Here is a 288358-nt window from a genome sequence, read left to right as displayed (position 1 = left end):
TGTTTTATTTATTATTCACATTGATTTATATATGTGTCTATTACATATGCATATATATTATTTATTTTCTGAACCACTTCAAGTAAGTTGGATATTGTGTCTAATCATCCCTTAAACCATCATGTGTTTCCTGAGAACAAGGTCATCTTCTCATATGCCATTGAACAATTATCAAAATTAGGCATTTTAACACATAATATTGCTATCTATTCAAATTTCATCAATCATCACAATAATGTTCCAGGATAGCTTTTTTTGTTTGTTTTTTCTGGTCTAGAATCCTGTTCAGGATCATGCACTGCATTTAGTTGTTATGCCTTTTGTTGGTCCCATCAGTCAAAAACCACAAGGAATATGTCTGTCATCAAATTTGATATTTGCTTCAGTTACTGTATTGGGCCCTGAGAAAAGCAAGTGGATACTCAGTGCCCTCCTGGCTTTGATAGTGAGTGAATCTATGGCTTCACTTTCCAGAAGGCCTTCAGCGTCCACAGCGTGTGTGCAGTTGGAGAGAGAGCCTTGCTTTTGAGTGTGTTTCTTCCTTTGTGTCGATGCATCACTTACAGAGCAGCCAAGCCTGCTTTACAGCTGATGGGGAGGCCAGTCTAAGGGAGCCGGCATTGGGGGTGGTCAGAGGTTTGCCCTTTCACTCTGGGGTTGCTGGCCACCTTACTCAACACGAGCCTTTCCAGAGTGACTCTCCTTTTGAGTTGATCCAGTTTGGTGGCAAGGCTTCAAGCTGTGCATCTGTGCACCCAGCTGCCCCCTCTGCCATCTGCAGTGGCCCTGGGGCCAGGAGGCACTCTTAGGGCAGCGTGGCCCTCTTGTGGCAGACATGTGTATGTCCTGGGAAAGGACGGACCCTAATAGGAGACCGTGCAGGATCAGAATGCTTGTGGCAGTCTACTAGATTGCTAGGGCTGCCACAACAAAGTTCCACAGACTGGGTGGCTCAAGCGATAGAAGTCTATTTTCTCACAATTCTGGAGGCTAGAAGTCCGAGATCAAGGTGTCATCAGGGTGGTTTCTTCTGAGGCCTCTCTCCTTGGCTTGTAGACGGCTGTCTTTTCCTTGTGTCTTCGTGTGGTTTTCCCTTCTGCTCCTATCTGTGTCCTAATCTCCTCTTCTTATAAGGACACCAGTCATATTTCATTAGGACCAAACCACATGACTTCATTTTATCTTAGTTACCTCTTCAAAGGCCCTGTCTCCAAAATACAGTCACATTCTGAGGAATTGGGGGGTGAGGGCTGCAACATATGAATTTTAGAGGACACAATTCAGCCCATAATGAGCAGCAAGATGGTAGTGATTCCTGAGCTCAATTCCATCTTTTCAGAAAGCGGGTTAACTGAATTGTTCAAGGCCTCACAGCTAGTAGACGGCAGGGACCCCTCCACTACCCTTTATGTCTATAAAAAGCCCAGAGCAACTCAGAACATATCTGAACTGAAAGGGAAGGCTTAAACCTCTAGAGTATGAAATTGACTAAGAGGCAAGCCATCTATGCCTATTTTTTCAGTGGACAAAAATTTTAAAGTGTCATGTATTGAAACAACTTGAAATGGAAATAAAAAGATGTGGTGAACATAAAACCTGGCATATTACACTAATTTCTAACTATAGGTATGTTGTTATATGACTATAATCACTGTGCATCTGTTTTTTTGTTTTATCTGCTCCCCTTCATGTTTGTTATAAACTCTTTCACTTATGTCATCACATATTCCACATGATTAAAATTGGTCAATGGTTATAGACCATTTTCTCCTATTGTTTTTGCACAGTTGACTAAACCATTTCCCCTCTGTCCCTCTCCCTCTCTTTGCTTTTATGTAGCTAGTCGGCTATAAAGTAAAGCAAGTAATAATTCTTAGATGTCTACACCGCAAAGTGCTTAATGTATAAGGTGATCACACTTTTCACAAATGTTTTTGAAAATAATCTCAAACTATGTAAGAATGGTACAAACAACACCCGCATACCTTTTACCCAGATTCACCTATGGTTATTATTATGCCCCATTTTCCTTCTCTTTCTCTTTCCATACATTTTAATGTTTATGTTTATGTATATATTTATGCATGTAATTTTAAAAAATCATTTGAGGGTAAGTTACATACATCATGCATTTTACTCCTAAATAGTTCAGAGGATATTTTCTTTTCTTTTTCTTTTTAAATATTTATTTATTTATTTGGCTGCATCAGGTCTTAGTTGCAGCACGCAGGATCTTTTGTTGCGGCACGCAGGCTTCTCTCTAGTTGTGGTACATGGGCTCCAGAGCGCGCAGGCTCAGTAGTTGTGGCGCGCAGGACTTAGCTGCCCTGCGGCACGTGGGATCTTAGTTTCCCGACCAGGGATCGAACCTGAGTCCCCTGCATTGGAAGGTAGATTCTTAACCACTGGATCACCAGGGAAGTCCCCAGAGGCTATTTTCTAAGAATAAAGATATTATTTTACTTAACAGTGGCGTAGGCATAAACTTCAGTAAATTTAACATTGATACAGGTGTAATCTATTGTCCATCTTCCGATTTTGCCAAAGGATCTAGTGATGATCTTACAGCATCTTTTCTCCTCCAGCACAGGATCCAGTCTAGGATCAGTACTGCAACTGGATGTCACATCTTTAATCTGGAGTCTTTCCACGTCTCTCTTTGTCTTTTATGATATTAACATTTTAAAGAACATTGTTCCCATCTATTTTTATTAATAATGTTCCTTATTTTGGGTTTGTCTGGATATTTCCTTATATGGCTAGATTCAGGCTATGCATCCAGGGCCAGGATGAAATGTTTGTTGTGTCCTTCTCAGACAAACCACAATACTCTTGAGACTGGGTGCCACCTACACTTACACTGAGATAAAGGGTGTAAACGTGGATGGTCTCAGGTAAACTAGGAGGTATGGTGACCCTCGTTCTGTTAGTGATTATCCCCCTTCTACCAGTGCCCATACTGGGACCAGATGGACCTGCTGGCCCACCTCCCACTGCCTGCAGCTGCCTCTCTTTCCCACCGGCTTCAACTGGCCATCATTCTACCCTTGGCTGTGCCTGGCAACTTGGTCTTGTTCAATTTCACTGGAGAATAACTTCCAGTCTCCTGTCATGATGGGGGTTGGGTGGTTGCCTGGCTGTGCAGGGTCGGGTAGGAGATCTGAAATTCTAACTGCTCCTCTGCAGACTCTCAGGCAACCCTCTTGTGTTTCAGCTCTACTGTAACAGAGAACAAACCTGACTCCATATTGAATCTATTCCTTTAGCTCTAACCTTTGTGCTCTGTTGCTGGGGCTTAGTCATGCAGGCTCTGCACCTTTTGTAAAAGAATGTTGCCTATAGCCTGAAATACACAGGAGAACCTATTCTCAAGGCTCTGACCTTTAAAGGTATAACACTTTTCCATTCATATAGAGATTAAAAAGTTGCAGGCGGAGAATAATACATCTTGAAGGTTTATAGGAGCATTGTGACCAGACCTACCTGGACAGCTGCAAGAACAAAGGATTCCTGCACCAAGAGGATTGCAACAAGCAGCCACCCTCCCTCCCCTTTTAGTATAAAAGAAGCCTGAATTCTAACTCGGGAAGATGGTTCTTTGGGACACGAGTCCACCATCTTCTCGGGCTGCTGGCTTTCTGAATAAAGTCACTATTCATTCCCCCAACAACTCTCCTCTCCATTTATTGGCCAGTCGTGTGGTGAGCAGTATGAGCTTGGACTCGGTAATGCTACCCTTCACCTCCATCTTCTGCCACATCTGGTACATCCAATTCCTAAGATTTCTGAGGTTCTCTTGCATGAACCAGCTGTTTTCCTCTCCCATACCCCCGAGGCACTTAAGTTTCCTAGCTTTCTCCACTGTGCTAAGTCAGTTTCCTGAAAATTTGTTGACATATCTTGTCCACTGTATTCTTTTCTTCCTTATTTTTGTGGAGTTTTAATCTAAAAACATTCTTTGCTGCCAGTTTTGGTGGGGCTTGGGGGAGGGAGTAGAGATCATGCCCATGTTCAATCCACTACCACTAACGGGAGACCTTCGAACTTACCCTTGTGGGACCATTCTTGCCATGCCTGTCTCGATTTAGCCTCACCACGTTCGGGGAGCACAGGGCTCACACCTCGTTCATGCTGTTCTGCCTGGAATTCCAACTTCCCTACCTGTCCACACACCGCTCACTGCTGCTGCCTTGATACAACCACAGTGTTTTATTACCATCTCTATTTTAGAACTTCTCCCAGATTTCCTTGTGTCTTCATTCATTGAGTAGGAATTTGTCTCCTGCCCCTTAAAGGTAGGGACTTGACCTTGTTCAATATTTAACTCTTCCAGAGGATGCTTTGTGAGTAGATATTTTCTAAGTGTTTGTTCCACTGGATTAAAAGGAAATAATATTTTTTCTTTCGTTATGTTCCTGGAAGTTTATATTTTTCTCAAACGGGATTTCTATGAGTGGTAGACTGGGTTGCTGGTCCCAATGCTTCACTCCACTGTGACAGAGTTCCACACCCACACCCTCACCATGGCCTTCGGTGAGCCATGCCTCTTGACTGAGGCGGTGGCTGTGGGCTTTGCTTTGACTAATGGGATGTTAGCGGATGCGATGCCAACAAGGGCTTGGGACAATCTTGTGTGCCTGGGCTTGCTCTCGTCCTTCTGTCACTGCTAGCTCTAGGAGGATGACAGACGTTTGGAGCACAGCTGCACCAGCTGATCAGAAGACCTGCAGCTTGCAGGAGAGCTAGCCAGCTGAGCTGCAGACCTGGGACAGAGTGATAAAGACTTCTTGTCTGCTACTTAGTTTGGGGGCCATTTTGTTCTGTAGCAATAGCTGACGGATACGTGATGTCAGAGGGAATGAATGATTTTTTTTTTTTTTTAAATTTATTTTATTTTATTTTATTTACTTTTTCACTGCATTGGGTCTTCGTTGCTGTGCCCAGGCTTTCTCTAGTTGCTGCGAGCGGGGGTTACTCTTTGTTGTGGTGCGCGGGCTTCTCATTGCGATGGCTTCTCTTGTTGCAGAGCACGGGCTCTAGGCGCATGGGCTTCAGCAGCTGTGGCTCACGGTCTCTAGAGCACAGGCTCAGTAGTTGCGGTGCACAGGCTTTGTTGCTCTGCGGCATGTGGGATCTTCCCGGATCAGGGCTCAAACCCATGTCCCCTGCATTGGCAGGTGGATTCTTAACCACTGTGCCACCAGGGAAGCCCAATGATTTTTTAAAATAACTTATTCTTGTCCTACGTTGGTTTTGCTCTCTAGGAAGCCTGAAACCAATTTACCATGCAATCAGCATGGTATATGTGTGTCATACCATAGAAAATACTCATGGGTGCTCCTTGATTTGATCATAAAATCTATTTTTAAATGGCTTAAGACAGCAAAATAGAATAATAACCACACCGCCAGCACAACTTTGGCCCTTACATAGAGTCATCCCAGACTGAATCCATTATTATAGTCCTTTTGGAGAAAAAAATAAATTCTGAGAAACCAAAAAAGTTCTGTGTAATTTTCTTGATCTTTGATAACTATGGCGTTAATTTGTAGTATACTATGTGCAATCCATAGAGTTAATTATATGGCACTGCTAATCCTTATTTTTATGAAAACAGGCTTTTGATAATGATTTTTAAAACTGGAGATAGGGCAAAATATTTATATTTAGGAACAGTCTCATCAGATGCTATTCATTTCTTTCAACACCCACAATTTACTTTTAAGTTTGTCAAAGCCTAGCTTTGTTATTTCCATAATACAAATTCAAAGGAAACATAGTGGCAAAAAAAAATTCCTTCATATTATGTAATTGAGAATTGGCCAATTTATCAAATCTTTAAGAATTTTTTCTTTGGTTCAAATAATCTATTATGCCAATGTCCTGATGGAGCTCTGCTTGTATCTCCTACTCTGGAAAGGTTTTCAGAATCCATGAGAGTCAGGATAATATAATAAGGACAACTTTTCTGAGTTATTGTACAAAGAAGAGATTGGTTACAAACATGCACCAGTATCAGTAAGAACTTACTTGCAATACACTGCACAATTTACCCAGAGGTGCCATTTGATTTTGCATCCACGGTTAAGAACCCCTAATGTAAGTAGGGGTCCTGAATGTCATGTTGCAATTACGAAAAAGAATCGCTTAAGTAATCAGAAAAGAAAATGGTATTGTTAAAAAGTTCTGGCATTGAGAGCTTGACTGAAAGAGAGAGGAGACAAAGCCAGGGGTCCTTGGGCTCTCCGTCTAGTCCAAGTTTAACAAGCTCCCTTGGGCTTCCTTCACAATTCCCAGTGGAAGCAGTCACAAGAAAGGCATGCCTCTCCTGTCCTCCTGACCCTCCATTTACTCATAAAACAGCGGGCTTTAACAATCACGGAACAAAAACCACATTGCCCAATGTAACCTTTCAACCCCCAGAGCTGTATGGGCCGCTAATCCAGCGCACAAAAGCAGGCCGACCGCTCTTTTGTTCTCCCCCGAGGCTGGGCGCAGCGCTGAGCAACAGCTGGTCGGCTCTGGAACGTCCCAGCGGCGTGCCAGGGGCCTCCGATGTTTATTTAGCGCGCTGCTGTCTCGACAAGGGGCCTCCGGGAGCCGGCTGCACGGTCGCCCGCAGAGGAGTCATGTACCGGCGCAGCTACGTCTTCCAGGCCCGCAAGGAGCAGTATGAGCGCGCCGAGGAGGCGGCGCACGCCGCCGCGCCGGACAGCCTGGTGGAGGGCCGGGCGGCCGCGCCGAGCCTGGCGCAGCTTCAGGGGCTCGGCGAGCGTGTAGCCGCCCACGTCCAGCGGGCCCGGGCGCTCGAGCAGCGCCACGCCGTCCTGCGGAAGCAGCTGGACGCCTTCCAGCGCCTGGACGAGCTGGCCGGCCCCGAGGATGCCCTCGCCCGACACGTCGAGGGCAACCGCCAGCGCGCCCGGGATTTGGCTGCCGAGCGCACCCGGTTGGAGCGCCAGGGCGCAGAGGCGCAGCGCACCCTCTGCGAGTTCCAAAGCAAGTAAGCGCAGCCATGGGAGTAACGAACGGGCCGGGAGAGCGCTGCCCCCGGAGTTGGGAGGGCCGTCTCCGGGCCCAGGAGACCGGTGACTTCATCCCAGCAGAGGCACGCACGTGCTGCATCTCCCTAAGATAGGACTAGCTTCCATTTTGGTGGCACGTCACGGTTTGCATGAAATGGTGTAATTTGCTGTTAATGTCTTTTAGAGTCTAGATCTAAGTTACATGCAATGAAATGCACAGATTTTAAGTGTGTAGCTCAATGAGCTTGACGAATGTATTAATAGATACCCATGTAACTACTAAAACAAGCAAGATATTCCTCTACCCCAGAAAGTTACCTTCTGCCTTTTCCCAGCCTTTGGTTCCCTCTCCCCAGTCCCCCCAAGCAGAGGCACTCAGCGTTCTGATTTCTGTCACCATAGATTACTATTGCCTGTTCTGGAATCTTTTAGACATATTCTTACGTGTCTGGCTCCTTCTGCTCAGCACAGTGTTTTTGAGATGTGTCGATGTTATTTAATCCTCACAGCCTCATCCTGTTATAGACGGTACTGCACCTAGTTTACAGATGAGGAGACTGAGGTTCAGACAATGTAGAGATTGGGGGCAAGGTCACTCAGCTGGTGGATCGCTGCACTGGGACTGGAATTCAAGTCTTGAGCATGCTAAGTCTAACGGCCTTCACTGCATCACAGCGGACACCTGGACATTGCTTCAGCGTGTGCCTGCTAGTGTCTGGCCCCTCAAAGTGTGATCCATGGACCAGCAGCATTGCCATCACCCAGGATCTTGTTAAAAATGGAGACTCTTGGGCCCACCCCAGAGCTCCTGAATCAGACTCTGAAAAAGACCCCCAGGTGATTCGTCGTTTAAGTTAACAACCTTGAAGTTTCAGAGGTCCTGCTCCTGGGCAATGTCCCCACTTTTGACAGACTGAATAATGTGTTAAAATCACCCAAAAAGCTATTCAAAGAAAAAAGATGCTCAGCAATTTGTCAGCATCTTTCCAGGTGATAAATGGGTGTGCGCTTTGATTCAGCTGGGCACTTCAGGGAATTTACCCTCTGATACTCACTCCAGGAGGTGTCAAAGGGCATGTCCCCCAGGATATTCACTGCAGTGTGATCTGCAATAGCAAAGGCCTGGGACCAACCTGAAGGCCTGTTAATAGGAGTCAGGTTTAAAATTGTGCTTCATTCATGCAATGGAATACTGTGCAACTGTGAAAAAAATAGTGTGTTATTATCATCCATTTTAAAAAGACGGGGGTCAGAGTAGAGATTTTTTGCTTTTATAAGAAAAAACAAGACACAAGCACACACAAAGACCTAATAATACTGGTTACCTATGGGAATAAGGAAGTAGGAGCAGAGGTGAGAGGGAGACTTTTACCTTTTTCTATCATTTAAAAAAGTCTCTAACCAGGGCTTCCCCGGTGGCGCAGTGGTTGAGAGTCCGCCTGCCAATGTAGGGGACGTGGGTTCGTGCCCCGGTCAGGGAAAATTCCACATACTGCGGAGCGGCTGAGCCCGTGAGCCATGGCCGCTGAGCCTGCGCGTCTGGAGTGAGAGGCCCGCGTACCGCGAAAAAAAAAAAGTCTCTAACCATGTAAGAGATTTATCTGTTTAAAAATTATATAAATTAATTAAAAAATACAGATGTGCAGGCCCCATCCTGGACCTCAAGTGGGGCCCAGGTTTTTTATATTAAATGAGCTCCACTGGTGATTGCAGTGAACAGCCAGGTTTGAGGACCTCTGGTCTAGGGTAGCCAGAGGGTTTTCTTCAGACGTGCTTTGTGTTTGAGTTCCACATTCTCAACCCCAGTCGTGGGCAGGGTATTCAGCATTGGGTACTGAGCATATTTATCAGATCATAAGCATCGATTCCATTCCCATCAGTCCTTCTGTTTCTGGTTTTCATTTTTTTTTTTGCCAAATTGCACATGTGGGATCTTATTTCCCCGACCAGGGATCAAACCCGTGCCCCCTGCAGTGGAAGCATGGAGTCTTAACCACTGGACCACCAGGGAAATCCCTGTTTCTGGTTTTGATCCACAGAAGTAGGTTTGCAGCTGGAAGAAGGCACCTGAAAATCCCTGTGACCCTTTAAGGGAAAACTGAGCCTTGCAGAGGGCCTGTGGGTGGCAGGACTTGAACTTGGGTTTTTCACCCTAGGCCCATACCCTTTCTAGAACACTGTGTCTTACAGAGAAGCTGTTCTTGGACTCCTGTGGAGTGAGGCCCAAAGGTAGGACTTATTCATACTAAGCTCATGTTCCCTAAAGAGAATGGAAGTGAATGCTGGTTGACACCCAGGGCAGTTCCATGGGTCATCAGAGTACTTGAGATCCCCACATGGCCTTTAGTGGTCCTTGGGCCACAGTCAGCTGTGATTTGGCTGGGCCAGCATGACTCCCAGGAGCCCTCGTTGGAGGAGTGGCCATGTTGAGTCCTCCTGATTTTACTTGGCTCTGAGTTGTATGTTCTGAGTTGTATGTCCATCGTGGAGCCGACCCTTCAGGCTCTGTGATTTATTTGATAATTCTCATTAATTTATTCCCTCCCATTGCCCCCTTGGGGAAGTTTTGATGTTTTAACTTGAGTAGTGGGACTTGAAAATCATTATAAACATCATACCCATCTACATGCATGGGTACACACATCGAGTTTGGTTTAATTCCAGAGGTGAGGTGATGATTAGCCAGAACCAGGTGAAATTAATGCAGAAATAGGAAGGCATATGCAGCCTTGTTAGGCATGCTCTTTACCTGGATAGTTGAATAATTTCAAAATCAGGTCTTCAGCACATCAAACAAAGGCTAAATAAAATAAAAACTAAATACAAATGAAAACAAAACTACCAAAATACAATGATGAATAGAGTCAATTATCCAAATTGCTGAAAACCAAAAATAATCCTGTAAAACAATCAGGTAATTGAAGCCAAAGTGTTTTTTTCCACTTTATGAATTCACTTTTATATTCACTTCTATGAATATATGAATATATCATGAATTCTTACAATGAATTCTTTATAATGAAATCACTTGTCTGTAATAAAATATCTAGGCTTGTCTAAGCATGAAAATCACATTAATATGTTGTTTATTAAATATGTTTTTAAGCTACAGAAATCCTTGGATGTTTTTAGCAGGAAAAAGCAATAAGAAAATTAAATTTTGTTAACAGTTTTATTCTTAAAGCTAATTAAACATTAAAAAACATCATTTCTGGCTCCATTAGAGCCACACAGAAAAGAAACTGTTAAATGTAACATCCTGGTGTGAAAAGTAAAACTGATGCAAATATATTTTGCTTACTGGTTATAGCTGAGCTACTTAGGTGGCTCTAGAACCGGGAACACTTAGAACAGCGTTCCTATACCTCATGTTCTTCCCTGAGGTCAAGATTTTTAATTCTGAGGCATGGTTTCCCAGCATCTGTCACAGTATAAAGTCCTTGACTTGAACCCGTGGCACGGGTGTACAGGGACACAGAAAGCGATGCTTTGTGGGTTGGGCTGAGTGCTAATTAGGATTAGTTTCAACTACAAGTAAACTCCAAATTGACATTGGCTTATCCAAACAGAAGTGTGTTTCTTTGTTTGTTTGTTTGTTTGTTTATTTATTTATTTATTTATTTATGGCTGCATTGGGTCTTCGTTTCTGTGCGAGGGCTTTCTCTAGTTGCAGCAAGTGGGGGCCACTCCTCATCGCGGTGCGCGGGCCTCTCACTATCACAGCCTCTCGTTGTGGAGCACAGGCTCCAGACACGCAGGCTCAGTAGTTGTGGCTCACAGGCCTAGTTGCTCCGCAGCATGTGGGATCTTTCCAGACTGGGGCACGAACCCGTGTCCCCTGCATTGGTAGGCAGATTCTCAACCACTGCGCCACCAGGGAAGCCCCTGTTTCTTTCTTGTGTAAGGTCTGGACTAACAGTTTTGTACGGCACCCTACAGTATTCAAGGCCCAGAAGGCTCTGTGTGGTCCTCAAGAAGGCGGCATCCATGTTTCAGGTGCAGGAGGAAGGGATGCAGAAGGACACACCTACACCATCTCGTACCGCAGATACCTGGAAGGGGCCACAGACATGCTTACATCGCATTGGTCAGGACCACACTGAGCAGCAGGGAAGGCTGGGAAATGCAGTCTTCCTTCTAGGCAGCCCTGTGGCCACCAAACGTGACAGGCTCTAAGTCCTATTAGAATGGATATTGGGGGCAACTTGCAGGGAACGAGGTGGGGGTTCATTTGGGAAGGGGCTTTCTCTTTTTCTTCAGGGGGTGAAATTCCCCCTAGAAGGAAACTCGTTCTGACCAGAATGATTTCTGGGGTCTCTCTGCTTCCTTGATCTTTACCATTTTTTAGAAGTCCAGGGACGAAGTCGACTAGGAGAAAAAAATACACCTGCTCCTAGTATCTGCTGCTTTATTAATCTTGTGTAGGTTTAACTTTGAGGGTGTCCCTGCTCTACCCAGGCAGCACGGTGTGGCTGTCAGGACACAGTTTTGTTGTCAGACTCACATCTGAGTCCTGCACCCCTCTCTTAGTTTGGAGTCCTTGAAGCCGAGCCTGAGAAAGTCGCTTATTTGGGAGGTGGCATCAGGGAGCACCAGTGCAGAGTGAGGAGGTTATAGGCAGGAAGGGAAGGAGCCAACACTGAGTGCATCACCCGGCAAGTTACCTGCATGGCCACCGGAGGCCACCTGCGGGGTGGGGAGCACACCTCAGTGATCCCAGCTGAGGGCCAGGGAGCCAGGCTGTGTACGTACCCACTCGCCCTGTCAGAGCTTGCAGGCTGCTCCCAAGGGCACTGACTCTCTGACCCGTCCAGCCTGCCCTGCCTGCCACCCCACAGGAGGCCCTTGCTCTGCAGGGCAAGGCCGCACAGATGCGGGTGAAGTGCCAGGAGCACCTGCGGAGGCCTCGGGCCAGTTTCTCAACCTCGGTTTCCTCATCTTTCCCAAGGGGGTAACAGGAACTGCTGTATTCCAGGGTTTTGTGAGGATTAAATGGCATAATCCAGAAAAGCTGACACATGATGATAAATACAATAGTAGAGGGTATCCGGACCAGGTCAGGTTAGTGGTGTTTGATGTAATAGGTCTTTAGTACAGCCTCCCAGTCTCTGTGCTGCCGCCGCACTTGGGGTACAGGTGTGCTGGGATCTGATTCCTGCGTCTTCGGGTGGCTGGGAGGGGGCACTGGGGGGTTGGGGCTGGGACTCCGGGCTGGGAGACTCCTGTCCATCTATGGTGCCACTGGCGGCACTTCCTGCGTGTGCCGAGACGTGCAGAAGTTTGGGAAGAAGTGGGCTCCAAAATGCAGCATCAGCTCCTGCTTCCTTTAACGAGAGGGGGTAGGACTCAGGTTAACTGAATGCTGATTGTGTGACCACACGTGCCGGATCGCGGAAGCTGCCCAACTATCCCTTCTGTGTCCCATCTGCAGGTATGAAAATGAGTGCGAGTGTCAGCTGCTGCTGAAAGACATGCTCAAACGGCTAAACAAGGTGAGCTGAGCCCGTCCTCGGGTTTGAGTAGATTCACGACCAGACTGAGCTAAATGGCTGAACGATTGTTTCACGCACTGCCTCTTTGTGTTCTTTCAGGATTCCCCTATTTCTTTTGCTGTCATTCTCCTTCTTTCTTAAAAAATTTATTTTAATGAGGTATAGTTGACGTACAATGTTGTGTTAATTTCTGCTGTACAGCAAAGTGATTCGGTTATACACATATATACATTCTTTTTCATATTCTTTTCCATTATGGTTTATCCCAGGATACTGAATATAGTTCCCTGTGCTCTACAATAGGACCTTGTTGTTTATCCATCCTACAAACACTAGTTTGCATCTGCTAACCCCAAACTCCCCATCCATCCCTCCCCCACCACCCTTCCCCTTGGCAACCACAAGTCTGTTCTCTATGTCTGTGTGTCACTCTCCTTCTTGACTTTGTAATTTCAACTACATCTTTGTGAGTGAGTGCACACACACACACACACTCCTCTACCACAAGCTAAATGAGCTCGTGAGAGATCCCTAGACGGTTAAGCTCATTGGTTTGCTTGGCTATCAAAACGGGCCAGCGTTACAGAGACTGGCTGTTGTTTGCACCAAACTTAAGAGGGAACTTGCTCCGGGCAGTGGTTATTTGGATGCAATGCTACCTTATCCTGTTGGCTAAGAGTCTTGAGATTACTCCTCCCCAGGAAAAGTCTCAAGAGAACAGAGGACGAAATTTCCTTTTACCCTAGAGCTCCACACTCTTGAAGCATGAAGAGTCACCCTGTGCGAGGCCCCAGGATTCTTAGCCTCTTGCTGGAGACCCTCCTGCAAAGGTTAGGTGGAGTTGTTCTTTGCAGGGGCAGTTTCCTTCTTTGGATCCTCCATCCCCATCCTAACTGATTGGATTTTCTGCTGTAGCCAGGAGAACTTGACTACCAGATAGCAGAATAACTGTGGACCACAGAGGTTGGACAAAACCAGGGATGGCAAAGAGCTGTAAGCATTATCCTTTTCTGATTATTTCAGAGCTCAGATGTCAGAGGGGAAGGACCTATGGGAACTGGTATTAGAAGGGTTGCTTGTTCAGGGTTCCTGGCTGCCTTCCCCCTTCCCCGTTCCCCACCCCTAACCTCATTGCTGATAAAATCGATCACCCTTCCCTGCTGCGCCCAGATGTGGCCTTAAGATTCTTCTCCACCTGGTTGCTGTATGATCCAGCAATCCCACTCCTGGGCATACATCTAGACAAAACTCTTAATTCAAAAAGATACATGCAAAAAAAAAAAAAAGGGGGGGCTTCCCTGGTGGCGCAGTGGTTGAGAGTCTGCCTGCTGACGCAGGGGACACGAGTTTGTGCCCCGGTCCGGGAAGATCCCACATGCCGCGGAGTGTCTGGGCCCGTGAGCCATGGCCGCTGAGCCTGCGCGTCCGGAGCCTGTGCTCCGCAACGGGAGAGGCCACAACAGTGAGAGGCCCGAGTACCGGAAAAAAAAAAAAAAAAAAGGTACATGCACCCCAGTGTTCATAGCAGCACTATTTACAATAACCAAGACATGGAAACAACCTGAGTGTCCATCGACAGATGAATGGATAAAGAAGATGTGGTATTTATATACAACAGAATACTACTCAGCTATAAAAAAGAATGAAATAATGCCATTTGCAGCAACACGGATGGACCTAGAGATTATCATACTCAGTGAAGTAAGTCAGAAAGAGAAAGACAAATATCGTATGATATTGCTTATATATGGAATCTAAAATATGACACAAATGAACCTATCTATGAAACAGAAACAGACTCACAGGCATAGAGAACTGACTTGTGGTTGCCAAGGGGGAGGTGGTGGAGGGATGGATTGGGAATTTGGGGTTAGCAGATGCAAACTAGTGTATATAGGTCGGATAAACAACAAGGTCCTACTGCAGAGCACAGGGAACTGTATTCAATATCCTGTGATAAACCATGAAAGAATGTGAAAAAGAATGTATATATGTGTATAACCGAATCACTTTGCTGTACAGCAGAAATTAATGCAACATTATAAATGAACTATATTTCAATAAAATAAATGAAAAAAAATAAGATTCTTCTCCACATGGAACCCCAGGCAACTTCAGACAGTCAGGGTTAGCTCAGGGTTAGCTCGGAGTGTTTGCCACTGATTTCCTGGCTTCGTCCAACGTCTGTTGTCTAGGATTATTCTGCTAGTTGGTGGGAAAGTCAGAACTACACTCTAGGGACACTGAATTTTGCTTTGTGTATGTTACTGACTGTATGATATTTCTGTGACTATCTCTGTGTGAGCATCTAATGTATTGTCCAACTCGGGACACTGTGTGAAGGAGATGCTGTCAGTAATTGCACAGGTCGACTGTTAGAAGCTGGACTGTCTCAGGCCAATGGAACAGATGGGCACCCAGAAGTGAGCACAGAGATGGCGGGGAGGGTGTCCTGCAGGGGAGCCCTAAGCACACAGCTCATGACTGGCCGTGTTCTGAGCTGGGTTGCAAGGACCCAAGGCCTGCTGGAAGTCTGAGTGGATTGGGGCCTTATTAGCATTTGACCTCACTCAGCTTTCAGCTGACACTTGTGGCTCACCCCCATTTGTGTTTTTAGTGGCGATTCCAGGCTGTCAGGTGGGGCCGCCGTCTCATCCATCGGCCGAGGCCTTCAGGAACAGAGGCACCTGACACCCTTCACCTTTAGGTGCCAGTTCAGCCCCTCCGCAGCACCACCTCATTTTGCTTTGTGACTATTTGTCCTCCCTGCAAGCAGGGCTGTCTCTGGACTGGGCCCTAAGGTTGTTGCTCACATGGTGCCATCCTGGGCATTCCTTGAAGAAGAGAGAGAAAGAACTTAGTCCTTCTTTTTACCTTTGGTGGCAAGTGACACTGGATTTAAAAACAAGCTCAAATCTTCTGTTTGTTTGTTTGTTTTTCTCTCTTATTACAAAAGCAATGCCTATTCCCAGTAGAAAAATAAGACAGTAGAAAGAAAATGAAAAATAAGGGAAAGGCATTCCACCCTTTCCCCCCGTCATACTGTGATGTAGCATGTGGACAATTGGGGTATGAGTCCCATGAGAATGTTACGAAGGGTCTGGGGAAAGATGGGACCAAGCATGCGGGCGGGCGGGGGCAGCACAGGCATCGGCGTGGCTGTTCCCGGGTCCAGGGAAAGACACTTCTCCCCACAAGAACTGTGCCATCCAGAACAGGAGGGTAGCCTGCTAGCAAGACCCTTCACACTGTCGCTCAGTATCTGTGAGGCTTCATCTCTCTGAGACTCAACTTCTTCATCTGGAAAATGGGAGCAATGCCAGTTCCCACCACCATAGGAGCAGGTGTCCGTCTGCATGCCTGGTGAGAGTTAAATGACATCATAATGCACGTGACCTGCCTGTTACAGTTGTTATTACAGGTCACGTGATGTGATGGACGCCAGCTTAGTTTTCTCGGGAAGTGGCTGCATACCCCTGGTGGAGTGGGAGTGCATGGAGGAACAGCTTTTTAATAGCTGTGAATTTATTTTTATGACTACCTTTTCCCTATAGCAGGTGACATTAAAAAAAGTTTCTTTTTAAATGCATGTCAATAAACATGAATCAATTTGAAAAAAATACGGGGTGAGTAATAGTAGAAGATTTTGGATGTAGCAGAAATCACAGACACAGGACGCAAATACAGGGAATCGGGAGGTCCCTGCACTAGCTCACGGGAGCCTCGGAACAGCCTTTTGGATTTTGTTTATTTTACCCTCAGATAACCCGGTCCGATCGCCCCTCTGTCATGGGGGAACTTACCCTTGCTGAGGCTAAACAACTTCAGAGACCCACAGCCCACCTGCGGCAGGTGTGGGCAGCAGCGAGGTGCTCTGTGTCCATGGCTCATTCTCTCCCTCCCAAGGACAGTCAGGGAACCGCTGTCTCTCAGGAGACAGACACAGAGCCGGAGTCTCTGTGTGAAGGTGGCCACTTCCCACTAGATGTTGGTGCCCTGTCCATCCCCCCAGGCTGCCCTCAATGTCACATAGAGATGCTGAGCCCGCTGGCAGCCTCCTGCATCTGTCTGGCTTGGGAACGTCTGCAGTCGCAGGGGGCACAGTCCAGAAGTGTGGGCATTAGCACCCAAGGGGCGACCCTCAGCCACTGGGGGACAGGAGTGGGTGGATGAGTCCCTGGCTGGCCCACCCCTCGTCCTGACAGTTCAGAGGTGAGTTTCCCAGTCTCCTGGGGGGTCCCCAGCAGGACTGAGCCCATTGCCCAAGTGGGAACCCGCTCATTCCACACCTTTATTGGCTTTGTTCTTTTCCCTGTGTCACTACCCCACCCCTTCCAGTGCTCCTGGGATTACCTCTCAAATAAGGGACCCTTTCCCAGTCCTTGCCTCGGGGTCTGCTTCTGAAAACTCAAATTAAGACAGCTCCTCAAGGGTCAGCCAGCTGGACCTTCAGGTTCTCTGTCCACTGAGATGGTCACTGGAGAAGAAGGAGGTGAAATGGTACAGTAGAATTCACATCTTGTTGGCTGTTGGTCATATCACTGATTTTAGCTGACAAAGCTTTGAATGTCTACAGACATCACGTCAACTGGGTTTTTACTGTCAGTGCAGCCTTATGTCCATTTCCTTTGGTCCCTTTGGAAGGGATTGATCCCTGGGTGTGGCCATGTGAAATGGGGTATACTAGGAATCTCTGACCCAGTCTTTGAGTCTGGCCTGGAAAATATCACAATGTATGGGCAGGACTGGTTGCCACCATGTTCATAAAGCTTCCATCTATGTATACTGCCCAGGTAATTAAACCTCCAGAACAGAATGCCTGTATTTTTAACAGCCAAATAAGTTAAGGCAAGCCACTCCTTACTATGCACTTTGAAATGAAATAAATTCCTAAGCATACTACGTACATACTCGGGCCAAAGTTATTCAGATTTTCAGCCTTTGGATGTGGTAAGCATTCCTGGTGACTTTTATTTTATCTTTGTCCATTAACTTTTTTTTTGTTTTTTATTCTTAATTTTTTATTGAAGTATAGTTGATTCCCACTATTATATTAGTTTTAGGTGTGCAACATAGTGATTCAGTATTTTTACAGATTATACTCCATTAAAAGTTATTAGAACTGATGACTTTTTTTTTTTAAAGTATTTATTTTGGCTGAGCCAGGTCTTTAGTTGTGGCACGCAAGATCTTTAGTTGCAGCATGCGGAATCTAGTTCCCTGACCAGGGGTTGAACCCGGTGCATCGGGAGCACAGAGTCTTAACCACTGGACCACCAGGGAAGTCCCTAGAACTGATGACTTTGAGATATTTGGGTTTGGCTAATCTCTAGGACTCATTATGTATATCGCCAATTTGAAAATGATGTAGGTGCTAGTCGAATGCTTTCACCGGAAAACAATTTTAGGAAATACTGCCGTATGTGCTTTTCCACGTAAGTCGTGTATCTTAAGCGTGTCTGGAAAGGAGCAAGAGGCAGGGGAGTTCAGGGGGTGAAAGGATGGGGCACGAAGCTTTTGATTTCAGGGCTACAAGCCTTCATACATCCAGGAATTCCTCTGAGGCTGGAAATGAACTTCTGGAGAAGAGGAGAGCCATCTGGGGAAGAACAGTTTAGGAGGAGGCTGGCGGTGGGCGGCTGGAAGAACAGAAGGCAGAGGAAGCGTGAGGAAGGATGAAGAGGGTGAGAGTGGAGTCGAGGAAGGCGAGGTGGTGGGAAGAGGGAGGGTGGGGAGTGGAGGGACGTGCCCAGCTCCTCCAGGTCAGCGTGAGCCCTGGAAGGAAAGCAGCTCTAACATTTTTGGAAAGGTTTTTGATGCCCAGGATTGAAGTAGGTGCTTTTTTATTTTTATTTTATTTTATTTTTTTGCGGTATGCGGGCCTCTCACTGCCGCGGCCTCTCTCATTGCGGAGCACAGGCTCCGGACACGCAGGCTCAGCGGCCATGGCTCACGGGCCCAGCCGCTCCGCGGCATGTGGGATCTTCCCAGACCGGGGCACGAACCCGTGTCCCTTGCATCGGCAGGCGGACTCTCAACCACTGCGCCACCAGGGAAGCCCAGTAGGTGTTTTTTAAAATCAAACCCTAATTAACTAGAAATCTTAATGAATTTGAATACCCATTCTTTAGCAGTTGGTTTTTTGGGGGTTTTTGTTTATTTTTTTAGTTGGGCTGGATTTGGGGCTACGTGTGGATACAGACAGTTGGGTTTTTAATGGATTTCTAGCATCTCTGTGACTGGGTTGGCAAGGCTGATTTTTCAAGGGTACATAGGACTCTAGTTATTTCTTCAGTTACTTTCTCAAAAATCGTCTAGGCCAGCGGTTCTGAAACTTCCTGTGCATCAGCATCACCTGGAGGGCATGTTAAAACACAGATTCCTGGGCCTGTACCCCAGAAATTCTGATCCGGTAGGTCTGGGATCCACCAGATTTTTTACGTTTCTAATCATTTCCAGATGGTGTGGTCCAGGGACCACACTTTGAGAACCACTGGCCTAGATGAAAACATACACAGTATCAGGGCTGGCGTGTTTTCTAAAATTAGAATATTGGCCCAGAGTCTCGATTTGGAAAAATCTAGACACTTCGGCTGGTGGAGCTTTTGAAAATGCAGCTGACAGCATCCAAAAGCATAATAAAAACACAAGCGTCTACACATTTCTGAGTTCTGGTGCAAACAAAAGAAAACACTTCCAAACAAATTCTTCTCCCCGTATCAGCAACTGCACATTCCAGCGGCAGCTACTCACCTTTGGGAGTTTTCCCGGGCAATTTATCAGCTGATTGTCTTCAAACCAAGAGAATGTGCTTGTAGAGCATCTGGTTACTCTCTCTTTTAAGGACGAATGTGGGCTGGCCTTTTACTATCACTCTTTTAAAGGTTGACTGATGGGACCTAAGAGTGGTGGTTTGGCTTGACCCTGAGAGGGAGGTGGGGGACAGACAGCAAGCACCTTGCAGGACAGGGTCAGGACTCAGCCCTCAACTCCTGACTAGTAGAGGGAAGATCGCATTCCCATTATCTCCAGTTAACCACTGTTAACTAGCTGAATGGCCCACTGGTGCGATATCTCCCCGTCCATAAGGTGAGACTCCAGTTTCTGAGCTGCGTTTGTCAGAGCCCTCGGGTTCCATGGATTTGCTGAAGGGCCTCTGAGGGAAGAGGGTTGCCAGCCGATCAGGGTTCCTGTCCCCCCGTCATGTCCTTCAAGAAGCACATCTCTGCTTTCCTTCTGTATGTTGGCTTCCCTGGGATATTTTGTTTGAAGGATGACACGTGTGGCTTTAAAAAGTGTGAGGACCAATGACCTTTAGGGTCCCTTCTATTTGTTTTTTTTTTTTAATTAATTAATTTGGTTACACCGGGTCTTAGCTGTGGCTCGAGGGCTCCTTAGTTGTGGCATGTGAACTCTTAGTTGCGGCATGCATGTGGGATCTAGTTCCCCGACCACAGATCAAACCCGGGCCTCCTGCATTGGGAGCTTGGAGTCTTAACCACCGCACAACCAGGGAAGTCCCAGGGTCCCTTCTATTTCTAAAATCTTGAGTGTTCGATCCCTTTATAGGTAATAACACGAAAGGTCCTTGAAACTTCATTTTCAGTTCTTCAGCTCCAGTAATTGTGTATCAATTGTGGATGAATTTTTGGTAAAAATTAAGATGTTTGAGAATTCCCTGCCCCATTCCATCCTCAGCAGTCTTGAGGGGCCGAGGGTGGGGAGAGTAGAAAAGCATCCCAAAGGTGAAGGTGAAGCTCAGGTCTCCACCCAGCACTGCCTCGTCTCTGACCCGGATTTAGCTACACCCACTCAGCAGTGTCCCATCCCCAGAGCTGAGAATCACTTTTACAAAGAACCACTGTGCCTCAAGGGGGTGGGGCTGATTTTCCTTCCCGTCAGTGTGGTCCCAGTAGGATTGTCGGCAAGACGACAGTCATGTGACCATGTGGGCCAATCGCAGCTCTCTCTCAGAGATGTGACTCCTGGGGGCAGAGATGAATGTCTTTGGAGCTGGGTCATCCCAAGGGCTGTGCCGTGGACCCCAGCTGCTTAGATTGCTGGGACTGCCCTGGTTTCTGTCCTTCCCAAGGCCTGTAAATTACCCAGGATCTGTCTGGTTCCTCAGCCCTTTCCCACCGCTGGAAAGACACCCAGGCTTTCTTTCCTTCACCATGTCTCTCATGAAGGGGCTTCCCCAGGCTTATGTGACAGTCCTGAGTAATTCAGAAAGCCATTCACCAGGACCTCCAAGGGGCCTCCCACCTTCCCTGGGGCGTTTGCACAAGAGCATCAGTAATGCGAGGGCTGGGGAGGGGGGAGTCGGGCAGCACAGGTCTTGAAACAAGGACAATACTGTTGTGTTTTCATTGTACTCTGTGTGACCATCCCTGTGACACAAGATTTGAGGACCCATCATTAAGCCCCCAGGATGGTAAACTCCTGAAGGCAGAGCGTATCAAAAGTCAGTGACTGATTAACTCATTTATCAAAAGAATGAGCCCAGAAGCTAAAACACCCAAAGACAGATTTCACATTATTTTAGTTCAGAGCCCTGTACCTGGAGACATGCATCCCTTTTAATAATTTGGTTCATTCTTTTACTTCTGATTTAAAAATAATACTTCAGACCATGGATGGGTCCCTTAAAGGGTGTGATTTTCGCACATGCTGTTGCTTCTCTGGATGGGCAGCAGAGCTTGGACAGCGGAGGCCCAGCTCCAGGGCTGAGAAGTGGGTGGCACCTCGGGGAAAGCATGCAGGAGAGTCCAGGGGCTGCGGGTGAGGAACCGGCTCTGGGTCTTGGGGTCCTTCCCTTCTTCCCTCCCCATCTGTTTGCCCAGTGTTGGCATCCCTGGTATCCATGAAGGGATTTCAGAGTCTTCATGGGAAAGGATTTGGTAACCGGAAATTAGAGGCTGAAAGGGGTGTGGGATTCACCCTAGAGCAGGAGACACTGAGGAAGACAAGATGATCTACGTGTCTAAAATCAGTTCTCTAGACCTTTGATGTCCAGCGCAGGGGCCACTAGCCAGCCATGTTGGTGAGGAGTCAAAATGCAGAGAGTTCAAATCGATGTGATGTGAGTGTGAAATACACACCAGGTTTCAAAGACCTAGCCTGGAAAAAAGGAAAATGTCTCATCAGTAGCTTTTAAAATGTTGATGACATGATAAAATGATAAGATTTTGGGTATATTGGGTGAAATAAAATATATTATTAAAATTAATTTCACCCATTTCTTTTATTTGATGGGGCTACTAAGAAATTTAAAATTATGCCTGAGGGTTGGACAACCCTGTATTAGAATAACATTTAATTAAAATAATTTTTATTATTTTTTTGGCTTAATTGGGTCTTTGTTGCTGCGCGCGGGCTTTCTCTAGTTGCGATGAGCGGGGGCTACTCTTCATTGTAGTGCGCAGGCTTCTCTTGTTGTGGAGCATGGGCTCTAGGTGTGTGGGCTTCAGTAGTTGTGGCTCGCGGGCTTAGTTGCTCCGCAGCATATGGGATCTTCCCAGACCAGGGATCGAACCTGTGTCCCCTGCATTGTCAGGCGGATTTTTAACCACTGCACCACCAGGGAAGTCCCAACTTATTTAATTTTTGCTTGCATAAACCTACACAAAAGGCATGTGTGAAGGTACATTGCTAACGATTGCAAATTGACCAATCTGATCTAGCACAACTCTTAAGTTCTTTAAGATAAACTCTGAAGTTCTCTTGGGTAAATAAAATAGTTTCAGAGGTTTGAGTTGGGTGAGGGTTAGCCGATCCCTGACAATCTTGCTGAAGTTTCAGACCAAATTCACGCGAATGGATATTTATTAAATAAGCCTTTTTTCTGATGCACTCCCCTAAGGTTCATACAGCCTCTTTTCCAGGCTCCATGAAGTCTCAGATCTCTGCTGTTTTAAGTGCTAAGGCAACACTTTGCATGAAAAGCTCATTCAAGGCAGGTGATACAATAGGGTCAGGATTCTGGTATCCTTGCTGTCAGCATCAGACAATCATATCTCCCTACACCAGTGGTCTTTTACAGGAACGATTATAAGGAATCAAGTGCCTTTCCTAAGAGTGCAGGCCTAATGCCTCCCTGGAACCTAAACGCTATTAGTACCAGGATGGCACGTGTCTCAAAATATCTTGGCCTGTCCACATGCCTTGACTGTCTTAACTCTGTTCACGCAGTGGTAGGGAGTATCTTAAATATTTTAGCAAACCACATTTCTACCTTTGTCAGTGAGAGCGCATTGCTAACGTTCATCATGCTTTTTAACAAGTCATTAGGAAGTCAGTAAAAATTCACTTAGCAAGCCCTCAGGTATTGGCAGGTGGGCATGGCAGAGGGGGCAAGGAACTTGGATCTGTAGCATCTCGCTGAATTGTTGAAGAATTTAAGTCAGTTCCAGACATCACAGCACTATCTTATGAAGAGCGCAAATACTTACTCATACCTATTTGGTTGATCCAAACAAGATCAATGAGATATGGGCTTCCCTTGTGGCGCAGTGGTTAGGAATCCACCTGCCAATGCAGGGGACACGGGTTTGAGCCCTGGTCCGGGAAGATCTCACATGCTGCGGAGCAACTAAGCCCGTGCACCACAACTACTGAGCCTGCACTCTAGAGCCCAAGAGCCACAACTACTGAGGCCCATGCGCCTAGAGCCTGTGCTCTGCAACAAGAGAAGCCCGCGCGCAGCAACGAAGATCCAACGCAGCCAAAAATAATAAATAAATAAAATAAATAAATTTATTGAAAAAAAAAGATCAATGAGATAAAAGTTGGTGAATTATCAAAAAGTTTTGTGAGAACATTCAATCTTCTGTCCTAAGTGTTATTTCCAACTTGAAAGGAACAAACACTATTCACCACAGCAATCATGCTAAACCATGAATTTTATGTTGAAGATACATGGCCTCAAGGTGTCAACAGTCCTTGGAGAAAACTATTAAAATTAAGGTTTCCTATCCCATAGGTTGTCTTTTCACTTTGTTGATGGTTTCTGTGCACAGCTTTTTTGAGTTTGATGTAGTCTCACTTGTTAATTTTTGATTTCGTTGCTTGTGCTTTAGGTGTCATGTCCAAAAAAATCATTGCCAACACCCATGTCAGGGAGCTTTATTCCTGTTTTCTTCTTGGAGTTTTTGTTTCAGTATTAAATTATTTAAGTCTTTAATCCATTTAGAGTTCATTTTTGTGAATGGTAAGATAGTGGTCTAGCTTCATTCTATTGTATTTGTTTATTTTTAATTTTTATTGTTATATGGTTGATTTACAGTGTTGTGTTAGTCTTGCTTCATTCTAAAATAAAGGTTTCGGTGTTAAGGGAAAACTCTTTCTTAGTCTTAGAAACTCAACTCACTGATGATAGGATATAGAACAAATATAGATGTAACTTAAATTTTAAGGTTATCGGTATATAAATATACTCTTTCTCCCTGATCTTTCTAGATCAAGGCTTCTCAACCCTGGCACTATTGACACTTCGGACTGGAGAATTCTTTGTTGTGTGGGGTTGTCCTAAGTACTGTAGGATATTCAGCAGCATCGGTGGCTGCTACCCACTAGATGCGGGCAGTAACACCACCCCCCCGCCCGCCCCTGCCCCACCCTGCCACCCCAAGTGGTGACAATTAAAAAAGCCTCGAGATTGTGCCAAATGTCCCCTTGGGGGCAAAATCACTCTTGGCTGAGAACTACTATTCTAGACCAGGTCCAATGGGCTAACCCAGTGCTTGGCTAGAAATGCAGAATCTCAGACGCCCTCCCAGACCCACCAAACAAGTCTGCATTTTGGTAAGACCCCGGCCGATGTCACACCCACGCCCGTGCTCTCCGCCCCCCGCCCCCCGCGGCCCCTCAGAGTCAATGCCTCTCATTGCAGGAGGCAGATGAAGCCCTGCTGAGTAACCTGCGCCTTCAGATCGAAGCCCAGTTTCTGCAGGATGACATCAGTGCGGCCAAGGACAGGTACAAAAAGGTAACCATGACCCTTCTTAGCCCTTCCCCCCAGAAAACCAATTCAGGGCACTCGTGGCTGAAAAAATGGGGTGGCTGGAGTGGGCTGCCCTGTGTGTGGTGCCCCGAACCAAGCGGGGCTGGGCTGGTCGCTGGACGGCACCTAGTGAGCCAGACCTGCGGGGCTGTGGGAGGGGTGGCAGTGTGTGTGTGTGTGTGTGTGCATGGGGGGGTTATAGGTCGGGGGGAGCCAATATCTGTGCAGGACGTCACAGTCCACAGAGTAATTGCACACAGATCTGTCTTGATTAAGCTGTAGCCTGTTGACTGGTTCAGCTCAGAAAATGGAGAAAATGCAAAAATCATAATTTTTTAGCGCTGTCTCTGAGGGAACACATGGCATGCAGGGGCCTCCTCGCATGTAGCGCTGTGCTCTGCCCCCACCCCCACCAGCTTCTCACAGGCCTCACGTTGGGGGGGCCTTGGTGTTCTGGAAAAGTCCAGTCCTGGAGCTGTGTAACCAAGGGCCAGCGGCCTAACCTCTCTGAGCTTCTTCATCTTCGAAATGCAAACACCAGACTCTCCTTCCTGCACAGCTGTGTTATCTGAGCATAGACACCTGTGGGCCTGGCCATGACCCTCAGCCCTCGGGGCTGACCTCTCCAGGGGGCCTGGCCTCCCTCCAGCTGCAGTATCTGCGTCTCTGCCTCGGGACGGATGTGCACCAGGCAGCAGAGGGCAGGTCTGCCTCACAGGAAACGTTGGGGAGTTAATGCCCCGGGAGCAGCCTCAGCCAGGGACGGATGGAGTTGGTGGACACGTACCCCAGCTCCCTCTGCACCGGCTCCCAGAGAGCCCGCTAGGACTGGTGCCCACATGGGTAATTCACCTGATAACACAGTGTCTCACCTCCCCGCTCCACTGCTCATGTTTCCTGGCATCTTTGCCCAAGCAAACTATTTGCACCCAGATCCTTCCCCCAGGGTCTGTATCTTACTCAGCTGGGGCTGCTATAACAAGGTACCACGGACTGGGTGGCTTATGAGCAACAGAAATTCATTCCTCTCAGTTCTGGAGCCTGGAGCACCAAGATCAGCATGCCGGCAGGGTTGGGTTCTGGTGAGGACCCTCTTCCTGGCTTGCAGACGGCTGCCTTTTTGCCATGCACTCACCTGGCCTTTCCTAGATCTGTATCCATAGAGAGAGTGACTGCCTTTCTTATCAGGGCACTAATCCCACCCTGGGGGCCCCACCTTCATGCCCTCATCTAAATCTAATTGCTCCCCAAAGGTCCCACCTCCAAATACCATCCTGCTGGGGGTTAGGTCTTCAGCACATGAATTTTGGAGGGACACAACTTTCGATCTATAACTGTCTGCTTCTGGGGAAACCCACACTGAGGCAACGTGAGGTAATATGGGTGAAGCACCTCGTACAACCTGGAACTTGGCAAGTGCTCAGGCAGTATCAGAGTCCCTTCCTTCCTCTGTGGGTGCCTGCTGCATTGTCTCACTGAATCCCAAAAAACAGACTCAAGAGACAGTGTCCTAGGTTCCCTGTCAGCAGAGCCTGAGGTGTGTATAGGTGGGGCGGGGGGCAGGAAGGCGCAGGGGAAGGGGCTGAGCTAGAGTCCAGACTCAGCCTGATCCCATGGGGGCTCTGGAGCATGAATCGCACCACAAGCTTGGTCCCACCTTGAGGCAAGAGGGTTGGTCTTGTGTCCTGAGCCAGGAGTCACTGGTCTGGGTGGGGGATGGTGTGGCATTGGGGGCAGTTGCATAGCTTCCTGGCAGGATGACCACTGTGTGGCTGAGGGCAGTTCTGTGGAGGGGGCAGCTGTGCTACATTGTCAGCTCTCGTGCAGGGAGCAGGCCCAGGTGATCTGCTGGTGAAAGGGACCAGGCATTGCCTTCAGGTTGTTAATCCCTCTTTTGTGGAAGAAATGGAGGTTTAGGAGGTTTGACTACCTTGCCTGAGACCACATGCAGCTAGTGAGTGAGGCAGTCCCGCCGGACTGGCCACAGCCTGTCCTCTGAAGCACCGCCTGAGCTGCAGTCAGCAAGGTCCTTTGTGCCCTCCGGGGACTCTTTGTCCCCCATCCCTGCTTTTCTGATAACCCTGCATCCAGGGCGCTATGGAGACAGCCGCAAGGCAGCCACGGGACTGAAGGGAATGTGACATGAACTAAGCCTCGGTTTATTCATCGAGCCCAGTGTTCTCATGCAGATTAAAGGAGGCATAAAGCGTCCTCTGCACCCATCACAGTCTGTCCTATTTGTGGCGGTGGGACACGTGAAGGCATTCATCCTGCGGGTCACCTGGTACGGGAGGGGAAAATCCAGGGAGCTCAAGTTTTCATGAGAACGCTTTTCTCTCCCAACAGAATCTTCTGGAGATTCAGACCTATGTCAGCATCCTGCAGCAGATCATCCAGACCACCCCGCAAGCAGCCGCCATAACCAGTGGCATGAGGGAGGTAAGAACGGGAGCCTGGGCGTCTGGGAAACCGCACGTGGGGATTTGTCCTGCAGCCCCGGGAGCCCAGAGACCCAGGGAGAGGCGTCAGGTCACCCCCACAGCGGGTTCACATTCGAAGTGCACTCTTCTGCTCTTTCACACAGACGGTGAACGTGGGTATTTAGACATCTGAGGACATAAACTGTGCCCCTGCCCATCTTCTTAGGTATTTCCTCTTGAGGATTACGGGCTGTCCTTCCTTGTCTAGTTTATAAGAAACTTCCAGACTGTTTCCCAAGCACTGTAGCACTGCTGTATCCCCACTGGCGACGGATGGGAGTTTCTGTTGCTTTGCCTCCTTGTCAACGCTGGGTATGTCGGGTTTTTATTTCGGTTTTGCCGTTTGCTACTCTAATAGGTATGTTGTGTATCTCTCTGTGCTTTTAACTTGCATCCCCTCAGGCCTTAATGATGTTCAGCATCTTTTCATGTGCCTATTTGCCATTTGTATAGCTTCTTTGTTGGACTATCTACCCAAGACTTTTGCCCCTATTTTTTTTATTGGGTTGTTTGTTTTCTTATTCCGCTTATCAATTTGACCATAATCTTGAATACAGAGAACCTCAGACAATTAGTGACTCTATTTTCAAGGTCAGGTCTGCTAGTCTGGGGCATGAAAACTCTTGGGAAAGGATAGAGGTGACTGAAGCCGATTTTTTAAAAAACTGGGATTTGGATGTAAAACCTTATTCCCAATATAATGTTCCAAATCCCTTCCTCACTTAGCTCTCTAGCAGGGCAACAGGATATTGATGTATTTTTTCCCCTAATGTGGTTTATGGGATTTTGTGATGCATGATATGATATTGTAAAAATAAACTGAAAAGGATGCAGATTAAAACAAAAATGTCATGTGTCCTTTCTTCAGAGGAGTGTGACGCTGGGACAGGGTTTTGTAGACTGTTCAGCTGAGAAGACTCTGGGTTTTTCTGCAAGGATGACTTAGGACAGAAGTCTACCCAGGCCTACACCCTGGAGAACCAGTGGGTTAGGGTAGCTGACTGCTTGATGTTTGTTTGAACCTAATTTTTTATATCAAAGCTAAAGACATCCCCAAATTTGCTTTCAGAGACACTTTTGAACCCTGCCAAGTAACATCTAAGAGGCAGGAGAGTTACTTTTATTGGCCTTGATGGGGATATTCTTGTCCACATTGCCCACCAATGACCCCAACTGAACTGGGGTTGCTGCTAAGGCCTAAAAAACAGCTTCTCCTTAAGCATACTTTTCTTTGTCTGAGACTTCTTTCCAGACACTTTATTTCTGTTTTGCAGACATTTTTCCTTTAATTCATAGGTGTTTGACATCAGAGCACACTTTTAAAATCACATCATCTGTTCCCTTGTAACCCTGTTCTTCTGAGTTGTACTAATGTAGAGCCGTCTAGACCTAGTTTGATCGTGTCAGTGATCATCAGAGACCCTCAGTGTCGTTGCCCGGGAGCTTGAGACAAATGCAGCCTCTGCAGCCCGACCCCCAGCAGAACCACTGTGTCAGAATCTGCATTTTAGCAAGATGCTCAGGGATTCGTGTGCACGTTAAAAAGCAGATTTAGAAAGAATCACATTCTTTATTAATCTCAGCTGAAAAACTCTACATACGAGCTAGGTGGTTGCTTTCAGGTTTGCTCCTTTGACTCTTGTTACTGTCCTAGAAAATGCCGGTTGAGTTTCCACAAAGGATATAATTAGCATTGCTTCCTAGGAGCGTCCATAAAGCATAAAGTCAGTGTCCTGTAGTCAGAGGTCCCTGGGGCCACCCCTGTGGTCAAATCAAGCTGGGTTTATTATTCCCCACAGGAGGGGAGGGTGTACGCCGTGGATGGGGGCCTGTGCTGGCCTGGGTGCTGTCGGGGGGTGGGGGACTGGTCTTATGGTTGAAAAGCCCCCTAGTTTGTACCTTGGAGGCCGAGGTATGGGGTGAGGCTAAGGCCGTGCTTGGTAACTAAGCATCATCACTTGAGTTAGTGGTCATTTCTGTGGTTACACGGTGGTCGCTTGGTCTGAGCTCAGACACAGTTACAGAGCCGGCCTTGTTTCTGTCTTGTTCCCCTGGGATCCCAGAGTGACATCTTTGGGTGTTGAGGTGGCATCGTCTGTAAGTTTATAAGGAAGGAGCATCATGCTGGGGGGGGTGTTGGTTAGTGCCGGCTTCCAGCTGACAGCTGCCGGCTGTCTTCCTTCCCCTACAGTAAGTATCCAAGGGCCTCCTGTGTGCGAGGCACTGTGGGGGCACCTGTGGGTGGACATGGGGAGGATGTAGTATAAGTAGGAGCTGGGCGGTGAGGAGAGGCGGGGCCAGACAAGCAGGCCGGGCCCTGGCTGGGAGGTGGGTGAGGGATTTGCACTGTGTCTGTGTCCATGCTGAGGCTGCTGGTCTCGGTCGGCGTGTTGGCATATCCTCCATGTAGTGGTACCCAGAACGTGAGTCCCCTCTGCCCCCAGCTGTCCCCACGTCTGTGTCTTTGGGGCAGGGAGGCGGGAGCCGAGGCACAGAGAAGCAGGGAGGACAGAGACAGAGAGAGAGAAACAGACAGACAGACAGGGAGGGACACACAGAGAGACTGAGAGAAGGCACGTCTCCACTGAGAGACTCCGAAATAAACACACCATCCTTCAGCAGCTCTGTCCCCAGGCCCGCTCCTCCGCCCTCGCTCTCACTTTCTCTGTGTCTCGTTGCTCCGGCCACTTTGCAGGAGGCTGCAGAGCAGGGGCACCTTCAGTGGGTGGCCGTGAACCTGCTGGGCTGTGACTCTGCCCGGCAGGGGGTGGGGGGAGGGTCTCCGTGTCAGAAGGTGCTGCTCTAGAGAGGCCAGGCTCTCAGGAAGGGGTTTAGATGTTTCTGAATAATGTGGAGAGGCTGGTGGGAAAAGGGCAGCTGCTCTGCAGAGTGTGGAGAGGTTGAGGGTGGACCTCCTTCCGGAACATTCCGGGAGCACCGACAGGGCTCCCCCTGTCGCCATGGCCCCTGCTGTGTGCCGTGGGGATGGCTCAGCACAGTTGGTGTCTCTGGCTCAGGGCTCAGACTTAGAAAACAAAGCGAAAAGGCAGTGAGTGGCCATGGTGGGCCCGCCTGAGTCAGCTTGGCTGCTGTGACAAAATACCGTAGACCACGTGGCTCCACCAACAGACACTTATTGCTTACAGTTCTGGAGGCTGGAAGTCCGAGGTCAGGGGGCTGGCAGATTTGGCCCCTGGGGAGGACCCCATCCCGGCTGGTAGACGCCACCCTCTCCCTGTCCTTTCCTTGCTGCCCGCGTGGAGGAGGGGGCCCTGGTGTCTCGTCCTCTTCTAATAAGGCCACTAATCCCATCGTGGGAGCCCCACCCTCATGACCTCATCTAAACCAACCCTCCTGCCAAAGGTCCCACCTCCAGATGCCATGCATTGGGGGTTAGGGCCTCGGCCTGCGAACTTGGGGGGACGTAAACATGCAGAACACAGCGGCCCTCTCCTCCGAGTGTGAGCGTGCTGAGTCTGGCTTCTCTGTGCAGGCGAAGCTCTTGACGGAAAGGGAGGTGGCCACCCTGCAGAGCCAGCTGGAGGACGGCCAAGACGTGCTCTGCTTCCTGCAGTCCCAGAGAGCCGAGCTGCAGGCCCAGGTATGCCCGTCCCTCCTGTCTGCTCCTCTCATTCAGGTGTCACGTGCCTGCAGAGGTGTGCACTCGTGCATCGAGCGCTGTGAATTCTACAAACTCAACACACCTGGGTCCTCAGCCCTCAGAGCCGCAAACAGCATCCCCAGTGGGGTGACCAGCCGTCCACTTCCTGGGACGCCTTCCTGCCCAGACTGGAAAAGCCCTGGGCCAATGAGGGCAATGGGTCCCACTGATTCGTGGCCCCCGCAGGCCCCCTTTGAGTCGCCGCCCCTCCCCCACCGAGGGTAAGCTATCCCCACTTCTGCATAACAGATCTGTTTTGCCCAGTTTAACCTTGTTTTTGAAAATAAGAAGTGGACATACGTTGGGGTTTTTACCCTACGCTCGCATGAATCTGTGCTTCCTGTTTCTCTTCTCATGACCTAAACTCTCTTCTTTGGAATTTGACTGCAGCCCTAGAGAGAGTGGTTGTGTTGGGATTTGCTCCTGCTCAGAATTTGTCAGCGGAAACTTTGCATTTCCACCCCCACCCCTTTTCTTTTTTTGGTGAAGCTTAGTTTGCAAACGAGCAGAAAAGCTTTTTGCAGACTTTGCAGGAAAGCTCAGTTCTGTCTCTGTGGCCTTCCTTCGCGGTTAACGAGCTTCGTGGGTCACCCCACCCCCGCCAATCCTGTGATTCCTCCAGTTTTCTCTCTCTCGTTGTTACCGTACACCGGGCCATTCTGATGGGGACGTTGGGTTAGAATACGCTTCTTACGCTGTGTAACCACATTTCCCAAATCCAAAAGTAAATTGACGTTCGGTTTGACAAGTACACATAAGGGACAAGGGAACACACATTTTAAAATCTGCCCCTCTAGAAAACCTAGACCATTAAAGGCTATGTGTTACTTTGTCTCTATCTCACCAATGCCTGACAAGATTAAACCCTGCTGAAGCCACATGAGATGTGGTGCTTTTGGTGGGTACACGGTGTCCTCCAGATCTCAGGACTTGAGTCCAGAATCCTGATTCCTGCCCCACCCACCACCCGGCCCCTCCCTGTGCAGCAACTCAGGGGCCACGGAGAGCAAACGGGGGCCTGGGGATGGTCCCCCAAGGCAAAGACCCCAGCTCAGGAAAGCGAGTACTGCCCTTAAAACGCGTCCTGCTCTTGTTGACAAACTGCGGCTTGGGGACCAGACACACCGTTTTGGTGACTTGGTGAGTGTGTGGTTTCCTCTGAGGTCCTGAGAGGATGGAGGGAGGGTCAGGGTGTGTGTGTGTGTGTGATGTGTGTGCACGTGTGTATATGTATATATGTCTGTATGTAAGTGTATATATATATGTGTGTGTATACGTGTATGTGTGTATGTGTGTGTATATATTTGTGCGTTAGTGTATGTATATATGTGTGTATGTAAGTGTATGCGTGTGTGTAGAATGTGTGTATGTAACTATGTGTGTACGTGTGTAATGTGTGTGCATGTTTTTATATGGGTGCATGTGTGCATGTAAGTATATGTGTGTATGTGTATATGTGTGTATGTAAGTGTATGCGTGTATGTGTGTGTACGTGTGTATGTGTGTGTGTGAATGAGAGTTTGGTGAAGTGGAAGCACACCCAGTCACGGTTCTAGACACCAGTGTTTTCCAAACCACCAGTTACAACCCATTACTGGGTTGTAAAATGAACTCAGCAGAATCGACTGGCTTGAGAAAAGAAGGAATTCACAACACTAGCCTAAGACCGAAGAGGAAATGACAGGGTGCATGGCGAGTAGAGGCAGGATTTATTTTGTGAAACCTTTGTTTTAAATATATCTGTGTGTTTAAGTAGATAGATTTGTGCAAATACACACATGTACTTATATCTTTGTATGATGTCGATGGTTTGTGATGTAAAATGTGGCTCTTCCAGTGGCCACGGTGATGAGGTTGAAAACCTCTGCCCAGTCTCCTTCTCAGGAGATGAGGGAGCCCAGCCTGAGGTGGTGGCACATCAACCGGTGAAGCCCGGTTCCAGGGCGAAAAGAATGCTTGTCTCTCTGTGAACTCATATGCATTTACTGACTATAAAAGTAAGACGTTTCATAAAGGATTAGCCTAGTTTCTGAGAATATGAGATAAAGCTCTCTGCTTGGCCGCCTGTCCCCACCCATAGCTGCTGCAGAAAGACTGGCTTGTCTAACTCTGAGGTCATTGTCTCTCTAACTGGGGGGGCTTCACTGTCTCTCCTGTGCCATCCCCCCGCCAATCCCTTGCCCAGCAGTCTGGTGAAGCCTCTGGACCCTTTCTGAGAAAAATGTTAAAGGCATTAACTTCTGTCAGAGGTTTAGGACTATGGGAGGCTTAAGCTAAAGAGGCTCCTTTATTGTACTGTGGTTCTGCCCTTGTTTTTTGTTTATTTTTTGGGCAGTACACGGGCCTCTCACTGTTGTGGCCTCTCCCATTGTGGGGCACAGGCTCCGGACGCGCAGTCTCAGCGGCCATGGCTCACGGGCCCAGCCGCTCCATGGCATGTGGGATCTTCCCGGACTGGGGCACGAACCCACGTCCCCTGCATCGGCAGGCGGACTCTCAACCACTGCGCCACCCGGGCCCTTGTTTTTTGAAGGTTCTCATTTATACCTGGGGTATCAGAAGAAACATTTCAACAAAGTGTCTTGTTGGAAATTAATAGCCCCAGCCATCATCTGATGACTTTATTTCTTATCCTATTCATAATTAAAAGTTACTAATTTTAAATTTTATATGTTTATTTTACATTCAAAGTCTTTGGTAAAGTCACATATTCAGGATGACTGAAATAATTCCAGAGGAGCTCTGTTGGAGTAGTTGTAGAGAAATGCATTTGAACTAATGTGGTATAAAACTGTAATAAAACAGAAATTTCATGTATTTGCCAAAATTCTGAGTTTGTAAAATTACCTTCATTTCTTTGGCATCACATACTTACATTAATAATAGTAAAATAAGATATTGACATTTTCCATAAAAAAAGAAAAATGTCAAAGGCATAAAATAAAGTACATAGAATTAAAAGGAAACCAATTATATTGAAACAAAATATTATCTGCCGAATTAGTTATCAACATATTGCCAAAGCATTTCCTCTATAATAATATATGTGCTTATAATAAATAGAACCTAGCAGGGGGTCTGATGAAACATGAGTCATATTAGTTTTCTCTTGCGGCCATAATCAATTTTCACAAAGGTCAGGGCCTAAAACATCACTTCCTTGTGATCTTACGGTTCTGCAGGTTAGAAGTTGGGGCAGGCTTGGCTGGTTTCTCTGCTCTGGGGCTCACAACCCTGAAATGAAGGTGTCGGCCGGCCTGGGTCCCCTGTATCTGGAGGTTCTTGTTGGGTGGTGGGCCAAATCTGCTTCCTGTCCCATTCCTGTCATTGGCAGAATTCCCTTCTGTGTGCCGCTGGGACCAAGGACCCTATTTCTTTGCTGGCTGTCGGTCAGGATTTACTCCAGACGCCGTCCACCTTCCTTGGCATGTGGCCCCTCCATCTTCAAGGACAGCAATGGTGCTTCGAATATTTCTCGTGCATCTAATCTCCCTGATTTCTGCTCTTAAGGGCCCGTGGAATTAGGAATAATCTAGAATAATCTCCCTGTTTTTTAAGGTCAGCTAAGTAATAAGTCCCTTTGCTGAATAACATAATATATTCATGGGCATACAGCTAAGGGGCAAAGGTCATGGGGCCGAAAGTCTGCCTAATTAGCTTGAATCAAAACACGCATGTGGCAGGACCCACCTGAGAGCTTCTGACTCAGTGAGTCTGGGGCGTGGCCCAAGAATTTTTATTTCTAAATTCCAGATGCTGCTGCTGGTCCAGGAACCACACTTTGAGAACATTGATGTAGGGGTGAGTCCCACGTTGGGCCAGAATATTCTACATCTCGGGCACCCGGGTTCCTGGCTCGGGCCCTCCATAGCCTTATTCACAAGATGTTCACGGCTGGCTTTTTGCTGATTTTAAAAGGCTGTCGTGACTTCCCAGTGCAGTAGCTGAGCTGAGCGTTCCAGGGGAGACTCGTCAGCCTAGCCCCTCAGCAGGGCCAGGGCCATGACTGGGGATATGATAGGGGCCAGGGGAGGGGGAGCTCCTTGCAGCCTGAGGGCTCCAGCCGGCAGGGCTGTGGCAGCTGGTTCTGCCTATGGTTAGGGCATCTGATGCTTCTGGAACCCTCCGTCGCAGGCTCCTCAGGGGGAGGTCCCTGAACCAGCAGCATCAGTGTCAGCATCACTTGGGGGCTTGTCAGAAATGCTCGTTCACGGGCCCATCCCAGATCTACGGAAGCAGGAACTCCGGAGCGGGCCCAGCATCTCGTTTAAGGAGCCCTCCAGGTGGCTCTGCAGGCTCAAGTTTGAGAACGTTGGTCCACAGGTTGCCCAGGACCGCACCCACGATTGGAGCTGAATGTGGACCACACACGAGACCCCTGGGGATGGCACTTCTTCCAGGCGGACGAGAAGGGACAGGCGTTCTGGTTCTCGAAATTGCATCTGCTGAGTTTCTGTGACAGGAAAGTGAAAAAAGTCAGATTATTGGGAAAGTATACTCCTCCCAGGGGTCATTTCTCAGTAAAGTCCCTTAGCACCACCTGGTGGTAGGTTTTGGTAAGACAGCGTGTAATCGGCGAAGGACACTTGATTTCTTTTTCCTTTTTGAAATGACCTTGGATCCAAAGGAGTCTGGGTGCCTAAAGGGACTGAGGCAGGAGGTCACCTCTCCAAATGGGCTCACCGTGAGGCACTGGTGACCATGATGTTCAGAGGCAAGCCCTGCAGCTGTGCTGAAACACATCTTTCAGCCGTTTCTGGCCAGCCCCACGTGAGGTCCGGGAACACTGAGCAGAGCCTGGCCTGGCTCCTGCTCCGGCCGCCCAAGCCCGGTGGGGAGATGGCTATCAGCTGGATCTAAGTGGTCCAAGCGGAAACACACAGTCACCTAGCGCAAGATGAAGTTCCGGCTGCCTGGAGGCCCACACCTTCCACCTGCCTCTTTCCACCCGCCAGGGCTGTCTGTGGGCTGCTCTCTCCCCCTCTCCTCTCTGGACCCCTCCTGCGGATCCTGGCACCGGCGCTTCTGCTCCCCACTTTTCTCTCTGCCAGTGGCTTTGCTTCTGCAGCACCTGGACCGGCCCCACCTCCTCCTGGAAGACTTCTGTGATGTCCCCAGCACCATGGGCTCTGTGACACCTTGGGCTTGTTCCTGTGACCGAGCCGCCTCCCCCTCTGGGATGTGGCTCCTGGAACGAGGGTTTCTTTCTTCCACAGTCAGGCTGGGGCTGGACGGCGTCTGAAGCCCGTGCCGAGATCACTCCCATCAGAGACGTTGCGTTAGCCCCCTTTGAGCTGCTGAAAGTGGGGCTTTTATTGGTTTTCCTGAACACCCCACCCTCTGATGAATGGTTTAAATTATTGAGCTATAACACCAGGTGCTGCGGGCACAGCCCTTTCCTGCTCATGTGGGAGAAAGCTAAGCTTTGATGAAAGGCAGTTGTGATCAGCTTTCATGCCCTCCTGCTGCCCGGTTGACACTGGGATCGCTGGACCCCAGCCATGCCAACCTGTGACCCGCAGGCTTCGTTCTCAGGACTGCTCCGTGGAAATGGAGAGTCTTACGTGGGGATTCATCCGCTCCGGATGGCTTCTTGTCTCTGAGATTTGAGCCTCAAAGGGGTCCTTTGAATTTCTTACTTCATGGAAGCATTTCCTAGAGTGTGTGAACACCGGTGTGGGTAAGAGCATGTGGCCACACCAAGAATCAGAGGCTGTGCCTCAGTATTTGACGTCCCAGGAGACTGTTTGAATGGAGATAATTTTTAATGAGGAACAGAAACCTGGTCAAACTCGCTTGGTTTATTTTGAAATAATTTTAGACTTCTAAGAAGCTGCAAAAATAGCCCAGAGGTTTCTCGTACTCTCCACCCAGTTCCCTCAAATTCAACCTCTTAATAGCACAGCACCAAGGTTGGAACCAGGACATTGTCGAGCACGCCATCCTGGTAACAGATTTGCCTGAAATCTCACCTGTTACCCTGCTCACGTGTTTTCTGGTCCTGGATCCTGCTTGCATTCAGCTGTCCTGTCTCCTCAGCCTCCTCCAATCTGGGACAGTTCCTGCCCATCTCTGTTTCTCATGACCTTGATGGCCAGTCCTCCTGTGGGACGTCCCCCCATCTGGGCTTCCCTGATGCTTTCTTGGGGCTGAGCTGAGGCTCTGCGTTTGTGGCAGGAACACGACAGAAGTGATGGCTCCTTGGTGCCTCTCACCAGGAGTGCCATGTGGCTGTGTCTTTGTACCGGGGGTGCGACTTGGGTCACCTGGGGTGGTGTCTCCAGCTTTCTCGACTGTAAAGATATTTTCCCCCAAAGGAGCAAGATGTAAAGGGGCTGATGACGTTTGGGAACAGGGTGGGCGGCGGGAGCTTCTCACTCTCCCCGATTCCTCCCTCTTTTCTCTCTTTTGCCGGCTCTCTCATCTCTGTTGCCTTTGCGTTTTGGCTTCCTGTCTCTGTCTTTCTGAAGAATTGCCTTTCTCAGTTTCTCCACGCACTTTACGGAAGATTGTTGCTCCAGGGTGGCGGCCTCAGACCCCGGGCTTATGTGTCCCAGTGAGTCTAGAACCTACCACCAAGTCTCTGCTATTTCTGAGATCCCTTCCCAGATGCCCGGGGAGGAAGCACGTGACAGGCCAGCCTGAGTCCTGGTTCTGCGGCTCTGGTCAGTGGAGTGTGGTCACACTGCTGCCCGGACACTTCCTACGTGTGAGATGGGACAGTCATCAGACATGGGGATGACACAGGCCAGCGGACGGCTTCCCAGAGTGTCTAGTGCGTGTACCTCTCCCTCTGTTCCTCCCTTCCTCCCTCCTTCCCTTCCCCCCCCCACTTCCTGATGCAACAGATCCATTCCTGACAACCTTTGTCAGCTGAGTCTGCCGGTGTCCTCACTAGGGACGTCACTGTTCCACGGCCACCTCTGTACATAAAGTGAGGAATCAGGCTGTCGCAGGAATAATCACCCTCTACGTGTCCAATGTGCTCGTTTAGCTGCACGTGTGAGGCATCTTGTGGTGGACATACGTGAGGTTGGATTCAGATACCTGTCTAGTCCCCTGTCACTCAAAAAGTGTGACCTGGAGAGCAGAGCCATGGGCATCGAGTGGGAGCCGCTTAGAAATGCAGCCCTCCTGGGCTTCCCTGGTGGTGCAGTGGTTAGGAATCCACCTGCCAATGCAGGGGACATGGGTTCGAGCCCTGGTCCAGGAAGATCCCACATGCCACAGAGCAACTAAGCCTGTGTGCTACAACTACTGAGCCTGCGCTCTAGAGCCCGTGAGCCACAACTACTGAGCCTGTGAGCCACAACTACTGAAGCCCAGGCGCCTAGAACCTGTGCTCCAGAACAAGAGAAGCCACTGCAATGAGAAGCCTGTGCACCGCAAGGAAGAGTAGTCCCCGCCCGCCGCAATTAGAGAAAGCCCGCACGCAGCAACAAAGACCCAACGCGGCCAAAAAAAAAAAGAAATGCAGCCCCTCCGGCCCCACCGGACCTGCTGAGTCAGAATCTGAGCTTAACAGTATCCTTGGGGGGTTCAGAAGCACGATGAAGTTTGAGAAGCACTCTTCCAGGAGGAGTGGGTTTGGTTTGCTTGTTCTGGTTTGCTTTTGAGAACCGGCCATGCCTGTTAGATCTCTTCTCTTTGGGAAAATGAGTTTGTACTTAACTTGTAAGTCAGTACACTGTGGCCCTTTAGGGTTTGTCACAGCTCTTACAGTGAATATGAGGCCACCTCTTTTTATTTTCCTACCTTAATTTTGATTTGTCCTGCATTAATATATAATTAATGTTTCCCTGAAGTTATTTTATTTATACACATGTGTGAGTGTGCACAAACACACACACACCCTTTAGCTACCAAAACATATATGTAACTCTACTGATCAAAAATCAGGAGAAAATTAAAGTGCCATAGTGATTGAATAAGATCAAGGAAACTTCCTCCCTTAATTATTTCAGTAAAAACAGCATCTTATCTATTTAGTACATGTTCTTTTTACTAATTTTTCAGCTGTCAGATTTACGCTAACTCAGTAAATTATGAATGTACTTTGTTTGAGTTGTACAGTTTATTCCATGGACGGTAGTTTTCGTTTCAGTTTCTAGGGTTGTCATCTTCCCACTGCCTTTGCAGGGTGGAGACTCTGCTAGGGCAGATTTCCGAGGGTGCTGAGGCAAGCGTAAGGAGAAGGGGTTCACATCCCTCTGTGGTTTAAGGGTTCCCTGCTGACAGAGAAACAGAGAAACAAACCCACAGAACAAATAAAACTGGATATGCCGCGTCCAGGGTCTCCCTGCCGGGTCTGTGTCTTAAGGGAGAGGGTAGGCTGGGTTTCCTTACATCTGTGTCTTTGCCCACAGACGGCGGCCCTAGAACAGGCCATCAAAGATGCCCACGAGTGCTACGATGAAGAGATTCAGCTCTACAACGAGCAGATTGACACCCTGCGGAAGGAGATTGAGGAGGCCGAGAGGAGCCTGGAGAGGTCATCCTACGACTGCCGGCAGCTGGTGGTCGCCCAGCAGACCCTGAGGAACGAGCTGGACCGGTATCACCGGATTATCGAGAATGAAGGCAACAGGTGGGGCCAGGGGTAGGCAGAGCCCGTGGGCACAGCGCTGGCCTCTCTGGCCACTTACTTCTTCCACAGATCTTTGCTGAGTGTTTCCTGTGTTCATGTTCTAGACAGTGGGGATGTGGCCAGGAAGGGAATCCCCAAATCTGTGACCTCATAGAGCTTGAATATTAGTCGGGGAGACAGGATGAGTGGGTTTGTAGCAGAGGGTATATGGCCTGTGACCTGTGCTCTGGAGTGAATCGCAGCAGGGAGAGGGGAGAGGAGGCGGGGGTGACGGGGGAAGTGTTTGAATGTCAAGCAGGGGGTCAGAAAGCCCCCACGGAGAAGGCTTCCTTCAACTCACAGGCCTCTGGGGACATGAGTGTCTTAACAGAGGATGATCAGGTGTGGTTATTGAGGTGCTGCAGGTGAGGGGCCTGCACGGTGCCTGGAGCTCAACCAGTGCTCAGTGTCGGTGTTATTACTGCTGCTGCCCTCGTGACTCCGACCACCTGGTTGGGTCAGCAACGTGGCTGTCGACAGGCCGTCTGGTCTCCTCCACGTCATGGAACTTTGACTTGAACTCCACTGGGAAGTAGATCTCTGTCTCCATCTCATCATCATTCACAGCTGCACCTGCATCATCTACTGTCCATTTTCTAGATGTATTAATACATCTATATCGGGACTTCCCTGGTGGCACAGTGGTTAAGAATCCACCTGCCAAAGCAGGGGACACGGGTTTGATCCCTGGTCTGGGAAAATCCCACATGCTGCGGAGCAACTAAGCCCATGAGTCACAACTACTGAGCCCACGTGCCACAACTACTGAAGCCTGCGTGCCTAGAGCCTGTGCTCCACAACAAGAGAAACCAGCACAATAAGAAGCCCGTGCACTGCAACGAAGAGTAGCACCGGCTTGCCGCAACTAGAGAAAGGCCACACGCAGCAACAAAGACCCAATGCAGCCAAAAATAAATAAATAAATAAATGTATTTAAAAAATACATCTACATCACCTATGTGTACACCTATACCTACACGTATGTCTACATCTATGTCCTCATCATCTGTATGTGTGTACACCTACACCTACCTCTACATCATCTACATTTATATCTACATCACCTACGCCTACATCTGCATTATCTGTATCCACATCTACATCATTTACATCTGTGTCCCCTACACATACACTTATATCTACATTATCTATAGCTACACCTACATCTTTATCACCTAAATCTACACCTACACCTATACTTCATCTATACCTAAGTCATCTGTATCTACATCATCATGTACATGCACATCTACAACGATGTCTCCATTATTTATAGCCACACCTACACGTACATCTATGGCTACATCAATGTCTGTATCTGTAGATATTCAGAGAACAGATTGAGGCCAGCCCCTTCCTATATGGACTCTGAATCTCTATTAAGTTGAGGTTCTTCAATTCAGTCTTGCTGATTTGGGGGGCTTTAGATTGGGTTAAAAGAGAAGCACCCAGACGCAGGAGCACTTCCTTCCCTCTCGCTGAACTCTATATTTATGTCACAGTGAATGCTTCATGCACACATATACAAAAATAAGTCTTGAACGGGTATTTAAGCGTCCTTGTGAAAATTTTTGTTTTGGAGGCAGGGTTTCATCAAAAGGTAACTGGATACCCCTTTTGCTGGTTTATATATAACTCTTAATTTTGATATAATTTCAAATTGATAGAAATGTTGCAGGCACAGAGCAAGGAAATTCTGAATCCTCTTAGATTCACCAGCTATTTATGTTTTGTCTGAATTGCTTTATCTTTCTGCTGTCTCTGGTTATATATAACTATTTTTTTAAAAAGACCAGTTGGGGTTTCCCTGGTGGCGCAGTGGTTGAGAGTCCGCCTGCCGATGCAGGGGACACGGGTTCGTGCCCCAGTCCGGGAAGATCCCACATGCCGTGGAGCAGCTGGGCCCGTGAGCCATGGCCGCTGAGCCTGCGCGTCTGGAGCCTGTGCTCTGCAACGGGAGAGGCCACAGCAGTGAGAGGCCCGCGTACCGCAAAAAAAAAAAAAAAAAGACCAGTTGGAGATATTATACCCTGGTTGCCCTAAATACTTCAGCCTGGGCTGGCCATTCTCTTATTTAAAAAAAACTCCAAAACAAAAGAATTACAATTTTTTTTATAAGTGTGTTTCACAGCTTTGACTTGAGCTCAAAGAGATGATTATTCCTTTCCGTTGTCCTCCAGTGTGTAGATGTGTTTGTGGCTCATGCGCAGTTGGATCTGGAGAAAGCCTTTTTCAGTTTTGCTGGACATTAGAGCATCCCTCTTGCCCGCCCCCCATCTGTTTGGCTCAGTGAATTAAAGCTGGAGATCACCCTCTTTCTGGTTCTTTTTGCCAGGCTGAGCTCTGCCTTCATTGACACTCCCATCACTCTGTACACCGTGAGCCATGGAGCCTCCCTCAGCCCTCGACACGGTGGGAAAGGTGAGTCCCCAACCCTGGCTTCTGCGACCTTCTGTCCTGGGATAAAGGAAAAATCAAGCGGCTTTCTCCCTAAACTTAGCATTCATACTCCCCGTCCATCTGGAAATTCAGTGCTTTTGTGTGAGGTCCCTTCTCTCCCTCACTGATGTCCTCCAACAGGTGCTGAGTGACTGAGTCAAAAAGTTTACAAGGAGAAAATCAGATGGGGGTTAGGCCCCCTCAGGAACGCTGTCCATGAACACGAGGCATTTAACTGGGGAGAAAAAGTGCAGCCCAACATTTACTTTGGCAAGAAGTGAATACTGAATTGTATCTATTCACCGCCCCCCACCCCCAGTGAAATGAACTCTTTTATGCAGAGGTGCTTGATCTAGTGTCAGGAGCAGAGTAGGTGCTCACTTTTTGTTTGTTCTCTCTCCCATTCAAAACTGAGCAGAAGTAGCTTGGTGGGCGAGCGCAGCTTCTGCCTTCAACATTTGGTCCTTTGAGGATGGTTTCACGCACCTGTGAGATGTCAGCTCACAGCTCAGTCTCCCCAGTCCTGAAGGAACAGAACAGTGCCTGGGAGAAGAGAAGCCTGTACTTATAGTGCCTTCAAATCCAGGGGTCTCAGAAAGCTCAGAGGGCTTTGCAGAGATGGGGTGCCAGAGTCAGAACGTTGCTGCCAGGGGCAGGGGTCCCCAGACACCCAGGGCCAGCTCCAGGGGTGGGTGGCTGTGTGCAGAGTGCTGGGCTTGATGCTGTGCGGTCGCTGTCTGGACATTCTTCACAGTTTTGATTAGTGGGCCCTGAAATTCGGCAGCTGGTCCTGCAAGTAAGCCCTTCTCCACACCTGCTCCCAGCCACCTGCTTTGTCGTGTCCCCACTGCGTCCCCCCCATCATGGCTTCACGGCCTGCTCACTCTGCTCTGCCAATGAGGGCCAGCCCCACGGGAGGCCCTTGCTCTGTGCAACTGAGTCCTCTGGTTAGCGAAGGGAGGGAGGGGCTGGAGAAGACTTCGGGATGAAAAAGTTTAAAAATCACTGTGAGCAAAGCTGGAAAGCCTCCTGGGTGAGGCAGGGTGAGATTTTGGGTTAAACTTTCAGTTTTTCCTCTTAGCTGATCTGAGGAAATGAATATGGCCTCGGGCACAGGGGATTCCTGTTCTGAGTTTGAGAGCATCACTTCCTCTTATTGCCCAGGAGGAAGGGGATGCTGAGCAAGGTGTGGCTGTGTTCATCTGGCCTGGGTTGCGAGCGGGACAAGGGAGCTACTCCCCATGGCCGAGGCCATTCTGAACCCATCAGAGGCCCAGGCAGCTCTGCGTTGCTCCTTTGGGGAAGCCTGAGGCGAGAGTGCCCTATGGACTGGGTTTCCACTGTCTGCTCTGTGGATCCCAGTGTCCCCTGTGAACTCGGGGGGCAGGGGGCTTGGTGGGCACAGAGTGTTACTGCAGGAGGATCACGGATCTCAGTCTGTTGTACCCAGTGTGATGGGAACTGTGGGCGCCTCCCTCCCCTCTGCAAGCCCAGAGGGGCCGAGTGACTTGTCCAAAGTCACACAGTGGCCAGCAGAGCTGGGTCCTCAGTGTGGGCTGTGGATGCTTCAGACCCAGGGATCTTTCCCTGTTGCTTTTGATCATACGTAGTAAACCCCACCCCAGCGCTAGGCAGGGGGCTCCAAGATAATTAGTGTATTTTTCAACAAATACATTTTCTTCCTCTTTCATTGGTGATGATACTTGCCTCATTGTCCTTTTTTTTTTTTAAAAAAAAAAAAGATCTCACCAGGGCTGTGCAGGATATAACAATAGCAAAACCAAGACAAAAAGGCCTCCCCAAGAATGTTCCAAGGAAAAAGGAGATTATAGCGAAAGACAGAGCAGATGAAAGTCTGGAAGAGGCACCACTGAGAGGTCCTGAAGACCCGAAGCCAGGGCAGGTGATAGTTAAAGAAGAGGGTGAATCTAAGCTTGAATCAGGGGATGGAGAAGCAAGTCCCCCGACCATGGACGGGGCTCCGGAGGATGTCCCAGACGGAGGGAAGATAAGCAAAGCCTTTGAAAAACTAGGCAAGATGGTCAAGGAGAGGGTGAAAGGCCCCAAAGAACCCGAGCCCCCTGCTGACCTGTACACCAAGGGGCGGTATGTGCTGGTCTCCGGAGATGCCAATTTTGTGGACCCAGGCTTCTGTTCCTTCTCCGTCCCGGCCAAAGGGGGCGTGGTGGTTTCCAAGGGGGACGACTCTATGCATCCTGACAGCCACGTGGAGCCCTCTCCCCAGCAGCCGGAGCCCCCTCTGGAGAACGGAGAGGGGCCTCCCCAGGGGAAAGAAGATGGTCTGGAGGATGGACAGGAACCTCCCCAGGGGAAAGAAGATGGTCTGGAGGACGGAGAGGGGCCTCCCCAGGGGAAAGAAGATGGTCTGGAGGACGGACAGGGGCCTCCCCAGGGGAAAGAAGATGGTCTGGAGGATGGACAGGGGCCTCCCCAGGGGAAAGAAGATGGACAACCGCCTACCCCGCACACTGTAGACAAGGGGGATGAGATGAATGCCGAAGAACTGAAGGGCCCTCAGGGGAAACAGGATGGCCAGAAGGAGGAGGAGGGGGCCAGGGAGCCCTGTCCCTCAGTCTCACCTGGTCCAGAGGGGCCGTCTACACCCCAGTCTCAAGGGCCTCAGGTCACTCAGGATGGGTCCGACAGGCCTGGAGCTTGGAGCAGCAGCCTGCCGGCGAGAAGCCCTCCCAGGACGCTGGCCTATGAGAAGGTGGAGGTGATGGAATCCATTGAGAAGTTTTCCACCGACAGCATCCAGACATACGAAGAGACTGCTGTAATCGTGGAGACCATGATCGAAAAGACGAAGGCAAACAAGAAGCTGGAGGAGAAGTGCTCTTCCAATGCCTAGGCTCGAGGGGAGGAAGTGCCTTTGGGCCACTGTTGGGAAGTGCTTGGATATTTTAGGACAAACCATACCAGACTGAGGGTTCTTGTTTGCATGAGACCATAGTTGGCCAGTGAAGCCTTAATTAAAGTGTTTTCTTTGCTTGCACATCCTTTGTCTAATTAACAGGGGCTTTGGGGCTTTTAGGTGGGTTAGCCTTGCTCAGGGGTGCTCTGTTAACAGCCACCAAGCCATGCTCGTTTAGGAAAGAGACAGGCCCTTCATATGGGTCACTGAGAGACTCGTCAGAGGCTCAGAGTCTGGATTTCACATAGAAACGTATCAGATGATGGATTGGCTGGTTTTCTCTGCATTTCAAGCACAAACATTTGATCACATGAGGAGTGTTTTGTTAGAAGTAACACAATTAAAGGTGTCTGTCTTGGTTTGGGTTCCCCCAGAAGCTGATCTCGCAGCAAGGATTTGATATAGTTTCTGGGGGGTGTGGTCTCAGGAGGTGCCAGGAGGGCAGGGAGATGGCGGCAGGGACAGCAAGGAGATGGGCTACCAGATGGGTCAGTCCTGTGGGCGGCTGGCGCTTGGCCCCCACCCCTGGGGGCTCTGGGAGATGGGGTAGAACATGCGCCTCCGAGTTACCCCGCCCAAGGGTGAGGGAGCTCGTGTATTGACCCACCAACGCCGGTCAGTCAGAAGGGAGCACTGCTCCCAGGGCGTTGACTTTGGGGACCAGGAAAGCCCTCGGCCGAGAAGTACAGGTGCAGGCGTTTGGACGTCAGGCATGGAAATACATGGAAATGGTAAGGGTCACGGGATGTAAGTGGGGGACCATTGCCACCTGCCACAGAGTATGTGCTGAATGTCCTTTTGTCTGAGTCACTTAGAATTTGTCACTCAGAGATTGCAATCCTGGGTCAGGTTTCAGAAAGCAAAATCAAATGTCATCACGTAGTTCCTCGTTTAGCAGTTAATTAACTGGTCCAACATTTATTAAACATATTCTGTGTGCCAGGCAGTGTGGCATGCTGGTAAGGGGAGAGTTTTCAAGTTTATTAATGATCTCAATTACCGTAATATAATATACCATACTACACATTTGTGCATGTTCTCCTGTGCACACACATGCACTCACGTACTTACAGTGTCACATGCTAGGAAATAGGAATTACTTGAAGCCAGAATCCTTACAAAAATTTTTATGTTGCCTGTAAGATATCTCTTTTTTTTCTACTAACAGTCCAAAAATAATTTTTTTACTTATCCAATTAAGAAATGACTCCTTCCCCATGTAGATGCCCCCAAATACATTAAGCACAGTGAATAAATGTGCGGAAATGGATTATTGCGTTTGCCTAAACAAAAGTACCTGGCGAGACAACTACACATTATTAGAGAAAATTGATGGTGTCATAAATTACATCCTATTATTTCTTTGTTAGAAATAATACAAAGAATACTAAATGGAGTCTCCTTTCCTTTCTGTTTAGAGTTTTAAAAAGATCTTTCTCTGAATTCATTTGAGGTTTCAATTTCAAGAAAGAAATACGCCTTTGTTGTTATTTCCAAAAGATGAGTGGAGAACTGGCTCCATGGCACAGTTTTGAGGGACATATCATTTAAAAGCTTAAGAGAGAATAATAGAAACCATTAGTGGAGCACAGAATGTGCTAGGAATTTGGACCAGTGTGTATATTATATTCAATAACAGCCACTGCAAACCTTTTCTTTTCCCCATGAAGTCTTTTTATTTTTTTGGACCATGTGTTCTGTTAATATTCCTATTTAAAAAGGCGGGAGTTATCTTTTTGGAAAGAAAGGTCATTTTTATATTTTATTCAATCAATGATCAAGAATGGATTGAGGGCCTGTTCTGTGCCACGCATGGCTCTGGGGAGAGAGCAGGGAACACTGGACGTGCTTCTGCTCTCAAAGTCACGACTTTCTGGTGGGAGAGGAAGGAATTGCACAAGCAGGCAGATAACTAAATAGGAGAAAACCACCTAGAGACGATACTACAGGGATATGTGCTAGAGTGCCAGGGGTCTCCTTTGAGTTGGATGGTCAAGCGAAGACCCCATGGATGAGGTGACGTGTGATCTGATGACAAGATGGGCCCATCATGTGCAGATTGGAGAGAAGAGCATTCCCGGCAGTGAGAACTGCCAGTGCAAAGGTCCTGGGGCAGGAATGGACTGGCCTGTTCAAGCAGGGGAAATAAAGGGGACTGGGGGGGACGATGGAAAGAGGTGGGGACAATGGAAGGAGGGGAGGTTGAGGCGGGAGGCGGGGGCCAGGTGAGCAGCATTTCCGGGAGGCTCACCTCAGCCTGAAAGCCGGGCTTGCGTGTGAAATGCAGGGCTGCCTGCAGTGGACACCTTGGCGTCTAGTCAGCCTCTTTGTCTGCCCCCCGCTCCCCCCACCCCAGAGCCCCACTTGCTCATTTTCTTGGCACTCCTCTCCACTTTCTCTTTCTAGGTTCTTTCTCTTTCTCCTTCTAGGTTCTGTTTTTCCCAGGAGAGCTGCAGAATGGGTTCATTTCCTGGCTTTTCCTCTCCCTGAGGTCTCTGAAAACAAGCAAGTTTTTATAAAAAGTAAACCCGGGGGCTCAGAGCAGGCCTCCCAGTAGCATCAAAGACAAGAGAACGCCAGAGCTTTGCCACGTGCCGAGGTCCCAAAGTCCTGGTGCCCCGAGTGCTGCTCCTAACTGCTATATCAGGGGTCCTGGCCTCTTCCCCGACTCAGCCTCAAGCCCAGGACCGAGACTCTCCCAAGCCACCTTCCCCATAAAGAAGCTGTGACCCAGAGCCCCTGACCCCCATTCTCCAAGCGTCTGAGTCGGTGACCAGCAACTGCCGTCGTATCAGCCGCCCTGGTGCTGACCCCCCAGACCCTCCAACCCTTGCTGCTCTGGTTCAGGCCCACGCCCCAGGCAAGCACGGCAGGAAGTGTGACTCTGCCTCAGGCTCCTGTGGCCCCAGGAGTGAGCTCGGTCCACACGCAGGGCAGGAGGGCAGTGCAGGGCCTCCCGGGAGCAGCACTCATCCGAGACCGGGGGGCCCAGGTGCATAAACACCCCAGCCCTCGCGCTTCTTTGTTGGGATAACTCCAAGGCACGTTGTACACAGTCCCCGGTGGGTGTCAGCCCCAGATGCCCATGGAGAAACCCACTCATCTATGTGCCCTGAGTGGGACTCCTCCCTTCCGTGTCCCACTGTCCTGCTTCCCTACAAAAAGATGCTTCCTTCCAAGTAAATGACTTGACCTCGACTCCTCGTGTCCGAGTCAGCTTCTGGGAGGAACCAACCTAAGACGGCTGGTGGGCATCTTTCCAGCCACCTCTCCCACTGCTCAGGAGGCCCTCAGCCCTGATTTTGTCTTGAGGAGCTGCTTCTCCCACACAGGTTACAGCCCTGATGGGACCATCAAGACATCCTGCCTTCCTCTGCCTGTGGGTGGGCAAGTGTCCAAACCAGACCCATTGTTGGAATAGGAGATCTGAGTCTAGCGAAGCCAAGACCGAATGTGCTGGAGCTGCCCCGTGATGGAGGAGTTCTGACGTGGTCCCACTGCTTCCCGCTGTGCATCCCTGTCCCCAGTCTTGCTGCAATCCCCGTCCCTTTTCCAGGCTGGTTTGTGCCGGCTCTTCAGGCTTCCCTTCAGTTCTGAGAGCTACGCTGCATGCTTCGGACATGCTGCTTGTTTGTTTTCACTAGTCAGAGTTGGTTTCTGTTGCTTGCAGCCCCAGAGATCCCAGAGATAACTGCTAGTGAAGGAGGTTTGGTATCAAGGGGGAACTTGTGGAAGTTTGGATTAGGTTGGGTTGCCCCCAAAACAGACCCTAAACAAGGTCTCAGGTGCAGGTGGTTTATCAGAGCGGTGATCCCAGGAGCTCAGCGTGCCATTGGTAAGCACCAGTCTCAGCTCCAAGCCGGCCTTTCTACACTCCAGTGCTGGGGCTGGCCGCTGCGGCCTCGTTCTTGCTCTGCCAGCGTCTCCCTGATAGGAGAAGAGAGAGAGGCTGGAGGAGGGAGGAGGGCCCTGCTCCTTGTTTGTTCTCATCTCCTGGCAGTGCTACCTCACCCCGGCAGCGGCAGTTCCTTCCCAGAGCAGCTGAAGCCAGTTCTCAGTTTTTCCAACATTTGCAGAAGCAGCCTCGCTACAGTCTCCTCAGGGGTCTGGGTCTTCCGGGTCGGGCCTGCCTACCAGGGACACTCTCGCTCCACCTCTGGGCAGGCAGGAGAGTTGGGTGGGTGGTGCCCCCTCCCCGGGACCCCACCACCATTCGACAAGCCGCCTTCACCTTCACGCAGGTGTTAGACTCCTTGGTCCATGTGGTGCTTTAACGTTCGCTTTTGCTTTTCTAATTAAGAAGGTATTACATCTTTATACTCAGTTTTAGTGCTTTATATTCAGTTCTCTCTGTTTTAACATCACCAGTGGGGTTTCCCTCCCCTGACTGGTGAAGGACAGGGAGTGAGACTGGGAAGAGAGGTGCCTGCACAGGCACCCACGGGGAAGAGACCAGGTGGAACATCTTCAAATTGTCCTGACAGGAGGGGAAGAAGCTGGGGTATCTGTGGACCAGCTCCCACCCTCCCTCAGGTGAGGGCGGCCATGGGGCGCTGATTCCCTGGCCCTTCTGCTTGTGGTACACGAGGTCTCGTGTGCAGCCAGAGAACATCCCTGGCAGAGAGAGCATCCTTGGCAAGTATAGAAACTGTCTACAGGTGACCTCTGGGGTCACCCAAGGAGATAGATACAGGACAGAGGTTGGCAAACATTTTCTATAAAGGATTATAGGTTGTACAGCCTCTGTTATAACTACACAACTCCATCGTATTAGCATGAAAACAGCCACAGACAATACAAAAGGAAATAGGCATGATTGCTTTCAATAAAACTGTATTTACAAAACAGGCAATGGGCTGGATCAGGTCCTTGGGCTGTAGTTTGCCGATCCCTGCTGTAGGGCAGGCACCAACAAGGTCTAATACAAAATCCAATTTGCATATCAGAGGACACGTCTTACCTGGCATCGCTGCTTGTTTTCTCCTTCCCTTTTCATGTTGGAAAATTCCATTTAGGTCTCTCCTTGACTTGAAACTTATATTTTGAGAAAGGATCTTCAAGCAACCACCATAATCAAGTTTATCCTGAAACGGTTGTATCCCAGGTTTGCAGATGGGATGTTGCTGGTGAGAGAAGTCACCTCAAAACTCACACAGCATTTAGCACATTGATGATGAAGAACATTATTCAAGCCCCACAATTAGTGCAAATGCTCGACTCCCATCTCTCGTGCTTGGATAAAAGCAAATAAATGCCACAAAAAAGCCACGCTGACTTATGTTTTATTCAGAGACATGGGGTTTTTGAGTTGAGATGTGTATTCTATCTATCAGGAGATTATATCCCTGGTCAGTAGCTCACCTGTCACACCTGCCCTTTCACCTGTGTGCTTGTGACCAGGAGTTACCTGGTGGCTTACCTGTCACCTGTGGCCAGTGGCTCCAAGACATGGGATCAAAAGAGAAAAAGATAGTTTGCAGCCTCTGCCTTCCATCCAGCTTGGAGTAGGCCAACGGCGTCCTCTTGGGTGCAGGTGAACATCTTTCAGGGCACTGTGATGTGGGACCCCTCCACGCTGGGAAGGTGAGGGTGGGGTGGCCTGAAGCCTCCATGGTAGGAACTGGTGACAGTTCACATTATAACTGAGGAATTCCCAGCTTCGTTTGGCTGTTCAGGCATCTGAAACTCTGTGGGCTGAGATTTCTAATTGCCCCCATCCTACCCCACACAGCGCAGGGCTGAATATTAGGAATTTAGCAACGCAGAGTCTGCATCTCCTGGGCCGAGCACATTTCTCATGGTCAAGTTCATTCTATCCCCAGGTTCACAGTGAGTTTCCTCTAAGTCCTGAGAGGAAAATGAAGCTGGCAGCCTGGCTTGGAGAATTTGCCTCGGGTCAGATTTTGATTCCTGGCGCCTTATAAACTCAAAACCAAATTCAACTAATGTTCTTTAAACCCAAGGAAAGGGACAATTAAATGCACAAGAGACTAGTGGACCAACTCAAGTACGAGTTTATTAGTTTGCAACGCAAAGAGGGAGCCTCCTTTCCTAGAGCTCCAGGAGCTGGCCGCCCCCTCTCCTGGTGTCAATGTCCTTGGGAAGCTGATGAAGGCATCAGGAGGCTGTGTGTGGGCTTAGAATCCCCCCGGCAGGTGGGTGGGGTTTCAGGGTGCTCGTCTGGGGGTGGCCTCCCTGTGCACTGGTTTGTGTCCTCAAGAGACTTCAGCTCTTCAGAGGATGGAATCCCCCTTTATACCAGCGTCTGCGTTTCCCTACGCTGAGCACCGCCAGATACTATTCCTGACTTCCGTCCCCCACCCTCCATTTCCTAAGCTCCCACGTGCTGAGTACCGGCCCCCCTTTCCCCGCAGCTTGTTCCTTCTTTGGAGACAGGGAACCACCTGGCAGCTACCACCAACCCCCTTCACTGGCACAGGACACATCCTCTGCTCATGTTACTTCAAACTGCCGGTGGTTTTCAAACCCCTTATTCTCTCCCACAACCAGTGCTCTAATCTTGGCATTCTGATTTTTAGAAATTTCTATCAAATTAGACCCTGCCTCCAAAAACTGACTCTGGCTATGCGTTCACCAGTTCTCTTAATGCATTCGGCATTTTTCTCTCTAAATACAAAATGCTTGGCTACGTTTCCAAAAGATTTTGTAGTGTGTGGTTTTCGACTCCAACCAGTGAAGGCATTGATCCCATGAAAACCACTCATTAATTTGTAAGTGACAATAAAAATGACACATAGGGCTTCCCTGGTGGCGCAGTGGTTGAGAGTCCGCCTGCCGATGCAGGGGACGCGGGTTCGTGTCCCAGTCCGGGATGATCCCACATGCCGCGGAGCGGCTAGGCCTGTGAGCCATGGCCGCTGAGCCTGCGCGTCCAGAGCCTGTGCTCCGCAATGGGAGAGGCCACAACAGTGAGAGGCCCGCGTACGGCAAAAAAAAAAAAAAACAAAAAAACACATAGTAGTAACTCTATAAGAATGATCAGTTTTTTAACTTAATCTTTGGGAAATCATTCTTTGAACTTAAGTATTGAAAAGAAGCCTTCAGTCTGTCACAAGATCAGACTGGACTTTACACCTTTCAGTATGTGTTTTCAGCCTTTGGCTCTCTTAAGATTTTACAGTAGTGTATCACAGGGTAAAACTGAAAATTGTTTTTACAATGAACTATGATAAATATAATATATCTGTATTTTATTAATAACTATCAAGATTTGCTAGAACTGCATGTGGTCTCATGGGTAGAGCTGGTTTGTGATACTCTTTATGGTACCGTCCTATGAGGAGAGGCTGCCATGTGAATCAGTAACTAAGAATATGTTTTTTCTTTTTTGAAAGAGATCAGTTCTTTTTTTTTTTTTTTTTTTTTTTTTGTGGTACGCGGGCCTCTCACTGCTGTGACCTCTCCCGTTGCGGAGCACAGGCTCCAGACGCGCAGGCTCAGCGGCCATGGCTCACGGGCCCAGCCGCTCTGTGGCACGTGGGATCTTCCTGGACCAGGGCACGAACCCGTGTCCCCTGCATCGGCAGGCGGACTCTCAACCACTGCGTCCCCAGGGAAGCCCGAGATCAGTTCTTTTTAATAAACTCCTTCACAAGTCACAGGATTTGCAATGTTGGTAAAATACCATTTTCCATTTCACCTGGAAGCTTGCTTAATTTTGTGACTACTAAAAACAGTTCTGGATCAGGAAAGTTATAGCAAAATAAGTACCCTCTTGACACTGAACAGACACTGAGGTCAAGCTGTGGTGTTGATGCAGGGGTATGCTGTCATTACATAGTTTATGTTATAAATACATCCCCAGTTACTCTTCCCTTATATTTTCCAGTCAGTTTACTTTCTTTACATAAGAATATATTTTAAAGTGGCATCAAGTTCTCTCTGTGGTAGGGACCCCAGTGCTCACCAAGTATTCCACTAGTTGTCCTATAATCCCTCAGTTGCTTCCCGTGCAGGCAGGGTCATTGACCAGTACTGGCCAGTGCACGGTAGGTCAAGTGACGTGTGTCTCCTTCAGAGTGAACGTAGAAGAGTGAACAAATCTTCATGGGTTCTTTTCTCCTGCCTGCCAACTGTCGCAGACTCACGTTGTGATGATGAACCTAAGGTTGAAGGTTGAAGCAGCTTGAATCCCTGGGTCACTGAATGGAGATCTCTGGCCTTGGGGAGTCACCCAGATCCTCCGTGAAATTTGTGTAAATCATAAATAAACCTTTGTTGTGTTAAACCTCTGAGATCTGGGGGCTGTTCATTATTGCAGTATAACTTAGTCTAGCCTGGTGAGTATATTCTAGAGTAGTGTTTCTGAAAGATCTTTGACTGTGACCCCAGTAAGAAATGTATTTTATGTTGTGAGCCAATACACACACTCAGACACACACACACACACACACACACACACACACACATTTCTGAAAAAAAAATCTCAGGAAACAATAGTTATCATTAATATGCATGATCCTTTCTATTTTATTCTATTCCAAAATGCTGATTTTAACTCCCTAAATTTATTTTACAACTACTAATGGGGTGTAACCTGAGTTTGAAAAATGCTGCTATAGATCATAATTTGGGTATGATTTATTTGCTAATTATAAATCTTTCATGAATATTTATGAAAGCAAGTTTTTTAGATCTCTCTTTGGCAACTTTTAATTATCTGCTCCCAGAATGGATGGAAGTGTTTTTATGTAATACATATCACATCCCACGTAATTTCTGGAAGGTAATGTTTTATTGTTGAATCTCCTAATTTACATCATGTACTTTTAAATTTACTTATAAAATTTTGTCACAGGGAATAACAATGTTAACTTGATTAATTATTATTCACTTATTTTCATTTTTAAAATAAATGACTATAAATAACTATCTCTTGCATTAGAATCAGGATGTCATAAAAACCTCACTAGGTAGACATATTTTAGTGTTAATACTGGTGTAAAACATGAAATAGAGACCAAATATTTTTAAATAGCACTATATATATTTTTATGTACTGTATACTCATATCAAAACTTGCCATTTCTATTAAGAAGCTGATAAGTTACTCTCTAATTTCACAAATTATACCATAACTGTGAAAATATGGACAACTATTTTATATCTGTGCTGCTATATAAGACACTTAATGTTTATACAGAGAGGAGGAAGGTTACAGAGGTGAAGTAATGGGAGTTGACGAACATTTCACCTGAATTTCCACCAGCCTTTTTCTTCAGCCAGAATCATCTTGATAGCCTTTGAATATTCTTTTAGAGATGAATGTGGTGTCTGTTCTTCAATAAATACACATACACACATTTTATGTATATGTGTGTATATACAGTTATACAAGTGTATATAAAGCTATATACACATATACACACACGTGTATATAGTCTACATATGTATATATATTTCTGTGTGCACTTATACACACATGCACACATAACGTCCTTTGGTTTATTTTCAGACTGTTAATGTGAAATGAAATTTTGATGATTTCCATTTATTTTTTCTTTAAGTCTAAACTGGTTTAAAAAGACCTTTGCAACATGTAATAAATTTCTTTTAAAAATCATAAATAGTATTACATTGTAAAGCATTCTATAGAGAAGGTCATATGGTGTTAGAGAAGACAGAAATTCATGCCAACATGGGGGGAAAAAGAAAGAAAATGGGTTTTCCAGACTTTTCCCTTCAAGTTGCCACCTTCAGGGGATGGAACCTCCTGCTCTTGTGTTGCTGGCTTTAAGGAAAGGAACTCCAGGCTGAGCTACCTGCTTCCATGGGAAGAGAGAAGTGTGAACAGAAGTGGTTGATCAGTTCTTTGGAATCAAATCAAACTAACACATCGTTTCTCGGGAGCGGGTGGGCATTGAGATGGGTGATGAGGAGCCAGTCCTCGAATAGGAAAACAAAGTGACAGCTGCTCAGAAAGCATTTCTATTTGCTGATGAGATGGAGTCTTTGGGGGTTGACTGGGGAAGAGGGTGTGTCACCTTTGGATTACATGTAAAAGCCCCTCCTGACAGCTTAGCTGCCGAGATGGTAACTGAGTGCTTCCGTACAGAGGTCTTCTCCTGCTTCCTTCCGGCCTCAGGTTACTGGGGGATGAGCTGGCTTTTCCCCTCTTCAGCAGAGGGGCTCCATACAAAGGGAGGGTCCATGTGAGACGGCTGCCCCCTCGCCCTTCACACACCTCTTCTGGAACAGAGGCCGTTTCCCCAACTCATCAGAGAAATCACAACCTGCGGAAGGTGTTTCCCTCTAGTCATGTGCTTTGGAAATCAAAGCCCAAGCAGAAAGCTCTCGAAAACACTCAGCTCACCTCTCACTTCCATCAGATTAGGAAGCCCCAGAGTGACTGCAGAAAAGGAACATTCCTGTGTTAAAAACCACTAAGCGACTCTTTCCCAGACGTGTTGCCATCCTGCCTTGCCTTTCTTCTTTTGGGTAACTATGGGGGGGAACCCCAGAAAATTGGGGCTGGGATGAAGGTTACACACACAGGGTAATTTGGGCATCTCTAGCAGAGTTTACCATCACTCAGAGCTGCAGCTGGTAAAGGGCAGCCAGGCTACTGAGATTTTACATGTATCACGCTGGCCGAGTGAGACTAGCTACGATGTGGGCGCTGGTGGCAGGATTTCCAGCCTTCATGCTTTCTGACTCTCTCTTCCCCATCTGGTAATTAGGGCACCTTTCAATTCACGCCACCTCCATTTACGTCCCTGAAAACTCTTGCTAAAAGTCAAAACAGCTTTCCCCAAAGGATTTACAGCATCTGTGCTTTAAGATACTCAGAGCTCACCTCTGTCATAATCTTGGATTCTCCCTTTAAGTAACAGGTCCTCAGCTGAGACCGTGAATCAACATCCTTGGAGTCACCGTGCCTGGCTTTTTAAATGCATTCACTTCTACGAAAGAAACTGAGGGGACAGCGGTCCCAGGTTTGTTGGCAAGATATCACCTATCTGAATGACAGAAATAAAGGACTTCGAGTCACAAAGAGGACAGAGGTGTTGGTGGGAACACTGTATTTGGGGCACAGAATAAAAAAGTTGCTTCCATGGTAATGAAAATAACCACTGACAGTGAGCGAAGCTTCGGAGCAAGAAGTTGGAATCGCTTGTGTGGGGGTAGGTTAACTGCTAGATGCCCGGCTGGGGCGGCGGGCCGGCGGTGGGGAGCGGGCGCCAAGGGGTTAGTTCTCACCCAGGATGCTCTTCAGGCTTCTCTCCACCGCTTCGTCCAGCTCTTCCTCCAGCTCCTCCTTCTTGGACATGGCCAGCTTGGACTGGTAATCCCTCACCACCTGGTCGATGTACGGGGCGCTCTGCGTGCCGTGGAGCATCAGTGTCCACTCCTTCAGCACCCCCTTCTGGGGCGCGCTCCCCACGAAGCCCAGCTCCAGGGTCCAGGTCCCCCGGGCGTCTTCCCCCCAGGTGTGGGTGGTCATGAAAGGCCACTTGTCGAAGCCCACCTTGGCGTCGTCGTCCCGTGGCCGCCGGCTCAGCAGGATGGACTTGGTGCCCATGGGGGACGTCATGTTGATGTTCAGGTCCCCTCGCCTGGTCGCGTTGACCGTGACGACAGCTTGCACGTGCTCCAGGTAGCGGACGAAGTTCTCCTTCCCCTCGCAGGCGGCGGTGGTGAGCGTCAGCACCAGCTTGCCGGTGGGCGGTATTTTCCTGAGGGCAGAGGGGAGGAGACCGTGAGGGCTGGGCACACTCTCCCAGGGGCTCTGGAGGCAGCTCCGGGGAGCGGGGAGAGCAGGGGCTCTGGGGTGAATTATTATTATTATTTTCTAGGTAGCTGAAAATTTTATTAGAAAATTCAAATGTAGAACTCTACAGTAGGGGCTTCCTTGGTGGTGCAGTGGTTAAGAATCCACCTGCCAATGCAGGGGACACGGGTTCGAGCCCTGGTCCGGGAAGATCCCACATGCCGCGGAGCAACTAAGCCAATGCGCCACAACTACTGAGCCTGTGCTCCAGAGCCCACGATCCACAACTACTGAGCCCATGTGCCACAACTATGGAAGCCCTCGTGCCTAGAGCCTGTGCTCCACAAGAGTAGCCACGACGATGAGAAGCTCACGCACTGCAAGGAAGAGCAGTCCCCGCTCGCTGCAAATAGAGAAAGCCTGCACGCAGCAACGAAGACCCAATGCAGCCAAAAATAAATGAATAAATAAATTTATATATATATAAAAAAGAACTATACAGTAGGTTCGCATTATTTACCTGTCTTATACATAGTATCAATAGTGTATATGTGTCAAACCCAATCTGCCAATTCCTCCCCTATTGGTGTCCATACATTTGTTCTCTCTGTCTCTGTATTTCTGCTTTGCAAATAAGATCATAGGAGGAATGGATAAAGATGTGGCACATATATACAATGGAATATTACTCAGCCATAAAAAGGAACGAAATCCAGGGTTAATTCTTACACTTGCTGTGTGAGCCTGAGCGCATCACCCACACTCTCGGAACCGACTGTGTGTGGACGGGGCAGGCAGCAGATGCTGTGGACACCGTTCCCGCTTCTCCTAAGTCACTGCTGGGTTTGCCTGCAGCTGAGGCTACTGTGGACCCTGACTGCATCCACCACGGGTATCAGCATCTCCCAGCTTCTCTCCTGGCGCCATTCCCTGCCTCCTGGGAGCGTCCTGGCCGGCCCTAAAGTGTCAGGGATTTAACCCCACAGGGAAAGCCCCCTACCAGCGATTGACAGAAGGTGGTGAGTACATACACCTGGCTTCCTCATTCACGGTGGGGACAACTCAGTGTTGCCCAGGGTGGCAAGGTGTCAGTCAATGGAGCATCAATGCATCTTTATTGGATTGCTTCCTCTTCCCTGCCCACAGCTGCACCTCCTCACTTGTTTCCTGAGACCATCTCTCAAAAAAATGTCAGTACCCAATTCCCATCAGGGTCTACTTTTGGGACAACCCAGACTGAGACAGGAGCTCATATACTTTCTTTTAAAGTACTCACTACCTTGATAAGGAGAAATTATTGCCAATGTGATTGTTATCACTATTATAAAAAAGCTGAAATTGGGTTAATTAATCCTAGTGAAGAACAGTCCTGCGACAGATCAGGGGAATTTGGGAGTCTCTTCGGCCATAGAGTTGGAGTCCCACGGACGGTCAGTCTAAGATTCCTCAGCTGTCTTTCCATATAACTGATCTGCTTTCTGGAAGTGGCCTCCTTTGGAGATGAGATGCTCAAAGGTTCTTGCACTAGAAACATAATACAGGAAACTACATTTGAGGAGTGCCTGGTATAATGGAAGGACTCCAGACTTCGGGAATAAACCTATTTGGGTTAGAATTCTGCCTCTATGCTTACTGGTCAGGAGAGCTTGGGGAAATTTTTCAAATACTTGAAGTCTCATTGTCGTTGTGGGTGGGTTTAAATAAGACCGTGTAGGAAAACACTGAGCACAGTGCCTGGACCACGATACTAGCTCCCTTTGTCTATGTTAATGTTCTCCCTGGACATGGCTTTTAGTTTGGAGCATAAAATGGTGTGTATTTTTTTAATTTTTATTTATTTTATTTATTTATTTTTGGCTGCGTTGGGTCTTCGTTGCTGCGTGTGGGCTTTTCTCTAGCTGTGGTGAGCAGGGGCTACTCTTCATTGAGGTGTGTGGGTTTCTCAATGTGGTGGCTTCTCTTGTTGCGGAGCACAGGCTCTAGGCACATGGGCTTTGGTAGTTGTGGCTCACAGGCTATAGACTGCAGGCTCAGTAGTTGTGGCGCACGGGCTTTTTTGCTCTGCGGCACGTGGGATCTTCCTGGGCCAGGGCTCGAACCCATGTCCCCTGCATTGGCAGCAGATTCTTAAACACTGCGCCACCAGGGAAGCCCATGGTGTGTATTTTTAAACACACATCTTGTAGAATACATCTACAAAAAAATGCTGGTCATACACCCAGCTCAGAGCCAAGTCTTGGTTCTATGTTGCCCTTGGAACCAAGGCAAAGAACCTGGGAGGGCTTGCTGGAGCTCCCCTGCAGCTCATTGATAAAGGCAATACTCTCCCAAGGAACTTTAAAATATACACATAAACAGTCTCCTGGACCGTGTGTGCTCTGCGTGGACTCTGATGCTGAATCATGCATCCACTGGCCATGGAGATCCAGTGATGGTGCGGGGGCGGAGGGTCCCCAGCAGCAGGCTCTGAGGAAATCACCCAGTTTGGTGGAAAGCAGGCATTAGGCCAGCTTTGGAGATGTGAGTATGGCAAGCCACTACCTGGACCTCCCAAAGAAGATGGTACTTACTCAGAACAGGGTCAGAAACGTAACAGGTGAGCTGATAAATGATTAATGATCACATGGGCTCCAGCCCCTGGGCAGAAAGCTACATGGGTAGACTAAAGGTCCAGTTGTGGGTAAGGAATTTGAACTTTCTGAGCTCATTTTCCTTACCTGTACAATGGGGATATGACTTCCTACCTTGAAGAGTTGCTGTGAAGATAAATATAGACACACACTCATATACGTTGTACATTTACAAATGTCTAGACCAGTGCTGGCCAACAGCACTACCAATTCCTGCAAGGATGGAAATGTTCTATATCTGTGCTAATACAGTGGCCACTGGCCACATGTGGCTTTTGGGCACTCGGAATGTGACAAGTATGAGTAAGGAACTGAATTTTTAATTAATTAAATTTAATTTTAGTGATCAACTTAAATTTATTTAATTTCACTAAATAGCCACATGTGGCTAGTTGCTTCTGTTTTGTATAGCACAGATCTAATTGTTGAGAAAGTAATTGGAATTTTGCCATCCACCTGGGCAGGTTGGCATGGGAACAAGCACACACACCTGTTAGGATTCACAAATTGTCCTAGAAGCCTTGGGGTTGGGGTGTGTGCCAGGGTCGGAGGCCCCTCCAGGGACCCCTCGGCCCCTGGGAGTCTGGCTTGTTTAGCGCCTGGGGGACTTGCCTGCTCCCCAAATCCCCATCCCCACCTGACCGCTGAGGGCCTGGGGGCCTGGGGAGAGGACATTTAACTGCACTCTTCTTGGAATGTTAAGTCACTTTGAAATTGACTTGAATTGTGAATTCTAGAGGCAGCAAGCTTGGTAGAGAAAAGAGAACACCACCCCATCTCACAAGCGACCAGGCGTTCATTGGTCGGGAGGTGGGGGCAGCTCTCGTGGATATTTCTTACCCTCTTCTTGCTACTTTGTATGTTCTGACTTTCCTCCAGTGCCATATATTGCTTTTAGAAGAAAAGGAATACAACTCATTCTTATTTTAAAAGAACAGGGACAGGTGCTCAGGAAAAGTCAGTTTATCAGAAGGTTGCAGTAGGAGATGGTTGTTTGTGGAACCAAAGAGGCTCTTCAGAGACCCTGATCTAGCCACACAGCCACGTTCGGGAACACACTCGCTGCGGAAAATGAGGCACCCATCAGAAGGTGTGAGCTACTCTCTGAACTTTCAGAAACAAGTACAGAAGCTTGGTGCTCAAGTCCTATAAAGACAAACATGGCTTATATCTTTGTCTTACTGCACGTTGGTGCAAAATGAGGGCTCAGTGACTTTGTGCCTAGAAATAGGCGTTGCTTCCCAGGGGGCCCTTGGAATGCTTTTTGGGTTCTCAATCCTCAGCTGTATGATAAAAACAGTTATGAAGCTGTAGTTGTTTTGCTAGAATAATAATAGTAACAATGGCAGCTGCCCTTTCCCGAGTATCTAAAACACCTGCCATGTGGTAGTCACTGAAGAACACTCAACAGGGGTCACTTGATGTTTGCTCTTCCCCATGTCACAGTGTCAGGTGGGCATTAACCCACACAGAAGACACTGCAGCTCAGAAGGGACCGGTCCACAGCCACCCGGCCAGCATGGTGTGGCCGAGCACACCCTCTGCTCTACTATGCTGCTTCAGGCATTCGGATCAGGTTTTAACGTTGATCTCCAAATTCATTTAAAATCCAGAGTTCGCCACAGTCTTCAAGGAGCTGAGTGAACAGGGGAGGGTGGAAGTGGCCTGTGCCTGACAGAGTGCTCTGGGGACGCTGGCCAATGGGGCGGCCTGGGCTTCCTCTGCTCACGGCCCTTGGCTGGTCCAGCACAGATGCTCACAGCTAGTTCTATTTTTCCCTTTTATTTTAGTCAAGCATCCTTTACAGACTCTCCTGATAAAGTCTCTTTGGAAAGTTGCTTTCGAATTGACTGCTTCTCTGGGAAGATGAGTGCTGAGGAAACTCATAACCCTGACGGTTGCCACTCACCTGCTCAGAGGCCGTTTCTGTGCGGCCCTGCATAGAAAGTGGCAGCTGTCAAGCCTGCGGATCCCTCCGTCCCAGCCCCTGAGAAGTTGGATTCCTGGTGATGGGGCTTCCTCTGCCAGAGGCACAAGCTGGCCTGGGCGTTGCCCTCAGGACCCCCCTGCCCAGCCTCTGAGTTCTTCCATGAGCACATCTGCCCCAGGCCTCACTCACCTGCATCTGAGAACAATTCAGGTGTGGGTGGACGAGGGGACACAGAGCCCTTCCAACAAAGTTGCCTGCCCCCTGCCCCTGAATCTGCCTGGCTGGTCTGGTGGTCCTATTGCCACCGTGTAGACATCTTCCTTGTGCCCAGGGGATGCTGGCTAAATGTTCATTCATTCATTTATTCCACAAATATTGATCCCATGACTACTAAGTTCCAGGCGCTGTTCTAGGCCCTGAGGACACACCAGCAAACGAGACAGACGAGGTCCGCATCCTCCTGGAGCCCAGCTGAGTTAGTGCTGAAATAGCTCTCGAGTTTCCTTTCATTAAAATAATGCTGCTGAGACCACCCACAAATCTCAGGCTTCTGGACCTTACCCCAAACCTTAGAAATAAGAACCTCTGTGGGGTGGGGCGTTGACATACGTATTTTCACACACCAACCAAGAAATTCCTCTATACTTTAAATTTAAAAATTGCTGTCACAGTATGTGTGTACATGTGTATTTTGTTTGGAATAAAATTGTCTCAACTAACAGAAGGTCATTTGTGGAAGGTAAATTCTCAATGGATTTGCATAAAAACCTGTAAGAAATATGTTTTCTATATAGACAAGAACATCTATAGATATTGTGAAATAAATTTAACCTAGTGAATCAACTGAAATATAATAAAAGACTTTTCCAGATTAAGAAAAAATAAGGCTGCTGATATTGGATAAGTTCCCAGTTAGTTGTGAGCCACTGGGACGGTCACATCTCAGGGCCTCAGATTCCTTAACTAAAATGAGGCGTCAGACAGCCTATTTCCAGTGTTGCCCCTGGCTCCAAATTCCAACCTGTACCTGGATTATGACAGAAAGTTCAGTGCACTTGGAATTGGGAGAGAAACGGTCATTCTTCTCGGCATACGTTCCACATCTCCCTCTCCCCTCCGCCCCCCAGAAGCACAGAGCGTGCGGATCAACAGAGACCCATCCTTCTTGTCCAGGGCAATTGCGGAGAACAAGGTCTGACATCAAGGTGAACCTTGACTAAGCAGGCCCCAATGCCCGTTCCCCTAAATACTGCAACCGTGCCACCTTTCTGTTAATCTCAAATGTAGCCAGGATGCAACTAACTGTACATCCTGCTCTGGTCACACTGCCCATGGTCCCTACCTGCTGTGGCCCAGCATCCGCAAAGGCACAGACGCTGTAAGTCTTCCCCTTGGCAATCCCTCTTTGTAAATCTCTCCCTTTTTGCAATAAGGGAAAGAAGTTCCAGGCCCCAGGGCTTTGTAGACTGGATACTTTGGAGTTGTGCAACACTGCAGCTCTGCCTGGAAGCTGGTTGTCCCTGAATCAAATCCAGTGCATCTCGGGATGACGCAGAGAGGGAATCTGTTATGGTCACCAGTGCAGTGACGCCATCTCTGGGTATTTTCCACAAACAGCAGTAGAACTGCTGCCCCCACTTACTCAGGGTCCTGCACGGAGCCTCCCACACAGTGGAACCTCTCAGGCACAGTTTTCCAGTCTTTGGCCATTTTCACCATGGCGCCTGCGTCAAGCACCCCGTAGCCAAAGAGGTGATTAAACTCCAAGCCGACCCCGTTCCTCCGCCACTGATGGACCTCGTCATGAAGCTGGTTCCGTTTGGAGGTGAGCACGGTCAGATGCTGCATGTCTCTCCAGGTCAGACCCAGGCTGGGTACCGGAGGCAGAGTGTTTGAGAGCAAGGGTGGGGGAAGAGGGGAGAGAGAGAGGGAGAGAGACACAATGACTAAGGTAGGACATAGACCCCTGGTAAGATGTTGAAACATGTATGAACCCACAAGTCAAGGGAGGATTTCCATGCACTACTGAGAATATAGGTATAGATATATATCAATTAAAAATACCTTGCCTTTCTTACTCAAATACATTTCAATTGCGATATCTAACACACACTGGAATGGCTAAAATGAAAAGACTGACAACACCAAGTGTTGACAAAGATGTGGAGCAACTGGGTATTTGGTGATGGAAGTGTAGGTTATTGCAAACACTTTGGAAAATGGTTTGGCTCTATCTTCAAATGTTGCCCATGTGCTTAAGCTATGGCCCAGAAGTTCCATTTTTAGGTATGTATCCAACAAAAATGTGTGTATATATTCACCAGACATATACGTATTGGAATGTTCATAGGCCTAAACTATGAAGTCCTCAAATGCCCATCCACAGTAAAGTGAATAAACCAATTGAGGTGTGTTTATAGGAGGTGGAACACTGCACTGCAATGAGAATGAACTACAGCTACTCAGAATAACAGGGATCTCACAACTGTGTGAATCTCACAATAAGAATTCTGACCCAAAGAAGCCAGACACAGAGGAGAACATACAGTACGGTTCCATTTGTTTAAAGTATAAAAACAGGCACAATGAATCTGTGCTGTCAGAAGCCAGGTTAGTGGTTGGTCTTGGGGTGGCAGTGCCTGTAAGGGACACAGGGGGCTGCTGGGTGCTGACAGAGTTCTGTTTCTTGATCTGGGTGTTGGCTACATGGGAGTGTTCCATCTGGGGACATGAAGCTGTCAGTTCTTCAAGGACAGAGACAACAGCTTCAGCATATTTGTCTCCCAGTGCCCAGGACAGCCCTCGGCACACTCTTCGTTCAGCAAATAGACAAGTTTGCTTGCAGACTTGTCTTTGGAAATTAATGTCTAATAGTCTGTGCTATTGGCATTAGTGTCAATGTCTGTGCTTTTCAAAGTGTAAGTCATGACCCGTTTGTGGGCAGATCAACTGATTGCACAGGCTATGTATCTGGGCTGCACAGTAAAACTGTCTGGTGGGGACATTTAAAACCCCACTGCTCAGGCCACATCTCGGACTATTTAAATCAGAATCTCTGGGAGGGGGACCCAGGCTTTGGAAATTGTTAACACTTCCCAGGTCATTCCAGTAGACAGCTGAGGTTGAGAACCAGAGATTTAATGGATGGGGCTATCACAAGTGCAATAGAACAGAAAAGAATAACAGTGTACATGTAATATGGGAAACTCTGTGTGTGTGTGTGTGTGTGTGTGTGTGTTTGCATGCACTCGTGTGTGGTATTGTGATATGTGTTTTGGTTGCAATGCAAAATTAATTTCTCACTGAGAGTCACGGTCACAAAAGTTGGAAAACCCTGCACTACAGTTCTCCTTAGAATCAAATGATTCAAAGAACACCATCACTCATTTGATAAAATCTCAACACAGGCAGAATTCACTGGTTCAAAGCTTCAAAACAGAGTCAAAAGATGATAGTGATTCATATGCTCTTGAAATGCAGACCTTCAAGTTCTTTTCCCATTTAGGTTTGTACATAATATTGAGCAGAGGGAAGTCCAGGAAGACCTTCAGCTTTTCAAGGAAAGTTTCAAGGAAGGTCAATGCTTATTTGAGAAATTTAAGAACATATCTTGGACATATGGTCCCCTGGACATATGGACTAGGTGAACAGTGTGAAATTTCCTGAAGTTGATTATGGCCGAAAGCTCAGTGTTTTCCTGGAATAGGATTCTGAATTCATTTAACTCAAAAGTGTTGATTAATGAGGATCTGGTGACCTCAAGGTGATCCAAGGGCTGGCTGACAGGTGGAGCATCTCTCATCTTTGCTAGGGGTTCTCCTGCAAAAATGAGCCATGCTTCTAAGCCCACTAGACGTTTCTCTGCAGATTTATTCTCATCGGGTCCATAAGAGAGAAAGAATGTGTTAGAACAAGGATGTTCTTCTTCTAAAATAAATCAGAGCGTGTTCCATACTCCAATGTCACTGAATTTGTGACACCATTTGAACAACCATTTGCTTATGTCTGAAAAGTAAAACAGAGTCCCTCTTATTTCCCCATTCTGAGCAACTTCTGAATTGACCGAAGATACTATTGTGTAAAGTAATTATTTCATCAACGTGCTTTAGGCTTTAATCCTACCATAGCAGCTCAAGGATTGTAGGTGATACCTATTAAATAATAAAAAACAAATTTACAGAATATCTACAATATAAAAGTCACTGTGTTCAGTGCTACAGGACAAGGAACATGACATTTTCTCAAATATTTTATATAATAGCTGGGAAAGTAAGACAGATATTTGGAAAGGTATCATGTCCAGGCTCCGCACTAGTTCCAGACAGGTTGTAGGAAGGTCCCTGCCCTCTCAGAGCCTACAGCCTGGGGGACAGACAGACAACTCAATATTTTAAAAGGTGGGGGGCTGTCATGCCAGTGGAGCCAACAGTGGAACCCTGAGTTATCCCAGCCAGAGAGTCTCACAGACTGTGGTCCTGCATCAGAACCGCATGGGGACTCGTGACAGATATGGATTCCTGGCCTCAACCTCAGGTCTCTGGAATCGGCCTCCTGGAGGCTGTGGGCTTGAGGATGTGCACTCAAGACAAAGCGCATGTGATGCTTCTGCACACGGGGTTTGAGAACACGGGTCTGAGATGGCAGTTCACAACCTTGTCTGCACATGTGAACCAACGTGAACACAATGACGAAGTCAGACAGGACCCAGAGATGCTGATCCCATGGGCCTGTCCAAGCATCTGCCAAAGGCTCCAGCAAACCTGCTCGGGGCAGGGGTCGGGGGTGGTTCCTAACTTCCTGGCGGCACTGGGGGTGCTTGTTAAAACTGCAGCTTCTGGAGATTCTGAGTCTGTGGACCTGGCGTGGGCTTGGGTATCTGTTCTTAGCAAGCACTCCAGGGATTCTGATCAGCAACAGCAAATTTGAGAAACTCTGGTCCAGGGGGTCAGCAAGGGTCTCTCAGGAAATGGTATTTTTAGCTAAGGTCAAAGGGACGAGTGGGAGTGACTGAGTAAACACAAGGAAGGGGAGTTCCTAGAGAGAGAAGGTTCTGGAAGGAAGGGTCTAGAGGCGGGAGAAGGCACGTATCAGCACAGGAGGTTGGGAGCCCTGCATGAGTCAGGGAGGTAGAGCCAGGAACAGAGGTGGAGAGGATGACACCGTAGAACGTAGGGACTTTATCTTAGACAGACAGGAAGGGCAGAAAGACCCGTGATCCGATCTCCAGAAACATCACCAGGGAGAAGGGATCAAGACGTGGGACTGGAAAGCGGATGCTGCAGGAACCTGGCCCACGAACAAGTGACCACGAGGAATGAGCCGCGAGTTGTAACAAGGCCATGTGTGAGGAACCCCCGGTGAACTATCAGTGAAAATGGTGACATCTGTGCAGCTGGCAGGGCACCTATTGGCTGGGTCCAATCGCTCATAGGACCCTGTGCTGTTCCGGGGTAAACGTTCAGCTGTCAGCAGACTGGTCCTAGGCCACTTGGGATGGGCCATCTGCCTCTCGGTTCAGAGAGAACATCTCCAGAGGTCAAAGCCAAACCCAGGGCTTCTAGATAAGATGTGAGGACAGGCCAGGGCTCCAAGGAGAGAGGTCACTCAGGGCCTGGCCAAGGTGGCAGCCGTCTTGAGCAAGAGAATGTGGGATCTTGGAAAAACCAGTGTGAAGCCCAGGGAGAGACTGGCCCCGCGTGGCTGGAAGAGGAATCTTGCACCAGGGAGACCTCGGGATGGGATGTTTCCTAAGCCTCTAAAGCTGGTCCTGGCAAGTGAGTTTTTGCCTGTGAATGATCCATAGAACTATATCTCCTACAGAGCCCTGCACTTAACGGTTGGTGTACTAACTTCCCACTGGTGCAAAATAGTGACCTTTTTTTTTTTTTTTTGAGTTCCCTATTTGTGAGGATTACCCCTGAAAGACCATTGTTTTTCAGAGTTCTTCTATTTATGGTATCAAATTCTCTGGAACCCAATTCACATTTTCCTCCTGATAATCAAGACAGCAAAGGGAATTTAAGGAGAGAAACAGATACAAAACTACATTTCCCATCCTCCCTTGCAGTCTGGGGTGGCCATGTGACAGTTCTGGCCAATAAGAAATAAGTCCCTGAGTGATTTTTCAAAAAACTTTTAAACAGGGATCACTCAGCTGGTGGATTTCTTTTTTCCCTTTGCTTTTCCCCTCTTCCTGCCTGACATGTAAACATGATGGCTGGAGATCCCATGGCATCTAGATAACACAAAGGTGTAGAAGAACAGAAATCTAGAGACAGAGTCCCTGATTCTCGGTGGCCACCCTGCACTTGCCCGGGCTCTTCACCTCTGTATTATCTTCTGCATGACAGAAAAATAGACTCCTTCATAAGAAACTTATTAAATAAAATTAATATTCTATTTTAAATATATTGTTATTATGCTATTAAAAAAAAAGAAAAGAAAAGAAAAGAAAAATAAATTCCTGTCTCAGTTTAGCTGTTGTTTTTGGATTCCCTGTTTTCAGTCTAATACGGGCACCTAGTCAGAGGCAGAGTGCGATGTTCGTATTCCGCAAACGGCACCTGAGTGCTAAGTTCATAGAGCCCTTGCCGTACTCCTAGATGCCACACACTCCAGGCCACAGACCAGCATGGGGCTGGCTGCTCTTGCAGTCCCTGAAAGAGGCGTTGAAAAGACAGATTCCTGGGCCATTCATCCCTAAGGATGTGATTCAGTGACTTTCGGCTGAGTCTTGGGAATCTATCATTTTCAAAACTCCCCAGTGCTCAACTTCACTAGTTATCAGGGAAATAAAAATTAAAACTACAGTGCAATTCCACAGAATGCCCACAAGAATGGCTAAAGTGTAGAAGACAGATAATAGCAAATGTTGGCAAGGATGTGGAATAGCTGTAACTCTCATACACTGCTGGAGGGAGTGTCAGCAAGTGCACCAACTCTGGAAAACTGCTAGACCTGCACCTATGTATACCCCACGACCCAGCTTTTTGACTCCCTAATATACATCAAACAGAAATGCGTCCACATCTTCACCAAAAGACATGTACAAGAATGCTCATAGCAATGCTACTCACAATAGCCCCAGTGTGGAAACAACCCAAATATCCACTTAGACAATGGAGTAATATTCAACAACAAGTATGAACAACCTATAAGCACACACAGCAGCATGGAGGAATCTCTCAGACATAATCTTGAACCAAAGAGCACATACTGAGACTTAGGTAATGGTCTGTTTCCTGATTTGGGTGCTGGTTACATGGATCTGTTAACTTTACAAGAAGTCTTTGAGCTGTACCTAATATTTGTGCACTTTTCTCTGCATCTAGGAGACTTAGATAGAGCTCACATGAAAAAATCCATCCCTTGGAAGGTCAGTTTTGGAAACACTGTTCTAGTCCAGTATATGGGCCGCTTTACTATGGATGGTTCTCCTGGGTCACAAGTTTGCCTCTTTTGACATCTACCCCTCAAACCCAGCTCAGCCCTCTTGAACCACCCAGAAAGCCTGGGGTCATGGAGAGAACCCCAAATATTTGAAGGCAGCAGTAACTCCCCACTAAAGAAATTCTCCGGAATTTCTCTCATATTGGTCTCACTGGGAAATGTGAGCAATGTTCCCAACAACTCAGAAAGGCATTTTCAAGCATTTGGCAGAAAAGCGTTTTATGAGATTAAACAACAAGGTGATGACTGGTCAGAACAGAGGCGTGGTTCCCCTTTATTCCCTGGAGCCATGGGGGTGGTCATTCTCCCTCTTCCATGGTCCGGATGGGAATGCATTTAGACAGGATAATTTGTTTACTGTATTCAAGATGCTTTGGAAAAGCTTTCTTACTGGACCTCTGGGTGGGAAACAGCCCTCGGCTGCTGCCACATATGTCACCAAGGACTCCCAGCTGCCTCGTCTGAAGATAAAGAGAGATGAGCTGTAGAAGGTGAGCTGTAGGAAGTGTTTGTGGAAAGTCTTTCCCTCCTCCGCCCTCTGGGCTCTCTCCTGGGGCTATTTCATGCTGAGCAGTGGTTTCAGCTCCTGGCTGTTGGAGCCTTTTGGCCCACAGAGAATCTTTGGAGTTTACATTCCCAGGTGGGGCTCTTAGCCAACAGCCAAACAGCACAAGAATATGGCAGCCCAGCTCCCTTGCCTTGATGTGGAGCAAACTCTGAGGCATAATTTACCCTCCAGAGCTCTCCCTGGGATCAGGCTGAGGCCAGAACTTCTGAAATCGCATCCTTGCTCAGCTTCTTCCCCAGCCCGAACCTGCTTCCTCTCCTCCCCAGTGGTCTCTGCTGGGATCCCTCTCTTAATAAATCACTTGCATCAAACTCTAATCTCAGGGTGTGTTTCCAACTCAGGTGATTGGTGTTCTGAGGAATTTTTGAGCACTGACTCCCAAGATGGGCTTGAACCACCTACTGCCAGGTATCGTTTTTTCCCTCTTTATGGCAACAGAGAGCACTCGATTCATGACCATTGCTCCAAAACAAAGTGTGCCTAAGTGGTGATTGCATTCTTTTCTGTAAGGAAATCTGCAAGTGCGCTAAAGAACGGAGAATAATTGGTGCAGAGCCCATGAACCTGTTTAAAGTTCCAGCAGCCTGCTCCATTACCTTGATGTATGTAAGGGGTCACTTTGTAGGCATATAGGCCTGGGAAAGTGACTTTTTGCTTGCCAGAATCTAAGGAGACTTTGAGTCAAGTTCTGCCCTCTTAGCTTTAAGAGGAGACCAGGAAGCCCTTCTTGTTCCCTGTCCTCTGCGAGGCTCTGTGGCAGGCAGCAGCCTCCCTCTGCTTGTCTGCTCCCAGCTGGAGTGAGCGAGGCCGGCTCAGACTCCAGGACCCAACAGGCCCTGCGAGGAACAGCTTCATCTTCAGGAAATGCACATAATATGTGAGTACGTTTTGGTCTCTGTGCTTAATAGGAGGGCTTTGACCAGTGTCCATCTCTTCTTTCCGAAAATTTCCAACTGACTTTTGTTAAAAGAATCAAAGCTTGGCCTGGTCCAAAAGAGAAGTCACTCCCAATTTGGGGCCTTATCTGTAAAAGGAGGATAATGATGTCTTTTCTGCTTAAAGGCAGAGGGGTTGGACTAGATAATCTTTTGAAGTCCTTTCCTATTCTAGGAATCAGCTCTTACCTCCTTTGCAAGTCAAAAAATGCACTGCATATGTGGAGAGTCGAGCAGGGCTGCCTGAAGGTTGATGCTAGAAGCTCCAGTTGCCTAGCAATGGCTGACAGGGACGGGAACTCAACTTCCCTTCCCCAGGAGCCTGAATTCAACTTCTTATAAGTTGCTGGTCCTGTATTCTTGGATAATTCCCTGCCTAGCGGGCATTTGCACTTACACCACATGGGTTGTGCCTGAAGCCACAAGTTCATTGTTCAAACCCAAGGCCAGCCTCTGGTTTGCACTAAGAGAAGACAGGGGAGTGGGTGGGCAGGGACCTCAGCTGATGCTCAAATCCAAGGTGGGTCCAGCTGTACTGACCTGTGGCCTCTGCGAAGGTGGTGAGAGCAGAGGGGAGGGTCTCCCCTCTCTGGTAGCTGGATGGTTTCCCAGCAAAGCCCATTTCTTGGTCTACGTTGTGTGACTTCGCCCACCTTGTCTCAGTGTTAAAATGAGTTCAGCCTTATAAATTAACAGATCTGGAGCAAGAGATTTCTGTTTAACACATGTTCTAAAAACCTTGCTGGATACCCAGCTTGGCAATGGTTTTCCTTCATTTAGCTGTTTGGGAGTATTATTAGAGTAAAACAGCCACGGGATCCATAGAAGATAAAAGGGTGTTTTCACCAAGAAAACATCTATGTGCCCCTATGTGTGGTTGGATGTTGGGCTCTTGTGCTCTCTCAGGGATGTAGTTTTGTGGTGTGTGTGTGTGTGTGTGTGTGTATCATTTAGCAATGCCCACCAGAGTTCATTGGCCCTGACTATTTACTGACTCTTACACCCACTTTTGCCTCTGTGGACACCTGGTATTGGGTGGGGAGACATGTCTCAGTCCACCCTGCAGAACCGGCCCTTGGTCCCAAGCTGGAAACATACTTAGCCTCTAAAGCCAGTGCAAACACTCCAGCTGCCTCGGGAGCAGCCGCGGATGTCCCAGAATGCCTCAGGGTGCAGTTGCCGTACAAATCTGTGGTTGCCTGGAGGGGAAGATAGTGAGTAATGAGTGAGTCACACTGCTTTAAACCCAAAACGATGTGGAACAGAGGATTTTCTGTTCTTTTACTTAAACTCTGCCTTGTTCTGAAGAAGATTAAGATGAAGGTAAGGATAAGCTTAGCACCCATGTATCTATTTTGCCTTGCATTTTATCTGAGTTTCCTAGTAGCCCGTGCAAAAAGGGAAACACAATCAGTTATAGTTACAGTGTCCACAAGATAAAAGCAAGTCAATTGTTCAGAGAAGCGTATCTGCAGCTATTCTAGAGACCAGAGAGACATTTATCTTCTGGATCCTAAAAGGAAACATCATAGGTGGAAAGTGACAAGCCAATATCACCACCATAGTCAAAGCAATGGTGAGTTTTGTTGCATTGGGATTGGCTCGGAAAGCTCAGGGCCAGTCCATCAGCAATTTCTTTTCCCTTCAGGAAAAAGGGTGGCATTCCCAAAGAGGAAAGACAAAACAGGCTCAGCCACAGTTTGCCTAGAGAGACAGGCCATTAAAGAGAAGTGTTACAGTCTCTACATCTAAAATCCACGGAGAGAGTCTGGAACACACTGAGCAACACATCTGATACATGAGTGATCACCCCACGGGAGGCTGATCAACTGAGTTTTAAAGGATTTTACAAAGAGAAAGTCCCCGTTTGCATTGTTTGCGAGAGCCAGGGTTTTCATTAAGATCATTTATAAACCACGAGAATACTCCTTCCTCCTGTTTGTCTGTAGGTTCCTCAAGTGGGCCTATTATTTTGGGGGACAAAGTACCAGGGAGGTTTAAAAGCATCTACTTGTGGAAAATGACAATATTCAAAGACAACTCAAGGCCCCTCCCCAGCCGTAGTAGAAAGAGAGTCATAGACAGGCGTTGAGGACAAAGTGACACCATTGGGAGGCTCTTGGGGCAGCGAGGGGGAGCTTCTTCACTTCTCCCTTTCTGCCCATGTAGCTTGTAGGATGAGAGAGGCAAAATCTCCTTCTGCTTGGGAGGAGCTGACACGATCTCCATCCTCCCCAAGACCGGGGGGACCCCCAGGCTCATGGAGGGGAGTCAGGCTAAGGTCTGTGTCTCCTGTAGGTAAAGGGCTTCTCCTGGGTCACGTGAGAGCCTGGCCAGCTGGTCAGGTGGAGCCCAGGCAGGCACTTGGGACTGCAGGACTAGCTGGTATTGGTGACTGTGTTTCTCCCAACCCCAGAGGAAGCAGTGGCCAGGCAGGATGTATCTCAGCAGGACTCCTGAACCAACCACTAAATTCCAGGCTTGGAAGACTGAGGAAAGGCCCCTATGTGAGTGAAATACCCAGAGAGAGGAAGAGATCCAAAAATGCTCATTATGCTCTACCGACATATATTTCTAGGGGCCTTGGAAAATTCACTATTAAACCTCGGTGCCCAGGAAGGAAGAGTTGCTCAAAGTGCAATAAATAAGTTTGTGATTCTTAACCTTTTTGTTTTCTCAATCATGGACCCATTTTAAAATACGATGGAACACACTACTCTTCCTTTGAGGAAACACACATGTGTCCAGTTTGGGGGGTTTTATGGACCCAGAAAAGTCCGTCCATGGATGCTATTTTTAAATTACTGTAATAAATGGATGAGTTCTTGGCTCAGATGGGTGCAGGTGTGATGCCCTAGTTCTTAATATTAGTTATCCTTATAAGTGACGTGCTGGGGGCAAACCAGGGTTCATCATTATTTGTAAGCCAAAACAATGAACAAGAAAATCGATGGAACATGAGCGGGAAGGAGGTCATCACGTTCTTGTTTATCGTAGGTCTCTACCTTGATAACAAGGCATCATCAGCCTGGAAGAGGGTGGATCTCCCGCGGGCATAGGCCCTGACTCTTTGAGGGAAGGGGGGTGGGGAGCTCCTCCTCCCATGACGTCACTGTGTCTGCGCATGACATCAGGAGTGCGCACCCACCCGGCCTTGCACTCACCACTCCGGCTTCGGGGTTTCGCTTGCGCCCGTTGCTGAAGGTGGAGGCCAAGGTGGAGGAGCAGCTCTCATCGTACAGGGCGGTCCTGCCGTCGTTGATGGCCGAGTTGATAGAGATGGTCCACATGCTCGAGGCGTAGCCGTCGCAGTTGCAGTCGTCGTAGCTGCCGCCGTCCCCTGAGGCCCACACGTAGATGCTGCCTTTGCCCCCTCGGCCCTGGGGTGGGGGGGCGACAGGGAGAGATGCGCGGGCTGCAGGGGGTCCCGCCGGGGCTGGGGTCGGGGTCCGGGTGGGGACCTGGGCTTCTTCAGCAGCTGAGCGCAAGGACTGGCTTCCTTTCTATCTGCCCTTGAAAACCACTATCCTTCTGGCCGGGCACCGTGAGAATTTTTCTTTTCAGGAAGGAATCAATAGAAAAGTCATCCGAATTTACAATTTAAGCTGGGGATAACAAAGTGAAAAAAACTGGAAGAATCTCCTTAAAACTGACAAATGAACTGCTTTTAAACATAGTACATTCTCATGGTAAAAAGTCAAAGTATATGGAAAGGAAAATGAAAAGAAACATCCCCCTGCATGTAATTCTTATATATTCTTTCAGGCATTTTTCAGCAAAAATGCAAATATACTTGTATATTTATATCAATACTTAGCTAAATAAGATATAAAAGATATTTATAGCTTCTATTTTATATATTATATATATTTTATATAAGTTTACATATATATGTAGATATTGTTAGTATAAAATACACATTTTACTTACAGATTATATATATGTTGGGGTGTGTGTGTGTATATATATATAAAATACACTTTTTTTTTACTCAGTTGGATTGTACTAGAATTCTTTTAAGCAAAATATTATATATTGTACCTGTGTAAGGGAACACCAAATATATAAATATAAGAAGAAAGTCTAATATGATCAAGTAAAACATACAGCAATAATAATTTTAAACATAATGATGTGCACAGTGATTACCACCATATGCTAATTAGTTATAACCAGCAAGCTTAGTTGTAGGTACCTACAGTTTGCATTGCTTTTCTGTTTAAACCACTTTCTTAGTGCTTCTGTTTTTCTTTTCCTGTTCTCTGTCTTCTAGGAGAATTCTCTCTGCCTCCACAACCTGGAGTGGCCATTCCTTCTGGCTTCCTACCTTCTCACCCCAGGGGCAGGAGGGCCGGGCCACCCTGCTTTGCCTCGCAGGCTGGGTGGGCGGTGAGGAGGGCAGGGATGTCGTGTGGCAGGTGAGCAGTAGGTGTCCAGCCTGGCCAGGACTCTGGGTAACCCTCTAGGGCTAGGACAAAAGTAGAAATCATGGCAGAGAAAGTCTGTCCCTGCGTGGCCACCAGCGGTCCCCGGTCCTAACTCAGTGGTTTAAGGGCGGCGATGCCAGAGGAGAGAGGATAATTGGGTCACCGCCAAAGTCTCTCTGCCTCCTGACAATGAGAAGTGACATTCTGATTGCTTCTAACAGGACTTGGAGTTAATTAGCCTGTGGCTGACTGAGTCAATACATCAACAAAGGTTGATTCAGCCACCAGCTGAGAACTGTCTTCAGCACCTTGGTATATCTGTCCTCTATCCAAACGAGCAACTGCTCTCAGAAACCAGGACACAAAGGGAAACAAACGTATCATCCTTACAGCTTGTGCAGGGGATCACCCTCTCAAGCAGACTCAGATTTGGGCTCAATGTCAAGAAATGGCACCCTCGGAAAGTGAAACAGACGTGAATCAGGGTAAATGGGTGAGGCTGCCACCTGAGGAATCTTCCTCTGAACCAGCCCACAGGTGGGCTGCTAGTCAGACAAGCAACATTCGCTAAAAGGAAACCAGTGCTAAAAGCTTTCTCAGTTTGGTGTAGGGAGATGGATTGTGACTCTAACTTGTCAGGCTTTCTCTGTATTCATGCCCCCTTTACTGTATGATTTGCAGCCCTGCCCATCAAGAGGAGAGGTCTGTTTCCCACTGCTTGAATCAGGGCTGGCCTCCTGTCTTGCTTCGGCAAACAGGATGTGGTGGGAAGTGGTGCTGTGTCAGTTCCAAGCATTGGTTTCAAGGAGCCCTACCCACTTCCGCTCTCCCTCAGAGCACCATGGGAACCAACCTGAACCAGCCTGCTGGTTGATGACCGACAGTCCAGTCAGGTTCACCGTCACAGCCAACAGCTGCCAGACAGGGGAGGCTACCTCAGACCAGAAAGTCTGTAGCTCACCCTGCAGCTGACCACAGATGCATGAGTGAGGTCACCTGAGATTAGCCAAGGATTCCCCAGGTCAGCAGACCTGTAGACCCATGATCAGACTTAAATGGTTGTTATTTTAAACTACTGAGTTTTGGGGAAGTTTGTTATGCGGCTCTGCTCACTGATACACAGAGAATAACTATCAGCGTGTTTCTGAAGAGTAAGCAGCAAACATTAGTTTTGTTTTGGATGTAAGACTTGCCCACAAGAATACTTTGATTGCTGGGAATATTAAACTTCATTTTCCTAAGGTGTGTGTGTGTGTGTGTGTGTGTGTGTGTGTGTGTTTACATGAGGCAGTAATAATTATATTCTTGCTTCTAATGATTGGGTATCAGCACCAAATAGTCCCTGGATTCTGAGGAAGATGGGCCACTGAGGAGCAGACCCTAGTTCTGGGGGCAGATGAGTGGGGAGGGGCATCTATAAGAGGCTGAGAGCTGGCTGTGGGATGGGCCTGTTATCAGCATGCCACACTTTCCTGTTGAAATGACACCCCAAGATCCACTTCTGCCCCCCAGCTTCACCTGAACAGCAGCTAGGCTGAAACCAAGACAGAACAACTGCGACCCACATTCAAGCAATCATCCACTGGAGGGTATGACAGCTGATAATCGCAGCAAGCACTTCTGCAGCACTTACTGTGTGCCAGGGACCGCTCTGAGGACTTTACATAGTAACTCACTGCATCCTCACAGCAGTCCTATGCAGCAGCACAATTCATACCAGCCACACGAAGGATAAAATACTTAGGAAGAAATTCAACAAACTAAAATAAAAAAAAAATAGGACTTTGAAATTCTGTGGAGGGACACAGGTGGAAAGACACATCAACACTGTCATGTTCTTGGATAGAAAGGCAGCATCACAGAGATGTCAGTTTTCCCCAAGTTAACTTACAAATTTAACTTGATCCCGACAGATACACTGCATTGATCGAGATACTGCCACGCTGGGCAGTTCAACAGAGGGAATTTTATCCAGGGAGCAAGTGGTAAAGAAGAGCAAGACCCCAAAAGGGGTGTGGAAGGGTCACCCAGAGATGAGGGGGTGGATGGCCCAGAGCCTGCACTGCGCAGGCGTGGGCTTCCTGCTGGGGGTCTCCCGCCCTTACTCTGTAACGCATGCTCAGTGGAGATTGGTGGGCACACTTGCCCTCCATGTTATTCCGGTTGAAGATGGAATTGCCTTCTCTGCCTCTCCTGCCACTCCTGCTTTTTTTTTTTTTTTTTTTTTTTAGTGCATTTAGATGAAATTAAATATGTGGTGCAATTCCACTTTGAATTCTGTCTTTGTATTAGTCTTCTGGAGTATAGCAGGATTAATGTCTCTCAAAAGTTTTCACAAAAAGAGTATTTTTCGCCAAGGCACTATTGGTGGTATTCAACCACCGATGTTGTCAACCAGGGGTGATTTTGTGCCCCGGGGGCATTTGGCACTGTTGGACACATTTTTGGTGTCACATCCAGCATCTACTGGGTAGATGTGTGTGGTGTATGTATTATTAGCATCCAGTGGGTGGAGGCCAGGGATGCTACTAAAGTTTCATAATGCATAGGGCAGCCCTCTGCCTCCTGTCCCCACCAGCTACCAACTAAGAATTATCTGGCCCAAGTGTCAACAGTGCTGAGGCTGAGTCTTTGCTCTAACCTATTGGCAAAGGGCAGTGAGTTGGAACTTGCCGATTTTAAAAGCATAGCCTAAAGCAGCCTTTCACAGACTCACATTTCTTAAAAGTTCTTGCCAATTTTATATTTTGCTTATAATATAAAATAATGGCACAAATTGCTTACCATCGGCTATAGTAAAGTTCCAGCTTGAGGCTGGTGCGGCGGCTCTGTGTACCCTCGGCACATCACCTGTCCCAGGAGGTGAAGATCCCGCTTTGAGAGACTTGAGGCTAAAGTGAGTCGGTCCCTTCATCCTCCCCAGTGCCTAGTGACCCGGACCCGCCTCCCCAGGCCCTGGCCCAGTGGTGGTATCTGCCTGCAGAAATTGGTGAGGTCAGCCTGATAAAGTTTGTATTTCCTAAACACTCAATTACACTCATTTTTATTTTCCAGTCACCTTGACATCTTAATACAACATTGACATACTTTAAAAAAGTCATTGTATTTTTATAATGAAAACCATATTCATTGTGGAAGAACTGGAATCTAGAGCATGAAGAAGAAAATAAAAATCCTATGTGATCGCCCATGAACAGAAAATCACTGGTGATATTTTGTGTATTCCTGCCAGTTATATATATAAATGCAAAGTATAAGAACAGGTTTAAGAATGAAATTGGGATCATAAAGTACATCCACCTTTGTGTCCCTGCTTACAATGTATTTCTCACTTACCATTACATTATTAACATTTCCTCACATAATTAAATATTACTCTACGTTATAAGTTTTTATTAGTCTTCTTAAATAGCCATTTCATAATTTATTTACTTTTTCTTAGACATACGTGGAAGGCTGTTTCTAGGTTTTAAAGTGCTGAAATGATTATTTTATATATGTCTTTGTATTTCTGTTTATTTCTTCAAGCAGAGTTTTTAAAATAGGGAATTTGGGGTGAAAAGGAATGAATGAAGATTCTTGATCCATATTATTGCTCTTTATACGGCTTATTAATAATTTATATTTTCACCAGCAGTGCACAAGAACTCCACATCCAGCCCATCTGGGTCAAGATTTAGAATCATTAAAAAAATAGTTTTTCCAGCTTGGTGGACAAAACTGGTACCTCATTGTTTTGAGTTATATATATATTTTCCACTATCAGTTGAGCTTATCTTTTTATACCTTTACTGCTCATTAGTATTCTTGCTTTATGAATACCTTAGTAAAGCACCAAGCCCCCAAAGATAATGTCCTGTACCTATTTTTTCTTTCATGATATCCTTTTTATTGATTTGTTAGAACTCTTTTTATATTAAAGACCTTAACCAAGTTTTTGTCATCTATATTGCATATATATATTTACCCACTTTTTTCTTTTGTATTTTGACTTGCAGAAAAATTTCCACTTTATTACTTATGTCTGTTATTTTTTACAAATATATATTTAAATACCATATAAAATTATGTATTGATTTACAAGCGCTGCTTTTCTGTACTCACAGTTCATGGAACAATTTTATTCAACCTATTCACAAACACATTTGACATTTGTGTTTTTGTCCTCACAAGATCACTGGTCACCCAGCAGTTTTTCTGGGCCCATTGTAGTGGTTGTTGGTGCTGATTGTCAAATATTCCTAGCTGCCCACTGTCTAGGCCCATGATAATGCCCCCTTGTGCTTGGGTGGGGTCTTGTAAGCTGTTTTAATCAGTGAGTTGTGAGTGGGAGTGACAGATACATGGTATCAGTCCTCGGCTGAACCATTTACCGGTCAGTGCCAGCTATGCAGAGCTCTTTTTTTCTCTCTGCACAGTGAGTACCAATGTTCCAGGTGTCGGCTCTGATCCCCAGGAGACTGTGGTGAGCAGAGCCTTCTACTGACCATGATGGCTGAGCAGCTGATTGAGAAATAAACCTTTGTGCTTTCAAGCCCCTGAGCTTTGGGGGCTGCTGGTTACTGCAGCATAATGTAGCCTCTCCTGACTGATAAAGTTCATCACGTTTGGTTCCATTTAGTTTATATAGATATAACATTAAAAAAAGATACAGGGCTTCCCTGGTGGCTCAGTGGTTGAGAGTCTGCCTGCCGATGCAGGGGACGCGGGTTCGTGCCCCGGTCCGGGAAGATCCCACATGCCGCAGAGCAGCTAGGCCCGTGAGCCATGGCTGCTGAGCCTGCGCATCTGGAGCTTGTGCTCCGCAATGGGAGAGGCCACAGCAGTGAGAGGCCCGCGTACCGCAAAAACAAACAAACAAACAAAAAAAATGATACAGCATTAAAAAAAAGCTCTCTCTTTTTAATATAGTCCCTGAAATATATATATTCAGGGAATATAATATAGTCCCTGAAAATTTTATCCCAAGCCATAAGTAGCCATTTGTATAATATTAGAACAGTTGCTGTTTTCACTTTTCTCTAAATGTATATTCTGACTCTTGACAACTTAACCACCTACTGAATTGCTTTTTGCTTTTTTTTTTTTAGTGTGAATAAAAACCTTTTAATTTGAAAAACGTTAAGCGTCACAAACAGTAGAGTGAATAGTATAATGAATCTCCCTGTATCCATGGATCAGCTTTAACAATGACCAGAGTTGTAGAAATTTGGAAAGGTTTTATGAGTAATATTTATTACTCCTTTTTGGGGGGGTAAATATTTCCTCTTTTACGGTCGAAAGTCCCTCTCTGGCACAGTATCAGCGATTGCGTTATATTTCTGTGTAGCTGTTTTATGTTCTCATTCTTTATTCCCTTCTTTTCTGTACTTGGAATGTTGGGGGTAGTGGTGAAGTCACACAGAGCCTTAAACAAGGGTGACAGATGAGTGGACCCCTCCTGGGAGCGGGGGCTCACTCTCAGAGAAGGGTGACCAGCAGGTCACGCCTACAGGGAGATGGGGTTGGTCCCAATTTATGCCCCTTCAAAAGCAGATGCTGAGACCAGGACTTGGGGGTCGATCTCAGGAGGCACAAGTGAACATGAGATGGGGATGGGGTGGGGGGCAGGGAGAAGGGCCAACCAGGTGTGAGCTGATGAGGAGCCTCCCCCCAGCCTCTGGAGACCCCCGAGAACCTGCCCCCAGGACAGCGCGCGTTGGCCGCCCCACAGTCCAGGCTGCGCGCCCTGGGCCTGGGAGCACCTCCCGTGGGGCCGGCAGGTCCTCAGGCAGAGGCGCAGGGAGAGGTGGCCGGTGACCCGCAGGAAGCCGCCCCCGGGCCAGGGGACCGCAGCGTCTGCCTCGCACCCCCGTGGGTTCCACGGAGTTCAGCAGGAGTGGGTGGGGTGTCACATCCCCAAGAAAGCCGAACAGAGGGTGGCACTACGTAGCCTCTGCTTAAATCCTTCACTGGAGCCCGTGTTTCACCACACCTGCAGTTGCCCCTGACTTGTCCTGCCGTGTATCCACCTTGGAGGTAAGGCTCCTGTGCCATCCTGTCTCTTTCTAGCAGGATCCAAACACGCCGTGATGAACCTTTCTGATGTCACAGGGGTTGTTGAAGGCTTACATCCACATCAGTCCCTTAACCTGGTGGCTGGGTTTCTCCCTGGGCGCAGATGGGTCACCACCATCAAGAAGGCTTAAAGGTGAGTGACAACTGCCTCGGTTGGCCCGGGCTGGGTAGTTCCTGGGAAGTGAGGCTCTCAGCGCAAAACCCGGGAAAGTCCCGAGCAACCAGGACGCCTGGCCACCCCACCTGGGGCTGGCCAGCTCTTAGGAAGGGTCACCAGAAACCCACCAGCTTTTCCTCCCGTTTCTCCTTCTCAGAAATGAAAGGAGGGACTGTAACTGCGAAAGGCATCTCAGAGGCCGAAACGCAGATTCCAAGCAGCAGCGTCCCCTGTGCAGTTGGGAACCTTCGTTTGGTTTCAGAGCATCAATCAGGGCTCCTGGAGGAGTCCTGAGGGCTTCTTGGCAGGAAGCATCGTTGCCGCCAGAGGCCCCGGCACTTGTGCCACTGTGTCAGGCCCACAGCTCTGGTTAAATTTCAGCAGGGCGCCAGGCTCCTCCTCGCCCGTTCTGATTAATCACTGTCTCCTTGGGCAGCCTCCCCCACCCCCGCCCCCCTTCCTGGATGGTGGCTTTTGAGTCAGTCTTGCAAGTGACCCCTAGTACAATATATTCCAGCTCCAAGATCTGGGATCTGTGTTTGAGCCCTTTGCACCCTCCCAGCCCCGCCCAGGAAATAAACTGTCAATACTCTGTCTCATCTGTGCCTCAGAGGATTTTCTGCTCCCTTGTCTTTAAATATTCCTAAGATGTTCCCTCGGGTAGCAACCCTGAGGTGTGATTAATAAGAGGTTGGGGTGTAGTCATCAGAGCCAGCCAAAGACGTGCCAGAGCTGCCCTGGGTGCATTTCCTTAGGATGTGGAAAGAAGTTCATGCATCAGTCATCACTCTCAAGACCCTCTAGTGGTCTCTGAATTCCTCTTCTGGTTGTTGAGTGATGTAAGATGCCGTATCCCGTACCAGCTGGGCTTTGTTCTCCATCCATCTCTTTGTAAGGGCTACATCCTTTTCTGACCAGCACACACATCGCCGTATTGGTCCTTTATTACCCAGAGAGAGATGACTCCAAGTTCAGATTAGGCTTTGCCCAAATTGCACTCTGGAGATTGTGGTAGATGGTAGTGGGTGTCACCCGTATTCCTTCGAGCTTGTGGCTTCTTGTGCGCTGGGGGTTTCCAGATGTCAGCACAGGTGTCTCTTCGTGTAAGGGATTTCTCCCCAGAGGCTGAAGGCTGCCCTGCACACCTCCCTCCCGGCTGAAAGTGCTGGGACATTTACGCCCCTTGGGAACAACCTGAACCACTGACTTTTCCGCCAGCTCCCGTGCCGCCGGCTGGGATAACTTCAGTGTGTGTTCTGCATGGTTTCCCAGTTTCCCCGTGGGATTAAGCTCCAGTTGACGGTAGTAGCTGACTTGATAACAAATCCTTTAATGGCCCCTTTCTTTCCTGTTATACCTCCCCACTCACTCCCTTTACCTCCCAAATCAACTACCTGAACTCAACCCTCACCTCAGGGTCTGCTTCTGCAGGATCCTGAACTAAGAAGTCAATTCCAGGATATATCATAATTCAGGGGTCTCTGTCTGTTATCTACTCCCATATGTAATGTGAAGGATGTCTTAACTGTAAATTCAACACGTAGACTATAAAGAGGAAAAAATTGAAATAAACAAATGGGGAAAAGGTTTCCTTCTTCTCTTCCTTCATGCCAGCTGCTTGCCGTCTCTGTTAAGTATTTATTGAGAAAATTTAGGAGATGCAAACTCAAATCCCTAAGGAGCCAGGTAGGTGATGTTTATATGAGAAGCAGATGTCATCCGATTGGGAGTGGTGGGGTCTGTGGCAGATGGTACATCCCTGGAAAGTTCTCTCATCCTCTGTTTCCTCTTCCTCTTCCCTTTTATCATTACAGTGTTAGTCAAACCAAACCTATCTGCAAGATGCTAAAATTCAAAGACAAGCATGAGAATTTCTTAGTGTAGCAGGTAATCATCTGACTCCTTTGTTTAGGTGGAGATAACCTTTCAGGGGTACATTTTCCTTTAGACCTGACCAGTCAGCTGAAATAACTGAGAGGAAGTCTTTTTTGCTCATGTATAATACCTCATTGTTCACACAATTCTATAACACTGTCCAAAAAAATTTCACCTTGAAATAAGGAAAGAATCCTTCCTACAGCATGGGGGAAAGTCAAATGAGAAACTGTATTTTTCACCATACTCCACTTTGTAAAATATTTACATGCTGTCAGCGGGAGATAAGTCATAACAAATTATTCTCTTAAGTTTTGGCGTACTTGGCATGCTTTGCAGAGCAACCATACTTGAAAGAGCCTTTTTAGTTGCAGCAGGGGACGCTACAGATGGAAAGAGAGAAGCACCCTGCCTTGAAATGTGATGGAGCCGTTCAGACGCTCGTGGAGAGTGACAGGACTCGCCCGGGGATGTACTGCACTGAGCCCATCTGCACTGTGAACTCTGACAGAGGCCAGATGTCACCTACTCTCTGACTCTCTTTTGGCCTCAGGTGTCAAAAAATGCTTCTCAGTGAAAATCCGTGTCTGATGGGGAAGGGGGGCATCTGCCAGGTGTTCCCCTGGGTGATGTGCTGTCACTGTCACCTGGTCCCGGGCCTGGATGAGCAGTCGTCTCTCTCCAGCCACACCGTGAACAATGCAATAAGGAAATAGCTGTCTGTATGTCAGAAGTCTCACCCTATAAACTCCTAAGGGTCTGGGCATTGAAATGGGGCAGCGGCACTACCTCCTGCCCCTCCCCCACCATCCTATTGGTGACACCCCCCCCACCCCGGAAACTGCACTGTGCCATTACAATGTCAGGGATCTTTGTGGCTGTCTCAGACGGGCTGAGGGCAGGGACAGGGCATCGCATCAACCTGATGGAAAGTCCAATCCTGGGAAAAGACTAAGACAAAGTGACTAAGTGCCCCGAGGAGACGGTGCCGTGGCACCAATGGCCAGTAATTCAGCCCCTCGCAGGGGCTGCAAACACACACCAGCCTGGTGATTCAAGTCCCCAGCCTTCCAGCTGAGGCCCAGCAATTGTGGAGCAGGGACAGGCCATCCCCACCGTTCCCATCTGAGTTCTTGGACCACAGAGTCCACAAGCCTAGTGAAACACTGTGCGTTACGACTCAAAGTTTTGGGGAGGCTCGTTAAGAGTCCCTAACGACCCAGGCAAACACCAGCCGTTTGTGGGGCCTCCCAGGGCCAGCACTTGCATGTCTATCTCACACCTCACAGCGACCCCAGGAGAAATGCACCGTTATCACCATTTTACAGGCAGGAAAACGGAGGCGCAGTGAGGTCAGGTCACTGCGGATAGACCCTCAGACCCTGAACAGTGGACCTGGGACCTGAACCCAGGGAGACTCTGGCCTGGCTGTGGTTTGTAGGGGGACTCTGCCCTGGGATCGCAGAGGCCACCTCCTGCCGCTGCCCACGGGCCGCTCCCCCGCACAGTGACCCGCGGCTCCCGGCTGCCTCCCTTTGAGGTGCTGCTTTGGTCCCTGCTCCTTGGCTCTGTGAATTCCCGGACTAATCCCAGGGATGGGCAGCCACGAAAAACGCGCGCTGACTCCCCCGCGGGAACATCTGGACGCAGCTCCCCTGCTGTGCTCTGAAGACACCCGGTTTGCGCGGAGACCCCGCTCCCAGGGCTGCTCCCAGCCACGCCTGCACGGTGGGGTGCTAGTGCAGCTCCCTGTGGGACCCTCCTTCCCCCCTCCCTTCGCAGGGGCCAGGAGAGAGTCGCCCTCCGAAGGGCCCCCGCCCCCTCGCCTTTGTCCTTCACAGGCGCCCCTTCCAATAAGTCTGGACCTCTAACCCAATTTGGGGTCCATTTCTCGAAGGACCTGAGCTAAGGCACAGGGTAACAGCCCCACCTCCGCCGCCGCCCTGGCCCTTGCTGCCCTCAATCGGCACCAGCGCTCCGCCCCTCCCCCACTCCTCATCCCCCCTCCCCCACCCACACCCCGTACCCCTCCTCCCCGGGAGTGGCCCAGGGCCTCCTGGCGCCGGAACGACCTTACCTTGTTCACACCGTCCGCCATAGCCTGGAGTGTGAGCTCCCGGGGCCCGTCCACCGTCTTCCCATTGTCGGTGGGGCCCCAACTGGCGCTGTAAATGTCTATCAGCTGAGGCATGTGGCTGATGGAGGAGGCCTCGATAATGTCCGTCATGAAGGGCTGGTCCAGCATCCGGATCCCTGTGGACAGTGAGGGCCGGGGAGCGCTGGGTGCCGGTCCTCGGTTCACAGGAGGCAAGGTGGGGTAGGGGGCTGGGGTCCTGGGTGTGGCTGGAGGTCTGCCTTCCTGGTGCCCTGGGCTCAGCCGGGCGATCCTGAATCCAACCTCACGCTGTGTGTGTGATCAGAGGATAGGGCAGGTGCACTGACCGATCCACTCCATCCCTTTGGACCCCACCCACTCCTTTCCTTATGCAACTATTTGAAGACAATTTTATCCCCCTCGCAAAAGTTGCTAGAATTCCTAATGTGGTCTGTTTCTGAAGGGAAGCTTGGCTTCCAGGGACTCGGGGGTTGATGGGGGACACGTTTCAGAGGAGAAATAAAGCTACTGGGCATGACAGTGTGGGGAGGCGATTGCTCTTAGATATTTAAGGAACAATTCTATAGGGCAGGGGGCAGGGGCAGGACAGTGCAAGGGGGAGGGGCAGGGAAGGAACTCTCAGTTGCATCGTAGCTGGGAAGAGGCTTTGGCGGGGGGAACAGAAATGTTGAAGGGATCATTCTAAAATATATTTGCAGTGGGGTGCAGGATACACCCCCTCCTCCTTCTCCCCTAGGCCACCTTTGTAAAGTGTGTGCTTCTGTGATGCCTTGTAGGAGTGACTTCTCGCTGGGAACTTTTCTCTGCTTGTGTGACTGTGTATACAGGGATTTAGGAGGAGCCCAGGCCTGTGGCACCCATGGTTCACGACACCCTTGGGCTGTCTAGAAAAAGCCTGTCCAGGGTTCACTCAGCAGCAGCCAATGGGAAGGGCATTTGTTCCTTCATCATTACCCTCTAAACATTGCTGTTTGGGGCCAAGACTGTTCTCTGCTTGATACGCTATTTCGTAGCAAGGGACCTAGAGTGCTGCTGAAGCTGACCTAAGTGTTTCCGTCCACGGGAGTTTTGAAATGAAGGGCTGGTCTGTACATAGAGCCTGGCTTCTGACCCTTCTTACTTGTCCCCCGTGGTCAAAGGGCATTACTACACAAGCATCACCTAATGTGGTGTGCACACCAACTTAAAGAAGGAAGATTCATATACATTGGTTACCTATGTACCTGTCATCACTTTCAAAAATCTACAGACAGGGACTTCCCTCGTGGCGCAGTGGTTAAGAATCCGCCTGCCGATGCAGGGGACACGGGTTCAAGCCGTGGTCCGGGAAGATCCCACGTGCCACGGAGCAACTAAGCCCGTGCACCCCAACTACTGAAGCCCGCGCGCCCAGAGCCTGTGCTCCACAACAAGAGAAGCCACCGCAATGAGAAGCCCACACACTGCAACGAAGAGTAGCCCCCGCTCACCACAACAAGAGAAAGCCTGTGCCCAGCAACGAAGACCCAACGCAGCCAAAAATAAATTAAAAAAAAAAAAAAAAAGGCCCAAAATCTACACACAGTTCATGTGGATGAGAACTAACTGCTGATTGTTGAATAGTTATAGGATTGCCTTCGCATCTTGATTTTCCTTTTCTAGTTGCAGGTAATAGGCTTGTATATCTTAAAGCAGTTCATAATTATAGGGTCATTTGGAGAGCATTTCCTAAATACTGTGCCTGGGCCGCTTCTCCCCGGTCCCTGGAGTTTCTGAATATTTGCACAGGGCCTAAGCAGGTATTGGTCTAAGGTGGTTTTGAAGTGCCACCTGACATGAGAATGACTGTTTAGGTAATTGGGACACTGGGGGTATAAAGTTAATGCTTTTACATGCATGTTTTGTTAATTCTGAGATAAACATTTTTCCAGAAAAAAATATAAAGAAGGAAGATTCAGGCTCTTACAGGGCCCATGAAATTGACAGAAAATTATCTTTTCTCTTAAGGTTCTCTTTCCTCCTCCCACGTCTCATGGCCCCTCCCTTGCGCTTGCACTGCAGTGTTCCCCAGTGCTCACCCTCCTCCTGTCTAACCTATGAGCTCAGTAGGCCTTTCCCTTGAAGTCTTTCTGGGTCCAGCTGTGCAGGTCCTCTGTTAGCACTGCACTGTCAGCCTTCTCTTACAATTGTTTATTTGTGTATTTCATTTACCACCAGACAGCAAGGTCTTTGTGTCCAGGGCACGTGTCTATTCTGTGTACTTCTATGTCCCTGGGCGTCAGCATGGCGCTTGGAATTTATCTTAAGCTTGATAAATATTTGGTGAATACATGCATGATATTATTACCTAATTTAGTTGATTTTCTCCCTATAGCAGGGATAACAGGTCCAGACTTTCCATCCTCTACTCAAAAATCAGGTCACCGTTTTTGCCAACGAGTCTAATTATTAGTTAATATCCTTTCTCCTGGAGAAAGCTCCTACAGCATAAGCATAGTCTTTGGTTTCAACTTTCCAGAAACTAAGTTTTATGGTTCATTTCATTAGGGATAGGAAATCTAAAACTCCACATTTCACTTTTGGCCCACCTATATTTTGCTCATTTAAAAAGTCTGTTTAACAAAGGGGGCCAACAGCTTACAGAATAAACTGAAGAGCACAGCTTCTTCTCACACGTCGTGTCCAATTTGTGGACTGGAAATGTCGCAGAGAGGCTGGTAGTCACTTGTCTACAAGGAGGAAACTCAGATGGTCTTGAACTCATCCAGTGCCCAGATGACCAGCACTGAATAGCCTGCCTCCATTGGAAAGAGGGAGAAGTTCAACTCTGGCCAAAGTGCACCCGGACTATCCCACGTGCCAAACAGTGGCGACTTTGCATTTTGTCACCAGCTGGTGCCCTTTGCCCTCTCTCTTTGCAGGTCCTGTCTCTCTGCCTCTCTCCCTCTTCATCCCGCCCTGGCTCCCTTTGTGCCCCCCAGAACATCAGAGCTGTTGTGTATTAATCTTCTGACTGTTCAGCATCTAGGGAGGCCACGGGCTGGGAGCAGGGCTCTCATTCACATTCAGGGGCCAGGCCCCCGGCATTCTTTGAATCCCATTAAGCTCGGAGGGAATGAGGCATGCATGAATTGAATGAGATACAGTATTAATTTTTGCAGGCAACTGCCCCATGAGCTGCCAAGACCCAGGCTCAGGGTGACCCAAGGGTTTTTAGGGAGGGACTCTGTCCCTGGATGGTCTAGGGGGGTGGGGAGGGGGAGAGAGAGCGAGAAAGATGGGGAAGGCAAGAGAGTGAGAGTGAGAGGCAGAAGGAGAGCGGGAAGCCCAGGGAGCCAGGACTCAGCATCCTCACGTTTGCACAATGCTCTGCTGGCTGCGGCGAGGTGATGGCAGGAGAGCCTGCACATCAAGCATTTCTGTCCCTGCCCTCCCGCCAGCCTGAGCACCGCATCCATGACCAGCAGTGAATCTGTGAGCCCCTCCTGCCTTTTAGAACCTGAGCCTCACGCCTGCTGCACGGCTTGCTTGCAGCCCTGGGCTCTAGGGGCTGCACAGCTCAGGGGTTTGAGCTAAATCCTCTGCCTCTCCTCCTGTTACAAAAGGTGAGCTTGTACGGACACCAGGAAGTGCTACGTCTGTCCCCACACCTCAGTGTTGATAATCGCCACTTTTGTGTTCACTAATGTTCATCTGCAGGCTAAGGAGCCGATGCATGCTGGTCTAGGTCTTAAGGATCTGGAAACAAGTTAATCATTGTGCCAACAAGCGATTTTTACTGCTTTATTTAAAAACTCAGATAAAATATGTACAAACTCACTGGACTATTAGGAGTTTTATTGGCCAAATATGTGGAAGCAATTCATCGCTGGTAGAGAAATTTCAGGGTACTTTGATAACGGTCTACAGTGTGGTTTTCAAACTCTTTTTAGAATCTTTGCTCAAAGGAGCACTCGTTAGCAGATGCATAAGTCTATCTGCTCTGCCTTCAGAGGAAGGCAGGTAAGACCAATGCCACCTGGCCTGGCCCCAGCCTGGGGCTGCTCTGAGGGGCTCTGCAGAAGCCCAGGCGTGATGCTGTAGAACCTGCCCTCAAGTCACTTGCTGTGCCCCGGCAACCAGCAATCATGATCTGATATTGTCGTGCTTGTTTGCTCCTTGTCTGGGTCTCCCTTTAGACTCGAAGCTGTGTGAGGGCAGGTGTCTTGTCTGCTGGCTCACTGCTGCATCCCCGCCCCCCAGCAGGACCAGCACATGGTGGGCACCCAGCTGCAACTCCTGAGTCCTGGAAGGGACTGAAGGCAAGAGACAGCATCTCCCAAAAGGCGTGATGCATTTCGAGCCTTTTTCATACTCTCAGAGGTATAAGTCTGACAAACTTGCAAGAAACATCATTTGAAGGGTTCATTATTTATATTGGCTTCCCTGGTGGTGCAGTGGTTAGGAATCCGCCTGCCAATGCAGGGGACACTGGTTCGAGCCCTGGTCCAGGAAGATCCCACATGCCACGGAGCAACTGGGCCTGTGTGCCGCAACTGCTGAGCCTGCGTGCCACCACTAATGAGGCCCGCAAGCCTAGAGTCTATGCTCCGCAATGAGAGAGGGCACCACGGTGAGAAGCCCGCACACCTCAATGAAGAGTAACCCCGCTTGCCGCAACTGGAGGAAGCCTGCGCACAGCAGTGAAGACCCAACGCACCAAAAATAAATAAATAAATATATTATGTTTATTTATTTATTTATTATAACTTCAAATAAATTTGAAGTTATTAAAGCTTTGAGTCAGCACCAAGACTTTGGGACAGCCCAGATGTACCGGTCTGCGTGGTACAGAGCATTTACTCTTTGGGAGCCAGACTGATTGGAATTTTCCTCTCTCCTTGCCACGTGTTACCTAGAAGAAGTGGTAACAGCTGTGCTCATGGAAACAGGCAGCAGAAGTCAAAGAGAGAGCTCATCTTAAGGAAGAAGTTTCTAGAGTTACCCATGTCCAAAGGCAGAACAGACTTTGTTGTGAGGGAGTGAGTTTCCCGTCACTGGAGGCGTGCAGTTCCAGGCTGGGTCCAGGCTACATCAGGAGAGCAGGAAAAGAGAAGCTGTTCGGGACTTCCCTGGTGGCACAGTGGTTAAGAATCTGCCTGCCAATGCAGGGGACACAGTTTCAAGCCCTGGTCCGGGAAGAGCCCACGTGCCGCAGAGCAACTAAACCCGTGCGCCATGACTACTGAGCCTGCGTGCCACAGCTACTGAAACCTGTGTGCCCAGAGCCCGTGCTCCGCAACAAGAGAAGCCACCGCAGTGAGAAGCTACAACAAAGAGTAGCCCCCGCTCACTGCAACTAGAGAAAGCCCACACACAGCCACGAAGACCCAATGCAACCAAAAATAAATAAATTAATTAATTTAAAAAAAAAGAGAGAGAGAAGCTCTTCAAGTGTTTTAGTGCAGGGACCCAGGCTGCGCTGGGTGCTAAACTGTTTTACAATTTACTAGCTGTGTGGCCCCATGTTCAGTTTCGTTCTCTGTAAAAGAGGGATAATAATATGTAATAAATATGTTCTCTTTATAAAATATATAATAATGTATGATAAAGCTGTAAAGAGGGTTAAGTGAGTAAGGGGTTTTGCATTGTGCCAGACACATTGGAAGAGACCATATGTTATTATTATTATTGCTACTGTTATTGTTGTTATCATCATGCAAATATCAGTGGGTGTTCGGACTCAGGGAACTTTAGACCCTCTTTGGGGCCCAAGATTTTGAGATCCTGACGGGTAAATGGAAAAGATGAGCCGCCGGGCATTCACACGCTCTATTTCCAGCATCCAGATGACACACAGTGGATGGATGGCTGTGATGCTCGTTGGCCTGGAGTGGCCTAGGGTGTTGATGCAAAGGGGTCCCCTGCCTGTCTTCACTGCTGGTGGACATTCCCAGTGTGCCCTTGCTGGGCAGGGGAAGTGGGTGATGAGAAGGCCCAGGTCTCCTTGGAACTAATTTGATTGGGATAAAGTAGCAAAGGTGAGACGGTGCTGGTAGAAGGGGAGATACCTGGTAGAAATTCCATCAGCTTTGGGTCTTAGAACTTTATGCCCTTAATCCCTTAACTCCATTCATCCACCGATTCTTTTATTCAATGATTAATCTCTACTGATTATCATGGGTTTATCCACCAACGCTTCCTTCTCTTTATTCCTTCCTTGCTTTCTGTCACTCAGCAAATGGGGTTTGAGCATCCTCTGTGTGCCAGACCCTGCTGTGGGTGCGAAGGTGAGAGAAAACAGACATGGCTCCTGTCTCTGTGGACACTGTTGTCTGCCTGCGGAGAATGATACTGATCAAAGAATCAGGCACAAGAATTTGTGATAACTGACAGTATTAGTGTTGGGAAGAGAAGATTCAGCATCTTTATCTGTGGATGGGGACTGGCCTGGGCAATGATGTTGGAGGATGCTGTGGGGACCCGCTTGCTGCAGGATGAAGAGGTGGTGGCCAGGTGGGCCGTAGGGGGCAGGTGTTCTGGGCAGAGGGAGAGCACATAGAAAGGCCCAGTAGAGGAAGGAGCGTGGCTACACTTCCTGACTCAGAGTTGCTAGGAAGTTTCCTCTAAATTATATTTACACAGAGACTAACCACATGTGTATGGGAACTTAATATACAATGAAGGTGGCACCACAAATCAAAGGGACGGGATGGATTATTAAATAGATGGTATTGGGGATGTTTACTCACTATTTGGAGAAAAATAAAACTTGATCCCCAGCTGGCATGACATACAGAGGTGGAATCCAGGTAGACTAATGGCCTCATGTGAAAGTTTGGGAGAAGATCCTTGTGCTGATTAAAACTGATCAGGGGCTAATATGTGGGACATACCAAGAACGTGTGCAAATTAACAGGAAAAAGACAGGAACCTCCATGGAAAAATGAGAAAGTGTATGAGTAGAAGAGAAACCCAAAAGGCTCACAGGCCGATGAAGAGATGCTCAATGATTTTTTTCCTTGTTTCCCTTCAGAGTACTCGTTTTATCATCTCGTCTCCACTTTCCTTTCTTTTTCTGGACTGAGATTCTGCAGCACCTTAACTTTAGCCTTTTTATGAAGACAAGAGACCCGGGATCCAGGGGGCAGTTGGGACATCGCCTCCCTACCCTGTGACTGAACACCTCGAGACGAGCAGTGATATGGGTTGGCCACCAGATGGCGCTCCAGACCTCCCCAGCTCAGAAAGCTCGGGAAAGGAAAGATTCTCCGGAGAGTACGGCCCATTTATTAGTAGAATGAGGAAAATCAGCCAACTTTTGAAATTGCCAGCCAGAATGAACAAAATGTTCCCCTCAAATCTGTAAGGTAGAATTCTGCTTCTGTTGCGATTCCTGAGTACCTCTCCAGGGCTTTCTCAGGAAGAATTCCTTTCGCTCCCCTTGGGGAGCCCTGAGTCACTGGATGTCCTGCTGGGTACAGGGTGGGGACTGGACCTTCCTGCCCCTGAGCGCTTAGGACCTGTAAGAGTGGCTACAGAGGAAGCAAGCTGGGGTTAAGGGAGCGCAAGAAGGCGGCCCCTTTGCTCAGAGCCTCTGTGGGGCTGGGCCTGCCTGCCTGCCCCCGGCTCTGGGCTCAGCTCCTGGATCCTCAGAGCCTTGCCTTGAGACCTGTGAGCTATCGGGGTTCACGGACACGGGTCGGGTCGTGTCTTTCGGGTACCGGGCTGCATCCGCTCGCCTTTGCCATCAGGGGCGAGTCGGAGGCTGTCACACTCTGCCTGGATCTGCCCACCCGAATGAGGGGCTTGCCTGGGGCGTGTCCTCTGCCTTGCGGGTGGAGCTGCAGGCTGGACAGGCCAGGTGCTCGAGGCTGAGGTCCCGCCCCCCACCAGACCCCACCCACCGATGAGGGATGGGAATTGGTGGATAAACTCCCAGCCTCCTCCTCTAGGGGGGCAAGAGCCCCCCAGAGCCCCAGTTAGGGAGCCCCAGCTCATCTACACACCCTCTGTTGGTCCCTCGTCCCACCATCTTTCCCTCTCTTTCCCTCACTGGCTTCCCAGGGTCACCTCCCAAAGAAACTCCTTGCACCCAGATCCTTGCTTTAGGTTTGCCTTTAGGGAATTCAAACAAAGAGAGCAGGAGAATCAGGTACATTTGATAAGCAGCTTAGATGTTTTCAGAGTGCAAATTACAAGAGAGAAAAAGAAAAAGCAGGGTTTCCCTGGTGGCGCAGTGGTTGAGAATCTGCCTGCTAATGCAGGGGACACGGGTTCGAGCCCCGGTCTGGGAGGATCCCACATGCCGCGGAGCAACTAGGCCCGTGAGCCACAACTACTGAGCCTGCGCGTCTGGAGCCTGTGCTCCGCAACAAGAGAGGCCACGATAGTAAGAGGCCCGCGCACCGCGATGAAGAGTGGCCCCCACTTGCCACAACTAGAGAAAGCCCTCGCACAGAAATGAAGACCCAACACAGCAAAAATAAATAAAATAAATTAATAAACTCCTACCCCTAACATCTAAAAAAAAAAAAAAGCATAAAGAGAAAAAATTATTAAAAAAAAAAAAAGAAGCAGATGGAGAAAAAGACCCCAGTGGACCTCCAATTGCCATGAGCTAATCCCAACTCTTCACTGTTGCAGGCAGTTGTTCTAAGGATCCCTTGTTCAAAAATCCAGTTACTTTGGGCATGCAGAAACTTCAAAACTCTTTTGAAGACCGTCATTGTGAATGAGAAATCCACGTTTGACATTTTCAGTTGCCTCCACTCTGCCCGCGAACAGGGAACCCCCCCACTCAGATAGCACCCGGAGTGTGAGCCTGGCTTGTAAAATATTAACCAGGTGATATTCTTTCCCCTGAGCTCATAATGGCTTCTGATATTCTGATGCCAGCATTTTGGAGGCACACAGAATACAGAGAGATGAAAACCAAGGGGCAAAGCCACCTCAGTTACATTTCAGAACCCTCTGGATGCATTCGTTTGAGGAATTCAGCACCCAGCTCAGGCAAACCTCTTAGCAGACAGTGTTGAAAGAGGTTAATGGTGGGTTTGTATAGGTTGCTCTTGCTTTATTTAGGTCCCTGGAAATGCAAGTGTCAGCACAAAGTATGTTTATGGTTCCATTAAATCACCAGGAAAAAAATATCAAGACAGTTGTAAAAAAAAGAAAAGCAAGGTTGGATGACTCAGCCTGAATAAATTAAGAACCAAATTTGATGCAAAACTTGGAATGAGCCAGGAGCCACTCCATTCTCCAGCATATTGTTGAAAGCTTATGAACCCCTTTCTCTCATTTTCTCTCTCCCTTTCTGTCTCTCTCTATTTTTTTTGGCTGGGGGAGGTGTTGGTTTCTAAATTTCTGGTGACCAGCCACCCTTCTTTCTAAAGGCCCATAAAGAGGAATTTGTTAAATGTCTTTCCCGTGGAACTTAATAAAAAGGTTCTAGGTAGAATATTTTCCCTTCAAGATGAGATGCATTGTGCAAACAAACAAACATACAAAAAACCCCACCAAAAACATTTGGAAGAGTTCTGAGTATGTTTACAATAATCTGTACACAACTCCTTATATTCTACTGTCTTTATTTGATTCCTATTAAAATGCTATGGTTACTTGGACAAAACTATAATTCGAAAAGATAGGGAACCCTCTTAACTGTTGGTGGGAATGTAAATTGGTGCAGCCATCATGGAAACAGTATGGAGGTTCCTCAGAAAACTAAAAATAGAGTTGCCATATGAACCAGAAATCCCACTCCTGGGCACATATCCAGACAAAAGTATAATTTGAAAAGACATATGCACCCCTACGTTCATAGCAGCACTATTCACAATAGCCAAGACATGGAAACAACCTAAATGTCCATCGACAGATGAATGGATAAAGAAGATGTGGTACATATATACAATGGAATACTACTCAGCCATGAAAAGAATGAAATAATGCCATTTGCAGTAACATGGATGGACCTGGAGAGTATTATACTAAGTGAGGTAAGTCAGAAAGAGAAAGACAAATACCATATGATATCACTTATATGTGGAATCTAAAATATGACACAAATGAACTTATCTAAGAAATGGAAACAGACTCACAGACATAGAGAACAGACTTGTGGTTGCCAAGGGGGAGGGCAGGTGAGGGAGTGTTGGATTGGGAGTTTGGGATTAGCAGATGCAAACTAGTATCTATAGAATAGATAAACAACAAGGTCCTACTGTACAGCACAGGGAACTCTATTCAATATCCTGTGGTAAACCATAATGGAAAAGAATATGAAAAGGAATATCTATACACACACACACACACACACATATGTATAACTGAATCACTTTGCTGTACACCAGAAACTAACACGACGTTGTAAATCAACTCTACTTCAATAATAAAAAAAAAAAAAGATGTTATGGATGCTGACACACAAAGAGTACAGACAGTACAATTCCATTTATATAAAGTTTAAGAACTGGGAATAACTGACATTTGCTGTTAGACATCAGGGTCGTGACTGTTCTTGTGTGTATGGGCAGTAAGTGGGAGGGAACACAAGGAGGGCTTTGGGGTGCTGGTCGTGTTTTGTTTCTTGATGGTTACATGGATGTGGTCAATTTGTGAAACTTCATTGACCTGTGTGCTCATGATCTGTGCACCTTAAAAAAAATTTAAGTTTATTGATCTTGCCATATAGGTTAAGTTAAAAAAATGTTTTTCACTCTTGCTAAGTGTACCAGTCCCCACTCTCCTGCTCCACTGGGAATCTTTGCTGCGCCGTGGCCAGGCCCGAGACCCGAGTGTGATGCCTCCGGGGATTCTTTGGCAGGGACAGCCTACCTGCGACCTTGGAGCCGTAGGCCACTCCGACTCCGCAGATGTTGTTGTTGGCGACTGCAGAAACTTCCCCGGCGCATCGGGTCCCATGGCTGCAGAGAACAGTAAAGACAAGTCAGATACAGGGTCAAACGACTTGGAGAAGATCCTTAAATTCTATCTATGGTTCTTTTCAATGGTTCAGTTAACCCGGAGCCAGCCCAGGCCCCCGGATTTTCCATCTGTGTCTCTCCTTTCGACCCCTTCCAATTCCCAGCTACCCTTCCTGACCTTGGTTTGTTTCTACCATGAAGAGTCTTCTCAGAACATTTTCAACCTTGAGAGGTGATCTTTACTTTAAAATTCGAAGTGTCTTACTGCGGAAAACAGTTATAGGCTTTCTGTGAAAAGGAGACACAATCTAAGACAGGTTGGTGCTGGTCAAAACAGCTGATTTTTTTTTTTTTTTTGAAGCGCTAGAATTGTGGGCTGGTGTTTATTTTCAAGGCTGGTTCTGTCCACAGGCAGGTAATGAATGCTGCCTGCCAGTTGTGGGATGAAGGTTATTTACCTTTTTGGATTATAGCCTCCTTTAGGACATACTGAATGCTACAAATCCCCCACCTTCCTCTGGAACCAAATACACGCACACTGGCAACTGTTTGCATTCAATTTCGAGGGGTCCACAGAAACTTTGAGGCCGACCAGATTAAGAATCCCAGGCATCTATTAGATAATCTTTCTGAAGTTCGCCGGCCTTACAATTCTGAGCAAGGCCTTCTCAGGGCTTATGTTCTAGAATGTTCTCCGCAATAGACACTGGAATTTCATTAACTTTTCCCCTTTTGCTCCCTTTTCCGTTACACCAAAGGAATCCAAACAGCTCTCCCCTTGAACTGGGCCGGCCTGGTGGCTGGCTTGGACCCATGGGAGGCAGCGGGAGGATGCCCTCTATCCTCTGGGCCAGGGTCCGTACAGAGGAGCTTGGGCTACAGCTGAGGCCATGCGGGGAGTGCAGCCGGGCAGCCCCCGTTGTTCCAACACCTCAGGTGAGGCCCCTGGAGGCCTCCCTCCCCCAGACCCAGCCAGGTTACCCTGTCAGCAGCACATGGAGAGAGACAGGTGCCCACCTAAGTTGCAGGATTGTGAGCTAGTAGATGTTCTCTTTTAAGCCACTAGGTTTCGGGGCCGTTTGTTAAACGGCAACAGGGAACTGAACCCCGCATAAGCTCGAAGTCAATCAGAATGCCGTGTTTTAACCCCAAACAGCATTTAAGAGGAGGAGTGGTCCAATGTACACATCACTGGAAACAGCCAGCCCCAACCTGAAAGTCCATCCTAATGGCCCATGAAGCAACTAAATACGAAGTCGGCTGCAAAAGTGTCAGCTTGGCCTGCAGATGGATGGTGGTGAGGGCTGGCTTCCCCCTCACTATTCACACGGCAGGTGCAGGAAGGGATGTGGGGAAGGGGATTTATTGGCTGCGTAGCCCAAGAAGTCCTGATTTCTGCAGTGTAGACTCTTTGCCACATTCTCTTAGGGCAAGCAAACTCACACCCGCCCTTAAAAAATCACATCGGAGGACTGAAAATATACACACATATTTTCTTTCTCTATATGAGCAAAAGTGAATCCTGCCTCCATGAAGGCTACACATCTCACGGACTCAAAATTCCCTTTGGAACAAGAATGAAATCTGTATGTGGTGTCTGAGGAGACCTCGTCGTGACTGCAGAGGCCAGCCCTGTGGTCGAAGCTCTGTGAAGACCCCACGTGCTGACTGAGTAAACCCCTGTCTTCTTGCCTGTAAGTTTTTGGTAGATCTCATTTGAGATTTTTGAGAAGGGACTTAGTTATGGTTTAACTTGATGGGAGAAACTACCACGGACGTGGCTTTCATGGCCCCCATCGTATTCTCAGTGCTGAAGAAAATGGTAAACAAAATTCTGAAAAACAGCATGGAAGTATACACACATGTATCTATATGAAGTGAAATATATACATACACATTTTATATTGATTTAGTATGTAGACTTTAAATGTATATATTTAAGTATATAGTTGTACTTATATCTACTTATGTGTTTGTAATTATATACTTCTATATTCATATATATATATACTTATATATATTCATATATATATACTTATATATATTCATATATATATACTTATATATATTCATTTATATATATTCATATATATATATACTTATATATATTCATATATATATACTTATATATATATATACTTATACATTATATATAACCCACATATTAGATATTTAAATATATAAAATACACACCATGTTAAGAGGACATGCATATACTTTATATATACACACATATATATTTAAAAATGGAACTTGTGCGGATACTGATTAAATTTGGCTGGCTCCCTTGCTGTTTGGTTCATGCTGAACAAATAAATATTTGATTTTTTTTTTTTTTTTTTTGCGGTATGCGGGCCTCTCACTGTTGTGGCCTCTCCCATTGTGGAGCACAGGCTCCAGACGCGCAGGCTCAGCGGCCATGGCTCACGGGCCCAGCCGCTCCGCGGCATGTGGGATCTTCCCGGACCCGGGCACGAACCTGTGTCCCCTGCATCGGCAGGCGGACTCTCAACCACTGCACCACCAGGGAAGCCCCAAATAAATATTTGAATAAAGTTTAAGAAGCAGTGCCACATCTAATTCGAGTGAGCACTAATTTCCTTATTATTTAATAATCAGCCCTGCCAGGCTCTCCTTTCCGAGGCCTTGCCTGGAACAGTCGATGCTTTGACCGACATCTGTGAAGCACACATAATGCTGGTGGAGGGGGAGCCTTGCTCTGAGGAGCGAGGAGAACCAACAGCACCTGCTGTGGACGGGGCAGTCATTCCTCACCAGGGAGCACAATCAGTGCTTTTCTTGTCGCACCCCCTTTACACCTCGTGGGAGTAGGTACTGCTCCATTTCACAGATGTCAAAGCTGAGTATCCGAGGATCTGGGCCAGGTCTGAGACCCAGGGTCAGCTACTGGACCACCCATCACCCTCCCACCGTGTGATAGACCTTCTCTGGCCTAAAACTGCTCACAAAAGCCTGGAGGACAAAATCGTGAGAACTTCCTTGAGCAGATTAAAGACACTGAACGCTTCCAAATCCTTAATTTTGGCCTTTAAGTGGGGAGATGACTGTCGTGGTCCCTCCAGAGGAACATATGGGAAAAAACATTTCATGGCTAAATTAGGCGACACTAATTATAAGCGGGTAGTGGCTCCCTGTAATTCTTGGTGACACCAGGCGTCTTCGCACCCCTGGGCCTCTGCAGCTCTGTCACCACGGCCTTGAGTGCCTTCCCTTCAGTCCTGTTTTCCTGATCATCTCAGAGAACGAGTTTGCTCCCCTGAATATCAGGAGAATCCTTTCCCAAGTCCATATTCATCTGGTCCCTTTGCTCTCTCAAGAACATTCAGTAGCTCCCCTTTGTCTCTAGAGTAGAACATGAGTCTATCAGAAGTGGAAATAGCTGTGGGTGTGGGGAGGAGGGACAAATCTCGGTGGCTTGATTGGCTTCCTTTTTTTTTTTTGAAATTCAGTAAATGTTTATTGATTGGCTGATTGAATAAAACAGTCCAGGTGAGAAGTCTGATTAGCTCATAAAAGAGTGGGATTTGGAAAAAAAGATGTTATCTAACAAAATCTGAGTAAGTTATAATCTTTTCAAACATCTTCAACATATTCAGAACAAAAGTAATTTAAAAAATAGATTACTGAACAGAGCTCCACAGGAAGGGCAAGAAGACTGATTTTTTTTTTAATTTATTTTTTTGCTTTATAACAAATTTAATCAGTTATACATATACATATGTTCCCATATCCCCTCCCTTTTGCGTCTCCCTCCCACCCTCCCTATCCCACCCCTCCAGGCGGTCACAAAGCACCGAGCTGATCTCCCTGTGCTATGCGGCTGCTTCCCACGAGCTATCTACCTTACGTTTGGTAGTGTATATATGTCCATGCCGCTCTTTCACTTTGTAGAAGACTGATTTTTGATGAAGATCCAACACTTGTGTGGACCCATCGTCTGGCCCCTGGAAGACCTGAACCACTGACTAGGGTTAGTGAGTACTCTCTGGCTCTGTAGAACCAAGCCCGTAATTTTGTGCTTTAACTAATTAATGGTCTCCTTCTGACAAAAGTCATCGGGGGGCAAGTAACAGGAGTCAGGGGTATCATGTTACCAGAACGGCCTCAATCTACTATTCCCCTGGGCCTGTGCCCTTGGCAGTGTGATTTTCTTGTTCCTTCATGAAGAGGGGAAGCACATTTCCCCTACCTTGAGTCTGGCTGGCCTCGTGACTTGCTTTGGACAAAAGAATGTGGTGGAAGTGATGGGCCTGGCCCTCAAGAGGACCACAGCTGCTCTTTCTCCTGAAACTGCCCTGGTGCCATGTGGACAAGCCCAGGCTGGCCCACTGGATGGTGAGAGACTGTAACCCCTCATGCCTGTCACCCAAGCTGACAGCCAGCTGTCCCCCAGACATGTGAGAGAGGCCATCCTAAGCCAGCTAGCCCCCAGCCTCCCTGCCAACCAACCCTGGATGCAGGGACGAGCCAGATCAACAGAACTGTCCAGCTGACCTACAGACTTGTGAGCGATATCAGTGCTTATTGCTTTAAGCTACTACTTTTGGGATGATTTGTTATGTGGCATTACTTGGCAATAGATAACTGATACGCTGGACAAGGAAGGCTGGAGGGACAATCCCAGGTTAACCTGTGCAGGGTGGGGTTTAAGCCTGGACCCTGACGATGGCTGCACTGGGGCTTCCCCTACAGCCGTGGTGGCTGCTGAGATGTCCAAGAAAACCCTGAGGACCTGCTCCGACCCGGGGAGGGGGCACATCTCCAGAGAGACAGTGCCCCTTCTTCCACATTGCTGACCTTTCACTAGAGTGACTGGCCACCCTGCTTGTCCTTTCCAGCCAAAGCATGCATTTCTATGTGACTCCATTCAGGGAGAGATGGACGGGGCAGCATGCATACAGCACCTCTCATTTACTGACACCCACCGTGGGTGGGCACCATGCCGAGAGTGCTGCAGGCTTTGTTTTATTTAATTCTCACAACTCTCATTATCCCCATTTTAAAGAAGAGGGAGTTGAGCATCAAGATACTAAGTCACTTCTCAGTTCAGAGGCAAAAGCAGAATTCAGATACAGGTTTGCTGCTTCCGACCCCCTATTCTTAAGCATGACCTTTATAAACAAGATGAAAAGACAACCCTCAGAATGGGAGAAAATATTTGCAAAGGAATTTACAGACAAAGGGTTAATCTCTAAAATATATAAACAGCTCATGCAGCTCAATATTAAAAAAACAGACAACCCAATCAAAAAATGGGGAGAAGGCCTAAATAGACATTTCTCCAAAGAAGACATAGATGGCCAAGAGGCACATGAAAATCTGCTCAGTACCATTAATTATTAGAGAAAGGCAAATCAAAAGTACAATGAAATAACACCTCACACTGGTTAGAATGGGCATCATCAGAAAATCTACAAACAACAAATGCTGGAGACGGTGTGGAGAAAAGGGAACCCTCCTACACTGTTGGTGGGAATGTAAATTAATGCAGCCACTATGGAGAACAGTATGGAGGTTCCTTAAAAAATCTAAAAACAGAACTACCATATGAACTAGGAATCCCACTACTGGGCATATACCCAGAGAAAACCATAATTCAAAAAGACACATGCACCCCAATGGTCATTGCAGCACTGTTTACAATAGCCAGGTCATGGAAGCAACCTAAATGCCCATCGACAGACAAATGGAAGAAGAAGACATGGTACATATAATAACACAATGGAATATTACTCAGCCATAAAAAGGAACAAAATTGGGTCATTTGCAGAGATGTGGATGGACCTAGAGACTATCATACAGAGTGAAGTAAGTCAGAAAAGGAAAAACAAATATAGTATATTAATGGATATATGTGGAATCTAGAAAAATGGTACAGATGAACTGGTTTGCAAAGCAGAAATAGAGACACAGATGTAGAGAACAAACGTATGGACACCAAGGGGGGAAAGTGGCAGAGGGGTGGGTGGTGGTGGTGGTGGGATGAATTGGGAGATTGGGATTGACATATATACACTAATATGTATAAAATAGATAACAAATTTAAAAATAAAATCTTAAAAAAATATATCATGTATTCCTGATGCTCAGAAATGTGCAGATAAAAAGTGTGATGGGGCTTCCCTGGTGGCACAGTGGTTGAGAGTCCGCCTGCCGATGCAGGGGACACGGGTTCATGCCCCGGTCCGGGAAGATCCCACATGCCCTGGAGCGGCTGGGCCCGTGAGCCATGGCTGCTGAGCCTGCGCGTCCGGAGCCTGTGCTCCACAATGGGAGAGGCCACAACAGTGAGAGGCCCGCATACTGCAAAAAAAAACAAAAAACAAAAAACAAAAAAAGTGTGATGGTTAAATTTATGTGTCAATTTGGCTGGGACATGGTGTGCTCAGATATTTGATTAAGCATTATTTTGGGTGTTCCTGTGAAGGTGTTTTTTGGATGAGGTTAACATTTAAATTGGTGGACTCTGAGTAAAGCAGATTGTCCTCCGTAGTGTGGGTGGGCCTCATCCAATCCATTGAAGGTCTGAATAGAACAAAAAGACCAGCCTTCTATGGGTAAGAGAAAATCCTCCAGCACTGCCTTTGGACTCCAGCTCGTCTCTCCTGGGTCTCCAGCCTGCCAGCCCACCCTGCAGATTTTGGACTTGCCAGACCCCATAATTGCATGAGCCAATTCCTTATAACAAATCTCTTTCTTTTTATATACATATCTGATTCATTCTTTTTCTCTGCAGAGTCCTGACTAATTCAAAAAGGAACTTAGTGGTTAAACCAACTTTCACTGGTTCTTTGGCTCACTCACTGGTTAGGGTCATTGGCTTAGGTTTTGGTCTGTCTTTGCCACGTGATTTTTGTTGGTGACAGAACATACTAACTGGTAACCAAGCTCATTTTCTTTTCTTCCTGGGATCCAGTTAGGCTCCGTTTCCCAGCCTCCCCCACACGTGCATGTGGCCAAGTGACTGAATCTCAGCTGATGTTATGTGGGTGACAGGATGTATGCTGCTTCCAGGCCCGGCTCATAAAAATCCCCAGAGCCATTGTCCATGTTCTTTCCCTCTAGTCCCTCATGTAAACCTCCAAGGTGGAGCTTTAGTTCCATTTTACAGATAGGGGAAACTGATTCAGGGATCACTTATTCCATACCAAGCGATCAATATACCACTACCTTTGTCCATTATAATCTACTGTATTTTTGTCTCTTAAGAAAAGAATAATTGCCACCTGAGGACCATAAAATCCCCCCATATGGCAAACATTAGTTTCCAAAGTAGAAATTATTATACCAACATACAGATATTTCTTTTGCAATCTGTATGATTATCTCCACAACCCCAAATCTGTGTTTCGTCTATTTCTTTTAGCTGAAGGGGAAAATTTAAATAATGAAAACTTGTGTCATCCAGGTAGCGGACTAGAAATTTTTTTAAAAACTCACAACTTTGTGGTATTTCTCCAGTGGCTCAGAAGAGCTCACAAAATTAAACTCTGTTGGATTTCACTGTACTCTGGATTGGCTAGAGAGAGGGGGTTGATTGCAAAGAGCAGCCTTTGAGCTGATATCGGCTTATGAGGTAGTCTCAATGCTCACATGAAAGAAAAACTTAGATTAGGTCTTTGAAGGCAGTTTGGATTTTGTTATTCAGGAGGCAATTTCAGAATTAGTCTGTAAAGACAGAAGGGAAAGATGTTTGTCTATTTCTAAGCCATTACATGTCCCCAGGGTAAAGTACTGGTCTCCATCACTGTGCTAATAGCCAACCAGAGAGAGCAATTTTTCCCCCCTGTTCTTTTTAGGCCTGTTTATTGGGTTCTTCAGAATGAAATATGACTTTTAATTTTAAAAAGTTAATCACTGAAAATCTTTCTTATTTGAAGTTTTAACTAATGCTATCAATCAAACGTGCTCACAAAGAGACAGACGATCCTTGGCATCCATTTATCCATTTTGGTTGCTTGGATAATAAATGTCTTCTCTCTTCCTGAATTTATAGTAAACTTTTTGTGATCAGGAATTGCATCTAATCCAGAATCTCTTACTCTTTAGGGCGTAATAGATAGAGCATGCTGCACCCAGTGATGCTCCGTAAATATTGCCGATGGTGGGGATGACATTTCAGTGGTGTGTGCCTGTCAAAGAAATGCTATGCAAGAGAGAGTTTTATGGACAGCAGCACAGCAATGGAATACAGATCTGCAGTGCATCACCAAACATTGACCTAAAACCCAGCAAGGCTGCAAGATTATTGACAAAGTGTGTGCTGCAAACCTTGGGAGAAGCAGGCAAGCTCTGAAATGGACAGATGTCAAGGGCACTCAACATCTTGGCATGGCTGAGAAAGTATGCCACCCATCCATCAACCAGCCAATCAATATTTATTGAATGCCAGGAAAAACATGTGATACTAGATCCTGATACCTCATAGCAAATCAGTTATAGCTGTGTTGCATATTATTGATGCTTATTAAATATGTATTATTTTCTACCTTTCTGCAGTTTGGGTTATTGTTGCTACTGTGGCTGTTATTATCTTGCTTGGTCGTCTGTATTTCTCTGATTGCAAGCTAGGAGGAAATTACACTCCTTTTCCAAATTTCTCAACTGTGTTTCAAATACATACCTGGAGCACAGATACCACATACAATTATCAAATGGTTCACAGTAGAATAAATACACTTGCTCTGCCAAAAAAGGAAAAATCCTACAAAATCAAATGAAGCACAGGGCAAGGAATTCTAATATACAGGTCCCCTAAAAGCTGTTCTGCATATGTATGAAGTTTGCCTTCATAAGGAGTCCTTGGCTTGGAGTTTTAAGTATGTTCTTAAAGAAATGTACACTTGAAGGAAAACAAGTTAACCTATAAGCACAGAGAGGAGATATGATGGTTTAAAGTGTGAGGAAAGCCCAGGGGAGACACGCGGCTATTAAACTCAGTTTCCCAACCAAGGGGAACATTCTCCTTCATTGCTCTTGGGAGCGCCCCTGGTAGAGCGTTTTATTTTCTACTTTCCACAGCAGTGAGAAGCCAGTGATGGAGAGCATGGCCTTTTCTGGGCAGGAATTGCCTCTGCGTTCTAACTGGCCTGTGTGGCAGGTAGTGTGGCTGCAGCAGCAGCAGCAAGCCCACTGCCGGTCAGCATCGGGCAGCCCGTCATTGGAGTTTCGGTGCCGAAACCAGCTTATCCAAGAGCCCCGAGTCTGCTGAGCAAAGCTGGGGGTCTTGGGACTGGTGCCCAAGCCCAGAAGAGAACACCTGAAGAAACTGGCAGGCCGGAGGCTCAGGCTGCCTGGGCAGTAAACCCTGCTCCAGCCAAGGGTTTTCTCCTAGCAACCTGTCCAGACCTTTCATGCTCACCTCCTCCATGAAGCCTTCTCAGATTGCTGCCTTCTGCACCAGTCTCTAACTCCAGGACCAGTTATCCAGGACACCTCCTGAACACGTCTGTACCTCCTGCCTCTGCTTCTTTGCCTAAATTGTACCCTCACCCCAGAATACACTCCCCTCCCGTCCCAACTCTACCTAGTACCTTCATTCAAATCCCGGACCAAATGCCACATCTTCAAGGAAACCTGTCCCAGTTTCCCCAGCCAGAGATAACTTTGCATTTCTCCACGCTCTCTCTCCAAATCACTTTTATTATGAGGCAGCGCTGGTAATGGCCCCTCACTGGTGTCAAATCCTGTCTCCACCACTTGTTAGCTGTGTGACTTTGCACACGTTACTTAATCTTTCTGTGCTTCGGTTTCCAAAATAGGGATAATAACGTTCACACCTATTTCAGAGGGTTAGATTGAGGATTAATACGTGCAAAGCACTAAAACAGTGCCTTAAACATAGTAATTAATAGGCGTTCGCTTTCCTTGTATGGTTTCAGCCCTGGCCACACTTAGCACTGTAGTGACTCGGGCTATTGTCACCTCCCCATGGGACATTGCAAGTTCCTCAGAAGCTTAACCACCAAAATGAATCGTTTCATGAGTACCAAGCTAAAGGCCCAGTTCTGTTTATATCTTTTTACATTCTATGCTTTTAAAATTTACTTTTTGTTATAGAAAATACCAGAATAGACAAAAGTAGAGTGAAATCTCATGTAACCATCATCCAGCTTTAACAATTATTAACTCATGGCCAATTATATTTCCTTTAAACCCCCCTTTATTCTCTTTCCTTCTTCTACAAGCCCCTAGTTATACTGAAAGAAATACTAGGCATAATATGCATCCAAGAGGGAAGTTTTAGTAAACTTATCTTACACTCAAGGGAAGGGTGCTATCTTCATATTCTCTTTGTGCCAAGCAGGGACCACCTCCAGGACAGACATGACTTTTCGGGCCTGGGACAGATCCTCCCAGGGCTGTGGCCTGAACTTTGACCCGCCTTCCTCTCATAATCACTTACAACAGTAGTTTTGTTTCGAGAGGCCGTGATTTGAACCATGGTATGGTCCAGTCTTTGTAATACCAAGCCATGATGGATGAGGATCTTTGAAAATGACTTGATAATTGTGAAAAACCCCATTTATGGGCCAAAGTGGCCACTGTGTCTTGAGTCATTGGTTCCTTAAGAGGCAAGGACCATACTTGCCTGACTCACGATGACTGTGTCTCAGGCAGTCGGACACTTGGGGATTCCACCTCTGGCAATGAAGAATTTTAGTGTCCTGGGCTTTCCTGGTGGCACAGTGGTTAAGAATCTGCCTGCCAATGCAGGGAACACGGGTTTGGGCCCTGGTGCAGGAAGATCCCACAAGCCGCGGAGCAACGAAGCCCTCGTGCCACAACTACTGAGCCCTCACGCCTAGAGCCCATGCTCCGCAACAAGAGAAGCCACTGCAATGAGAAGTCCATGCACCGCAACGAAGAGTATTCCCTGCTCGCCGCAACTAGAGAAAGCCCATGTGCAGCAATGAAGACCCAATGCAGCCAAAAGTAAATAAGTTAAATAAATTAAAAAAAAGAATTTTATTGCCCTAAGCGCTCATTAGTCCTAGAGGATCTTAGCCAGTTTAAAATTGAACTTTCAAGAACAAGTTGGCAAATGAAATTATTTAAGGTAGAGGACATCTCCGTTTTTGCTTTTGTTTTTGTTTAAAGAATATTCTTACAGCTCATCTCACAGGAAGACTTACTTGTGGGAGGTTGTGTTTGGGTTCAGAAAATGGGATGGGGGGAACCATTCTGTTGGTTATATTTTTGTGCCTGGGTCCATCCACTGAAGATGAATTTAGTGCCTACTAGCTGCAGAGAGAAAGCTAGTAGCTGGCACGCGTGTTGCTACTGCCCTTTTTGATAGCGCGTGGACAGCTGGTGACCGATGGTGCTGAAGCCACGGCCACCCTCCTTGTCCTTCTCAGCACAAGGTTCCAGGCTGCTGTTAATAATTATGTCTTGCCCCTGGCTTAGTGACTTCTATTTGATGACTTCACATCCCTGTGTCTGAAAATGGTTTATTAGCTAAGGATATGCAAGGATCTAGGTAAGAGACGCTTCAAGTCAAAAGTTCTCTGGCCTTTTTTATACACCCTCACCCCCTAAACGCACACTTCCAAACCCTGCATGATGATTTTAAAGCTGCAGATGACGTTGATAGAGAGTGAACTGTGCTCTTGGATATTAGCAATGATCTTTAAAAAATGTTTCAAATTCGAATTGTGTTTTCCCCTTTATTCTTTTCTGCATTTTCTGTAATTACCAAGCCCCGTGTGCACTGTCTGTGCCCCACACAGACTCTGGTCAACTTGCTAACTGTAGGAAGAGAGTCTAAGCTACCTGGTCCAGTGGAGACCCATCCCTGGCCACTCGCTGGTCATCATGCCTTCTGTCTTTTATAATAAAGATGATGCTTATAAAAGAAGGGGACAATTTGGATTTAGAAACACTTATGGAGCTTGGGTTCAAGTGTCGGCTTTGATATTTACTGGTTGTTTGTCCAGGGAAGTCAGGCAACTTTTCTGAGCCTGTTTCCTTGTCACTAAACTGAGGATGACAGCATTTGTTTCATCTACCTTGAGTTTGTCACGAGAAGTAGAAGCAACGAGTAAAGTGCTGTACACACAATATATTTTTATATCATTAATTGAAGTTCATACATTCCCATCAGCTTCACTCAAACACATCCGTAATGGGGAAGCACTAAGTTTAGAACTGAGTCAATTTTGATTGAACAAGACACGTGCCTTCATTTCTTGATATTTCTTACATGTGATCAACAACTTAGGCAAGAATTTTACTTGGAGAAGAAAGAGACTGCATTTACATGTTTTGTAGCAAAACAGGCCAAAGAAAAACCACACTTTTGGATGAACCATTCATTGGGTAGTGTTGCATAATAGGATGCCAAGAAGTATGTCAAACCTAGAGTTAACAATACTGTACTGTATATTTGAAAGTTGCTAAGAGAGTTGAGCTTAGAAGTCCTCATCACAAGGAAAAAAGTTTTTTTATGTGACTATGTGTGGCGTCAGATATTAACTAGACTTACAGTGGTGATCTTTTTGCGGTATATACAAATATGGAATCATTATGTGGTACAGCTGAAACTAATTATACCTCAGTTAAAAAAATACCTCAAACCTCTGCCAATTATGCTTACTGTTTTGTCAAAAGGGACTACATGAGCTGTTATAAGGCTACAGCAAAAACACTTTTCAAAAACGTATAGACACAGATCCCTGGGACAAAAGAGCTCTCTGCAATAGCTTCAACAGATCAAGTAAAACCCATGTGTTTACAATCACCTTGTGGTGGGTTGAGAAAGGATTTCTTATTATTCCTATTTTCCTTTTATCTTTAATAAGGTGGCAAATAATTCCTAGTTCAACAGAACAAAATAGTCAAGAGATAATTCTAGAGGAGTGTTGCCATATTAAAAAAAATCAAGAATTTAGAGGATGTAGCACAAAGAAGGAAAAACAATCACCATATAATTTAGCAAGGCATTGAGAGCATTTTGCTGGTGATATTTAAGCCTTAAAAACACAACAGAGCAAAATAAAACCCCACACCTGATGTCCCAGACACCTCAGGAGGCCCCATTTACCTGTTAAACCAGTCATCTGTGTATCGAGGGTAAGGATAGGGGTCGTTGCTGCTGAAGTCGTAGCTTGCTTCGGCGTTCTGCAAAACACAAGGTGTGTCATTAGGTCATAAAGCCAGAGGCACGGGCATGAGAGGATCCGAGAGATCCAACCGTCTTATGTGGAGGGTCCCTCCGTGGAGGGCTGTGTTAACGTTCTCTCTGGACCAGCCCTTGAAGAGGTGACAGAGCAGACGTGCATCTGTGGAGGGTTCTATCCTCCCGTTATCCTCTTTTCCAGGCTCCCTCATCCCATCCTATTCCAGGACCTCAAAGGGTTAGCAAATTTGCGTCCCGTGCTACCCAGGACTGTCTCCATTTTAAGCTGAGTGACACTTGTGGGTCAGTGGGGCTCCCCCGGAAGCCAGGACTCTCGTTAAGCTTCCTTGCTCTGATGGCCAGAAGGATCTAGTTCTCATGTCACAAGTGAGGCAGCCTCTAGAGTTTTCTTACTTTATGCAGAGCTCACTCCAGCTCCCTGCTTCAGGCTGACAGAGGCTTGTTTCCTTTACATTTATGGGTGTTAAATCCAAGTCCCGAACATTGGCCATGATATCAACCTCATTTATTCACTCAACAAACATCACTGAGTCTAATATATGCCAGGGACTTTCCCAAGTATGGGAATACAATGGTGACATCCCTGCCCACATGTAAATTACAGCCTGGTTGGGAGGACAGACATCAATCCCACAAAAAATAGATAATTGCAAACAGGAGTCCTCTTAACGCTTCAAGATACAATGAGAAGTTTAAATTCTATTCAGTCCAATACCTCCAATTTTCCCATTGAGAGTCTTTCCCCACAGAAATCAATTACCTATTCACTTAAATTGATTTCATGCTTTAATTTTGTCCATTTAGGTCTTCAGTTGGTCAGCCTTTTATTTTGGTCCATGATGGGAGATGGTCCCCCACCATCTGATGGCTAATCCCTTCCTTCCTCTCTGCCTGTCAGTTGCCCAGGGATGCTGAGCTCCGTGAAGCTCCTCTCTCCTCATCCCATCCCCTCTCCTTTGTTTTTGAGGTGTGCAACCAAGACCCCGGATGGTTTTGTGGTCCGCAGTATACACTGGGCTGGGAAACACTGGGTTAGATACATATTCCAGCTGGGAAATTTCTCCATTCCATGGGACCTGAGACATTTTAGAGAATTGTGCTCTTTTATGAGTCAAAACACTTTAGTTTGTCAACTTAATGTATTAGTGGCATAATGGTTTTAAGAGCAAATTGACTAGTTCCATGAGTTTGTGTTTCCATTTGTTGGATGGCAAAGGGCCGTCAGTAGCTGGAATGACCAGAATTGTAATACTAATTTATTTTTTTAAATGTGCTTGGGGAAGAAGTCACCTTGAAATTTGTTTAAAATTTTCTTGACTGAAAAGTTTTTAGCTTTATTGAGGTATAATCCTTATACAAAAAATTCCACACATTTAACGTCTACATCTTGATATGTGCACACTCATGATGCCATCACCACGACCAAGGTACTAAACATACCCATCACCTTCAAAATTTCCTTGTGTTCTTTTGTGTCTGTGTGTTCTTCTTCTTCTTCTTTTTTTTTTTTTTTTTGGTATGAACATTTAACATGAGATCTATCCTCTGAACATATTTTACAGTGTATAATACCGTATTGTTGACTGCTACATGGTAGAGGTCTCGAACTTATTCATTTGCATAACAGAAACTTCATACCCATTGAAAAACAATTCCTCATTTTCCCCTCCCCAACCTTTCTATTCAAAATTTGGACCAGTCACTTATCTTGGGCATTGAACATGGCTATCCTGTGTTCTAGAATCTAGGTCTTCCTTCAAATCCTAGTCTTTAGAGAGGATGTGTTCCTGTCTCCACTGGCCATAATCATTGGCAAATACCCAGGTCTGCTCCTCCTCCACTTAGATCCCAAACTACCTTCATTCACCTTTAAAAGTTTAATTCTCTATCTGGGCTATAATCCCAGTCTTTGGAGACCCTCTCAGATTTGGCATATTTTTTTTTCTTGATGTTTCTTGAGCTATTTGGATCTCAATTCTTTTGAGGGATACTATTTTGAAAGTAACTTATTCGTCTTCCCTAAGAATGTTCAATTACCCCAATCTTCCCTGAATTTTTGGGACAAGAGCATGCTTAGGTAGAGCTGGTGGGGTTGGAATATTAAAAGGAACACAAGTTAATAGTTTTTCTTTAGGGTTTCAAAGCTGAGGTTGAAAGTTAAGTGATAGATCGGGAAGACTATTTGCTAGGCCTGGTTTGTTTCTCTGTAGAAGAAATTAAAATGGCCCAGTCTAAGGTGAACTGAATAGAAAATTTATTGAGTAGCACTTGTAGGGCCCTCAGAGGGAGCCCTGAGTGCTACCTCTCTCTTCTGAGCTGTGTTCTTGGAGTGGAAAGGGAGTGTGTTGGGATGTCCAACCTCAGAGAGGACTGGGACTCATCCTAGGACAGGGGCGTGGAGCTGAGGACCAGAAGTAGCTCCGTTAGGTGTCTTAGCTGAGGGACTCGGGGACGTCCCATTCCGTGTTCCTGTGATGCTCACTGCAGAACAGGAAGCAGCAGAATATTGTGTGGGAGGCTGAGATTAGTGAGAACACGACAGAGAGAACCAGGTGCCCTAGGAAGTCCAAGGGTCACCACAGTGAGGATCCAGGGTTCAGGCAGGACCTGCGTGAAGTGATGACCGAGGCCATTGGGGTGGGGATGCAGCAGTAGTTTCCACGGTGGACAGATGGTGAGACATGAGCTCCGGGAGCCCGCCCCCTCTTCTTGATGCTGTGCTAGTCCTTTGAAGCTTGAGGGTGGAGGCAGGAGGGTGGGAGCAAAACCCGTGTCGGCCAAGGTCAAATTTCTACCATCAGTGCCAGTAGGTTGTTGGATAGAAATTAAATTCCACTAGAGAAAAATAAAATCAGAATTTTCTGCACCTTTGTGTTTGCTGCCTAAGCAATTGACCTATTTCACCAGCTTTCCGCCCTGGCTCACCTTTCTTGTCCACAACTGTCACCTGCGGTCTGGGCCGAGGTCTTTGGCTCTGATTTCTGGTTCTGGAGAAAATGGCTTGCCGCGAGGTGGGTGGGGGCAGAGGGAGCAACTGGAGAGTTCAGAGAGCAGAATTTGTTCCTGAGAATCCACGGGGCTCTGAGACCACTTTTACAGCAAGAAGAAAGACCATGTATTGTCTGCAGTCAAATTCACCTCAATGTGGAGTCGGATGAGGACTTAGGAACTCTAATTTGTTGTCTTTACAATTAATTTGATGACTAATGCTAATTCCTTGTGTAATAGTCTAGACTGAGGCTGAGTATTAAGGAAGGCAAACAGGTGTTCTTTGGCTGTATATTTTCTGGCAAAAAATCAAATGGTTTATAGCAAGAAAGAAGAATGAGCAATTCTTTGCAAGGGTTCTGTTTATACTTTTATAGCCCTAACCGACGAGTCACTTATTGATCTGAATTACAATGTCGTCGTCCATAAAACTGTTTGTGTACAGGAATAAATTAAAACTGGTCTTGGATTATACTGGAATTTTCTAAACTATCCATTAACATAGACATTTGGGAGGAAGTGGAGTCTCTGTAGATTTAATGCTCTGGTATCCTAGGCTAAGCCAGAGGTTTGTTTGGGTTTGAATTCTGTAACTTCGTCCTAAAATGCATTAGTCTATTTTCTTTTAGAAAATACTAGCTGTTTAGTGAATATAATTTAATCACTGATGATTCAGTATCAAGATGATTCAGAGTCACCATTAAGAACCTGAATTATCATTGTACCGTTGTGGAGAAAGTAGGAAGATTGGGCTGAAGCCAAACTGACCTCAGGGCATCCCTGGAAGCTATTTCTAGAAGGAACTTCTGATAATGGCTCATTTTCTCTTTAAGAGTTGAGCGCAGGGAAAAAACATCCCTCTAGCAATTAGTATCTCTAAGGCTTACTGTCTGAACACTTGAATGCATACTCAGAAAGCAAGGCTAGATTAACTCTCAGCAAAGAAGTTTAATAATTACGGTTTTGGCTATTTTTTGGGCCGCACACTTTCCCATCAGGTGGCCTGCCCGCACACTAGGCTAAGCAAGGACAAGGGACTTACTTATTTTCATGAAATCTTCTGACTCCGTTATATCTGAGGTGCTGCCATCAAAGGCACAGGCTGACAAATGGCACCTGTCTGATGCTATGGCTGGTCTCACCTTGGAAGCTGGCTGTGGACCCAGTGGCAATCATGTCTGTTGCTTTAACATTTTCAGGGGAGTTTTTGAGCCCCTTGAGACTGAACTCAACTCTAGCACTGCCACCCTTAACCCCCAAATCTGGAATTTAGTGCCTCTGGGACAAGTGGACTTTCCTTGCTGGGTAGCACAAGACAGATGTATCTGCAGGTGTCAGCTTGAAGTAGGGGAAGGAAGAGAGGCATTAAATCAGACAGATCTGGTTTTGAACCCAGGCTATTTGGTCTTGGCAATATTCTTATTTTCTGGAAACTGAGGTTTTCCTCATCTTTAAAATGCAGATGATAAAACAGTAACTGCTTGGTTGCTGTGAGGATAAAAGGAAGGAAGGGATGTGGGCCAGCAAGCACACTGTGGATGATGTCTCACCTCTTTCTTCTGCTTTTGTGTCCTCTACTTCCTTTGATCACCTACGGCAAGAGTCACAAAATATGACCCAAAGGCCAAATCTGGCCCACCACTTGTTTTTGTAAATAAGGTTTTATTGGAACATAGTCATGTCCATTTGTTTATGGGTTGCCTAGTGCTGCTTTCACAGTATAACAGCAGACTTAAGTAGTTGTGGCAGAAGCCTACCAATCTTAAAATATTTACTATATTTTATAGAAAGTGTTCATCAACGCTTGACTGGCATCCTAGGCCTTTGGGCGCCCAGGATGCCTGCTGATAGCCTGAGGCTTGCGCTACAGCATCTCACCCAGTCCTGCCTTCCTAGGAGGCTCCTTTGCCCTGAGACATACCTGTCCCATGGCCCCTTCTCTCTAGGTGAGCTGTAGCTGCCGAAAAGGAATCTGATACAAACTAACCTATGTTGTTAAGAGTTTCAAGTTTACCTGTCCTGGGCCTCACACCAATCAAAAGTAGGTTACCGGGTGTTCCTGTGGTCAGAAATGGGGGCTCAGCCCACTGGGGCGCTTGTGGAGGCCATGAGGGCATCCCGCTGGGATGGCGGGGAAGCCCCACCATTGTCCCCACCGCCCCTCTGCCCATCGTGGGTTGAAGGCTAGTCCTAGGGGCACCGACCCTCTAGTTCATCTGTCTTTCCATCTACAATTATCCTGCCCGTGCCCACGGTCAGAACATCACCCTTGGCAGGTGTTTGCAGTAAACAGCATGTGCCCAGGTGATATGGGCACATGTGGTGTCTGCTACACAAGGGCTCACCCATCTTTCATTTTTAAAACTGATGTTGCTTCGACATTCTGACAATGCCAGACTCTCGTAATAGACCAATGTATTTAATATAAAGGTCCGTTGGTGTGATTGAATTTTTTAGAGCACTAAGGAGCAAACTCTGTGCCTGACTATAAAATTAGGCAAGTGGCATTTTTTTTTTAACATCTTTTTTTGTGTGTGTGTGGTATGCGGGCCTCGCACTGTTGTGGCCTCTCCCGTTGCGGAGCACAGGCTCCGGACGTGCAGGCTCAGCGGCCATAGCTCACAGGCCCAGCCACTCCACGGCATATGGGATCTTCCCGGACGGGGGCATGAACCCGTGTCCCCTGCATCGGCAGGTGGACTCTCAACCACTGCGTCACCAGGGAAGCCCCTTTTTTAACATCTTTATTGGAGTATAATTGCTTTACAACGGTGTGTTCATTTCTGCTCTATAACAAAGTGAATCAGCTATATGTATACATAAATCCTCATATCTCCTCCCTCTTGCGTCTCCCTCCAATCCTCCCTATCCCACCCCTCTAGGAGGCAAGTGGCATCTTTAATCAGGGCTGCCTTGCACAGCTGTGCAGGTCATGCCTTCAGAAACAGTCACGCCCAAGGGGAGCAATGAGGGACTGCACTGGGCTCGCAAGCCTGTGCCCTGGGGAGGGGCTTGAAACACTAATCAGTCCGCCTGCCCGGAGGAACCACCCTTTTCTCATTTGTCTGCACAGAAGGGGGCACATTTTCTAATCTCTTTGCCCGAAGAAGGTGCTGTTTTGCAATTCACCCACCGGAAAGGGGTGCTTTTTTCAATTTCACAAGAATGCACTTAAGCACTAGCATGTCTATGAGCCACGGCAAGAAATGCGTCTCCTAGTTACAGTCGTGTACAAGCTCAGACCGCAGAGAAATTGAACCAGGGAGACAATGTGGCCTCTGTGAGATGTCAGGTAATACCAGACTCACATAATATCTCAGGCAATAAGAGTTTGTGACGAAGGGTACAGCATGGCATAGGATACGTTGTCAATGTAATTCCACGGCTATAGGCACTCAGAACAAGAAAGTACATTGCATATGTCCCTTTATTCCAACTTGCTACTTTTCCTAAAGGCATTTAATCAAATAACCCAGCTAGGAGCTGGGTAACGGTATTAGCTGAAATTGCACTGTGCTCACGGACTAGTGAAGCAGGAATGAGCTTCCCCAGATAGACTCTCAGACTGCAACCATATTGCCCCAGAACAAAGCTCCTCTGTATGGAAACTGAGCAGCAAAAGGGCCCAGTCCACTAGAGCCGAAAGAATTTGGCTTTGCACCTACTTGCATTTAATATGGTCACGGCGGAAATTTCCCGACTGTGCCTACTTTGATTTTCCTCAAATAATTCTCCCACATGCACTGGTTTAATGATAATGGTCAGCTCATTTTTTGACTAAAACCAGCATTAAAGGGATTTATGTCTATCTTAAGTCTGGCTGTAAAACTTAATGAAATTTAGCATTTCTCCAGCACACACACACACAAAAAGATGCATAGTCAGAAAATTGTTTGAAATCTCTCTTCTATACTCCTAAGATTTCCAGGGTCATGTGTTTTTCCAGGGACGGAGTGTTCTCTGTGGGTTTGACACCCCTTATCATCCCCTCTTTCTTGCTCCTAGACATTCCAGCAACTTTGTTAGTCACTGGATTACTCTCCGGGTAAGAGGAGCGTAATCGCCAGGCCGGGCAGGTACCACCAAGCAAGCCTAAGCCACATCCTGGACCGCTGTGCTTTTTAGTTTCCAAAGCTGAGCAGCTCCATCCTTTGGCCCTAATGTCACTCTTATCAGCTGATCTGAGGGAGGTTCTAAGAACTAAACATAACAGGAGGTAATAATAACAATAATATAAATCCCTAATGGTTACCACAGTGCCCTAAGTTAACAGAGTGCCTTTAAGTTTTTCAAAGCAGGTTACGTTCTCTTATTTTATTTAATATTCTCCAAAATCCTGTGTGGGTAGGAGAGCAGATACATTGAAGGCAGAAGTGGGGGCACTTACTATCTCTAAGACACGGTCAAGGCAGCCCCTCTGGATGGCTTTAGAGCTATTTCTGCCTGCTCGCGTCTTCTTAGCCCGTCTTACTGCTTTGGAAGGCCAACGAAGCCCGTCTTAGGCTAGATTGAGGCCAGTTCCCACTCATGAATTTTAATAGCTGCCCTAAAAGCATGAATTCCTGGGGCTGAACTGATGCATGGAGGAGAAGCTGCCACTCATGTGATTAAGCGCTGACTCTGAGACAGGGCCCAACACTTGTTTGGAAAAAATTTACATCTTTTTTTTTCACCAGCTGACAACTCAAATTTAGCGTTTCCTTCCATTAGGGATGTGGACTACAGGTCACAACATTACTAGCAGTACCTGAGAGCTTGTCACCAATACGTACTTTCAGACCACGTTAAAACTATTACAGATTTGCTGAGATATCTTTTCTACCCACTCCTACCTGGCACTAGATTGTGTTATTTAGTGCATTTATAAAGAGGGATACATACTACTGTTTCGCAAAAGTGTATTTTTAATCTTTTGATAACTGTTTCAATATAATTGCTTTTCCTTGGTTATCCTATGCATTTTGCTTCAGGAATTTAAAATATTATCCTGAGTATGAGAAGAAAGACATACTTGTGTACATAGGTAGGTGGTGTGCACATTGGTGTAATCTCTTCAAAGAGAAATTCGGAAATATCTATCAGAATAAAAGATGCACAGACTCTTCGACCAAGCGATCCCACCTGTAAGAATCTCTCCTAAAGGTGTACTTGTACGTATATGAAAGATTTGTGTTTAAATGTGTTCACGGCAGCATGACTGTAAAAGTGAAAGACCAGAAACGGCTTGTGTCCCACATGGGGGATGACGTAAATCAATGATGGTGCAGCCACACAATGCAAAACTGCAGTCCCAGCAAAGAACAAGGTACATGGCCTGCAATGTACTCCTTCCCGAGAAATATTAAGTCAAAATGACAACGTGTAGAACAGAGTGCATGGTGAGCCCCCATTAGCATAGAAGAGAAGGGTACACTTGATGGCAAATGCATAATGTATTTCTGGGAACGTACACAAGAGCCTTTTTATACTGCTTTGTGTCTAGGGAGAGGCCCAGGGCCTGGGGCGGAAGGAAGACAGATTTCATTGCATTGCCTTTTGTTTTGTGTATTTTTCTGGCATAAAATTAACAACAGCTAATACATATTGAGGGCTTATTCTGTGCAAGGGGCTCTTTTAGATGCTTCGTCTGCGTTTGCTCCTCCCTGCGATGCCCTTATGTGGTAGCACTCTTATTGTCACTCTCATTCTAGGAGCAAGGAGACTGAGTGAGGCACAGAGAGGTTAACTATTTCCCCTGAGGTCACACAGATCAAAAGGGGGCACAGCAGGGACTTAGACCAGGCAGTCTGGTCCCGGAGGCCTCTCCCCTAACTCCCCTAACTCCTCAGCCTTGCCTCTGCATTAGAATCACAATGTCACATTCTGCGTGCGTTGTTTAAAAGAAAAGCAACCAGCAAATAAAAAAGAATAATTCAGTGGGTCATTCTGTCCAAATCCAAGCATATGAACTGAGATAAGAATTTACCTCCCGACCACGGGACACAGCTCACTAAAGGGCCGGGAAGCTCATCTCTTACTTTGTCTGATCCATTCATTTGATAACAGCGTGGTTTTATTTAGTGACTTTTCTATCCAAGGCTTAAACCAACAAATATGCCTCCAAAGAGAAAGCTAATTCCCCTGTTTTTGACAGCAAGGTTCTGATTTTCTCTGTTGATGATGCTGTTCCTCTTAGAAGTAGGAAAACAAACATCACCCCGTTTACAGACAAATCACATGGATGACTGGATTCCCCAGGAACTGAGATCTAGGAAATACTTCCTTTTTTGTTCCAGAGCCCCATCTGCACTAGTTGGTGACCCTTGGGTTTCTGGGTACAGCTTCTGGGTACAGCTTGAACTTCATTGGCTGGGAGTGGTGTTCCCTGAGGTGCCTGCACGTGGTGCGTTCAATACCTGGCATTGCAGAACTTGACTGTGGCTTCTTGCAAAGCACCCCCCACCCCCCGATCCTTCTTATCATGCCAACGACAAGCCTCCATTAAGTGCGTCCGTGTCTTTAATTCCTCCCTATTCCTTGCTAATCCATCTTCTTATCTGACAGGGGCAAATGTTGGCAGGCAGCAACATCCAGCTTGAGTTGCTTTCATTGTATTTATTTTGACAGGTACTTCTATATATGTTGAGGGATATTGGTTGTTTTTCTATTTGAAACAGTGATTTATAGTTTCCCTTTAAAAGACATCCATCTATGTGCAAAAAGCGAGTCAATTTAAGGAAACATGCTAGGTAAGTAATAGCACTGATAGCAAAAATTGTGAAAGTGTGTTATGACTGGTGGATGACTGGGAAACACTGGAATAAAGAGATGGTGACGTTTATGGCTTTGACTCCTCTAGTTACCAGCAGATCCACCCTTAACAGTGGCTCGAGAATTGAGTGTCTATTTGGGGGGTTTGTAAGAGTAATGAAAAAAACTTTCTGTCTTCAAATTTCAGCCCTGTCAGTTGTCATTTCAACATTGTGAGTTCAATCCTTGACAGTCTGTAGACTGTTGGCCTTCGAAGGTGTTCAATCATTCATGCATTCGGCCAATCATTTATTTTTTCATGGAACACATATTTATTGAATACCAACTATTTACCAGGCATTGTGCAATAGCAAGTTCCCATTGGAGAAGAAGATGCCCTGGGCTGGGGTATCTTGCCTTTAGCCCTCACAAGCTAATACGTCAGCCAGGGACTGACACCTGAGGTTCCAATGAATTTATTGGCTAACAGTGGTTCTCAACTCAGGCTGCTCAATAGAATAAACTGGGGAGCTTTTAGAAATATGAATACTTGAGTGACCCCTAGATTTTGATTTAATTCATCTGGGGTGGGGCTTGGGCATCAGTAGTTTAAAAAAGGACACAAAAACTCTTCAGGTGGTTCTGACGAGACAAGATTGAGAACCACTGAGCTGACATCTCTGTTCACCGCTCAAGTTCCGGCCCCACTGCTGCTTACAGTGTGGTCTGTGGACCAGAAGTACTGACATCACCGGAGAACTTGTTAGAATTGCAGGACTTCAGGCTGCACCCGAGACTGGCAGAATCTGAATCTGCGTTTTAGCAGGATCCCCAGGGGATTCATGTGTGCGCACTGATTCTTTTATTTATAAAACGAGTGCATGTTTGCCTTTGGCCCGTTCGCTTCCCCTTAATCTCTTACTTTCCTTCCTCCCTCTTCTACCTAAATTCTATAACAGAAAGAAATTGAATTCGATAAGCCATTCATACTTTAGCCTGGATAAGTTCAGTACACTGCCTTTCCCAATAGTATTCGCTTTAACTGAAGAGCATGGACATTGGAAAAAGCTATAGTTCTCAATCTCTAATAGCAGAGATTGAAGGGTGGTATTTTGGGAGCATCAGGAACTTCTTGGCATCTCTGAGGCTGAAGTTCTTTCTATGGAGAAGTTCAGTTCTAAGAACAGAGCTGTTGCAATAAATTCCTTTGGTTGGGAAGGGAAGGCCTGATGAACCAAAGAAAACAAAAGAAAGCAAGATAAAGTGTGGCTATTATGCACAATATTACTGGATTCCCTGTGCTCCTGGCAGGTGAGGGCTCTTGGGGTGGTGGGGAGTTGATTCCTCAAGAAAGGAGAGTAAAATTTAGAGTGAAGTGTCTCCTGCTGTTAGATAAATTTTGATGAATATTAAAGTTTGAATTAATTTTGCCTTCTGCTGCTTAAAATAAAGTTTCTGTCAAAACTTAAAAAATACACGCAGGGGCTTCGCTGGTGGCGCAGTGGTTGAGAGTCCACCTGCCGATGCAGGGGACGCGGGTTCGTGCCCCGGTCCGGGAAGATCCCACATGCCGCAGAGCGGCTGGGCCTGTGAGCCATGGCCGCTGAGCTTACGCGTCCGGAGCCTGTGCTCCGCAACGGGAGAGGCCACAACAGTGAGAGGCCCGCGTACCGCAAAAAAAAAAAAAAAAAGATAATAATGAAAAAAATACACGCAATTATAATCAAACTAAATGCCAAGCCGTTTTAACAGCAGTAGGAGTTAAAACATTAAACAATGTGTTTATGTTACGATGCATACCTATTTCTATGCCTTGCCTCTATTCCTGAAAAGAAATGATATGTTTCCTGGATCCTAACAAATGGTACAGACAAGCTAAAGTGAACCGTATAGCAAGATCTAATTTGGATTTGGTAAAAATGAGGGTGCACCCAGGTAACGCAGGGGTGCTGAGATTCTGTGCTCGGTCTTTGCTTGGCCTCACACTCCGAATCTGCGTATGGATTCAACTTGGAGCCAATCCAAGCTCCTGACCGGTTTCACTCAGTCGAGTACCCTAGAACTGGCCAGTCCTCCCAGCTCTGGGCCAGCCCTGCTGCATTCCTCCACAGCCTTTACTGCTGAGGTCTCTCTGTGCCCCCCCCCCCCCCCCCGCAGTGACAAAGGTGACCTTGAGCAAGTTGTATAAAAACAGCTCTGGGCAGTGCTGGGAACCTTCATCAGTTCAGTGCCCACCACTCCAGCAGAGGAGAAGAAAGATGGGGGTTTAAGAAAGGCAGTTGAATTTAGCCTTAATGATGTAATAAGATGGTAAGGAGAGCGATCGCGCTCCAGGGCCCCGGACAGAAGGGGGCAGCCAACAAATGGGCTCAAGTAGCTGCTCTTACGGGCCTTCCCGGGTGGGAGATTGAAGGGGTCGGGAGCGGCTGGCTAAAGGCAGTTCGAGCCTGATTCGCGCAGTTCCACGAAGACTGAGTGTGCTGTCAAGGCCCTGCGATAGAAACCCTGTAAATCAGCACGAGGAGACAGAGACACAGTTCTGGGGTCTAAATTTGCGCTGTCAAGGGGGCCAGGTACAAGTCAATTTGTGTTTCCATCTCCTGTGACTGGGGGCCCTACGATGCTGCCGAGATGCCCAAGGCTGCTCCTCTCTTTCCTCTTTGAAGGCTCTGCTTGCCTTGGAATGGCTGCCGAGATCAAGGCCACTACCTTTGAGTACCCTCCCCGTGCGACCGATTATACAACTTCAGCATCACCTGCTTCTCTTTTTTCCAGCCCTAAAAATAGCAAAGATGAGTTCACTGATAGCTGAGTCACCTCTTTGAAGGAGTTGTTCTATCCAAATATTATTTATTGGAGACTTTGTCTTAAACACATTTACACAATGTTTTCCTTCTGTCAAAGGCATAGCTCTGTGAATAATAACTGCATCACACAGGAGTCTGTTGCTATTATACATACACATGTCAGTTTTATGTATAAACTAAGTGTGTGTATAATTCAACACAAATTGAGTTCAGTTGAGCCTCACAACAGTTTTTCTCTTCCTTTTCAAAATTAAAAAATAATTACTGAAGTATAGTTGATTTACAGTGTTGTGTTAATTTCTGCTGTACAGCAAAGTGACTTAGTTATACATATATACATATTCTTTTCCATTATGGTTTATCACAGGATATTGAATATAGTTCCCTGTGCTCTGTAGTAGGGCCTTGTTTTTGTCTCACAATGGTTTTGAGAATTGAGAATTGTAACCCCCATTTTACAGATATGAAAACCGAGGCTCAGGGAGGTCATGTAATTTGCTCAAGGTTTTCAGCTAGAAGTGGTTGAGTTAGCATTAAAAATGAGGACTTCTGATTCAGACTCATTCTCTCCTTTCTGTAGTGCATGGCATCTACAGCTCTTTCCTATGATAAAAAGTAAAGAAAAAAATTATGAGACTGAGCACTTTGGTTGTCCCAACGCCCTTGGAACTGAGTGGGAGCATTAAGACCTAAGATATAGTAAATGGCAGAGAGATGGGGAGTGGGGACCCCAAGGCTTTGGATTGTTACGCAGTTTCAAATCGATAATAAATCAAACTCAAAAGCTTGTCAGCACCCTTCTGGCTTGTCCCTTTTTGCTTCAAAGAGCTAATCTCTGCTTTGGTGATTCTTTTTAGGATAACCTTGCTAAGAGGAGACAAGGGAAAGAGAGTGCTGTGACCTTGGGAGATAAGCAAAGAGGATGATGAGGCACGTAAATATCTCAGTGTTTATGGCTGGAAAAAAGTGAAGTGTATCAGTTCCCTTTCACGAAGAAGTTGTTTGAATCTTACCTTTGAACGAGACCAATTTTATGTTCCCAGCCTATGTGAAATGTGACACAAAAAAAGGACTGATCCCCCACTGTTCTGGAGAAAGATTAAATGCACTTCTGGTTCCTTTCACAGCTATTCATCATTTTAATTGGTTCTGAAGCCAAAAAACTTTGACAGCATTTTTGATGGGAAGCCAACTTCATAATTCATAACCTATGGAAAAGTGATTACAGCCTGCATTCCGAGGCTGTGCACATACCTTATTAAGTTGCTACAAGGATCGAACAGCAGAATCCACACTGATCACACAATCTCTGCACAGGGGTTGCAGCAGTTGAATTATGGACACTAGTCCCTCGGGAAGGAAAATACTCTGCTCTAGACCTTTAGGGGACAACGTGCCCTTGACCCACGGTGTTCCTCGCCACCATCGCTGTTCCCGGCATTTCTAAGAACCATGAAGATGCTCCTCTGGCCCCCTGGCCCTCTCCCCGCCACTCCAACAATTCCCCTTCAATTTCACCCCAGCATCTTGCTTCATCTTCTCATAACCCAGAACAGTGACTCTGTTGAAATCACAAAATTCCCTATTTCATTCTCCGCCCTCCACTGCCTGCTCCCCAACCTCTCCCCTTGTCTGATCACCGAGATGTTTCATCGGGGCCGGCAAATCCCTCGCCCACGCCACTTTCTAACTGCCACTTCTCCATCCCATTTTCACGCTTTCTCTCAACACCCAGCTGCATCCCCCAGAGTTTTCGGGGTCAAGTTCTTAGTCCTTAGCTTCACTCCCAAGGCAGTTCATGATCAGCCTTTTACCAGTTTCTCTCTAGCTCAGGGGTCACCAGCCTTCTCCTGGGAGGCCCAGATGGTAAGTGTTTTAGGCCTTGTGGTCTCTGTCCCAAGGACCCACCTCTGCCTTTGAAGTGTTGAAGTGGGAGAGCGGCCCTCAGTGACATGTAAACAGATGGGCGTGGCTGTGTCCCTATAAACCTTATTTACAAACAACAACAGCAAAAAGGTGGTGGGTGGGTGGGCTGTGGTTTGCAGAACCCTTCTTCTTGTGAGTTAAATGCGTCTCCCAAAAAGGTATGTTGAAGTCATAACTCGGGTGTGGAAAACCTAACGCCCACACCCCACGTGAAGGTGACTTTATCTGGAAATGAGGTCTTTGCAGATGTAAACAAGTTAAATGAGGTCCTGCTAGATTAGGGTGGATCCTAAGTCCCATGACTGGTGTCCTGATAAGAAAGTCATATGAAGAGACTGAGACACAAAGACACACATGGGGGGCTTCCCTGGTGGCGCAGTGGTTGAGAGTCCGCCTACCGATTCAGGGGACACGGGTTCATGCCCCGGTCTGGGAGGATCCCGCATGCCGCGGAGCGGCTGGGCCCATGAGCCATGGCCGGTGAGCCTGCGCGTCCGGAGCCTGTGCTCCGCAACGGGAGAGGCCACAACAGTGAGAGGCCCGCATACCGGGGGAAAAAAAAAAAAAAAGACACACAGGGAGGAGAGGGACAGGTGTAGATGGACACAGAGATTGGAGTGATGGGTCTCTAAGCCGAGGACACCAAGGGCTGCCCACAACCACCAGAAACTAGGAGAGGCAGGGAGCAGACTCTCCTTCAGAGTCTCCAAAGGACCAGCCCTGCTGATACCTTGATTTTGTTCTCTGGCCTCCAGAACTGTGAGAGAACCCGCTTCTATTGTCTTAAGCCTCCCAGTTTGTGGTGTGTGTTACAGCAGCCCTAGGAGCTAACACGCGGCTCTACCGTTATCTTCCCCCCTCCCCGGCATGCAGCTCCGTCCAGCCGTGTCTGAACTCCATGCTGTGGCGTCTGTCTGGAACTCTCTCCTCCCTCAATTGGGCTCACTTGAGTCAGCTCAGATGTCACCTCTTTTCGGGTGACACTCTGCTGTGGGTAGATGTCCCTTCACAGCCCTCACCTCACTTTTCCATCCCCTCCAGTTCACAGTAAGCGCTTCAAGGGTGTGGAGTGTGTCTTTTGATGCCACAGTGCACAGAGCAGACTTTCATTACACGTTGAATGAGTGAATGAACTAGTGACAAGAATTGTCTAAATTATTTTGTTGACTCCAGTATCATGTGATGTTATGGGACTAATCAGGTGGAGTGTACTCATTTTCTGTACCTTAACAAAATGATTAAAATAAGATCGTTTGTTTTTGGAATTGGGCAAAACAGCACAAGTATGTTTCCAAGGGTTTCCAAACCTTTAAATATTCACCTTTTCATTACTTGTATTTTTGAACATTAAGTATTGATATTCCCAGGCCTCCTTTTATATGCACCAGCCTCATACCACTTTATTTATACCATGTTTAGCAATGGCGGTGTTGTCAGCAGCATTATTTGCATATTTTAATTGCATTTTGCCCTTATTATTTTAGAAAAACAAGTGGAAAATGGAAAAATAAAATAAGCTGATATTAGAGATAAAAATAGAGGTCTCATAAGCTTAATTCAATTGAAGCAAGATAGAAATCATTAGCTGTGCTACAAACAGTGAAGCTTTAGCCTCAATCTAACAGTCACTGGATTTAACTCAGCAGTGTTCAACTGTGATAGAAAAGAGGAAACACTTAAAATATTTATCTTTTTGAAGACAAATCATCAAAATTTATGTTTGAGTTGAGACATAATAAGGAATGTATAATTATGGTGATTTAGACTTTTTTTAGCTTTCCGGGAATATAATCACATAAATTCACATTTAATGTTCAAATTTGGGGACTGCATATATTTAAAAAATTCAAATGGAAAAATGATCAGACTTCTACTGAAATTTATTTCATTCAGTTAAAAATCCCAATATCTATTTGTCTGTAAACCTTAATGAGACTTTTAAGATACAAAAGTTGATGGGAAAAAGAAAGGAAATGGAAGTGTCTTGGTTTAGCTTGACTTAGCGCCTAAAACAAAAATGGGCAAGTGATTTTCTGAACTCACTGGACTGAAGGCGTCAGAGTTCATACCCTGACTTCCCAATCCCAGCTAGAATGGACGTTTACCCCCAGACCCATGTTGTGTGAGAACAATATTCCTGGAGAAGAGCATTCTCATCCTAGAGGCAACAGAAATGTTTCCAGGCTCCTTGCACTCTCGGGACATTTATATTTTCTGGAGATTAACTAGCAGTTGGGTTAGCATATGACACAGCAATCCCAAGATAGAGGAAATCTTATTTTCTCACAAAAACCTGTATGTGAACATCTATGGTGACTTGATTTATAATTGCCCAAACTGGGAGTCATCCAAATGTCCTGCAAGTGGAGGATGGATAAACAAATTGTGGTACGTCCACACAATGGAATATTACACAGCAATAAAAAGGAATGAATGCTGATATACACAACTGCATGGATGGATCACAAATGCATAAAAACAACCAGACTCAAAAAAGACTTTTACTTTCTTTTTTTTTTTCTTACTGTAGGATCCCCTGTATATGAGATTCTCTAGAGAAGGCAAAACTACAGGGACAGGAAACAGATCTGTGGTTGCCAGGAACTGAGGGTGGGGCTGCAGTGGGTTGACCACAAAGGGACAGCATAAGGGGATTTTGCAAGGGTGGGGGTGATGGAGGTGTTCCATCTATCAGTTGTGGTGGTGGTTACATGATTTTATGCATTTGTCAAAACTCATAGAATGGTGCACCAAAAAGAATAAATTTTACTTTCTGTAAATAAAAAGTGAATTGAAAAAATAGCAATTGGCTCCCACACTAGAGTGATTTTAAGCGATAATAAGTGAAGTGCTCTTATCCTGGTGGAGTATGTAATATGATTTCTAGTTAGAGCTTTGGAATATATCGCCGTTTCTCTCAAATCTTTTTTTCCCCCATTTTAAAGAACTATTTCCAACACAATTGACTACTAGGTGGGTCATGAATTCACTCTGACCTGGTGGGCAAGATGCTGAAACACTGCCTCTGGTTTTTTTTCCTGTTTGTGCATTTCATCTCAGGGACAGGCTCTGTTTCCTTCAGGGTCATATTCTTTCAGGTTCAGAAAGAGTTTAACTCCACTTAAGGAAGAAAAATACCTTGGGAATACAGCCAAGATGTGTTTGTTGGCAAGTGTCCTATTTCCTGAAGGGCAAGCTGTATGAGGCAGGGGGTTTTTTGGGAAGCCGAGGCAGGATGGAATTCTGTGTTTCTGAGAACCCAGCACACATTTTGGAGGATGAGAGCTGCATCCTTTTCTCTGTCTAGCCAGTTCTCACCGTCCCGTCCCCACCAGCAGCTCATTACTCAGCACTTAGGTTGAGACTTGGCTGGCAAAGAGGGTCCCTGTGATTCATCTTCATCTCTGGTTAATTACTGTAATTGACGTAACAGTGTTTCTATAACTCTGTTAAACAGCAAATGTTCAAGTCATACTTCTCAACTCTCATTAATCTCATAGCCTGAGTTTTTTTTTTTTAAATGATGTGTTTTATTTCCTCATTTTGGAAATTTCAGATCAGCAGTGAAAATAGGGATGTGTTGGCTCCTGCATCACTTTTGTTTTTCAAGGGCATTGGAGAGTCTTTCAACATTGCAGTATTCTCCTCACTTTATTGTCCCTCTTTTTTTTTTTTTTTTTTTTTTGCGGTACACGGGCCTCTCACTGCTGTGGCCTCTCCCGTTGCGGAAAACAGGCTCCGGACGCGCAGGCCCAGCGGCCATGGCTCATGGGCCCAGCCGCTCCGCGGCATGTGGGATCTTCCCGGACCGGGACACAAACCCGTGTCCCCTGCATCAGCAGGCGGACTCTCCACCACTGCGCCACCAGGGAAGCCCTGTCCCTCTCTTTGAGATCAAAACAAGAAGTGATACTCTTGGGAGGACTGTAAATTAATTCAAACTTTTCAGAGAACAATTTGATAAACTTTATCAAAATTAAAATTGCATATACTCCTTGACCCAGAAATATTACTTCTAGGAATTTATTCTACAGGGATATTCACACAAGAATTCAGATCTATGTTCAAGGCAATATAGTCATTCCATAGTTTATCATAGCAAAACATTGGGGGAGAATCAAAAAGACAATTTTTAGGGGTTCAATTAAACAAATTATGGTGTATCCATTCTGTGGGAGAGAAGATTGTTGGTACATAACAGCAGATTGCACAATATGATCTACTGTATGATTCCAGTTTTGGGGGAGAAAATCTGGAAGGATCCACACAAAACAGCTACATCACGAAAACTAAGAAGTGAGTAGGTTTTGTAGAGGCGGCGTAGGAGAGGGGAGAGAAGAGAAATTGTAGTTTTAATTTTATTTACACTGCTATACAGTCTGAATCTTTTTTTTTTATGATGAGCAAGCCTCCTATATTAAAAATGCAAATATGGAAAAAAGCAAGAGTAATGCAGTTCTTTTTTAAATTTTTTCAAAAATTTTATACAATTTTAAAAGTTACTTTTCATTGACAGTTACTACAAACTATTGGCTATATTCCCTGTGTTGTACGATACATCCTTTAGCCTATCTTATACCCAGTAGTTTGTATCTCCCACTCCCGCACCCCTATATTGCCCCTCCCTGTCTCCCTACGGTAACCAGTAGTTTGTTCTCTAGATCGGTGAGTCTGCTTCTTTTTTTATTCACTAGTTGGTTGCATTTTTTAGATTCCCCATATAAATATCATACAGTATTTGTCTTTCTCTGTCTGACTTATTTCACTTAGCAAAATGCCCTTCAAATCCATCCATGTTGCTGCAGATGGCAACATTTTGTTCTTTTTTACAGCTGAGTAGTATTCTATACAGAGTGATGCAGTTCTAAGACTTCAGAATCATTAAACTACACCCCCTCCAGAGATTGGAGGGAGGAGGGCAGGCACCTGTCTTCTCCCAGGGCCACTGAGAAAGCGCCTCTCCCAGGAGATGGGCGACTTCCCCTCTGCTTCTCCCCACATTCACAGGGCATTTTCAGTAGTAACTCATTTCTACATCAGCTCTTTTGCTAATAGGTAATTTTTTTATTGTATTTTTTTTTTTTTTTTTTTTTTTCTTTTTGCGGTATGTGGGCCTCTCACTGCTGTGGCCTCTCCCGTTGCGGAGCACAGGCTCTAGACGCGCAGGCCCAGCGGCCATGGCTCACGGGCCCAGCCGCTCCGCGGCATGTGGGATCCTCCCAGACCGGGGCACGAACCCGTATCCCCTGCATCGGCAGGCGGACTCTCAACCACTGCGCCACCAGGGAGGCCCTATTGTATTTTTTAAAAATGGAAGTATATTTTACCTACAGCAAAATATGTGATGTTAAATGTTCAGCTCTATGAGTTTTGGCAACATACACCCCCATGTAGCCATCACGGCAATCAAGAGGTAGAACATTTTCACCTCCTTGGAAAGTTCTCTCACGCCCTCCATCTACCTTGGTCAACCCCTCTTCTGATTTTTATCACTGTAAGTGAATTCTGCCTGTTTTAGAACTTGATGTAAATGGAACCAGAGAGTACGTACTTTTTGTGTTCGTCTTCTTTAACTAACATAACATTTTTGAGATTTACTTACTTTGTTGTTTGCATCAGTAGCTTTATTCCTTTGGTTGTGAAACAGTATCCATTATATGAAGATGTTACAATTTTATTTGTCCTTCCACATGTTAGTGGGCATTTGAATTATTTCCAGTTTTTACAAAGATGAATAAGGCTGCTATGAACATTCTTGTATATGTCTTTTAATGAACGTATGTTTTCATTTTCCCTTGGTAAATACTTAGGGTGGGATTGCTGGTTGGACAGTAAGTGTGTGTTTAACTTTGTAAGACTGCCACGCCTTTTCCCAAAGGGATTGTTCCATTTGACGTTCCCACTAGCAATGTATGAAGTTGAAAGTAGGTTCTGCCCCTGAAAACACCTACCTTTAGGTACATCTGTAAATATTGTTTCATAGGGTAAAGGCTAAAGGAATCTTTCAGCAGCAGTAAACACGGTACTGAGCTCCCACCCATTTCATTCCCTGCCCCTCCCCAGATAATTGAGTCTTGGTCCCTGGCCCAGGAGGTGAGTCCAGAAGACTAGTCTCTCTCTCTGTCTCTTAGCTGGTGGTCCCTGTAGCTGCAGCAGATATTCACTGTTGTTCACCTGAGAAACCATCCTCTTTTCCTCCTCCATCCTTTCCCTGCATCACCTGCTGTGCGTTGCAGACTCACACCGCTGTGGGAACCCACGACCCCGGCTACGCATTCTGAGATCTTTGTTACAAGCACATCCCAGCCCAGCATTTCTTGGGGGCGCGCACAGGGCATTTGGGGTGGACTGTATCTATTTTTTTTTTATTTTTATTTATTTATTTATTTATTTTTTATTTATCTGTCTGTCTGTCTTTGACTGCGTTGGGTCTTCGTTTCTGCGCGCTGGCTTTCTCTAGCTGCGGCGAGCTGGGGCTACTCTTCGTTGTGGTGCGCGGGCTTCAGTAGTTGTGGCTCGCGCACTCTATAGCGCAGGCTCAGTAGCCGTGGCACACGGGCCCAGCCGCTCTGCGGCATGCGGGATCCCCCCAGCCCAGGGACCGAACCCACGTCCCCTGCACCGGCAGGCGGACTCCCAACCTCTGCGCCACCAGGGAAGCCCCTATTTTTAAAGATTGTCCTATATGCATAGCAAGTGAGGTTTTCCACTATGATGGTAAACATATAATTACCCTTAAAAGCAATCTGATAAATGAGTGAGTCAGTTAAGTAAAGATGGTTAAATAAATAATAGTATAGTGGATCATATTTAGAAAACCCCAGCTCTGGTCCAATTCCTCACTAGCTGTTAAAGACACTGAGCAATGTGTTTCATCATCATCATAATCAAAGAGATTTGCTAAGCACCCATTGTCACTCAGGATATAATCAGCTCCAAAGTGGATATAGGTCTCTGCTTGGGATGGAACATCAGTGATGCTGCTACTAAATATATTCCCGTCAAAATCTTCGTAATATCTAACTGTCCATGGTGTGTGAAAAACCTGAGCATCCAATTAATTTCCTGATCAACGCTGCATGCTTGCTGATTAAGGATCATAAATGCTATTCAGAGCTCTCTGTGGGCTGGTCCGGGTTCCTGCTGACAGTGGAGCAAAGCGTTAAGATTGCTACTGAATCCTCTTCCGTGTTTCCAGGACGAGGCTCCTTCTGGACCCTGAGCTTACACGGTGCCTAGTGAGGCCTGCATTATTGAACAATATTTTTGCCTACTATTTAGAAATATTTAGTTTGCAGACACCACCTTATTTTAAATGTTCCTGAGCTGTTTGTTTTCTGAGAGGAAGGGGGAAGTATATTTAGGTAGCGTCTCCTAAATTCAGTGTTACATTTTTTTGCTTTCGCTTAAAAAAAAAAAAAAAGACAGCTCTCTTAAAAATAATTTCTCCTAGAAAAGTCCCCCTGGGAGGTCTCCCTGCTTCCATTCTTGCCCACCCCCAATCCATCTCCATAGCAGACAGATCTTTGAAAAATACCAAACCCAGGCATATCATTTCATGTCACACCCCCACTCCACACTGTCACCCAAAAGAAAAATTTTCCCTTTGCTTCTAGGATGAAGTAGAAAATCTTTATGGCCCACAAAGTCCACACAGTCAGGTCTCTATCTGCATCTCCAGTGTCGCTCAGGCTGTTTTCTCCCTGGATTGATATTGATATGCTCCTGCATCCACACCATCCCACCCCCAACACACACAGCAGCTCTCTTCAGATGCTTGAAAGGGCTGAGCATATTTCTGCCTCAAGGCCTTTGCACAGCTGTTCCCTCTGCTGCCAGATACCTGGCTAACTCTTCCTCATACTTAAGGCATCAGCATAAGTGTCTCTTCTCCAGGGAAATCTTCCCTCACCCAGCAAACGAGATCAAGTTCTTCACATAAAACACATTTACAGGAACCAGTACTCTTGCATCACAGCAAAGCACCACAGTTGTAAATAAGCAATTGTTTCTGTAATTATTTATTTAGAGTCCATCTAGAGACCCTTCTAGGCAAAAAAGGTTTTTGAGAGTAGGGACCATGTCCCCTCTGTTCATCAATGTATGCAGCCCGGCCCCCAGTGAGTCTGGCCTCCCGGCGTTCATGACCTTGCAAGGAGGCTCCCACAGTGAGCAAAGCTGACACATGCAACCAAAAGGATGCTGCACGACAGCCAGATGGTGAGAGACAGACCTCTCAGATCACAGCTGTCCAGTCATGAGGATTCTCAAGCAGTCGACAAAGACCCACACGGTGGGCAGGGAGGAGCTGAGGCCTCCTGCCAACAGCCACCCCAACGTGATCCGTCTTGGAAGCAGAAGGTCCAGCCTCAGTCAGGCCTTCAGGTGATGCAGCCCTGGTGACACCTCAAGAGACCCTGAACCAGAACCATCCAGCCAAGTTGTTCCAGAATTCCTGACCCACAGATACTGTATGTCCAAGTTTGGGGAGTAATTTTTCTGCAGCAAATATAATATAGGTAACTAACATACCAAATATTATATACCAAATATTACATTAGGTAACTAGTATACCATAGATCTTGTTATAAAGTATAGCACTCAATAAATAGTTGTTGAATGACTAAATGAAAAGATATTACTATCTTTCTTTTACATTTGAGGAATGTACAACCCAGAGAGGTTGATTAACTTGCCTCAAGTCTCAGTAACTAAGTCAGTAGAGTGGGATTGGACCCAGAGCCACCTGTTTGCATGGACCTTCTCAGTGCCATTTCTGTTGTACTGTTTTATATCCCTTGAAGAGAGAAATCGTCACATCTAGCTAGCCAAAAGAGTTTCTATTCAGAACCTCTTACTGATCACACTGGACAGGGTTACACACTGGCTAGTGAGTGCAGAGGTCTTCAAAATGGGCATGCCCACCCCAGGGGATGTGTAAGCTGATCCACTGGGGTGTGGGGAGAAAACATTACAGCTTCCTTGTTTTAGCTTAATTTTTAAAATTATGTATTTATTTTCAGTTGTGGTAAAAAAGGCGCAGCATAAAATTAATCATCTTAACCCTTATAAAATGTGCAGTTCAGCAGTGTGAAGTATATTTACATTGCTGGGCAACTAATCTCAGAACTTTGCATCTTCCAAAACTGAAATGCTCTACCTATTAAACAATAATTCCTCATTCCCCAGTTCCCTCAGCTGCTGGCAACCACCATTCTACTTTCCATCTTTATGAACTTGACTAGTCTAGGTACCTCAAGCAAGGGGAATCATACAGTATTTGTCTTTTTCGTGACTGCCTTATTTCACTTAGCGTAATGTCCTCAAGTTTCATCCACAGTGTTGCATGCAATAGGCTGAATGATATTCTATCGTATGCATGGGCCACATTTTGTCTATTCATTCTTTTCTTGATGGACACTCGTGTTGCTTCTACCTTTTGGCTCTTGTGACTAATGCTGCCATGAACATGAGAGTGTATTATACTTTTAAAATATTTATTTTTATCTTATCTTTAAAATTGTCTTTCTCGAGTGTGTTTTATAATGTACACAGTCCATTATTACAGTAGTACATACACCGTGTGAATAAATAACTATGAATATACTTGGTGAGCCTGCTCAAAAATTTTTATGGATGGGGATGTGTGATTAGAAAGTTTGGAGACTTGTAATTAGCAGATGTTGTTGGGTATCCTATTCATGACCTCTTGCTTTTAGCCTTTCGATTTTGACTCAACTTTCCTCTGCCAGATTTCCATCTCTATCTCAGGAGCCCAATCTGCCCGTGACTGTGGCAGCCCAGACGAAGAGGAAATTGCTCTCCCCTCATCCTGATAGCAGCCCTCAATCAACTACTGATGGGAGTTGGTGTATTAGTACCCCAACTCTTTCCCCCTCTTGGTCTAACCCACAGCCCAGGGTTTCCCAGCAGACCTGAGCTCCACGGCACTAACTTACTTAAAACATGCCCTGTCTGGACTCCTTCCCTTGCCCTTGCTTCCTGGCACCACCTCTCAAATAAACTATCCAAGCCTCAGGGTTGGTTTCTGGAGGAATCCAAACTGAGACACTAAACAAATGCAAAACTCTCTGAAATCACTCAGCCACAGTGGTTAATGTAGAGAGCGTTATGCGTGGAAAAGGAGTATAACTTTGACTTTACGTCTGTCATTCTCAAAAGCAAGTTAAGTAAATTCAAACTACTTGATGATTTCATTTCCTTAGAAAACTAATTCAGCTTTTGTTTCTTAATCAGTGATATTACTGGAAGGGAGGAGAGTTTCATAAGATTTTAGAGTTCCAGCAGACAAGAGTCCAACTTTCTCAGCCTACAAATGAGGATGCAGTGCCCCAATATGTGGAGCATCTTGTCAGATGCCCCACAGCTAGCAAGTGGTACAGCTCTGATTGGACCCGCATTGCAACTCTCTGGACGCGTGTTTCTAAAATAAGCCATTTTCCTATGTCTTGATGCACAGCAGATTACATCAGGGGATTTCAGCAGACTTTTCCTTAAAGAGTCAAATAGTGGAAATTTCAGGCTTTGCAGGTCTGATGGTCTCTGTTGCAACTACCCCACTTGGCCATTGTACTGTGAAAGCAGCCCTAGACAATCAGTCGACAAATAGACATGGCTGGGTTCCGATAAAAGTTTATTTACCCAAAGAGGTGGCCGGCCTATGGATCATAATTTGCCAACTCCTAGATTAGTTGATAGAGGAGACACAGGTCCTTTTTGTTTTGGTATTTAAGGGAAAGATTTTAATTCTTCAAGCTCTCCTTTAATTCTTCAGCTCTTTAGTATACGTGGTATAATTTATTCTTAAATATCATGTAAGTGTGTTTCCTTAGACCCAAAGAATAGCTAAGATGTATCATTGCCATGCGTCTCCCTCTTATTCCTGCTGTGTTAATCCTGCAAATTAGCCCTTCCAGGCACTACTTAACAGCACACACACAGACAAGTCTGCCCCTCCCCAGAATTTCGAAGTAAGAGTGCATTTTTTCACAGTGTCAACATTAATTACTCATAATTTAGTGTTCGAAATTATTTTCTATATTAATTTCAACACAATGGAATGGGCCTAATTTGGAATGATAAGATTCATTTGCATCTAAATTGATATTTTAAGCATTCCCTGTGAGGAACAAAGAGCATCTGTGATTATAATTATAAGCTTTGTTTCCAGGGCAGGTTTGTTTTCCTTTGGAAGGATTTGTATATATGGTGCATTGAGTTTAAAATTAATCATGAGAACACAGGACGCCACATGTTTCTTAGGAGAGTCCTGTGAGTAGAGGTCTTATATGTCAGGAATTCCCTTCTCCTGGTGGAATAGTGTATAAGCAAAGCTTACCAGCTAAGAACATGTCCATGGACAGCTTTTTTATTTTTCAATTTTCTACATCTTTTAGATACTTAACAGAGTATAAAAAAACCTAGGTTAATTTTTTTTAGCTTGAAAACGCATGTTTGGAGAAGTCGAATGGCTATTGTCAATTGCCTAAAACAAATGAATGAGTTAAACATCAAGACAACCATGGCTGTTGCTTTTTCTAGTTCCTCACTTGAGGAACACAAGTCAGCCTGGGGTAGAGGTGGGGGGGTTCCTGTTCCTTGGGTTGTGGCTATGAAGAAATATAGCAGTTCTCCCCAGAAGCCGGCAAGTACTAACAAGTGCTCATTTCCTGTGCAGACCATACTCTTGGTGCACTGACCAGAAGCTTCCTTTCATAGTGTTTATGGAGGTGCACATAAATAATTTCTTCTATGAACAGGACAAAAAGAGCATAACAAAGCCAGGGAGAGGGGTTTTGTGAGGACAAACCATGACCAGAAGGAATTAGGGGGTGTAGGCTAAAGAAAGGGAAACGGAAAGCATTTCTTCATCAGCCTGTCGTCCAACGCATATTGGTCAAGGCCACCGTGCTTTGTTGAGGGTGAAGAGGTGAATGAATGCTCCTGGAGCTGATATTCCAATGGGAGGCACAAAACCCAAAAACCAAACACTTAACTACAAACTGTTTTAAGAGCTAGGAAGGGACTAAACCAGAGGTTGAAACAGACTCAGCATATGAGCCTTCTAAGTCTTGAATTAGGACAAATCCTGCAATTGTAGAGCTTGATAAATACTGAGGGAGCAGGAGGTAGGTTGAAAGGGTGGCCGGAGCCAGGACACGTGGACCTTCTCAGGGAGGGAGGGGTATGACTCTGGGTGCAGAAGGAGCCCCTGGTTGGGTTTAATTGGGGGTGTGACCTGGCCTCTTGTCCTTTTTTCCCTCTGTAATAACTCTCTGGTTATTTTTTATTTTTCGGCTGCTATGTGGGATCACAGTTACCTGACCAGGGATCGAACCCACGCCCCCTGCATTGGAAGCATGGCGTCTTAACCACTGGACCACCAGGGAAGTCCCCCTCTCTGGTTATTTTGGGGAGATGGCATTGCAGAGGGCAAAAGTGGCAGCAGGAAGCTGGGGCTTTCATGGGGTCCAGGGGGGAGGTGATGACAGCTTGGTCCTGGATGCCAGTGGCAGCAACAGGGAAGCGGATTTGTTGCAGAGCGGGGCTAGGAGTAGCAGATCTGGGGGCTGAGAGGAGAGAGGTAAAGAGAAGAGTCCAGGACCACTCTTGTGTCCCAGGCTTTGTCACTGGGTCCACGGCGGTGCCGTTGGCTGAGCTGTGGGAGCCTGGAGGGGGACTAAGTTGAACAAAGTTGCTTGACAGATGGTGAACTTCACATTTCACCCCTCGCTGGCTGTGTGAGCTAGGGCAGATCACTAACCTCTCTGATCTTCAGTTTCCTCTCTGTGGGAGGTGGATGAGAAAGCGCCTACTTCGCTGGTTTAACATGCAGATTAAATGCAATAATACATGCAAAACACAAAACCAGGCACACAGCACCTTCTAAAAAAATTGCCAGGTAGAGAACCTCCACGTTTCCAAAGAAGCCACTCAAGACCAAAGTGATCAAAATATCAGGACCAAGACAGGGAGAAAAAAGGGATCTTACACTCCATTACAAACAGTCAACTCTCCATGTGGGGTGGGGGGTGGATTTGTGAGCTAAGACCAAACAAGAAACAGTGAAAACTCCCAAACCAAACCATCGTGTAGGATAGAACAATTGCAATTGCTAGCAAGTGACTAGTTTTTGAAGAGTTAATGAGCTTAGGCTATGGTCTTATTCACAGAGAACATATTTCTTGTTTGCAAGGTGCCTGGTAAGAATCCCAGAAAGGTACTGACTGTATCAAATGACTCAGTGCCTGCCTGGTCACCACACTGGCACTCACACAGGGACTGGCTCCTTCCTGCCGAGGCTTCTGGAACATTCTCTACAAGTCCAAGAGAGGACATGTGTGTGTGCCTTTGTGGGCGATGGTGGAGAAGAGGCCCAGGATCAGTACCAGATGGGCATCCATGCCTTTAGCATGCTGAGGAGTTCCATGTATATTTTTTGATAGATCAACGAAGACCCACGGTTCCTATCAGTAATATGGCCAGTCATCATATTCCTTTGATTCTGAAGTAGGAAGATGATCATCCCTGTTTTACAGATGGGGAAACTGAGGACCACGAAGATCAAACACGGCATTTTTGCTCACAGTGACTCAATGGGACTCCTCAAGCTGGTGCTCCCTGAATAGCTGAGATTTACACTAAACCTCTTATTTAAAAAATTGGCAACGTTTGAGCTATAAAACATAAGCCTGCTATTTCCATAGCTTAATGAAAACATCTCCCACACACTGTAATACATCTTATTCTTCTGCATAGCAGAACACTTAGTGTGGAGGGACTGTGTGTGCCTGACATTCAGAGTACAGACCTCCCCACCCCCCTGGAGACAACGGTGAGCAACGTTGCTCAGACCCAAGCCCCTGCTTCCTGCGCTTGGCTTCAGGTTTTAATTATCGGTGGGTAATTAAGGGTTCCTTCTTTGTGAAAAATAATTTCCCGTAGGTTGGGAGCCAGCAGGGTTACCGTGGTTGAGAAGCTAATCTTATTTCTATGTCAGAGATTCTCTCTGCCTTGGCCACGCAGGATGGAAAATTCTGTTTTGCCTGAAGCTCCAGACTGCTCAAATGTAAGGAGGTCAGGATTCCCAGTGCAGACTCTGAGATGAAGACTTGTGGGCAAGTGATTTAGTAAAGGTGTGCTCCCAGGGGAAATCAGTGAAGGAGCCAGGGGAGGCAGCCCGGAACAGGGAGGAAGCCAAGCCAGGGTGTGATTTCAGGTGAGTCCGGCAGGGGGCCCTGGAGGGCTGGTTACAGGCCAGAGGTTTCCCAGCCTGAGACAAGGCTTTCATGCTCCCACAGCCAGCCAAGGGTTAACGGGTGGACATTCCCAGTCTCATCAGGTCTCCATGCGTGTGGGGCAGAGCAGTTTCCAGGAGCCCTAGGGCAACCCTCCAAAAGAGCAACAGGTGCTGGGGGCTGGAGGCAAAACCAGACCAGTGCCAGGGTGGGCACGGAAATCTGGTTCAAGGGGTTGGAGAGGCAGATGCTGCTGTTCCCAAGGGCTCTCTTTGGTGGCTGAATGCGGGGTAGTAGTGGCAGAGGGTGGGTTGAGAGGACTTGGCAGGGGAAGGTTGTGCTGAGAGGGGCCGAGGGACTTGAAGCTCCTGCAGAGGGACCCACAGGTGCTTCCCTGCCAGGGCCAGGTTTGGCCTGATGTGTGCCTTCGCCCTGTGGTGTGAACTGTGAGTGGGTGCAGCCATGCTTCAGGATCAGGAGATGCTGGAGACCCAAGTCCAGGACAAGCTCTGCTCTAACCTGCTGTGTGGCCTCCAGCCATTCACATTTGTCCTGGGCCTCCGTTTCCACCTGTGTATTGAGTGAGGGACTGGACACAAGCACCTCTCAAATCCTAATAGTTTCATTAGCATCTATCCCCCCATCTATCCATCCACTGTCCATCCATCCATCCACCCATCCATCCCCTACCCATCCATCCATCCATCCATCGGTCTATCCCCCATCCATCCATCCCCACTTCTATCCATCCATTTATCCCCCATCCATCCATCCATCCTCCCATCCATCCATCTATCCATCCATCCCCCATCCACTCATCTATCCAACTATCCATCCATCCATCCATCCCCCATCTAGCCATCCATTTATCCCGCCATCCATCCACCCCCCTTGCCATCCATCTTCCCATCCATCCATCCATCCCCCCTTCCATCCATCCATCCCCCCATCCATCCATTCATGCATGCATGCATCCATCCATCCATCCACAATTCAGTCATTCATTTATAGAAGAATTTCTATTAATGATCTCCTTGGGGAATGAAGCCTTTGGTTGAGTTTCTCATGAACAAAAGAATTGGAAGACATTATCTTAGTCTTTAAGACACTTACATTTAGTTGAAGAGACTCTTGTCACTGACCTTTAGGGAATTTGGGGATAAGAAAATGATTTTAATGGGTTACTTTTAGTCTAGGCTTGTCGGTAGAAACAAAGCTCCAGATGAAAAACCAATTATAATCCAATGACCCTTTGTTCAGTATCATATAGATCAAGCTTCTAGATGAGTTCCTGTGCTGTATCGACCCAAGAAAACATTCTTTAAATGCATTTAAGTATCTTCCCACCTCTAACATTTAGGGCCAACTTGCTTGATCTTGTTGCTGTTTTCCCATAGTGGGCGGTGTTTTTCCTTCCAGGACAGGACTGGGCATGTCATGATGTAACGACATCATGTCATACTTACTTGTGTGCCTCCCCCACTGAACTCTGAGCTTCCCAAGGACAGGGACCAGATTTTTCACACTTTATAGTCTGGGCCCCTAGCACAATATCTTGAACACAGTAGAAACTCAATACAGTTCTCTTAACTTTTGACTAGGTTCAGTGGAAGAAAACTAGTCAACTGAGCGATGTGGAAAAATCTATTAACAAGGTTTTTTTCCTCTTTGCTTTCATCTGCAGTTGTAAGTCTAGGTCCAAATAAGTAGCTTCTTTTCAATTCATCAAGATTCTATTTTCTCCTGTTTCTATGTCAAAGTACATTCCTATAAAAATGGACAGATTCCTCTAGTACATGGGTTGAGTCAGATCATAGCCATTTGACTGATGGTCTGTCCAAATGATTGAAAAAACTTTCTTATCCCCAATGTTCAGTCTAGCCTCCTGGTGATCAAGTGCTCACTGTGATCTGGCCAGCATTAATGAGTACATCAAAAAATGCCAGCTCCTTTCAACAAGACACAAAGGTTGTTTAAACCTCAATTTCATATGCAATATTAATGTACTTATTTAAATATTAATCAGCCTAAAAGCCTGAAGTGATGCATGCAATCAATACTTCATAGCATCTGAGTCACTCAGGGCTGAGGCCTGGCCCATGTCCAGCAGCCACCCTTTCATCATGGCGGCCGTCTGCCACATGGAGCTCAAAGGCCCCTCTTCAAAGCCAGTCACCAGTCAGGAACCCATCAAAAGAATGGAAAAGTGTGGGTCCTTAGGGGTAGGCTTTTTTCTTTTCCAAGAACTTCTGTTGGTGAAATAACAGCCCTGGAGCATAAATGATGTTCCAAATTTTGAACTGAACCAAAGAGCATAATTCATCTTTTCCCATCTGGGAACTTAATTGTATTTCCCCCAACCTGAGGAGTTCTAGACATTACAGAAAAGAAAGAGCTCTTGGTTATCTGTAGGTGGTTTATCCACAATGAGAATCACATTCTCTTCAGGCCTTCAGCCATGGGGACCTCAGTTAGTTCTGGGGTCTTCTATCCCCTCACTGGCAGCACGCGTTATGGGGAATGGGGTGGTGGCATCCACCTGGAGACGGGTGACAGCTGGGAGTCAGAGGAAGCTCTGTATGCCAGCATTTCCCATCACCACGGATAGAGGCCCATCATGTGATTTAGCTCCTGATTTCATTTGCAAAGTATGAATGATTAATTAATATGCAATGCAATTTAACAAATATTTATTAAATGCCTGCTCGGCACTGTGCTAAACGCTAAGAAGAACACAAAATGTAAAAGTTACTCACTGTTGAAGATGGGCGAGTGCAGCGCACAGGAACTGATGGAAGAGCAGCTTTCTAAGTCTTGGCAAAAAAACAAGCTGACAATAGAGATCTGTCTTTACATTTTTAAGAAAGGGGCAGAGGGGGTGTCAGCTGAGGCCCATCACTTTTTTTGCCCCCCTTCACCCTGATAGATTTTCTGCGGTAAGTGGAACTCTTAGTGAAAAAGAGGGGAGCCCTGCTCTAGGAGTCCCCATAAACATGTACTGTAATTCTTTGTATATAGAAAAAAAATTACCGTAAATTTTAACTTTACTCTTAAAAAAAAAAAAAAGTTACTCACTTCCCTACACAGAGCTTGTGATCTAGTTGTGATAGAGTCACACATTTTAGGGGAATAGCATTGTGGAATGAATAAATGAATGACTGAATGAACAAGTGCCGAAATGAATGATGAAGTTAATCATCAGAATCTGGGAATGTTGTCAGAGAAATACATGTGATGACGTCTATTCCTAGAGGTTTTGTTTCAGTAGGTCTGGGGTGCGGCCAGAGAAATCTATATTCTCCTTAGGCTGGGATGGGCCTCAATTACCGTGAGAGGACCCAGAAGAGGGTCCAGTGTGGGTGACTGTAACAGTTGCCACATCCAAACCATCATGATGTGTCAGCGCCATGTAACAGCAAGCACGTGTATCACTCGTGAGTCTGCAGTTCAGCCGGGAGTGAGGTGACCTAGGCTAGGCTCAGGTGGGCAGCTCTGCGGATCTTGGCGGTGCCTGCTTGCTACTGGGGGTTGCCTGGGGTTCAGCTGATTTGGGGGGGGCTCGGCGAGAATGCTCAGCTTCTTCCTGCTGTTCTGTAGGTGGATGCGGGTGGCGGCGCTCTAGGCTCTGGCAGCTGGGGGGGGCACTTTTTTTTTTTTTAAGATGTTGGGGGTAGAAGTTTATTAATTAATTTATTTATTTTTGCTGTGTTGGGTCTTCGTTTCTGCGCGAGGGCTTTCTCTAGTTGTGGCAAGCGGGGGCCACGCTACATCGCGGTGCGTGGGCCTCTCACTATTGCGGCCTCTCTTGTTGCGGGGCACAGGCTCCAGACGCGCGCAGGCTCAGTAGTTGTGGCTCACGGGGCTAGTTGCTCCGCGGCATGTGGGATCCTCCCAGACCAGGGCTCGAACCCGTGTCCCCTGCATTAGCAGGCAGATTCTCAACCACTGTGCCACCAGGGAAGCCCTGGGGGAGCACTTTTCCATAAGCCTGTCATCGTTCCCCCGGATCCCTGCAGGCCAGCCCAGGCTTGCTCTTCTAATGGTGATGGTAGAAGCCTAGGAAGGCACGCAGGACCCACAAGGCCGCTTACGGCCTCTGACCTGGCCCACTGACACTTCTGTATTATTCTATTGCTTTAGAAAAGTCACAAGGCCCAGCCCAAAGTCAAGGGCTGGGAAATACACTTCACCCTTTAGAGGGAGGTTCTGTGGAGCCCCATAGCAGAAGCTGAGAGAAGGCTGGGGAGTGGAGTCCAGACAATCTTCCACATTTGCTGCATTCAAGAATTTGTGGAAAAACTTCAGGAAGAGCACGTGAACCTGCACAGATTCTCAGCACAGGATCTTGGAGCTGCTCAGAGGGTGACCCACAGTTTCCAAGCTAAAAGGTGGAGGTCCGAGTGTGAGAAGGGCCAGGACTCTCTGCGTCAGGGCAGAAGCCTGGGCTCCACACTGTGACCACTTAGGCGTCAGGAGAGTTCGTTTCTCTGGCCTGGAGAAAACCTCATTTGGAAAAATTACTGTTGTACAATTCCTCACCCACCTAGGGGATGAATATCCGTGAATATCCTTTTTTTTTTTTTTTTTTTTTTTTTTGCGGTACGCGGGCCTCTCACTGTTGTGGCCTCTCCCATTGCGGAGCACAGGCTCCGGACGTGCAGGCTCAGCGGCCATGGCTCACGGGCCCAGCCGCTCCGCGGCATGTGGGATCTTCCCGGACCGGGGCACGAACCCGTGTCCCCTGCATCGGCAGGCAGACTCCTAACCACTGCGCCACCAGGGAAGCCCCGTGAATATCCTTTTAGTTAAAACATCTGTGACAGAGAAAAACAGATCGGAAATTCTCTCTCTGGGCCTCCTCCTTCCTTCTATCCTGGCTGCAGGCAATTGGTTCTCTCTCCCTGTTCCTTCTGTTTGCTTGGCTGCTCTTTTCAGATCAATCTTTTATTTTTCAAATAGATCTTTGAGATTGACTTTGGTAACCTCCACCTTTGCCCTCTGCTTTTCCTAGTCTCACAATCTTACGCTTAGCCTGGAGGTGCCCTTTTTTCTCTTTTGATAATGCTGAGCTCGCTGGGCGTGCCCCGAGCAATTGCATAGCTTTCTGGAGGTGTGTCCCTGCTTCTCCATCAGGACAGGCTGCCTTTGTGTCATCTCAACTCTTTTGAGAAGGAAATGGATTTTTATGGAGCATCTATTATCTGCCAGGTGCTGTACACACGGTATCTCAGCGATACCCCACAACACACCTGATACTCTTCTGGTCCATTTCACAAATGAGGAGATTAAAGTTCAAAGAGGTTTAATAGGTGAGTCTAAGGTTGCACATCTTAGACTCAGGCAGCCGGGAGTCACACTCAGGTTTCACTGAGTTTCAGGTTTCACCACTTTCCAAGGGTCAGCACGGCCACCCTGCCTGACCCTACTCTGCGTGTATGGCGGGCAGGCCAGGAGAGCCGGCTCGTGCTTTCTGGGGTCTCCTCCTGAGTAAGCTACTTGCCTCTGAGAAAACCCTCACCCCAGTGGGAAGGCTCTCTCTGGATTTTACAGAACCACTAGCCACCTCTTCACCTCCTTAGCTCCAGCAGCAAAGCATCTCAAAGGCTCCTGCTTTGGGAGAAGAGGAGGAGATGCTCAGCTTCAGCCGCCCCCATGCTCTGAAAGCGGCCACCTCACCCACACTTGCATGTTCTTGAACAGAAGTCTCCCTCTATTCGGCAGGCCTGAAAGGACCCCAGACTTGGACATGTACCGTGAACGTGGGCCCGTGATCGTTGCTGCACGGGGGCCGCACAGCACAAAGACGGCCACCTCCCGGCCTGCCCACCCCTCACCTGCAAGCCACGCCCCACACCTGTGTCCTTACTGACCTCAGGCTCCTCTGGAGAACACCTGGGTCTGGCTTCTCTTCCTCTGGGGCTCGGCCATGGCAGGCCCAATGAACAGCCATCTGACTGAGCTGGAGCAAATATCCAGAGAGGATGGGGTAAAGGAATCCCAGTTTCAAGTTGGTCTAAAATAGGGTCTTGGCCAAGACTCATTTCATGTTATTACTATTGAGATGAAGAGAGGTGAGTGTATTTATTTGGAATAGTGAGAATTTACCAGCGAGACTGGGTTCCTCAGGTTAAATTCAATCATAGAACAATAGAGTAACAATAAAAGTGGCCACTATTATCCTTTGCTCCCTAACACTCAACTGATACAGGGTAGATTTGTTGAATTAAATGAACACTAATGACTTACATTTATATATTGATTTACAGCTTTCAGAGGATTAAAATTCTCAGTTTAAATAGAAAGAACTCTGGACGACCAGCCTACCTTGAGTCTTTTCTTTTAATGTACAGAATAAACAAGCTTTGAAAATAATTCTGTTTTGGGAAACATTTCGCCTGGTTTGATTATGAAGAAGTTTTTGTCATATTTGGCTAAGAACCTCTGATACGGTTTTTTACTTCTCACGGAGCACATTTCTGTTTATTTTAATCTTTCATATATTTCCAAGGCATCCTCCCTCTGGCAGACATTGCCTAGACCCAGCCTTATGGCTCTTTCTGTCATCTCTGCGTCCTTGGTGGGCTCCAGCTGCCTGTACCCACTTCTGTTTGCCGAGGACATTTCCCAAGACTGTGGGAAGGTAGGAGCAGCTGGGATGTTAACATCCCCTGTGACCAACCCTCAACCAATGACTGATAGGAGTTGCTCTATAAATACCCCAGCTTCCCGGGTATCCCATCCAGTGGGATAACTCTGGTGCACATCTTCTGCGTCATCTCAGAGATGCCCCAGTGGGATTCCAGTCACTCACCATAGTGACTTGTTTGAAATGCACCCCTTACTGGCTGTCTTCCCTTCCCCATCTCGCTCTCCCTTCCTCTGACCTTCCTCCCAAATAAACTAGTTGCCCTCAAACCCTTGTCTCCGGTCTGCTTCTGCGAGAACCCAGACACAGACCTCCCCAAAGTGCATTCCACTGGAAGGGCACGGGGCTAGCTCTCACATCCAAGCCATTAAGTCACCTAACAAGGTGTGAAGCTGCGTGTTAATCCTTTGCTCAAACAATTTTCGAGTTTATCACCATCCACTGATTTCATTGCCCTCCTGGGCAGGTCTACTCCACTTGTCATGCTCATTCTGTTAATTATAGTATAAAAATTTTAATTAAAAATAAAGAAGATAAATCTGGTTAGTGGCTTCAGAGTTGTCACTCTCAGCTCTTCACAGAATGAGGGAGAACTGTGACTAGTGAAAACTAGCTGGTTCAGGTTCTCTGCTGAGGAATTCAGGATGAGCTATTTCCGTGTTGTTTTCTCACCTATACCAAAGACATAGGACATTTTCAAAGTCATGTGCAATTAGATTCAATTGGTTTGTAAAGTTCCAAGGGTTTTAATAATTGCTGAAGACTCAGACCTTCCTTTGGATGGAAGTTGTCAAATTGTGCAGTTTTGTCCAGAGCTCACATTTTCTGGTCAAGTCTTAGATGTCATCTAGTTTAAGTCATCTCCTCAACATCCCCGCCAAAAGGCCATCAACTCTCCTCATAAACATTTTCAGATAAGGAGAACCCATTACTTGCCGGGAGAGCTAATTCTTTTTATTTATTCCTTAATCATTAGATAGTTCTTCCTTTAACTGAACTAAAATCCTCCTCCTGCAATGGTCTCCCGTTGGTGGGAATTTTCATGGGAGAAATTACTGAACAAGTTGAATGTCTCATCTATCATGGAGAACTGGAAATATTTGAAAACATATTTAATGTGCTTCTTAAGTTGTGTTTTTTCCAGTTCTTTCCACTCTCCTAAGCATGTTGTGGTTTGGAGACCTCTACCACCCTGGTCACTGTCTGTCACACTCCCTCTAAGAGTGAGACTCCCATTGGAAGCAACCTAGTTGTCCAAGAATTGGGGATTGGAAACTTTAAGTAAATTACCACATGAGGCAATACTATATAGCCCTTATAATCATGTTTTGAAGATTATTTAATAATATAAAAATGTTCATGACGTATCACATGGAACGGGGGCACTACATATGCAACAAGAGCCCAATTTTATTAAAAATATATACATAGAAATGAAGTCCAAAATATGTTAAAGTATTAAGAATGGTGATATAGCTAGTTTTGAATCTGTTTTATGTTTTTCTACATTTTCTATAGAGGACATTTATTTATTTATTTATTTTACTTTGGTCAGCAGTGACTTATTTTATTTTGTTTTTATTGGAGTATAATTGCCTTACAATGTTGTGTTAGTTTCTGCTGTACAGCAAAGTGAATCAGCTATATGTATACACATATCCCCTCCCTCTTGGGTATTTTTTTTTTTTTGCGGTATGAGGGCCTTCCCGTCGTGGAGCACAGGCTCCGGACGCACAGGCTCAGCGGCCATGGCTCAGCGGGCCCAGCCACTCCGCGGCACGTGGGATCTTCCCGGACTGGGGCACGAACCCGTGTCCCCTGCATCGGCAGGCGGACTCCCAACCCTGCGCCACCAGGGAAGCCCTTGGGTATTTTTTAAGTAGAAAAAAGTTTTTTGGAAAGAAACAAAGGGGGAAAAAAGGAAAGCAGAAAACCACACTCAAAGAACCCACAGGGTTTTCAGGTATGTTCTGATATTGCAGAATTGGGTGGCGCTGGCACCTCTCAATGGGTATCTTTCCCTTTCCAATTTCAGATTAGAGTTTCTGGCAGATGAATCACACTGTCGACTGGCATCGTACCTGCAGTTCATCAGAGCCCCAGAGGATTTTTCTCCCACTTGAATTACTATCTCTTTTTAATCCGGTGACTGGTGTCGCGGGCAGCTGTCACGGAAACACCTGGGCTGGCCAGGGATGCCCAGGTCAGTCTCCATGTAAGTGGCCTTCGAAGGAGGGAGGCCGTGCGCTGCCCACCTTCCAGCCTGACTGGCAGCCACCCCACCTTGAAGTCTTAGAAGCTGTAAGAGGAGCAACGCTGGTTTCCAAAAGTGAGCAGACCCTTATTTGGCTTCCCCAAGAGGCGCTGGTCTGGGGGATGGTGGGAACCCTGCGTAGCCGCAGCTCAGCTGGGAAGGAGACTGGAAATGCCTCGTGTGCAGGGCAGCCCTGAGGTCAAACTTATCCCCTCCAGGTTGTTGCTCCTGCCATTTCTCCATGAGGAAGGGCCTCTTGGTATCAGAACCTTGGAGAAAATGAGGCACATGCATCTCTCAACCTCCCCATTGGAGAACTCTCCAAGGTCCTGCAGTTACTGGGGAGGCTGGGAAAGGCAGGGCTTTGGAGGGGACAGACAAGGCCCTGTGTGGGGCAGTGCCTCTAAGGAAGCAAAGGAACATCCAGGCAGGCAGCTCCGTGTGCCAGCTGTGGGGCAGGGGGTCAGAGAGGAAGAGCGAATGCTGTCCCTAGACTCTGCAGATGGTCGTTGAGGCAGAATCTGCAACTCCTAGGTGGTTCTTCACTGCCTTATCTACCAGAGTGGATTCTCATCTCGGGGAGTAGAGATTTGGATTGATTTCTGTCATTTCTCTCTGGAGGCACATTGGTTGGACTACACCCAGTGTACACTCTCCCAGGTTTGTAAGACCCGTGCAGGAAATAGAAACCCAGCACCTTGGTGCTTTGCTTCCCGATTCCCAGTCCACTACACACATGGAAAATCTCCCTTCTCTTTTTGCGATGTGGACACTCACACCTTCCAGGAAGAATGACCCGGAATTTTGATCCCCAAACACTTCTGCTTGTTAACCATCTTTCCTCTATTTAAATTCATGCTCTCCTAAATATGAGTCTTTTCAGCAAATAAATAACATTTTATAAAATACTTAGCTCTGGAAGTTACACGAGAAATATACCTTATAATAGTTTGGGTAATTTTAAGTGACTACCCCAATGCTTGAATAGTATACTCCCTGGGGTTAAAATAAAGCCATCGCTTATGTTTAAAAGGTTTGGAGATTTTATTGGGAAATCAGCAGGTGACTTGCTGGGTCAAAAGTCAGAGCATGGGCTTCCAGCCCAATAGCATTTACTGTGATTCCCTGTTAATGTTTGTTATTTGTCAAGGGATACTAAATGCTCTACTCAGAGTTGTGAGGAAAGTCAGTGTGGAGTGCTCATCAGCACCAAAATAAGAAGAAGGCGGCATGCTTGATTTCACACAGCTACGGGTGCAATGTGAGTTGCTGCTCTTTTTGGCTTTTGCCATCGGTTTTGTCCAGCAAGAACCCAAATGGCTCATTCCCACCCACCATTCAACATCCTCAGCTGGAGTTGATTTTAAACCTTGCCAAGGCTCTCTCTTCCCTCTCCCTGTACCTTTTTTCTCGGCACTTTGTTCTTTCAGATCTCAAGTTTCCTTCTTTTCTTCTGGTGAAGTCACTCATCCCTGCCTGCCGCCAGGCCCCATGCCTCGTCTGTCTTTGGCCTGAGCTGTGGCTCTTATAAGACGGGCAGTCTGGGGTGCATGCATGTGCAGGCGTGCCCATGTGCCAGTGTGCATGGCCTATGTGCATGCAGGCATGTGTGTGCGTCTGTGTGAGTTCCCACTATGAGGGGCACCAGAACACTTAGGACACACGCGTTTCCCCACACAGGGCAGCTTGTACTTACATAGTTTGAGGCCAGGTCCGGGTGGAGATAGTCGATCCCTGTGAAAAGACAAAAGCACAGGAACAATAGGTTAATACCTGCCACGTATCCTCAGGAAAGCTGCTCGAGAAGGCGAGCTCCTTATGTGCTGGCACCAGGAGATGTGTGTGTGTCGGGGGTGAGCGCTGGGCCCCAGCTTCGAGTTTCCACCCCCAGGGGAGGGTGCTGCCCCGCCCACGTGGAGAGCCAGTGGCCACCAGATGTGTCAGAGGAGGGAAACCAGTTAGAGCTTGAGGCCCCAGGATAACACTTCTGACATAAATGCCAGCTTAGTGACCCTAAGACGGATGGCTCAACAGAGAACTGATCTAAGAGAGATCTGTGGAAATCCTGACATTTCTAAAGCATCAACTGGCATTTCTTCTGAAATGAAACTGGTTCTGGGGAGGAAAAGCAATTATTATTTAACAGAGCCCGGACAGCAATGGATTAGGAGAGCATCGCCTGGCACAGAAACCAGAGGAACACGGCTCGGCGAGAAAAGCCATTAGGCAAAGGGCAAGTGATTTCCCACGAGGTGTCCCGGGTGGGAGCTGGTTCTTGTCTCTGCAGAAGCCTCCCAGCAGGAGTCCTGCGCTTTCTCCTGGATGTGGCCTGTCTTGCTGTCCAAGAGTTGTTGCAATGGTAGAATTTTGGTCCATGAGCACTGCTGGGTTCCATTAACACATGGATCTCAGAAAGCACTGTGAAACTTCAAAGGGCAAATTGCAAAGCTCTCATCCAGGTCTGCAGAGCCATATAATCATTGCAGCAGTGACATCAGAGAATCCAGCCCTCTCAGAAATAGGCTGGCTTCCTGTACTACCTAGCATCATGGTTATGAGTGTAGATTTTGGAGTCAAAGACTCGAGTTTTAATCACAACCACGCTGCCAACTGGCTGTGTGACTTCAGGCCGGGTGCTTGGCCTCTCTGTGCTTGCTTTCTTCTCAACCTGGTAGGGGTGAGAACAGGGTGGTCCGATTATTCCAGTGGCATTAGTAACTCTATTGGGTTGCAATATTTGAAAGCCAGAAGTGTCATTAAGTCCCTATCATAGTGCATCTTCACTGCATGCACAGCAAGGCCAGGCCACATTATAGCTTTGTCCTGTGAAAACACACTTGTATCCAAATGTATATTTCTTTTTCTTTCTTTTTTTTTTTTTTTTGCCATATGCGGGCCCCTCACTGCTGTGGCCTCTCCCGTTGCGGAGCACAGGCCCCGGATGCGCAGGCTCAGCAGCCATGGCCCATGGGCCCAGCCGCTCCGCGGCATGCGGGATCCTCCCAGAGAGGGACACGAACCCATGTCCCCTGCATTGGCAGGCGGACTCCCAACCACTGCGCCACCAGGGAAGCCCCAAATGTATATTTCTAAAAGGAAGTTTTCCTTTGTTTTTCCTGGTTACACAAGTAATTTCTGGACTGGGAGTCACTGTGCTGCTGATGTTTTGATGTTTTGACATCAGAAGCAATTGCTGTCCTCACGCTGCTTGTGAGACTAGAGCCAGACCCTTTCCCCCCACCATCCTCCTCTCTCCTCCCCAAAGCTGCAGGAGGACAGCGGTCCGAAGATTTAAAGGCTAATATTATAAAAGTTTCAGACCTCTGCTCTGGATCCTGATTCAGAGATGGTCAGTGTAGGCTGTGGGGTGGAGTTAGGGACAAGCACAGGCTACGAGACCAACAGATCAGTTCTGTCCAGGCTCAGACACTGTAATATTTGTGTGGCTTTGCCCATATAGCTTCTCTGAACCTCAGCTTCCTCATCTTTGAAATGGGAATATTGTCTACCTTGCAAAGCAGTTTTCGAGGTTGGAGCCAGTTCATTGAAAGTGTTTAGCTTGCAATAAACATTTAATAAATTACATTTCTTGCATCCTCATTAGTACCTTCATCTACCACATTATTAGGGTTCTGTGGATGGTGCAGATGAACAGAAATATTTGAAAAATCTACTTGGTTTTGGAGTGCTGTGTTGAAATTCAATTGTCCTATATGTTTGTGGAAATTGGTTACATTTTTTGAACTCATTATTGGGCAAAACACTTTATAACATACAGATGAGTTTAAAAGATACAGAGAATACTTTTTTTTCTTAACAGGGAGTCAGTTTTTAAAACATGGCCTCAAGTTCTGATAGTGCAAGTTATTTAGGAAAGGAATTTTCTAAGAGTCAGTAGTCTCTTCTCTGTGATGGGAAAATATTAAAGCAAAGAGATAATTTGAAACCAGAAGGAAATCAGAATGAAAATAAGATAAATTTAGCCTAATTAAAATAAAGGATCTTTAATTAGGTTAAGTGGAAGACTGAATGTGAAGTTAGAACAGATACAGACTTTGGTCTGAGGAAGAAAATATTATTGATAGATTAAGGATGATAGACATGACTCAGAAAAAATAATAATGAGCTAAGCATGAAAATAATAACCTGGCAATTAAATAGTATTTCAATATTTTTGTATATTTGATTATCTTTGAAGGTGGAAGTCACCGAATACATCTTCTTAATCAGTTTGTTTATTTTTCAGTTCTTGTATTATTAATGTATTCACTCTTATTTTCATTCACTGGTTTATTTTCAGCAATGAAAGCCAGGTGCTACGTAGGTCCTGGAAAAACACAATTTAGACACAGAACCTGAGCTGTACAACCATCTAAGCCTCACAGTCTACAGGGGGCACTGACTCATCACCAGCCAATCATAATGCACACAAATGACAAATACTTGGTTATATTTTTGTTCATAAACCATTAGTATCCTGTCATTAGTTTGAAAGTCTAATCTACAACAGTCCATATTCTCAGGAGTGGCTGGCAGTTCTGGAGACTTCAAGGAATTAGTGAGCTCCATGTACATGTTCTTAGTTATAATGCTAATAGTTCAGTTGAGATGTATAACATCTCTGGATTCTGGTCCTAAGCCCAGTTCCTTCCATTGTCCCAAGAGAGTTAGCCCTTGCACCACCCTGAATGACTTATATGTTGATGAGGAGTAGCCTCAGTGGATGGATTGGATTTTTCAAAGATGGTGGTCCAATATCTCCCATCCATATGGTCTTCTACAATGTGACAATGTGAGCCTCTTATTGGAGGTCGGTCTATTCCCTCCTCTTCAATCTGAGTGGGCTGGGCTGCTTCTACCAATAGGATATAGTGGAACACCACTGTGTGACTTCCAAATCTAGGTGAGAAAAGGCCAGGCATCTTCCCCCTGTTGCCTTTGGACGTTCGTTTGCTCTGAGGCAGCCAGGTGCCGTGCAAGGCGCCCACTTGCTGGTGCTCTGACAACCTCAGCTGAGCTCCAGCAGCCAAAGTCAACCACTGGCCGTGGAAGTGAGCCGTCTTGGATGCCCAGCCTACTCTAGCCTTCAGATGACCCCCACCCAGACAACACCTGACCTCAACTGCATGAGAGACCTCAAGTGAGAACTGTCCAGACTTTCTGAATTCCTGTGCCACAAATATTATGAGCAAGATAAATGGTTACTTTAAGCTGCTAAGTATTGGAGTCACTTGTTACACAGCAATAATAACGGGGACAGACACCCTGCTGGAACTTCTGGGGCCTGCAGAGCCCAAGGTAGGAGAGAAAACACCGCTTTTCAGCATATGACAGAGCTCTAAATCTCCTGGAAGGCTGTGGGTGACTGTCTGGCCCTGAAACTTGCTTATAAGGATGAGGCCCCTTCACAAAGTCTCACCAGGGATGCAGAGCCACAGGGTGGGTTTCAAGCACTGAAGATGGTGGTGAAGATTAGTTTGGGCAATTTCTTCTCTCCCTGAACCATAATTTCTTCATCTGCACAATGTGGATAATAATAACACAAACCTTAGAGAATAATTATGACTGTTTCCAAAATGTGGAGCCTAGCACATGGTACTCACGAAACGCTAGTTTTTATTTTTACTTCAGCTTGAAAGCTCTCTCTGATCCTGCCTCACTGGCCTTCAATCTTACTTCCTTGGCTCCATCAGCTAAAGGCCTTGACTCACGCCTTTGCTGACCATCTTTGACCTCGATAGCCAGCGCCCGTCCTGGGGCTGGGTGACTCCTGTCTATCGCCGAGTCTCATTACAGCCACATCCTACTTCCCAGGTTAAGTTCCCAACACCAAACAATTCCATCACAACAAAAGGGATGAATCGTCATCATTAAGCAGGGTCCTTGCTGACATCAACATGCCCAGAATGTCAGAGCAGACCCTTAAGAAATTCTTTCTGCCTAACCGTTAGCCATGGAGGTTCTTTCCCAGAGGTATGTAGGGTAGGGCAGTCACATTGGGTTGCACCTAACGAAAGCACCTACATGAAAGCAGTGAGCATCTATCAAGTCATTGGATGTAGCAGAGGGCATGATGGCTGAGTTTTTGAGCTGGGCAACCAGAGAGGGGTGAACGAGTATTAAAACTGTGCTTGTCCACAAATCGAACCTTCCACACACAGATCACCAATTGTTTCCCACACAAGGCAGGCTTATAAAATTTGACATTAATTTTGCTCTTAGGTCTCAGGGTCAGCTTCCGTGTGTGTCTTTGACCTTGTTTTGGGGTGATGTCTTGCTGAGAGACTATCTGGGGAACGATTCCACACCATCCACGTGTGCAGGCAGCTGAGAGAGAAGATGCAGCCCTGATGCTCCCAGCTCATCACCTCTGCCTCCCGTCTGTGGGTGTTTAGGCAGAGATGCCCCACCACACGGTGAGAGGCTGTGCGTCTGGACTTGCCCTTGCTGTGGCCGCTCTTGCCCCAGATGCGCTCATCTTGCTGTTCAACACTGGGTTTGGAGAACGGCTTAGTCGTCTTCTTTTCTTCAGTTATCCTACTGAACAAGCATGTGCCGATTTCAAGATAGCCACAAATCCTTTGTCTCTCTCCACAGCAGGAGGCAGGATCTGTTGATATCTCTCCTCCCCTGGAATCTGGCTCTCAGACTGTTTATCCAGTGGAAGGGGCAAAGCAATGCTTGCGCGTCCCAGGTTCAGCCTTTGAGAGGACTGGCAGCTCCTGTCTCTTGTCTCTTAGGATGCCTGTTCTTGGGAGCCCTGAGCCATCCGTAAGAAATCCAGCCACAGTCTTCCCTGATGGTGCACTTGTTGAGAGTCCACCTGCCGATGCGGGGGACGCGGGTTCGTGCCCCAGTCCGGGAAGATCCCACGTGCCGCGGAGCGGCTGGGCCCGTGAGCCATGGCCGCTGAGCCTGCGCGTCCGGGGCCTGTGCTCTGCAACGGGAGAGGCCACAGCAGTGAGAGGCCCGCGTACCACAAAAAAAAAAAAAAAAAGAAAGAAAAAGAAATCCAGCCACCTTGCTGGGGAGGCCACGAGGAGCTGGAGGGAGGCTGAGCCATTTTAGCACCCAGTCGAGACTCCAGCTGACACTGGCCCCAGCTGCCTTCTTACCCCAACTGTAGGAGAGACCCCAGAGAGACCAAGAGCCAAACTGTCCCTCGGAGCCTGGTCAACCCACAGGATTGTGAGAGTTAGCAACAGGGTGTTTGTTTTAAGCCACTCAGTTTTGGGGTGGCTTGTTCTGCAGCAGTGGACGACCAAAACAACGGGGAAGTTAGGAGTACAATTGAGGGGCAGAGGGTGCACTTCTTTTTGAATCTCAAAGGCCACTGAATCAGCAGGAGAAATAACATCAAATAGGAAATTCTGCTGAGACTTTGTTACGGGCTCTGCTTCTCAGGCCAGGAAATGTGGACCAGAGGCAGGTGACGCCCTCTCCTTAGGTCTCTTCAGAAGGGACGAAGAACGGTCAATCAAGGGGTCTGGAGTTAAAGAATCCTGAAACGGGCATCTTGGGGGCTGCTGGGGGTTCTGTGAAAGCACCGTGCCTCTCTGTGGCCACTTTTAAGGGTGCTTCTCTGGTCCCCCACATCTGTGTGATGAAATGGTGATGACAAAGTATCCCAGGCAGGTTTCCCCCAAACCTACATGCATCTTTTTACTGGGTGAGCTGGGCTCATCCACGGTGGTTTCTAAGCCAAAGCATTAGGAAGGAGAAACAGGTAAGCTCTCCACATTGGTACACGCGCGCAAACACACACACACACACACACAAACACACTTGTGAGAGCCCTGGCCACTGGAGAAAGCTTTTACACCCATTTCAAAACATCTCACACCTCAGAAAACACTGCGCATTGTTTTTATGTTAATATTTAATGAGCCCACACAGAGACAGTGCTGATTTTAAGCACGGCTGGCTCTCCTTGTTTTCCCATCAATCCTGCTTCAAAGGCTTGCTTTAGAGAACATAGTGTTCTCTGAGGATCTTGAGAAGAGAAAGGCTCCATTGTTTCATCTCTGTATAGACTTTATATGTAATTGGACCAATAGTGCACAGCGGAGCTTTTACGGAGGACCCAGACAGCTAACGAAGAGCAAGAATACACCCCCGACGGGACGACGGCAGGGCAGAGATGCTCCAGAATCTTGGCAGAGCCAAGGGCATGTGTAGTTAGGAAAACAGCAATTCATCGAACCCATTGTTTTCATATCACAAACTATAGAAAAGAAAGCTCTGCTAAATCTTTGCTGGGCAGGCATATGGGATAGAATAATACATTGCAGGGGGCATGTATAATAAATTGTCATCAGTTTGCTTGACAAGGACTCATTCTGAAAGTAGCAATAAAGTCAAAATTCTCCAAACCCCAATGCTGTTACTAAAAAGCTGTTGCGGGGATCTAGAGCCACACTGCCTAATGGAAATTTCTGGAATGATAGAAATGAAGTTCAATTGAATTGCCACTAGCCCCATGTGGTTACTGAGACCTTGAAGTGAAACGAATGTGATCGAGGAATTGAATTTTTAACTGTATTTAGCTCTAACTAATTTAAACTTAAATGTAAATAGCCACATACTGCTAGTGGCTACCACACTGGACACTGTAGATCTAGAGAAATAGATGGTAAATATAAACAGAAGCCTGTTTTTTGTTTGTTTTTTGCGGTACACGGGCGTCTCACTGTTGTGGCCTCTCCCGTTGCGGAGCACAGGCTCCGGACGCGCAGGCTCAGTGGCCATGGCTCATGGGCCCAGCCGCTCTGCGGCATGTGGGATCTTCCCGGACCGGGGCGCGAACCTGTGTCCCCTGCATTGGCAGGCGGATTCTCAACCACTGCGCCACCAGGGAAGCCCAGAAGCCGTTTTAAGGTAAGGTATAAGCAGTGGCCCAATAAGAAATTACAGTTCAATGATGGTCAACTTTCATTAGCTCATTTAAAATTTTTTTAACTTATTAATTTGATAAATATTTGTGAAAGGCATCCTCGAGCTGGAGGACCACTGATGTGGAGAAATGTGAGGATGTCGACACAGTATAGACGACCATGCCCAGCATCTGGCCATTCTGCCTCTAATTTGCATCTCCAAAACAATGAATCTTTTGTGTTCCAAAGGTGTGCAAAGACACACTTGCTTCCAGGTGATGTACAGCCTTTGAAATACTCACCATCATCCATAATTCCAATGGTAACACCTTTCCCTGTGTATCCCAGCTCCCAGGCTTCTGCCACATTCAAGTCAAGGCCAGGAGTGCCATCAGCTTGCCCGGTATTGATCTGGTTCAGGAATTCCAAAGCAGAGAATCTTATTAGTTTGGTGTAGGTGGTAAAGCACCTGTGTAAATGTTTACTTGCCACACTCCTCAGACACCCGGTATTCCAGGGCCAGATAAAGGGCAACATCTTCCATGAAACAGTGCTTTGGGGTGTTTTCCCATCCACCTCTTCTAGTCTTCTCCCTCCATTTTTTTGATATACACAAAATCGTTGTTTTCTCTTTTACGGAAATATGTAAACACAGTTTCAATCTTCCTATCTCTTATGACTAGATCATTATCTTTAAACTTAGAGCCAACATTGCAAGAAACCCTCCCCAATTTAGAATTAAATGCTCGTTCTTGTAGCTCTTTATTTATCCCTCACTTTCAGAATTTAGTGCGTATTGTCTCAGATTATTCTTATTTGAATGAGATTTCCTCACTAAATAACAATATTCTTTACAAGAGGGAGCATGTTCTATTTATCTCTGTAATTGCAGTACCACCACACCAAGTCTTGCTTAAAAATATTTGTTGAACTGAATTAAAGAGAGTTGGCTCAACTTTGGCGCGTGTTCTAATGCAAAAAATAAAAATGCCTTCCCCCTAAAAAATCAAAAAAGAAAGAAAGGAAGAAAAAAAGAAAAGTTCCATACAAATATGCTCACTACCCTCTTTTTATGCTTTTTTGTCCTGTGCAGATTTTCTCAAAGATAAATCATAAAAAAATAGCGAAGTCAGAGCTTGTCCTGGTAGAAGCCCATAGTAATGAGCTGGCTGTTAAGGGTGTTGCTGAAACACTGTGTGAATGTCATTAGTGCTCTTTATAAAAATGACTGCTCTTCCCCTTCTAGGCACATGAGAAGATGACACCTCTCCATCCCCTTGGAAGCTAGAACCACATGACTGGTTTTGGGCATTGGAATGTGAGCTCATGAACCATTTGTCACATCCAGGCAGGAGCTTTAAGAGCCAGAGTGTGATTTGCCCCTTCCCCTCATTGAGATGCCCATGAAAGCAGGGGTTGGGATGCAGCTGAGATGGAGCTTGGGTCCCTGGGGATTACAAAGCACTGGATGTGAAACATGAGTGAGAAACAAGCTTTGATTCTGTTAATCCACTGTGATTTGGGGATTGTTTGTTATTGCAAGAAACGTAGCCGATCCTAATACACATAAGCTCATTCAGTTATGCAGATTGGATTTGTAGAATTCCATGCCCCAAAGCGTAAAGCATAGTCAAGCTCTGAAGCCCCAAGAGGGAAATTGTGATGCATTCCTACAATGGGCGGTTTATAAATTATAAACGTTTATGAATTAGTCACTCCTTTTCCTTCAATATGCCCTGCAGTTTGGGTTGGTTTGGAGACACTGAGCCCCTTTCTTTTTTTTTTTTTTTTTTGCAGTACGCGGGCCTCTCACTGTTGTGGCCTCTCCCGCTGCGGAGCACAGGCTCCGGACGTGCAGGCTCAGTGGCCATGGCTCACGGGCCCAGCTGCTCTGCGGCATGTGGGATCTTCCCGGACCGGGGCACGAACCCGTGTTCCCTGCATCGGCAGGCGGACTCTCAACCACTGCGCCACCAGGGAAGCCCTGAGCCCCTTTTAAACATAACCAACTCACCCAAATAGGTCAAGAAGGACTGCTGGTGTGTGAGAAAATATTCACTTCACGAGGCAGATGGGGTTTCCATGCCTTGAATCCTGCATCAATTAAGCCCCAGTGAAGTGATTTCTTGCCATTATTTTAGAAAGAACTAATAGATGCTACTTTTGTTACTTTAGCCTCTGAGCTCTCTTGCTTGTCCCTTGTGAAGTCACCTGATTCTTTTTCTTATGCCTGTGGTTCCACCATGTCCTCCAGTTCCTCTGTCCGTTGAGACCCCCGGATTACTACTCCCAGAATTTTGACTTGGCTTTCACATGGTTTTGCAAGTCTTCAGTCATACACTGGTCTGGGAGAATCTAATCAGCTCTTGGTGGTTGCTTTGACCCTAGGAGGTCATGGCCATTTAAGCCGTTCCAGAAACAAAGCAGATTAGAGGACAAGATGCATGGAGGGTGATAGAAAATCAATACCTATCAGCTCGTACCGAGTGGGGTGTTAGCTGACATCCCACAGAATACTGAGGAAATAGAAACCCATCTTCCATCTGAAGTTCCAAGCTGAGAAACATTAGGAAGGATACCGAGATGCTTACCAGATACCACTGCTTCGTGAAAAGAGGGTCGTTCATGTTGATGTAGATCTCGTTGATGTCTCTATACCCTCGCTTTTTTCGGTTGAACCCTTCCTGTTGCAAGGCCCTCTTTACCTGGAATGACAATACAGGCATGTTACCTGAACACCCCTCTTCTGGACTTCATTTCTACTAATTCAAATTCTATTTGTATATAATGTGTTTGTTTGTTTTTTTTCCTCAGCAGAAACCAAGTTCATTTCATGCACATTCTTACTTTATGATTATTTTCCAAGATCATTTACTTCTGCTTGCGCTCAACAAAGAGGCCTTGGGGATGGCTCAAAGTGAGTGTCCTTAAAATAAGAAGAAGATGGAGAAAAGTATTCTCAAGGGAGATAAGGCGGTAGGGGCATTAGTGAAATAAAACAGTGAAGCACTTCTATTAAGGAAAGGAATGTGGATTCATAAAGGGAAACGGTGGAACTGGCACAGACTATTTTTCTGGAGGGCTTCCCAGCATCCATTTTGGGAATCAGCCAAAAACAAAACAAGAAAAACCTGCCTGACAGGCCAGCAAGTCCACAGCAAAGTTCTAGAAGGTAAGTAAGGGACCTCTGAAGATAAATTGATGCTGTCCTTGCAATGATGACACTTCATTTTGGGACAGTCAGACAGAACCCCAAGCCCTTGGATGGAAATGAAACTTAGGAGCTGAATTAGGAGGCCCCTGGCAACAGCTGGGCTTTGTCCCAAACGGGAACCTTTCTTTCACTTGGGCAATAACTAGTTCATTATCCAATAGCTGTGGCTGAGCATCTACACACTCGAGGACTATGCAAATGGATAAAAGGGTGTGTGCTGGGTGCTTTTAATTTTTTAAAGTTATATTTTGCTTCTGAACATTCATTTCTCCTTCTGCCAGGACTCCCCAGTGCATTTGGGAGATTACCTCAAGCACACTGGGTTCTGGGCTGGTGAGAGTGAAATTCAAGGCACCAGCCTCCTGAAAAGAATCTGAAGCCTCTCTCTGCCTCAGAGGTGCCTCAATGGGTATCTCCCTTCTAGGATATGAACCTTGGGAAAGTGACGTGAAGGCAGAAGGGACCCTTGGAGGCTATGTGTCTCAGAGGCTCACTCACCAGGCTCTCCCCTTAAAAGATCCTATAGCCTTCATTCCCACAGCCCAGCCTGGAGCTCCCCCAAGACCAATCCATCAATCTCCTACAGACTGTGAGCTCCACATCCCTTTCCAACAGATTCACTTTCGTTCACATGACCCAGAATCAATTTCTGTTGTTTGCACCCACAAACTCTGACATGGGATGAGGGAAAATAGAAGACTCCAAGTCAGGAACAAAGGGACCACGGATGTGGCTGATAACCCTCCCCTTCCTTGCTGCCCTGGAAGGCGGGGGAGGCTGTGGGAGAGTAGTTCCTCACTTCCCTGCTCTACATGGAGATGCCGGAAGGCCCGGGACTCATTTGCAGAAAACCTCTAATTCTACTTCTAGAGAAGTAGTGGGTATGGCATTTGCTCTGTGAGTTCTTTGAGGGGCATTCCAACAAGAGACATTCATTGTGGCAGAGTTAACCCTTGCCCCCTGAAAGAAATAGCAGAATAATTGGAAAAAAATGGGATGGATGGTTATTTTTATAATGTCACAAATCTGGACACAACTAATGTCCATCAAATGGAGATAAATTATGATTCAAATATACCTATCCATATATGTATGTGAGTGTGTATACACATGTATCTTCTGAGAAGCAGATGCCAAGAGGAGATTAAATGTGTAAGGATTTTGTTAGGAGAGAAAACACAAGAAAGTGATGCAAGTTTGACCCCATAAAGAAGAGAGTGAACAGGCGGAGCCGAAGCGTCCCCACTGCCCAGCCACTGCCCCATCGTCTGAGGCAGGCTTGGCAAGGCTGCTAGGGATCAGAGGCGGCTGCTGGAGGAACCCTGAGCCTCTCAGGGTAGAACTGTGTCAGCACGCTTGCATCTTCCATCCTTGGCTGGAGCAGCCGTGGAAAGTGTGGCCTGTGGTCAACACAGTGCTGGCTTTCAGAGGATGGCAGCTAGGGTCCCTGAGGTCACAGGTCTACAAGGTGTAGTCTCATAGCTGCCACCATATATATGTGCATGTATATATGTCATATATATATATATATATATATATATATATATATATATGCTTATCTATGCATTTCTCTGTGTGTGCATTCATTAATGTACAACGTTTAAAATGTTGAAGTAAATGTAGCTCTTGTTGGAGCCCTGGGGGGACCACCCCAAATTGTGCCTCAATGTCATATTGCTTATTTATTAAAGTTATTTAAGAAATGGCCAATGCAAGAGGGACACTCTGACCCTCCTTCCTGCCTCCCTAGAAGCAGGAAAAAAATCTCTCATATGAAAGGTGCACTCCCTGCAACTGGAGGTAGAAGGACACCCTATCACCAGAGACAGGGAATTCGAAGCCAAGGAGCCTGTATAAACAAACCTTCTTACTTCTTTAATTCACTACCTCAAGCCCCAATTCTATTTAGATTCTTCACTAAATGGGCACCCAAAACCTGAATTTCTTCGTCCTGTCAGTTTTCCCCAAATTTATTGTTTCTTTGTCTAAAAAGTATAAAAGCTTCTATGAGACCTGCATGTGCATGAATTAAATGGTGTTTCTTTTTCTCCCATTCATCTGTCTCATTTCTGTGTATTATTAGTCCAGCCATAAGAACTCAGGAGTGGTAGGGGGGAGATTCCCCAACCCCTACATTCTCAACCTGTAAAGAACCACAACATGCCCCCTTAAAACTTCCTGTTACTGTGGAAGCAAGTATTCAAACAACTTGGGAAAGAAGGAGCCGGAGCTGGCCGTCCATCCTGAATTCGCAACTTCCCGTTTCAGTCTCACAACCAAGTCTTTACCTCCTCTGCTCACGGATGGGAGCCTTGCCTGACTTCCCCTGAAGGTTCCCCATTATATTGGACTCATGTTGGAAAACTCCTCCGCACGTTGTTCGCAGCAGTGTAAGAACGGGAAGACTCATCTCAGATTCCATCTTTTCCAATAACAGTGGAGGAATGGCTATGACAATACCACTCCAAACTCAATTAGACCAAGTGCGTTCTAACGAAAGGCTGTTTAAATTCATTTCCATAAAATTAATCTTTAATTCCATAAATTAGGTTTTAATGGAAACCAGTGATGCTTTGGGATGTTGTGCTCCCTGGACAGCACCCTCCTTGCAACTCAAAAGCACCAAAGCATGACTGAAGGGTCTGCCATTTTGTACCTCATGTTATTAAAAATCAGGAATCCTAAGACACTGCAGAGGGCTTTCTGAATCCTGACCTCAATGAAGATCACAGTTACAGTTCCAAGAGAGATGAACACCTTTAAGACACATATTTTTACTTGTTACAAGAAACTGGAGAAGTGTTCTCCCCCCACAATGATGCCATGTACTGCCATCAGTTGTTTTCATTTTGGGGGGTTCTTGTCCAACCCTAACGTGCATTTTAACCTAATTTTTACATAATAGTAATCATACTATAGATAAAGTTGTGTATCCTTTCTTCATTAAGTATCTAATCATAGAAATTTTAATATGTTGCTACATAGCTCTCATCTTTTATTTTATTTTTGTTGGCTGTGCAGCACGTGAGGTCTTAGTTCCCTGAACAGGGGTAGAACCCACACTTCTTGCAGTGGAAGTGAGGAGACTTAACCACTGGACTGCCAGGGAAGTCCCTCTCATCTTTTAATTTTTAATGACTACCCAAATATTCCATAGAGGAATGTACCATAACTTACCCAATGAGTTTCCTCTTACTGGTCATCTGGGTTTTTTTCTATTATAAGTGAAATTGCCATGAGCTGAGGGATGAGGTTATAAACTAGTTTTAAAGACCTCTGGGGAAGATTTCAGTGTTACAGTTCTATGTGTGATAAAGCTCTTAATGTCAAAGAAGTATTTCCAAGCATTTATAATCCTCCCCTCACATTATAACTAAAAGGCCACTTTCATTCTCTTTTCTCCCTCCTCTGAATTGTGACCTTTCACAGACAATTCCTTTCACTACCACTTAGATGTAGTACCAATTACATGCATACAACTTAACCATAGCTTCTTGCCTTCTCAAAAAAAAACAAAAAACAAAAACCATACAGCTAGCTTCAGTAGAATTCTCCCCCAAGTTGGCCCATTGACCTAAACAATTTTTTTTTTTGCGATACACGGGCCTCTCACTGTTGTGGCCTCTCCCGTTGCAGAGCACAGGCTCCGGATGCGCAGGCTCAGCGGCCATGGCTCATGGGCCCAGCCGCTCCCCGGCATGTGAGATCTTCCCAGACTGGGTCACGAACCCGTGTCCCCTGCATCGGCAGGCAGACTTCCAACCACTGTGCCACCAGGGATGCCCTGACCTAAACATTTACACAAATAAAAAATATAAGAAAGCAAGTGTGTGTGTTACTGGGCATTATTTTATTGAAAATGAACAGAGGGATATTCTACAATTCAGGTTCAAATTTTAAACCTGAATTTGACAGATCTTACCCGAACAACACCCGCTGCCTTTGCTCTCCTGGTGTCTCTCCTTAATTAAGAATTTTTCAGTCAACAAACGTTTTTGTGCATCCACAGTGTGCTAGATACAGATGATACTAGGGTGAGGAAGACACCACCCCTGCATATTGGCATACTATTTTATAACTTATGTTAACAAGGTACTTTCCCTACATTTAGCCTTCTCAGCAGAACTGTGGGAGGGTATGGTTACAGTTGAGGAAATGAAGGTTCAGAGACCATTGTCCAAAAACTGAAAACACAGCAGTCGCCCAGGTTGATCAGTTCTAAATGCCATGAACTTTCCACTGAAGCACGCAGTCTCTCCCTAAGGCACGGAACACAGTCAACCTTCCTCTATCTGGGACAGCATAACTTCATAAAACTCTCTAAGGATCAGGGCTGGGATCACTTCCCTGCTGGGCTGATATTTAAACTGCTGCTAATTAGCACCGACTGTGCAGGGCCAGGGAGGGGCCAGGAGAAGGGGGGGCAATCCAGGGTGCTGCCTCCAAAGGGCGTGCAGAACGTCTTGGCTTGAAGTGAGCATGAGAAGAAAAACCACAAAACACAGAACGGATATGTTGCTGAGAATACTGGTTTATGAAATCTATGATGCTGTTGATTGTATCACACTATTTTGTTCTGTATTACTCAGAATTATTTTGTTTACCACTATTATGCATTGACTAAAAGATATATTGAAGTCCTAGCTGCACGTAAATTCAATGAAGATAGAATATGCCCTCACACCATGCACAAAAATAAACTCAAAATGGCTTAAAGACCTAAATATAAGACAAGACACAATAAAACTCCTAGAAGAGAACATAGGCAAAACATTCTCTAACACAAGTCATAACAACTTTTTCTTAGGTCATTCTCCCAAGGCAATAGAAATAAAAACAAAAATAAATGGGAACTAATCAAACTTACAAGCTTTTGCACAGCAAAGGAAACCATAAAAAACAAAATGAGCCAAAACGAAAAGACAGCCTATGGACTGGGAGAAAACATTTGCAAATGATACAAACAACAAGGGCTAATCTCCAAAATACATAAACAGCTCCTACAACTCAACAACAAAAAAACCCAATTAAAAAATGGGCACGGGCTTCCCTGGTGGCGCAGTGGTTGAGAGTCCACCTGCCAATGCAGGGGACACGGGTTCGTGCCCCGGTCCGGGAAGGTCCCACATGCTGTGGAGTGGCTGGGCCCGTGAGCCAGGGCCTCTGAGCCTGCGCGTCTGGAGCCTGTGCTCCGCAACGGGAGAGGCCACAACAGTGACAGGCCCACGTACCGCAAAAAAAAGATAAAAAATGGGCAGAAGACCTAAAGAAGACATACAGATGGGCAGTAGGCATATGAAAAGATGCTCTACATCGCTAATTATTAGATAAATGCAAATCAGAACTACAATGTGGTATCAACTCACAGCAGTCAGAATGGCCATCATTAAAAAGTCTACAAATACCAAATGCTGGAGAGGGTGTGGAGAAAAGGGAACCCTCCTACACTGTTGGTGGGAATGTAAGTTGGTGCAGCCACTATGGAACACAGTATGCAGGTTACTCAGAAAACTAAAAATAGAATTACCATATGATCCAGCAATTCCTCTCCTGGGCATACACCCAGACAAAACTGTATTTCAAAAACATACAAGTACCCCTATGTTCATAGCAGCACTATTCACAATAGCCAAAACATGGAAACAACCTAGATGTCCATCAACAGATGAATGGATAAACATGTGGTATACAATGGAATACTACTCAGCCATAAAAAGAACAAAATAATGCCATTTGCAGCAATATGGATGCAACTAGAGATTATCATACTAAGTGAAGTAAGTCAGACAGAGAAAGGCAAATACCATATGATATCACTTATATGTGGAATCTAAAATATGACACAAATGAACCTATCTACTATACAGAAACAGACTCATAGACATAGAGATCAGACTTGTGGTTGACAAGGGGGAGAGGGGGTGGGAGAGGGAGGGACTGGGAATTTGGGGTTAGTAGATGCAAACTATTACATTTAGAATTGATAGACAGGGACTTCCCCGGTGGTGCAGTGATTAAGAATCCACCTGCCAATGCAGGGGACACGGGCTCAAGCCCTGGTCCAGGAGGATCCCACATGCCACAGAGCAACTAAGCCCGTGTGCCACAACTACTGAAGCCCCCGCACCTCGAGCCCGTGCTCCGCAACAAGAGAAGCCACCGCAATGAGAAACCCATGCACCGCAACGAAGAGTAGCCCCCACTCGCCACAACTAGAGAAAGCCCGCGTGCAGCAATGAAGACCCAAAGCAGCCAAAAAACAAATCAATTTAAAAAAAGAAAAAAAAATTTTTTTAATTGAAAAAAAAAAAAGAATGAATAAACGACAAGGTCCTACTGTGTAGCACAGGGAACTATATCCAATCTCCTGGGATAAACCATAATGGAAAGGAATATTTAAAAAAGAATGTCTATATGTGTAAAACTGTCAATTTGCTGTACAGCAGAGATTGGCACAGCACTGTAAATCAACTATACTTCAATTTAAAAAAATATGGAAAACAAAATATGTTGAAGTCTTAACCCCCAGTACCTCTGAAGGTGACCTGATTTGGGAACAGGGTCGGTGCAGATGTGATTAGTTAAGGTGAGGGCAGCCTGGGGCCCAGTGGGTCCTAATGCAGTGCGGCCGGTGTCCTCATAAGAAGAGGATGGATAGACACAGGAGGAAAATGCCACAGAAAGACACACTCACCCCCCCACCCATACACACCACCATCCCCGTAGCCACACAGACACAGAGTGAAGCCACCTCTGGAGGGAGGAGGCACAGGGCAGACTTTGCTACTAGAAGCCAAGGAGCACTGGGACTACCAGAAGCCAGGAGAGGCAAGGGAAGGGCCCCAGCCAGAGATCTCAGGAGCACAGCCCTGCCAGCACGTTGATCTGAAGTCTGAACTGCTGGCCAGAACTGTGAGAGAGTAAATTTCTGTTGTGTTAAAGCCACCCAGTTTGTGGTACATGGTTATGGAAACTGTTACAACAGCTAAGAATTAAACTATGTCCCAATGCCTCCTTCTTATTTGTAAGCTTCATTTGGTACGTAAAGTGCTCTTGTAGTTTCATTTGGACAAAGATTGCTTTTTACCATATGTCACTTCTGCAAACAAACAAAAGGAAAATGTTAGTAAAATAAATTGGTTAAGAAGTTCCTAAACTCCTTCACAGACGGTGTCTAACTCAGAGTTGTCCGTGTCTGTGTTTTGCTCCGTGCCATCCAGCGCGTTGGTGATCAGACTTTCTTGAGAAAATGCTTCACTCTTGTCTCCAGGATTTTCCTCCAAGCTGCCCACACCTATTCTGCATGTTTTGTTGCACCAGGGGAGGCAATGAACATTTTGTCACTCTTGGCATTTGCAGAGAGCAGTTGTAAGATGCACTTAGGAATAGATGGTGTATGATAGTTTTTGCTTTTCTAGATTTTCTGATGGTATACTTTTCCTTTTTAATTTAATTTAATTAATCAATTTATTTTTGCCTGCTTTAGGTCTTCGCTGCTGCGCGCGAGCTTTCTCTAGTTGCGGCAAGCAGAGGCTACTCTTCGTTGTAGTGCACGGGCTTCTCATTGCGGTGGCTTCTCTTGCTGTGGAGCACAGGCTCGAGGCACACGGGCTCAGGAGTTGCAGCACACAGGCTCAGTAGTTGTGGCTCGTGGGCTCTAGAGCTAAGCTCAGTAGTTTTGGTGCACGGGCTTAGTTGCTCTGCGTCATGTGGGATCTTCCTGGATCAGGGATCGAACCCATGTCCCCTGCATTGGCAGGTGCATTCTCAACCACTGCGCCACCAGGGAAGTCCTGATGGTACACTTTTGAGGGGTTAATCACAGTGGAACTTCTCTCAGTTTGCCTCACCCCAGGACTGGAGACCCTGAGAAGTCGACTGGGAGACAGTCGTCTGTGGGAGAGATTAGGTTTTGCGGGCAGAGCCCTGGATCGGGGTCAGGAGCTCTGGGGTAGGCCTGAGGTGTAGCCACGGACATGGGTTTGAAACCGGCACCTGCCCCTAACCCTGTGTCTTTGAGCATCATAGCGATCTTTCTGAGACTCAGTTTCCTTACCCCTAAAATGGGAATCAATTACCTCTGAGGGTTGTTTTGAGAAATGAATCATGACACCTGCTGTGACACACCCAGCACAGTGCCCGGCACATGGCAGGTCAGGTCCCACAAATGCCAGTTCCCTTGGTCGGTCCTCTAGTCGGCTGTCCTGGACCCGGGTGCACATCAAATCACCTGGGAGCTTTAACAATCCCCACCCTCAGGCCACACCTGGACCCAAGCAGACCCTCTGGGGCTGGGGCCGAGCATCGAAGTTCTTTAGACTCTCCAGGTGGCCCCGCCCTGCACCAAGGTTGACTCTGTCTTAGAGGCCGGTTTTCTTCCTCCGTAAAAGACCTGCCTCCACCTCTGGGAATTGTGATGAGACTCTGGCTGGACGCAGGCTGTGGAATCCTCACTTGGTAAAGAGCTCTGCAGACATGGGACTCGTGCCATCACCTTGCTGAAGGTGTCACCCCAAGGTGGGGCGGGGGGATGCCCACTGCCCTCAGCCGGCACCCCTGCCACTGCTGGGCCTGACTCTTCCTCCCTCTCTTTCTGCGGAAGGATGGGGTCAGATTGGATCATTTATTCTCTAACTGGGCTGCACAGCTGAGTCACCAGGGTGAGCTGTTTCTTAAGTTAAAAATTATTTTAAAACAGAGAAGTAGGAAAGAAGAAAAGAAAAAACATGATCTCCCCCTACCTCCCCCTAATTCCTGTTGACACTAAAAAGAAAAAATAAGGTAGCACATGTGCATGATTAGAAAATGAAAGAGGTCCAGAAAGTTACATGATGGAAAGGGAACATTTTATCCTTCCCTCCTCTTCTTCACAAATAGTTCCCCTCACAGGTAACTGCTGCTAATAATTTCTTGGGAGCTCTTCCAGGAAATGTTTATACATACGTTCTAACACATATATATATACAGAAAGAGGGAAATTTTGTTTAAAGCAGTGTACTTAGCATGATCCATTTACAGTGTAGTGAGTTAAATGTTCCCTCAAAATATATATCCCTCAAAAATTTTTTTGAATTTATCTATCTATATCTATCTATCATCTATCGATCGATCTATTAACTATCTATCTATCTATCTCTCTATCTATCTATCATCTATCTATCTTATGGGCCACATGGCTTTTGGGATCTTAGCTCCCCAACCATGAATCAAACCCGGGCCCTCAGCAGTGAAAGCATGGAGTCCTAACCACTGGACTGCTCCACGGCATGTGCGATCTTCCCGGACCGGGGCATGAACCCGCGTCCCCTGCATCGGCAGGCGGACTCTCACCACTGCGCCACCAGGGAAGCCCATGTGTCCTTTTGAATTATGGTTTTCTCAGGGTATATGCCCAGTAGTGGGATTGCTGGGTCATATGGTAGATCTATTTTTAGTTTTTTTAAGGAACCTCCATACCATTCTCCATAATGGCTGTAACAATTTACATTCCCACCAACAGTGCAGGAGGGTTCCCTTTTCTCCACACCCTCTCCAGCATTATATATACTCTTCTTAACAAAAACTCTTCCATTCCCTTTAACAGATGCATATTATTTCATCATGTGGTTAAAGAAAATTTCTTTATCTCGTCACCTGTCGAAGGATGCTCTGGTTGGCTGCATCTTTTGTCGTTGTTATTGTGCAGTTCCACTGAGTGCGGCAGTGAATATCTACACACACACACACACACAAACACACACACAGAGTGGTGATGTTTCTAAAGTATGTCATCAGGATAAATGACAAACAGTGGAATCGCTGGGTTGATGAGTACGACTTTAAATTTTCATCAGGCAGTTATTGCCAAATGCCCTCCAGTAAGTTTATAACACATTGCATGCTCACTGACAATGCATCAGAGTGTGGGAACTTTAAAAAATTATAGATCTCAGACACTGTAATGGGGCTATTCTGATCCAGGGGCCTGGGGTGCTGCCCGGACACCTGTACTTTGAAGAGCTCCCAGGGGATTGGGCTATAGACCAGGGCTGAGAACTTCAGGAGGCTCCAAACTCCGAGGTCCCCTCTGGTTCTCTGATGCATCCAGTGATGCTTCTGTCTGGGGAAGCAGAGGTTCCGAGCCTGGCCTCACAGAGCAATCGTCTGGGGAGTTGTAAAACGAGTCCCTGCGGGTGGGTCACGGCCTCTGGGTTTCTCGAGCTTTCCAGGTGAGTCTGAAGAGCCCCCGGGCTTGAGAAACAGTGCGCTGGACTCCTGCTCCCCTTTCTTCTCTCTTGACCCCGTCCTGACACAACAGGGACAGAGAACTGAAATCAAATTAAACTACAGCTGAGAGAGGGACAAGGTGCATCTACACTAAGCAACTTCAAGAGTGCGCTCTCTGGAGGAGAACAAACCCAAATCCATGAGAAAATACATTCTATTTACTCACTAAAAATTCATCTCTCCTTATTCATCTCGGGCTAGTTGCTGGGAGTGGGGGGAGGGCAATGTGGAGGGGTGGGCGGTGGGAGGAGTATCAAGAATATAGCAAAGTTTCCAAGGAACATTGTTCTTTAAAAAATAATTAAAACCCTCTTAATTTGTGAGGTAAATTACCTAGCGTTTATTATGGGCCGAGGACTTCCTTCCCCTGATAGGTTCAAACAAAACAAAAATAGCTGTTCCAGAAACATCCTGCCCAATACATCAGCTAGAACATCCGTGGGTGGACTTGAAGATGAGTCCACATGGGGTGCAGGATTAAGGCTGGAGTAGACGGCCCTCTGGCCCCTGGCCTGGCCATCCTGTCTGTTGTTACCCTCCTGGGGAGGAGGGGAAAGGACCCGTCCTTTCTGGTGTGTCAGCCAACCTGGAGAGAATCTGTCTTCCTCTTGTGAGATGCCAGAGGTGTGCTGGGGGGCTGTCCTTTTAAGATTTGAGCTGCTGGGGAGAACTGAAATGGATTGGGTTGGGCTTCATCTCACGGAAAGGACAGTACAGCTTGACTTCTATTTAGTGTAAAATGTGGAAGAGGAGGCTGCGTGGCAATGTGGATGAGTTGGTCTTTGGGACGGGCAGGCATGGAGGCCCTGATGTACCTACTGTCCACTGCTGTGACATCTCGAGCAAGCTACAGAAACTCTTAAAGGCTCAGTTTTTTCACCTGTAAAATGGGGATGAGACCTAATACTGACTCACAATGATTGAGGGCTGACTGTGTGCCAGGTGGTGTTTAGTCCTTTTCATACCTCATCTCAGATAGTTTTCACAACAACCTTGGGGCAGGGGCGGGGGCGGGGGTCTAGGAGGGAAGGCATGAAGAAGTTAAGTGGCTGGAAAAGTCACACAGTTAGCCAAGGGTGGAGCCATGAGTCAGATCTGTTACAGGCTGAATTATGTCCCCCTAAAAAAATTCATACGTTAACGCTGGAACCCCCAGTATGTCAGAATGTGATCGTTTTTGGAGAAAGTGTCTTTAAAGAGATAATTCAGTTAAAATGAGGTCATTAAGGTGAGCCTTAATCCAGTATGGCTGCTGTCCACGGAGTGAAGAGAGCCACCTTCAAGCCATGGAGAAAGGCCTGGAATAGGTCACTCTCTCATGGCTCTCAGAAGAAACCAACCCTGCTGATACCTTGATCTTGGACTTCCAGACTCCAGAACTGTAAGACATAAGTTTCTGTTGTTTAAGCTGCCTGGTCTGTGGTGCTGGGTTATGGCAGCCCTAGGAAACTCACACGTTGCCCCAGCAGACCCGTTGCACGGTCTGAATATACCCCTACTGTCCCAGGTGGTTGCTTTGCTCCTGCCTCATATTTGGGTTGTGGTGAGGGTGAGGCTCAAATGAGACAATGCAGACACACATCTGGCCCCTGGTATATACTCAGTAAACACCAGCAATTGCTACCGGAATTATTGCCAGTGTTGTCATATTTCGGGCCCTGTGGAAGGGTAGCAGGGTGGCACCTTCCCTTGTTCCATCCTACCTCAAGCCAGGGTTGTCTTTTCCCAAAGCAGCCCAGAGAGTCTTTGATTCATTCTTTTGTTTTTTTTTTAATTATATTTTATTTTGGGCTGTGTTGGGTCTTCGTGGCTGTGCGCAGGCTTTCTCTAGGTGCGGCGAGCGGGGGCTAGTCTTCATTGTGTTGCGCGGGCTTCTCATGGCGGTACCTTCTCTTGTTGCGGAGCATGGGCTCTAGGTGCGTGGGCTCAGTAGTTGTGGAGCATGGGCTTAGTTGTTCCGCGGCATGTGGGATCTTCTGGACCAGGGCTCGAACCTGTGTTCCCTGCATTGGCGGGTAGATTCTTAGCCACTGCGCCACCAGGGAAGTCCTTGATTCATTCTTCTTGCTCTTAGCTAGTGGAAGACAAATCAAATTCAACATGGCAAGAGAAAGCAGCTGGAGTCCATTCCCATGTGTGTCCTGACAGCAGAAGACCCCATGCAGGAAAAGCACATCTCCACTTCTTTGCCTTCACCTTTCCAAGGCAGCATGTTAGCTCAGTGTTTGAACCGAGGAGCTGAACACAGCTCATCAAACAAGAAACCCAGAAAAGCCCTCATTGCTGGGGTGATGTGGGAGATTATGGAGGAAGGAGGCCATGGCTAAACTCAGATAGTCCAGTTCCTCGCTTTCTACGAACCGCTGGCCTTGGCTGTCAGGATCTAGAGACGGAGGTTTGGGGAGGGAAGACTTGACCCAGGGAGGTTCATCACCGGCAAGGAGGGAGAGAGCGGGCAGAGAACAGTCAGAGAGTCTGGCTGCTTAACTTCCTCCTTGGACAGGCAGGTGTGACTTTTTGAAAGTCCAATTATAGGCAAATCACAGGGCTTAACTTTTCAAAGAACAGGGAGTTAAGCCACAATTATGGTTGAATGCACCGTATTGATTGCCCTCATTTAGAGAGGTTTGCCCGTCTTGAGAGAACGAAGACGATCAATTGAGGGGAGAGGATATGGCTTCGTGCCTCTGGCCACAGTTCCAGCCACTGCGTCTCCGTGACAAGATAGTAACAAATTGCTATCTAACAATTAAAGCTGTGTATACAAGCTATGCTACGAGATAAGTCAGTGTAATTAGGGAGGGATCGAAAGATGCTTCTAGAAGAGTGAAAGGCAGAGGCCACTGACAGGGATGCCTGTAGAAGGTAAGATTCCAGCTGGAATGTGTGTGTATCATCATGATCTCAATCGTCCTCTAGCTCCTGTTTCCACGGTGGTGGGGAATGTCACGAGTTGGATTTAGGGGATTATATTACGGAAAAGGAAATTAACAGATAGTAGGTGCTGTGCCAGATGTTGGGACAGGGATGGTTAGACTGGGGTACACTTGAGAGGATGCCAGGAAACCCCTAAATGCTGTCTGTGGCCACAATGACATGACCCTTTCAATGAGGTTCTCCTGAGAAGTGAGTGTGGAAAAGAAGCAAAGCAAGTCTAAGTCGCTTTAATATATTAATAGCTTTAGGGATTGATCCGGAGCCTGTTGGCCAGGTGCACGGCTCTGATTCCCGTTGCACGTGGGCAGAAGGACCTCAGTCTAACAGAGCAGTCTCCTGGGAGGTCACATGGGGGGAGGAGGAGGAGGACAGGGGGGAAAGAGGAGGAGTGAGGCAAAGGCTCTGCCCTGTCCACTCCAGGTGTGGCCCCCTCGGAGCGTCCTCACACACGACCAGCCCACTCAGTGCTCCAACTTCCTAGAAAGGCACTGGGAGAAAGAGGTGAAGAGAGGCCAGCAGGGCCCACAGAGAGAGTGCTCATGGCACCCAGGTGGGAGTGAGGGGCTACATCCCCTGCAAAGCCTCCAGTGTGAAGCTGGTACCTGGTCCAGTTCTGCTAGTGGACCAGACAGAGGATACTGGGTAGGATGTATCCAGGATGTCCCTGTTCTTTGCTGGACTGAGGGTTCAAGAGTGTGCTTCTGGAAGGAATGGGGGAATCTGACTGCATATGCAATGCAAGTTTCATTAACCACGTGTCTACTGCCGGTGAGCCTCTTTAGGCAGAGCTACAATGTCAAGGACACCTGGCTTAGACCTGTAGGTTAGTTACCTTCACTTTGCTTCCATGATCGCAGGGTACTAATGGTACCCCAGCCCAGCTGCTGCCCCACAAATGTTTGTGGGGAAAAGGGGATGGGGGGAGTGTGGGTGATTTGATACGAAGTCATGGCTCTACCTAAGTGCTAAAGACCATGCAGTGTGGTGCAGTGAACAAGCACTAGACTCAGAACCAGAAAGAACAGGGTTCAGTCCTGGCATGGTGGTTTGCTTCTTATTTGTGTGTGTTCTGAGGTAGGTCCCTCTAGGTCTCCGAGTCATGATTTCTTAATTTAAGGCAGAGATGTTTTTGTAAATAAAGTTTGTTAAATGCAGCGGTGCCCAGGTGTTTACACCCTGCCTCTGGCTGCTTTCACTGCAATGGCAGAGTTGAGATCACAAAGCCCACAAGCCTAAAGTAAGTGCTCTCTGGGCTTTTACAGAAAGCCTGTCGACCCCCGATGTACAGCATGGAGATGATGGAATTCTTGACCAGACAGGCTAATGGTGAGGATCATGTAAAATAATCTTTCCTTGGTGGACACTACGAAGCATGCAATAAATGTTACTCTCTATAACTAGGATGAATAATATGTTTTCGGAATCTGTCTCATCTATGAGGGTGGAAGCAGGGGCAGAATTCTTAGTGGTGCAAATGGTGTGATGTGAGGGGCACAAAGAGACCTTCTGGGGGTGATTCAAATCACCTACCCTGAGCACAGGCACACTGACTCAGTTCCAGCCACGAAGAGTTAAGCTTTAATGTTAAGCCTTCATCAGCCAGGTTGATTATGGATGGAAAAGATTTGGAAAACAAGCCCTCTGGGAAAGGCAACACATCCAGGTGTTACCACTTACCAGCACTTGTGCATGAACTCATTAATTAGACGGCTTTTCTCAATGATGCTGGTTGAGATTGGTGCAAGGAAAGAATGGGAGTTTACAGAGACGTTTGTGGAAATTCTTAGGCAGTTTCTTGCAAGCCAGGGAGAAGTGCTTACCGAAAGCAGAAACAAAGGATCCAGGGCTTAGAACTGGGTGACCCTGGAAGAGGGAGGATTAAGATAAAGGAGGAGGGCTTCCCTGGTGGCACAGTGGTTAAGAATCCACCTGCCAACGCAGGGGACACGGGTTCGAGCCCTGGTCCAGGAAGATCCCACATGCTGTGGGGCAACTAAGCCTGTGAACCACAACTACTGAGCCTGCACTCTAGAGCCCAAGAGCCACAACTACTGAGCCTGTGCCACAACTACAGAAGCCTGCCCGTGTTCCGCAATGAGAGAAACCACAGCAATGAGAAGCCCGCACCGCAATGAAGAGTAGCCCCTGCTCGCCACAACTAGAGAAAGCCTGTGCACAGCAACAAAGACCCAACATAGGCAAAAATAAATAAATAAATAAATAAATAAAATTTATTTTAAAAAAAGATAAAGGAGGAGAGGGGGCAGTGAAAATCCTCTTGGACTTGTTTGCTTCTCTGGACATTTTTTACGCCTGACGTGTCTTCAGCGCAGGATACCCTTACTGTTTATTCGCTATGACAAAGGTTGTATTCTTTCTTCATACTTTTTCAGTGGGGGAACAAACCAAAAAGCTGTCTGCTAGAGAGTATAAATGGATTCTTGAAAATTCACAATCTCCTTTTCTGAAACTCACACATGCCGAAGGTTTGATTTTTGGATTAGGACCATAGACAAAAGAGTTCAGGAAGAGAGAAGATTCCCTTCCTCTTCCTAAAGGACATCTATTTTTAATCTTCCTCAAAGGTTAGCCTCTTTGTCAACAGCAATGCCTTGTCAATTCTTTCCTCCTATCACTATTTCATCAATTGCCAATGGAAAAATTCCGGACTGACAGAGTGGAAAAGTAGATGTGTGTTGAAATTACAATTGACGTATGTCTGAAATATTTGGGGGCTGGTTACTGTGCGTCCCCCGCACCAGGCGGCTGGAGAGTAATTCATACGTCAAGCCAAGTGGCCCACGAATGACAAAACAGCAACAAGGCATAAAGGTTAGAGTGATGGATCCTTAAAACACTTCTACTTAGCCACAGAGCACCTAGTGCGGAGCATTAACGAGTCCCAGAACGGTGATGCAGAACAAATGAAGAAAGTAATGAATTGACTTTGCAGTCGTGCTCCTGGAAGGTAGAGAAACAACCATGTGCTTAGATTTTCCCTCTGAGAAATGCCAGGAGAGAATAGCTTTTCATTCTGCAGTGTCTTGGTTTCCTATGGCTGCTGTAACACATCACCAAAACTCAGTGGCTTAAAGCAACATGAATTTATTCTCTTACAGTTCTGGGGGCTAGAAGTCTAAAATCAAGCTGTCAGCAGAACTATGTTCCTTCTAGAGGCTCCATTTCCTTGCCTTTTTTGCTTCTACAGGCTGCCTGCATTCTTTGGTTCATGGTCCCCTTCCTCCACTTTCTAAGGAAGCAACAGCGGGTCAAATTCTTACATGGTATCACTCTGACCTCCTCTTCTGCCTCCATCTGATAAGATCTTTGTGATGACCGGGCCTCTGGATAACCCAGGATAATCTCCCTATCTTAAAGGCAGCTGTTAGGAACTTTATTTATCCCTTGCCATGTATCAGTATATTCATGGACTCTAAGGATTAGGTCTTGGACATCTTTGGAGGCCATTATTTTCCCTACCACATGCAGGAAGGGAGCTAATATTCATGCTGGGGAAGTGAGGCTGAGTGTTGACTAATTCTACTGAAGATACAGGGATGAAGGCAGTTTGATGGAGATACAGGGCACCCAGAATTCTTCAGAAAAAGAAACAAAGCAGCTACACTGTTGGATGAACCACAGTTGGCAAAGTGCTGATGAAGGTGTCTTATCTAGTGGTGAAAAGACAATAGTGGGGCAACTGGAACGTTTCTATCAACAGCTGATGCATGATACTAATTCAGAAGAATGGCCAGTCTGTGGATGAGTATCTTCACCCCAAGAGATCTTAGCAGGTTGAACTGATTGGCTTATATCAACTAATCAAAATTTGACAGCACAAACTGATGTATGATGCTGTTCTTAGGTTAAAAATAATCAGCTGTACGGTCACAGGAAAGAGAAGGGTGTCTTGGTGGGACGGTCGGGTTTTAGCGACGACCAGCTTCACATGAAAGAATAATAATAGTTAATGGGAAAAACCTGAAAAAGCAAAGTCAAACTCTGGGTGCTTTAGGAGAAGTAGAGTCCCAGATGAAGGACAGGGCAGATGTTTTTGAGACATCTCGTCCAGCTCTGGAGTCCACTTTCAGGAGGGCACTGGCAAATTTTGTGTCCAGAGGAAGGAACTAGAGTGATGACAAACCTGAGAAACATCACATCTAGGAAACTGGAGATGAATATACAAACCCAGCTCATGGGGTGGACTGCAAGTGGGGTTACTCAGATGGGGGGCTACTGAGAGTTCCAGACGGTGACCCCACCAGGCACAATCTTCCAAGGCCTGTTTCAGAAACTTCTACCAGTTGAACTATACTATTTGTATCTATTTTCCCGCCTCTGACCTCCCACCTTACTTACAGGAGCGTATTGCTGCACTCCATTGATACTGGGTTTGGCTGTGTAAGTTGCTCAGAACTTATGCTGGAAGAAGTCTACGTGTCCACTCCTGCACTTGTTGCCTTTCAGTCATGGCCATGAGAAGATATGCCCAGGGTGGCCCATTTTACTTCGGGAGCTGTAAATCACAAAAGCCCAGTGCCATCTGTGTGGGTGAAATCTTCTAGGAAGAGCCCTGGTGGCAGTGTATACAGTGGATTGCAATTTTTTTTTCTTTTACAAGATGTTTATTCACTAGCAAATTGAATTTGAGCTCATATGCTATAGAAACCAGGTGAACTCACATTCTCCAAATGCATCTGTTGTTTGCTTCTTCCAGAATAAATATTACAATTCTGGATGAACAACAGCTGGAAGGCTTGCATGTGGTTGCATTCCTCATGGGTTCACAGGATGAAATCACTTGTGTACCACTGACAGTTTCAAATGGAGAAGAAACGTATATTCCATTATAAGATGTCAGAGAAAAATCATTAAAAAGTATATTTTCCATTTTTTTTGTTTTTGTTTTCGTTTTGTTTAATTTAATTTAATTAATTTATTTTTTATGTGGATTGCAATTTGTAACCACTTTATTTGTTCAGAGTGTCAGAGAACTATGCAGGGAGGGTCAGAGAAGATTCCATCTCAATCCTGCAAATCCTTTAGACATTGGAAATTTGGCAAACTTTGTGCTCCCAACACTTTATCTAGGAAGGCAGTTTAACTAATAGCGCCAAGGGCAACCCAACAGCGAGTCAGCTGGCAAATGCTGGGTTTGGATAGAGCTTATTTCATTCAGAAATAGCCATAAAAAAGGAAAAAAAAAACCCAAAAAAAGTAACCCACATAGGAGAACTGGAAAGAAAAGTACTAGGAAAAGGGAGAAGGTAATGCTGAAGACTTAGGGAAAAGGATTGCATGAGAAAGTGACTCAGCATCAGCACCAGAAGGAAATTCTTTGATACACTGATTAGGACATAAATCGAGATTTTAATGAAATAGGTAGTCCACATCCATAAGACTGAGAGGAAAAAACACATCAAGACCAAAAAGTGAATTGTTGAAACATAGAACAACTAAGAGGGTGCCATACACAAAAGCAAAATGAAAATTTGTTTTGAAAGCAGCAAAGAGCAGAATTGACAATGCAGAAACAGATCAGTAATGATAAAGGTAAATTTTAATGGTTTTACTAGAAAGAGATAAAAACGTTGAAGAGAAAATTATCGATGTGTTGGACATAGAACAGAGAAACAGAGATTCAACATAAAAGTTATAGTTAACTGGGGAGATGGGAATATTACTGAATGCTTTCTCAGTAACAAATATTACTGACCTCTAGTGGGAATAATTTAAGGTCAAATACCCAGTTCCTGGTGCCCCGGAAGTCTCCATCTCTAAGGTGCCTGTGTGTTTTCACTTCAGAAGCTTCAACTCCTTACTGAAAAGCCTCAAGAGGAGGAGATAAGGGTGGGCTTTCTTGTCTTATTTGTGTTTATTGGTGCCAGCCTTTTGGGTGGGTATCTTGCTTAGGAATTTATGGCCAGACAGCCATAGTTTCTGAGATCTAAGGGGAGGTGTGTGTTCCATAACAGGCAGCGTCCTGTAGGGTGGATTACACGGATGTTATAAAGGACAAAGGTTGAGCCTCATGTCCTAAGAGGTCCAAAGTGTTAACTGGAGAGCCTTCCACTGCTGGTATTCACTGTGATCACAAGTAAACTGAGCCTGTAGTCTGCACATAGTTAGAAGCTGCTGGACTCTTTTCTGCTGCTGGTCCTTAGACCTGGAGCAGTAACAGGAGGTGGGCAGCAGAGTGAGGTGGCTTGAGCTGAAGGTCCCCAGTTCACCAGGGAGCCAGCTCCTCAGCTTGGGAGTGTTGCTAACAATAGTCTTGTGGGGAGAAAGCGTTTAGAGCCATTGGAAGAGACAGAGACACAAAGCAAAACACTTGAGTATATAAATGGAAAGGCAAGAGTCATAATGTGAGATCTATACTTAGCCATATTCCAGGGAATATTTGAATTGCAGCAATAGGGACAAAATCTCAGAAGCATCCAAGCAGAAAAAAAAAATACATATTAACCACAAAAGAATAAAAAAGTCAAACCAGGCTGGGCCTTCTCTGCAACACTAAATGCCAGAATCCAAGGAGGGAATGTAGACAGCTCAAGAGGTCAGTGTTTGTGTTTCAGCTACTGCTGCTGCATAACAAATTGCCCCAAGGTGTCGTGGCTTCAAGCAACCATTTCCTTACATTCACAGATTCTGTGGTTTAGGAATTTGGAGAGGGCACAGAAGGATGGCTTGTGTCTGTGACATTATTTTGGGGGTCTTGGCTGGAATGACTCAAATACTGGGTGTGACTCAAGGGCTGGGGCTGCCTAAGGTGTAAAGATGGTCATTCCAAAGACCAGATACTTTGGTCTCCAAAGTATTGCTTTTTGGAGATTCTCCTTTATTGTTTCTTGAGGCAAGTTCTCTAGGAATTGATATTGGAAGCAGAGCCATTTAGAATCCCAAAGGGCCCTTCTCCACCCCTAGTCACTGATTTCCTTTACAATGGTGTGAGTTGCAGGTGATTTCTAATCTGCCTTCCTTTGGCTGCCTGGGGGGAACCCCTGGCTTTTTTTTCCTGAGCAGAGATAACCACACCTTAATTTCCCTGGGTGTCAATGGCAACATAGTGTCTATGGGTGGTTTCTTGAACTTCCTCTATATTAAAGAAATTCTGGTTTATCTGTCACCACTGAGATAGACTAAGACAGACCTTCCTTATCATTTCCAAGGTTATTAGCAATTTTGCACTGACACCTGGGATGCATACCCCATCCTCAGAAATGCACAGCGCTACCTGTCATTCCAGATGGGGCTGGAGCTTTGTTTCCATGGGTTGGTTGGGGATATTTTCCATGATGCCACTTAGTGGGTTGTATCATCAATTGGCAGATAATGAAGTGTGAACCATGGTGTGTACCTTCCAATCTAAAACCAAAGTTGGGGAGCACCTGAATGTAACCAGCTTCATGGTCAGAAAGCCATAGAAGGCTTTGTTGCTCCTTACTTGACCTACTTCTACGTGGTCTGCCATTTGCCTGATGTTTGCTCAGCACCTGGTAAGCAAAGAGCTTTCAGAAAAGGTAGAAAAGAAAATCAATATCTCTGCCCATTTAGACAGCCTCTCACCATTCAGCTACATTCACAGAGTGCTGGGGAGGAACGCAGGAGATCTAGGGACCTAGAGAATGCATTCAGTCAATTCATCTAAGTGATCGATGGATTAGTTGCTAGCCTGGATTCAAGAGACTAGGATTTTATAAAACTGTGGCTTGAAGAAACTATACCATCTACCCATGTTTCTCTCTTATAACGTGCCTCTCTGACTGATGAGAAGCAGCACTCTATTATCCTGCTATAAGCCAATAATTATACAAATCTCAACAATAACGTTAGATGCAAAATACAATTACTAGATGTCTAGTCATTTCAGCAATCTTATAACATGGTGTTATTATTGTGGCAACTTTAAAACATGTCTGTAAATTCTTCAGTGGTCTATCTCATCAACAGGAAGGACCCATGTCCCTCCCTGTGCTCTGAGTGGGCTTGTGACCGATTCGACCAGTAGAACGTGGTAGATGAGATGTTGTCTGACTTCCAGTACCAGGTCAGAAAGTCCACCTGGTCCTTTTGACCCAAGGAAGCCAGTTGCATGTAAGGAGGTCCAACCAACCTGAGGCTGCCATGCTGGAAGGTCATGCGCAAGTCCTCGGGTCCTGTAGCCATGGGAGTGGCCCATCAGACTGCAACCATGTGAGACCCCAAGCGGGAGCTGCTGAGCCCTTTCCAAATTCTTGACCCACAAAACAATGAGCCGAGTAAAACTGTGACTGTTTCACATCTCTAGTTTGAGGGTGACTTATTACAGAGCAATGTTAACTGGAACAATTATCCACCATTTTATGAGTGAAGAAATTCAGCCTCACAAAGCTTCAGGAACTTGCCCCAAATCACACAATTTCAAAGTTGCCACATTTTTTTTTTTTTTGCCAGATTTGTTCTAGTTTGAAACCAATGCCCTTGACTCCATACCATAATGCCTTTCTAATTAGCCAGGTAATTGCAGGGGAAACACAACACCACTGAGAATGTGTGAATAAAAAATGAAATCTCGCTATTTTATATGCTTCCCTGAAGATCCAGTTGGTGGTGAAGATCTACATCCCAGGCCCACGAGCGTGTGAATGAAAAGTCCTGGTCACAGGATCCTAGGTCTTCTCTCAGGGCAGAAGCCTTGGACGCCTTCTCCCAGGTATTGTGCTCCACCCCACACTGGCGCTTTCCTGTTGACTCCACCAGCTGGACATTTACCATCAGCTTCTCTGCCAAAAAAGTCAGCCATCCCCCTTTTTGGGGGCAAAGAACCAACCATCACTGACCACCGTGGCCCCAGACACATCCCCCCAGGAGTCATTTCATTTGATCTTAGTCACCACACCGAGAGAGAAGTACTGCCACCCACTTGTGGATGCAGAAATCGGGGCTTAGAGAAATTAAGTGATTTTCTCAAGTTAATTGGTAAGTTTTTTTTGTTGTTTTTTTTTTTTTTTTTTGCGGTACACGGGCCTCTCACTGTTGTGGCCTCTCCCGTTGCGGAGCACAGGCTCCGAATGCACAGGCTCAGTGGCTATGGCTCACGGGCCCAGCTGCTCTGTGGCATGTGGGATCTTCCCGGACCGGGGCACGAACCCGTGTCCCCTGCATCGGCAGGCGGACTCTCAACCACTGCGCCACCAGGGAAGCCCTAATTGATAAATTTTAACCCACAGTTTTCTGACTCATTGTACTGTGCTCCTTCTCAATGTCCTCAAAATACTGAACGTTAAAAAATGAATTCAGTTCAGTGCTCCTGTGGTACCTGGCCCTTCCCCATTCTGATGAGTCTGATGAGAAGTATTATTTCCACTTCAGGAGTGCCTGGTACCTTAAGGCAAAGCTATCTCCTACCTGAAAACTTTCTCTGGAAAAGCAAAGAGCGCCCTCAGCACTCTCTTCCAAACCCCTAACCTTGACAGTATGTTGGCGGGCAGAGAGATTTCAGGCACAGGTGACTTGAATTGGTAAGTAATCCTGACAGGCTGTGTTCCTTCAGGCAAGTGATTTAACCTCTCGGGTTTCCTTTTCATCAGGTGTAAAGTGAGAGAGTGACCCAGATAAACTCGAACATGCTGTGAACTTCCTATGGATTCATAGTTATCTGGACTAGAAGGCATAAATATATGAAGTGACTTATAATGAAGACACATATGGTAATAACAACGTGAGATTCTGTGAAATCAGTTGCATGCATACTGTCATGGTGATTCTATTTGCTTTTCCTTTTTGAACTTTTATTTTGAACTAATACAAAAAATTGGAAAAACAGAATAGAATTCCCACTTATTCTTCACTTAGACTTTCCAAATACTAATACTTACCACATTTGCTTTATCATTCTTTCTCTCTCACCACACACACACACACACACACACAATTTTTTTTTCTGAACCATCTGAGAGTAAGTTGTAAATAGTATGCCCCCTTACATTTAAATATGTCAGTATGTGTTTCTTAAAAACAATTACATTTCAATTGTGAAAATCAGGAAATTAACATTGAAACACTACTATTATCTAATCTCCACACCTTATTCAAGTCTCATCAGTTATCCCACGAATGTTCTTTATGGCAAAAGAAAAAAATGATTCAGATCCAATCCAGGATGATTTATATAATTTTCAAATGGGAAAATGTTGCCAACTTTCCATCTCTAGAGAAACCAAAGCCAAAGATAATACGAGGTGGTGTCCTCCTTGCAGGGCACTGGCTAAGAAGACTATAAGCAAAGCCATCCACTGCGTATACAGTAAAATAAAGGCAGAGCTCACAGAACCAAGAGTCTGGAAGCCACAGTAGAAAACTGTTAACCTTTTAGCGGGTCAGCAGTGGTGAACGCTGCACACAGCTGTGTTTGTCTGTGTTCTCAGAATCCCTTAGAGCAGTGGTTCTTATATTTAGAAGCAGCATCAGAAGCCTCTGAAAGCTTGTTAAAACACAAATTGCTAGTTCCCACCCCCAGAGTTTCTGATTCTGTAGGTCTGGGGTGGGGCCTGAGAATCTGTATTTCTATCAAGTTCCCAGGTAATGCTGGTGTTGCTGATCCAGGGGACCACAATTTCATATGCTGGCTTAATCAACGACCACCTCATCAAATCCAGTGACCTATTCTCAATGCCATGCCATCCTGTGACAGAGGCAGACATGGGGCAATTTCTCTACGTGCTGGCAGCCTCCCATTTGTACCCAGACACTGGAGTGACTCCAGTTCCCATTCAGGTGTACCGAGAAAATACTATTTATGTGTGAGGTCCACTGACTGTGAACCCTACAGGCAAGATGTTATTTGTGTTAATCAGACAGACAGACACACGATGTAGGCTGGTCTCTGTAAATTCCCTGAAACGACGATAGAGATGGCTGTAAGTGAAGTAAGTCAGAAAGAGAAAAACAAATATCGTATATTAACGCATATATGTGGAACCTAGAAAAATGGCACAGCTGAACCGGTTTGCAGGGCAGAAATAGAGACACAGACATAGAGAACAAACGTATGGACACCAAGGGGGGAAAGTGGCAGGGGGTGGTGGTGGTGGGACGAATTGGGAGATTGGGATTGACCTATGTATAAAATAGATAATAAGAACCTGCTGTATAAAAAAATAAATAAAATTCAAAAAAAAGAAAAGATTAAGCAAAGCTGGAAATTGAGATAGTCCACCCCCCCCATTTTTTTGTTGTGCCATAGGAATTCAATGTTAAGGAAGCAAAGCATGTTCTAGACAGAGTGAGTCCTATGCATCTTTCAATCACTACATCTCAACTCTAGCACTTTGTAGCTGTGCAACTTTGGGAAACTTTCTTAACCTCTCTTAATTTTAGTTTCCTCATCTTTAAAAAAGGAATAATAATACAATTCGCCTATGGTAGATTAAATTACGGTACAGCAGGTAATCATCCTCTCCCCCTCAACCTCCATGGGAGGAACATAGTTCCCATTCCATTGATTTGAGGCTTGCTCATGTGACTTGCTTCAGCCAATAGGATGTGAGTATAAGTATGGGGGCTATAGAAAACCAATATATAAGTATAAGGAATCATGTATTTCTATTTTTCCTTTGGGAATTTTTGACTTCTGCCAGATAACCCAGTGGTCATTAAGTGATAAGATAATCAGAACAAACTTGAACCCAGCCCTTGGCTTAAAGCCACGCCTAGCTGAGCCTACCCTAGATCAATTGAACCACAGCCAAACCACATATACATTAATGAGAACTGAGCGTCTGTCGTAGATCCCTGAAAGTTTGTTTGTTATGCAGAAATAGCTGACTGATACACAACATTATAAAACTACTGTGAAGATTAAATAAGATAACAAATGCAAAGGGCTCAGAACAGTGTTGAGCACATCATAAATGCTCTGTAGGTGTGGGCTTTAATTATTATTACACCTAGTGCCTAGACCGTTGGAAAGGTTTTGATAGTAGGAGAAATGGAATCCTCTCTTCACCACTAGCATCCAAACCTTTCTTATATGTTCTGGAATCCAAAACCTGGGTCTTAGCTCACATATTTGATCTTGACCCAATCACTTTACTTCTCCAAGCCTCAGTGATAATTAATTAAGTAGAGTTGGACACTTCTGCCAACCTCATAGGTTTTTCTTCTCCTTTTCAAATCACGTCAGATGATGGACATACTCAACATTAGGTTTTTACCATGAGATTTTTACCTTCTCTTCAAGAATAAAAATATCCTGAGCAGATCACAGTAGAAAGATCATTCAGTGCCCCAGGATCTTTCTGCCTGGTGCTCAGACAAGGACTGGGCACACAGGGGTTTTCACAAATACCAGAGATTATGCCGGGAAAGGACTGAAGCTTACACCGTGTTTTCAAACCGGTCATAAAATTAAGTTTGAGATTCTTTAATTATGCATTCAGTTTTCATGAACGATTCTTTACTGGTCAGGCAGATCTCAGCTGAGAACAGAAGAAGCAGTGAGTCTGTCGACAGAAGACCTGGATCTAAGGGATGGTTTGTGGGAGAGGCTCTCCGTGTCTGTGACCTGGGGGAGTCATTTAACTTCTGGGTAAAATAAAGGCAATGCTCATAAAGGTATAACCTGTATAGGGATGTTTGAGAATCCAGTCATGTCAATGCTGCTGCAGATGTGGTGAAACAAAATTTTTTTAAATCCATTTTTGGAGGAAGTGTAAATAGCCCACGTGGGTGTGTGTGTTCAGTCCATCTGACTTTAAAGTGAGCATGCTGTTTGAGCCAGGAACCCCACTCCCAGAGCTGTACATGATCTCTGGGTGCCTCCCCGTTACCCATTCCTGAGTCCATTCTCTTTTTCCGGCTTCTCACTGCAGAGGCTAAAGTAGCCAGACACCTGTTTACCCAGTTTTCCTGTGACTAGGGAAGGCTATGTGATCTGTTCTGGCCAATGAGCTATAAAGGGGGAATCTGGGAAAGGTTTTTCCCTCCATGAATGGAGGGAGAGCCAGTTCTCACTTTCCCAGCCCACCTGCTTCCTGTCTTTGGAGGCTGATGGATGAAAATGTGCTCTCTGGACTGGCAGCAGCCGTCTTGCAACCACAGGTAAGGTTGAGAGAATTGCAGAGACACCAGCCCAGACCCGGGATTGTTAGTCGCTGGCCCAGCATTGGAAATGGCCGTCTTGGAAATCTAGATTTCTGTTACATGGGCTAATTATGGCTTTTATTATTTAAGCTCTTATTAGTTCTGTTACTGGCAGCAAAAGAACTCTTAACTGATATACGATCCTACACCTCTCCCTCTTTCTGTTTCACACACACCCGCACACATACACTGTACCCTCGATACATATAGAAGGAAACTTCTAGAGCTGCATGGTCCAATAGAGAGTCACTGCCCCATGTGGCTACTGAGCATTTGGTCAGTGTGAATTGAGATGTGCTGTAAGCATAAAGCACACAATGGGTTTTGAAGACCTAGTACCAGCAAAGAATGTAAAATATCTCACTGTAATTTTATATCGATTGCATGTTGAATGATAATATTTGGGATATACTGGATTACATAAAATATATTATTAATTTCACTTTTACTTTAAAAATGTGGTTATTTAATATCATGCACCCATTTATGGCTCATGTTATATTCTACTGGACAGCACTCAGGTACCAAACTAATGACAATGGTGACCTCTGGAGTGCAAAAGTGAAAGAGGGGCTCGATATGGAGGGAGATGTTTTTCTATACATATTTCTTGAATTTTCTACAATGTGCATATCTTCGTAGGTTAATTCTGTGAGTTTTAGGAATATAGGACAAAATGAAAATAAATGACTTACTTGCAATCCTACCTTTTCAGTTGTGAAGTTATGCACATGTGAGTTGTAAGGACACAGCTTTTAAACCTGATAATCACCTATGTTGGAACATTATTTGCACTTGAATATAGGTACCAGGCATTTTAACTCTCTACAACTTTTAGACAACACATATACAGAGAAGTACTCAGGTAATGTTTATGGTGATGAAAAAGAGTGTATCTGTTTTTTATCAGAAAACTTTATATATAAAGTGAGCTTGCTTTTGAAGAATTGGGGACATTTTCATGAAATCAACATCAAAAAACTGAAAATGTGACATAAAGAAGCTAAGGTGCTTTGGGGTTAGCTCGTATATAACTAGCAATATTGATGATAACTGTTTTCACTGGTAGAACTCATCCAGGTTCTTGCCTTTTTGTGATGCCTTGGGAGGTTTATTTTTCTCCAAAAACCTCTGAGTCATTGAATTTCAGATTTAACATTGATTTATTCCTTTTGAGAGTTTGCCAAATACAAAGATAAATTGCTCGGCCTAAGTGATTAAGGAAGAATAATGGTTTGTTTCTAGTCAGCACCGTGTTTAGTCCTTTAATTATTATTATTTTTAATTAAAAAGTCAGTACACAATTCTCAACCTGCTCGTGGAGCTGGAGAAGAAAATAACAGCTAGGATCCTGGAAACCAAGGGTGGACAATTCACTGGCCCAGCTGTGGGGAGGGAGGAGACCCTGCAGGACAGCCTAGTTGCTGCTTGCTGGGTTCCAGCAAAGGTTTGATAATTGACGCTAGGTGTATACAGTGGAGGCTTCGAGTGTTTTCATGATTTCCCACAATTCAAGCAGAAATCCAAGTGGTTTTGCTTGTTTCATCGTTTTACTCACAGCTCAGCCACAGGCTGGCTGTGTGATGTTCCCCTTCAGACCTCATCTTCCAGGCCAGTAAAACAGATAATCTCAAAAATCATTTCCAGATTTGAACTTGTCTTATCCTGCCCTCCTCTTCCTTTCCCTTCTGCATCACCCTCTCTCTCCAGATGTTCAGTGTAATCAGAGAAACACGTGCATCGTCTGACATTTATAAATTTATTTATTTATTTATTTATTTATGGCTGTGTTGGGTCTTGGTTGCTGTGTGCAGGCTTTCTCTAGTTGCGGCGAGCGGGGCTGCTCTTTGTTGCAGTGCGTGGGTTTCTCATTGCGGTGGGTTCTCTTGTTGAGGAGCATGGGCTCTAGGCGCACGGGCTTCAGTAGTTGTGGCATGTGGGCTCAGTAGTTGTGGCTAATGGGCTCTAGAGCGCAAGCTCAATAGTTGTGGCACACGGGCTTAGTTGCTCCACGGCATGTGGGATCTTCCCGGACCAGGGCTTGAACCTATGGCCCCTGCATTCGCAGGCAGATTCTTAACCACTGTGCCACCAGGGAAGTCCCATCGTCTGACATTTAAAGCCACGGTTAATTATCTGCATTACAGATGTCCCTACTACTAAAATATATACCTTATGTATATTAAATTGTATGTACTGTATATTAAATTATATATACTATATGTTTATATTATATATTAAATTATAGACTAACATCAAAATTATATATAAGTATGTACAATATAAAATATTATACATTTAATTTTATACACTTTATGTATTTTATTATATTTTAATAAAGATTTATCAAATATTTAATAACATAAATTTATATATAAATATAAACAAAATAGAAAATTTTAATTTAAAAATATATTTCATATATTTTATATTATGTATAAAATCATATATTATATATAATCACATCTAATTATATACCATATGTAAATATATGTATGTATATGCATAAATACACATACACGGGGAAGAAACTTCATTGTGGAAAACATACACATAAACTCCCAGACTGCAAAAATTTCTCTGGGAGAAGTCAGAGAAAAAAACTATGTAATTATATTTCCAAATATGTAATAAAACCTAAGTTAACAAATGCTTCATAACTGTTGTTTGGAAATTGAATTTTAGAGAATGGATGGTAAGCTTAAATTCTCTTTAAGCTGCTTTGTTTTTCCATTTCCCTGACATCTCTAAACTAGGGCTCCTTGAAGGATGAAGAGTTCTTTGCTAGCATTCATTCCACTACCCACTAGAATTTCATTACAGTTGCTCTAGGTGTATAGTCAGACTCAGGACCCAACATACACAGCCAATTAACAAACCTCTTCCTAACATGGGCCTGGCGAGCATGTATAAAAGCATGACTTACTTGGATTTGTTGAGTCGGCAGTAAATAAATTTGGGAACCCTGAACTGCATTAGAAAAACATGACTGAGCATTTAAAGCTTTTTCTCAGTAAAATAAATGGTGTGTCTTCTGGCAATCTCTTTCCCACGCATTAATATGGAAAAAGTAATTTATCAAAAAATGGTAACAGAAACCAGCAAATACCTTAATTTATGTTAGTATCCCAGCCAATATAAAATTCAGGGAAGCAGAAATGGCTCCGGTAGAGACCAGCGGTAGCAGCTGCTCCACGACTCCATGGAGCGTGGTCGACTTGAGGGAGGCCAGTTGCCATAGCAGCAGCGATGCCCGTGAGTGGTCTGCAGCCTCAGACAGCCGGCTCTGCCCCAGGGAAGGGGCGCAGAGTACGGGCCCTTCCTTGGGGTTGGCAGGGTGGAAGTGGGGCATATGACTTAGCTCTCTGTTAATCTTTGGTGGACACAGGATGCATTCAAGTTGGCCCCTGCCTCCAAGGAACTTACAGTTAGGCTGAGATGCCCTAACACAGGTATATTATGTGATATAAGGGCTTCATGTGTCCAGAAGAAGGGCAATTGATGAAGGCTAGGACAGTCAAGGAAGCTTTCTCAGAAGGAAGTAGGATTTAAATTAGATCCTGAAGAATAAATGAAACTGAAGTGGCCACCCTCATGCCGTCGTAGCTATGGATTTTTAAGTTAGCCTGTTTGCATTGTGTAACTCCAAAATCTTAGAAGTTTGGTGTTGAGTGTGGAACTTATCCAATCTTACTTTACGTAGAGCTGGGGAAACAGAAGAAGGAGAGGAACGAGTAGAGGGTTTAGGTGCTGAGAGGAACGAGACTGCAGTGGCACAAGGCTGGAAGGGACCTAAGGGGAGGCACTTAGGCCCGGGGTTAGGGTTAGGGTTAGGGCTGGGGACCAGGCAGGCAGCTGTTTCCTCCTGGCTGACAGGAGCCCTCCACACATACTTCCAGCCCCTCTCAGGTGAGTGTAATCACTGGTCCTTGAGTCTCAGAAAAGGGGGTCCTCCCCCTCCGCAACCTCCACCACTCCCCCCTCCCCCAACCCCCGGTCAGGCAGCAAATCTGACTTTTGTAAGACAGTAATAAGGTTAAGTGTCTGATGAGTCTGGACAGCAGATTATTCTTGCTACCATAAACCATATTCCATACCCGACTGCTTTTTTGTTTCAGTAGAATAGTTTACATTTGCAGAGAAGTTGAAAGTACAGAGAACGTGCATATTCCCCACACTCAGTTTCCTATTATTATCATCTTACATGAGTTTGGTACATTTCTCACAACTAAACATTGTTGTTAACTAAAGCCCATACATTCTTCGAATTTTCTTAGATTTTTACCTAATCTCCTTTTTCTGTCCCATTATCTCATCTAGAGTTCCACATTATATTTTTTTCTTCTTTTTTTCCTGATTCTTTCTTGGATGTGACCATTTATAGACTTTTCTTACTTCTGATACTTTGACAGTTTTGAAGGGTACTGCTCTTCACAGGAATTTAAACCTACATACCAACTGAGGAGATGATCGTCCATTGACCATTTGTTTTTCTAAATGCATCTGATCCTTTACTTGACCTCTGCCCTTGGGGTCGATTGAATTGGTGGCCTTGATTTTTCACCCCTAAATGCAGGTATTTCCTGTATTTCCCCACTACTTGACTTTGGGTTTGCTCATCTAAGTTGTGCTGGCCAAAGGCAAGTGGGCAAAAGTGGCAGGGGGCCAGGACTGAGTCGAGACTTTTAGAGGACCCTGTGATTTCACTGACCCCCTCTGCTTTTGTCATGGCCACGAGGAGAATGCGGCCGAGCTAGTCCACTGCTGGAGGGAGCAGACTCGCCCTCAGCTGTGCCGGGCTTAGACCAGCTCACCCCACCCAATGCATGGATGAATGAACAATATCCAAAGTTTGTTATTTTTAGCCTCTGAGCTCTGGAGAGATTTGTTATGCAGCAATAGTTAACTGATACATGCCCTGAGGCTGAATATACTTAAGATATAAAAAACTTTTTAAGAAGTTAGTTTAAAAAAATCTTTTTCTGAGAACATATAATCAAGAGGACCACAGGCCTCATTGGGTTATTTTAGTGTCTGTCACGAGAGGACAGGCTTCTCACTGAAAATCTGAGCTGTCTCACCTCTGAGCCCGAAGGACAATGTCTTCAGCTACTGACAAGCTTGATTTGGGTAAAATCTAGATTGAACTGTTGAAGAATGTGTTCATTCATTCCTTCAACAGCTATTTATTTGGTGCCTAATAGGTGCTGGGACTTCTGCTTGCTGCTGATCACACAGGGATGAGCAAAGGGGGACAGAACAGACATGGCCCCCGTCCCCAGGGAGGTGACTTCAGGGGAGAGATGAGTAAGAATGCAGTGACAAGGGGTGTGGTTCTCCAAAGAAAGCTATTGTGCACGCATTTGTGGGGGATCTGACCTGTCTACAGTCTCAGGAAAAGCTTCCCTGAGGACGGTGACCTGAATTCTGAATTAACGGGAGTTGACTGGGCAAAAGAGGGAAGCAGGGGACAACACTTTCTACAGCAGGAGGAAGGGTGGGCTGGACTTCAGGGCAGGGAGGGCCCGGGGGCAGGAGGGTCAGTGCACGCTGCCTGTTTCGGGTGTCCCCACTGCCCGCTGTGCATGCCAGAGTGGGGAAGTTTCCTCTCCTCACATCCTGGCACCATGCTTTCTTTTTTTTTAATTGAGGTATAGTTGTTTTATAATGTTGTGTTAGTTTCTACTGTACAGCGATGTGAAGTAGAGTTCCATGTGCTATACAGCAGGTTTTCATTAGTTATCTATTTTATACAGTTTAGTGTATATATTTCAATCCCAATCTCCCAATTCATCCCACCCCCCGCTTCCCCCATACATTTGTTCTCTACTTCTGTGTCTCTATTCCTGCCCTGCAACTAGGTTCATCTGTACTATTTTTCTAGATTCCACATATATGCGTTAATATACATTTGTTTTTCTCTTTCTGACTTACTTCATTCTGTATGACAGTCTCTAGGTCCATTCACATCTCTACAAATGACCCAATTTTGTTCCTTTTTATGGCTGAGTAATATTCCATTGTATATATGTACCACATCTTCTTTATCCATTCGTCTGTCAGTGGGCATTTAGGTTGCTTCCATGACCTGGCTATTGTAAATAGTGCTGCAGTGAACATTGGGGTGCATGTGTCTTTTTGAATTATGGTTTTCTCTGGGTATATGCCCAGGAGTGGGATTGCTGGGTACAGATGGCCAAGAGGCACATGAAAAGCTGCTCAACATCACTAATTATTAGAGAAATGCAAATCAAAACTACAATGAGGTATCCCCTCACACCAGTCAGAATGGGCATCATCAAAAAATCTACAAACAGTAAATGCTGGAGAGGGTGTGGAGAAAAGGGAGCCCTCTTGCACTGTGGGTGGGAATGTAAACTGGTACAGCCACTATGGAGAACAGTATGGAGGGTCCTTAAAAAACTAAACATGGAATTGGTGCCATGCTTTTTAAATACGCCAGGCCTGCAGCTCTTTCTCAGGCTATAACTCAAGGGTGAGCCAAGAAGGCACATGATGGTTGGGGACTTTCCCATGGGGGCTGCTGGTGGCTGAGCATTCAGTGGTGGGGGGTGTCTAGTCATGGAATCTGGCAGCAGAAGAGTGATCAGGACAAGGTGAAAACAGGGTGTCCAGGGGTTTCCTGCACAGATGGTTCTTCCGGCAGGACCTTGACTGCTAACCTCTGAATTAGCCTGCTTCCCTGCCTTCTAGCTGATTCTGTAAGAGAGGCCTTTCTAATAAAGTACTTTTCTGCTTTAGTTACCCAGATTCTATTTCTGTTGCTAAAACTAAGAACCCTGACAAGGAGCAGATCATGCTGGGTCTTCTAGGTCAAACTGAGGAACATGCCTCTAGCCTAAGAGAACTTGAGGTCCACAGAGCTGCTAGAGCCAGGAGTTAGAGCTTCGTGTCTCCAGTTGAGTCCCTAAGACAAGGAGTTGAGTGCAAATAGCTTATTAGAGAAATGATCCCAGTAGGGGACAGATGGCAGCCATAAAGAGTATGTTAACAAGCCAGTTACCTCTGTGGACAACTGGGGGTCAGTCCTACTGGGAGCTGTGGGAACAGAGTTATGTTACTTGAGGGAGGCCAGAACTGGGGTATCTACCCACTAACTCCCACGGGTCATTGGTTAAGAACTGCTCCAGGGAGGAGGGTATTCACTGCCCAGAACCTCCTGTCTGCCCTGAGCAAGGGTCAAATGGGCTACAGTGGCCAGGGAACCCACTCAGGTGAAGAGTTGCAGGTGTTGGCAGTTGGAAGTCTCAGAATCTCTACCCTCAAAAAAGGTCAGTGCTGGAGGGGTGTTGGGGGCTGGGTTGGGGGAGAGCAGGAGGTACAAGAATGTTTTCACCATCTGGTGCTTATATCTTGTAAACTGTAAATGTTAACCTAGCCTGGAGGCCATAGGAAAAAACCCGCCATGGGTGTCCAGTGCTGTCCCCTGCCCCATGAAAAACTAACCATTCGATAAAAGGTATAACAAAGCCCATCACAGGATAGAACCCGTGTCCCCTGCATTGGCAGGTGAATTCTAATCCACTGCACCAGCAGGGAAGTTCCTTTTTTTTTTAAATTTATTTTTATTTTTGGCTGATTTGGGTCTTCGTTGATGCGCGGGGGCTTTCTCTAGTTGTGGCGAGTGGGGCTACTCTTCATTGTGGTGTGCAGCCTTCTCATTGCAGTGGCTTCTCTTGTTGCAGAGCAGGGGCTCTAGGCACACGGGCTTCAGTAGTTGTGGACTTCCCTTTGTGTGTGTGTGTCCCAATATTCTCTTTTTATGAGGATGAAGTCTCACCCGTGTGACCTCATTTGACCTCCTGACAACCTCTTTAGAGGCCCTATCTCCAAATATGGTCTCATCCTGAGGTACTAGGAGTTAGAAGGAGACTCACATAACACCAAATAAACAGCCTACTTATCAAGATTCCCTCAATGTGCTCACCAACCTGAAGTCAATAATAATAAAGTCATACATTTTGCCCAATTCCAACAAGCTCTTTGCCTTGCAGGATTCACCTCCAAATCACCTAACTCAGTTCTAAAACCATTCTCTGTCAAGAGAGCATTCTTCCTTACTGCAGCAATCTAGTCAGTGTAGCTTTGCTTGATCAACAGCTTCCTCTGGGGATCTTTGGGGAGTTTGACAGGATCAAATCAAATGATAAAGGAAGACCCCATGATAATACCTGGCACTTAGAGGTACTCAATAAATGTCAGATTTTTTTTTCTCCTGGTCCGATCTCATCACAAGAGAAAGGATTTTCAAAGCTTGGAAAAAAATTTTTTATTTTCTTCTTTTGGTCATGCCCAATTGGCAAGATAATCTCACTTCAGAAACTTTCTCTCTGTTTGGTTTGAATAAATCTGTGCCTAATACAAATCAACAGTTTCCAAGTTATTTTCAACTCTTATAATCTTCAGAATGTCGGAATCAATTAGAGCTTAGAGGTTTTTTCATGTGTAATACGATTCCCTTGAACATGGCAGTTGCTGGGAACTTTGCAGACTCTAGCAGTTGAGTGTGAATTATGGAACCAACTACTGTTATGTAAATTACAGGAAAATAGAGAATAATTTCTCCCTGTAAGATCGGAACATAGCACTCTTTATATTGAAAGCACTACCTACTGCTACCTGATTTTATTAGTTACTTCTATATATGTCTGCCTTTCTGCAAAGCAGAAAGTGACTGGAAGAAAGGGTTATGTTTAACTAACTCTATACTTCCCTTATAATCTAAGATGGATTTTTCGCACACAGTGAGGCTTCAATACAAATTGATGGAATAGAATAGAATTTAGTCTTCAGTAATGAGGAGAGCCTTGGAGAGTGAAGGAGGAGGTCATTTGTGTGCCTCTCTCATGGGTGAGCTGCTCAGTATACCTCTTTTCATTCAGTCCTTACCCACGATCCTGTGCAAACAGAATTGCTCTTCTCTTCTAATAGATGAGGAAACTGAAGCTTGGAGAGGGTAATCTGGCCAAGGTCACAAATGAGATAAATGACAGGGACAGAGAGAAGTCCAGATCTACTATTGCTTCCTAATGGAAAGTAGTAAAAAAAAATCTTTGGGACTTCCCTGGTGGCTCAGTGGTTAAGAATCCGGCTGCCAACGCAGGGGACACGTGTTTGAGCCCTGGTCCGGGAAGATCCCACATGCCCCAGAGCAACTAAGCCCGTGCACCACAACTAGAGCCCACGTGCTTAGAGACCGTGCTCCGCAACAAGAGAAACCACCACAATGAGAAGCCCACGCACCGCAACGAAGAGTAGCCCCCGCTCGCCACAACTAGAGAAAGCCCGCGCGCAGCAATGAAGACCCAATGCAGCCAAAAATAAATTTAAAAAAAATCTTTGCTTTCCTGTAGAGAGATTTAGGTAGATAACTTTGAAAGTCAACCAAGCATGTATTACTTAAGGCAGCCAAGGCATTCTTAGTTTGCATAAAACAATGAACAACAACAACAAAATAAACCAACCAAACTGTCAATTCAAGAGGGAAAAAAATAACCAAAAGGGTGGTTGTCATAAGGGTTTGCTCATTTTAATAATGTTTTGCTTTTCCTGTGCTTCCCTTGGTTTTACTTCCAGCTTTTATACATTTATTTCTGCCTTTCTGGTTAGCTCTCCAAGGACGGTTAAGGCGGGAGGACTCTGGGCTCACCCTCACGCCTTCTGCTCTGTCCTCTACAAGCCGAGAGCTGCCTCTGTAAACAAACTCCAGTGACCCTACCGGAAGGCCTTTCTCGAATGCTAGGCCCCTGCCTCAAGAAGCCAAATGTGCTGGAGAATTACTTCTACTGGGAGCCCCCTTGACCGGTGCCTGCTAGGGATTTGGTATAGATACCCTCACCACCTCCCTGAGGGCGGGGTAACCCCAGGGCATGTTCAGCACAGTCTCCCAGAGGTCCTCACAGGCCTGAGCCCCTGTGCCACGGCGGGAATTTGCTTCACAACACACACTTTATGGGAGCCCGTCCCTCCCCTGTCTCACTTCCCCACCCCCTCCTGGTGCTTCCTGAGGCTCTTCCCCGGGTACAAAACCCTTTTAAACAAACTGGCCTGGACAGGGAGTGGGGCCGTGAGAATTGAGGCTTCCTCTGTCTCTTCTGTGGGTCATAAATACGGTGATGAAAGGAGGATGCCGATTCCGGGAGGAAGGGGGGACGTGGGGAGAGAGGAAGGAGTCTCACTGAGGTACGTAGCGAGGGGAGGAATCTTGGTTTCAGGATACGTCTTATGCCTGCTATGTTATTTTGGGGCATAACCTGAGTGAGAACTAAGGGTCTCCTGGGCATTCACCTCTCTCACTAGGAAGGGCATTGCAGTCAGATTTCTGATGTGTTAACAGGAGAAGTGGTGGGCTTCCCTGGTGGCGCAGTGGTTGAGAGTCCGCCTGCCGATGCAGGGGACACGGGTTCGTGCCCCCCGTCTGGGAGGATCCCACGTGCCGCGGAGCAGCTGGGCCCGTGAGCCATGGCCGCTGAGCCTGCGCCTCCGGAGCCTGTGCTCCACAATGGGAGAGGCCACAACAGTGACAGGCCCATGTACCGCCAAAAAATATATATATATATATATATGGGAAGTGGTGATGGCAGTGAGGGGAGATGAATAAAGGTTGAAAACAAAGATGCAAGATGAGGAACTAGGTAGACAAGACCAGCTTCTAGAGCTTTGCCGCCATGGTCCTTACACCAGCAGCATCGGTCTCACCTGGGAGCTTGTTAGAGATGCAGTCTCAGGCTCCGCCTCCTGAATCATTTGCATTTTAACAAGATCCCAGGTGATTCATATGCATACAATTTGAGAAGCACTACCTTATAAATCTAAAAAAATAAGAGGAAAATATACCTTGAGCTTTCAATTGGTTTTCCCTCATTCATCTACTTATTCACCTGCCTACCTGAGCTCGGTCTTTTCTTTCCTAAAATACTTTCCACACTATCTAGTCCTGATAGGGTTTCCCCCCGCCCCGCCCCACTAAAAATCATTTTACCTACCCTAAACACTAAATCAAACTACTATATCAGTGATTCTAGATGCTTTCCAAAGTCTTTATAACTCATGGATTATCAAGTTAGTCATGTGATCTTGGGCAAAAAAAGTGACCTGTGTGAATTTAAGTTGCCTCATCTTAAATCACGACTACCTGATTCTAAAAGTCCCCTAATTTCAGTCTGATAGATACAGATAAAAATGTTTCCAGGAATACTTTCCTGGTAGATTGTCGAAGTAACGGTCCCAATTTATTCATCATTCTCTCTCTCTCTCTGTAAGCACACCTTTGAGTATCTCCTGCCCACCTTGACTCTGGGCCTGACTACATAACTTGCTCTGACCAATGGGATAGAGCATAAGTGCCTCAAGCAGAGGCTTGAAAAGTGCTTGTGCCCTGGGGCTTGCCCTCTCTTGCTGCTCTCGGGAACAGTGTGACTACCAACATGTGAACAAACTCAGCTGGCCTCTTGGAGGTGCAGGGCCCAGTCACCCCTCCCACCCCAGCCAACAGCCAGTGCTAAACACCAGACATGTGAGTGAGGTCATCTGAGACCAATCAGCTCCCGACCACGCCACCATTTGATGGCACCCACTTGAGTAACCCCAGACAAGGCAAGCAGCTCTGCCCAGCTGAACCCATCCTAAGTTGCTGACCCAGAGAATCAGGAGCTAATACAAGCTGGTTGTAAGCTATGGCACCTTGATGGCTGCAAAAGCCAATCTGATATGACTTCTTTGCCTTTAATTCTCCATTACAACTTCTTAAACAGGGCTTGGTAGTTATTTTCAACGGGGATAAAAAAATCATTTTTATCATTAGAAATTAGTGCCCCGTCCCCTTACGACTGACCCTTTAACCGCCCACTCTAATGACCGATTCTTGGTTGACCATACTCCGTTTGATGAAAGAAGAAAATATATTTTTCTCACAAAGTTAGCAGCATGCTCCTTCCTCAAACACTGGTGCAGAAATAATGAGATGGGGATTTTCTCTCTTTTTTCCCTCCCTTCTTTTGATTGCAGCTGAATTGGATGATCCTGCACCGGCCGTTCTGATTGTGTGTGTGCTGTTCCCATGGGCTTCTCGTCTAAAGTAGCAGATGTATTTCTCTCTGTCTCTCTGAAGAAATGACAATAGAAGTAAACTGTGGCCCTGTAGCTTATTCAAAGCTCTGAAAGCAGAGGCGGGCTTCAGAGAAACCCAGCGGAACTCTGACATTCGTATAGGCGTCCCTGTGGACGTGGTTGTTGGGTGGAATGCCCCGTGGAGATGAAAGACCACCAGCCCCGAGTGGTTTGGGGCCATAACGGTTAGAAAACGACAAACATACTCATTGTTTCCTGACTTAGATGAAAACAAAACAAAACAACTCCCACGCTGCAATCATAGCCACTTGACATTACCCAGCTCATATACAATGCAGAATGCATTTTGCCTTTGAAATGGGCTGGTAATGTTGTTTTCTGTCTATATGGGACCAGGGCAGATGAAAAACATGAAGACAAACACGGCAACTTCAATCCATTTTGGATATTAAATACCTATTCGCCAGGGTCCAGGCACATCTCTCATCTCTCACAGAGGGCGGGCATGAAGCCACGTCCCTGCAGAAACTCTGAATGGCAAATGACAGATCGGAGTGCCATTCTGAGGACTGCTTTTATTTTTCCACATTGTGGATGGAATGGAACTGGACATGTTCTGTCCTCTGCTTTCTCTGGCATTCGGAACTGTGCCCCTGCCGGGAGCTCAGAATCAGGCAAACATTTTTTTCCTCTTCTGATTTATACCCTTCATCTTTGTCGCAGGCTGTCTTCCAGCTATTTAGTTATTATTCATCTTTCCAGCCATACCCTAACTGTCCTTCCTGCATCTAGATCTTTTTGAAAAAATTCACTTTCTTTGTTATTTCCCAATATTTCTCATGTTGTTTATATGTTCTTTTTTTCTTTTTAAAAATCTCTTTCCACGTCTCTTTTATTTAGGGGTAATATTTTTATTAGTAGTTCTATTTTGAGTTACTTCTTATTTCTCTTCTTTCAAAAATTGGTTGTCAATTGAATGCACAAATGAATAAAGAACAGTGAATAGAAATATCTCAAGAGGATGTTGGAGGGAAAGGAGGATTATGTTGAGGTGGAGAGGAGCAGATGGCAGCTACTAGTGAAAGAAAAACACCTCTAATAAATGAATATTTAGTTACCCATTTTCCAAACCCAAGTTTGCCAACAGGGGCGCTAATGGACACAGCCAGAATCAGCCGGCCAACACACCAGGAAACTGCGAGAAACTATGCCCACTCCAGCAAGAAAAGTCAGAGAGACAGGTCAAAAGAATGGAAGGAGCTTCTGGAGAACCCGAGTAAATACTGGACCCCTGATGTACAGAACCAACAAGGATGCTCCAGGGAGGAAAGTTTAACAGGGGCTAAAATTATTAATGTGTAAATATTAACATTTCTCCCTTTTCATGCTCACCGCCTTCATCTGGGGATCAGTCCAGCCGGCTCCCAAGCTCTCCATTATTACGGAGTCTTTGGAAACTGAGAGAAAAATTAATGCACGTGGAGACGCTAAGTGATTCCCCTAAGAGCTGGCTGGGGAAGGAGTTTGTTGAGAGAGAAAAAAAGCCTTTGGGGCCTGACATTCAGGGTGCTGGGAGATGCGAGGGCAAGTAGAGAGGATGTGACACTCTCGACAAAGTGGAGAACAGCAGAGCGTATAGAAAAGGTCTGTAGGAAATGCTCCCATTAGCATTCTTTGCGAGAGGTCGGGCAAGACTCGAATGAATCTAAATTGGACTGGGAATGCAGTGCTGGCTGAGACTGGACTAGGTGGAGTTACCTGTGTAACAGAAACTCTCCTGGTTCAACTCTTAGGACCCAGCTGTCATGTCACAACACCACACATCACAAATCATAACATCAGAAAATGCAGAGAGAGTGGAGAGGGGCCACTCTTCCTGTAATGATCAACACAAGTTGAAGCTATTTTATGATCCTAACTCTCTTATAAGGATGCAGGTTTTCTAGCACCTGAATTCTGGGAAGGGATGCTATGTGCCAGCACTCTGATTCCCCTGGAATCAGTCAGACCCTGACACAGGACTGGAGAGCAAGGAGCTTACCTGGAGGTGGTCAGAAGGCTCAGGTAGGCGAGAAAGGAAGGGACACAGGGAAGGGAAGGAAACCAGTGGAGGGTATGTTTTCAAGCCTGATGTCTGAAGAAAATTGTACAAAGCCTAGCTGAAATGGCATTTCACCTATACACGCATTTGTAAAGCGACTGAAACACAGAGGCTGACATATATATATATATATATATATATATATATATATATATACACACACACACAAACATACATGTTTATGTGTGTGTAGACACATACACACATACATACCCGATAATTTCAAAACCCTTGAATGACTGGGATACGTTACTCTGCACTCCTGGTGTGTTTTGCTTCCATCAGCCTAGCTTTGGGCCAGTAATGGTGCGTCTGGAAATGTGTCAGTGCAGCAGAGAGAAGGCTGTGGGGATGGGGCTAATATTTACCAAGCAGGGGCAGCTTGCCCACACACGGCGCCGGGTGTTTGGGGTGCTTCAGTAAGCCTGTGAGGTCAGGGCTACTGCCATTCCCACCTGATCGCTGAGGAAGCAGCCATAAGAGGATGAGGTCTAGAGGTGACACCCAGGCAACCTGACTCCAGAGGCTGAGTCCTTGGCCGCCGAGCTGCACCTGCTCCTGGGGTGGGCGGCAGGGAGAGGCTAAGAGGCAGAGGGGCCGTGCTGGCAGCAGGGACGCTGGAGTTGTTAACAGAGATGAAGCCCTGAGGTTAATCTTTAACTCTAGGAGATGGACGTGGCCGTCGTGTCCCGGGAACCCCCAGCTACCTTGTCCTGCCCTCCCCGCAGGCTTGGAGTCACTCTGGTGTGGGGCATGGCTGTGGGGTGAACCCACAGGAGAGCGGGACGGTCAGAGGAGTGGGAGGCCCTACGAGAGGCCTTGAGGTCAATTTATATTCACCAGGTCCGGCTTCACCTTAACATTTGGTTTTCCTTTTTCTCAATTATTCACCATATACGTGTCTCTGGACAGTTATGTGAGGAAGGATGGGCACGTTCATGGCTAGAAGCCCTGCCCTGATTCTCTAGCCTGTTTGGGGCCCACGGTGCCATGTCTGGAGCCTGGAGGGGGCAAGGTTGGAGACACAGGGGAAGGGGAAGGAAAAAGGCAGCTGGCGTCGCCTGGCGTGGCAGGACCTCTGCTTTGGCCTCAGGGACGTGTGGGGACTGCACCCTGCAGCACTGCCGCTGAGGAGCAGCCGGTCTGGGGGCAGGAACTTGCTTCTCCAAGAGGGATCTGCCCGGCGCGGAGAAGGGTCAACTGTCAGCCAAGCTCACAGTTCACTTCCATAAATAACTTCGCCAAGACCAACATTTATTGTGCTTTTCTAGGTTCTGAAAAAGCTAATTTCCACTTCTCTTCTTCTTCCTCCACTTCTCCACTCAACTCCTTTCCCCGGCCCCTCCCACCCTCCCCAGCCATCACATCCACAGATGCACACCCCCAGCGCCCTCAGGCTGCATTCTGAGAGTCAGGCAGTTACGTCAAATTCACGTCAGGGACTATCCCTTGGCGTACCCTCAGGTATCAGGCTGGCGTTCCAAACTGGGGGACACAGAGGGAGCACCATGTGGACTTTTCAGGGAAGCCCCACTAGAGTGGTCCCATTGCTTATTTCAGAAAGGATTTGAGAAGCTTCTTGTGAGGAAGTCCTTCCTTATGTCTACTCTAAATCTCTATTGCTGCAATTTAGCAATCAGCACATCCCCAGAGAACAAATTTGTGACCACAAAGAACATTAGACACAACAAACATGAAAAGAATCACATTTAGATTAGTAAATATTTAAGAAACATCTGATAGCATTAGTGACAAAGGCAACCTATGAAAAGTTAATTGTTGAGACCAATGACTGGCAGAGACTGGAGAATTGGAAAGGTTTTTTTTTAAATCTATAGAGCAAATCAATATCCTCTACTAGAGATATTGTTTTAAAAATCATTAAAGAAGCAAAAACCTGCATCTTTGAGTTTATCTGGTTTAACGTGCAGTACGAGAAAACAAGCCCACCTGTGTAGACCAGCCAGAAACCATCCTGCACCTTCCTTTGGGTCACTGTCCCTTCCCCAACATGGTCACACCCAAAGCGGTGACGGAAAGTTGCTCAGAGCATAACTAGGGAAACACTCTTTTAGTCTACAACTGCCAAACCAACACGGTTTCTGCACGGATGGTAAACACTGCCGGAACTGAAGTATTGATATTTCACGGACTGTAGATTTGGAAACCTCTGCCCACTTGTGCGTGGGGTTTGCATCTCAATGTCCTGGCAATGTTCTCAATCCCGGTTTTCCCTTGATATTGCAAAGTTGGTGCGGATGAAACACAAAATTAAAAAGCTACATAGGAAGGACAGTAAAGAGGATTTGAAATCCTGGAAATTGCTTGGTGGAAGGTGTATTTATCTGGTGAGGTGCTGTTTTAAGACAGAGTTTAAATGGCTGCATTTGTTCGGTGTTTGGTCATCTGCATGTTTGTTTGGTGACTATGTTAATGCTCAGAGTTATCCAGCCTTTTTGGGGCGGGGTGGACGTTCAGGTCTGTTTCCCACTGGAGAGAAGCACTCAGTCTTTGGTAAAAACACAAGTGAGTCATTCATCCCTGCTACCTTGGCTGAAAAATGGAGTTTTCAGAGTTTACCTTGTGCATGCGAGCTATTCATTTACAATCAAGTACACATGATTTGTGTCTCATTTATCTAGTAGGAAATGTTAATGGCTTTGGGTCTGGGTTTCTCAACGGAACAAACATGCACGCTTTTATTCTCCAGTCTGTCAGCATCAACATTAATGTTGAACCACCATTAGCCAAAGTCGACTTGCAGAAAGAAACCTTATAAATTATGGTCCATTGTTGGTTGAATCAACCAGCAGTGACCCAGAAAGCGGCTATGAAGGCTTCTCCCCTCTCCAGGATGGAAACAGGCTGCGGACGAGGTTGGTAAGGAGGAGGGACAGTGATTCCTTCTGCTTTCCCCACGAAGACGCCACTCTAAGGTCTAATGCCAACTGTCCTCCACCCCTGGCCTTAGTGCTGCCTGTGGCCTCCTTGGAAACAATAGTATGAGACCTTTTGGGGTCCCCTCTGGTGATGGGGGGAGCAGCAGGGGTGGGAAGGGCAGGGTGGGCACAGCCCTGAAGAGACGGTTTTATGAGATCTGAGGCATGGCTCATGAGAGCCCTCGAGCTGTGCTGTTAACCACGGGCCATGTCACATGAGGCTCTGGGCACTTGAGAGGCGGTGGCCCGAACTGGGGTGCACTGTGCACATAAAGTACACGCTTAGTAAGACGTGGGAGAAAATGAGAATGTAAAGAGCTCATGAACATATCTGAGAAGGTTGAGTGCCTGTTGAAATGATAGCGTTTTGGATATATTGGATTAATAAAATCTATTATTAAAATTACATCTTAATTGTTTTGTCTCCCTTTTAAAATGTGCTTGCTAGAAGTTTAAGATGGCCTTCGTGGCCCACTTGACATCTCTAGGGGACAGTGTTTGTCATGATGGTGAATTCAGAGGGGGAAAACACTTTGACTAGAGCAAGTGACCCAGAGTCTCCTTTAAGGAAATAAAGTTAGTACTTGTGGGAAGAGTCTGAAGGAGGGGGAGAAACCCTGAACTGGGGACAAATAAATCGAATGGTGTTAGAGTTCCAGACACACAGTTGTATAGGCTCCCTTCCCTAGTTCGGAGGCCATTCTTCAGAGCAGGTTGGTGGCCAGTGCTAAGACATTACAGTAAGTCCCCTACATACGAACCTTCAAGTTGCGAACTTTCAAAGATGCGAACGTGCATTCCATCAACGTCAGGCGCGAGTGACATTGCAGCTTGCCCTCTGTCTCCTGTTGCTGGCAATTCTTCACCTCTACTGCCTCCCACCTCCTCTCCCTCCTCCAGTCAGTAACTCTTCTTGCCTGTTCACTCGATGCCAGCCCCTGGATGCCAGCTGTTGTACTGGACTACTGTACTTTTCAAGGTACTGTACTGCAAGATTAAAAATGTTCTCTCAGGCTTCCCTGGTGGCGCAGTGGTTGTGAGTCCGCCTGCCGATGCAGGGGACACGGGTTCGTGCCCCGCTCTGGGAGGATCCCACATGCCGCGGAGTGGCTGGGCCCGTGAGCCATGGCCGCTGAGCCTGCGCGTCCGGAGCCTGTGCTCCTCAACGGGAGAGGCCACAACAGTGAGAGGCCCGCGTACCGTAAAAAAAAAAAAAAGTTCTCTTTATTTTTTGTGTTTGTTTGTTTGTTTTTTATGTATTATTTGTGTGAAAAGTATTCTAAACCTATTATAGTAGAGTACTATACAGCAGATTGTGTTAGTTGGTACCTAGGCTAACGTTACTGGACTTACGAACGTGCTCTCGGAACAGAACTCATTTGCATGCAGAGGACTCACTGTACTGGAAACACTGCACACTAGCCCACTGCTGGATAAGACTGCACCTCCGCCCTCACAGTCCTGAAGAGAAGCTGTGAAGAGGAAGAGGGTGCAAAAGCTCCCAGTCAGGGATCAGGTCAGATTTTGTTGTCCTGGTGATGCTCCAGTTTTCTGTTCACTTTTGGGTTAAACACTTGAACACTCTGTGTCTCACTTTCTCATTCACTAAAAGTGTCAATATTTGTCCTGCTAACCTCATACGATTGATATCTGGATCAAAGGAGTTCCTGGGTTTGGAAGCATTTTGGAAAGTATTAAAGTTTCTTAAAGCGTGATGGTCCAGGAAGAGAGAGGATTTACTTCTTGAGAAATTACAGGGAATCCAAAGTCCCCTGTTTCCCTGCCCCTGAATTTGTTGTCACTCTGATTTCAGAATTTACTCCTGGGCGGAGGTCTGGGCTGGATTGGAGAGCTGACATCTGAGTTTTGAAGTTCGTAAAATCTAATCTCTAAAATGGAAAAAGGGGAGAGTGCCTTTCAGTGTCAACTGCTTTGTTGAAATGACGTGTTTGAAGCCGAAATAGATAATTCTCAATAAAAAGAGGTTGCAGCGAAAAGCAGTCACGTTATACCAAGTGAAATATCTTTTATTTATTTATCTGGGTCCCTCTGTTTAGTTAGCCATGAGTGCCTACTGAATAAAGAACCAGGAAAAGTGCTATCTCCACAGATCTTTGGAGCAAGCTGGTTTTAATGACATTTGGAGCATATGCCAATTACAGAAGCAGGGAGAGAGAAAGAGAATTATTCTCTAGAGATATTACTAAACCTATAAAATCAGGTTTGGAGCCATTGTTTTATGCCTTGTAAAACTCACAGCCTATTTCACTCCAGTCCAGATTCCTTGCAGGGTCGTCCAGGGGAGTCATGCTTCCTGTAAAGACACTTTACCAGAGCCAGAAGACGTGGGTTCTTGTCCCAGGCCTGATCTATCCATTTTAAACCACATAATGAAGGCACATCCATCATGGTCAACATGTACTTTAATGGCACAAGTTGCATCTGAAAAGCCAAGAACTTCTTCTCATTCCCCCAGAATGAAATGATAAATCACCCACTTTTAGATTCAGTCTTCTACTTTCTGGGTCACCTTGGAAGTCCAGCAGTCTACAACATCAGTTCAATGGTACTGATACCACCTGGCCCTTCATTGCTCCTGTTGGAATAACAATCAGGCTATTCATGTTTAAGCTCTTTAAGACATATATACACATGAGAGGAATTCCCTGGTGGTACAGTGGTTAAGAATCCGCCTGCCAATGCCGGGGACACAGGTTCAAGCCCTGGTCCGGGAAGATCCCACATGCCATGGAGCAACTAAGCCCGTGCACCACAGCTACTGAACCTGTGCTCTAGAGCCCACGAGCCACAACTACTGAAGCCCGCGTGCCTAGAGTCCGTGATCCGCAACAAGAGAAGCCACCGCAACGAGAAGCCCGCGCACCGCAACGAAGAGTAGCCCCCGCTGACCGCAACTAGAGAAAGCCCGCGCACAGCAACGAACACCCAACACAGCCCCAAAAAAGAAAAAAGAAATATATACATGAGATATTCTTACAATATTTTTCAGGAAATAAATTATTCCAAAATAAGTGAATTTTCCAGGAACTGAAACTGATCTACTTATCACTAACGGGATTTAAAAAGTAGGTATTTTTCAGTGGAAATCTTTCCAAAATCTATTAGAATGCAGAAGAGAAATTAACGCTTTTCCTTAAAGGTAGAGTATTTTCATTAAGATGCTCAGTTAATACACAGTGATGAAATCAGAGTTTCTCAGAGGATATTTGCCCTGCACTTAATGGCCTCAAACTACTCTGATTGTTGAATCTTTCTGGTGGCTTTTAAATTTTTTATGTGTTTTTTTTTAAATTGAAGTATAGTTGATTTACAGTGTTTCAGGTGTACAGCAAAGTGATTCATTGAATCTTTTTCAGATTCTTTTCCACTATGGGTTATTACGAGATATTGAATATAGTTCCTGTGATATACAGTAGGTCCTCGTTGTTATTTTATACACAGTATTCTGTATCTATTAATCCCAAATTCCAAATTTATCCCTCCCCACCTTTCCCCTTTGGTAACTATAAGTTTGTTTTCTATGTCTGTGAGGCTATTTCTGTTTTGAAAATAAGTTTATTTGTGTCACATTTTTAGATTCCACATGTAAGTGATATTATATGATATTTGTCTTTCTCTGACTTACTTCACTTGGTATGATAATCTCTAGGTCCATCCATATTGCTGCATATGGCATTATTTCATTGTTTTTTATGGCTGAGTAATATTTCATCATATATATGTACCACATCTTCTTTATCCATTCATCTGTTGATGGACATTTAGGTTGCTTCCATGTCTTGGTTATTGTAAGTAGTGTTGCTATGAACATTGGGGTGCAGATGGCTTTTTATTTTTATCTCCTCTATTCTCGAGGAAAACTTCATTCATTTGCTCCACAAGTATTTTCTGATGACCCACTTGGTGCAGGGTGTTATGTGACCACCTGGGTACATGAAGATGAACGAGGCCTAGTCCCTGACCTCAAGGAAGTTATGATGCAGTGAGGAAACAGACCACTTTTGAGAATTATGTTTCAATAGAAGAAAATATAGTTTGAACAACCTGACATGCATTGATTGGCAACATTTATTTTTGGCATTTCAGAGGTCAAGGTAAGATGAACAAGGCAAGTTCTCAACCAGTGTTAGTGATTATCATATTGTTATTTTATTAGCTCTTTTAAATGGGTGGGTATATTAGATGATAAAATTTCCACATAAAGGAAATATAATCATGCTTGTTTATTATCATCAATGTTTTCCACCTTATGATAGCAACCAAACTTCTGGACATAGTGCCTGGGGGAAGAGGTCAAACTTTAGACGTCTGCTTTTGCATTTCTCAGCCTCTTAGGTGGCAGCAAATGCTGCAATGTCTTTAATCAAGCAGTCAGCATGGTGGAGGGAACAACTCTTGGATGGAAATTAGGAGACCTGCTTTTAAACGTCAGCTCATCTGTTAACTCTCTGGAACTCAGTGAGGAGGAGAAGATCGCATTTGGATCAACAAAGCCTCTTCCAGTTTGACAATTCTAGAATGATCATCATTAAGGCTTTTATTTCCTCCTTGCTACCATAGTCCTAACTATCATTTTATGATCGTATGAAGAGACACCTTCCGTTCTCTTCTGGTCATGAGTTAAGCAGCAGAGGTTGCTAACCCCTTCGTGGTCTGTCTCTGGCCAGTCTCTGCAATTTTATGGGAGACTGTGCGAAACTGGCCATGACACTTCACTTCTCTCTGTATGCTTCACTCACTCTCTTTGCAATGTGATTTTTTCCCTCTTTTCATCAAGAGGTAAAGTCTATTTCCCCTCTCCTTGAATGTGGGCTGGTCTTTTCACTTGCTTTGATATTTATTCTGCAGCAGAATTTGGCAGAAGTGATGCTGTGCCCGTTCTGAGGTCTCAAGAGCCATGGCAGCCTCTGCTCTCCCTGGGACCCTATGCAGTCACCAAGCGGGGTTAGCCCATGGGAAGATGAGACACCACAGGAGCAGAGTTGAGTAGCTCAAATGTCCCAACCGAGGCCCCATACATGTTAGGGATCCTGGCTAAGATCAGTAAAGTTGCCTACATAACACACAGGTATCCACAGATGTATGAGGGAGTCACCTAGCTGAGCTCAGCCTGAATTATTGATGTGCAGAATAGTTAGCTGAATAAATCATTGTCACATTGAGTCAATAAGTTTAGGGATGGTTTGTTATGCAGCAATAGCTGCCTGATATATACATACAAAACTCCCTATATTCCAGCCACCCTGGCCTCCTTTCTATTCCTCAAACACATTAAATTTGTTTTTGCCTCAAGACCTTTGCACTTGTGCCCAAACGCTCTTCCCTCAGATCTTTGCATGTCTGGCTCTCTTTTTGTGATTGAGGTATCAGCTTAAATGTAACCTCTTTGGAAAGGCCTTCCCTGACTCTACTTCCTAATTGTACCACCAATTGTCTTCAGTCATATTACCCTACTTTAGTACTCTACATAGTATTTACTATTTCTTGATATTTTCCTTTTAATTTATTGCTATTTTGGTTATTAGCTATCTTACCTAATTAGGATGTAAACTTCATGAAATCAGGGAGTCTGTTGTATTTCCAGGGCCTAGAATCCTGATGGTACATGGTAGGGCACTCAATAACACATTGGTGAAGGAATAGAAGGCATTCTATAGCTTGCTACAGTTTGGCAGAAGCAATATATAAAATATGGGTAGTCATTACCCATGGGTACTAGCAGAGTTCCTGTAGCTCTTGTTCTGGCCTGGCCATCTCTCTGTCTGCTCCGGACACTGCCAACACCACCCTTTGGCCACACTGGGCTGTGTGTCACATTCCCTAATGGTTCATTACTTCTGACCAAGCCTTCACTTCAAAATGGGCTTTGATACACTCCCATCCATCCCTCAAGGCTCTTGGCTCCACTTTCAGTTCCTTTCTCTATTCATCCCTGGTCACCAAGGGGAATTAATTATTCCTTTACATTTTTAGAGCTCATCACAAATGTTTCTATGATATTTTTGTCCATTAACCTGAAAATTCACTGAAGTTAGAGACTATTATTTATTCAAATTTGCATTCCCTGTGCTTGGCAAGAAGGCTGTCCAAAAATATGTATTTGCCAAATTAAACAAGACACAGTCTGTGAAATAACTCTGCATGGTAGAGGGGATTATAGTCTTACAATTTAACATGATTGTTTCTAGGGCTGACCTAGCTGGGTAAAAATATTGAAAAAATTAACATCTCACCTCAGTCTTAGTGTAATGAATGAGTGAGGCACATTTGGAATATTTTTCCTCCCAAATTAGCTATCTAAATGAGTGATACATAACATTTGGATTTCAAAGTTTCTTCTAAGTATCAATATAGTTTTAAGAGAGACTTCCCTCTAAGACCTATAGCAGAGTTATAATTATTCCGACAGCAATTTCTTCAGGTAAGGTATCAAGACTGAAAGAGTTTGTATGCCACTCACTACATATTGCTCTGAACTCTTTACATGGGACATAAAGGTTCTGGAGTCACTGAAAGTTCTGTTAATGAACCCAATGGTCTAACTAGGCCTTGTATAGGGGGAGTGCTAATGAGAAACAGTGGTGGGGTAGGAGGAAATATAATACACATTTAAACTTAGAGAAAAGCACTTTCACCTTCAAAATCCAATGTCTGTGACTTACAGACACAGGAAGTCATCACCTGTCTGGGGCTGTCTGTCTGAGGATTCAAATGCTTCTCCTTGGGAAGCTTCCACCTTTTATAATCAGGCAGTGTGCAGGCTCACTCACCAAAGGGCTCATTTTAATTAACTTATTTATTTTGGCATACTTCACTCATTTAGTGTTGATGCCAAGTTGAAAACAAATCATCTGCTTAACATGAATAATTTAACTGCAAACCAAGAAAGAACCGTGGAACTAGAAGTTCACGTAAACTTTGCACAAACGGCATTGGCTATAGTCTTTAGTTAAAGGGACATAAGATTGTATTGTCCATCTTATGTCCATATAATTATGTTTTAGAAAGCCCTATAAAAATAGTTCATCTTAATAAATCAAGTGGTTAGTACTAAAACACTATTCATGCAAATTCTGCCCTCATTTTGGAAGTGACACTTTTGCAGAAAAATGTCTGGCTATGAAAATGCTGTGGCACTTACAATGGGAATGTCTAACAGTAATGAAATGTATCATGTTCAACTTAATGACAGTAGTAATATTCTTTTCAATGTTTGTGTATATGGCACCCTGCTAAACTTGCAAAAGTTTGATGAATTACCCATTCAGTGAATTAATAAAGCTTTTTTGTTCATTTATTTGTTTTAAGAAAGATTTAGTAAGTGCTTACTGTTATAGGTGCCATGTCAAGTGCTAAAAATGCAAAGAATAAATAAGGTAAATAAAACCGTTTTCTGTGCTTATTTTATGTTTTAAGCTTCCGTGTCCTGAATGCATTTAATAGGCTGTATGCTTCATCTTTTTCTAATTAAGTTCTTATAATGATCCTTTGAGGGATCTTGTACTATATTCATTGAGAAAAAAGAGCAAAGCTAGAGGTATCACAGTCCCTGACTTCAGGCTATACTACAAAGATACAGTAGTCAAGAGAGTATGGTAATGGCACAAAAACAGACTCACAGATCAATGGAACAGAATAGAGAGCCCAGAAATAAACCCGTGCACTTATGGTCAATTAATCTACAACAAAGAAGGAAAGAATATACAATGGAGAAAAGACAGTCTCTTCAACAAGTAGTACTGGGAAAACTGAACAGCTACATGTAAAAGAATGAAATTAGAACATTTTCTCACACCACATACAAAAATAAACTCAAAATGGATTAAAAACCTAAATCTAAGACTGGAAACCATAAAACTCTTAGAAGAAAACATAGGAAGAGCACGCTGTGACATAAATTGTAGCAATATATTTTTGGATCTGTCTCCTAAAGCAAAGGAAACAAAAGCAAAAATGAAACCTAATTAAACTTAAAAGCTTTTGCATAGCAAAGGAAACCATCAACAAAACAGACAACCTATTGAATGGGAGAAAATATTTGCAAATGATGTGGCCAATAAGGGGTTAATATTCAAAATACGTAAAGAGCTCATACAACTCAATATCAAAAAGACAAAAAAAAGATTAAAAATTGGGCAGAGGACCTGAAAAATTGGGCAGAGACATTGTTCCAAAGAAGATACACAGATGGCCAACAGGCACATGAAAAGATGCTCAACATTACTAATTATCAGAGAAAAGCAAATCAAAACCACAATGAGATATCACCTCACATTAGTCAGAATGGCTATTATCAAAAGCCTACAGATAATAAATGTTGGTGAGAATGTGGAGAAAAGGGAACCCTAGTACACTGTTGGTGGGAATGTAAATTGGTGCCACTACTGTGGAAAACAGTATGGAAGTTCCTCAAAAAACTAAAAATAGAGCTACCATATGACCCAGCAATTCTGCTACTGGGTATATATCCAGAAAAAATGAAAACACTAATTTGAAAAGATACATACACCTTAGTGTTCAGAGCAGAATTATTTACAATAGCCAAGATATGGAAGCAACCTAAGTGTCCATCAACAGATGAACGAATAAAGAAGATGTGGTATACATATACAATGGAATATTACTCAGCCATAAAAATGAATGAAATTTTGCCATTTGCAGCAGCGTGGGTGGACCTGGAGGGTATTATGATTGGTGAAATAAGGCAGAGAAAGATAAATACTGTATGACTTCAATTATAGGTGGAATCTAAAAAAAAGTTTTTTTAAAGAATGAATATAACAAAAAAGAAAAAGACTCACAGATGTAGAGAACAAATCAGTGATTACCAGTGGGGAGAGGGAAGGGAGGTCAGGCAAATAAGGGTAAGGGATTAAGAGGTACAAACTACTATGTATAAAATAAATAAGCCACATGGATATATTATACAGCACAGGGAATATAGCCAAAATTTTAAAATAACTTTAAATGGAGTATAATCTGTAAAAATATTAGATCACTATGTTGTACAACTGAAACTAATATAATATTGTAAAGCAACTATAGTTCAATTTTAAAAAAAGATGAGAAAACAGAGACTAGTTTAACCCACATGGTTGGAAAGTGGCAGAGTTGGGATTTAAAGCAAGAAGTAAAGGCCTGGAGAGGAAGAATAAACACAAGAAGCAAGAGTGAACAATAGGAACAAACAATCTGGGAAAATGTTGGTAAGTTTAATCGTGTTCAGAGATAAATGATAAAAAAAAATTGATGGAAACTGACATGGGTTGGAGGGGGGTTGAGAAGTGGGTATTGGTTCATGAAATTCTAGGATTAAAGAAAATTTAGTGTCAGATAGCTGTGTTGACATGAGCAGGGAACCCCTGTTGGAACCCAACAAGAAAGTTCTTGGTTTCCTCAAGGCTTGGGGTTGCCTGAAGCTCTGGGTTAAGCAGAGACGGCCTATGGAGAGAAGTCAGACAAACGTGTGATTTTTTTTTTTTTTTTTTTTTTTTTTGCCCGTCTACCTTCTAAACCTGGCAATTTCTAGGTTCACACACATTGACTTGATGTGAAGGTCAAGGTTACAGTACCAAGAAAGTGAAAGAGGAGAAATCTATCTGTATATTTATTTTTGATCTTTTGGATCCTGGTTGTTGGAAAATGTAGGGGTTCCTTCAGTTTGAGGATCCCAAACAACTTCACCGTCAGCAATACTTTTTTGCCAGCACCAAACAACCATCGTCTTTCGTTACCCCTTAATTGAAACTAAAATCATCAAGACACTCCATTGGGAACATATTGCAACTTGCTAATAAGCAAGGAGGACAGACAACACAGAATCAACTATACATTGTTCATAACCTTGGTGTTTTATAAGGTCATAAACAGAATTGGGCTATAAAATGAAATGAAAGGGCCACTTCTGCCTTGCAATATTTGGTTTTATGACAGTGTTTATACTGAATCTGTCCAAATAAAAGGTGACCTCAAATCTAAGGCGAGGCCCCATTTTCCCTAGAAGAATATCCAAAAAATGTCTTAAGGGCAATGTGAATATAAAAGCTTTTTGGAATATAGATGAATCAGTCGAATGTCTCCTTATAGTAGTTAGGTTATTTGTTTACTTGAATTTAAAATGACATCTATGGAATATTAATGTAAAACCATTGCTTTCTCACTTGCATAGTCTGTGACACTATTTTTTCCAAACTCTTTGCAGGTGCCTCGGACATCATATCCTGACCCTGACCCTCCTCCTCCAGCTGCTTTTTGAGTCATCACAGTTGTCAGGCAGGGCTTCTAACATTTCCACTTCTACCGTGAGTATCTGAGATACAGCACTTTTGAATCCACATAAGATGCCAGTGCTGGAATTTTTGTCCTAAGTCCCCATTCCTATTCATATAACATCAAACTGCTTTCGTCTTTTCATTTATCCTGTAGGTCACCATCTCCACTCTTAGTGTCTTGCTTTTTACATTGATTTTTCAAAGGCTTGTTTACAAGTAAGCTTGGTAAAATCCCAGCTCACGTTAGGACAAATGCAATATTTTATTAATTATTTTAAATAATATTACTGAAAATCCTTCTAGTCATTATTAATCAAAAAAGTATGAAAATAAGAAATGAGAAGCATAAGAATATCCTCACTTTTTAAGCCATTGAAACATAAATAAAAGCTCAACTTTCCCCTGACCACCTCTGAACTTCTTAAATCCAGAGAGTGGGCTGGACACAGACATCAAAATCTCATCCTGCCAAAATGCTGTGGAAATCACCAAAAGAGATATTAAAAGAGAAACCAACACATAGGCTGTAAACTAGGGAATGTTCCAGGATGGGCCTGGATGGGCCAGGCAGGGGCCCTCGGGGAGGACCCAGCTGGCCAGGCCCTGGGAGATGCACTTTAATCCCCTCAATGCCGCTCACTTGGAAGCAGCCGCCCACAGCAGTGCAGACTCCTCGACGGGCGCAGATGGCCCTGCCGGGAGGACAGGGCTGCGGATGTGTAATGAGGGCAGCTGCCCCCAGGGGTGGGGGAGACCCTGCTGGGGCTAATTCACGGCTGCTTGGCCAAGGGGACAGGGGGCCTTGGCCTTGGGCACCTTGCCCTGGGTCTCTGAACAGGTGGGATCCAACCAGAGTGAATCTCAGCTTTTCACTCCTTCCTTCCCTGGCCCCAACGTACGTGGACAACAGTCTCTCCGGGAGCCAGCGAGGTAGATACACCTGCTTCCCCAGACTCTAAGAAGCCTGAGTCATTCATTGCAAAGACTTAGTGCTGATGCTTTCCACCAAAATAGATCCATGGCCAGCGATGGGAAGAAAGAGTGAGGTATTTTTTAATTCCCCACCAGGTTTGTGAAAGCAGAGCTGACAGTCCCCAAAAGGAAATGCTTTGATATCAGGAAAGATTGCATGAAGAGCAGAACAGGATTATTAAATTCAACACTGCCATGCCAGAGGAAGGGCAGATAAAGTAGAAAATCGGATTAGTGAGGGAGAAGGTAAATTTGAAAAATTCCTCCCAAACTCGGAGGAAATGATGAGGACATAAAAATGATGGGAGAAAAGAGAGATGGAAGATGGACCAGGGATATATCCCGTATTGCAAAGGGGTCAGGCCTTCACACATTAGTTTCGAAATTTAATGCAATTTTAGTCAAAAGTTCCGAGGGGTATTTTTTTGGAATGGGATAAAATTACAAGAGTTCTTTTGGAAGAATAAATGGGCTGGGAAATCTAAAAAAGATGGTTGTTAACAGTAACTGTAGTGAAGGAAGACTGGCCAGTATGAAAACATATTATAGAGCCAAAATAATTAAAACAGAGAAGTTAGTGCAAGAAAAGTTAGGTTCAATGAAACAAAACATAAACTCCAGAAACTGGCCCTTGTATTTAGCACATGATAAACGTGGCATTCCAAATTAGAGAGGCAAAGATGGATTTTTTACTAAACCATATTGTGAGAATTGCTTAACTGTTTGAGAGTATTTCATGATAAACACCCAGATATATCCTGTTGGGTTAAAATTATTGCATTTGAAAACATAATTTGGGACAACTAGAAAACTATCTGATCTCAGGATGAAGAAGGCCATTCTGCCAAAAAGTAAAGGAGGAGATCATATAGCAAATTTTATTTTTAAATATTTTAATACTTCATTTATAGTGTATTTTTGCTATATGTCATTTCAATTTATTTTTATACAAGTTTTAAAGGTTACTTTCCATTTACAGTCATTAGAAAATATTTTAAACATATACACACTACTATATATAAAATATGTAACCAACAAGGACCTACCGTATAGTACAGGGAACTCTACTCAATATTCTGTAATAACCTATAATGGAAAAGAATATGAAAAAGAATATATATATGTATATACATATATATATATATATATATATATATATATATACATATGTATAACCAAATCACTTTGCTGTACACCGGAAACTAACACAACATTGTAAATCAACTATACTCCAATAAAAAAATTTTAAAAGGACAATATTGGCTATGTTCCCTGTGTTGTACAATACATCCTTTAGCCTATCTTGCACCCAGTAGTTTGTGCCTCCCACTCCACCCCTACAATGCCCCTCCTCACCTCCCCACTGGTAACCACTAGTTTGTTCTCTAGATCTGTGTTTGCTTCTTTTATGTTATATTCACTAGTTTGTTGTATTTTTTAGATTCCACATATGAGTGGTATCATACAGTATTTATCTTTGCCTGGCTTATTTCACTTAGCATAATGCCCTCTAAGTCTATCCATGTTGCTGCAAATGGCAAAATTTCATTCTTTTTTATGGCTGGGTAGTATTCCATTGTGTATGTATATATATACAATGGAATATATATATATATATATATATATATTGGGTTCCCAAACAAACTTTTTGGCTAACCCAATATATACCATGTTTTCTTTATCCATTCATCTGTTGATGGACACTTAGGTTGTAAATTTTAAAAGTAAATTAGAAAAAATAAAAATTTAAACTTTCTGTACATAAAAAGTCTGAAATATGATTAAGATAGTAATGATATCTTAAATATCATAGATTAAATATTTGTAGTCCATATTGTAGACATCGGGCTACTACTTATAGAGAATATAATTGCATAAGAGACAAACAGAGATAGAAACACAGGCAAGCGAAGGACAGTCAATGAACGGATAGCAGTGTAAAATGTGCCAATGTATGGTGAAAACATCTACCAGGAAAAGACCCCTTCCCAGAGGCGGGGCGGCTGAGGAAATAGTCTCATCTCCTTCGGGTGAGTGTGTCTGTGGGAAATGCTCCAGCACTGGGAGTTTTGGAAAATAGAGTTCTTCTCTAAGGTCTGTTTGACCAAAAAAAATTACTTGAAAACATTTTCTAGCCAGTCACGGGATAAATAGCAATGGAAACTCTTTAAGAATGAGGGTATAAAAATACTGGCACTAAAAATAATTTAAATATGATAAGTAATATTAACTTGACCATCACAGCAACAAAACCTCTAGAGCTCAGTTTCTCAAGCTCAACACTGTTGGCATTCTGGGTTTGGATAACTCTCTGCTGTGGGCTCTGTCCTGGGCACCAAGAATGTTGAACAACATCCTTGGTCTCTACCCGCTGGATGCTAGGAGCAACTGAGACAATCTTAACTGTCTCCAGGCATTGGTGAGTGTCCCCTGGGGGCCCACATCACCCTTCTTCCCCCAGGTGAGAACCATTGCTCTAAAGCTAAATTATAAAATGTCGCGATGGGGTGGGGGCAGGTGGGCTTTAGCTAAGTCTAAGCCCCACCGGCATCGGTTGAAACTGGAAAGTAGCCAAGTGGGGAGGCGGTAACAGCCTGCTGAAATGTAGTATCTGCCTCAGGAATGATTTAATAAATATTGCTTGATCGTTGACATTTTATAATTAGGGAAAAATGGGTTCGTATATCTTTTAATTTTTACAGGAACCCTAAAGAGAATAAAGATGGATTACAGCCTTCAAAGCCCAAGAGGAAGGAAAAGAACAATACAAATATAATCCATAAAATAGAAGACAGAAAAAAGGAACTAGTGTAAAAGTCATAAGAACAAATGTACTAGTTTCGATAATAAATAAAAATGCCTTTGAGTGCTTTACTAAAAGAAAAATACTTTTAGTTGAGACATGTTATTTTTAAAAATTACCTAAAAAAGTAATTGACTCAGGAAGGCAAAAGAATAAAGGGATTACAAGACAGATCTGGTTCATGTACTAATATGAGCAAGGGTGGTGATATTAATATTGGACAAAGTAGACTTGAGGGCAAAAAGCATTGAATAATATGACTTTTTATTGATAAGAAAGTATGTTCACAATGAGGATACAACAATGGTGGTCCTGAACCAAATAATATTATGTCAAAGTACATAACCCACTCTTGCCATTTGCCATGTGCTATAGACTAAACGTTTGTCTCCCCCACAAATTCATATGCTGAAATCCTAACCCTCAGTGTGAGGTGATGGTATTTGGAGGTGGGGAGGTGGCCTTTGGAAGGTGCTTAGGTCATGAGGGTGGAGCCCTCAGGAATGGGATTAGTGCCCACAGGGTTCCTTGCCCTTCCTGCCACGTGAGGACACAGAAGACAGCCATCTATGTGAGGAAGTTGGCCCTCAACAGACTGAACATGTGGCACCATGATCTTGGACTTTCCAGCCCCCAGAACTGTGAGGAATAAATGTCTGTTGTTAAGCCACCCAGTCCATAGTGTTTTTGTTACGGCAGTCCCAGTGGACCAGGCACCATGAAAAGGGCAGGCTCCAGGGAGCCGCTAGTCCTGGAAAGAGAGACACAGGGATAGACTTGAACCCAACTTGCAGGCTGAAGCGCGTAGCTGAAGCACCCTCAAGCTTGCTGCCAGCTAGTGCTGCTCAGAGATGGTGGCACTGAGCCTGGCTCCCTCTGTGACAAGTCCATTCCCAGCTGGCCAGACGATGCTCCCATGCTGAATAGCCTCTCTGTCCCTTCTGCCTGAGGAAGTCAACCTCAGCCCCCGGCCACTCACCAGTGTCATCCTATTGACGTCCACCCTCTTCTAAAGTCTCAGCGGAGCCACCAGACTAGTCTCCCAAATCCCATCTCTTCTTACTTCCTTCTCCAAACTAAATCAAAGCTCACTGCCATCACTTCCAAAACCCCAGGTCTCTACCTGACAGTCCCCTGTCACCTTCTGCTCCCTCTTCTCTTGCCAGGCTGGCCTCTTCCTATTTCTCTAATATAAACAGATCCTTTTTGACTTTGAACTTGGCTGTCCCACTGTGTCCTGCACCCAGCATGTACTTTGCAAATTTGCACATTCACTAAGTTCTCTGTTCAAATGCCAACTCTTAACTAATGTAGCTTATGCAATTGTAATTAAATTCCAATGTCATAAAAATATTGATCCTCTAAAATACTCTTAAAAATAAATACAAAGGGGCCACTTTGAATATTATCTAAGCTTAGGTTGCTCTTTAGGTATGTTGCTCTGTGATCTGCAACAAAATATATTTTACTTTCAGGCAGCATCATTGGGCCAATGAATGGAACTTTTTAAAACACGTTAACATATTGTTAGGAGCTGTCTCCAGTGAGCCTGCTGCCTACCTGTTAAAGTAGAAATGAATTCACCAAAACTATTAGGGTTGAGGTGACTTTGCCATAAAGAAATCCATCCCACACTTTCTCCTTCTGATTAGAAAAATTATGATAATTAATTTTAAAATATGCAACACAAAATCTGCCAGAAATACAACAAGACCCATTTTCAAAGCAGTGATTTGAGCTCAGAGGTTCTTTTTCCTCCTTACAAAAATGTTATTGAAATAACCAAAGGCATGTAAATGTAAGATAAAATCTGCAACAGAGCTGAAAACCCGGAAGGACAGATTTGACAGTCCAGGTTGGAAGAATTTCTGGAAGACAGGAAACAGATGGCATCAAGGTGAGTCCAGGTGAAGGGTGATGGGGGCGCATATGGTTTGTCTGCTTCAAAGGTAGGGATATCAGCAAAGTGTCATACGTCGTAGGACCTTTTAATTTATTCTCTATCTTAAAAAATTGATCACTCTTTTTACACTTTTAGATTTAAAAAAAAAAACCTGTGATTTAGGTTTCACAATTTATGTAGGTGATTGGCTATCCCTTGTTCTGGGATGTTGGGAGTCTGCTGTGCGAGGTGTAGCACATTCTGCTGATGTCCTGCTCGTATGCTGCTGGCACTGACCCTCCCCGCACCATGTCTCTGGCCCCAGAGGAGTTGCCTGCTGTGCTCAGGCAGCCTTGCTGCGTTGCACTGACAGTAGCGTCTCTGCCCGGCAGCCATCAGGGGCTGGAGCCGTGAGTCAGACAGACACCAGGTCCTGGGGCTCTGGAGTGGCTCTGAGCGCTGCACCCTGGAAGCTGCACAGCTTTGCCCCAGGGCTCTTCACCAGTGGAGCAAGCACTTCGCAGATTCCCTGCTATCATTTTACCTCACTTAGAGTCACACTGGTTATTGATATGAATACATTTTAATTTTTATTTATGAAAGCGAGGCAAATAGAAAAACCATAGACATATATCTATAGAAGCAGCAGCTTGAAAAAAGAGACCCTCCTGAGCATAAATAGCAAACGCCAGGCTTGCACGGTGGGTGGTGGGGTTTTTAAGGCTCCAGAGCCAGATGGCCAGGGTTGGCATCCAGGCTCTGCCCTGCTCTCCTTGTATGTGAAATGTTGGTAATGATAACCTCAAGGGTTGTTAGGGATTCAATGAGTTAACATATGTAAAGCATTTCAAACAATATCTAGAACACATTTAACTCTCCATAAATGTTACCTGAATATAAGTGTGGACCTCACTGAAACAAAGGAAAAAGCAGAGGGGATTATCCCAATTTTGAATTCATAACCTCAGTGAAATTTGAGGGATACTTCTATCAAAACGACAGAACAATTTGTTATGCGAAAAGAATGGACAGGAAAAAGAGAAGCTTTTAAGAAATTCGAAACGACTGCTGTCCCAAATTTAATTTAGGAATAAATTATACATTGCTAAAAGCCACGTTGATGAATAAGAAGATGAATTCAAGGAGTTATCCCAGAGAACACAGCAAAGAGAGAGAAAGCAAGCAAGCAAGGGTCAGAGGCATGGACCCAGAATATCTCATATCTCTATTACATCACTTTGAGAAGCAGAAAACAGAGGCAATGGAGGAGAGTAAGCAAAAATATTTTTGATCTACAGAAGTTTTGTTTCAGATTGGTAACCGTCACTGAATGACAGACAAGATTATTGGAAATAAATCATATCATGTGAAATTTCTAAAGTTCCAGGATAAGGGTAAACTTATATAAACTTTTAGACAAGGCAAAAAAAAATTGCAAAGGAGAATCAAACTGGACTTAGATATTCTTAGATTCTAGACTTTTTAAATTTGAAATATTAAATGCTAGGAGAAAACATAATAAGGTTTACAGAATTAGGCGGAAAAGAGATTGTGTCCCCTGGATTCAGTCTGAAGCTGTAACTTCCATGTGTGAGGGTAGAAGAAATAAACTTGGTTTTCCAGCAAAAGACTGGAAAGGGAAAAAAGGAGATATTGGAAAAGTATGTACAGACAACTTAATATGAGAGGAATAAGATCCACATAAATCAGTGGTCATCATGAATATGAATGATTTAGACACCTAATAAAAGACAAAGTTTGTCCAAAACAATAAACCAAAGCAAATGCCAGTTATATACCATCACCAAGAGACACATCTATAAGAGAAAGTTTGAAAATAGATGGTGAGAGATTTGCCAAACAAATGCAAAATGACCACCACCTCAAAAGAGAGCTGGCAATGTTAATATCAGGAGAAACAGAAATTATGTGAAAAGTACTAAAAGGAACGAAAGGGAATATTTCGTACTGTTAAAAGGAACCCCTACCAGAAGCTACAACAATCACAAACTTTTACACATTCATTATAGCTTTGGGATATGCAAATCAACAGCTCCTAGCAATAAAAGGAAAAATCACCTGGACATCAGTTATAGTGGAGACTTTATACATACTTCTTTCAAAAACTGGCAAACTAGGAAGAGCAAAAAATCATAAGGATACAGAGGACTTATGTAGCTCCATGAACACATCGAATTTTATTATACTATTTTATTTTATTACGTAGAAAACTGCAATTGTCAAGGAGTTACTGCACATTTTCTTCAAATACTCACAAAATAATTGTAGGCTACTGAGAAGGGCATAATAATGGAAGATCACATTTCAAAGCCTGTGAGATGAATCCAAATCTTGATTCAAAGGAAAACATTTTAGTAAAGTATATATATAAATAGAAAATATACAACTTTTACTGCAAATAAAATAACATAAAATTATATCAAAAAACAAAAACAATAATTTCTAAGGAAATAGGGAAAAGGTATTAAGATAAAAACAGAAACAAAATCCACCCCCTCTAAGAGTTGTATTGAAAAATAAATCCAAGTTTTGGTTTTCTGAAAAGGCTAACGTGATAGACAAACCTTTTGAAAGTATAATAAAAAAGAAAGAGAAAGTAGCAATACACTACATTAGAAATAAAACCATATAATTATAGATACCGAAGAGATTTTTAAATGGTAAGAAAATACTGTACGCAAGTTTACAGCAACAAATTTGATAATTGAGATGAATAAGTACTCTTCAAGGAATATATAAATTACCAAAATGGCCTCAGGAAGTGGTAGAAAACCTGAATAGACAATATGCATTTAAAAAGAAGTTGAGAAGTTGTCAAAGATACACTTCTAAAGAAGGACCAGAATAGCCCTGTTTTAAAACAAGTTCATCTTTAAAACATTGACCTTCAAGGAGCATATTGTTCTTTTGTTATCAACGGTTAAGAAGCATTAGAAAACAGAAAGTTTCCCGTTCATTTTATGGACTTAACAGTCCGTAAGAAACAGGCTGCCAAAAAGGAAAACCACAGACAAATATCTTTTAAGAATATAGATTTAAAAATTCTAAATAAAATATTGATAAATTAAATCCAGAGCATAATAAAGATAATATCTCATGACAAAGTAAATTTTAATCAAGTAATTTGGGGGTGCTTTTATATTAGGAAATCTGTCAATATAATATACTTTATTGAATTAATTGTTTAAAGGAAAAACAGACAATATGATCATGTAGATGTATATTGCAAGTATATTTGATAAGGCTACCATTTCTGATAAATACTTTTTATAAATCAGAAAAATTTTAAATGTTTTAAAACATGATAAAGGGTATTTGTTAGGAAGCAAAAGACATAAAGACAAAGCAGAGGCATTCTCATTAAAATCATGAACAGCACAGGGACACCCACACTGACAGTTTTTGGTCATTTCTCTGGAGGTTGTAACCAAAATGTCAAGAAACATGTATGAGATATAAATATTATTAAAGATATGACAAATGATCATCATTTATACTTCATCTGAGTTTCTTCCTAGAAAACTCAAGAGAATCATTTTACGGGCTATCACCATTAGTAAGATTCAGCAAGTTGGAGAAAGCCAACATTTAAGAATTTCACAGCTCTCCTATGCACTAGCTATAGTCTTCCAGAAAAAATAATTTTAAAAGTATTCATAATAACAGTCCAAATGATAAAGGCCCTGGGAACAAATCTATAGGAAATACGTAAAAACTAAATAAAGAAAACCATGAAATTTTACTGAAGGACCCACGTGAAGAAGTAATAAATGGGGAGACATACCATGATCTTGAAGGGGAAGCCCCAATATTTTAAGGGTATCAATTTCACCGTTTCCCATAATCTGTAAGTTTAATGTCCCGCTTCTTCTAGCCTGAAGGGAAAGAAACTCATCTGGCGGAGGGAGGTGGGGGGGAGGGCAAAGAACCCCCCTTTGCTCGGCGCCTTTCCTGTGCCACACGCTACATCTCCTCCCCACTCTGCAGATGAGGAACTCAGGCCAGAGGGGTGAGCACTTCCTGTGAGTCACACAGCAGGTGAAAAGCAAAACTGGGATTCCAACACAACTTATTTAGCGGGAAAGCCATTGTTTTGGAAGCAGCCCACCCTGCCTCTTTGAGATTTCTTTGGGAGAGGTGGGGTCTACACAGGGTTGGCTTCACGTGGGTGTCACTCGTGTGATCACAGGGATCCTGCCCTTGGTTAAATCGGTTCTGCTGTCACCAGCCTTGAAATTCTTAATAATTTTTGAATAAGGGGCCCTGAAAATTGTGTGGCTAGTCCTGGGTCTACGCACAAAGGCTGTAGGACCAGATGTCTCTAACTGCAGAGGGCTTTGGGCCAGTCACTTCTACTAAGAGTCCATATCTGCACCGTAGGAGGCTGGATGAAAGGGCCAGGCCACGCGAGCATCACGTTCACAAGGCCTGAGTCACGTGGCCTTGGTGAGGCCCTCTTGGGGGAAGTAGAACCCTGATGGAGATAGAAGCTATCAACCTGGGAAGACCTTGTACCTGGTTGAGCTTTAGGGTGACTGACAGCTGCTGGAGACCAAAGAAAGGGGACACAGGAGCCCTCCTGGATGCTGTGGGTTGGTGGAGGGCCCTCACCAAGAACCCAAACTGCTGGCTTGATCTTAGACTTCCAGCCTCCAGAACCATGAGAAATAAGTGTCTGCTGCTTAACCCACCCAGTCTATGGTATTTTGTTATAGCAGCCTGAACTAGTCAAGACAACAGTTAGACCCTTTAAAAATATATATTGATTTACAGATACAGATAAATTAATAGGTTCCTTTTTTTAATAGTAAAAGTGTTTTTTAATTGTTACTATTTCAGTTCTTTTTTAGAATTGATAAACATTATTTTTAGAGCAGGTTTAGGTTCACAGCAAATGGAGTAGAAAGTACAGAGGGTTCCCACACACCCCGCTCGCCACACACACGCACGGAACCCCCACTGCTGACATCCTGCACCGCCGTGGAACATTTGTTATAATTAGCGTGTTAGTTTTTAAGAGGGGGTCATATTGACCCTCCAGTATACAGTTATTACCTCTTGTGGGGTTTTGGTATGCAGAGCTAATTAGGTTCATCTTAGGTGTACAAATCTAGATTTCAAAAAGACCAACTCCACCACCCATTTTGCCTTTCACCCTAAATATTGATTAATCCAACCAGCTGACAATATCAAGCAAAGGTGAGGGGTCATAGCACTGCATAAATTTATCTTCAAAATGGTAAGGAATTTTATCACTATTGATTCAGCATTGCCTGGACTCTGCTGCGGTTCCCCTTTTGAGGGAAATGAAACGTCTCCTTCTAGGCACCAGGTGTTTTATAGCAACGTCTGCCTCCTTATTTCCTTCTATGATCCAGTAGCACAGCCCAAGAACCCAGCTTTTCATTTCCCATAGCCTTTTAGGATAGCTTCGTGCAGTCTTTTAGAATTGCTAACTCTAATTCGATTTAGAGTGAAGCCGGGCGCATTAGCTTGCTAGGGCTGCTGTAACAAAGTACCACGGATTGGGTGGCTTAATAACAGAAATTTATTTCCCTGCAGTTCTGGAGGCCAAAAGTCTGAGGTCAAGGTGTCGGCAGGGTTGGTTTCTTCTGAGATCTCTCTCCTTGGCTTGTAGACGGCTGTCTTCTCCCTGTGTCTTCTACATAGTCTTATGTCTGTGTGTGTCTGTGTCCTGATCTCCTCCATTTGTAAGGGCACTAGTCATGTGGGATTAGGGCCCATCCCGATGACCTCATTTTAGCTTAATTAGATCTTTAAAGACCCTATCTCTAAATGGAGCTGTATTCTGATATAATATGGGGTTAGGACAGCTACATGAGAGTTTTAATTCAGCCTGTAACACCGGCATCTTGTTGCTGGAGAGACCCACCATTGCTGCCTCTCTTGGGCTCTCTCATTTCTCTCTGCACCCTTGGATTCGTACCTGCCCTTGCCTTGTTGCCCTGGTGTTGCTCCCTGTCAAAGCCACCCTCCCCTGGGCCAGACCATTTTGCAAAGTCCTTGTTATTCCCCTTTTTGAAGGGCTTTCCTGGATTTCCACTGCCTTTGGGAGCATTCTCATATGTCTGAGGGTAACAGGGTACCTGCTGTGGTGGAGGTTAGCTGGAGGCCCCATTAAAGGATCTCCTTGTAACGGCGCTGATGTCATCTTCCACAAGAAGGGCTCACCTAAGAGCAGAGCTGTCTGTCCCAGGAAGGGCCTCGTGGAGGGCTCCTGCTTGGTCAGGTGGCATAGGTCAGGAGGAGGGAAGGCAGGTGCAGCCACATGATCCAGAATGCAGAGCCAGCCTGGGGGCGGGGCAAGGTCATTTTACTTAAGGAAGACAGGGCATTATAGGAGAGAAGGGAAAACCATCCAAATCCCAGATTCCAGGTCAGGTGGCTCTCTCAGGGTGGGCTGGGGTGGCAGCTGTACGGCAAGGGCAACGAGGCCCCCACAGTAAAGCCACGTTGAGGATAAATGCAGGAAAGCCTTCAGGCCAGATCCTACATGGCCCAGGGGCTCTGGGAGGCTCACCCAGCCTCCCCAGGCCTCCCTAAGCCTCCCCAGGCCTCACCCCAGGGTGCCCTGGGAGAACATTGCGTGGCCAGGAATGGGAATTTTACCTACAAGGAGCTATGGGTTTGGTGCCCTGCTACCCTGGAACAGTGGCACCTACGGCTGCTAGTGGCACTGCTGCTGCTGAAGCTCCAGGTTCTTGGAGAACTGAGGACCTCTTTCCAGTAAGGATGGGGATTTCCAAGCCACCAGTTAAAGAATATATACCCACATTTGCTGCTATGCCTGAGGGACAAATCACACTGGACACAAAGAATAACCTTCTCCTCCTTGGCCTGTTTATCTCTATGGGGTCATTTGTATCACAGGAGCTCACTCCCCATTTTAACACATGAGCGCACACATGTGCACACACACACGCAAACACATACACTGTCTCTACATTAAAAACATTCTGGGGACTTCCCTGGTGGCTCAGTGGTTAAGAATCCGCCTGCCAATGCAGGGGACACAGGTTCGAGCCCTGGTCCAGGAAGATCCCACGTGCCACGGAGCAACTAAGCCCATGAGTCACAACTACTGGAGCCCGCGCACCTAGAGCCCGTGCTCCGCAACAAGAGAAGCCACCACAATGAGAAGCTCACGCACCACAACAAAGACCCAACGCAGCCCCCCAAAATTAATTAATTAATTAAAAAATAAATAAATAAAAACATTCTGGACATGAAGATCCTTGAAATGTCCCCCTTGCCCCCCTTTTTGCTGTGGTTTACTCTCAGTTCATCACCTTCTCTCTGCAGCCCTCCCCAACACCCCTGCACATCTGTTGCTATTTGATTTGGTGGCTGTGCCCATCGGACTGTGTGATGGTTTTAACTTTATGTGTCAACTTGACTACATTATGGTGTGTGGATATTTGGTCAAGCACCAGTCTAGATGTGGCTGTGAGGGTATTTTTTAGATGTGATTAACATGTAAACCAATAGACTCTGAGCAAAGCAGATCACTCTCCATGTGGGTGGGCCTCGTCCAATCAGTTGAAGGCTTTAAGAGCAAAGACCGAGGTCCCCTGAGGAAGAGGGGATTCTGCCTCCAGGATGCCTTCAGAATCAAGACTGCACCACCAACTCTTTTTGGAATTTCCAGCCTGCCACCCTGCCACCCTGCCCTGAAGATTTAGGACTTTTAAGTCCTCCCCATCACATGAGCCAGTCCCTGAAGATAAATCTCTGTCTCTTTACATATGCATCCTGTTGGTTCTGTTTCTCTGGAGCACCCTGACAGATACAGACTGTGAACATGACTCCTTCCAGCAGGGTGGGGACAAAGGCTGAGGGTGTTGGAAAGTGAGGCCAGGACCTGTCTGCAATCCATGAAGCAAAGCAGGAGGGCTTAGAGACATTGAAAACTCACTGAATTCTTGACAAAACCAGGATTATATGTAAACATCTACCAAAATATGGTGGAAGGGTAATATTCAATACATCGCAGCAATTGCTACATTTTTCTCCCTTCATATGCATCTTAGTAGGTTTTTGGGGTTTTTTTTAAGCTTAAACTCCTGGAACGGTATTTAGTACATTTCTTCTAAAGCATCTGACACATTCTAGGTGTTAAAGAAAAGGTTAATTTCCCTTCAAAAACGTTCTGTGCAGAGCTTGTTCTTCCAGTGCATGGAGGCTGCACCTAACTTCCCCATTTATCTTCAACACTCTTCCTCCTGCCTTTGAAACTCTTTCATTTAACATTAGCATTTGATTAACCTTTTATTCAAGAGGCATCTGGGTTTTGTTATACACTATTATGCTGATCCTGGCTTGTTTTTATTTCAGATAATTTTCGAGTAGCCTCACGGGCCAGGTAGTAACGTCTTCTTTTACTGCCAATTTTTGGCAGTGGGCTCCAGGAAGAGTAGTTCCCTCATTATGTGGAGAAAACAAGAACAACGGAGTGGAGATTTTATTTGGAGGACAGTCTTGGCCATCTTTACCTTATATGTATGCATTTTCTGCAGGCTTTGAAAATTATATTTTGTATCAATTAAAATTCATAGGGCTTCCCTGGTGGCGCAGTGGTTGAGAGTCCGCCTGCCGATGCAGGGGACACGGGTCCGTTCCCCGGTCCGGGAAGATCCCATATGCCGCGGAGCGGCTAGGCCCATGAGCCATGGCCGCTGAGCCTGCGCGTCCGGAGCTTGTGCTCCGCAACGGGAGAGGCCACAACAGTGAGAGCCCCGCGTACCGCAAAAAAAAAAAAAAAAAAAAAATCATATAAAATACAATTTAACTGAAAATACCAATGATAAATCTGCAGTTACTGTCATATGGGAATATTTGCAGCAGTGCCCGTGGGTGCTGGTAGTCAGATTGTTTTTCAAGCGTCCTCTGAGGCCACAGTGCTGAGCCACAGGTGGGCCTGTGATGTGCTCAGGCCTGGATGATGTAGACTATGGCCTGACTTCTAGATCTGGAAGAAGGAGAATTCCACTCCTGATTCTTTAACTGTAATGATGGGTCATGGTTGCCAGGGACAGAAGAGACCCAGGATGTGTGCAAAGCTTCGGTCTGAAGGTTACTCATCTCATGGGGTCATTCTCTCCACCCTTGTCCAAAGGAGGAGCTCAGAACACAGTCTCCTCAAGAATTCAGGGCAACTGAGAGATTGACAGCTGTGTGAGCCTGCTCTCTTGCACAAGGAAATGACAGGGAAAATGCAGCAGATGTAATTCCTGGAAGGAAGAGCCAAATGGCCATGGTGGCAAGTAGGAAATGCCTCAGGGAAAACTGAGAAATGCTTCATGGATAGGATGAAAGGCACTGCCAATAATAGCATGCTGAACCTTACAGTTAGCCAAACACGAGGGGGCGGCCCAGGAGATTCGGTCAGTCCTGTTAGCTAAGAAGTAGTCAGAGGCCAAGACTGATACCAGTGAAGACGTGGATGTTATTCTCACTCTTTGACTTGTTAGCTCCATAAACCTCAGTCTCTCTGTCTAGTGGGAACAATGTCCCCAAAGTAGGGACAATGATACCTTCTGGATCATCTCACACCGTGCTCAGGGAAGGTGGAGAGCTTTGTAAACTCCCAACCCCACTGAGATGCTGAGGAGGGTGGGGGTGGAGGTAATACTATGGGATGCCCAAGAGAGGCAGGGCTACATGGGTGCTATATAGATGCCTGCCAAGGATCTAAATATCAACCGAGAATACCAGTGGAGCCATACACATTGGAGATGGCGATGTGGGTTCCAGCCGTACAACCAGCAGTGGTAATCTGGGTCACCTCAGGAAAGTCAGAAAACTTCTACGAGGCTCATTTTGTTCATCTGTGCCATAAGGAGAGGCTTGAGTAGCAGTGAAGTAGATAAGTGATTTCTCTGCCTGTTGATCCTGGTCTGGGTGTGGCTGCAAATTCAATTTGGAGGGTAGGTTTAGCAACTTGAAATCTAATTGTCCTCTGCCTCTTTCCTTGGCGTGACAAGACAGCTATTAGTTCTTCATCACAAGAAACTGAAGTCTTAAGCACCTGTCAAAATTGCTTACCCTTGAAATCATACAGCCCTCATACTCTGGCTTGATAGAGAAATAGAAATCAGGTCTGATCTAGCATCTCGATACCTAATGTGAGGAAATCAGCCTCAGCATCCCTCCTTTTGGTCCAGCAGTGATTGTGCTCAATGAATTGACCAGTTCCTTCTGGAGATTCCAAGGCTGTTTCTGTGTGTAACCATCATGATGGGAGCGGGGTAGCAAAATGAAATCCAAATAAGATCTCAGCTTATCATGCAAATACTAGACATTACTCCACAACTCCTTGAAACCTCCTTAAGGATTCACTCAGCCTAAGCTCCCCTATCTGTGAATACCTTTTTTCGTTATAGGTCTTTCTTCAGAGTTGAGTCTTCAATTATTCTCTAGTCTCTTTATCTATGTATCTATATCTATCTAGCTATGTATCTATCTATCTATCTATCCACCCATCCAGCCATTTATCTATTGTAGCACCTTTTCCTTTCCTGTTTGACTGTAGCATCTTGAGGGAAAGGGTCATCTTCCTGTCCAGGTGCTCAGTGGGGAAGGACCCACAGAAGATGCTATTGGCAAGTGGTTGATCAGTTATCTGGGATGATGGGGTCTAAGCTGACACACTTAGGTCTGACTCCCTAAAGGGGTTCCCAGTTCTAACCATCCTTCACACAAGACCATGAGCAGTGAAGAAAAATTTTCCCTAAGAACAGGGAGAAATAAGTAACCTGAGATCCGAATTATCTTCAAATCATGGTAGCTTATCTACAAGACTCACAGACTCATTTTCTCCAGCCTGTGTGATAAATAGCAAAAAGACAAAAGGTCTTACTTCATTAAAAAGAAAAGCCTGGCATAACACTTTTTTCACAGCATGTATGCCCTTTCGAAGGAAATATTTCCATTAATGAGTCTCCTTTGGTCGTCCATTCGTTATTAGACACTTCTTAGGAAAAAAACAACTTTCCTTTAATTAATGTGGCTGTTCTTTAGGCCTCCTTTGGAGATTTTCTTTTTATCCTGAGCTACATAAAAAAGATGAGGATGAGGTATTATACTGGCACGAGCTTATCTGCATTTGATACAACAATGGGGCGCTTCCCTCTTTCTTTCCCTGAGTAAGCTTGCCATGGCTTAGAGATTATATTTGGGTCAAAAGCAAGCACAGCCAAGGAAAGACATGGATGTTCCATATTTAAAGTTACACAGGAATCAGCACAAATAGCACACTGAGAGCCACCCCCCCTTCAATTCCTTAAATATTACAGGATGATAGATGATACAGAGATAGACAGATATTTTTAAAACCCTTAACTGCATTGGAAAATAAGAAAGGGTTCCCTTGGTAGCATATGCCATAAGAAATTTCTGAAAGATGAATCCAGAGTAATAGAGAATTATAGGGCAGGAGAGTGCTGTTATGGGTTGTGCACATGGCACTGGGAAGCTCAAGGTTTGAGAATGGATATAAGGATAGGGCGGTATCCAAGGGCAACAGTCAAGTGGTTTATTGGGCATCAGAGTAACAATAGCCAAGTAGGATCCCAGAGAATTCCCCACAATTCCCAGAGAAAGCCTTCATCCACAGGCAGGAACAGTGTGCCTGGGAGTCAGGTGAGAGAGGCAGGGCAACATCCAAGGTTCAGAGACATTCTCATTCCTATAGGAAAAGGTACTTAAAGATCCTGCTTGGCTAACAGATACAGCATGCATTGGGATTCACAGCAACCAACAGGGAGCAACCAATATAAAGATGACTATCCAAGATAAGAAGCCATTCCACCCACGTTAAGTGGGCAGATTAATTAGAATAAAGAGAAACATTGCATAGGGTCACTTACATGCCCAGACCAACCACCCTGGCTGGTAGAAAGACCTCCCTGGGTGGGAAGTCTTTGAGACATTCTCAGCATCACCATGGGAACCCAGGTATAGCAAAGGCTGGAACTAGTTGTATAAAGCACCCAAGGTTTTCCCCCAAGGGGACAGGAGCACCTGACTTCAAAGTTCATTGGCTTTTCTTCTGACCTCCACTCTTCATCGGGGTCAGAGGAAGTGTCCAGATAAGAAGGGAGTTCCAGCGGGGCTGAAACTAGGTGAGGGGCCATTGCAGGTATGGGAGACATCTGATTCCACTGCACAGTTAGAAGGATAAAGAGGTTGCCTCCAAAGTCTGTGTAGCAGATGGGTAGTCAACATGAGTGGTAAATCAACTGAGAAGGAGCATCACATGGCCAGTTTGACCCAAATAGAGAGGCTTGATGGTGAACTTCACCAGGGCCACTTCACATTCAACTAAAATGGTTTCAAAAAGGACATAAAGGAAGGCTTCAGGGAAAAGAGGGAGAAGGCAAAGATGGCAGAATATCAGATTCGGCTCCATGTTGTAGTTACACCACTTGCTAGGCCTGCTGAGCATGTAAAAGTGCAGTGTGTAGAGTGGAATAATCCAGTGAGGTTACTGAAAAGCAAATCAGAACAATTGATTTTTGCAGGAGACGTAGGGTCCCCAAACTGTTGACTTGGGAGTTTATCATTTGCTACTCTTTACTTGCAAATATACCTATTTGGACAGCTAGAAAGTCTCATGGGACATGCAGAATGTCAATTAATTATTTAGGTTACTTTTGACCTTAAACACCTGGCACTAGGTATACCTCATTACCACTTCTTGAAGGGAGGAGTAAATGGAGAATCTTCTATTTGTCTTAGATAGATCTGATAGGTGCTGGACTATTTTCCTTACCAAAATTCTGGAACAAAGCCACCTACTTATTATATATGTCCCACAACACTTAGGCATAGGTCTTCTGTGACTTTCATAACTCATTACTCTGTTCCATTGCATGCGAGGCCAGGGTGTACTGGATGCAGCACCCAGTCTGATGGTCAGCATTAATAGGTGACCACTGATGCTGGGGACATCATAGATCAAGTGTCTCCACAGCTGGGAGGTGAGTCCATCGCACAGTGGGATAAAATTAAATGCAGACAAGGTGTAATTAGTTCGGCCACCAGTGAACTTCCTTTGGGTGACTCTGAGAATGAGAGGACGGCTCTGCCACACTATCTGAAACACAAAGGGCCCAGGTCCAAATTCTGTGAGATGAAGCCTAACCCTCAGTCCAGGGTCAAAACACAACTTTGACCCATCAATTCCATTTCTGGTGGCTACCCGAAAGAAGCAATGGCACACATGCTCAATTGCTCAATCGCACATGTGCTCACTACATGTAACATGTAGTAACAAGTTTGCAACAAATTTTAAAAAGGAAACCCTGTCATATGCTACAATGTGGGTGAATCTTGAGGACATTAGTCTAAGTGAAATAAGCCAGTTACAGAAGGACAAATGCTGCATAATTCCACTCATATGAGGTATCTAAGGTAGCCAAACTCATAGAAGCAGAAAGTAGAACAGTGGTTGTCAGGGGCTTGGAGAGGGGGAAAGGGAGAGTTCCTGTTCAATGAGTATAGAGTTTAAGTCACACAAGACGAGAAAGTTATAGAGATCTGCTTTCAGTTAACAACACTGTACTGCACCCTTAAACATTTGAAAATAGGGTAGACTTCATGTTATGGGTTATTTACTGCAGACAAAAAAATGTCATTGATTTAACTGAACTGGGAAGCTGGAACCTAAGTGTACGCTGAGGGAGAAGCTAACAAGATGCAGCTGACTCAGACCGTGCCATCCCAGAAACACTCAAAAATCAGAGGCACCAGCCACATCAAAGGCAAGGAGAGGTGTTAAAAATCTGTATGGCGAACAATTAGGGTTACTATTTTGGAAAATGAACCAGAAAGTTTCGGTATTGGAAATAGCAAACACATAAAGAGCTGGGAATAGGTGTTATATTAAAAGTGAGGATTAACTGAAATGGTCTCACCACTGCACCATGATATTCCCTTCTCATGATTAGATCCCAGAGTGCAAGCAGCCAGACTTTGCTCTCCAGGCTGGATGTGGGTGTGTTCCTCTTTGGAAAACTGACATGATCAAGAGATAGGACCTACAGTTATTTGGGGGTACTCCCCCCAAAAGGCTGTGTCTTCATTCAGGCACACAGAGGTTCAAATCAATTTTTTAAAATGAATGGACAGCTAAGGATAACCAGGCATTTGAGAAAATACTCTAAAATAAAAGTTTAAGCAAATAAATACTAACTAAAACCATAAAATAGTGAACTCAGAGGAAAGAGAAAATGCAGGGAGTAGAACAAAAGTTTAAAAGAACTAGGAGTTCTATGTGGCAGAAACCTACATGGAAGGGTGCATTACAAGCATTTTCTGAAACTTTAAAAATTAAAAACCCAATATATAGGAATATTTTAAAGAAAGTCATTCTCAGTTGGGTTAATCCACTCTATATAGTGAAAATACTAGACTTGGGATACATGTATAGCAAGAAGTATATAACAGTGTATTCTTTTAAATCTTTTTATGTTAACTTATGGATTAAGTGCCATAGAGATTACTAATAAATACTTCGGTTGAAAACAAAAAAAAATAAAAATAAAAGAACTAGGAGGAAAACTCTGCAGAGAATAGAAGTCGCATCAATGAAACAAGAGCATGATGCTATACAAAAGGAACAAGAAAGAGTTCTTGCTGTTAAAAAAAATCTGTATATATACACACACACAACATATATATGGATATATGGACACATAAATCTTCTCAAAAAGTAGAACAAAAAGACAAAGAATATGGAAATAAAACAAAGAAAAATAATAAAACTATAAGACTTATCTTATGATTTGCCCAACAACACTGATAGGTCTCCAGAAAAGAGAGAGCAGAGAAACAAGTTATCGAAATAATAATATCAAAATAATAAAAATAATAATAGTACAAAATATCAATAATAATCATCTCACAGCATCCCACTCCATCCCGTGTCCATCCCTTAGTCATTTGGTTACCAAATTGACTGTCAAGGTGTCTTGGTGCTTGTGTTCAAGTAACTTTTGTTTTATTGAATAATGGCCCCAAATCACAAGAGTAGTGATGCTGTGTTGGCAATTCGAATATGCCAAAGAGATGCCATAAAGTGCTTCCTTTAAGTAAAAAGGTGAAAGTTTTGTACTTAATAAGGAAAGAATAAAAATCATATGCTGATGTTGCTAAGATCTACAGTAAGGGTGAATCTTCTATCTGTGAAACTGTGAAGAAGAAAAATGAAATTTGTGCTACTTTTGCCGTGGCACCTCCAACGGTAAAGGTTATGGCCATGATGAGAGATAAGTACTTTGTTAAGGTAGAAAAGGCATTAAATTTGTCCAATAAGATCTTTTGAGTGAGATAGAAAAGAGACCATGTTCACATAACTTTTATTAAAGTCTATTGTTATAATTGTTCCATTTTATTTTTAGCTATTGTTAGTCTCTTACTGTGCCTATTAATAAATTAAACTTTATCATAGGTATGTATGTGTAGGAAAAAACATAGTATATATAGGATTCAGTACCATCTGTGGTTTCAGGCATCCACTAAGGGTCTTGGGACATATTCCCGAGGTATAACGGGGGACTACTGTATTCAAAAGCTGGAAGAAATATAAATGTGTGTGTGTGTGTGTGTGTGTGTGTGTGTGTGTTGCATTTGAAGAAGTAAAATTCTCACCCTCCATAGAAGAAAGCCAACAGACTATATCTGAGATGAAATAGCACATTTCAGCATACACATATTATTTTAAAATGTGGACTTAACACAAGGAACAGCTAAAGCATTGATGGATAATGCCTCTGAGGGAAGGGGACTTGGTAGAGGTGGGGCAAAATATTGCCATCGTTAATGTTAAGCCTTGCATTTAATTTTTAAAACTGTATTATTTTGGCAAAATTACAGTGAAAATAAAATCACCTACTCAACTAAATGTGATGTGTTCATGACGTATGTGTAAAATTGTTAAAGGACTGCAGTGAATAAATGTGCTAAAACAGGTGATTTTCAGAAATCAGTATCAGTCACTTTGTAATTATACACTGCAGAGTAAAATATTACTAGTCACGGCTATCATCTTCTGATCACTTACCTTAGCATCATCTCATGATATGTTCACACCAACCCTTGAGACAGGTGCTATTAATACTAACCACACTTCACAGATGAGATTATGAGAAGCTAAATAACTTATGTAAATGTATGCAGTTGGAGAATGAAGTGGTGGAAATGAGATTAAAACCTGAATCTACCAAAGCTCCTAAACTTGACCACAAGTCTACACTCCAGACAGACTAGGAGGTTACAGGAATTCAGAGAGAGGCAAGAGCTCTGGATTCACCCTCTTTTTCCAGCCCAAGCAACCCAACAGATGGCAAGTTTCCTTGTACTTCAAAGAAAATTTAAATCCAATGTAATTTGCTATTTGGTAAGGCACAGGTTTGCATTTAAAAAAATAATTTTGAGGTTCTTTTAAACTCACTTCCTACATGTTTTTCATCAGGTTATTTTTAGATTTCTCAGCATGAATCTTAAAATGCTGCCCTGAATCTCTGTGAACAATAACAACACCTCACATTTTTCAGAAAACTTCCGTCTCTCATCTTCTTTGATTGCCACAGTAACACCACGAAATGAGCAGGGTCGATTTCATTCATCATGTCACAGATGGGGCGTTGAGGACCATAAAGCCAAGTGGTTTTGTGTAACCCACACAGATGATAAATGACAGACCTGTGATTAGAACTCACAACTCCTGATTCTGCCTTCACCACTCTTCCCACCACCATGCAGCTCTTCACGTGGCTCCTCACGTGGCACCCACTGATCTCTCTGCCCTGAAAGGGCCATTTTGCTTTTGTCTCACGCCAAAGTTCGTGCTTTGGAGAAACCCACCTCTTTTAGATCTTTTTCAAATTCATTAATTTCTCAAACTTGAATAAACCTGAACAAGGAATGGACTCATAAGGAAAACCATTTTTCCTTGGCTTCCCCATCTTGGCAGGTTATTTAAAATATACACAAAATAAAATTTGGTAGCAACTCCTAATGCTTATACCTCCTGTATACCTATGAAACTAACACAAGTTTACAAGTAAAATATAAACAGCATAATACCCAAAGAAATATCATTGACGAAAAGACCCTGCAGATATGCTACAGACCACTGAGGTGTAGTGTCTCAGGGATCAGCCTGCCCATTGTAACAAGCTCCACGCCTGACTCGGTCCTCCACGATTCATACCCAGCTGAATGGTGGGAAAATTATCTATTGCTGTACAATCAACTACTCCAAAAGTGAGTGCCTTGTATCAACTCTTTTATCTGGCTCAAGATTTTGTGGGTCCGAAGTTCAGAGGAGACACAGCTGGGTGGTTTGTCTCCAGGTAGTAGCAGATGGAGTGGCTGCCGAGGCTGAAGGGACCACTTCCAGGATGATTCTTCATTCCCACGTCTGTATCTGCGTGCACTTTAGCATCCCTCTCTCCTCGTGGCATACCAGCCTTTCCATCTGGCTTGGCCTTCTAATAGCAGGGTGTTCTCAGGGTAGTCACAATTCCTCCATGGCGGTTGGGTTCCAAGAGGCCAGAGAGGAAGCTACCAGGTCAGGTAAGGGCTATATCAAGAACTGGCATGGGCTTGCCTGGTGGCGCAGTGGTTGAGAATCTGCCTGCCAATGCAGGGGACATGGGTTCGAGCCCTGGTCCGGGAAGATCCCACATGCCGCGGAGCAACTAGGCCTGTGAGCCACAACTACTGAGCCTGCGCGTCTGGAGCCTGTGCTCTGCAACAAGAGAGGCCGCGACAGTGAGAGGCCCGCGCACCGCGATGAAGAGTGGCCCCTGCTCGCCGCAACTAGGGAAAGCCCTTGCACAGAAACGAAGACCCAATACAGCCAAAAATAAATAAATAAGTTTTTAAAAAAAGAACTGGCATAGCATCACTCCTACCACATTCTACTGCACAAAAATTCACAAGCCTGCTCAGATTCACGGGATGGAGAAATAGACTCTAGCTATTGATAGAGAAGGGCCAGGTCACATTGCAGAAGAGCACACGTGATGAGAGATGTTGTTCTAGACATCTTAGCAAAATGTAAGATCCCCAGTTTGGCACAAATGCCCCATCCGTTCTCACTAGCCAGAGACTGCATGGTAGTAATTGCTGCCGATATAATTATAAACGTGAGTGCCAAGCTTATAGGAAAGTCTCAGTCCCAAGGAGTCACCCATAAAGTTAGAACATGCTTCTATTCATATTTTTATTATGGTTTTGAATAAAAAATGCACTGTACAGGGGACTTCTACTGTTCCCCACGTCTAGTTTTTCTCTCCTTCCTGAGCACATAGGAGCGCTCCACTTCTCGGCTTCTTCACACTGACTCAGGCGTGGTGTCTCTTTCTGGCCCACGGGTGATGAGGAGAAGTGATATGTGTCCTTTTCAAGATGAAGCATTTAAGAGCGGGTTCAGCTCATCATGCTTCCTCTTCCCCTTTCTCTTCCAGTGCCCCGGGAGCCATGTTAGGGTGGTGGCATCTCAAGATGCTGGAACCTTCAACAGCATCAGTTACTGAAAGATTATGTTAATCAGGGCCCCCATGGACGCGTGCTGGTCATGCAGCACGAGTGCACAGTAAACATTTGTACGTCAAACCATTGGGACATGAGAGCAACATAATCTAGCTTGTCTTAACTAATATTTTTATTATTCACAACATTCTGGTAGACAATGCAAGGACCCTGACATAATACAGTTTGAGGAACACTGATTTAATTCACACTAAAATTTTTCATGGAGTAGAGGCGGGCAAGGAGAATACTGGAGAATTAAGTGGGAGAAAATGCAAAAGAAGTAGGTGACACCATCCCCTTTTCTGCTCTTGCAAAAGTTATAATGTATTTGTGAAACAACTATGTACATTCAAGGATGAAGTCACCCTTATAGTTTTGAAATCTTAGGCATTTATTTGTAGACGTTTGCACTTTCACCGTGATTCCATGATAGAGATGAAAAATTAAGGCAATTTATTTCAGACATTTGGACTTTCATTGTTATTTAATGATACAGATGGTAAAAGAGAGGCAATTAGTCAAGGTTAAGTGACTTGCCCATGTCACATAAATAAGTGGTAGAGGAGTTTTTTGGAGTGCTCTGATAGAAGTCAAATGATAGGTTATATTTTAGCCATGGAGAATATGATCCTTAGCTGAATTAGCCTATTTCTGAGATGTCTTCACTTACTCATTAAAAAGGAATCACTGTATTAAGTTTTAGAAAAATCTGATTTGGTCCACACATGAGTGCCACCTGGTACTCTCATGATTAGCGTTGATGATTACTCATTGATTTTGGTTTTTTGATTAAAAATTTTCATGATTAAGCAACCATTTGCAGATGTGTGGACAAATTATCGAGTGAATTCAAATTACCTCTAAAGACGAGATTGAAAACTGATTGGTCTGGTGATTTTGGTCATGTGAATAGCTGAATTAGATTGCTCCATGGGAAACGAACTGATTGCTCAGACAGCAGTGTACACAAACAAATCAACTAGATTCAGAGTGATGCAGTTAAGCTATATAAACCCAGTCTTCAAATAGCCTCCCTGGTGAGACACTGTTTTTCATTTAACCTGAATGCTGTTTTGGGGGCTTTGGGTACTTTATAATTTCCTTTCAATATGAGGTCAGTGTGAGATACTCCTTAGGGTCTATAGTAATAGATTTATATCATCCTGGACAAAGGGTTTTGAGCTTTGTCATTTTTTTCTGTTCTATTCAACCTTTTTATTATTGAGGATATTGATGTTGATCAAAATCAGAGATGACAGGAAGGAGACTGAATCAGGATCCAACAAAACCTTGACAGGTCGTAATGAACTCTGATAAGATGAAACATTCAAAAATTAAACCTAAGTCCTTGCTTTAGGACCAATATCCCAATCTTCCAAGGACGGATTGATTTGCAGCATATTTGAGCAGAAACTAGAAGTTCTGGCTAGTTGTAGGGTCAGTATTCGTCAATATAAGATCCGTGACCTCTAAAGAAGGATAAAGTGATCCTATGGTATGTCCACAGAAGAAGAGCTTTCAAAATATGGGAAATAAGATTCCAGTGCTACTCTGACATCATCAGAATGCAGCTGGATTGTCTGTTTAGTTCTCAGACAATGTTCAGAGAGGTGTGATGGGGAAGGCCAGGAAGTAAGACCAAATTCAATGAAAACAACTGAAAGAACCAGGAATGTTTACTCTGAAGAAGGTCCAGGGCCATGGTAACTATCTGCAAATGTTTGGAGCTTTCTCACATGGAAGAGGAAATGATTTGGCCCCAGAGAGCAGAGCCTGGATTGTGTCCCAGTGCTTTGGGGTTGCCTTACGGAAGAACTTTTATGCGGACCACCTTTGCAAACTGTGAGGTCGGGGGCTTGTCATAGAGGTGACTTGCCCGATGCCAAGTCATCTTGTTTTGGGAGGTTGAAGAGGACAGATCACAAAATGGAGTCCCATGGACAAATCTGTTCTGCTGACAGATTTTCTTCAGTTTTTTCACGTGTTAAGAATTTTTTATTTAGTCACTAATACTTTTAAGAAGCACAAAGATTTTGCACAAAGGTTGGCATTTTCTGATTTTCTTGAAAAACTGGGATATCTGGCAACCATGGACCCCCATTTTTGTGAGATGACAATCATCTGAGGAAGAGGTTCTGCTTCCTCCTTTTGACAGGGTTGTAACTCTGGTTTTCCACAGTCCCCACCACTCCCTGTTGTATTCCCACCTAGAGGCAGAAGAAAATGTGATCATTTGTCCTCTGGCTTGAGTTACTGCTTTGCTTACACCCAACCCACCTCAACTGGTAACTTATTTGCCCAGCCTCTCTAGGCGTTCTGTTTGTGATCCTGACCTGACACACTGATTGACTGGGTTGGAGAATAGAACTTAATTAGAAATCACTAGTTTTCAAACTTAATTGTTTTAGTTGAAATACCTCTGCTCCATCACACCCAGCTTGCCCAACAAAATCTTACACCAAATCCCAACTCATAAAACAGGATAGAGAACCTATTATCTTTGAGGTGGATGAAAAACCTTCACCTCATCATCTAGCATTTCCCTTGAGGCAAGAAGTGGAATTTTAGGGCTCTGATGAACTAGTTTGAACAACACACAACGTGAAATTTTCTTGTAAAAGATGAGGATGCTAACATAAACGCTAGTTCTCCCAAACACTTTAGAGTATTGGTTTAAAGAAAATCCCCATTTCTCAGGTGAAAGTAAAGATATGCAAAGGAAGGATCACAAACTAGTGGGAAATCTGGGTTTTAGTTATGGCTTTCACATCAACCAGTTGGAGGAACTTCAGAGTTGCCCCTGGAATCTCAGGTATCAACACCTGAAGGGACATTTCAGAGGCTAACTAGTCTACACTCTTTACTGTATTGACAAGGAAACTGAAGACTCGGGGATAAAACGGTTTGTCAAGGGAATGTGGCTAGTTGGTATCAGAGCTAGTGTTACAACCCCAAAACAACCTCAAGCTGCACGCCCTCCTTCACGCTCCTTTGCTCCCTCATAGGCAATTATTTGAGTCTGTTTCCACACAATAGATTTGAACCACTTTGGTTTTCTTCTGCTCTCTGGGAGGGCTTTCTCCTGTCATTTCTCTGAGGTGTCCTTACAAACTGACATCCATTAAGCAATTCTTTACATGGGGTGGGCTGCTTTTCCTTTTCAAGGGGAATGGAAAATAGAAAATTGTTTTGTCTTACCTGTTTTCTCTCAGGCGGTTAGTTCTTTATTGCTAAATGGGACACACTTGCCAGAGAGAAGATGGAAAACACAATATTTTTGGTACAGATAATGGGAAACCAATTAGATAAACTCCAGCAATTGGATTGTTATTCAGACCTGAATCTCTTTGTCTCGCTGCTTTTTACTCTTTTCCAGACCTGACTTCAGTCATTTCCTCTCCTCAACCCAAAAGGGTTTGAAACTACCTGAAATGGTAAGAATTCAATTCCTCTCATTTTCTAAATTCCCTTGACTTAGATTTAAGAGCCCAAAGCTTGTTTATGGATGAAGATGTGATCACAAACATGTCAATGGACATCATAAAAGGAAAATGGCTAAACCAATTTAAAAATAGCCGAAGAGGGTTTTAGAGTGTTTTTTTTTAAACTTTCTGAGGCTTATCCAACTCCAAACATAACTTTGTCTCATGAAACATGATCTTAGCCAGATAGACATACTTATTTTAACCATTTGTTCATGTCATCGTTAAGGAACACTGATAGCATCCTTCAGCTAAACGTTGAATACAATTCACTTTGGAGCAGTGGTTTAAGGAGTGAGGAATTACTTTCTAAATAGATATTGAATCTTAACAGGGAATTATTTTAAGAACTCTATCTTGAGGATTCCCTGGTGGCGCAGTGGTTGGGAGTCTGTCTGCCGACGCAGGGGACGCGGGTTCGTGCCCCGGACCGGGAGGATCCCACGTGCCGCAGGGCGGCTGGGCCCGTGGGCCATGGCCGCTGGGCCTGCGCATCCGGAGCCCGTGCTCCGCAACGGGAGAGGCTACAGCAGTGAGAGGCCTGCGTACCGCAAAAGAAAAGAAAAAAAAAAAAAGAACTCTGTCTTTCTGAAATCCATGAAAATGTGATCAAGGTTGAATCAACGCAGCTTGGATTTTTGTATTTCTTGATTGCAGATTAAGGTTCTTACCTCCGGGTCTACAGTCAAACTTGATCTGTCTCACAGCTTTTATAGTTCCTCAAAATTAAAAAGAAATGCCCAACTCAGATTTTCCTCTTGCCACGTCAGACAGAGGCTCTTTCCCGGTAACTTCACCCAGCAGCTCACAGAACTGGGTCTTGGCTCTGAGATATTGCCTAGTTGGGCTTGAGGTTTTAGAAGCTTGGTTCTTATCCATTCTGAGTCAAATGTGACAACCATTCAGCCCAGATACAGCAGTGTCTGGTTGAGATAAAATTCATGCCACCATTTTTATTTCATAATCTCATGTTTGCACCATGAAGTTCAATACTTCTTCAGAAAAAATAGATTAGAGATGGAAAAACTGAAGAAGTATATTCCATTGATATCTCTTAAGTGGTTCGTAAGAAATAATTATAGGGACGGCCAAGATACTCTGGTAAAATGTGAATGAGGTAGGGCACATTGACTAGATTAGTCTTTGCTTGACCTCTGATCCTCTTCCTCTATTATTTGTCCCTTCTCTCTCTCCTCCGTTGGTCCCCAGTCATCTCCCAGGCTTCTACATTCTAGAATGCCCTAGGGTTCCGTCCCACACAGCTTGTCTTCTCTAGTTACACTCATTTCTTAGATAACCTCAACTAGTCTCATGGCACTGAATGCTATCAATGTGTGGGCGTCTCCCACTTTATGTCTCCAGCTCCAAACTCCATCTTAAATTTTTAAATCCCTTTGCTTATTTTACTTCTCGACTTGGATGCTCAATGCAACCCTCAAATGTTAACATGCTTAAAACTACTCTCTTGATTCCCTACCCATTCCCAGTCAACCTGCTTCTCCTCCAATCTGTCCATCTACATAAATGCTACCTCCATGTGCTAATAACTCAGGCCAATAGCTCTAGAGTTACCTTTGCCTCCTCTGTTTCGCTCCCATTCCTTATCTGATCTGTCAACAAAAGAATCAGCAAATTTGAAGTCTCTACTTTCACAAAATATTCCTAAATATTGTTTCTCACCACCTCGACCAGCTTCTACCCTGGTCTAAGCCATCATCCTGTCTCCACCATCCTTTCAGAAAAGTTGCCATCACCTTGCACTGATCTCCCTGATTTCCAGAGTGCACCCCATGCCCACCCCATCATCTATAATTCACCCCAAAGTAGAGAAATCCCATCTCATTCAGCCAATCCAAAGTCCTTACCCTGACCTGTAATGTCTTCTCTGGCCTTGCTTCCTTGCTGACCTCATTTCTTTCCCTGTTCTTCCGGGCTTCCATCTTCCCAGCCTTCCTGGTGTTCTCGCTGTTCACAGAACACATCAAGTGCGCCTTGGACACAAGGCCTTTACCTTTGCTGGTTCCTCTGCTGGGGATGCCCTTTCTCCACAACCATATGGAAACCTTCCTTACCTCCTTCAGCTGTATATTTAAATGTCACCTTACCAGAGTAGCCAACCCTGGATGCTTTTTATAAAATAACACCCCTCCCCTGTCACTCCCTCTTCCTCACAATTTTCTCTATTTATCCTCATAACACCTTCACCAGCAGTCACGTAATTGCTTTATTCATCTGGATTTTGTCTCTGTCCTTCATCCCCACTAGTATATAGGCTTCACGGGAGGCATTCGTGGTCTGTTTTGTTCCCTGTTGTGTCCCAGTACTTAGAACAGTGCTCAGCATGTAGTTGAGCTTAGTAAATACTTGCGGAATAAATAAATGGTTTGCTAGCAAGCAACTAGATAATGGAGTTATATTGTGAGTTTAATGAGCGTACACAAAATGCTTATTTTTAGGTGATATAATAGAGGCATTTTAGATATTTAAAGGCATTTCCTTTGCATCTTGGGGAAGGCTGGGGAAGGAACGAGGTAAGGCAGGTCAGGAGAAATTTGTCTTAAAAACATTGAAGATTTTGGTAGAAAATCCTAAAAGTTTGCCAGCTCACCATTCGAGGGTCATCATCTTGTGAGTTATGAAGACGACACAGAAGCACTTTCTTCTTTCCCTGTTGCTTTCCTCTGCATTAGAGCTTCTTAGAATTCTCCCGAAGACAGTTAAGACTCCCCGGAGATCCCTGGGCTTGCTGGAAGGGTGTCTTCCAGAGTGTCCTTCCTTCTCTTTTGGTATGCGTGGCAGCGTGAGCAGGAGTGATCATTTAAAATATGCTCACGACAACTAGAAAAAGCCTGGCTTACTCCTTAGCAGATTTGCCTGTGCCTTTCTGAATCCATAGTAAACACTTCTCCCCTGTTCCCCACGAAGAGTTAATTATATCACTGGCAGCAGTTCTTTGAGGCAGGAAGCCAGGCACATCTGCAGCACCCAGAGGAGATACAGAAAGTCCTCCCTGCTGAATACTAAAACCAGCAGGTTAGGGCAGATCAGCTTTTCCCACAGGTTAGAGCACCACTGAAGGCATCTCTCCTCTGTTTCCTCTCGCAATACACTTTCCTTTCTCCAGATGCTGCCAAGTCACTCTCAAAGTGTGTAACCCATGAAGGTGTACACTTGCTGAGCCAACCTCTTGATGAGGTGTCTAGAAAATGAATTTGGTCACCAGCTGGGATGCTAAGTCAGAAGCTGCTCCACGTGGGTTCTCAGCTTCACCCTTTGGGCTCGAAGTGTGGTCAGTGTTGTATGCCTACAAACTCATGTTTCCCTCTGAGCTAAGTGCAATCCCAGGAGCAGGGCAGTGTGGGGGAGCTGGGCTGCCTGGAGAAAGCTGCTGACCCTAGAGGCATACCAACTCTTCCAGAAGGACCAAGGTTCGGGGCAGAATTTTGGCCCCCCGTGGTCTCCAGACCCTGGCGTTATTCTCATGCTTATGTGATATATCACATGGTAAAAGGGACTTCATAGTTGTAATTAAGGTGACTAATCTGCTAAGACCAAGAGAGGGAGATTATGTTGGGTTATCTAGGTGGGTCCAACAGAGTCACAGGAGCCTTAAGCAGAAGAGGAAGCAGAGAGATGTGACGCACAGGAATGATTTGATGTGTGTTGTTGGCTTGAGGATGGAGGGAACCACAAGAGATGGAAACACTGCACACCACATTCGTAGAAACATCTTTTATACATGCAACTCCCCACCTCAGGGTCTGTTTCCAGGAAATCCAAGCTAAGATACCATCTTTGTTTACTTTTTTGTGGAGAAATCACACCGCAGGGATAGAGTTCTGAAGTGGGTAAAGTGCAAACTATGCACGGTCAAAATGAACTTTGAAAATTTCTTAGGAAAGTTAGAAATCGATATACTGTGTCTCAGTACAACACCAACGTGTGGAATTTCCTTCCACAGGAATCTGGTCCTGTCCTATTGTTCACACAGCCGACGAACACATTGGCTTGTGCTTAGGAAATATTTTGCATCAAAAGTATTATCTTTAAACGCTGGAGTCTCTCACCCAGAAAGGTGAACTGCTCCCACTTTGAGTCAGGAGGGAAAGAGGCCGACTGCATTCTCAGATGGCTCCACTTATTCACGCCACTTCAGGGCATATCCCAGTTGAGCAGAATCGTGAGCAGAAGTGCCCACCTTGCTATTATTTCCCCTCCTTTTTCACTTTTCTATTTACAGCTGAGTTCATTGAATTCACATAAATCACATAAGCCAATGATGTCACTTCATATTTTCCCATTACACTATTTCTTATTTAGAGAATCCAGTTATTATTTAGTGAGAACAAGGTCTTAAAGAATCACAAGTCCGTAAGCAGTATCAATCCTCATTTAGCTTTTATTTATTTATTTTTGGCTGCACTGGGTCTTCGTTGCGGTGTGCAGGCTTCTCATTGTGGTGGCTTCTCTTGTTGCAAAGCACAGGCTCTAGGCGAGCGGGCTCAGTAGTTGTGGCGCATGGTCTCTAGAGCGCAGGCTCAGTAGTTGTGGTGCACGGGCTTAGTTGTTCCGTGGCATGTGGGATATTCCCGGACCAGGGCTCAAACCCGTGTCCCCTGCATTGGCAGGTGGATTCTTAACCACTGCGCCACCAGAGAAGTCCCTCATTTAGCTTTTTATTTAAATCAGATCTGGTGTTGCGAGGAGTTGTGAGTTTTATTAATTCTTCCCCATCAGTTACGGTTGTGTGACCCCAGAGAAGTCATTTACCCTCTTTGGGTCTATTTTGTCTGAATTATATTTTAAAGCTTCAAGGCAAAGCGTTGAATCAATGTTTCCTTTGGAATCTTCCTGCTCTACTATTCTCTTTGTGCAGAGGAGGAGGGAAATTAGTTTATAAAATCTAAGTCAGGGACAGAGAAGCACCATGCAGTGTGAGGACCCCTTACAAACCACAGGATGGTCAGTACGTACGTCATGAGCCTCCCTAAACTCGCACTTCCTCACCCGTAAACTGGGGATCTGATACCACTTAATTCGCAGGACATATCTGAGGTTTAATGAGATGATGCCTGCTGAATCCTTAGCACAGGTTGGATGGTAGGATTTGCAGCAGGAGTTCACCTGCCACTGCCGACAGCTTCTTACGTCAAGCATCTCCATCTGCCACTCTGCTTGGGGACTTTCTCCAGCATCCTGAGGCTTGTTCAGCCTGTGCACAGGGCAGTTCGGAAGGGCCAGGGATTTAACATCCCAGGTCAGCTCAGAAATGAGAGACAGAGCTAGTAGATTACTCATCGGGCAACCGCCTTCCTTGTGGGACAGCTCTGAAGGGCCCCCAGTGGGACTGAGTCTCAGCTGCCTACAACGCAGACCTGCTAAAAATCTCACCCTCTATTTGCTTTCCTCACTTCCCTCCATCATTTTACTCGTTCTCTTGTGCATCTGAGAATCAACCTCCCAAATAAGTGACCCTCTTCTAAGTTCTTGTCTCAGGGTTTGCTTTTTGCGGGAACCCAAACTAGGACAACAGCATTCCACAGACACGAACTAGTCTTACAACTGTTATCAAATTAAACTGAGAAGAAGCCCCAGAGAGATCCCCTCTGTCCTCTTCTTACTCGGTGGTCTGGTTCCTGCAGAAATGTCATGAGCGTAATCTTGCTTTCTCCTCACTTATGTGCAGAGGGTCACTAGCTGGCTGGCTGGGCAGTGAGAGGGATGAGCCCAAATGCCCTCCTAATGGATTGCGCTGTACAGGTATTCACTTGCATTTGTAGTTCAGTTTTTGTAAAGCAGCTTTCCTCTTGAACCCTGAGACACACATTCTAAAAGCGTGTGTTTGTTGCTTCTGGATTCTTGAGGAGAGGAAATAAGGTGGAGAGAAGCAGGGAGGGAAAACCAGAGGAAAAAGGGAAGAAATCATGCTAAACTTTGCTATGCACTCCTTATGGAGTGATTTGCCTCTTCAAGGTAGGCAATGTGGTTCCCTTTTTTATGATAGAAAATTGAGTTGTTAACAGAACAGGAAAGGTCCAGGTCACTGAAGGGGTCACATGACAACTGTTGGGAGGTGGGTTTGGGGCTGAGTCGCACCCTATAATTTTTTTTTTAATGTTTCCTGTGCCTCTGTCTCTCCTTCTCTATCTTATTCTGCGTTCTCTGGCATCAACATCACTTTATTTCTGTTCCATATGTCCCCAGTTTATTTCTCTGTTTGCAAAAGACATGCCAGATGCACCCATGAGTCCTTGTTATCCCACGGAGGAGTCTCTCCTGGGAATTCTGGCTAATCTGTGCCTCTAAGGCCCCAAGAGTTAAGGGAATTTCATTCCACTTTCAAACCCCACCATTGGCCAACGCTATACTTGCACGGCTTTATTCATGGACCATCGAGCTTTTATGATCGTGCATCATGGACAGTCTTTTCCCCGTGAGAATCCCAATTCCAAATAGGTTGTTCCCTTGTCTGACCAAGAGACCTAAATCCAGGTTGGAAAAGATGGTCACCATTGTTGGGGACCCGAACTGCTGTTTTGGGCTTTCAAACTCATGTGCGACTCAGGCACACATCAACCTCTTTGTTACCTCCATTTCAAGATGGAATAGCATCTGTTGGTCCAACTCATGCTACAAGGAAAGGAGAAGATGAAGAAAAGGCAGCCATGAATGCCCTCTGGAATAAAAGCTCTACAGAAATTCAAAATACTATTGTATTTGTTATACGATTTATAATAAACTCACCATGTCTGTGTTTCTAAATAAGTAAAATATAATTAAATCTATCGGCTTTCATTTTTTCCCTAAAGAAGACATTCAGAAGATAATTAGGTGATTTCTATACATTTCTTAGAGCAGTATCTGAAAACCTCAAACCTCACCATTTTAGAGTTAACTATGAAGATAAAAAACAACCTATTAGGGCTTCCCTGGTGGTGCAGTGGTTGAGAGTCCGCCTGCCAAAGCAGGGGACATGGGTTCGTGCCCTGGTTCGAGAAGATCCCACGTGCCGCAGAGCGGCTAAGTCCGTGAGCCATGGCCTGCGCGTCAGGAGCCTGTGCTCCGCAATGGGAGAGGTCACAACAGTGAGAGGCCCGCGTACAGCAAAAAAAAAAAAAAAAACCTATTAAAAAAAAGAAATGTGGAAAACAGAAACAATTTTTTTATAAGGTATAAAAATCAAAACCAACCAAATAAACCAAGCTATTTTTTCGGGGGGGGGGGTTACAAATTTTTTTTAAAGGCACTAAAATGATCTAATTTCTATTTTTACCAGTCCCACAGGCTGAGACTCTCATGCGTCGCTGTGACGTAAGGAGAGGACATACCCACTGGAGGAAGGTTTGGTCAAAACCAAAACAAAAAGTGAGGGAAGGCATTTTTCTCCACGACATTTTCTATTTGAAAGTAGATTTTCCGGAACATAATTGTGTGTTTTCTTCTCTGCTCCAAATTTTTATCGAAGTACAGTCAGCCCTCCGTATCTGCAGATGTGGAACCCACGGATATGGAGGGCCAACTTCGCAATGCCATTTACATAAGGGACTTTGAGCATCTGCGATTTTGGTATTCGTGGGGGTCCAGGAACCAATTCTCTGTGGAAACTGAGGGACGACTGTGATCAAACAGTTATCTAATATTAATCCAAGGAAAGACACAATACATCAAGTGGATTGTCCTTATCATTACAAATTACTGTGGCTGACGTTAGGTATTTGAAAAGGATTGGAAGCTAAGAGCTTAGCGATTATGACAAAATTTCATGTAACTTGTGGAGGAAGAAGGTAAATGAATTTCTTTGCTTGTTTGAACTTCTGAAGGACCCAAAGCAATTACAAGCCATTCCCAGCTTCAGTCAACCACCTGAGTTTCAGCTATGATAATGAAGCCATTAAAAAATAATATCAATTATTGTATTATTAAGTCCCATGGACAAAGGAAGCCTGATTCACTCATTATTCAGATTTTTACAAACAGATCACACCAGTCATGTCCAGTTAGTTTTAAAGAATAGGCAAAATTCTCTTTTGTTTAGATTGTATCGTTCTATGAGATTTTTGAAGACCATCCAGTGAAGCTAACTTTTGTGGGTTTTTGGGGTGCCCTGAAAACTCACAAATACCCTCAGAATAGACCTTTAAAGAACAAAAGTGAGGGCTTCCCTGGTGGCGCAGCGGTTGGGAGTCCGCCTGCCGATGCAGGGGACACGGGTTCGTGCCCCGGTCTGGGAGGATCCCACATGCCGCGGAGCGGCTGGGCCCGTGAGCCATGGCCGCTGAGCCTGTGCGTCCAGAGCCTGTGCTCCGCAACGGGAGAGGCCACAACAGTGAGAGGCCCGCATACCGGCAAACAAAGCAAAACAAACAAACAAACAAAAAAACAAGAACAAAAGTGAATCACTATGTGATCATGTGCTGATACCTATGGTCATAAGACATATGAATACACTTGGATGAGGAAGAAGTTGGGAAGATACAGCTCCTGTGTACAGAACACAGAGGAAACGAAACATTCTTTGAGACCGGGGAACTGAGAAAAGGTTTCAGTGGACCAATAGGAGTTTCTGACTCGAAACGGGTGTAAAAATGATCCCAAGGGATACGGGAACATATGTGTATGTATAACCGATTCACTTTGTTGTAAAGCAGAAACTAACACACCATTGTAAAGCAATTATACTCCAATAAAGATGCTGGAAAAAATGATCCCAAGGGATAATTGGATGGTCTAGTAGCATTGCTGAGAAAAGGAAATAAACATTTGTAACTCTTGAATCAAATATAACTTCTCGCAACAAATGACGTTCAGGTTATTTTTTGTTAAATTATCTGGCTTCCATCTAACTGGTGGGTGTTATTGAACGATGTGAGTCTTTATGTTTCTGAACGTATTTCATTTCAATGCTCTCTATGTCAGATGAGCAGGTATGATTCAACAGGACTGTGAAACAAATGTCTTAAATAAATCTATTCCCCAGCAGCTTTTCAAGTACTTGTAGAACGTATGGGGTTTGATGTGTAGACTGTGGACCAGTTAGGTTTGACTTTAAGATTTGTTGATGCTGCTCTTAGCTAAAGTTTCACTAATGTCACAGAGGTTTCGAACATGGATTATTTGTTCTTGACCTTGATGCGGAGAAGGAATTTTTGGTTTTATTATTTCATTTCAGCTTTGGATTTATTTATTACATCTTCAAATTATTTTAGCTATCCACACACTTTCCAAACATGTTGTTCTTGCTTCGGTGGTTGCACTGTGACTTTGAATATGATCAGGAACACAGAGTGACTTTGGAAATTAAAAACTGGTTCCTCATAGGATTTTAAGTGACAAGACTTGAAAATGATTAAATGAATTGGTTTCTTTTGCCCACAGTTAAGAATATAATTAAAGGAAGCGTTAGAAAGAAGGCTATACTTCTGTTTCCTAGTGGATGCACATTTTAGAATAGCAATGAAAACATAAGATGAGATGAACAATATTACTTCATAGATTAAAACTCTGAAAAAAATCATTAACCATCCACTTTACAGTCACTTTTTGAGCATCTACTGTGTGCTCAGAACTGCACTATACAAAGATACCCAGAAATAAAAAAGACACAGTTTTTGCTTTTTAGTATCTAAATGATGTTAACACGGCATTATGCTAGTCTTTTTAGCAGAAAGAAATGGAAAGGCAAGAGAATACCTTTAAAACAGTCTGCACCAGAATCTTTTTCTTAGCTGTTGCCCTGAATATTGATGAACAAATATAAAGATATTGAAATCAGCCCTGTAATGGCCTGGACAAAAAGTCCATGTGATCCCTTTCTAGTCGTTTTCTTCTTTTCCTTAAACATAAAAGTTAGTCGTGAAATGAGGGACAAACATCCTTGAGATTTCTGTTCTGAAGCCAGAACAAAACCAAAAGTAAGCTTGGTCCTCTATCTTTTTCTTCTCTATTTGTTGGGTTGATAGGAGATCTTGGTAATTTCTTTGGCTAAAAAGCTACCTAGGTAGATTGAGCCCTGAGAGTCTATAGAAGCTGAAACCCTCCCGTACTTATGTACATGGCTCCTTGGGCTCTGTATTGTCGTTCACAAGCCAGGTGACAGCTAGTGAGAGAGTCCAGGAAGTAATGCAGAGACAGGGGAAGAAGGAAGCTGGGGCTGCGAGCATGATTAAAGCTGATAAGCCTAGGAGACAACGTGTTTCAGAGGAGGATAAAACAACTTGCTCTTAAGATCTTGATTCATGAAAAGTAACTTGCAACGTCTGTGCAAGAGACAAAAGGATCCTTTTCAACTACCTGATCCTTCCCCTTTCCTCTCTATATGTCTATTTACTTCTCTTTTTGAAACCTGTTTGAATGTGCTTGGGTAACCCCACGTTGAGGTATCCTAACTCGACATATTTGCCCTTAGTTTAAGGTCTAGAAACCCACTGGGCTTCCAGAATCCTCATAACACTGCTGTTGTATGGCTCATCATCAGTGCTTTTTGTTTAAGAGTAGTCACCCGATTCCTGTCAGCCGATGCGAAAATTAGGCGACCACAAGAACATCCTGCAGGAAAGACTGAGGCCTTAATCTAATGGGTTGTTTTTTGGAACAAGGCAGTCATTACGAGCAGGGTTTTTTGTTTTTTGTTTCTTGGTTTTTTTTCATTTTGCAAAGAATTATGAGGTTTTATGCTTTATTTCTTTTCCTAAAATGATTTTATTATTGACAGCAGCCCTGACATTTAACCTTGATGAGAAGGCAGATAAAAGATACGGGAGATTTACGGCCTTAGTTTTGCTGCTCTCTTCTCTTGGTCTTTGTGGGCAGGTACATGGATACCCCCACCAGGTAGAGGCAGATGGCTACCGGGACCTTATAATGGGCAATGGGGAATGGATGCTCCTTTTGGTTAAAATAGATACTATTTTGAGGAGAAAGACAAATGATTGGAATCACCAATACATGATTTCCTTCCTTATTATCCATCCCATCTTTTCTTCTCTTTCATAAACATCACTCTACACTTCAAGAATCAGCATTTCAAAGATCATTTCAAGTAAGTGCAAAAATAAGAAAATCTTAATCTAATGGGCCTGAGGAGTCTCTCTGAACCAAACAATGGCTTCTTAGTTTCACTGTTCCTTGGTTCCCTTTCCCTATCCAAGCCTTTTAAGCACCACTTTCCTTCTGCTCCAATTTCTTTTATGTGCTTCTCTGAATGATCTCGGGGCAATGTGTTTAATTGTGGAAGAAAAGAAACCAAAGGAACTTTTAAGAATTATATAAATAAAAGTAAAAAATTGGCCATAAAGGGTAAGATCATGGGGCAGGTAGGAAGCACAGGGAAAACCAGTTTCACATGCCCCCGAGTGGTCATTGTCTGCTGGTACCCACTCTGGGTCCACAGGTGAGACAGGCAGCATCCCTGTCTAGGGCTTCTCAAGGGCATCCCCAGACACTGAACTGATACAGCCAGGCCAAGGCTGTGATGACAGAAAGGAGAGCTTCTCCCTTAGGTAATGGTGCCAGCTTCTACAACAGACCCTTTACTAATGCTAGGCATAGGCTGACAGCAGCAGCAGCTTGGATCTTACTGCAAAAGCAAAGATAAAGTGGCTTTTCAGAGCAGTATTTTCACTCTAAGGAATGCGGGATCCCCTGGGTGAGGAGTTAAAGGAAAATTGCCTGTGGCCTGTCAGTTGGTGATCTGCGGGGGAGTCTGTTTCATCTGCGTTCCTAATTAAAGGCCACATTAAACCCAGTCAAATGTTCACATGAAAAGCCCCACATGAATGATTCCAGATTCTATCAGCTCCAAAGGAGTCTCATGTTAAACCTCTAACTCAAACGTCTGACCCTTTTCACGTCCACTGTCGCCCAAGTCCTGGGGAAGAGGGTATGAAGCCTTCAGTGTACAGAGAGCAAACTGCCTGGATTATTAATTTCCCTCTTGGTGAATTGCATATGAGAAATCAGAATCTCCCAGTTGAATGAGTGTGGGGAGGGCGGAGGAGGTGGGGACAGTCAGGATTCAACGGCGCCCAAAGATCTTATTCTGAGAAAACAGGAAGTGGGAACACTGGAAAAGGAGCTGCTTTATGGCCAAGATGATAAGTTTGGTTACAAGAAAGTTGAATTTAGGTTTCTGAGGGGAAAGGGAGTAGGAAATGAGAGCTGGTGTCCAAGAGCAAGGTAAAGATTGGAGGTAAAAGTGGGAGTCATGAGCATCCAGAAGACATGGGGGGCATGGGGTAACTTAGGTCAGAAAGAACAGTGTGGGAAGAGGGGCTGAGCAGGTCTTGTGGCTTCAGTCATGCCTGGACACGGAGAAGCCCACTGCCTATTGTGAGCTGATCGCTCACTGGCCATATGGGGCATGGCTGTCTCCTCAGAGCATGTGGATTCACCAGTAGAAACCGTCCGTAAAATGACTTATTAAACTGCTGGGTGTCTTCCCATCCGTCGCAGGCCAAAGCATGTCCCCAGGCAACCAGCAGTGCTCACACGGTAATGCAGGAGAAAAAGCCAGAAAAGAGGTGGTACTCCTGTTTACTCCCCCACCTCTGGCCGATCGAGGGCTTAATTATTACGCGTAAGACAGAGGAACAGAGTCCCCAGGACCACTCTGCAAGGGATCCATTTGGCCTACACGTCAAGTGCCTTTACTTCAAAAGTCCTGCCTGCTCCCTTGTACACCCCCACAATGGGCTCATTTGCGGCAGCAGAGGTTAGAAGGCAGGTTTCCAGGAAAACTCACCCTGGGGTCTCTCTCCAGCTGCTGCTGATGGTGCAGGCTGCGTCTCCTCTTGGCCTTTGCCAGGCCATTGTGATAAAAATGATACAGGCCTTCAGCAAAGGGGAGCTGTGGAGAGTCAAACAGACACAGGCGTGGTTAGCTTCTGGCGGCGCCCTAGAACAGGGACCCCAGAGCTGGGGTGCATGCCGGGGCTCCCTGGGATGGGAGTGTATGTGAGATAACCCCTGCTAACCCCCTATCAGACTTGGCTCTCTGGTACCCTGTCACTGTTCTCCTCCCCATTTCCCTTTTCTTATGTAATGCCGTTCACCTCCCCTCCTCCCAAACCTTCTATTTTTTTCTCCATTACTTTAGCTTTTATCCACCTTTTAATCTTCTCTTCTCCTCCATGGAGCCTTCCTTTTATATTCATCCCCACACCAAGTTCTCCATTCTCTTCTCTTAGGTATCACAAGAAGAGAAAACTACAGACCATTACCCATTAAATGGGCCCCATGTGGACCACAGCAAGCCATCCACACTGTACCCTGTATGAATCTTTGATCCCAAGTCCATGAACATAATAAAATGGTTGTTGTTTATACTAAGAAGTTTTGGGTTGGTTTGTTACTCAGCAATGGATAACAGGAACAAATAGCTAGCTGAAAAAAATGTTTTATTCCTTCATTTTTTACGAGTGTGCAGACTTAAAACTCTACAATAATATTGGCTCTGTCTGTCAGCTGGCGACACCAGCCAGGAGCAGCCCAGATAAGGGCCCTCAAGGGACATTCCTGGCAAAGGAGGAGGGGGCCTGAGGCCACAGAAGCAGATACTAGATGAACTTCAAGGGCACAGCAAGTTTGGCGAGGGGTCTGGTGTGCACATGAAAATCTTTTAGAACACTGTAGCATTTGTGATTTTGTTCCTGTTCATTAAAAACCACATTCTTCAGGGAGAATTAAACATAAATATTTCATGTGCAATTTTCCAGGTTCAGTGATTCTTGAATGTTTTCTCTACTTAACCCTGCTGATGTACTCAGGGTAATCGTAAGATTTGATCAAAAAGGTGCAGGGGTGGAGGGAGAACGAAAGAAAATGTAAGTGTGCTTATCTTTTGCTCTCCAAAGACTTGTGTTTATGACCACTGCCAAGTGGTGTGAACTTGGAGTTTTACTTCCTATTCTGGAGGGCATGAAGAATCTGAGAATTTTTAACACAAGAAAGGAAATTTGGGGCTATAGAGCACCAGTGAGCTTTGGAGGGACATTGTTCTGGCTCTGTTTTACTGATTAAAAAAAAAAATTAAATTTGAATAGAGGCAAATGGAAAACTCTTTCTTACAGTGGAATTCCAATTAACACAAGTAGAAGTAATGAACAGAAATTGAATATCACCATTTGGAAACACCATAAATAATTGTGGCTGGCAAGTGTCACCAAAGGATGCTAAAATTAGTGGGGGAAATATAACAATAAACAAAGAGAAATAATACTTTACAGTGGAGAAACCTGGCAGAGACGTCCTCAACCAAGTGATGTAAGTTAACCTCACTACGGATGAAACATATCAAAATCATGTGCCTCATGATACAATGCACTGAGAAGGAGACATCCCTTACATAATTTCCTTGCCAGAAATACATAATCTGTATTCAGTCAGGAGGAAACATCAGGCAAACCCATAACTGGCTAATACCCTTCAAAATCTTCAAGGTCATAAAAGACAAATAAGGACTGCAGAAATTTTTGAAACCAGAGGAGACTAGGGAGACAGGACAGTTACATGTAACACATATCTTGGATTGGATCCTGGATCAGAAAAAAGGACATTAGTGGAACACTTGGAAAACTGTGAACGAAATCTGTAGATTAATTAACAGTGTTATATCAATGTTTTTCCTGGCTTTGATAAATTGTACTATGGTTTTGTCAGACGTTAACTTTGGGAAAGCTAGATAAAGGGTATATGGGAACTTTGTTGCCATTTAAAAAAGAGTAATTTTTTTATTGTGGTAAAATACACAGAATATAAAAAATTTTCATTTTAAAGTTTTAAGTGTACAGTTTAGCAACTCCATTGTTGAGCAGCCATCACTGCTATCGATATCCAGAACTCTTTTGACCCTGCACGTTCAACTCTACATTCATTAAATGATAACTTCCTATTCTCCCCTCCCCCCAGCCCCTGGCCACCACCATTCTACCTTCTGTCTCTAAGAATATTACTACTCTGGTACCTCATATAAGTGGAATCATAAAATATTCGTCCTTTTGTGACTGGATTATTTCACTCAGCTGAATATCTTCCAGGTTCATCCATGTGAAGCACTGTCAGAACTCCCTTCCTTTTTAAGGCTGAATAATATTCCATTGTATGTATATACCACATTTTGTTTATCTATTCACCAGATGATGGACACTTGGGTTGCTTCCACCTCTTAGCTATTGTGAATTATGCTGCTATGAACATGGGTGAACCTGTGTGCAATTTTTGCCAACTTCTTAAGTCTAAAATTATTCCCAAATTGAAACTTTTTAAAATGTAAAAATACTTTTAAAATTAAATTTGAATGCCCTTAAGAGGGCCATATATTTAAAAATTTCAAGCCGGAGGTCCCACCACTTCCCTTTGTCACATACTGAAGTCACTTCACATGGTTATGTCAACTGAAGGCCGTTGAGTGGCACCCCTGGTTTGGTCTCAGTGCCTCATTTCATAGAGAAAGACATTGTGGCTCAGGGAGGGGCAGGACTTGCCCAGTCAAGAGGGAGCTCTCAACGGAAATCCCTGGTCTCCTTGACTGTAACTCCAGATGCTTCCCCCTCCACCGCTTCCGTTGCTGTCTCGCTCTATGTCCCGTCCCCCTTGATAACCCTGGCTATGAATCCAACAGATTGCAGGCTGGAATTCCTGACAAGGAGGAGTGCGACTCAAGGACAGCCAGGCTGGTGAGTGACCCTCTGCGGTGTATTTGGGACCCACGACCCTGGATTCTTTGATTAGAAGCACTCACTGTCTTGGCTATGGAAGAAATGGAGTTAATTGGTCTCATAGAGCTGAAATTGGAAACTCGGGCAATAAACAGGTAAACTGACTGACCACAAACTTAACAGAAGATTAACCTGCAGGCATTGGTTATTTTTCTGAGCCCTTTTTGCCTCTTGTCTTTGGAGTGTAGACCCCAAATCCACTGCCCTCTGAGCCTCTGAGAAGCAACTGTCTGGGGAGATCATGTGCAAGCACAAGCTCATCATGGGCAGGGAAAGACAGATGCCGTGTGCCTTACAGTAGCGCAAGGTACCTGCTGCCCACACAGACCTCAGCGAAGAAATGCTTGTGCCTTCCTCTGTTTCTTAAGTAGAAGGCTGATCTTCCAAATAGAAAAGACATGCTAAAAGCAATCTTAGGTCCCCAAACCCTCACCTGTGTCCCAGTAAGAAACCTCTCATATATTTCAACACTTAGTATATTCTCAAATGTTTCCTTCATTTAAACACACACACACACACACCCTTCTTTTCTTTTACACCATCACCTTTGTGTCTTAAGGCAAAATACACATGGTTCCAGAAGGAAGGAGAAAAAAAGAAGTGAAAGAAGAATTCACAGCAAATTGTCAGCTTGAAGGTTCAGGCTGGGTGACAGTATAATAACGTTGCTAACTCAGACTTGCAGTTTTTAGAAATTCTCATTATGCCGCGAAATTTTAAGGATCCCAGCAACGCTTCTCATGCCTCTTTTCTGTCCCGCCTGTCTCCTTCTCCCACTGATAACCATGGCTCCAAGCTAAAGCTACTCTCTGAACCCACACACTCGCTTTCCTCAACAGCCAGGAACCCCAGGGAACTGGCCGCCGATTGTGAACAGATAATAACGTGTGTTAAATCCTCTTGGAGCCCACTGCCCACCTTCCTTTAGACCAGAGTTCCTTCCCCTCAGGCAACCCCTGGACGCTGGTCTGCGAACATTGTCTCCACCCCGAATTTTGTGCTTCTATGCATTTGCTTGTTTCAGGAATGACCACTGCTTCTCACAGATTCTCAAATGGGTCCAGAGCCCCCAAGCAGTTAGGACTCTGGCTCAGACCCATCACTTTTCCTTTAGCGGCTTTGTCCATTGTGCTAATTTTCATGAGGCTCAGTCCTGTTTATTTGGGAGTCTAGTTTGGTAGAACAATGGACTTCATTCCACATATGAAGAAATGTATAATTTTATTTTCAAGGGGAGCTGCTGTCAAGAGGTTCAAGGAATAAAAACTGGGAAACAATACATCAAGGATAGAAAGCTGGTTCAGCTGATAACTGCTTGTCAATTTCATTTAGGGGTCCTGCATTTCACAGGGAAGGCTAGGCTCTGCGTTGTACTGACATTTCCTGAGACCATTCTTAATTTCCCCGGATTGCATGCAGTTTCTTACGGGTGGGGGACGGCACTTTGCAATCAGGATGAGGGAGAAAGGGAACTGGGTGGAGGGGGGTGGGGTCCCAGGCTCTGCCTTACTCGTACTTATAAGCCAGTGAGGAAACACGCGGGAAAACTACATTGTGCAATTGACAGAAACGTATAATATTATAGAAAGAAAGAAGGATAGAAATAAGGAGATAGCAGCTGTGCATTAGACAGGAGAAGGTAAGGAAAGGGGAGAAGGAGACAGGAAAGGGGACCCTGAGAACTTCTTGGGGAGAGGCAGTGTCAGCTGGTGTGGTTGAGATAGCATTAAAAGGTTCCCACTCAGCCCCATCCTAACTTTAATTTGTGTGTGTGTGTGTGTGTGTGTGTGTGTATTGAATACTTGCACGAAAGTCCAGTTTTCTCTGGGGGGATGGGGGTGGGTAACACCCTAAGCCATGGTCAGCTAAATGCCTCACTGAGATTTGCTGACAGGATGGAGGTTCCTAGGGCCAGAAAGGAAGAGAGGAGAATTGAGAGAGGAAGGAGAGGGGCACCGAAGGCATAGACCTGCCTATGTTACAACCATGCTTCAGCCTGAACAAGCTCTTGTTTACAGGTTCTCAATGCTCACCTGTACTGAGTTGCATCTTACCCCCAGCCAAAGTTCCTCCAACTTAAAGTCTGGACCTAGGATCACACATCTCAGCTATTTGAATACTCTCACCTCTTTCTGTCTTGCTTTGAAAAAGAGATGGGTAAAAAATGGGTCTGGAGAACAACAGGGAAAGACCACCTCCTCTCCTGCACAAGGCTCTTCTTTTGTCTTCTGCCTCCACAGGACCAACATTAATTGCCTCTGTTGTCAGGCTCTTAGGTGATTCACAAAGAAGCTCAGAGAACATGATTAGTGACTGAGAGTTGGAGAGGTAAGCAAACCCATGGAGGTAGTCTGTGGCTCTGGTGGCTGAGGAGCTGCAGGGGTCCTCATTAAGGTTCTCTAGCCTTGGAGAAAGCCTTTCAGGCACTTGAGTTTCAGTCCTACATCACCATGATAATGTGTGCCACAAACCACCAAAAATCTTAGTAGCTCCAAACAGAAACCGATTATTTAGCTCACGATTTCCTGGGTCAACAATTTAAGCTCACTGAGTAGTTGTTCAAGTATTGACTCCATTAAAATTAAAAACTTCTGTGAAAGACAATATCAAGAGAATTTAGAAAACAAGCGACAGACTGGGAGAAAATATTTGCAAAGGATACATAAAAGATTGCTACCCAACATAGACAAAGAACTTTTAAAATTCAACAATCAGAAAACAAAGAACCCAATTTAAAAATGGGTCAAGGACCATAACAGATGCCTCGCCAATGAAGACATACAAGTGGCAAATAAGCATATGAAGAGATACTCCACATCGTATGTCATGAGGAATTACAAATTAAAACCACAATGACACATCATTACACATTTATTAGAATGGCCCAAATCTGGAACGCCGACAACACGAAATGCTGGTGAGAAGGTGGAGCAACAGGAACTCTCATACATTGTTGGTGAGGATGCAGAATGGCACAGCCACTCTGGAAGACAGTTTGGCAGTTTCTTACAAAGCTAAACATACTATTACCATATAATCCAGCAATTGCACTTCTTGGTATTTACCCAAATGACCTGAAAACTCATGTTCAGACAAAAACCTGCACACAGATGTTTATAGCAGCTTTGTTCATAGCTGTCAATATTTGGAAGCATCCAAGGTGTCCTTCAGTAGATGAATGGGTAAATAAACCGTGGTACATCTAGATAATGGAATATTATTCAGTGCTAAAAAGAAACGAGCTATCAAACCACAAAAAGACATATTACTAAAGCAAAGGAAGCCAGTCGGGAAAGTCTGAATGAGTCCAACCATCTGAAATTCTTGAAAAGGCAAAACTGTGCAGAGAAAAATAAGATCAGTGTTTGCCAGGGGGTACGGGTGGGGGCAGAGAAGAACAGGCTGAGCACAGAGAATTTGGGGGTAGTCAAGATATTTTGTATGATATTATCATGATAGATATATGTCATTAAACTCATGTCAAAACCTACAGAATTTACACTAAGAGTGAACCCTAAGGTAAACTATGAATTTTGGGCAATTATAATGTGTCAGTGTAGGTTCATCTTTGGTAAAAATGTACCATTCTGGTGAGTGATGTTGATAAAAGTAGACAGTATGCGTGTGTAGGAGCAGGGGTATATGAGAAATCTCTGTACCTTCCTTAATTGTTGTCCACTTAAAGTGGCTTTTAAAAAATAGTCTTAAAAATAATATAGCCCATTTCAGTGGACTCCAATTGCTATAATTACCCAAACAGAGAGCAACATGTTGGAAATGGAATATAAAGTGTGTGGCTTTTATTGTTTTAATTTTTATTTATTATTTTTATTTATTTTGATCATTTTTTTCCTTTTATTTTTTAAAGGGGCCTAGATGGTCAGTAAATAAAATGGAGATGAGGAGCTGGGCATTTTGAATATATCCAATGATTCTAAAACTATGAAAGGATATAATAATTGGAACTGTTCAATAAGAAGTCATTCCATTCTTAGCAGAGAGGCATATGGAGGCACAAAAAATATGCTATCTCATAAAAATCAATCAACAAGAAACAGGCCAAGACAATTTCATATTGAAGGAAAATAAGCCACATTATTTAGATGAATAAAGTAAATATGATTTCACTAGAGGAGTGGAAGCCTTGACAGCTCCTTTGAACAGATGCCACTCATACAGCAGAGGAGCCTAATTGTTTATTTGCACCTCCAGCTCCTCAGTCAACGGCAGGAGGCCTGTGGTGTGAGGACTCATTTCTTTGAGTAACCAGATGTGACAGAGAATCTTATTCAGCCTGAACTTATCAGGGCATATTGTAAGGTTAGCCTGCTCTGAGGAGGTCCTTTGGGTATAGAACCAGAAACCAGTTGCTAAACAGAGTTTTCCACACCCCAGTACATAAAATAGGTAACTTGTAAGAGACTGGATGGAGCCATCAGATCAGGGGAAGTCTTATAAATGGTCTAGAGAACTATAATATGCTTTTTGTCTAACATAAATCTAAATACGTTACCTTTCTGTCTGTAAAACCCATCCCTTTCAATGTGCTCTATCTCTGCAGGGCTCAATAAAAACCTGTCAATAAAATATGACTGTATGGATGGATGTTCCTTTGGATCAGCTATTTGTAAGGGGGGAATTAGCTATCTGAGGGGAAGTGAGAGGGGAGAGTGGAAAATCCTTGACTCAGTGCTCAGGACACCTGGCTCTAGGCCCACCTCGCCCATTTCTACGCTTCTCCTAGGTATTGTTCTCCATGGACAGCACTCAACTCTCTTCTGTGATTCTAAGAGCGGCTCTTCCCTATGACCAGGAGCACAAAAATGCGAAACAGCTTGTGTTGTCCAGGGTTGTTTGTTTTTGTGGAATGGAGCTACTAGTCCCCAGTGGGATTCAAACAATGATATACTCCCAAGAACCTACACAACTTATTTATATCAAGTCTAAAATGACAGTCAGACAATGAGATAGGTGAAGAAGAGCTGACCCTCAGCCTCATTCACAAACAGTTCCTTTCTAACCTAAGGCAAAATGTCCATGTATTATCTCAGAAATGAAAACGTAAGAACATGTATTCTTCCTTTGGAATATCAGGAGTAAGCTACTTATCAGGTGTGCTGGGATGACATTACTGTCTTGGCTTTTCTTTTTGGCTTCTAAGTTAGGGGGCTTGTTTTAGGTTCATGTATCTGTGTGTCTGGGAGGAAGTAGTATGCATTTAGTGATTTTGTTCTTAGCTGGAATAAATTTCATGCATAGAATTGGCTGCCTCTACCAGCCATCCACTGTGGCTTCAAAGACAATAATTAAGCTATTATTATCCCTGATGTCATCAGCCAGTGGCAGTAGGATGAAAGGCATGATTCCCTAGTAGTAACATCTGTTAAAAGGGATGGCGATACCTGCTTCCAGGATACGAATGATTCCCTAGGACAAAGGAACAAGGCTGGGAGATCCAGGGCCCTCTACTTCACTACAAGCTCAACTTGTTTTTCTAGGGTCACCTGTATATGGCCACTCTGCTATACTTTCCAAGTATCCTTCAATGTCTCCTTCTACTTATCCACAAGATCCACGCTCCTAACACGGTGTGAACCTCACGAACCGTCCTCAGTCCACTTTTTTGGTTTCATCCCCTACAAATGTTGTCTAGTCAGGCAACACTAACTGTAAAATCCTTCTAAAATTCCAGTGCACTTCGTTTCATGTGCTGTTACCATCCTTGATAAACGCCCTTTTATTTTAACTTGTTGAAATTATGAGCCTCAATGCAAACTCACCTCAACTTGGCACTGCCTGTCTTGTGAAGGCTTCCCTTCTGCTTCACATGTCCTATATCACAGATCTCTCACAAAACATATTGCCAGTACTCTGGCTGCTCATAAAGAACACTCCTACCTGTCTGTGATTTCTGTATTTTATCTAACGTGTGCCTTCTGTGTAGCAGATGATGTTTTGATGGCCTTCCTGCATTCCCTTTACCTACCCTGGAGGTCCCCTGTAGACTGTGCCTGTACCTGCCACAGTCTTCATGCATCCCTCTGCCTGAGGGTGTTCTCTGACTGTGGAAGCAGACTTGGCCTGCTTGGGGCAAGCAGAAGTGCAAGGGATTTGATGCCCTTCAGGTGTAACCCTCAACCGAGGAAGAATGGGAGCTGGTGGCTACATTTCCTAGCTTCCTCACCCTTGGATGGGATAACTCAGAAATGCTGTAACTCCCAGACTCTTCAGTAGGAGAAAGTTGCAGAAGTGGTCCTCGTTTGTTTATGTCTCTCTGTATCAATTCCTTAGGATAGTTCCCTCCTGCACTGACTCTGAGCTTGGCCATATGGCTTGCATTGGCCAATGGGACTTAATAAATGTGACACAACCAAAGACTTGAAAAGTGCTTGCACACTGGAGCTTGATCGCTCCTTAATATCTGAAAACTTTCTTGCTTGTCCCCAAGTCCGTGTCTCAGTGCCTGATATCATACTTGCTTATTGAATGCGTCAAGTAGGTGCTTATTGAATGAACGGAATATTCTGCTTCTGAGCTTCCCCCGCTATGACGGTGCTCCTGTTACTTTGTTTGTCCATTGATTTCAAACTTCTATAACTTTTCTTTGGTCCCTTCCTCCTTCCTAAGTTAATGGACAGAATGGCTTGTTTCGGGCTTCAACTTCTGGGTCCAAATTTGCTTCGTGCCATGCCTCATTGGAGACACACTCTCCAAGGTTCCCATTGGCCTGATTCTGCACCTCACCCCATGTTGCTGCCCCTGGACTTTAAGAGATCCACAGTGGCTTGTTTCCCAACCTTCTCCCCCCATCTTAGGCTCTGCAAGCTCTCTCTTGGTCTCCCATTCCTGGTTGACACTCCCTAGAAACACAGTCAACAGGAACTGACTAGAATTGACTCTTTCATGCCAACTACCTTCTTATGTTTGAACTTCCATCATTTTTGAAGAAACTGACAGCCTTCTGATGAAACTGATATTCTCCCCTCTTCACAGAAGTGAAGAACAAGCTAAGGGCAAGGAAAGATAGGATTTGTGGATCTCCTTGTTCTCCTCTGTCATTGGCTTCTTAATTTCTCATTAAGTCACAAAATTTTAGGCTATTAATGGTAGTTAATTAATCGAAGTCATTTAACACAGATACAAATTAGGAGATTCTCATAACGTTTCCTCACATGCGTGGTTTTCCTGATTGCAGTATCTCATAACACATCTGTCTGTCATTTAGTGAGCATCTGATGATAATGCTAAGCCTTTAGAATGTTTTCTAACCATTGATTTTGATATTTATTAAGTGCTTGCTAAAAGTACAGCACTGTGCTCGTCACTAAGGGGGCAGTCAAAGAAATATAAAATTCCTATTCTATCTTTTATCAAGTGTTAATCCAATAGGTTTTTGTTTTTTGTTTTTTTGCTGCACCGTGCAGCTTGCAGGATCTTAGTTCCCCAACCAGGGATTGATTGAACCCGGGCCCATTGCAGTGAAAACCCAGAGTCCTAACCACTGGACTGCCAGGGAATTCCCCAGTAGGTTGTTGTTGGTGTGGAATCCCTGAACTTATAACTTTCCCAGTTTTGTTTGGGAAACTGGAAGCTGTAAAAATTTTAGGGGTAAATTTGAGAAAAGCAGACTAGGAGGACCTGAAATGAACTGGTAACCAACAGGTTGGTTTATATGGTTAATCGCTCATAGAAATCCCTCTCAATCTGGTTCTCTCTCTCTTTCAGCATGAAAGGCTGGTGCAGTGGTTCTGATGATGCAGCGTCTGAACCACCGTCAGGGAGCAACAGGGTTCCAATGCTCATTGCAAATAGTTGGGAACATAAACATCATGTTTGATCTCTATTTCCTCATGTATAAAATTAAGGGTTAAACTAATGCCTTTCCAAGGTCTCTTCCTGCTCTGACAGGCTGTAACTCCATAATTTCAGTTACTATTTGTTAAAATTTAAATTAGTCTGGATAAATCAGTTAGAATAATCAGACAAGTATGTCACAGTATTTTGGTGGGGTACCAATCTCCAAGTGGTCTGACAAGTGTTTAGAAACCATTATCATAAAAATCATTAAAACCACATAAATTTGTCACCATAATAATACTTTTCTTCTTGTCCTCCCTTTACCACTGTATTTTTTGAAGCAACTGCCTACACTTGATACCTCTACTTCATCATACTTACTGCAGCCTTCACAATTTGACTTCCTTCCTGTCACAGACACTATCACTTTCCTGTTCACATCCCTTTGGGCCTTAGCATTTAGTGTATGAAGAAAGCCTCTGGATCTATTTGTCTGAGAGTTTTCTCTTGCGGCCAAATTCTGCTCTGTTTGAGCATCTGCCAAGTCAAAATGCTGGAGAGTCAAGGCCACCGAGGAAAAACTATCAATCATGAAACAATATCTGATTGCAACTGACATATAAATACAGCAGTTCCCTCACCCCTCAGGCAGGATGACTCTCAGACGTGTTCTAAACCATCTCCCAGAGTTTCCTGGTGGGGTTGAGCCCCAGTTACCCACAGTGACAACTTGTGCTGTAATACACCCTTAATTCCTGCCTTCCCTTCCCGGTCTCAATTCCCCACTCCCCTACCGGTATTTACTAGAATCATGCCTTGGATAAACAACTGGCATTTAATCCTTGTCCCAGGGACTGCTCCTGGGGACCCAAACCGACATATGGTACTTCTCCTCTTCCCATGTGCTAAGGTGCCTCCTCCAATTGCACCAATGACTTCATCTCCAAAACCAGTGGCCACCATTGCCCCATTCTTTCTTTCTTAATCCTCATCTCCATTCCTTTCACAACCCTGCACTTTCTCAATTAATCTTCCATATCCCTAACTGTCCAAGTTCCGTCTCCTCTTTCTCCCTCCACACCCAAAGTTCTCCAAGATTTTGTGCCAGAACCTCTTCTCTTCATTTTCTCTCCACACTCTCCCTTGGCAATGCTATTTAGCTATGGCACGACTGAGGTGCACGAGGATGGATGCTTGTGCATTTGACTTTCAGCTCCTTGACCACCTTCACCTCTTTTTGGCGTTGGTAACTCACCTCCATGGACCTCATCATTGTCTGGAAATGCTCAGTTTGGGGAGTCTTGAGTTTCAACACCCTACTCACTAACCATAGCTTTCTCCCTTTCAGCTCTCTCACTACTAATCCCAATTAACCTTCTCTTCTATTTTATGGATATTCCATTTTTTAAAACTCCATTTCCTTCTCTCCCTACTTCCACCACCCCCACTTGAGTGCTATTGAAGAAAATGACTCAGTTGCTGCTGCTATAAATCCATGCTCTCCCACTTGGCCCCTCAGTACTGGCCAGAAGTCATTACCGGTCCTTTGTCAGCATCCTCTCCCATCCCCATTTGCAGAGCACAAGATTTTATCTCTTTTGAAGCCCCCATCCCAGCACCACTTCCCTCACTCTAAGAATTGACCTTGCCTCCTACACCTTTGAAATAACTGTGACTCCTAAGTGGATATTCTCCTGATATCCTCCTCTGTGACCTAAAAACTGAACTTCATCTGCTCATTCTTCTCTCTTTTATCTCAGAGAGAGGAGAGTTCCTTTTTCATGTACAGGCTAATCCCTTCACTTTTCAATAAAACCCAGCTAACCAAGAAATGAATGAAAATGAAGAATTTGGGACTGAAAAAGTTCTGGTAAAAGGACTTGTGATGCAATTAGAATTTAAGAAAAACTAGGAGAAGAATTGGGTGTTTAGGGGAGTCAATGCCACATTTAAAGTTATAAATGAAGGGCCACTCTAGGATCCTACAGTTTTCTTCATGTTCTTGCCAACTTTCTAATGGGGAAACTATCAGCATGTTGTAACATTCTTAAGCCTATTTCACTCAATATCAGAAAATTAACAGTTTGTGTCAATGTTTCACTTTCAACCTAAGAGTTTATTATTTTCAATTATTCTCATCAGAGGATCTCAACATATCACAACATTATCCAAAAAGCCATGGTCAAATGGGCTTTAGGGACAAAAACAATTTGTCAAGAAAGTTAACTGCAAAAGTTTATTGCTTTTTCTATATACCTCATGTAGAAGCCATCAATTAATATGCAATCATTACATTTAGGACAGAAGAGAGTTAACTCAGATGTAATTTCTTGATTCCCTAACCATTAGAGGATTTTAGCCACTGAATCATCTTTAGCTATAACAAATACATCTTAGTAGACAAAGTCAAGCTGTAATTCCTGTTTTTCAACTGCCCTGTGATTCTTTGAATCTCAACTAATATATTCCAGAAATTTAGTACAGTGTTTCTCTTCAAAATGATGAATCTGAGCACAAATGTAAAATAAAGCCACTGCTGTAGTGGGGGGAAAACATTTGAACTTCAGGTTTCACATTTTATTTTTAAGCCTGACTTCTCTGAGCAGTTATAGCTGAATATATAACTATTGCAAATTTAACTATCAGCATTACTCTCTGATGTGCTATAACATTATGATCTACAGTTAATAAGACCTTTTGAAATAGAAATTGATTTCTAGATAGTCATTCATTTGAGAAAAAGAGGTGTAATTTCCCCCCTTCTTTTGTATTTATCAAGTTTTAACTGCAGGCTTTATTTTCTCTGCTCAAACAACTCATGTATTCTACTATTGATAATTTCTAAGTTGGGAATTTTAGGGAAACACAGGAGTCTGTCAGTCAGTGATTTGCTGGTTGTTAACTACTTCTATTTCCTAGCTAAATTTCTGCCTATTAATAAATGGATATTACAGGGGTAGTTTCTTAAGACTAGTTCTTCAAGTACTTTCTCTCTGAGCTGATGGCTTAAATCATCATCTTGTGACCCAAGTGTCTTTATCAGTCAAGAAGCACAGAATGAGTATCTACTATGAGTAGGGCGTATTGGTTGCCAGTGAGAGCAACAGAGAGTTGAATGGATTTTATATTCTTGCTGGAGAAGACAAGTCACAAAGACCTGAAAAGTTGGTTGATGTTATGAGATGAAAATCTAAGAACTCTCATAAGCCTTTAGAAGATTATTGTTGTTGTGATTTGCCTTGGTTTGGTTAACAAAGTTTGGAGAGTCATTTCAACAGCTTGAGAAAAGGAACATTTATGGAGAATGTATTGGTTTAGGTAATACTGGTTGTTCTAAAGATAAACTCCCAAATCTCAGTGCCTTAATGTAATAGTTTAATTTCTGCTTCATGTAAGGAATGAGAAATTCTAAGTTAGGAATCAGGGACCTGGGCTCCTTTCATGTTGTGACTCTGCCATCTTTAGCATTTGCTTCCAGAGTTACTGTTCTCAATCACATCAAGCCTCAGAATAGAAAAGAGTGTGGAAAATCAACCTACACGGAGTTTTTATGCATCAGGCATAGAAGAAAAGCACATCACTTCTGCTTACAATACATTGGCTGGAATTGTCATATGACCACACTTACCTGCAAAGCAGGCTGGGAAATGTGGTCTTTCTGTGGCTCGTGTAGAAGAGGAAATTAGTTTGGTGGCTAGCTTTAAGCCTCTGTCACAGAGTTCTTTGGCTGGGAATTTGGGCTGGAAGTTATTAGAAACTCAGATGCAATGCTTGCATCTCCCACAACCTGGATGGGCTTTCTCATGCCAACTAGACTCCATTCTCCATTCTATAGCAACTAGTGGGTCACATGTCCTAAAGAAGCCAGTATGATTGGTTGAGATAATTACCATGGTCTGTAACAAATTGTAGACCACTGAATTATTTGGGCCAGGCCATCTCATGGACCATGGTTGACTCATGGATGGGTTGCCATTGGGTTGAGTGTCTATTCCTCACTCAGTCAGTTGTCACTCCTGAGAAAGTATAACTCACAACTGCTTTCTTGAGTTAAAAAAAAAAAAATGTGGCTGGGTCATCACCTTATTATTATTACTACTACCAATAATAGGGTTTTATTCTATGCACTCAGCACTGTGTCCAGGACCTTACATGCACTATATTATTGATTTTTCACAACTCCCATATTTTACTAACCATTTCAAATAAAATAAGCCTCTGAGGGATTTCATAACTTAGCCAAGTTTCTGGTGCTGTCTAATCCAAATCCTGTCATCTTTACCTTTTTTTTTTTTTTTTTTTAACTGTGGTACACGGGCCTCTCACTGTTGTGGCCTCTCCCGTTGCGGAGCACAGGCTCCAGACGCGCAGGCTCAGTGGCCATGGCTCACGGGCTTAGCCTCTCTGCAGCATGTGGGATCTTCCCGGACCGGGGCACGAACCCGTGTCCCCTGCATCGGCAGGCGGACTCTCAACCACTGCGCCACCAGGGAAGCCCTCATCTTTACCTTTTAACATCACTATTCCTGGTTTCCTTCAGCCAGAGGGGCGTTGGGCATAGCGAGTGCTGTGACAGATATGACTGGTGACTGGTCCAAGGGAAAGGAACAGATTATATGCAATAGAAGTTCCAAAGAGATAGAAAACAACCAGAGAAGGCATGAGGGAGGAACTTGGACTTGACCTAAGGCATAACATATTAAGTTGGGGTCCAAGAGGAATTCATGGCAGTCATGTTGGGGAAATGGGTTTCTGAGCTCTTTCCCTTTAGCTATCATGACAGTAGATCTTGTAGTTCCAGAAAAACTGTCCCTTAAGGGTTTTTAAGATAAGAATCCTTTTGTAAATACTTAGGATCAAATCTTTTTCCTGTTATTTCTGCCTTCATGCCCCAAACTACGTTAAGAGGATGGGGGAATATGGTTAGAGGATTCTTTTGACTGACAATTGATTGTGTGTGGAAGTGAAAGTAAAATTATATAATATGGATTCAATATTGTTGGGACATTAAAACACCATTAAAAGGGTGAGACTAGGACTTCGCTGGTGGCGCAGTGGTTGAGAGTCCACCTGCCGATGCAAGGGACACAGGTTCGTGCCCCGGTTCGGGAAGATCCTACATGCCGTGGAGCGGCTGGGCCCGTGAGCCATGGCCGCTGAGCCTGCGCGTCCGGAGCCTGTGCTCCGCAACGGGAGAGGCCACAACAGTGAGAGGTCCGCGTACCGCAAAAAAAAAAAAAAAAAAAAAAGGGAGAGAATAAATATTCAAGATACATATATCTGACAAAAGATTCCTATCCATAATACGTAAAGAACTCCTACAAACCTAAAGCTAAAAACTACCCAAGTGAGCAAGAGGGGGACTTATGGAATGCTGATAATATTTTATCTCTTGATTTAGGTGCTGGTTACACATGTGTGCCCAGTTCATGAAATTTTATCAAGTTATGCTCTTTCCTAAATTATATTATACTTTAATAAAATTAAAATGACCAGAAGTTTATTCTTTCATTACATAACAGCACAATTATTAGATTAAAAAAATTTTTTAACAATTATACATATAAAAGCTGTCACATGACTTTACTTGTGTCATCATCCTAGCCTCAGCTCTACATGGATAAAAAATAAAACATATTATAGTAAAAGAAAAAACTTAATCGTCAGTTGTTTGGATTTCTACCTTAATTCTCACATGATTTTTGGCCAACCCTCAACACATTAATAAATCATTTTCATTTTCTTTTTCAAAGGAATTAAAATTAGTAGTGTATTGAGAATTTTAAGGCAATCTTTAGAATAACGTCTTTGTCATTATTGCAAACTCACTCATTCTCCTAGACATATGCATCTTCTCTGGTGAACTTACATCTTTGGGCCACATCATGATAAAATAGAAAATTTTAGTCTCAACACACCTTTCTGAGGGTAAAGTTATAGGTATTTTTATTCCTTTTGAGAGAGGAAATATAATTGTTTGCTCATGGTCTTGTAAGAGTTAGGCAAAGTAATCAACAAATATTCATTGAGTACCTTATATATAGGACACTGTGCTAAATATAGAGGTTATAAAAAGACATAATATATTGTCTCTTGGGAGACTTACAACTTATCTGAAGAAGTGTATACTCATACACATTAGTTAACAACATATGTTAATACCAAATAAGTATTAAATATATTGTAGAAAAAAGAAATAAAGGAAAGGAAAAATATCTGAACTCTAAAATGGTGCCCAAAAGGCAGAGTTCTTGGCAGTCAGGGAAGGCTTCCTGGAGGCAGCATGATAGAAAAACAAAATTATTTTGGCTTTAAATCTGAGTTTTTTTCACTTTCCAGATATAAGCAGTTACTTTTAACCTCTTAGAGCTTTAAGATTTTCATCTGAGAATTAGAGCTGATGCCAATAATTTCTACCTCACAGAGTCATGAGGTTAGATGAGATAACTTTGTAAAATAGTAGGTCCCTCCCTTCTTTCATATGAATAAATAATTGCTGAGAATCTTTGCTGTCTGACACTGAGCATCTGGAAGGAGGGGGCGGTAGGGAGTTAGGAGGTATCCTAGGTGTTAGAAAGAGGAAGGAGAAGGAGGTATTGGGGGTTTAAAATGAAAACTGAGTAAGAAATGTTGACAAAAGTACAGTACAGCATGACAAAAAGAAGACGGGACAGTGTTTGGGAGACCTGGAGGAATAAGTAAAACTAAGGAAGTTTTCTTACAGCCTGGCAATAATATGCTGGCTCTGGTGAGGAAACCAGAAATATAGAAGATCCCATCCCTGAATGTTTAACTTTTAAGTGGGTAGACAATGCTTACACCCATATTTACTTACATATATGAACTGACTAGAGGACAAGTAATGAAATGTCCTAGCTTATGTCATGTAGTCTTTGCTTTTTTTTTTTTGCGGTACGCGGGCCTCTCACTGTTGTGGCCTCTCCCGTTGTGGAGCACAGGCTCCGGACGCACAGGCTCAGTGGCCGTGGCCCACGGGCCCAGCCGCTCCGTGGTATGTGGGATCTTCCCGGACCGGGGCACAAATCTGTGTCCCCTGCATCGGCAGGCGGACTCTCAACCGCTGCGCCACCAGGGAAGCCCGTCTTTGCTTTTTTATCCCACAGGAATTTGGAGAAGGGAAAGCTCATGGCATCAGGGAAAGTTTGGAGCTCAGTCTTGGGGGATGGGTGGACATGGATCCAAAGGAGGAAAAGAGGGTTTATTCTAGACAAGTGTAGCTTCGTGCAACAATTCATCAGAAGTATCTTGCCATAGACTGATTATTACTTAAATATGTATCAGAGCAAAAATCATTCGGATAAGAGTACTTCTGAGACGTATGGACAGGTAACTAGGAGATGGCAAGGTAAAAAGCCCGTTTCTCCTGGATGGGAACTGCCGGTTTGAGACTGTAATGCAAAACTAGTGGGCTCCTCTCGAAGAAAGGATGGGAAAGAGGCTTAGGTATCTGATTTCACCCCAAAGTATGAGTTCCCTGAGATTTTAAGGTACATGTATTGAGAGGATTCAGATTCATTTATGATGAGATTGTCTCTACACCTCCTTGCTCAAGTTCCATCACCAAAACTGTAAATCCTTTATTGGGCTGTTCACCTCTATACAAAAAAGAAGTAAGCTTCTTGGAGAAAATATTTTAAGACATTATCAGTCTCAGCTACACCTAGATTTGGTTACATCTCTAAGATCAAATGCTAAGGGCATATTTTCCAAAGGGGAAGTAAAGAAGATAGTGATGTCTGCCCACCCCATGGAAAGGACCCTGTTATGGGGAGAGAGTAACAGGTATTTCTGCATCAACCGCAGCCCTTTCACAGAGCCTTTGTTTTGTTTTTGTTTTTTTAAGAGCCTTTTTAAAGAACCTGATGCCACATCCCTTTTCAGCATACCCTAAAGGCCAACGTACCCTGCGGAGCACTTAGCTTGGTGTGGCATGGACTAAGGGGGTGAGAGCATAAGTTCATCTCTGGAAGATCTGGGTTTAAATTCTTGGCTGTTTACATCTTGGGCCTTTATCTGAGCCAATTTCCTTAGCAGAACCATAGGCTTAACACTAATCGTAGCTTCCTCGGAGTTGTTGAGAGTATTAAAGAAAAGTATTAAAGGAAAGTAAGGACTCCATCACATAAAGGTGCCCTATAACTGTCAGCTAATAATAATCACCACTATATTTATGGCGCCTGGGTCCTGGATCTTGCCAAGTTTGGGCCAGGGGTAAGGGTGGGAAGGAAGGAGGGTCTCCTTGTTTATTGTATTGGTGGCACTCTGTAAACAGCTCCCAGGCCCTGGGCTAGAGCGGCGGCGGGCTGCACCCTCAGCTGGCGTCTCCTCTCCCGTGCTCCACCCACGCTTCCCGGGAGCAACAAGTCCCTCTGCGGGACCCGCCCGCGCGCCACAGGCAGACCCGACGCTGCCTCCCAGACCTCTATCAAACTCACTGTCTAACCCATTTGGGGTCGAAATCGCGGTGGCCAACGCCCTACGGAGGCGGGAGAACCCGCAGCAGGTGAAGGAGCCTTGCAGCGGCTGGGAGGGAGGCTGGAGACGTGGGAAGTCCGGACCGAAGGGACTGAGTCCCAGTTCGCGCTGCCCTTGCGAGGCAAGGGCAGCATCGAAGCACCCACAGCTCAACTCTAGCTTCTCTCCTGGGATCAGGAGGGAGGAAACGGGACCCGGAATCCCACAGACCTCCACCCGGTCAGCGCTCCGGTCGACAGATCGCATCCCTCCGTCCTCCAGGCTCAGCTCGCCCCGGTCTCTCCTTGCACCCTCACTCCACCGCACCCCTCGCCAGGTCCCCTAAGGACACTTGAGATCCCTGGCGAGATATTTCGCAGGAAGCAGGTAGGTCAGCCGCGGCCCCCATCCAGTGCTCTCCTCTCCCTTCCCTCCCAGACTGGGTACCCTGGCGTCTCCATAGGAGTCCCGAGGCATCCGAGGCTGGGAACCTCATCCAGCTGCCCAAACGGTTGAACTCTGACAAGTTCTTGGAATGGGGATACCCGCTTTCTGGTGGGAAAGCCAAGCCGGCCGCCCACATACCAGGAGAGACACCCCGAGTTCTCCGTAGGGAACTCCCCTCAAAATCTACCTCTCCAGCGTCTGCAGCTGCGAGTTGAGAACTAGAGAGCTGAGTACGCTCCGGGGTGGGCGGGCGTGGGCGTGGGCGGGGGAAGTTCAGCCCCGATTTTGGAAAGAAAAACCAGTTCTGTCTCCAAGTCTCCTGGAGCCAGGGAGCTGCCTTCCCTGGAAAAGAGCCGGGACAGGAGTCAGGGAGGGGAGTCCTCCTGGCGCCGGGTTCGAAAAGCGCGGAGACAAATTGCAGTGTCCAAGCTTCCAGCCTTGTGCGTCGGAAACTACCCGTTCTCCGGGAGGCAGAGGCGGGGGATACATCTCTGACGAGCCTGCCAACGCCAAGCCCAGCTGTTCAGCACTTCGTACCTCATCCCCAGGCAGCCTTGAGAACTTGGTAGCTCGGACAGCAGCCCGGGCGCACCGCATTGTTTGAAAGGTGTTATCCTGTTTTCGCCACCAAGTCAAAGAGCAATACATTGTTTTTATGACCTTACGAGTATAATTTGAAGGGCATTTTAATTACATAACCCGTGAAAGATCACCGGAGGCAACGTTGTGTTAAGGAGCCGATGGCAGAATATCTGCATCGCACAAGAAAGAGAGAAAACTTGCAAATCTGCAATGAGATTGCGCAGGGCTGCCCCCGTTTTGAAACAACATGCGAAATGCAAGAGAGGTCTTACCTTTCGGACTCCAAAACCGTGTTCTGCTGCAACTTGGCGAGCTTCTTCCTCTCCTCCTTTATGCAACTCCACAAGAAAATGATTCGTGAAGACCGGTCTCTCGGCAGATGCAAAAACCATGACACAGAAGAGGAGCCCGGCGGCCGCCTTCCACTGGGAGACACAGCCACCTTTCATCTTTCTTTAGGAGTGAAAAGTGGTGTTAGGAGGCGCGCAGGCTGGCGGAGCAGTGGTCCCGCAAGGAAGGTGCAAATAAAAAAAAGAGAAAAAAATATATATATATAGTTTTTGTTGTTGCTTGTTTTAAAAAAATCTTTGTGTAGAGAAAAACACTGATTAGGGGTTTGGAAAGGAGCAAATCAGTGTGTTCTCTAGCATCTGGCTGGCGGGGAAGCCGTGTAGTCAGGCAGCCCGGCTTGCTCGCAGAGGTGCTAATGTGGAGAGCTGTGTGTATCTCAGAGAAAGAGCGAGTGTATCTGTGCCTGATGCTAAATCTGCATTTTCAGCTCCTCCTCAGCTCCAATTCCAGTGGGGCGGGAGGAAGGCTCCAGCCTGGGTTACGTGCGCCCGCCGGCAGCCAATGAGGGCTGCAGAAGCGGCGGGGCCCGCCCCGGGCCGCCCCGGGCCCGCCCCTGCCCGCCCCCGGCCGGGCCGGTCCGCCTCCGCCGGCGGGGGGCGCCGCGCGGCGAGCCCGCGCCCCCGCCCCTTTCAGCACCCTGGAGAGCGCCTCCACCTCCACCCGGGCCCGCGCGCTCCCAGGAAAATCCCCCCAGCTGCAATCTGGTCGGCGGCGCCGGAGTGATGTCATTGTTTGTGGAATCTGCAGGGCTCTGGAAAGGGAATTACGGTGTGTGCCGCTCTCTGAGGCCCCGAGGGGAGCTGGGGCACCGGCCTCTCCCGGTTCTTCTTCCCTGTTTATTTTCTGCTGCAAAACAACTCTCTCTCTCTCTCTTTCTCTCTTTCTCTCTCTCTCTCTCTCTCTCTCTCTCTCTCTCGCTCTCGCTCTCGCTCTCACGCACACACACACACACACACACACACATACACACAAGCACTCAAGGCATACTTGCTTCCCCTTCTCTCAATAACAAAGCAAACATCAACCCTCCTCCCGCCACTTTGGGCAAATCCCAGGGCAGGGTTGCTCCCCTTCCTGGCAGGGGAGGGGGGCGTTGGGGAAAGTAGCCTTCTTGGGGTGACTTATGGGGGCGAGAGTGCAGAAGCGAGCTATTTTTTAATTATTTTGTAGGCTCCAGGCGGGTCTGGAACTAAACAGCTGGGAAGCCTGGCAGGAGATCAGGCTCGCCCCCATCAGTAAGTGTGAAGAGGTGAGACTCCTCCAGAAGTCTGGGCTGCTCTGCTGAGACTGCCTTCAAGAAAGCCGCGGCCGGGATCGCCATGCCTCGAGGTGCACTCCCAGACTTGAGGACGCTGCGCAAGGACAGCCAGGCTGCGCTTTGGGAAAGGCGCAGCCACAGATCCCAGGCACTGGGCCGAGACTGGCTGAGCGTCCTCGACTGGGGCGAATTCAGGCCAAGTGGCAAAGGGTCAACTAAGTTATCCAGTTAAGAAACGTGCATTCACAGTCTAGGAACTGCTTACTACTGACTTCTTCCTGCCCTAGTGAGAGGAAGCAGGGAGGCGATGTCTGCAACAAAATGAGAGTGATTGTCTTACAGCAACTCAAATAGTGTTGAGTTACAGAATACGTACACTGATCTTGCCTGTGTAGCTCGATCTTGACTGTGTAGCTCCAAAGTCCAAAATCCTGCCTTACTTGGATAAGAGCTAAGAGATTTTTTTGCCTAGAGGCTTAAGTGTATGCAATACATCCAGAGAGAGAGGGAGAGGGAGGGAGGAGCAAGGGGGAGAGAGAGAGAGAGAGAGATTATAATATTGACACATTACATATGTGTGTGTTTCAGACTTCCTCCTTTTCACTTTAGCATGAAGTTAGAATCTACACAAGAAAAACACTAATGGTAGAAATGAATACACAATGCCACGGGACACACTGTCTTTGAAACAGATCTCATTGTTGACAGAGTTGGCTGCCCGAAAGCCCTTTCAAGCATTGCCAAGTAAAAATGTAGGGATACTGAAGACTTTGACACAAGCACAAGAAATCTGTATGCAGTTATTATTATTATTTGTATTATTATTACTTGAATTTCTTTAAGAAAAGCTAAGTGAGATGCTGAGAAAGTGCTAGGACACAGGCTAAAGACGAAAGGGGCCAGAGTAGAAACAAAGTTTCTGGAAAAGTATTAATAAAAGGGAACTGAGCTACTCTAGTTTCCTCAGTTCTTTACTGCTCAGAGGCTCATTTCTGCCAAGATTAAAAAAAAAAAATCACCCTATCTTACTCTACTGCTTACCCCTTACAGTCCATCTATTTGATTCTAACACAAGGTTTTCTTGCTCAGAGACCTTCAACTCTTCCTTTCTCTTACTTCCTTATATTTTACCCATATTTTGAATCGAAGTACTAGGCTGGTATGAAGAAATACCAAGTGGTTCTTCCTGCCCTGTATTGCCATTTGAGAAAAATGGCACCAAATGTGAAAATTACATTCGATGGATTCACAATCATGGAGAGCATTTCAAAAGCAGCAACAGAGATAAAAATCTAAGCCTTTAGAGAAATAGATCTGAAGAGCATCAAATAAGTCAATTTAGAAGATTATGGGTGTTGGGAAATAGTGCTGCTAATGTAGCTAACTAACTCTTTCTCAAAATGAACACGAAATTACCATCTATTCAGAGATATTTATTAATTTTTTCCTGAAACCACAGAGCAATACTTCATTTCCTAAATAAATTCCAAAGATGAAATGCTAGTAAATGTTGAATCTTATGTATCTGCATTTTAAATAACTAAAACCATGTAAAATTGGATACAAGCTAAATAAAGCCTGGTTAGCTGATTAAAATAAGCCATTTTTGGTGGTTTACATAGAATGCAGCTCATCGTAATACTGTCAGAACAGCATAGCAAATGAAAATGGAAAGTTTTTGTGATGCAAATGCTAAATTTCTAATGCATAGCAATGTAGTAAGCAAGTGGAGGAAATGTATTGATATTATTTGAAATACAAATATACATCCATGTGTTTTATATAACTATTTCTAGCTCATTTTTTTGATTAACAATAGTAACTTTGGTGTAAGAAGGTGAACTGGAGAGTGAATGGCAGCAGAATATTTCACGGACTGAAATGGAATCCAGTTGACAGGAACTCTATTGTACCCTCTGCTGTCACTGGCTATGCCACTGGGGTCAAACCATTGCATCTCTCAAAGCCTCTATCTCCTTATCTATAAAAGGAGACAGTTGAATTAGATACCTTCCAGGTCTGAAAGCCTACAATTTCAAAGAGGTGTCAAAGTACAGACTGTGATGTAGAAAGCGTCACAAATAGCTTGAGGAATGTTGAGGATAATCATACTTTCTTAGGTAACATTATGGTGGCCAATAGATCTCCTCTCTCAAGGAGTCTTGTGTTTACTAATTTTGTGAATTTGAGGAAAGAGTAACTGATGCAAACTGGCTGACACTCAGATTCAGACATGAAAACCATCAGTACTGAGGTTCTTACTATTTAAGATACTGTTGTATATGTAGAGAAAACTTGGATATTTGGTTCTGGTTCATATGTGGCACATACCCCTACAGTTTCTTTGAAGACATTGTCCTGAAAAGACCAGAATATTCCCATTTTATGGCCTCATAACTGTAAATGAGTAGGCTTATGTGTAATTAAAAGAGGCAAAATCACCCAAAGTATGATTGGGATCCTCCCATTCAGATGTATTTCTGGGGAGAATTTTGGGCCCAGGGAGCTTCAGGTGAAGGGAAACCCATCACTGTGGAGGAGAGAGAAACGTAGAAGCAGTCCGAGGAGAGATTGCTGGATCTTTGAATATTCTTTGGACCATTAGGGAAAAGATCTTATGTTTCTATTCATTTCTCTTCAGTTGGATGGGTGTGTAATCAAATTGGGTGAGATGAAGGGGAATAAGGTATGAACAACAGGATGTACAGTTCAAAATACAGCCTTGTTAAAAATCAGGTTGGGCTTTTCCATTTCTGTTGAGTTCATTCTGAGCATTTTAAGTGCAGTAATAATAATTTCTTTGGGTGCCACAACTCTCTACTATCACAGTGTATTACCAACATTTTCAGGTAGATTCCTCCTAATGACACTGCCCCCCGTCTCCTCTCCACCCTAGTCCACATTTGGGCTTTCTGAAGTACTATGATTTATCACCTTATAGGTTTCTACCAAATTTTGAACTCAATACTGATCAAGTTTTTTAAAAGTTTTCTCCAGATAATTCTTATTTTCCAGGATGTCACTTCACTTCCCTGTAGTATTTATTGACATTCTCATATTGGCTGTAACTTAAAATTTAGGTGCTCAAAAATTTTTATTTCCTTGGCATACACTCACTCCTTTTAAATCACTGGGACTCACTTGGTCCTACCTCCCATTCCTATAGCTTTTACCAACTTATACTATTTCCTTAAATGACCTATCTCTGTTGACTATCTCAGCTGACTTTTGTTATCTAAGCTGTCAAATTAATATAGTGCGGAGGACTCATGGGGCTTTACTGAGAGTTTTATTATCAACAAGGCATTAAATCTAGAATGCTTTGGGTTGTATTCATTTTATAACTTCATCAGCAAGCCATCAAATTTATTTGGACTAATCAACTCTTCATAAACAGAAGCTACTCATTGCTTCCTTATTTTTCAGGACAGTAAAAATTTATTTTTTGTGCTTATTTAGGTTCTACTATTTTGCTAGGATTTGAAGAAGCTAAACAATGAGGACCAAGGGCTCTTTTAATCTTCTTTTGAAAATTAGGAACACATTACTATTCACTATCTTTAGATTCCTCTTTAGGTCTACAGGACTACAAAATAATGTTTTGGAAATTTTGGAAAATTAATTAGTTATTTCTCAGGGCTTATTGGAAGATTGCTTATTGTCTGTAGAAAGTGATTACCTATTCATGAATTCTCTACCTTGTGTTATTTCCTTTTCTGTTTCATGGTCTTTTAAAAAATACAGCAAATCTTCCTCAATTCATTTTTTTTCAATGATTATGGAAATTATCTTTAACACGGAGATTTTTCTGAGCTCTTCAAACTATGTTTAACATAGAAATAATTCAGAGAGAACAAAGTACACGGCTTGTTAGCAAATATAAACTGGAATTTGAAAAGCTATAAATTTTATGTGTAAAATAATAGTTCAAACATTAAAAATGTACATACTAGTTTTTTAAGGTTAATCCTGCCATTGCAAGAAACATCTGATTCGAGGAAAGTCCTTACTTAGACCTAAATTCTTTTGTTAATTATATAACCTTTAGTATTGGTTTGGATGACCTCATCCAAGTGGAGAAATTGATGTATGATGTTATTTAACATGCTGGAAGAACAGCTATAAAGTTATGGCTGTGCTCTCGGGTATCCCACTTTCTATTTCTTCTAAAAATATTCTAAAATTTCATGGTTTTGGAAACATGGCCTAGTCTATTTTTAGGAAACTTCATCATATAATATCCATTTTATCTTCTTATGATACTAAAGAGAGTGAACCAAAAAGTACACCTTAGAAACATATTTCTAGAACTAGCTACTCAAAACCGTACTTAGTGGCTTTATTTATTTATTTATTTATTTATTTATTTATTTATGGCTTCATTGGGTCTTCGTTGCTGCGCACAGGCTTTCTCTAGTTGCGGCGAGTGGGGGCTACTGTTCATTGCGGTGCACGGGCTTCTCATTGCAGTGGCTTCTCTTGTGGAACACGGGCTCTAAGGTGTGTGGTCTCAGTAGTTGAGGCTCATGGCTCTAGAGTGCAGGCTCAGTAGTTGTGGCTCACAGGCTTAGTTGCTCTGCAGCATGTGGGATCTTCTTGGACCAGGGTTCAAACCTGTGTCCTCTGCATTAGCAGGCGGATTCTTTAACCACTGTGCCACCAGGGAAGTCCCTACTAAGTGGCTTTTATAGAATTATTTTCTCTTTTAAAATTCTACAATCAGGATATTATAATTCATATAGGACCTAATCACAGTACTTGTAATGTCTAATAACACCCTCTATGATGCATTAACTTATGCTAGTGGCATCTGGTTCACAAACATTTTTTGTATGGATCACAATGTTAAAAAAAATTGTCACCATCCTTTAAAAATGGATCATTTCCCATAAAAAATTCCAAGATGTGGCTTCCTTTGGAATAATTAAAGATTTGGCAATATGGTCACAATTAGCTAGAGTTAGTAGTTACCATCACCCACCCCCAAATGTAGTAGGGCCTGAGCTACCCATTTTGTTGGAATTCTCACCCAGCTTTCTGATTCATGTGTTTTACATTCCTGACCTGGATCATAAAGTCATCTGAGTTTGTGACTTCTGGTTTAAACAGTCTATGAGGTCTCAATTACTTTTGCTAGAAAGATTTTTATAATGCCTTTAATGGTACACATTCAAATAACATGGAAATAAGAATGTATCCTTTAAAACAACTATCATCATAGATGTAAGAAAATCTAACAAACTAGACTCAGATTTCCAGACTACAGACTTTCAGGGAAATGGAAGCAGTCTTGGACAAAGGCACTCTTCATCCACATTAGATAACACAGAGTAGACATATTGGGATTTCCTCCCTTCTCTTGTAGTGAAAACCTTTGCAAATGTCTAATATGGTTAGTTTTTCTTATATTCTGCATTCTGCTATAGAGTAGTTCTTAGAGTAATGCCAGAGGAAGACAGAATCGGGGTTGCCAATGTGAGAAGAGTGAGATATTGAAGTAGAGTATGAATTATTAGTCTATAAATACTGAAGGGAGGGTAGTAGAGAGGCTTTGTGGGAGGATCATGAAGCTGGAAGTAAAGATTCCTTTGTTTAATGCTCGTTCTTTGTCATTTTAGCCATGTGACCTGAGGTAAGTGGCTTCATCTTCTAAGCTTCAATGTAAATTGGGTGTAGTATTTGCTTAGACTGATTGTGCCTAAGATTCTGTTTAAGGTTAATTTTCAATAATAATATTCTAGACCAAGCACTTATTTCTCTTGTGCCTGTCATATCTCTTAAGATCTACTGGCTGCATGAGCTATGCTATGGTACATGACGCACAACAATGTGGTTATACAAAGTATAGTAGTCCAATATTGCCACTATAATGCTGTGTAACAAATCACCCTAAACTTAATGGCTTAGAGCAAGTGTTTTATTCTTATGTTACAGTTGCCTGTGGTTTGGCTGATCTAGGCTGGGCTTGGCTGAGTGGCTTTACTTCAAGCTGCAGGTTGGCTCACCTTGGCTCTAACCCATGAATTTGGTTTAGATTTTCTCCATGTGTATTTTTTTCTGAAGCCCAGGTTGAAATGGCAGTGGTTACCTGAGGCATGCTCATCTTATGACTTATCAATGGAGCTCAAAACCCAAGCCAAGCCATGGAACAACACTTACAGCCGCCATTACATCATGCCCACTATTATTCTATTGGTCAACACAAGTCACATGGCCAAGCCTAACTCTGTCCATAGTGGGAGAGTGAAGGGAAAGAATAGTTGTTGAACAGTAATCCAGACTTTAACACCAAGCAACGTCCAGCATCTATAGACGTTTTAATTGAAAAGCATATTTTCACAAGCCAACTTAAATGATTGAAAACCAGTTTGAACGACTGACTCCAGAATCATTTTAAAGGGTTAATTTTAAAATGATATCTATAATGTATCTGCGGTATGTTGTTTTAAAGTGTTGGGAAAGAACATTTCAATAATTCAATTTGTGTGTGGAAGAATGAATCACTCTCCCCTTAGAGACCTCAAGAATTAGAGTCCTTTTGGACATTTTCTTCAGAATAGCCAAGTAAGCATTGCTGTAGTCTGAATCTGACTTAAATGGCAATGTTCAGTTTGAGGATGATGGAAGTAAGGCTGATCTTGGCTCAAAATGGATCAACTCAGGCTAAGCTGTAGTGCAATATATGAAGCCCAGAGTTGAGAAAAGGTAATGGTATCTAGTTATGTGACCTGAGACTTTTGAACACATTCCAGATTGTATTAATCAGAATAATTCCTATTTTTCTCCCTCTTCCCCCTCCTCCCCTCCCCCCTCCCCTCCCCCTCCCCCTCCCCCTCCCCTTCTCCTCCTTCTCCCCTCCTCCCCTCCTCCCTCTTCTTTTTTTTTTTTGTGGTACGTGGGCCTCTCACTCTTGTGGCCTCTCCCATTGTGGAGCACAGGCTCCAGACGTGCAGGCTCAGCGGCCATGGCTTACAGACCCTGCCGCTCCACAGCATGTGGAATCCTCCCGGACCAGGGCACGAACCCGTGTCCCCTGCATCGGCAGGCAGACTCTCAACCACTGCACCACCAGGAAAGCCCTTCTTTTCTTTTTTTTTAATTTACTTATTTTATTTATTTTTGGCTACATTGGGCCTTCATTGCTGTGCGCAGGCTTTCTCTAGCTGTAGCGAGTTAGGACTACTCTTCATTGCGGTGCACGGACTTCTCATTGCGGTGGCTTCTCTTGTTGTGGAGCACAGGCTCTAGGCGTGTGGGCTTCAGTAGTTGCAGCACGCAGGCTCAGTAGTTGTGGCACATGGGCTTAGTTGCTCTGTGGCATGTGGGATCTTCCAAGACCAGGGCTTGAACCCGTGTCCCCTGCATTGGCAGGCAGATTCTTATCCACTGTGCCACCCCTTCTTACTCTTCTTATTCTCCTTCTCCTTCCCCTTCCCCTTCTCCGTCTCCTTCTCCTTCTTCTCCTTCTTCTTCTTCTTCTTCATAGAACTACAACAGTAGCTGGCTTAAACAATGAAGGAAACTTCTTGTTTTGCATACTTCAGCAGTCCACAGGTAGAAACAGATTCAGGTACGGCTTAATCCAGAACTTTCTCCATCTTCATTTTTAGGACCTGTTATCCTCTTTGTTGGCTTAACCTCAGAGGAAAGGGAGCTTTTTCCCCAGTAATTTTTATAAAATCTTGGCATAGAAGTTCATTAACTTGACTTATGGAATGAGACCAATTCTTCCCCAATTACAGGGTCCAGAGGATTGGAATCAGTTACTGGCCAGGCCTGTGTGTTGTGCATTCTCCTGGAGCTGACACCTGACATGAACTGCAGGAACTAAGTATAAAGACATTTTTATTAGACAAAGGAAAACAAGAGGCTTTTCCCCAGGGAAAGGAGCAAGGATGTTAGGTGGGTAAAAACAACATGTGTCTATTAAAATTCCTGTTCAGCAAAGATGGACAGTGCATTAGGGTGAGGGACAATTTATGAAGCAGAACTATACTGAAAAGTGTTGACTACAATAAAGCCAAAAGATGTAAATTGTCTGGTGCTATACTAACACATCCTCTAAATGCTGGAGAGAGAGAGATTTGATGCATCAGTTATTTGTCTGTGGATGTTAAGAAAGACCATTCCATTTTCATGGGCCCAACTGGCAATGATAGTTTCTAGTCCTGTGTCACAAACTCATATCTGGTGGCTTGTTGGTGATGGGCTGACTCAGCTGTTCTTCGTACAGCTGTAGCAAAGTCAAATCATGGGTTCAGTCTTTAAGAGGGAAAGTCAGAGAGTCATTTTACTATGTAGAAGTATGTAATTTCCAGGATTCAAATGGTGATAAGAATAAATCTTTGCAAAGATATACATCTATGCTAGAATGAGTCTTCATATTTCTTTCACTGGCAGGGAGAGGAGGGCTCTTGTTCTCAGTTCCACATGAGATGCCTTGCCCACAGTACTTTATGTATAATTACAATGTTTCTTCAAGGTGCCCTTATTATTTCTCCTCTCATCTTTCCCAGGAGACATGCACCAGGAGGAGTTGGCAAGTTCACTTGGCAAGAACAGATGAATAAATAAGAAGCATGAGCTTGCGTCTTTTAGCTGAGGTGATTTGTCAAAAACCACAGCACTGTGGCTATGTTCAGATTTTAAGGGTTATGTTCAGCCTTAATCAAGGGGAATTTTAAAAGCTAAATCATTGAATGAATTGAGGAAAAGATTTTGGCAGAACATGAAGTCAATCGTTCTCATGTAGCTGAATGTATTGGCCTGAAGGCATTTCAAACATATGTTAGAGTATTAGACAATGGTGAGTTATCTACTCATGTTTGTCTAATTTATTGAGTGAGTAGTATTGAGTGAGGAATCCCATGAAGAATAATGGGCTTTGACACTCAAGAGAGAAGAAAATGGGACTTCCCTGGTGGTACAGTGGCTAACAATCTGCCTGCCAATGCAGGAGACACGGGTTCAATCTCTGGGCCGGGAAGATCCCACATGCCGTGGAGCAACTAAGCCCGTGCACCACAACTACTGAGCCTGCACTCTAGAGCCTGTGAGCCACAACTACTGAGCCTGGGTGCTGCAACTACTGAAGTCCACGTGCCTAGAGCCCATGCTCCACAACAAGAGAAGCCTCCGCAATGAGAAGCCCGCACGCCACAACGAAGACCCAATGCAGCCAAAAAAGAGAGAGAGAGAGAGAGAGAGAACAAAATATCTGAACAAGAGACCCCTGAGGTCAACTACTTGTTATAAGGCCATCAGGTGGTGAATATGGATACATTGGGTTCTGTAATACAATCTGAGTTTATAATATCTTTGTAATTTTCAACATTGTTATGTTTTATTATGTAGATGTCAACTATGCATATTATATCTGTCTGTTAATTTCTGTTTTCCTCTTCAGCTCTCCACTCCACCTTTCTCCAATGTGTGCTGTGCCCTGCGAGATTGACTTTTATGGGCCACATCAATGAGATTCATTGCTTTATAGCATCCCATTGGATTCAGCCAATGGGAAGAACCGTTTGAAAAAATCGGAGAGTAAGGCAAGAGAATCAACTCAAGGTTTTTATTTTCTAGGCTCCCTCCCTTTTGGGTCACTATATATTGACTTCATCCCTTTTCTAAATGCCACAGCTTTGTTGGGGAGCCCTCTCCATACGAACTCCCTCTCCAAATTCCACTGACCACTCCCTTCCCTTGTCTCTTCAGGCTGAAGGGATAATGGCTCCTGTAGGTTGCTAGTCCTAGAGACTTGACTATGCTTCGTTGGATTTGCTTGGTCCTCCCATACATTTGTAAACAGTCCCTTAATATACTCTCCTTATTTATTCCACCTGCATATTCCATCTCTTTTTTGCTAACATCTTGACTGACATATTACCTATGTAAAATATGACACATGCTACATATTTTCAGGACATAGAATACATTTACATTAAAGTTATTTATACTTAAATGCTGCACTTAGGACAAATATAACCGAAACAAATCTCAGCCTTCTGGGAGGCCAGCTGAATAAAAACAGTAGCCAAGGTAAAAACAAACAAACCAACCAACAAGAACAAAAATGTAACATATACTCGGGCCAGTGGAATAATATTAAGGAAAGCTGTGTTCAGAGGCATAGATAAAATGGGAAAATCAGGATTTGGGGGAAAAGTTCCCAGGACCAAATACCAGAATTCAAAATTGTGAACAACCAGGAAATCTTAATATCGAGGGCTAAGAAATGAGAGAGACAGAAAGAGAGATGGGGGGGAAGAGAGAGAAGAGACATGTCAGTAAAGATGTGTGTCTGTGTGTGTGTGCGTGTGTGCGTGCGTGTGTGTGTGTGTATGTGTGTATGAAGGGCATAAGGCGCTGGGATGGAGGTTGCAAGACCCTGCACTCAGAATCATCTAAAGAATCTGCCTGGTGGCTCTGTCCATGGTGCTGGCCGAGTCCATGCTACTGCGTGGACTGCTCCTCTCCCTCTGAGGACCAGGTGAGCTGAAAGAATTCTTAATGCTTGACTGATGTGCCTTCAGACTTCCCGGGAAATTACTTTGTACTAAAGGCATCCTCCAGAAGAGCAAACTGTACCAGGCTAAAAGAAGGGGGGGAATATCATCTGTCTCCCAGTTATTACACGTTTGTACATGATTGATACTGACATTACTGCTGCTGGCAATTGATCTAAGCATACTACCATGCTAAAGCAATTTACCATGAGATAGGCGTGAATGTGAGAACTCTGAAGAGCAGTTTCACAATAAGAGGCCAGGGTGAAAATAAGATCATGGGATGGAAATACTCAAATGTCTGTACACAAATACAGGACTGAATTTCTGCTATTTCTTCCATTATTTTTTTCTGGGCTGAAAAAAATGATTACTCTATGTAATAACATGCCCAAAAATGATTTTAAAAAGTTAAAAGTTAGGATAAAAGTAAATTAACTTATACAACAAAGGATACTTTTGTGTTTGGGGAAGAAATCAAAATTTAAATCTAACGTTTTACCTTTTACATAACTGTTACATGTAACAACACTAACCAAGGGAAAGAAATAGGTCTTTTCTTTAAAATCTGATCATTATTAAAGAAACAAAGATTGTAGATTCTCAGGAAAATATCGAATGTATAGTCAATGAGAAAAGTTTATGCATCTGGCAGTTTTGAGCAGTTTTGCAGCTCTGATATTAAAGATCTTAAGTTTAAAATGTAGCATTTAGGGCTTACCTGGTGGCGCAGTGGTTGGGAGTCCACCTGCTGATGCAGGGGACACGGGTTCGTGCCCCGGTCTGGGAAGATCCCACATGCCGCGGAGCGGCTGGGCCCGTGAGCCATGGCTGCTGGGCCTGCGCGTCCGGAGCCTGTGCTCCGCAACGGGAGAGGCCACAACAGTGAGAGGCCCGCGTACTGCAAAAGAAAAAAAAAATAGCATTAATATTAATGGGAGCACTGTAGTGACTTCTTAGATTAGAATGAACTGGTGTGAAGAGGGGAAAAGAAACCTGGAACAAATTGCAACAAGGAGGAAAAAATTAATCTGATGAAGTCACCAAGCAGAAGCAGGAAGTGTCTTCCAAGTTTTGTGATCACGTTCTCAGAAAGCACAGAATACCCTCACAATCACAGTTCCAGCCACCATCACTTGGAAATGCAAGCACTTGAAAGCCACCTTGTGTTCAACCTGATGCCTTTCATCCTCTGATTTTGGAAAAGTCTCTGGTGTGGTGACAGGAACATTCAAGTATCTCAGGACCCAGGTTCCCAGCCTTATCAGAAAGATGCTGGACAAGCTGTGTAACATTTTGCAACTTTATTTTGTCCCCAAAATACATGAGCTATCTTGTTCACAAGGTTATCTTGGGTTTTAAGCAAGCACACATGAATGTAAAAGAGATAAACATGGATAAAAAGTAACCCAGAGATCACCACTGCCTCTTCCAGCCTTTGGGACCTGAATAGAATTGTCCCAAACCCCAACTGGATGTCCTGGAGAAATCCTAATCATCCTCAAGGTGTCTGAAAGTTCCTGAAGACTACTTTCTGATACTTGCCTTCACTGCTGGACTCCTGGTACCCACTGACAGCTTTTCACCACACTGTATTAACTCAGATGTGGAACTCAAGACTGCCTTGAATTTTCTCTCCCAAACCATGCAGGTACTCAAGAGTATGTTTGCTTGTGGACTTAGCAGGAGGCAGTCTCTGTAGAAAGCAGGTGAGTTATGGAAAGTAAAAATACTTTTCCTGTTATATTGATTTTAATGACCACTACTAAACTGATCCTACAACAGAACCATGGAAACTTTCTTAAGATGACACAAAAATAAATAACAAGAATTCATCAACTGCACTCAAATAAAGCTACGTAAATACTGACTGGTGCAGTCCAGTGAAATGTTACAGGGAGAAAACTGAGAACTAGAGATAGACTTATTCCGTCTCAGTCATGATATGTTCTTGTCAGTAGAGGGTAAATCAAACAATCCTGTGGTATGCCCATCCTTTGACACTTAGCAGATGCTTTAAAGAAAAAATATGTTCAGAGCACATGGCGCAGCCTTTGGACTTAATTTGCAAGTTGTTTTTAGATAACAACTCCTCCTTTTCTTAGAAATTTGGGTTATTAGAAGTTTCTCTGGGGACTTCTCCAGGCGGTCCAGTGGTTAAGACTGCATGCTTCCAATGCAGGGGGCACAGGTTTGTCCCTGGTCGGGGAAGTAAGATCCCACATGCTGAGCGGCCAAAAAAAAAAAAAAAAAAAGAGAAGTTTCTCTGCTCATGAACAAAATAAAGTACAATGCACTTAATAAATTCCTTTTTGAAACTGGTGGTCTGTCCTAAGGGGTTCCTGGGGTCTTTGTGGAGGGTCTATTTTGATGATTTTGGTCATAATTTTTTGGATAACAGTGTTATGGAGGATGCAAAGCAAAGACTACCACTCTTCTTTCTTGCCGTGCTTCAGTCCAGATCATTGGTACCTTGACCCCATGAGCAGAATGAGAGGCTGTGCTTTTAAAACCAGAACAAAATTCCACCTTCTCACCAGAGTCCGACGTATGGACATTAAAACAAAGACCTTAATTATGCAATAGCATTAAGAACAATATATTAAAAGTATGTGGTTTTTTTTTGGCTGTGCTGGGTCTTTGTTGCTGCGCGCGGGCTTTCTCTAGTTGCAGCGAGTGGGGGCTACTCTTCGTTGCAGCACGTGGGCTTCTCATTGTGGTGGCTTCTCTTGTGTGGAACATGGGCTCTAGGACACACAGGCTTCAGTAGTTGTGGCACCTGGGCTCAGTAGTTGTGGTGCACGGGCTTAGTTGCTCCGCGGCATGTGAGATCTTCCCAGACCAGGGATCAAACACATGTCCTCTGCATTGGCAGGCAGATTCTTAACCACTGCCCCACCAGGGAAATCCTAAAAGAATGTCTTGAAATGGATGTGTGAGTGGGCACATAATGTCCTGGCCCAACTCACGGACTGGGTTTGTGCAACTTTGAAGGAGGAGGACTTCAAGTGTTTAGCTTCCCAGGCATACTGAGATGAATTCCCAGAACCAGAATGTCAGTGGCAGCGTGCTTGGCAGCTCTAAGCAAAGCATGTAGAGTTTCTTATCTTGCTATTATTACACAGCCCTGACAGGGTGAACATCCCAATCCAGTTGCAGGATGTACTTGGCCTTCAAATTCCCCTGAAAACTCCAACACATCCGCTCGTGGCAGTGCTACCAGAGGCCGGCTTGGTGATTTCCCCCTGATCTTCCTTCTCTCCTTTTTGGACCCTTTCTTCCCCAGCATTTCTCACAATTGTGTAATGTCAAATTCCTGTAAGAAATTCCTTATTCCATAGCACTCAGAGTGGTTATGCTTTCTGAATTCTGCCCTTGTATTACATGGGATTACTGTCAGGCATCATTCTTAGACCATATCAGCTTAATCCCCTCAAGAAATCATTTGAACTGAAATGGATTTTGATGTTAACCTCTCAACT

General features: G+C 45.0%; 2 protein-coding genes across 3 annotated transcripts; one reads left to right on the top strand and one right to left on the bottom strand.

Moving 5' to 3' along the window:
• Positions 1 to 6629: 6629 nt before the first annotated feature.
• BFSP1 (beaded filament structural protein 1) lies at positions 6630 to 44596 on the top strand (the record flags this gene model as incomplete). The annotated part of the gene is made up of 8 exons (XM_081256767.1): positions 6630 to 7003; positions 12457 to 12517; positions 24408 to 24503; positions 26865 to 26957; positions 30492 to 30599; positions 39026 to 39246; positions 41621 to 41706; positions 43467 to 44596. 8 exons carry the CDS (start codon positions 6630 to 6632, stop codon positions 44594 to 44596), a joined length of 2169 nt encoding a protein of 722 aa, XP_081112893.1.
• Positions 44597 to 55868: 11272 nt separating this feature from the next.
• PCSK2 (proprotein convertase subtilisin/kexin type 2) lies at positions 55869 to 273211 on the bottom strand (the record flags this gene model as incomplete). 2 transcript variants are annotated; one of them, XM_081256725.1, is made up of 12 exons in its annotated part: positions 55869 to 56355; positions 62593 to 62820; positions 71001 to 71101; positions 73067 to 73282; positions 84496 to 84671; positions 95332 to 95420; positions 108487 to 108563; positions 147887 to 147924; positions 155366 to 155474; positions 157655 to 157768; positions 252488 to 252592; positions 273035 to 273211. In XM_081256725.1, 12 exons carry the CDS (start codon positions 273209 to 273211, stop codon positions 55869 to 55871), a joined length of 1917 nt encoding a protein of 638 aa, XP_081112851.1. The 2 variants fall into 2 exon arrangements, with proteins under 2 accessions (XP_081112851.1, XP_081112852.1); XM_081256726.1 differs by lacking the exon at positions 252488 to 252592.
• Positions 273212 to 288358: the final 15147 nt, after the last annotated feature.

This window comes from Mesoplodon bidens (genome assembly GCF_964165515.1).
Source record: "Mesoplodon bidens genome assembly, chromosome: 15".
Taxonomy (NCBI): Eukaryota; Metazoa; Chordata; class Mammalia; order Artiodactyla; family Ziphiidae; genus Mesoplodon; species Mesoplodon bidens.
Note: the sequence above shows the minus strand (reverse complement) of the source record. Positions and strands in the feature narration are given on the sequence as shown.